General features: G+C 44.2%; 1 protein-coding gene and 1 long non-coding RNA gene across 6 annotated transcripts; both read right to left on the bottom strand.

Moving 5' to 3' along the window:
- Window positions 1–61,799: 61,799 nt before the first annotated feature.
- LOC137535660 (uncharacterized) lies at window positions 61,800–70,649 on the bottom strand. The gene is made up of 2 exons (XR_011024425.1): window positions 70,240–70,649; window positions 61,800–69,246 (listed from the first exon to the last, which is right to left on the bottom strand). It is a non-coding gene; the product is annotated as an uncharacterized lncRNA (long non-coding RNA).
- A 6,103-nt stretch (window positions 70,650–76,752) lies between these two features.
- On the bottom strand, window positions 76,753–232,764 carry NT5C2 (5'-nucleotidase, cytosolic II). Of its 5 annotated transcripts, none has more exons than XM_068257522.1 (19): window positions 232,665–232,764; window positions 174,146–174,267; window positions 151,905–151,978; window positions 133,617–133,734; window positions 130,606–130,701; window positions 125,640–125,731; window positions 120,857–120,914; window positions 113,834–113,927; window positions 109,991–110,044; window positions 107,874–107,957; window positions 104,710–104,751; window positions 103,043–103,105; window positions 102,296–102,403; window positions 94,867–94,933; window positions 92,588–92,758; window positions 87,264–87,315; window positions 83,999–84,059; window positions 81,524–81,700; window positions 76,753–77,110 (listed from the first exon to the last, which is right to left on the bottom strand). In XM_068257522.1, exons 2-19 carry the CDS (start codon window positions 174,244–174,246, stop codon window positions 76,868–76,870), a joined length of 1,755 nt encoding a protein of 584 aa, XP_068113623.1. In that variant the 5' UTR covers window positions 174,247–174,267; window positions 232,665–232,764; the 3' UTR covers window positions 76,753–76,867. The 5 variants fall into 5 exon arrangements, with proteins under 5 accessions (XP_068113623.1, XP_068113624.1, XP_068113621.1 ...); XM_068257523.1 differs by lacking the exon at window positions 232,665–232,764 and adding an exon at window positions 232,580–232,628; XM_068257520.1 differs by lacking the exon at window positions 232,665–232,764 and adding an exon at window positions 180,289–180,331.
- Window positions 232,765–288,358: the final 55,594 nt, after the last annotated feature.

Raw genomic sequence — 288,358 nt, 5'->3', positions numbered from 1 at the left:
AAAGTTGCCACTGCATTTTATTCATAACTGGTGTATTTATATTGTAATGTACCCAGTAATGATTTCTGAGCAGTGTTTCAGTTCAGGACACATTAGAAGAAGTTTATGCACACAGTCATGGAATGTTTACATTCCTCTCTGCTACAATTAAGTAAACACAAGATAATATTATCACCAGTGTGGATGCAGATCTCCCTGCAGGGAGCATTCTGTTGAAAAAGTCGTGTTTTAACCCTTTGAATGCTGTTCTGCTAAAAAAAAAAAAAAAAAAATTGTGGTAATATATTATATGCTGTAAATAATCTTTTGAAGCAAAGAAGAAATGCTGGGTTTTATACCACTTTAAGTTTCAGAGGTGCCAAAATGAAATAGAATAGTAGAAAAAAAAATTAAATTAAAAAGGAGGAGGTAGATAAGAACTTACCACCCCTCAGGGAAAACACCCATGATTGAGAAAAATAATTATAGCTTTAATACTTCTACCCTTCTATTGTGGCTGTTGCGGGCGGGGTATCCCCCTCTGTGCGGGTGGGGGGATCCCTCTTCTATTGTGGCTGTTGCGGGCGGCCTATCCCCCTCCTCCCCCTTCCTCCCGATCTCCCCCCTCCCTATCTCATCCCCCCCCCCTCTCTAAGCCCATTGAGTAAATAGATTTACTCACCCGAGAGCTTTCTCCAGCGACGGCAGCAGCACTTCCTCCTCCATCTTCAAAGTCCCGGTCTCTGTACAGTTACATTACGAGGCTTGGTGACGTCACCAAGCCTCGTAATGTAACTGTACAGAGAACGAGACTTCGGAGCTGGAGGAGGAAGTGCTGCTGCCGTCGCTGGAGAAAGCCCTCGGGTGAGTAAATCTATTTACTCAATGGGCTTAGAGAGGGGGGGGGGATGAGATAGGGAGGGGGGAGATCGGGAGGAAGGGGGAGGAGGGGGATAGGCCGCCCGCAACAGCCACAATAGAAGAGGGATCCCCCCACCCGCACAGAGGGGGATACCCCGCCCGCAACAGCCACAATAGAAGGGGGATCCCCCCGCCCGCACAGAGGGGGATCCCCTGCCCGCAAGAGCCACCATATAAAGGGGTTCCCTCTGCTCGCACAGAGGGGGATCCCCCGCCAGCACAGCCTCCACATACAAGGGGGATCCCCCGCACATTCTCTGCCCCGCTGGCTGCCCAGGGATTCCCTAGGGTGGCTGGATGCTTGTTCTGCACGCTGTGGGTAGCACAGATCGCTACCCACAGCGTGCTGGGGGGGGGGGGGGATCGGGAGGGGGACATCTGGCTCACTATAAATCTGGCTAAACACCTGGCTCACTATATACCTGGCTAAACACCTGGCTCACTATATACCTGGCTGCACATCTGGCTAACTATACCTGGCTGCACATCTTCTACCTATACATCTGGGTCTTATACTCACCATTGGCATGCTGATCCCTCGTCGCGTACCTCTGATAGCTTCCCCAGTGTCTTCTTCCATGTCCCTTGGCGGATTTTGCTTCTCCCTCGGCGATCACATGTCCCCCGTTGATCGGCGTTGATGACACCAGGGTCACACAGCGTCATCAACATCTTGCAGAAAACACTTTTTTTTTTTTAAATTGAATTCAATACAATAATCTGTATTGAATTTAATATAAAAAAAAAATTGGTTGCAAAAAAAAATGGTTGCAAATTATTGGAAATTAATTGAAACACTTTTTGCACGGAAATCCTGGGGAAACTGAACGCCAGGGTGGTTAAAACCGCAATAAAAATCGCTGAGATTTTTACCGCGATTTCGGTAAATGTTTGGAGTTTTATTTCTACTATTCTTTTCTATTACACAGCCGGAATAGAAACTCCACAAAAAACTACAAAAGGCATACAAATTGACTTACCGCCAGGTACAGGCAGTTCTTAACCACTTAAGGACCAGCGGTCTCTGGGCACTTAAGGACCAGAGACGGTTGGTCCAATCCCGACGGAATCCCAAAGAATCGCCGCACATACCAGCTGCAACCGCCGCTTGCCGAGCCCCCCAGGACATAGACTGTGCCGTCTCTATGACGGCAGAGTCATGTGAGCCGGTCAGGAGCCACTTTCATTGGCTCCTGACCCTGTCTTTCAATGTAAGCCAATGGGAGCGGCTTACATTGAAAGACAGGGCCAGGAGCCGATGAAATTGGCTCCTGACCCGCTCACATGACTCTGCCGTCATAGAGACAGGCAGAGCCTGTGAGATGCGGTGAGAATCGTCGGGTTTTAGCGGCGCGATTGTCGGGGAGCAGCGGAAACGGCGGATGCGTGCTGCTGACAGTGATTGAGATCTACGCCCTTCCAGCCAGGAGCCCACCAATACAGGGCGTAGATCTCAATCACTGCGGTCCTTAACTAGTTAAACTGATTGCTACATTGTGTGCTAACATGCCCCCTAATTTCTATGAGAATAGCGATTTTTGGTGAAATAAATGCAAATTAACACATGAATTAACACATCATGACAAAAATTTACCGCATGCGGTAAAACATGACTGAAATCTGCCAGAATTGCTAAATGTCATTAACGCATGCGGTAAATTACCTTACATGTGGTCGTTTACTTGAAAACCTTACCTGAATTGAGGCCAAAGGTGTCCTACGTTTTCCCTAAGGGGATTTTTCATTTTCAGTTGTCGAGTGTTGAAAATTGATTTTCACACAAACGCAGTTAAAAAGTTTTTGGCAGTTAAATCTTAAAGTGAACCTGAACTGAAAATAAAAAGTCAAAATAACCATACACAGGTCATACTTACCCCCCGTGTAGTCTAATCCTCAATCTCTTTCTCTTCAACTGTGTCCCATTTGTCCACAGTGATTAATGGAATTCTTCATCCTCCATTTTAAAAATGGCCATTACCCCAGAACAGCTTCCTGGTCAGCACACAGTTAAACTGTAGTATCAACCACTTGAGCCATAGGGAAACATGGACATTATTTTGCACATCCAGTTGTAACTGACAGCTGATGATACATAACTGACAGCAACTGGTATATTTCTGGCCATGCTGGCTCTGTCTTATCCGAGATGGATCATCCTTGGTGACTTCAACATCCGGGCTGATAACACTCAATCACAAGATGCAAATGAACTAATAAATCTCATGGGTGGACTAGGCTTCACACAAGTTGTAAAATCAGCTACCCACAGAGGAGGGCATACGCTAGACTTACTGTTCCACCTTGGAATGGACATTAGTAACATAACAGTAACCCCAGTGGTATGGTCAGACCATCACATAATACAGTTTACTATTGAACATCACCCTATCAAGCAGCTCCCTAAAGAAACAATCAAAACCCGTCCCCTGAGTAAATTAACACCGGAGAGGATAACTGCCAACCTGGATTTTACAAATCTGCTCCACAGTCAAATGGACCCAAACTCTCTAGTAACCCAGTACAACAACACGATATATGAAACACTTGACAGTATTGCCCCATGGCGCACCAAATCAGCAACCAAAAAGCAGAAAGCTAATTGGTTTGACAAAACCATCATGGATCTAAAAAAGAAAGGGCGCAGACTAGAAAGACAGTGGCATAAATCAGGGACTGGGGAGCACAAATCTAGCCTAGTTCAACACCTCAGACAATACCAACAAGCAATAACCAAGAAAAAATCAGACTTTATCTCGCACAAAATATCTACAGCCAACAACAAAGCTGCTCAACTCTTCCACACAGTGGAATCACTCTGCAATCCTTCCTGCCTAAAAGCCCCAACCACATACTCCAGGGAAAGGTGTGAAGAATTCTCTGCCTTCTTCACAAACAAGGTGTCTACCATCCGTGCCAGCATTACACCAACAACATCAATTGACCACTGGACGTTGCATATGCCTACTACCGTACCACCATGGCAAGTCTTTGACACTCTGAGTGTAGAAGATTTTGGAATTCTCATTCAAAGTCTCCGCCCCACTACCTGCGACCTGGATCCTGGCCCAACTGGATCCTTAATGCAGTGCCCAGCGCTGTTCAGGCCAGCACTTTACAAAATCACTCAGTGCTCCTTGCAAAGTGGACTTTTCCCAGAAGAACTAAAGAAAGCAATCATAAAACCCCTCCTGAAGAAACCATCACTAGATCCTGATTCTGTAACCAACTACAGACCTGTGGCGAACTTACCATTCCTATCAAAAGTTATCGAGAAAGCAGTCGCCAACCAGCTAGAAGCCAGGCTTACAGATAACAACATCTTTGATACTTTTCAGTCAGGATTCAGGAAAAGGCACAGCACTGAAACAGCATTAGTCCGAGTAATGAATGATCTACTTACTGCAAGGGACAAGGGTGATTGCTCAATTCTGATTCTTCTTGACTTGTCAGCAGCATTTGATACTGTGGACCATGAAATACTAATCCAGCGACTGAAGAATTACTGTGGCCTAAGGGGTACTGTTCTTAGCTGGTTTCAGACCTTCCTATCTGGCAGGACACAGCAAGTATGTCTGGGCACACACTACTCTAATCCAGTGCCACTTGCCTATGGAGTTCCACAGGGTTCTGTACTATCACCATTACTCTTTGCAGTCTACATGCTCCCTCTGGGCAAAATAATCCAGAACTATGGTTTAGGATACCATTGTTATGCAGATGACACACAACTGTATCTGTCCTTCAAGCCTGGCACCCAAGACCCATCAGCATCCATAAATGCGTGTCTAGTGGATTTACAAAATTGGATGAACACCAGCTGGCTGAGGCTGAACTCTGACAAAACAGAGGTGTTGTTGGTAGGTGGTCCACACATGATGGATAAAGTTCAAAACGCTCACCACCTCAAACTAGCAATTGGGGGAGATACTATACAGTATAAAGACTCTGTGCGAAACCTTGGGGTGATCCTGGATGGAAATCTAAAACTCAGACAGCAGGTATCAGCTGTCGTCAAGTCTTCCTTCTTCCATCTAAGAAATATAGCGAAAATAAAACACCTAATCCCAGCTGAAGACCTACCTGCCCTGGTTCACACATTTGTATCCTCCCGCCTAGACTACTGCAACGCCCTGTTAATCGGATCTACAGATAAGGTTCTGCGCCCCTTACAGCTAGTACAGAATGCTGCAGCCAGACTCCTAGCCAATGCCCCCGCAGCTCACACATCACCCCAGTACTGCAAACTCTTCACTGGTTGCCAGTAAAATGGAGAATCAATTTTAAGATCTGCCTGCTGACATTCAAGGCTCTACACCACATGGGCCCCAAATACATAGCGGATCTATTGGAACTTTATGCCCCTCCACGCACCCTCCGCTCTGCCAACAAGATGAAGCTGGTTATTCCCAGGATACACTTAACATTTGGTGCTCGGGCCTTTTCCTATGCAGCCCCTACTCTATGGAACTCACTTCCACAATCAGTACGAGAGGCTCCTTCTCTGGACAGCTTTAAAAAAAGGCTAAAAACTCACCTCTTTTCCCTAGCCTTTGAGACTGCATAATGCAGGGTCACAGCGCTTTGAGTCCCCAGGGAGAAAAGCGCTATATAAATATTATTGTTATTGTTGTTATTTCAGTTCTGACAAAATATTGTCAGAACTGGGAGGGATCACTGTAAGAAGAAAATGGTGAGCTTCTGAGAGAAACTGACTGTGAGAGTAGTATGTAATATTCATTTGCAGCTACGTCATGTGTTTATTTTAAATAATTATACTCGCTTCAGGTTCCCTTTAACCACTTGAGGGCTGCAGGGCTAAACCCCACTAGTGACCAGGCCATTTTTAGCAAAATTGGCCACTGCAGCTTTAAGGCCAAGCTGCAGGGCCGCACAACTCAGCACACAAGTGACCCCCCCCCCTTTTCTCCCCACCAACAGAGCTCTCTGTTGATTGGGTCTGATCGCTCCCCCCATGTTTATTTTTTTTTAAATAAATATTATTGTTTGTTTTTCTATAAAACCCCTGTTTCTTTAAATTTCTTTCCTCCCTCCCTCCCTCCCTCCCTCCCCCCCCTTCCCACAGCCGGCCAATTATGGCGATCGGCTGTCATAGGCTTCTGCCTATGAGAGCTGATCGCTCTCTTGTCCCCCATGGGGACAGCCGTGTCACACGGCTGTCCCCAGTGCAGCGCTGCTGCTCATCGCAGCGCTGCACCTAGTAAATAGACGGCGTGATCGCCGTCTAACAGTCTCCCGAGCGGCAATAGCCGTTCGGAGACTGAAGACAGGGCGGAGCTCCGCCCTCCGAGCATGAGATGTGCGCGCACCATGCGCGCGATCTCATGCAAAACAGAGCCCCAGGACTTTACGCCAATTGGCGTTAGGCGGTCCTGGGGCTGCCGCCGCGGCCACGCCTACCGGCGTGACACGGGCGGCAGAAGGTTAAACACTACAAAATGTACCGTTGTCTCAAAGATATGTAACAACCCCAACTAATCATGAACGGCTCTAGCAAAATGGGGTGCTGAGCAAAAATAAGTTGAGCATCATATTTTAATACTACAGTATAATGTCATTATAATAAACTCTGGTATAGTTAACTACCTCTCTAGGTCCCGACCAATCTCCATTATATGTCCATGGGAGTTACATCTGGTATAGTAAACTCAGATAAAATAAAAATTTCTGTTACAGTAAACCTGTTTTTTGGCCCCTATGCGACACGGTCTCTGGATATAGTAAAAAGTAGGCGGTGCACGTGTCATATGTCAGTATGAAACCCGTTGTCTGCTGTACAGGCTGTGCTGCAAGTCTAGAGTAACCAGATTTTTGTTGGTTCAACCTGAGACGGCGGGGCGTGCGCTGCGCCGAAAAATGGGGGGGCTGCGCTGTGCCGAAATAATGGGCGTGGCCATGAAATTGTATGGCGGAGCTAGCATAATGATGTAACAGCGAGTCATAAGAAAGCAGTGTTTACGCCATGGAGGATTCGCATCATGGGTGTGCAGAAACTGTGTGATGCTATTTAATAGTATACCGTAACCCCAAAGCGGCAAACATAGCCAACTATGACCATTAAATAATAAATGCAGCAACAGTTACCCCAGACACCAGAAAATAAACGCAATGTGGGCAACATGTCAGTAGAAAATAAACGCAATGGGCAACGTCAGCACAAAATAGAACGCAATGTGGGCAACATGTCAGCAGAAAATAAACGCAATGGGCAACATGTCAGCACAAAATAAACGCAATGTGAGCAACATGTCAGCACAAAATAAACGCAATGAGAGCAACATGTCAGCACAAAATAAACGCAATGGGGGCAACATGTCAGCACAAAATAAACGCAATGTGAGAAGCATGTCAGCACAAAATAAACGCAATGCGAGAAACATGTCAGCACAAAATAAATGCATTGTGAGCAACACGTCAGCACAAAATAAACGCAATGTGAGAAACACGTCAGCACAAAATAAACGCAATGTGAGAAACATGTCAGCACAAAATAAACGCAATTTGGGCAGCATTTCACCTGGGAAAAAAAGCATTTACTCACCTGACTGAAGTCTCCTCTCGCTCCTGGCCGGCCTCTGGCGCGCTGCTCCTGGGACCATCTCGCTCCTACTGAAGTCTCCCTCGCTGACAGGCAGAGCAGGGCACAAAGTGTCTCCAGTACAGGGCTTCGGCAGCCATCTTCCCGTAGCCCTGCTCGCCTGCCGATGACTATGCAGGCTGGAGCGGGGCTGCGGGCAATGAACTGGCACGGTGTCTATAGACGCCGCAGCCAGTTCATACAGATACGGTGGCCAGAGTCCTGAGGCCGGGACGTCCCGCTGCTAAAAGCGGGACGTTTCCCGGGACCTCATGCAGCCTGGGACAGCGTCCCCCGAAGGCGGGACCTGTCCCGGGTAAAGAGGGACGTATGGTCACCGTATGCAAGTCCCACCCATGGAGGTATCCGAGCCACTCACAGGAAGCGAGTGGCTGCCTCTATTCAGTTACAGCTGCAATTTTTATGGAGCTCTGGATACTGTACCAGCAATGGGTCCAGCCTGGCTATGCAATCTGTAAAGTATACTTAACCTTGTAGTCCACCAAATGTGTAAGCGCTTGTACTGTATCTCCAATTGGAGGTTGCTCCTTTGCAGCAGAGAATGTACCAGGGCATGCTGGGCCATTTATAACAATTTCTGATATAGTAAACTCCTGATATATTAAACCACTTTTCCTGGTCACTTGGAGTTTACTGTAACGAGATTATACTGTATACTTGACAGTGAAGCAGCATTTTATGCAAAAAGGTTAAAACTGGAAAATAAACTTATGCTGAAAATAAGCAGACTGGAACTGAAACAGAACTAGGATTAGATGGAACCTGCTAATGGAGCCTGTGACACCGTCGATATGACATATCGAATGCGTCATGAAGCCACAAACGCAAGTCTCTTTGCAAAACCACCCAAAATGGCATTTCGGTTTCAATGCACTAGTTTCCCTCTCTCCTTCCTGCCTGCTAGCACACTGGCCCTAATTACAGCTTTTTGCACTGCAGTGTGACCTAAGTGGGTTTCCTGGCCCAGGGCCACCCTACCAGGCAGAGAGAGAGAAATCTCACACCTCCACTGTCCTCATCCAGACTTGGTGTCTCCTCAGTTCTGTGCTTGAAAAGGGCCAACCCCAGGGGGTCTCTCAGGATTACCTCAGCTGAAGGATCAAAAGAATCCATCTCCCAGCTGACCCCCATGTGACCCTGAGATACCCAATATTCATATGTTCTCCATATTTCCCTCATAATTTATGGCATAGGAAGTTCCTAGGCCACTGAAAAGTGCACAAGTTCTGAGGTTCAACTTGGTGCAGGTGCTGAGAGAGTTTGGACCAGCTAGCAAACCCAGGCTGCAAGGGGGAGAAGTAGAAAATGGGTTATGAGTAATATCTGCTCCTCGTGTTTGGTATTAGCAGATTCACACACTTACGCTGATTATGAATATTCATTCGGGTTCTTGATATTACCTACGGGCATGCAGAGAGCGGGCAAAATATGAATTGGCCCAAAACCTCTCCCTGCCTAAGGCACTGCCTTATTCAAATTGCTCAAGGCTGGACTTGTAGGTCTCATAACTCCCCCCACCTACAGTGAGGAACAAAACTCACATGACTCAAAGGTCCAGCGTCCTTTACCTTCAACCTGACGTCGAAGTAACATAACAGCAATCGACCAGCCAGCTGGACACTGGCGCAAAATCTCCATTTTGGATTTCTCACAAGGCCTCTGGCTGCATGGCAAAACCGCCATCTTGGACTTTCCTCCAAAGACTTGCGATTGCCGCATGGACTACCAATAACGGTATTTGAACTGTATATTAAGACATTCTGTTTCTTTTCATCTCTACTCTCTTTCTATAAAATCAATCTGTTCTAAAGTAAGCTGTGTGTGTATGTAGTTTTAGAATAAAACTAACGATTTTTATCGTTCAGTCTTGTGCCTGTTCTGGTCATCTGATTGCTACTATAACGAATCTGCCCTCTGAAGAGTCAGTCATACTACCGCATTGTTTTATTGTTTGCTTATAAATTAGTGATTTGCTAGCTAGGTTGTAAATAACCGTTTCTTACTTCTAGGATTAGCTAGTACCCGATTTCCTGTGCGAAATCAATAATTTTAGTTTCTCGATTGGATACAATCGAGATTGCATCATATATGGACCCAGTAACCTTTCTTTAACGTCACATTGCTCACCGTCTTTAAGCCGTCGGAAGTGACTATTCCCTGAACGGTGACTGGAGCATGTCGAACGTGATTGGGCTGGCTAGCGTATTATGATAGCTAGTTGGAGACTGTCTGCTCCATACAACCAGACAGTGGTGGCAGTGTATTTACCAGATTTCCAGCGTGAAATAGATATTTTTTAGTTTACCGATTGTACATACAATCGGGATTGTACATGTAGGGGCACCTCCAACCAATCTTAACCGTTTACTACGCGCACAGTGAATTTGTCTCCAGCAGTCTCTAGTGCATGAGACCTGCATGGCAACAGTGGCCTAGTAATACGGGATTGGTAAGGGGCTGTTCCATTACATATAGTCGGCAGCTGCGCGATCAATCCTTATTGTCAGTCTGTTCACCGTACTTCCTGCGTATGCTAACGGGAGCAGATTAGACGGGATTGGCACGCTCTGTCGCATTAACCTTTCTCCCTCTGACGATCCAGCAACTGGTCTCGTTGTCCGTCTGCACCCGTACTTCCTGTGTACGCTAATGGGAGCAGATCTCGACAGGATCGCGGGGCTGGATTGTCACAGAGCCTGGTAAGTATTCCAGGTTTTCCCTGCTGACCACTACATTGAACTGGGGTGTGCTGGCAGACCACAGCATGGCCCTCCACTGAACTGGCTGTGCGACCTCTGCAACCCCCCACTGGGAAGCCCCTAAGGAGCTCATCCAATTTTTTCCTATAGAAGAGCTGCCCTGTAGCTAGCTGTTGATTGGGTGAACCGTACTGGTAAAATGAGCCAAAGGGGATACGTTTATTTCCCAGCATCTATAATGTTCCCCTTCGTCAACTCTCCCTGCTCCCATGACTGTGTTCAATACGTGGCAGCAGCAGCAGATATTCAGATATTGAAACTAAAAACAAATAACAGAGGCTTGTTTTATACATACATTGCTGCTCTCTAAATACCAGTTGGCTGCATACAGACTTTTATTTATTCTAAGGGAGAAGCATCTGCAAAGCACTGCAGACAGTGTGTAACATGTATAGTAGTGCACTGCTTTCCAGATGTATAGCTAAATCACTGATCCCCAGGTATAGGGCTTGGGTCCCATATTATATCCCTGCTGTGCACAGTGACTGTGGATGTGCAGTCACCGTCCATGGCATTGAACCCTCGTTCAAAGTGTTTGTTGCATCGGATAGTTCATTAATCAGTAAAATGCCTGCTCAACAATTTGACCCTTAGCTGGGTTCCCACTGGCAGGGCCGGCGTTAGGTTTCACAGTGCCCTGAGCGTAACCAGATTTTGGTGCCCCCCACCCCATTCATCCTCTTCACGCACACACACACACACACACACACACACACACACACACACACACACACACGCAGTATATACACACACACACACACGCAGTATATACACACACACACACACACGCAGTATATACACACACACACACACGCAGTATATACACACACATACGCACACGCAGTATATACACACACACACACACGCAGTATATACACACACACACACAAACACAGTATATACACACACACACACGCAGTATATACACACACACACACACACACGCAGTATATACACACACACACACACGCAGTATATACACACACATACGCACACGCAGTATATACACACACACACACACGCAGTATATACACACACACACACACACAAACACACACACAGTATATACACACACACACACACACACACACACTATATACACACACACAGACACACACACACATGTGCTAGATCCCCTTTGTTGTATATGGGCAGATTGCCCCCTTTAGTGTATATAAGCAGATCCCCCTTTAGTATATATAGGCAGATCCCCCCCCCCCTTAAGTGTTTATAGGCAGATTCCCCCCCTTTAGTATATATAAATAGATCCCCCTTTTAGTGTATATAGCTAGGCAGATAAATAGTGTATAGTATACACGCACATTCCCCTTTAGCGTATGTAGGCACCCCCCACACACTTCCCCATGTCGGAGGCAGTTAGGGAATCTCATTTATCTGCTGGTGACAGAAGATGGCCAGGAGTGACAAGCAGGTCTCTCTCTGATTAGTGCACAGCGCAGACATGTGAGCAGGGCCGGATTTAGAGCTGAGGAGCCTAAAGGCACAAAAGGTCTGGCGCCCAAAGCCCCGCCCCTCAGAATAGGCCACACCCCAAGCCACACGCAGATCACACACACCCAGATCACACAGATCTCTCTCACACACACACACACACGCAGATCCCACAGACACAGGTCGCACACACGCAGATCACACAGACACACATACACAGATCGCACAGACACAGATCTCTCACACACACTCACACACACACATGCAGATCGCACAGACACAGATCACACACACACGCAAATCACACAGACACAGATCACACACGCAGATCACACAGACACACATGCAAATCGCACAGACACAGATCACACACACACACAGATCACACACACATATGCAGATCGCACAGACACAGATCACATACACACACATATGCAGATCACACAGACACAGGTCACACACACGCAGATCACACAGACACGTATATGCAGATCGAACAGACACAGATCACACACACATATGCAGATCAAATACACACACAGATCACACACGCACATGCAGATCACACAGACACAGATCACACACATGCAGACCACCAGGCACGCTAGGGGGAAAGATCCGAAGCATGTGCTCCGGATCTCTTTGATTGTGCCCCGCATGTCAGGGGATGCTATAGTTGCGTCCTCGTTGTTGCCATGGTGCCGCATTGCAATGCGGTGCTCAGCGCACAGAAGTCTCTTCACAGCCTGTCGGGGCAGAGATACCCGGAAGCAGAGGAGTTGGAGAACATGTGTAGCTCTGCCCCCGCATCAAGTCACGTGCCATAGGTGATTCTGCCTGTTACCCCCTAATGGGTGCACATTGTCCTGTCACTGACAGTTCCCCAAAGGCACTCTGTGACCCAATCGGCTGCCTGCTAGCGCTGGTGCAGTGCTCCGTCCATTCTGCTCAGTCTAATCTCCCCATAGGCCGGTGGCAGCGGGCTCTGTGTGTCATTATAATAATAATTGCAGTATTTGTGTAGCGCCTTTCTCCTGTCGGACTCAAAGCGCTTGTGAGGCAGCCACTAGAGCGCACACTCAGTAGGCAGTAGCAGTGTTAAGGAGACTTGCCCAAGAAACTCCTTACTGAATAGCTGCTGGCTTACTGAACAGGCAGAGCCGAGATTTGAACCCTGGCCTCCTGTGTCAGAGGCAGAGCCCTTAACCATTACACCATCCAGCCACTGCTGGATAGATGCACACCTACACCTGAGCCACACACTGATAACTTTTATTGTCGCTCTTTGCTTCCTCAGTGATCAGTACGATCTGAGGACTCCTGATTGGCCAGCCATCCCCTCAGCTCCTCTGTGATTGGTGCTTGTGTGCCGTTGGGGCTGCTGGAGAGAGCATCAACAGCTGCAGCATGTGACGATGGATGGCTTGACTGCCTGGCACTGAACTTCAGACTGGGTGAGAGCAGGTTTATAGAAGAGGCATTCTTAAAAGACAAGAGATAGTGCCAGTATCATAGGTGTGTGTGTGTACAACGTGTGTGTGTGTCTGTGTACAGTGTGTATACAGAGTGTCGGTGTACAGTGTGTGTGTATATTCATTAGGTTAGTAACCTGTAATTCTGTATAATGCTGCTAAGGTTAAGTACATATGGCCCCACCCATGACCACGCCCACTTCCTGACACATAGCCACACCATTCTGACTTGGCGTCAGGAGGTGCCCCGGCTCTCCCAGGACCCTAGCAATGCCCCTGCAGATCACACGGACACAGATCACACACTCACACACGCATGTATGCAAATCGCACAGACACAGATCACACAGACACATGCAGATCAAATATACACGCAGATCACACACATGCAGATCACACACACACAGATCACACACACACACAGATCACACACACACACACACACACACAGATCAAATACACGCAGATCTCACACACACACAAACTTGCAGATCACACACACACACGCAGATCACACACACCAAATACACACGCAGATCTCACACACACGCAGATCTCTCAAACACAAACTCACACATGCAGATCACACAGACACAGATCGTACACACATGCAGATCAAATACACAAATGCAGACCACACACACACACACACACAGACCACACACACACAGATCACACACATGCAGATCACACACACCCGCACTCACACATCACACACAAGCAGATCACATACAAGCAGATCACACACAAGCAGATCACACATGGCCTTCCCCCCTCGCAGAACGTCCCCCTGGAGTCAAATAAGAGGCGTCTGCTGCACCGCTTCCCTCCCTCGAATTAAAATGTCTCCCCCTGGCACACAGCTTCCCCCCCTCCAATAAAAGTGTCTGCCTCGCCGCACAGCTTCCCTCCGATTAACCTCCTTGCCGGTTTTCCCGACCTGAGCTTGGGGTAGAAAAAAGATGCTGCTAGCGGTGATCCCGAGCTCAGGTCGGGGTAGGCAGTGCAGTGCTTTACCAAGCCCCGCGCGTGATCGCGCTGCGCAGCGGGACTCCAGCCTCTCTCCCCGGCAGTGTGGGGTTTTTCCCTGGCCGCCAGGATCCCCATGTCCCCGCTATTCTTCCGGGGAACCAGCAGCCAATCGGAACAGCGGATCGGCATGACGTCATCGGGGGCGGGGCTAATATTTAAAACGAACTTCTCTATAGTGGCTGAATTGAGTAATGGTTAAGGGCTCTGCCTCTGACACAGGAGACCAGGGTTCGAATATCGGCTCTGCCTGTTCAGTAAGCCAGCACCTATTCAGTAGGAGACCTTTGGCAAATCTCCCTAACACTGCTACTGCCTATAGAGCGCGTCCTAGTGGCTGCAGCTCTGGCGCTTATAGTCCGCCAGGAGAAAAGCGCGATATAAGTGTTCTGTGTTTTCTGTGTCTGTGTTATTAGAGAAATATAGAGAAGTTCGTTTATATGTATATTATCGCCATCTTGTGGTCACAGTGAAAACTGCAGCGCTGGAGCCCAGGAAGGTATATTTTTTTTATTCTGCTGCAGATCTCCCTGCCAGAATGATTTTTTTTCAGGTTTTAGGGTCTGAAAGAGTGGAAAAAATTGCACCTCTTTTAGACCCTAAAATCTGTAAAGAATCATAATGGCAAGAGGGTTAATGTCCCCCGCTCTGAGCTCCTCTCAGTTCCCTCCCTCCGATGTAGAGAATGGTGCAGGCAGTGGCTCTCACCGTCCATCTCGCAAACAGCAGCTTTGCTCAGCTCCCGGGGCATTCTTCTGAATTGTAAGGGTTTTGCTTGATGACCTCATCAATTCACCATTCTCTACATCGGACGGAGGGAGGGAACTGAGAGGAGCTCAGAGCAGGGGACATTAATCAGAGGGAAGGGGAGAACAGAGGCGCTTCTAGAGACCAGCTGACCAGCTAATTGCCTAGAGCGCCAGATTTATGGCAGGCGCTTTGAGGGGAAAAAAGTTTATTTTTCCTGTCCTTAGAGACTGAAAACGTAGGGAACGGGGATAAATAGTTCTAATGAAAGCCTCTACTGCAGTGCTCAGCCTCAAATAAGGAATCTACAAACTTTTTGTCTACAACACTTTGTATGGCATTCCCTAATGTTAGTGTTATCTCTAGAGGGATCTTGAGTGTGTCTGAGTGACTCCTGTCCTGCCCGCCTCTCCTTATCAGGGCCGTTTTTATGGCCTTGCAGGGCATGCCATTGCCGGGGCGCTGGGAGGGGGAGGGCGAAGACGAGCCAGGCAGATGTGAGTAGCACAAGGACACTTTTTTTCCTGCATTTATTTAAGAAGAGGTTTTTTTTCAGTTACACTTCCAGGCTTCTTCCTAGAAGCCTGCTAGTGCTAGCAGCCAGTGACTCATTCGCCCAGCCCCCGCCCCCCTGAACAACACTGGAGAGTGGAGATGAGAGAGGATCAGCTTGTAATTAGCTGCTTGTAACTAGCAGCGCTGTCCATGTCAGAGCTGAGAGAGGATTAGGCCCGGTTCACATTAGCGGTCGCCGTCCGGAATCGCCGTGCCGGAGCCGGACCGCATGCGGAACGGACGGAACGGACGCACGGCATAGCAATGAAAGTCTATGCGTCCGTTCACATGCGTCCGTTTCGTCCGGACCAGAGCCGGACCGGATCCGGACTCCAGCATAAGATCCAACATGCGCTATTTTTTGGTCCGGCTCCTCCGGCAGACGTATCCGGAGCGGAGCCTGACTGTTGCATCCGGCCAATACAAACCAATGAGAAACGGAGAGCGCACAACACACTGGCTATAAAAACCGGACGTTCTACCCCACTTCCTATGCTTTTTCTATGGTCTCGGTAGAGGGCCTGGAACTCTCCCTTCCTCTGCCTCCTGGCTAGTAGAGGGTGCACCCACCATCTCCTGCGAGGAGCACGCCTTCTCCCCACATAGTAGTAGGTGAACAACAGGAAGGAGAGAATTCCCAGGTAATACGAGTAAAAAATGACTGGATCCATGGTCCCAACTGCGGTCTCTGTATCCACGGATGGTCTCCACACGTCCACCTGTCTCCAACAATGACCCCAGAGCTTCTGCTGACCTCCCAGACCCCAGGTATTTATACAGGTTGTTATCTCTTTAAGAAACCGGATGCGGACCGCAACCTTGTTCATACCGCACGGAACACGGATGCAAACGGACCGGATCCGGACCGGATCCGGATAGGAACCGTACGGATCAGGTCCGGTCCGGATCCAGTGCGGTCCGGACATCCGTTCCGGTTTTTACAAAACCGCAAGTGTGAACGGGGCCTAAGCCGGGAGTTTTAAATGCTGCATTCTCTAGCCAGCATGGACTATGGATAGAAGGCTGCCAGGTACTACACTATAACATCCTCCAAACGGCTATGATCTACGGAGTCAGTGTGCTATCTCCCATCTGCTCACATGCTGTGCCTGCTGCCCCATCTCCCTGCATAAACACACAGCCTAGTCACAAATCCCCTCCACCCAGCTCCTTCACTTAGCTTTCTTAGCTTTAACCACCCTCCAGCATTCACTTTACACCAGGTAGCATACAGTTTGCCCTTGCTCTCTCTGCACCACCAGTTATTTGCTTACTCACTCCCCAGCCTATCAGCGTCCTCAATTATAAGCTCCCTACACACACACGCACGCACACACACACACACAGCAAAACCCATATTCAACACATTTCAAAACAATATTTATCGTTTTATGACTTACATTTCAAAACAATATTTATAGTTTTATGGAAATCATATCCTTTCCCACTTGCAATCTGCTTCAAATAGTGAATTACAGCCATTTTGCTGATTTACATTACACTTTACATGTCTATTGCGGTGTGCTCTTTTCCCAGTAGTGCGTGGCATTTTTTCCAGCTTGCGCAAACCTCATTGTGCTCCATTCCTGACGCTAATATGGCGCGAATGCGGCAAGTGGAAAAGGCAGCTTGTGCGATCGCAATGCAGTGTGTTTGTGGTTGCTGGTGGAAATGGGCCCTAATTAATTTTCCTGGTCCTTAGCACCCTGAGGGCTGGAATACACTAGAGCGATTTTCGGAGCGTTTAGGGAGCAATTCAAACCGCTAGCGATTTCCCTAAATGCTCATCTAATGTTAGTGGATGGGCCAAATTCCATTGGAGCGACTGCGATTACCAAATCGCAAAACTCAGGACATGCATTTTTTAGCGGTTAGCGTTTTTGCAATGTAAAGTATATAAACGCTGGCATAATCGCTCCTCAAATCCTGCACAGAGCGATTTTGCTAGCATTTTGAAGTTAATTGCTACACAACCGCTGGCATATTAATTACACTTTTTAAAATCGCTACCGAAAACGCTCATGAAATCGCTTACAAAACGCTCATACAAAACGCTAGCGATTGCGTTTAGCCATAGCATTTTGTCGTGAGTTCCAGGCCTCAATCATGTGTTCACTCCCTCCCAGAACATCACTCCCCCCCAGCACCTACAATTATGTGCTTACTCCCTGTTCAGCCCACCACCACAGCACCTAAAATCATGTGCACAATATATAAGGCAATGTGAAGCACTAGGCTGGTTGAGGGAAATAAATGTACAATTTGATGGCAAGCTGGTAAATGTACACAGCATGATGCAGAAGTTTCCTTAGAAAAAAACTCTGTCTGCTTTCTCATCATTGTAAAGACTGCATGTGGTCAGCTAGATAAGGTATTACACAGGTTGAAAAGTTTTCGACAATCCCTAGACTCCAGGAGGGCTGCTTTCTGACTTGTGTGAGAGACAGGCAGGACAGGAGTCACATTACAGGCAAGGCGCCTCTGTGTTATGTGGCTGCAATACAGATAAGTTCTCTGCTCCATGTCAGGCTATTCTCAGTCTCTCTCCACTCCTCCTCTCTCCCTCATTCACCTTCCCCCCCCCCCCCCTCTCTCCCCTAGTGCTGGCTGTCTTTTCCTCCTCTCAAATCAAATCAAAGATAGCTTTATTGGCATCACCAAGATTAATTACAGGTATTGCCAAAGCAAGGAGAAAAGTGGGACATGGGAGGGGGTGGGGTAGGGGGACAATGGCTAAGCAGTCTGTGGACATTTTTTAGGTTTACAGTTCCGTTATGCTCCTCTCAGTCTGTGGCATGCTGTGACATAGTGTGCAGCGGTTGTCACTGTGGATTCCTCTTCTCCTAGTAGGATATATGTTTTTCTCTCATCTTCTAATGTGTGAAAGTCTGGGAATAGTTCCAACAATTTCTTAAAGTAAGTGTCCCTGGTTGCAGTATATTTGGGGCAGTGCAGCAGGAAGTGGCTTTCATCCTCAAGGGTCTTCTGCTCACAGTGTTGGCACAGTATCTCCTCCCTGGGTTTGTACGTCTGTCTTTGTCTCCCAGACTCTATTTCGAGGTTTTGAGCACTCAATCTGTATACACTCTGGATTTTCCTCTCTTGAGAGTTTTGGAGCTTTTCCAGGTATGGGGCCATTTTATATTCTCTTTGTAGAGACTGGTATATGGCTAGCTTTTGTGACTGTTTTATTTCACGCCTCCATTTTTCCACATAGTCCTCTTTGCTCTTGGCTGTGGTGTGTTTCATCTGCCTCTCTCTGGATAGTGTAATTGTTAAGGGCTCTGCCTCTGGCACAGGCAACCTGGGTTCAAATCTCTACTTCTTCCTACTCAGCACCTATTCAGTAGGAGACCTTGGGCAAGACTCCCTAACACTGCTACTGCCTACTGACCAAGTCAGCACTGAGTCTGCCAGGAGAAAAGTAATTATAAATGTTCCTTGTTACTCTCTACTTTTCCACCCAATCTTACCCTTACAATTGAATCACCCAATCTTATTATTAGTAACCCTAGCCTATAGCTGTCAATACATGCATTCATTTTTACAGACAGATTCTTTCAAAATGATCGAATATGGTGATTATCAACCACCACATCGAGCAGAATTTCAATCAATCCATGGCAAAAATGTACCAAAAGAACAATCAAGAAGTACATTTTTACAATTGGACACAGCGATATAGAGGCAGTAGATTGGCGGCTCGTAGTATTGCGAATACTGCCGCATTGCGAATATTTTCATGGAGGGGGGGGGGGGGGCGCCACAGGTTTCCTTGCCTGGAGTGACAAAATGGCCAGAGGCGCCCCTGTGGGAGAAGCTGTGCGGCGGGGAAGACATTTTATTGGAGGGAGGGTAACCATGCAGTAAGCGCCTTATTTGACTCCAGGGGGACGTGCGCCCCCTGGAAGCCGGCGCCCTGAGCGACCTCTCCAGTCGCTCAGGTTAAATGCCGGTCATGCCCACTGGCATGCAAAGAGTTGAGGGAATCTTTTTATACATACTGTATGCAAAAGGCATTGGCATCTGGATGACACCATTTATTGGATCCAGAGAAAGAAAAACACGTTTTCTAATGCTTGGGTACTTTCTTCACCTTTCCATCATGTTTACTGCACAATTTTTGTTTTAAAGGAAACCTAATGCGGAGTACATAGAATTCAATTTCCTGACCGATCGACATGTAATCTCACGGGAAGTTGTATCGTGTGTACATGTCCAAACTGCTCCTGATCAATAACAGGATTGATTTTCCAAAGATAACTTTGCTAAATCAATCCTGTTATCAATCAGATCGATTGGACATTTTGTAAATAGTCAGCTGATTCCCATCAATCATACCGAAAACTGAATAGAGTGTACGTAGCATAAAGCAAGTTGGAAAAATAAGATTGATACCTCAGTGGTGGGAAGCTTCTATAGGTGTCTTCTGGCTTGGTCATATAGGTTTCTCCTGGCTTTAGATGTGTGCATCTGGACTGGACATGAGCAAGTAAGGTCTGTACATGTCCAGTAGAACAAAGCACTCATGCATTATGCATAAAAGAACATACAGCAGAGGAATACAGAGGCTTCCAACTACTTAGGTGAGTATCTGACTTTTACCCCCTCCCCTTAACCACTTGCCGACCGCGCACTCATAACGCGCATCGGCAAAGTGACAGCTACAGGACCAGCGACGCAAATCTGCGTCGCCGGCTGCAGGCTGATTAATCAGGAAACAGCCGCTCGTGCGAGCGGCTGCTTCCTGTCAATTCACGGCGGGGGGCTCCGTGAATAGCCTGCGGGCCGCCGATCACGGCTCGCAGGCTAAATGTAAACACAAGCGGAAATAATCCGCTTTGTTTACATTTGTACAACGCTGCTAACAGTAGAAGCGTTGTACTAGATCAGCGATCCCCGGCCAATCAGCGGCCGGGGATCACTGTCACATGACAGGCAGGCGCCTGTTAGAGGCTGCACAGGACAGATCCGTTCCTGTGCAGCCTCCGATCTCCGGGGAAGGGAGGGAGGAGAGGGAGAGGGGGAATCCTGCGGTGGAGGGGGCTTTGAGGTGCCCCCCCCCCCCACCAGCCACACGCAGGCAGGAGCGATCAGACCCCCCCAGCACATCGTCCCCCTAGTGGGGAAAAAAGGGGGGCGATCTGGTCGCTCTGCCTGGTGTTTGATCTGTGCTGGGGGCTGTAGAGCCCACCCAGCACAGATCAGCAAAATCAGCGCTGGTCCTTAAGGGGGGGTAAAGGCTGGGTCATCAAGTGGTTAAGGTTTGTTTGAAATGAATGCCAGCATAATACAATATTCTGTTTCAATTGTTTTTTATTGAGAATTTTGAGAAAGTTATACACGTGCTGTAATGTGGCAATTGGTAGACCTACAACACGGTCCAAGTAAGCTTCTAAAACTACATAGCACGGCCAAGAATATTCTGTTGCCTTCATGGATAGTGTAGTAAATGTATGCAAATATTTCAACATTTTTTTCGTTTTTAAAATTTCTTTATTAATGATAATGTTGTGTTGTAAGTGTACAATAATAATGCTTTCAACATGTAACATTTAGCATAAAAGAACATATAAGAAATAGTTCAAAAGTAACTTGATAACATCAACATTTTATAAAATCAAACAAGCTTCAAGCAAACCTGTAACGACAAAAAGTTCCCCTGGGGGGTACTCACCTCAGTAGCGGGAAGACTGCGGATCCTATCGAGGCTTCCCCCGTTCTCCTGTGTCCCACGGCAGTCTCGCTCTGGCCCCTCGAATGTGAATATTTACCGGCTCCAGCGCAGGATCGGCTCTCTGCTCGGAGATAGGCGGAAAAAGCCGATTGCTGTTGGGATGCTCTACTGTGCAGGAGCAAGTCGCCTGCGTAATAGAGCGGATCCGACGGAGATCGGCTATTTCCGCCTATCTCCGTGCCGAGAGCCGCAACAGCGCCCCCGCTGGAGCCAGGGAAGGTAAATACATTTAGCTTGTCAGGCTTGTTGAGCCTGGATTACCGGAGACTTCGGGGGAGCCAACACTGGATTGCCTGCAGCTACCGCCGGAGGGGGAAGCCTCATTGGGACCCTGAGGCTTCCCCCTACCAAGGTGAGTACACCCCAGGGGAACTTTTTTTTGCTACAGGTTCTCTTTAATAGATTGTAATTATCTAAGTACATAATGCGTAAGAATCAAAATAGTGTTATTTGAAAGGATGCTAATAAATTAGCCAAAGGATGTAGGCCCAGTGGCCACCAAAAGAAGAGGCACAGAAAGGATGAGAAAGACTGTAATCTCATTAGAGGGTTGGTTGGGAAAAGCAATAGTGCTAAGTTGAGATAAAACAGGAATCAGGCCATTATAGAGGATAAAGATGATCCCCTATGATCTATCCAGGGAGACCAAGTATTCAGCAAGACTTCGGTTTTGTCAGTGATTTTGGCATTCATTTTTTTTAGAAAGCATTGCTGAATCAACCCTTCTAACTACGTTTGATACTAAAAGGACCCTGGAACGCCAGTTCCCAGCTGCATGGGTCTTCGCAGAGTTCAGGATATGTTGATCAGTCTATGTTCAGGGTGTCGGAGAGCTGCTTGTCTATGTCCCAATAATATGGACCAGGGATTTTTTGTTATTGGTTTCTGAAGGACCTTTGCAATCAATTGTTCTCAACATTCTTTAAGATCCACTGATAGGTGTTGCTTGGATACCCCTTAAGCACGGATCCGAATGTGGCCGTTTTTATTGGTGCCGCATCCGGATCACCCGTGATTGCGACCCGTATTTTTGTTATGCATAACCGGCCCGACCCGTCTTTTCTGCGGCTACGCACGGCTACCATACACGGCCGTGATCCGGATACTTTTATGCGCACCTGTATGCCCGCATGCGTAAAAATGTATGTGTGGAAAGAGGGAAGATACTTTATGCGTACATACATGTCTGCATGCGTAAAAATGTATGTGTCTAAAGAGCTAGTGCAGGCATGGGCAAACTTGGCCCTCCAGCTGTTACAGAACTACAAGTCCCACAATGCATTTGCCTTTATGAGTCATGACTGTGGCTGTCAGATTCCTTCAATGCATTGTGGGACTTGTAGTTCTGTAACAGCTGGAGGGCCAAGTTTGCCCATGCCTGAGCTAGTGTATGCGTCCTTATTTTCCTGTATGCGTAACAATGCGTTTGGATGTGATCCGGATACTGTATGCGTGCATATATACACGTATGCCTCCCCTCCTGTGATTGGTTGCTCTAGCCTGCGTCAGGGGCCTCTGATTGGCCCAGTGACATCTTTTGAAAAAATCCGCAACCATGGCCGCATCACGACCTCATCACAGCCGTGATTACGGGCCGTGACCCCGGTTTTTTTTACGCATGCCGTGATCCGGATTTGACGCGATGCCGTGATCCATGCGGATCACGGCATGCGGATCACGGCCTTCGTGTTGCGTACAAATGGCCGTGACTCACGCGTACCCTCTGATCACGATTATCCGTGATGGCAACACTATGTACCACAGACATCTAACGTGCAGAAAACATGTGGATCTCGTGACTCCAGAAGGGTAATATCTAAAAGGGAGGCCTCACACTTGTTTTTTTTTTTTGGGGGGGGGGGGGGTTTGCACATGAATTTTTGGACACTATGCATGGTCTACAATGTTACATCACAGGCATTTTGCCACAGTGTAATGATCTGCTCTGCTCTCTGCACAGGCAGACAGCTTTTTGACCATTATTTAGGTCTGAGTGCTGCAGGTCCCTGGAAAAGAGACCTGTCTTCACTTTGCAAGTTTCAGAGTTGCTGTTCTGGTGAGGAATTTGCATCCACTTGTCATGCAAATTGCTTAGCTGCTTCCTTTGATGGCTTGCAGTGTAAATACCATTTCCTCCCAGAATTCCCTGCTGGTCATGAAGGTTTGTTCCTGCTAACTTGCCTGAAGTCTCAGCCCTCTGCTAATTGTTTGCTAATATTGCTATCTTAGAGTAGTTCCTTGGGAGTGCACTAGCATTCCTTCTAGCATAGTGAGGTCGTTATTATCTGTATTCGCCTTGTCTGTCTTTCTGTTGCAATTGTTCTGTCGCCAGCGGCGGCTGACAGGAAATCGCTCTATCTGTTTGGTTTGCATTCGCCCTAGCGTTAGAGGCGGTGGATCTCTCTGTATTCTGTCTACGATTGTTGCCAGAGCTGCGGTTGCTACTGGCTACACCTTCTGTCTGTCTTGTTGGGCGGATAGCACTCGCTCTTGCGGAAGAGCAGTGGATCCTTTCAGTCCTGTTCCCGTGTACGGATCGCACTCGCTCTTGCGGAAGAGTAGTGGATCCTATCTGACCTGTTCCTGTTGTCTGTTTATCTGTCGGTCTGGAGCAAACGCTTGCTGTTGTCTGAGGAAAGGCAACCCATTAGCAAGCGTTTCTGTTATTTGTTTGTTTGTGTTTTCTGTGTTCTTTTGTTAGTCAGGGTTGGCACGTTTTTGTCTCTGTTGCGCTTCTTGTGCGGAGACTGCGCCATTAACGTGTTTTGTCGCTGTTGCGCTTCTCATGCGGCGACCACGTTTAGTTAGTGCGTTTGTTATTTTCCTTGGCGTTCTGATTGTTATGGGTTGCTGTGTCTTTCTTACTACACCTATGCTCTGTCTTTACTCAGTCTTGTGTCGCTATTAGCAATCGCCATTCGTGCGATTGCATTCCCACTTGGTCTTCGCTGGGTGTGTGTTCACCGTCGCCGGGGTGGCGACTAGATTGGTGGACATACATATATTCTGTCTCTGTGCTCTCTCTCTCTCACTAGGGGCTATCTTGCCCTGTATTGCTTCCCCACGTACAATTCCTATCTGGCATCTGTGGCAGTGCAGAGGGTTTATTCCTCTCCACAGCTCCATCTGCCGGTGGGAATTCCCTTCTACAGGTGCATTGCACCAAAGCTGGGTTCTGTTATTCAGACGCTTGTGGAGGATTTCCGCAGTGTCAGCGCACATCTTGTGCGCTGACCATGGAGATAATTCCACAATCGTTACACACAGTAGCTAAATGGCCATTAATGAGAAAATGCATGTGGTGTGTGAAATGATGCTGCAGGCTGTATGTTTTATTCCCCCATATGGTAAAATGGCATTAGATGTGAACAGGCTCAAAGACTTAAAGGGGAGCTGAAGAGAGAGGTATATGGAGGCTGCCATGTTTATTTCCTTTTAAGCAATACCAGTTGCCTGGCAGCCCTGCTGATCCTCTTCCTCTAATACTATTAGCCATAGCCCCTGAACAAGCATGCAGCAGATCAGGTGCAGTTGGCTGATGGTGTAATGGTTAAGGGCTCTGCCTCTGACACAGGAGATCTGGGTTCGAATCTCGGCTCTGCCTGTTCAGTAAGCCAGCACTAATTCAGTAGGAGACCTTTGGCAAGTCTCCCTTACACTGCTACTGCCAATAGAGCGCGCCCTAGTGGCTGCTGCTCTGCTCTGGCGTTTTGAGTCCGCAATGAGAAAAGCGCAATATAAATGTTATTTGTCTTGTCTTGTGTTTCAGACTTTAAAGTCAGATCTGACAAGACTGTTTCTGGTGTTATTCAGATACTACTGCAGAGAAATAGACAGCAGGGCTGCCAGGCCACTGGTATTGATTAAAAGGAAATAAATATGGCAGCCTCCGTATACTTCTTACTTTCAGTTCCCCTTTAAGTTATTTGTAAGTTCTACTATGAATTGGCAAGACCCACATCCTGTGAGAATTGTTCTGTTACACATGCAGGCTTTCTGATGTGAAATATATCTGAAAACAGGTACCCAAGAGGTTAAAAAACACAGTCTGTGGTATTCCGGGATGCCTTTTTTGTTCCATCCTCGCTGCTGCTGCCTGGGAGATCTGTCTCCATTAACTTGGCTGTTATCCGCATCCTTATCCCCTTTCTAAACAGACGGTATTCTCCGTCCCAATACCGCCTGCTCAAATCTTTATGAATTGACATTTAGTGACGTATGTTGAGATAATCACCGCATAAGACGGTAATTTCCTGTACTGCTCAGGAATGTCAGCTTTTTATGAGGACATAGCTTTTATGAATTGACACTTTGCTAAGTGGTCGGTAAAGTCAGCTGTTTTGAGCATTACTGCATGCGGGAATGCTTTATGAATAGAGGCCTTTGTGCTAAAGAAGGTAATGTAATTGGAGAACTGCTCCCTATGAGATTTCCTGCTGTGTCCCCTAAAGTAGGCTAACGTCCATAAGTCTGTTTGCAAAAGACAAGCTCTGGATATGATGCTGAGCATGTGCACTCAACCATCTTTGGTTGACCATGGTGAGGCCTGTGCTAGGGGTAACATTTCCTTTAACCATTTACCGCCCTCCTAACGTATTAAAACGTCATGCTTACCTCTATTAACGGCAACATGACATTTTAATACGTAGCGCATTCCCGCCGCTGCTACCGCCGTGTGCGCGCCGCCTACCGGCCGCTGTTTCCGTCGGGATCCCGTGCTGGGTGATTGGGGAAGAAGACCGAACGGTCCTCTACCCAATCGCAGTGCCTGGAGTGAATGGACGTGACCGCGAACAGCGGCTACGTCCATTCACATAAACAGGAAATGTAACAATTAAATAAAGTGTGTAAAAAAAAAAAAAAAAAAAAAGGGAACACTTCCTATAACGAGTGTTCACTAGCGCCATCTTGTGGGCCAAAAAGTATATTACATCTACAAAATACATACATTTTCAAGTACATACACTTCATTAATAAAATTACACTTCCAACCCTCCCCCCCCCCCCCCCCCCCCAAAAAAAAAACACTTGTAAAAAAAAAAATCAGCTAAATGAAAAAAAAAAAAAAAAAAGTTGCCTTAGGGACTCAGCTTTTTTTAATCTATATTTTATGGGGGAAAATTAATTTTAATTTATTACATAGGGGCTTGAAATTATAGCCAGAACAAAACAAAAAAACAGAACGGAAAAATAACACTTATATTTCAAAATAATATACTGTCGCCATACATTGTGATAGGGACATAATTTAAACGGTTTAATAATCGGGAAAACTGGGTTTGTTTTATCCACAGGAGAATGTTTAATTTTAAAACTATAATGGCTTAAAACTGAGAAATAATGATTTTTTTCTGTTTTTTCTGTTTTTCTCATTAAAACTCATTTAGAATAAAAAAATTCTTAGCAAAATGTACTATCCACAGAAAGCCTAATTGGTGGCGAAAAAAACGAGGTATAGATAATTTTCTTGTGATAAGTAGTAATAAAGTTATTAGGGAATAAAAGGGAGGAGCACTGACAACTGAAAATTGCTCTGGTCCGTTAGGATAAAAACCCTTGGGGGTGAACTGGTTAAACCACTGTATAGTCTTGTCCACTGTGCTGCAGCTCAGTTTCAGGGTGTTAGCAGCTTGTATGTAGAGCAACAATTCTTTTTTTTTTTTTTAAAGATCCTCGTAGAGTTCTCTGACATGAGGTGCCATGTTGAATATCCATTGATCAGTATGGGAGAGTGTGAGAGCTATAACACTAAATATAGCACCTCTGCTCCCCATTCACACCTGTGTAACACTAACCAGTAACATGTCCCAGGGAAGAAAAATATCTAATTGTGCAGAATTTTGACATTCTGTACTCCCTTTTTGTGACTCACTGTCTGTTGATATTTAGACGGGACAGCAAATTTACACTGTTATGCAAGCTGTACACTGACTACTTCGCATGGTAGTAAAGTGCCATATCTTAAGTGCTGTCCTGTGAAAATATATAATATAATGTTGACAAAAATGTCAGAGGTGTTCTCACTTTTGTGAGACTGTACATGAGCTGGAGCTGAGCTGGATCTTTCACTTGCAGATTTTCATCTGATTAAGCTTTCCAATCTACCAGCAACTTTTAAATACAAAAAGGTTTGCTAAAAGAGTGCGCTACCCCCTTTAAAATAAATAAATTAAGTCCCAACACGCTCCTTCTGTAAAAAGTCCTTATAATAGGTCAATCAGGATCCAATGTCCAGATGCTCCAAAAAGTACATGTAGCATCAATTTGAGTTGCAGCAAGCCTGGACATAGAGGGGATAGGGATAGGAGAAGAGCGCAATTGATACATTTACATATTGAACTTTTAAATACGATAAACCCCTGCAGTTTGGTTTGGCTACTCAAACGTCCTAGTTATCAAACTGGAATTTACATATACGCTAAATATTCTGCCTATCACTGTAATCGGCTTGAGCTCTTGACCAGTATCATTATAGCAGTATAAGGGGTTACCTATAAAATCTGGTGCTGAACAGCTTATCTTAGCGTTCTTTCACACTGTGCACATTGTGATGAGATAGCAACACAAAAAGTTGAATTGTGGGATAGCATTGTGACCGTACAATGAAATTATGCCTCTCTGCCACTGTAAATGCACCACATGTTGGGTGTGCACCTGACGGAACCTGCCACACCACACTCAATATTAAAGCCCTACAAGAATTAATGTCTCTTGGGAGCCTCCTGTGCAGGTGCAGAACGCTCTTGGTGACAGGAGTGCGATGTAGGCGCATGGCTGGGCCGCACTTGCACAGTGCAGCCCAACTGAACCATGTCATGATCGGTGTCAGCACGCAGAGAGAATCTGATTATTGGCGATCTGCAGTATCACCAAGAATGCAGATGTATACCCGATTATTGATGATCTGCAGTATCACCGATAATCCGATATATTGCTAACCTCTGGACAACAGCAAAAGAACACAATAAAGACAGTAATATATCAGATAGTGTGGAAATGTCCACCACACGGCAATTCCTCAGAGGTGTGGTTACCTCTGAATGGGAACCCTGTGAGTCCTCTAACCAGGCTGAGTGAGGAATCTCGACCCCCAGCAGTAATCGTCTGCTTGGGGCAGGCGTCTCGGAGAGGCAAGCCTCAGAGATAACCGTCCAGTGGGAGACGTTCCACTGAATGGAGAAAGGTCAGACAGGCAAGGGTTCGGCAACAGAGATGTCGGCGGCAGTACAGGAGCGGAAGGCAGAAAAGTAATCGTTAGACAGGCAGAGCTTGGCAACAGGAATCAGATAGGCAATGTACAAGATCAGCAAGAGATAGAGTGGTCAGGGATAGCAAGGGTCAAAACACAAATCAATATACAACAATATTCCTAAGCTAAGGTGTGAAATCCTTAGTATCAACACCAGGGAACTGCACTAAGGTCTGAGCGCTAACACAGAATGTGTATTCACGACAGCAGACAAGGAGCAACTGACAGACAGCTCCTTTTATGCTGGGGAACGCTCTAGCAGCGTCCCCCAGCTGCCCAGCCAATCCCTGGCCCTGCTGGAGTCAGCTGACCAGCCTGGTCAGCTGACTCCTCTTCGGGAACAATAAAGTTCCTGTCTCCTTGCGCGCGTGCGCGCCGGGTAAGTGCCAGGCTTCTTCGCTCATCCCTCGGCGCCTCCCACGCTGCGTTCCATTCCGGCGTCACATGACTATACACTTCCTCCTTTAACTCAGAAGGAATTGTATGTAATCACGTGACCGACGGATTGGAACGCAGCGTGGGAGGCGCCGAGGGATGGAGCAAGAAAAAGCATGATGGGTAAGATTAATCCCCCCCCCCCCCTTGGCCACCCGCACAGCTGCAGTAATTAGCAGGATGAAATTCGAATAACCCTATTCGAATTTCATACGAATTTGAATTTGAGAGCATCCCTGCTCATGAGCACTTGCTCCTTTAGATGAAAGCTTTAGGGTGTGTACTCACATCCAATTTTGATTGGCCAATGATTTACCTATTTTACCACTTCCTTGTCATATGAGAGCTTTTCTACAAAATCTGTTCATAGTATTCAAAGTCTGATATGGCTGAGACACACCAAAAAAGCTCCCCAAACGCTACAAGTTTCAAAAGCTCTTCCCAATGTAATGCTATGGGTTTTTTTTTTTTTTTTTACAAAACCTCATCGCTCCAGTGTGCACAGACACATAGGATAACATTAGCAGGAGGTTTCAAAAACTCAAAACGCTCAGAAAAACTTCCCTGGTGTGCACCAGGCCTTAGCCCTCATAGTCCATGGAAGTGGTAAAATTGGCCAGTGGTTGGCCAATCCAATTTGGATGTGTGTATGAGCCTTTTCCTTCATGTTTAACCACTTGAGGACCACAGTGGAACCCCCCCCCCCCCCCCTAAAGACCAGGCTCATTTTTGTGAAAATGGCCACTGCAGCTTTAAGGCCAAACTGCAGGGCCGCACAACACAGCACACAAGTGATACCCCCCCTCTTTTTCTCCCCACCAACAGAGATCTCTGTTGGCGGGGTCAGATGCCACCCCCCCCCCCCCGCATGTTTATTTATTTGTTTATTTTTAAATAAATTTTGCTATTTTTCTAAATTTTTATATATAGTCTCCTCCCTCCCTCCCCTCGCCAGCCAATCCATGTGATCAGCAGCTGTCATAGGCTTCAGCCTATGACAGACGATCACTGCCGACAGTCAGGAGGGGACAGCCGTGTCACATGGCTGTCCTCAGTGCAGCGCTGCTGCTAATCGCAGTGCAGTACTGTGTAAATAGACGGCGATCACGCCGTCTAACAGTCTCCCAAGTGGCAATAGCCGCTCGGAGACTGATAATGGGGCGGAGCTCCAATTCCCCCCCGGAGAAGGAAAAGCGCACGAAGCCTGCATGTGATCTCCTTCAGTAGCCGGCTCCAGGACCTGCCGACGGTCCTGGGGCTGCCGCCACGACCATGCCTGTTGGCGTGGAGCGGTCCTGAGGAAGTTACAGACTACAGTCCAACCCGCTTGCGAAAGTATAGTAGCTCTAATACCTTTGTGGGTGGGACTTAGTTCGGGTTGGCCTGCATGATGATTGGCTGCATTTTTGAGAGAGGCTGCATGATTGGCCCAACTGTGAACAGGAAGTTTTGTCTTATCCAGTTACAGGACGCATGCTGCGATTTGTCCAGCCTGAGATTCGTGTTAACTGCCTATGCAGCCCTGAGGTATTCTAGACCTTGTAGACACAGCAGCATTATCCGCTGTTGTATGCCACATGTATTGCATGCTACAAGTAAAGCAAAGGGGCCCTCCTCTGCCAGCCCAAAATGTCCAAGTCCAACTGTGACGGCCATTGGAAGCTCCGCCATCTGTCGCCTGCACGTCTCTGTGTGTGGTCTGACTGAATCTGTGATGCCGCTTGCTGGTGGTGCATTGCCTTGGGAAAAGAAAGTTTGTAAAACCGTTGTTTTAGGTCTGCATTTTCAATAACAGGCCAATAGAAAAGAAAAAAAAATAAAATCACTCCCAATTATTGACTGAATTAAAATACAGCAATTTAGAATACTTTATGTGCATGAAAATGACAATTTCTGATATAGTAAACTACTTTCCCTGGTCCCTTGGAGTTTACTATAACAAGATTCTACTGTATATCCATTGCGTTGCACAATAATTCTGCATATGAACTCCCCGCCCATACAATTCTATAGACCTGTTCCCATATTTGCGTTGTATCCAATTGCATTATTCTAACTCGCTGCATGCAGTAAGTTTCTGGAGAACACGTACCAATATGTGTACATGCCATAGACATTGACCAGGCTTTGAAATAATATGAGTTTTATAACATAGACAGCCTCCATTGCAATAAACAGATATTCTAACATGTGCATTAAGCAATGCACAAAGTAGTTGAGTCACTAAAGCGTGATAATTGCTCGTACAGCAGTTTTTACGCGATCTGCCGTGCAAGCACAGCGTTACTTCGTGAAAATTGCACGTCAAAACTGCACATGATCGCACGCAAACCTTAGCTTATTATACGAAGTAACCTTGCGCAAACCTTTGTGCGTTGCAGATCGCGTGATAACTGCTGTGATAGTAGTTATCACGCTTTAGTGAATCAACACAGTGTGACTCCAGCTTTTGTTGTAGAACCCGAAGGCTGGCCTCCATCATAGATGCAAAACCTGGAGAGCTGTCTGGCTTTCTCGGGTAGCAATAGAAAAAGATTGTCCTAAATGAACTATGAATGAATATGGTGAAATTGTTTGCCAGGGAAATCATCTCAGTACACAGCCCCTCCATGACATACAACCACACAACTGTCTTGACCATATTTTAGGATATACTGATTTAAGTCAACTGCTTTGCATAGAGCAAAACTGCCCAAATGAGAAGCCTTCAGGATTTATTGTTTAAATTGTCTTATCAAATCCATGTTTAAGAGAGAACACCAGCTTTAGTAAGGTTTAGTTTGCCAAGCAAATTTACTGTATCTACAGCAGAGGGGATACTGATAGCATAGCATAGCACAGCACAAGCTGGAAAAATTTTTTAAAAGCCCTAGCAATATGTTGGATGTTTACTAATAAAATAAAGGATTTGAACCTTGCCTTAAGGACAGGTTCCTTCACAGTAGGATACTCAACCTCCTGACCAAATACTTCCTTGGGTAACACTGGCAAATTTCAATCCATGTATTGATGGATGGTAAGAGCACATTCAACCTTACTAGCACAATCAACAAGCTTTGAAGTCAGCCAAAGTGATAGCATGGAGGTAACGTTCTGGGATTAAAGAGCAAAACCTCACTGCATGTGTCACAACATCCCTAGTTTGAACCCTGGCTTGGGATGCATCCTGGCAGTAGATAAAGAGGTGCTGGAAAGAATGTGAGATGGTAAGTAAGTACTCAGAAACAAAAAAAAACTGTGGTTAGAAAGAAAGGGTATGTATTGCGGTTGCGACGTCAACATTTTAAGAATCTTATAGATACAGCCGCCTCCTTGCGGCTGTATGTTATATATGTCAGAAGATGAACATATTCTTGGCAAGATGCACTTAGTAGAACAGCTTGATTAGGCCTAGCAGAGCAGAGGCTGGGACTGATGGTGATAAAGTGACTTGTCCAAGGTCACAAGGAGCCGACATGAGGATCAGACCCCACATCTTTCAGGAAGTCTTTCAGGCTACGCTGGCCGTCAGAGATCTTAACCTGCGAGGGATGGCTCTTCACCGGTGATAGCCAACATGGGATTAGAACCCACATCCTTCAGGAAGTCTTCCTTGGCAGCAGCGGCCGTCGAAGCATTTAACCTGTGAGCTATGGCTGTATCACCAACAAATGTGTTCTTATTTCTGGTTATATCTGGATATAACCTGCGGCTGCATTTATAAGATTCTTAAAATGTTTGCATTTCGATCACAATACATAACCTTTCTCGCTACCGCATCTTTACCTATTGCCATGAAGCATAGAAAGCCAGGGTTTTATCTATTGCCATGAAGTATCCCAAGCCAGGGTTCGAACTAGGGATGTTGTGCCTCATGCACTAAGGTCTTGCTCTTTAATCGGAGTGCTTTACCTCCATGCTGTTGCTTTGGCTGATTTCACAACTTGTTGATTAAGCTATTAAGGTTGAATGTGCTCTTGCCACCAATCAGTACATAGGTTACCATTCATGAACCAGAAATAAGAACACAATCAGGGTGGCTGTATCTAAGATTCTTAAAATGTTTGCATCATGGTCACAATAGATACCCTTTCTTGCCACTGCAGGTTTGATTTCTTATTTATCTTCTCACCAATGTTTACCTACTGCCATGAAGCATAGAAAGCCAGGGTTTTATTTATTGCCATGAAGCATCCCAAGCCAGGGCTCGAACCAGGGATGTTGTGAGGCATGCACAAAGGTCTTGCTCTTTAATAATAGAGCTTTACCTCCATGCTATTGCTTTTGCTGGCCTCAAAGCTTGTCGATTTGGCTAGTAAGGTTGAATATGCTCTTGCCACCAATCAGTACATAGGCTAACATTCATGAACCAGAAATAAGAACACACTCAACAGTGATACAGCCTTAGCTTCTTCTGTCGGCTGCTTGTGACCTTACTTATCGTCACTTATTTCTTGCACTCTTACTTATCTTCTCATCACCGCATCTTTACCTACTGCCATGAAGCATAGAAAGCCTTAGTTTTATCTATTGCCATGAAGCATCCCAAGCCAGGGTTCGAACCAGGGATGTTGTGAGGCATGCACCGAAGCCTTGTTCTTTTATCACAGAGCTTTACCTCCTTGCTCTCACTTGGCTGGTGTTGCAACTTGTCGATTGCGCTATTAAGGTTGAATATGCTCTTGCCACCAATCAGTACATACAGTGGGTTAACATTTATAAACCAGAACTAAGAACACAACAGAGGGGATACTGATAGCATAGCACAGCACAAGCTGGAAAATGTTTTTTAAAAGCCCTAGCAATATGTTGGATGTTTACTAATAAAATAAAGGATTTGAACCTTGCTTTAAGGACAGGTTCCTTCACAGTAGGATACTCAACCTCCTGACCAAATACTTCCTTGGGTAACACTGGCAAATTTCAATCCATGTATCGATGGATGGCAAGAGCACATTCAACCTTACTAGCACAATCAACAAGCTTTGAAGTCAGCCAAAGTGATAGCATGGAGGTAACGTTCTGGGATTAAAGAGCAAAACCTCACTGCATGTGTCACAACATCCCTAGTTCGAACCCTGGCTTGGGATGCATCCTGGCAGTAGATAAAAAGGTGCTGGAAAGAATGTGAGATGGTAAGTAAGTACTCAGAAACAAAAAAACTGTGGTAGAAAGAAAGGGTATGTATTGCGGTTGCAAGGTCAACATTTTAAGAATCTTATAGATACAGCCGCCATATATGTCAGAAGATGAACATATTCTTGGCAAGATGCACTTAGTAGAACAGGTTGATGAGGCCCAGTAGAGCAGAGGCTGGGACTGAGGGTGATAAAGTGACTTGTCCAAGGTCACAAGGAGCCAACATGAGGATCATACCCCACATCTTTCAGGAAGTCTTTCAGGCTACGCTGGCCGTCAGAGATCTTAACCTGCGAGGGGTGGCTCTTCACCATTGATAGCCGACATGGGATTAGAACCCACATCCTTCAGGAAGTCTTCCTTGGCAGCAGCGGCCGTCGAAGCATTTAACCTGTGAGCTATGGCTGTATCACCAACAAATGTGTTCTTATTTCTGGTTATATCTGGATATAACCTGCGGCTGCATTTATAAGATTCTTAAAATGTTTGCATTTCGATCACAATACATAACCTTTCTCGCTACCGCATCTTTACCTATTGCCATGAAACATCCCAAGCCAGGGTTCGAACCAGGGATGATGTGAAGCATGCACTGAGGTCTTGCTCTTTATCCACAGAGCTTTACCTCCATGCTATCACTTTGGCTGGATTCTCAGCTTGTTGATTGTGCTATTAAGCTTGAATATGCTCTTGCCACCAATCAGTACATAGGTTAAAATTAATGAACCAGAAATAAGAACACACTCACCGGTGATACAGCCATAGCTTCTCGTGTCGGCTCCTTGTGACCTTGGACAAGTCACTTTATCACCCTCTGTCCCAGCCTCTGATTTGCTAGGCCTAATCAACCTGTTCACCATATGCCGTGAGGGGCGGCTGTATCTAAAAGATTCTTAAAATGTTTGCATCATGCTCACAATTTCTTGAGCTCTTATCTTCTCACATTCTCGTCACCACATCTGTTCTTACTGCCATGAAGCATAGAAAGCCAGGGTTTTATCTATTGCCGTGAAGCATCCCAAGCCAGGGTTTGAACTAGGGATGTTGTGCCTCATGCACTAAGGTCTTGCTCTTTAATCGGAGAGCTTTACCTCCATGCTGTTGCTTTGGCTGGTTTCACAACTTGTTGATTAAGCTATTAAGGTTGAATGTGCTCTTGCCACCAAACAGTACATAGGTTAACATTCATGAACCAGAAATAAGAACACAATCAGGGTGGCTGCATCTAAAAGATTCTTAAAATGTTTGCACCATGGTCACAATAGATACCCTTTCTTGCCACTGCAGGTTTGATTTCTTACTTATCTTCTCACCAATGTTTACCTACTGCCATGAAGCATAGAAAGCCAGGGTTTTATTTATTGCCATGAAGCATCCCAAGCCAAGGTTCAAACCAGGGATGTTGTGAGGCATGCACAAAGGTCTTGCTCTTTAATGATAGAGCTTTACCTCCATGCTATTGCTTTGGCCTCATAGCTTGTTGATTGGGCTAGTAAGGTTGAATATGCTCTTGCCACCCATGAGAACATAGGTTAACATTCATGAACCAGAAATAAAAACACACTCAACGGTGATACAGCCTTAGCTTCTTCTGTCGGATGCTTGTGACCTTACTTATCGTCACTTATTTCTTGCACTCTTACTTATCTTCTCATCACTGCATCTTTACCTACTGCCATGAAGCATAGAAAGCCAGGGTTTTATCTATTGCCGTACAGCATCCCAAGCCAGGGTTCGAGCTAGGGATGTTGTACCACATGCACAAAGGTCTTGCTCTTTAATCTCAGAGCTTTCGCTCTATGCTATCACTTTGGCTGGCTTCACAGCTTGTTGATTGCGCTATTAAGGTTGAATGTGCTCTTGTCACCAATCAGTACATAGATTAACATTCATGAATCAGAAATAAGAACACACTCGGGGCGGCTGTATCTAAAAGATTCTTAAAATGTTTGCATCATGATCACAATAGGTTTTATTTCTTGAGCTCTTATCTTCTCACATTCTCATCACCACATCTGTTCCTACCGCCATGAAGCATAGAAAGCCAGTGTTTTATCTATTGCCGTGAAGCATCCCAAGCCAGGGTTCGAACTAGGGATGTTGTGCCTCATGCACTAAGGTCTTGCTCTTTAATCGGAGAGCTTTACCTCCATGCTGTTGCTTTGGCTTGTTTCACAACTTGTTGATTAAGCTATTAAGGTTGAATGTGCTCTTGCCACCAATCAGTACATACGTTAACATTCATGAACTAGAAATAAGAACACAATCAGGGTGGCTGCATCTAAAAGATTCCTAAAATGTTTGCATTATGGTCACAGTAGATACCCTTTCTTGCCACTGCAGGTTTGATTTCTTATTTATCTTCTCACCAATCTTTACCTACTGCCATGAAGCAAAGAAAGCCAAGGTTTTATTTATTGGAATGAAGCATCCCAATCCAGGGCTCAGAACCAGGGATGTTGTGAGGTATGCACAAAGGTTTTCGGTGATACAGCCTTAGCTTCGTCTGTCGGCTGCTTGTGACCTTACTTATCGTCACTTATTTCTTGCACTCTTACTTATCTTCTCATCACCGCATGTTTACCTACTGCCATGAAGCATAGAAAGCCAGGGTTTTACCTATTGCTGTGCAGCATCCCAAGCCAGGGTTGAAGCTAGGGATGTTGTACCACATGCACAAAGGTCTTGCTCTTTAATGTCAAAGCTTTAACTCTATGCTATCGCGTTGGCTGGCGTCCCAGCTTGTTGATTGTGCTATTAAGGTTGAATGTGCTCTTGCCACCAATCAGTACATAAGTTTACAGAACCAGAAATACCACACTCACTGGTGATACAGCCATAGCTCCTCATGTTGTCCAAGGTCCCAAGTCACTTTATCATCCTCTGTTCCAGGCCTAATCAACCTGTTCTCCTATAAGGGCATTTTGCCGTGAGGGAGTGGCTGTATCTAAAAGATTCTTAAAATTTTTGCATCATGACCACAGTAGAATCCCTTTCTTGTTACTGAGCTCTTAAGCTACGAACACACATGCGACAACGATCGTTCGTTGTGACCGACGAACGAACTTTTAATTGATGAAAGAACGACCTAAGTAAAGTTAGTTTTAAAAGGTGTGTAACGATCTGATCGTTAGAACGAATGTTACATCACGTAAAAGCAACTATTGCGCTTGCGCATAAAAATTAAAAGTTCCATGGAGAAATAGTGAAATGCGCATGTCAAGCCTAGTACGAACGATGGTTTCCAACGATGTACTACTTTTGCAAACGATCGTCGTTGGGAAAAATCCGCCAAGCTAGATCATTCGTTTTGAACGATCTAGCTCGTCCATCGTTAGACTTAATGGTCGTTGGCTGCTTTTTTTCAAACGATCGTCGTTTGAAACGATCGGGAAACGATCGTTTCAAACGACTATAGTCGCATGTGTGTACGCACCTTCACTCATCTTCTCACAGTCTCATCAACGCATCTTTACTTACTGCCATGAAGCAGGGTTTTATCTATTGCTATGATGCATCCCAAGTCAGGGTTCAAACTATGGATGTTGAGACACATGCACAAAGGTATTGCTCTTAACCACAGAGCTTTACCTCCATGCTATCACTTTGGCTGGCTTCAAAGCTTGTTGATTGTGCTAGTAAGGTTGAATATGCTCTTGCCACCAATCAGTACATAAATTAACCATTATGAACCAGAAATAAGAACACATTCACCGGTGATACAGCCGTAGCTTCTCGTGTCGGCTCCTTGTGACAAGTTACTTTATCACCCTCTGTCCCAGCCTCTGCTTTGTTAGGCCTAATCAACCTGTTCACCATATGCCGTGAGGGGCGGCTGTATCTAAAAGATTCTTAACCACTTAACGACCACCCACTGCACAAGGGCAGTCGGAAAGTGGATGCCGCAAGGACCGCCGTACGCACAGAGGCGGCGGTCCTTGTACGGGCATGGGCGGAGCGATTGCATCATCCGTGATGCGATCCTCCGCAGGGGATCGATGGCCGGGTATTTAGCCTCCAGCCCGCCGGCCAATTAGCAGCGCCGGCGGGCGGAGGAATACAGAAAATCCGCAAATCAAAGTGTATAAGGCTCTTTGTTAGGTAAATAAAGTGCCTTATACATGCTTCCTCCTCGCCTCGTGGTCTCATTGTTCCAGAGACCACCAGCGAGGAGGAAGCTATAGTGAGTATACACCACGCATTTTTTTTTTCAAACAGCCCCCCTGATCTCCCACCCCAGCCTTCAGACCCCCCCCCCCCCCCGATCACCCCAGCAGACCCCTGCCAGCACCCTTGCACCCTTCTAACCCCCCCCCCCCACACCTGTCACTAACTATCGACGCTATCCCTTAGATTAGGTCCCTAGCTGCCTCCTTATCACCCCTGATCCCCCCCCCCTACCTTTAGATCACCCCCAGACCCCATCCCAGACTACCCCCCTGTATACTGTATACATCTGTATACAGCTAGCTTACCCCCTGATCCCCCTCTGATCACCTGTCTATCACCTGTCCATCACCCCTCAGCAATCCCACCCATCAGAGCAGACCCTAACTTCCCTGCGGGGGCAACCGATCACCTGCTCAGACCCTCAATTGCCCTCAGACCCCCCTCCTGATTTCATCCCCTGCGCATTGTTTACATCTGTCCTCCCCAGCAATCACTAACTGATCTTCGATCAGTAACCCCCTGTGTCTGCCTCTCATCAGATCAGGACTCAGTCTCCCCCGTGCGGGCTCCTGATCAACCCCCCACCCCCTCAAATCGCCCTCAGACCCCCTCTAATCACCTTCCAAGTGCATTGTATTTGACTGTGCTGTGATTGTATTCGATTGTGCTGCAATTGTATTTGATTGTCCCGTGATCTGCTTCGATTGTCCCGTGATTGTTTGATTGCCTCTGAGACCCCACTTCCCACCAACCCCAACCCCCCCCCCCCCCACCACCACCCCCACCCCCCATCACCTTCCGAGTGCATCAGATTTGCTTGTGCTGTGATTGGATTTGATTGTGCTTTAATTGTATTTGATTGTCCCGTGATCGGCTTTGATTTTCCCGTGATTGTTTGATTGCCTCTGAGACCCCACTTCCCACCAATTTTGAAATTCTAAAGGTACTCATTGGACTTTGGGCCCCTTAGCGCAGTTAGGGTGCAAAAAAAAGTGCCACACGTGATATCGCCGTACTTGGGAGAAGTAGTACAATGTGTTTTGAGGTGTATTTTTACACATACCCATGCTGGGTGGGAGAAATATCTCTGTAAGGCTACATGCACACCAAGACGTTGCGTTAGGTGCCACGTTAAGGTCGCATAACGTGCACCTAACACAACGTATGGTGCTGCAAGAGAGGACGGTAGAGTGAGCTCTATCCCTATAAGAGGCGGCTCTATCCCTATAAGGTCTCCCAGAGTGGCGCTGATTGGCCGGCGGGACCACGTGATGCGAAGCGAGACACTCCGCATCACGTGGTCCCGCCGGCCAATCAGCTGCCGCCAGTGCAGTGAATATTAAGTAGCCATGTGCGCGGCTACTGTAGCTGGCTCTCCCCGCCTCCTCTCTGCCCCTCACTGAGCATGTGCAAACAGTCTAACGCGGCTATAGCCGCTCTAACGCCGTAGCATGCTGCACTTTCCGGACAACGTGCAGCGTTACATGTAACGCAACGTGGGTTGTGTGAACAGCCCACTTGTGTTACATTGCTGTGCGTTGGGGGAGCGTTACAGGCGCACTAACGTGCGCCTGTAACGTCCCTGTGTGTAAGCAGCCTAAATGGACTATTGTGTTATTGTATTATTCTACTTCTCCCGAGTACCGCGATACCACATGTGTGGCACTTTTTTGCACTCTAACTGTGCTAAGGGGCCCAAAGTCCAATGAGTACCTTTAGGATTTCATAGGTCATTTTGCGGCATTTGATTTCCAGACTACTCCTCACGGTTTAGGGCCCCTAAAATGCCAGGGCAGTATAGGAACCCCACAAATGACCCCATTTTAGAAAGAAGACACCCCAAGGTATTCTGTTAGGAGTACGGTGAGTGCCAAAAAATAAAATCTTCTATGAACTCACCGTACTCCTAACAGAATACCTTGGGGTGTCTTCTTTCTAAAATGGGGTTATTTGTGGGGTTCCTATACTGCCCTGGCATTTTTATGCCCTAAACCGTGAGGAGTAGTCTGGAAACCAAATGCCGCAAAATGACCCTTGAAATCCTAAAGGTACTCATTGGACTTTGGGCCCCTTAGCGCAGTTAGGGTGCAAAAAAGTGCCACACATGTGGTATCGCGGTACTCGGGAGAAGTAGAATAATGTGTTTTGGGGTGTATTTTTACACATACCCATCCTGGGTGGGAGAAATATCTCTGTAAATGGACAATTGTGTGTAAACAAAAATCAAAAGATTGGCTTCAATTCATCAAGCATTACCGCATTCGGTAATGCTGAAAACAGCTGACTTAACGAAGCACTTTAGAAAATGTTAATTCATCAAAGCTGTTACCGAATGAGAAGCTGAAATGACACAGCAATGAGATAAATTACCGACATGTGCTCAACAAATGTTAATTCATCAAGGTTCCCACATTCGCTAACACATTCGGTGTTTATCTCAAGCTCTCCCCTGTCGTTACAGGCTTCGAAAGCCTTCTGTGTGAATGTTTTCATGATTAGCAGGAGCAGGCAGCCAATAGAAACAGCCCCTGTTCTCCTGCAAGTGCCGCTGATAGGTCACACAGGCTTCTCCACACAAGCTTTTCAGACCCCCCCAAGCAGTGAGCAGAGAGAACGGGTCAAAATATATCCCCAGATTCCCTTCGGTGGTGTAACCCTTTCAGGCCCTGTTTGATAATGCAAAGATGCTGGTGGTGAAATCACCAAGCATGGCATTTGTAATGTCTCCAGGAAGTTCATCTACGTTGTGGCAAATAAATAAAATGTTAAGAAAGACTGATCGACAGATTCAGAGCAGCAGAGGCAGTATAAATAACAGTAACTATAACACCTTTACATCTAAAGGGATGTCTGGATGCCTTCTATTGTTATCAGCTTGTAACAACACACGGACATTCCAAGCTGCTCTGCACCACTCTGCAGTTATCGAACAGCCTTTGATGAATTGAAGCCTAGTAGTTCGGTAACTTAACGAACCTCTACCACACATGGGAAAATATTGATGAATTAGCACAGTGAAGTGTAAAATACCGAATGCGGTATTTTAAGGACTGGGGTTTTGTTATCGAACACCCTTTGATGAATTGAAGCCAATGTCATTTACAGAGATATTTCTCCCACCCAGCATGGGTATGTGTAAAAATACACCCCACAACACATTATACTACTTCTCCTGAGTACGACGATACCACCTGTTGGCACTTTTTTGCAGCCTAACTGCGCTAAGGGGCCCAAAGTCCAATGAGCACCTTTAGGCTTTACAGGGGTGCTTACAATTAGGCACCCCCAAAATGCCAGGACAGTAAACACACCCCACAAATGACCCCATTTTGGAAAGTAGACACTTCAAGGTATTCAGAGAGGGGCATGTTGAGTCCGTGGCAGATTTCATTTTTTTTTGTCGCAAGTTAGAAGAAATGGAAACTTTTTTTTTTTCTTGTCACAAACTGTCATTTTCCGCTAACTTGTGACAAAAAATAATATCTTCTATGAACTCACTATGCCTCTCAGTGAATACTTTGGGATGTCTTCTTTCCAAAATGGGGTCATTTGGGGGGTATTTATACTATCCTGGAATTCTAGCCCCTCATGAAACATGACAGGTGGTCAGAAAAGTCAGAGATGCTTCAAAATGGGAAAATTAACTTTTTGCACCATAGTTTGTAAACGCTATAACTTTTATTTACCCAATAAATATAGGCTGAATGTTTTTTTTTTTATCAAAAACATGTTTGTCCACATTTTTCGTGCTGCATGTATACAGAAATTTTACTTTATTTGAAAAATGTCAGCACAGAAAGTTAAAAAAATAATTTTTTTGACAAAATTCATGTCTTTTTTGATGAATATAATAAAAAGTAAAAATCGCAGCAGCAATCAAATAGCACCAAAAGAAAGCTTTATTAGTGACAAGAAAAGGAGCCAAAATTCATTTAGGTGGTAGGTTGTATGAGCGAGCAATAAACCGTGAAAGCTGCAGTGGTCTGAATGGAAAAAAAAGGGTCTGGTCCTTAAAGGGATACTGTAGGGGGGTCAGGGGAAAATGAGTTGACGTTACCTGGGGCTTTTAAAGGTCCCCCGCAGACGTCCTGTGCCTGCGCAACCACTCCCCAATGCTCCGGCCCCGCCTCTGGTTCACTTCTGGAATTTCAGACTTTAAAGTCTGAAAACCACTGCGCCTGCATTGCTGTGTCCTCACTCCTGCTGATGGCACCAGGAGCGTACTGCGCAGGCCCAGTATGGTCTGTGCCTGCGCCGTACGCTCCTGGTGGCATCAGGGGAAGTGAGGACACGGCAATGCAGGCGCAGTGGTTTTCCGACTTTAAAGTCTGAAATTCCAGAAGTGAACAGGAGGCGGAGCCGGAGCATCGGTGAGTGGCTGCATGGGCACAGGATGCCTGCGGGGGACCATTAGAAGCTCCGGGTAACTTCAACTCATTTTCCCCCGGCCCCCCTACAGTATCCCTTTAAGGGGGGTAAAGCCTACGGTCCTCAAGTGGTTAAAATGTTTGCTTCATGCTCACAATAGAGACCCATTCTTGCCACTGTAGGTTTTATTTCTTGAGCTCTTACGTATCTTCTAACTTCTTACAACTGCATCTTTATTTACTGCCATTAATCATCCCAAGCCAGGGTTCGAACTAGGGATGTTGTGCCTCATGCTCTTTAATCAAAGAGCATGCTATTGCTTTGGCTGGCCTCACAACTTGTTGATTAAGCTATTAAGGTCGAATGTGCTCTTGCCACCAATCAGTACATAGATTAACATTCATGAACCAGAAATAAGAACACAATCATGGCGGCTGTATCTAAAAGATTCATAAAATGTTTGCACCATGGTCACAGTAGATACCCTTTCTTGCCACTGCAGGTTTGATTTCTTACTTATCTTTTCACCAATGTTTACCCACTGCCATGAAGCATAGAAAGCCAGGGTTTTATTTATTGCCATGAAGCATCCCAAAGCCAGGGTTCGAACTAGGGATGTTGTGACGCATGCACTGAGGTCTTGCTCTTTAATAATAGAGCTTTACTTCCATGCTATTGCTTTGGCTGGCCTCATAGCTTGTCGATTGGGCTAGTAAGGTTGAATATGCTCTTGCCACCAATCAGTACATAGGTTAACATTCATGAACCAGAAATAAGAACACACTCACCAGTGATACAGCCATAGATTCTTCTGTAGGCTGCTTGTGATCTTGGACAAGTCACTTTATCACCCTCTGTCCCAGCCTCTGCTTTGCTAGGCCTAATCAACCTGTTCACCATATGTCTGTGAGGGGCGGCTGTATCTAAAAGATTCTTAAAATGTTTGCATCATGCTCACAATAGAGACCCTTACTTACCACTGTAGGTGTTATTCCTTGAGCTCTACCTATTGCTGTGCAGCATCCCAAGCCAGGGCTCGAACTAGGGATGGTGTGCTACACGCACAAAGGTCTTCCTCTTTAATCCCAGAGCTTTACCTCCATGCTATCACTTTGGCTGGCTTCACATCATGTTGATTATGCTATGAACGTTGAATGTGCTCTTGCCACCAATCAGTACATAGGCTAACATTCATGAGAACACAATCGGGGCAGTTGTATCTAAAAGATTCTTAAAATGTTTGCATCATGATCGCAATAGAGACCCTTTCTTGCCACTGTAGGTTTTATTTCTTGAGCTCTTACTTATCTTCTCATCACTGCATCTATACCTATTGCTATGCATAGAAAGCCAGGTTTTTATCTATTGCCGTAAAGCATCCCAAGCCAGGGTTCGAACTAGGGATGTTGAGACACATGAACAAAGGTCTTTAATCACAGAGCTTTACCTCCATGCTTTCACTTTGGCTGGCTTCACAGCTCTTGCCACCAATCAGTACATAAGTTAACATTCATGAACCAGAAATAAGAACACACTCACTGGTGATACAGCCATAGCTCCTCATGTCGTCCAAGGTACCAAGTCACTTTATCATCCTCTGTCCCAGCCTCTGCTCTGCTAGGCCTAATCAACCTGTTCTCCTATAAGTGCATATTGCCATGAGAGGCGGCTGTATCTAAAAGATTCTTTAAATGTCTGTATCATGACCAAAGTAGAAACCCTTTCTTGCTACTGCAGGTTTAATGTCTTGAGCTCTTAACTCATCTTATCACCGCATCTGTACCTACTGCCATGAAGCATAGAAAGCCAGGGTTTTATCTATTGCCATGAAGCATCCCAAGCCAGGGTTCAAACTAGGGATGGTGAGACACATGCACTGAGGTTTTGCTCTTTACTCACAATGCTTTACCATAATGCTGTTGCTTTGGCTGACTTCACAGCTTGTCGATTGTGCTGGTAAGGTTGAATATGCTCTTCCAACCAGTACATAAGTTAACAATTATGAACCAGAAATAAGAACACACTCACCAGTGATACAGCCATAGCTTCTCGTGTCGGCTTCTTGTGACCTTGGACAAGTCACTTTATCACCCTCTGTCCCAGCCTCTGCTTTGCTAGGCCTAATCAACCTGTTCACCATATGCCATGAGGGGCGGCTGTATCTAAAAGATTCTAAAAATGCTTGCATTATGATTACAATAGATACCCTTTCTTGCCACTGCAGGTTTAATTTCTTGAGCTCTTCCTTATCTTCTCACCACACCATCTTTACCTACTATCATGAAGCATCCCAAGCCAGGGTTAAAACTAGGGATGTTGTGACACATGCACTGTGGTCTTGCTTTTTAATCACAGAGCTTTACCTCCATGCTATCACTTTGGCTGACATCACAGCTTGTTGATCGGTGACAAAAGCACATTCAACCCAGTGGCGTAGCTAAGGAGCTGTTGGCCCTGATGCAAGTTTTGCAGTAGGGCCCCCCCAAGCACTCTATACATAACAACTGATACAGCACACCAAAACCTGCCACTGGCAACTACAGTGTCAGAGGTGCAAGAAGGTGATGGGGAACAGTTTGTTGATTATCACTGTTCAAAGTATCTATAGAAGTGATTATTATGAGCACAGGACCAATAGTACTTGTAAAAACAAAACAGAGGACACCAAGAGCCCAATAGTGCAATATTGTCTGGTAAGCTCAATATATAATGTAATGTCAAAGGTTCTTATACTCACAAAGGTGGGTTACCATCAGGTAACCACTTGACAGGCAGGTGGGGAGTATTAGTACCTGACCCCACTCAGGAATAAAAGTCGCTCTCTGTAGATAGGAAAATGGGGAAAAAAACCCTCCACCAGGGGTGGACTTAATCGTGCTGTAATATGTACAAACAGAGGCGCCAAGCAGAGTAAAACAATGTTCTAAAAATGATAAAAAGAGGGAAGTCGAGGTGGACTTACCTCCCTCTGGTAGTGGACATATACTCAAATGCAGAGTAAAAAATATGTACAATTTATTCACAGCTCCATAAAATCGCAACACGTTTCGCGGTCAACAGTCCCGCTTCATCAGGCAGTACAGGAGCATATAAAACTGGTTCAGGTCCATAAAGCTCACACGCTTTATGGATTGTATATATTTTTTACTCTGCATTTGAGTATATGTCCACTACCAGAGGGAGGTAAGTCCACCTCGACTTTCCTCTTTTTATAATTTTTAGAACATTGTTTTACTCGGCTTGGTGCCTATTACAACAGGACCAATACAGAGCTAATAATATAGTTGAGGGAGGGCCCTTTGGGGCCCCTCTGGCCCAAGGGCCCTGATGCGGTCACAACCTCTGCAACCCCTATTGCTACGCCCCTGATTCAACCTTAATAGCACAATCAGAACATAGATTAACATTCATGAACCAGAAATAAGAACACACCCAGGGCAGCTGTATCTAAAAGATTAAAATGCTTGCATCATGGTCACAATAGACACCCTTTCTTGCCACTGCAGGTTTAATTTCTTGAGCTCTTACTTATCTTCTCATTGCATCTTTACATACTGCCTTGAAGCATAGAAAGCCAGGATTTTATCTATTGCAACAAAGCATCCCAAGCCAGGGTTTGAACTAGGGATACTGTGACATGTACTCGGAAGTCTTGCTCTTTAATTGTAGAGCTCTACCTTAAAGAGAACCTGAACTGAAAATAAAAAGTCAAAATAACAATACACAGGTCATACTTACCTCCTGTGTAGTCTACTTCTCAATCTCTTTCTCCTCTCCTGCGTCCCATTTGTCCACTGTGGTCAATGGATTTCTCAGTCCTCCATTTTAAAAATGGCCATTACCCCCTAACAGCTTGCTGGTCAACACACTGTTAAACTGTAATATTGCCACTTGAGCCATAGGGAAACATGGACATTACCTTGCACATTCAGTTGTAACTGACAGCTGCTGATATATAACTGACAGCAACTGGTATATTTTAGTTCTGACAAAATATTGTCAGAACTTAAAGGGAAGGTTCAGGGAGGGTGGGTAAAAAATAAAAATCAATTTCCACTTACCTGGGGCTTCCTCCAGCCCGTGGCAGGCAGGAGGTGCCCTCGCCGCCGCTCCGCAGGCTCCCGGTGGTCTCCGGTGGCCGACCCGACCTGGCCAGGCCGGCTGCCAGGTCGGGCTCTTCTGCGCTCCAAGGCCCGGAACTTCTGCATCCCACGCCGGCGCTCTGACGTCATCGGACGTCCTCCGGGCTCTACTGCGCAGGCACAGAACAATACGCTGAGATTGAATTTCATTCTCATGAACAGTATGCCCAGGAATATCTACTGGAACAAACACTGACTCCCTGACTCTAGTTTCACTGCAGAATCCTGCATAGCAGTCAAACTAGACTGCAATTCCAAAATGGCAGAAAAACAGGTGAGAATAGTTGCCATACCCAGAAGAGCCTCTGGGCTCACTGCAGGAGATTTTATGCAAGGCAACATTGACTCATCCAGAGTACAGGGTGGAAAGTCAGTACTTTCTTCAGAGCAAGAAAGGGACTCACAAATGTCAGTGCGAGTGGACATCATAGTTTCATTCATGGTACAGGGTAGGCTCACAGAAATATTATCTGGACAAAGCCAAGATCCCTCAGTATCAGCTTCGCACAACCAAAGCTCTGTGTCACCCTTAGACTCGGCTAACAATGTCGAATCAGGGGAGGCAGAACGCAAAATTTGCGAATCCAAGATCGCTTTCGGTTGTGAAACTGAAGCTTCTAAAGCGCAAGCCTCCGAAATCTGTGGACCAAATTGTAAAATGTCCAGGACAGGAATATTGGAACCATTTTCATCTGGCAATGTGCTGTCACAGGTGTGAACAGAGTGAGGCATAGATTTACTTGCAAAAGAAGTTGCGACAACAACATGAGGAACTTTATTAGTCACATTAACATTACTCTTGAGGTTGCATAGTTTAGGAACTTTCCCCATAGCAGGATCATAGATGGAGGATCTTAAAAAATTACTGGGAGAAAAAGATCTGTTTTCAATTGACAAGGGATCCCACATATCCTTGACAAAACTGACACATTCATGTTGATCATAATTTGCAGGAAAACCTGAGAAAAAGGCATTAGATCGCACAGATTCAAACTCCACACAAGCAGTTGCCATGGGAAAGAATCTTTCAGAATTCACACTGGTGTCAACAACAGTAGCACACTCATTCATTTCAGATCGCACAGTGTCAAAAACTCACTTGCTTTACCCCAGAAAGGCAGAAACAATCATCCGACAACGTTGTCTCTTTATTGGAGTCAATTGGTTGGTGTGTGTGCAATTCATACAAAATCGTCTGCCACACACAAATCACTGCATCCACAAAAAACTCGTCACACTTACCAGATTCAATCAAAGTGTATACAGAATTAATACAAGCATTAAGAATCTCTTCGCTTTCTGCGATGTAAAAATCGCAAAACACCTTCCAATCAATCTCGAACTCCTCAATCAAAGCCCCAATCTCCCATGGAGCAAATGGAGGCTCAAACAACCCTGCATCAAGGTAACACTCATACGGGTTGGGATCAGGAACATACATAGATTTTCTTACTCCTTTAATATACTGAATACTTCTGTCCATCATAGGATCCACATATGCTTTTGCTGGGGGTAATAAAACCAGAGACTGAGAAGTTTCTCCGGATTTATCACATTCAAGTGTGTTCCAAATTTCAGACTTTCCAGAAATATTTTTTTTATTTGCAGTTGCTATGGGCAACGGATTTTTCAGCTGTGAAGCCTTCCTAGACTTTCTCCTTTTAGTCTTATCCGCTACAAGTGGCTGCTGTCTAAATGCAAGGGAGCTGTTACTGCATTCATTATCACACTGAATGGTTTTGCATGGAATGGATAGAACAGCTGATTGATTTGCAGGTACACACTCATCAAGAATAGGTGGTAGGAAAGGCAATTTAAACCAGTGATAAAAAATTAATGTAAGAAACTGATAAGGATTATCATTCCAGGAATTGCTTTTCAAAATCTCATAAGCCCACTGAAACAGATCTCCTTGCAAAAGAACATAAGCTATTTGGAGAGCCCACGTGGACGAATCAGTAATTTGAAATGCAGGGTTAAGAAAAAAATCTTACACATTCAGAAAGAAAGTCCTCTTTGGTTTCAGAGTCTAGTTTTTTAAACCGCTTAAAGGTACAAGAACCATATTCAACAAAATCGTACAAATCGGAAATTCCCTCTACACAGGGAATTTCGGTTTGGCTGGTCAAACTGTAACGAATGTGGAATTATCTCCGTGGTCAGCGCACAACCTGTGCGCCGACACTACGGAAACCCTCCACAAGCGTTTAGATAAGGGAACCCAGCTTCGGTGCAAATGCACCTGTAGAGAGGAATTCCAACCGGCAGATGGAGCTGTGGAGTGCAGAGGAATAAACCCTCTGCACAGCCACAGATGTACGAAATTGTACGAAATGAAGCAATACAGGGCACGATAGCCTGTCTCGAGAGAGTGAGCACAGAGACAGAATGTATGTATGTCCACCAATCTAGTCGCCACCCGGCGACGGTTGACATACAACAGCGAAGACCAAAGTGAGAAAGCAATCGCAAGAATAGCGATTGCTAATAGAGACACAAGACTGAGTAAAGACAGATCATAGGATGAATAAAGACAGAACCAATTAAACTATAATCCAACACGAAAGAACAGACAGGACTAGCTACACGCGGTCACCACACGTTAAGCGCAATAGCGACAAAGCGTGTGCAAGGCACGGTCACCGCACGTTAAGTGCAACATCGACAAAGCGTACCAACCCTGACTAACAAATGAAACACGAAAAAAAGAAAACAAACAAAGAACGCGAACGCTTGCTAATCGGTTGCCTCACCCAGACAACAGCAAGCGTTCGTTCCGGACAAGACAGACAGAAGGAGTAACCAGTAGCAACCGCTGCTCTGGCTACACTCCAAGACAGAGTACCGAGAGATCCACCACTTCTACCGCTAGGGCGAATGCGATTCCAACAGACAGACAGATGGAGCAACCAGTAGCAACCGCTGCTCTGGCTTACACTCCAAGACAGAATACAGAAAGATCCACCGCCTCTACCGCTAGGGCGAATGCGATCCAAACAGACAGAGTGATTCACTGTCAGCCGCCGTTGGAGAAAGTGCAATCGCAACAGATAAGACAGAACTAGGCAATACAGATAATAAACAACCTGACTGCGCTAGAAGGAATGCTAGTGCACTCCCAAAGATAACTACTCTAAGACAATATTTAGCAAACAATTAGCAGAGGGGCTGTAACTCAAGGTAAGTCCAGCAGAACCAAACCTTTATGACCAGCAGGGAATTCTGGGAGGAAATGGCATTTATACTGCAAGCCTTCAAAAGAGGCAGAGCTATCAATAACCAAATGAGTGAATGCAAATCCCTCACCAGAACAGCAAGTCTGAAACTTGCAGAGTGAAAACAGGTCTCCTTTCCAGGGACCTGCAGCATGCAGACCTGAAAAATGGTCAAAAAGCTGCCTGCCTGTGCAGACAGCAGAGCAGATCATTACACATGTGTTTATTTTAAATATTTTTACTCACTTCAGGTTCCCTTTAATGCTGTCACTTTGGCTGACTTCATAGCTTGTTGATTGTACTATTAACCTCCTTGGCGGTATGGACAAGCTCAGCTCGTCCATGTACGCCAAGGAGGATTGCTCAGCCCCTGGAGGGTCTTTTTACTTACTTTTTTTTTTCAGAACATGTAGCTAGCACTTTGCTAGCTACATGTTCTGTCCGAATGCTGCCACTACCCGCCGCTAAAGGGGCTGCCCCCCGCCCCTGAAACGCCTAGCGCAGCCTGGCGAATCACCGCCAGGCTGCGCAATGGGAAGGATCAGAGCTCCCCATGATGTCATGACATCGATGGCGTCATGTCCGATCATCACCATGGCGACGGGAGAAGCGACGATAGGAAGTCACGCTTCTCGCGGGATCTCGGACGCGCAAGTATGGCTGGCAGGGATTGGAAGGGTGGATGCGGACGCGGACGATGTGGCGTACTGCTTTAGCTAGCAATACGCTAGCTACAGCAAGCGGAAAAAATTATTTAACAAAAAGAACGCCAGGGAGGTTATGGTTGAATGTGCTCTTGCCACTAATCATAACATAGATTAAAGCATAATGAAACCCAGCAATTCTTCTTTGCTCTAAACATTATTTACAGCATATTATATACTACCAGCATTTTTTTTTACTAGAACAGCAGTCAAAGGGTTAAACACAGGACAGAAAAGTTCAATGCCGGGAAAGCTGGACGAATCTGAACTAGAGATAATGTTATGTTGTGTTTAATTGTATCAAGTGAGAAATGTAAACAAAACACTTCTCTGACACTGTAGACTCTCCGGAACAAAGACAGACAGTCAGAAAGTATTTCTAAATAAAGAATAAAAAGAAAAGAAAAAGTATTTATGCTTATATTTCAACATGAAAAAAAACAGTTATGAATAAAATGGAAGGTCAGCTCTCAAAGCAAAAAAAAGTGTACTTTGGAGACTTGTAATTTCTAAATGAATAATAATACTTATGCACAAAAGCAAATATGATAACCGTATGGCCGTATTCCTTAAAGCTTTAAAGCTAGTACCACATTAAAAATGTGTGGCGGTTTTCACCAGGGAAGGATTTGGGTAAGAGGTTGAGTATCTATGAAGGAACATGTCTTTAAAGATAAAGTTCAAATCCTTGCTATGAAACCGGTCATTTTATTAGAAAATGGCAAAACCAGGTTGTGCTGTGCTCTATTATCAGTATTCCCTCTGCAGTATATACTGTCAATTTACTTGGCAAACTAATCCTGACTCTTTTCACATCTAAAATTGAAATCGCTGATGGCAGAGATTTTCAATCTTTTGCACGTTTTTATTTCTCCCCTCCCAGTGCTCCACTGCACGGTACAATTTTGTGCAAATGGCTTTTGTAAGCGCTTTTGCAGAGCGATTCAGTTATTTCTTAGTCAAGAAGTGAACTCTTTGACCCGGAAAAGAATAAATACAATGTATTTATTCTTAAAACCGCAAACGCAATCCCAGCATAAAGGGATTTTGTAAACGTTTAGCACTCTTCCTATACCTTCCACTAGAGCGAAATCGGCCCAAAAATGGTACAGTCACCGCTTTGCGGAGTGCAAAGCGGACAAAATGCGCAGATTTAAACCTTCTTATAGAGAATCATTGCACAATCGTTTTGTGGATGATTTTGAAAATCGCCTGTGCTTGAAAAAAGCCCTAAAACGCACTAGATGTGAACGAACCCTAATGGCTGGTGTACACCAGAAGAACTTTTCTGAGCGCTTTGTGATTTTAGAAGCTCCTGCTAATGTTATCCTACGTGTGTGTGCACACTGTAGTGATGTGATTTTGTAAAAATGCCCCATAGCATTACATTAGCAAGAGCTTTTAAAGTCGCTAGCGTTTAAAAAGCTTTTGTGGTGTGCACCAGCCCTAAATATGGTGTTCTCTCTGAAACATGGATTTCAAAAGACAATTTAAACGATTAATCCTGAAGGTCTCAGTAGGGCAGCTTTGCTCTAGTCTATGCAAAGCAGTTGTCTGCAGTCAGTATATCCTAAAGTATGGTAAATTACCTAATTTTATAAAGGAGGGGGGAGGGGCTGTGTACTGTGATGATTTCACTGGTAATTACACCATATGGAAATCAGGAGATGACTGGAATAAGCAGAGATCATTTAGGACTATCTTTCTCTATTGCTATCCGAGGAAACCAGACAGCTCTCCAGGTTTTGCATCTATGATGGAGGCCAGCCTTCCGGCTCTACAATTAAGAGTCACACTCTGTGCATTGCTTAATTAGAATGTGTGTGTATTGCAATGGACACCATGCACGTTATTAAACTTGTGTTATTTTTACGGCCTGGTCAATGTCTATGGTATCTGCACGGATGGATTATCCATAACGTACTGCATGCAGTGAGTTAGAAAAACACGATCCTTTACAATGCAGAGATGCGAACAGCCCTATAGAATTGTATGCAGAATTATTGCACAACGCAGTAGATATAGTGTTAATGCACCTAAAGCTGTAAATTGCTGGTGTTTGGGGTCTTTCCTAAAGATATCAAAATATCCTCTCAATTTTTAAGCAAACAAGATCAGTTCCGTGATTTTCAAAATATTTTTGAAAGTGCTTTTGATCCTGAGTACTATGAGGTTTGTGGAACTAAGTTAATGAAAAGAGGGTACTTATCCGTTAGCCGGGCCATCCAGCAGGTGGCGACAAAACCACACCAGAGTTACATCTTTCCCTACTATCCATGGCGGCCTGGAGGGGGAATAGTAATTAGCGCCACCTGCCGGATGTACCGATTAGAAATAAGATATATAGAATTCTAAGTTGATGCAGGATTATGCAATTTTGTATGCAAATGTATGCAGGGCCGGATTTGTACTGTTTACCGCCCAAGGCCACTGTCACCAGCTGACCCCCCTCCAGTATAGGTAGCTAGATGACCCCTCCCCCTTTCTCTTTAGTATAAGTAGCCAGATGACTCCCTTAATTCCTCCTTTTCCCACTCCCCCCCCTTTCAGTATAGGTAGCCAGCTTGCCTTCGCACCGCAGCAGCCATCAGTGTCACTCATCTCTCTAAGTGATTTGTTTTTAAAGTATGAATTATTGTGGAATAAAATTGTAACCACGTTGCTGAAATCTACTAAGCCTGGCCTATGGTTTTTCCTTTGGTGGTGGACACTGCATACCTATTGAGCACTGGGTGACTGCAGGCTGTAGCAGCAGGAGTGGTTGATGTATCAGCGCTGAGGATTGTATCTACACATCCTATCTTGACTGGCTAATTTTGCCACATTAAGTATGACAACTTACCTACGCAATCTGTTCATAGTATTTAAAATCGGTTGGCTCTCTTACTACATGGAAGCAGTAAAATTGGCCAGTCAAGATTGGATGTGTGTACTTTGCTTTGCGAACTATTCTCCACATAAGGAGTGTCATTTGGCTGTTTTTGGCTGAAGTAAAGCTAACCTGAGCTGAAAATAAACTGATGAAATAAACAATTGTATCTATCCTTCTCCTCCTAAAATGCTTTTTTTAGAACCTTGCTTATGAAAATACAAAAGTGTATCAATCATCCAGCCTTGAAAGTATTCTTAGTATGTTCAAGAGAAATAATGCCCCTCCTCAAAAGAAGGGAAGTTTTCAAGGGAAGTAATGCGCCCCCCCCCCCCCCCCCATTTTCACTAACTTTTTGTACGGCTCTTCCTTTATATTGCTACAACAGCCATCATAAACGCTTAAGCGGACGTCACAGAGGCGCCAGGCTATGTACCGGACCGCATTGGTGATATGCTCCTATTTATTGCCTGAGGAAGTGGGATATACCCGCAAAACGCGTTGCACCTTGTTCGGAGTATGTAAATAAACTGATTTTTGCTTAAAACAGCAATTTTTGTGTCTGTTTTGGAGGGGTAAGTCCACCGCTACCTACTTCATTTTAAAGAAATATTGTTTTTTAAAGATGCAAAGGCAGCTCGGGGAAAAGAGGCTCCGGAAGCTGAGCAGCACAAAGGGGACTGGTCTGCAATGGATGGAAACCAGGAGGAGCTGGAGGATCCCAATACTATCACCGCAGATGAGGAGTGGGAAACAGCCGTTCCGGCTGTAGTACCTGCTGCGGAGGAAGACCCTGCGCAATCTAATGAGCCCGATCCTGAAGGAGGACAAAAAGAGCCCTCTCTGGGTGAGATACTTGCTGCCATACATACATGCAATGCAGCTATTGTGTCCCTATCGCAACAGACTGGCGGTATAAAAGAAGAGCTGATGCTCTTAAGGCAAGATGTGTCTAAAATCAGGGATAGAACCACTGATTTAGAAAAGAGGGTAAGCGATATCGAGGACACCGTGGGGCCAGTGGCTAGAGATCTAAAGCGGGTGATCAAGCACTCTATCGCCAACACCGACAAATCAGATGATATTGAGAATAGATTGCGCAGGAATAATGTACGTATTGTTGGTTTGCCAGAGAAGACCGAGAGTACGGATCCTACGGCTTTCATTGAGAAGTGGTTACTTGAAGTATTTGGTGCTGACTCCTTTTCCAAGCTATATGCCATTGAACGGGCGCATCGCGTTCCAGCTAGACCCCCGAAGCCGGGGGCCCCACCCAGACCGATATTGGCGAAAGTTCTTCATTATCAGGATAGAGAAGCGATCCTAAGACAAGCAAGGCTTAAAGGGAATATCCAATTTGAAGATCATAAAATCTCGTTTTATCCTGACTTTTCGGCGGAAGTCCAAAAACAGAGAGCTAAGTTCTACGACGTGAAAAAACGCTTACAGAAATTAAATCTACAATACGCCATGCTGTATCCATACAAGCTAAAAGTCATTGCGCAGAACGAAACTCACTTCTTTTTCACACCAAAAGAAGCGACGGAATGGCTCGATGATAATGAACAGCACCTTTCACGGAAGATGCAAGCTGACAATGAGTAGTTGAACTCAGTCTATATTCCCGTCCTTGGCCTGGGCTATCTATTTTTGGCTACGCCCAAAAATGTGTGCAGTCTGGAGACCCTCTCCCTTTGACTTCAGATTACTGGGCTGCTTTCCATACACACCTTAAGAAAGCTCTTCCTTATGGAGATGTGCTTATTACTTACATCTGTATGGTATTTTGCTCCTACAGGGTCACTTTAAGCTGATACTGATTATAATATATTTTTGATTCTATGCTGGGGAGCTGAGGCAAGGTTTAGCTTCAGTCCCTGCGAAACAAGTTATATACTGACTGTGAACAAACTGCAGTTTGTCTTTGGAAGGATAGTTAATTCTTATCCTAGTTTGTAAGATTAGAATGTGGTCCCATTCTTTTGTAGTGGGACGTGATACGTTTTTCTTTATTGTTTCTATGTTAAAATGCAGCAGGAATTACTTTGCTAGAAAGCAGCACGATCATGCCCTATTTCCATTTACAGTGCACTAGTCAAACCCATGGCGGACTTCTCGGTGATAAGCTGGAATGTGAGAGGTCTAGCAGACCCTATTAAGCGCCAAGCTATACTTACCTCTCTTCACAAATTAGGTCCGGCCGTTTTTTGTCTTCAAGAGACGCATTTGACCCGTAATAACCTGAGTTGGCTATCTAAAAGGTGGCTCTCTAATACTTTCCATTCAACCCATACATCCTATTCCAGAGGAGTATCCATTCTTATAGATGCCAAAATTCAATTTCAGTTGATTAAATCCCACATAGACCCAGAGGGGAGATACGTAATTATACATGGTCACTTTAACCTACTGGAATGTATACTAGTAGCTATTTACATCCCCCCCCCGTTCTCTCCTTCCTGCTTGTCACCGATTATTGAATTATTAAAGGATAGGCTACACCTGCCAATAATGTGGATTGGGGATTTTAATATGTACCTTGACCCAAAATATGACAGACTTAGATCAAGATCTTTGAGCTCCCAGCTCTCACCCTTAGCTAGACTCCTAGAGGAGCTTGCATTAGTGGATATTTGGCGATGTGCACATCCAAATGATTATATATACTCCTGTTTTAGTAGAACACACATGTCTCTCTCTAGAATTGATCTTGCAATAGGAAACCAACCCTTACTATCTCTGATCGATCAGGCAGAATACCTGGTAAGATCACTTTCCGATCATTCCCCTCTTAGGGTTAAATTCAACAATCCTTTAAAAATAACTAAACCAAGACCACCCTGGAAGCTAAATCCCTTTTGGCTCACGCTGTTTAATACACATAACGAAATTATACAGGAAATCAAAATGTTCTTTGACTATAATAATGACCCTTCTAAGCACTGTATTACCTGGGAAGCGTTCAAAGCTTTCCTCAGGGGAATCTTTGTGAGAGAAGTTAATAAAATAAGATCTAAGACTAGAGAGAGACATGCCTATTTGGTTAGACAAGTGATGGAGACAGAGACTGCCTATGTGGCAGATCCTGTCGATACAAAAAGGGTTTCATGGGTCCAAGCACAGGACCTACTGAAGGACTTCTTAATTGATAAAGCCAACCATAAAAGGCTATTTCTGAAGCAGGCTTTTTTTGAAAGTGGTGATCAAACAGGTCATCTTCTCTCTGTAATAACAAAAGCCCAAATCCCGATAGGGTATATTAGTGCTTTAGCAACGCCTAAAGGGGATATAGTCTCTGATAAACCGGGTATTGTGAAGGAACTGCAGAGGTTTTACATTGACTTATATTCGTCTAAAGTGAATTATACCCCAGAGGAATTAACGGTATACTTGAATACTATTCCTTTGCTTAATCTGAGTGACAAAGATAGGGCCCTGCTGGAGGCACCCATTATGCTTGAGGAACTTGAAATTGCGGTCAGTTCGTTCCCTGGTAATAAAGCTCCAGGGGGCGACGGCCTCCCGATCGAAGTCTATAAGCGTTACTCTGAATTGGTACTGCCACACTTGTTGGAAGTCTTTAACGAGTCATTTCTCAGGGGGGTTCTGCCAAATTCCATGTCTGAAGCAACCATTATTCTGATTCCGAAACCAGGAAAGGATGCCCTTAAGGCTGACTCATATAGACCAATATCCTTACTGACGGCTGATGTTAAGATACTGTCGAAGGTCTTGGCGAATAGACTAGCTAAAGTGATAACATCCATAATAAAACCGGATCAATCTGGCTTTATACCATCAAAATCCACGGCCATTAACATCAGGAGAGCTTTCTTGAATATTCAATTGCAGGCAGACAATGTTGGCAGTAGGGCTATTTTATCGCTTGACATCGCCAAGGCCTTCGACAGTGTGGAATGGCAGTATTTATATGCAGTACTAGAGGCAATGCATTTTGGCCCGTTGTTTATTCAATGGGTCAAAACTATTTATAGTGCCCCCTCAGCAAAACTTAGAGTAAATGATTCAATGTCACCTAGCTTTGCCTTAGGGAGGGGTACCAGGCAGGGTTGCCCACTCTCTCCCCTGCTTTTTGCGATTGCTATAGAGCCACTGGCTGAGGTGATTAGATCTAACAAATTAATAAAGGGATTTAAATATGGGGAGGTGGAAGAGAAAGTTGCGCTGTATGCGGACGATACGCTGCTCTTTCTACAAGATACCAGCGAGTCCCTAGAGAATGTTATGTATACTCTGACGGAATTTGGCAGATTCTCCGGTCTTGTTATAAACTGGGATAAATCCTCAATTTTACTTTTAGATAAGGCTGATGCTGTCCTGCCAAGATCTTGCGAACAGATTCAAAAAGTCAATAATTTTAAATATTTGGGAATAGTTTTATCAGCTGATGTCACTGAATATGAAACACTAAATATTTCTCCATTAATAGTCAAAATACGTAAAAAACTTAAAACTTGGTCTAAATTATTAATGTCCCCGGTCGCGCGTATAAACTTACTGAAAATGGTCACTATGCCTCAATTGCTTTATCTTTTGCATAATGCTCCAGTGTGGCTCTGTTTAAAGCTGTTCAAAACTATTGACAAAATATTTAGGGATTTTATTTGGGGACAGGGAAGAGTAAAAATTAAGTTACAATATTTACAATATCCTAAGGAAGAGGGAGGACTAGCAGTCCCTAACCCGTGGGTATATTATCTTGCCTCACAAATGCAACATCTGGTAGGTTGGGAGGACGCTGATTTAATGGACTCTAGTAGGTTGTTACTTAATAAGGTGTTGGGATTTACCTCAATTTATGCTGCTTTAGAAGCTGGGGTATGTGGAGCTATAAACAGAAAACAATATACTCTCCTCCTTATGCAAAAAATTTGGGACAGGATGCGCGTAATGCAAGGTGTATATGGAATCACAATATATACCCCGTTATATGCCCGATCTCGTTTTCAGGAATTGGCCAATTTGGATTTCTTGAAGTACTGGTATAGAGAGAGAACTTTAACATTAAATCAGGTATTGACTGAAAACGAGCATTTAAAACCGTTAACTGATCTTCTTGGCATTTTGAATAGACCTCATACTATGTTATTGAACTTTCAATATATGCAATTGAAACATGCAGTTGATAGGCAGCGAGTGGTACATTCCCTATCCTTGCAACCGGCTCCGCTTTATAATCTAGTGAGCCAGTACAAGGGGCGTAGCGGCTTCATCTCAGTTTCATATTCTATGATACTGGGATTATTCCTGAAAAAATTCCCTCTCAAATGTTTTAATAAATGGTGTGAAGAATTGGGGGAGTTAACGGAAGAGGAATGGGTTAACATCCTCCAAAATATCCCTTTGCTATCTACTAACGCCTCGCAAAAGTTGTCCCAGCTAAATATCCTGTATGGGAATTTATTAACCCCAAAGAGGCTATATTCTATGAACTGTGGAGAGGATCCAGGTTGTCCCAGGTGCCGCAGAGAGCACGGAGATCTGATACACATGCTATGGAGGTGCCCAAAGCTGCATAGATACTGGAGGGAGGTGATGGATATTATAGATACGGTTGCTAAACAAAAAATAACTAGATCTGTAATGATATGCATTTTGGGCTCATCCCTGGATTTGAAAGTACAAGAAAAGGTACAAATAATGATCCTGCGCCTATTATTTCAAGCTAGAAAGCTAATTCTAATGCAATGGAAAAGCCCCAATACCCCTAAAGTAGAAGATTGGATAAAACAAGTGAATCATTACCTAAAGATGGAAAAAGTTACCTACCAGCATAGAAATGCAGCTGGGAAGTTTGACTTAATTTGGGCAGGGTGGCTGGATACTCCGGGTTTGCCGGATATTTCATTAATTCAAGATAGGTTATTTTCAGGAGGTTCATAAGCGGTATGGTCGAGGCTGCTATATTATTATGATTCGTTTGAAAGCAATTCGTTTGTGGTGTATAGTACTGCTGCATTGTATGTTTATATACTAGTATATTTATGTTGGAGATGTATACTTTATATGGTTTAATAAAGGCTGTTTAAAAAAAAAAAAAAAGAAATATTGTTTTTACCCTGTTGGCGCCTCTGTACTACTTTTGCAGTTGTTTCCACCCCTGGTGGAGGGGAATTCTTCTTTTTTCCCGATCTACAGAGAGCGACTTCTTAATCCTGAGTGGGGACAGGTCTAATCTCCTCACCTGCCTTCATAGTGGTTACCTGGACGGTAACCCTTGTTTGTGAGTATAACCTACCTATACTTACCTTCCATATTATTATTTATTATTATTTATTGTATTTATAAGGCACCAACATATTACGCAGCGCTGCACAATAGATAAATGGGTTAACATACAGGTAGAACATACGGAAACTCACAACAAAACAAGATCATGCAAATGATTTGATAACAATACAGTGTTATGGGTCAAGATAGAGACTGTTTGAGTCTACAAGAAGGGTGGTTGTGAGTAAGATTGCATAATCAAGCTGGAAACACTAGGGAGGAGGGCCCTGCCAGAGGCTTACAATCTAAAGGGTGGGGTGGAGACAATAGGTGCGTCTTTTGAGAGGGGGTCTAACAGAACATATTATGATGCTGGTTTAGGGGGGTATGCGAGCGTGAAGAGGTGAGTCTTGAGAGCTTGTTTGAAGGTATTAAAGGTGGGGGCGAGTCTGACGGCTGGTGGGAGAGAGTTCCAGAGAGTAGGGGCAGCCCTGGTGAAGTCCTGCAATCGTGCGTGTGACTGAGTTATGCGAGGTGCGACTAGGCGCAGGTCATTGGAGGATCGGAGGGGGCGGGCTGGTATGTGCCTGTGGACCAGATCAGAGATGTAGGTCGGGCAGGTCTTGTGCACTGATTTGTAGGCCAAGCATAGGATTTTGAAATTGATCCTAAAGCTGATGGGGAGCCAGTGTAGTGCTTTACAGAGCGGAGATGTAGAGGCGGTGAGAAGAATGTATCAGTCTGGCTGCCGCATTCATTACCAATTTAAGTGGGTCAGTACGGTTAGAGGGGAGGCCAGATAAAAGAGAATTGCAGTAGTCTAGGCGGGAGATGACAAGGGCTTGGATAAGGAGTTTAGTGGTGTCAGGGGACAGTACATACTACACTATACTGGGCTCTTGGCCTCTTACCTTATATTCTGCACTCACAGCTGTTCACAAGGTCACAGCTCTGTGAGCCTTGCAGACAGGCTGGCTGTGAGCAGAGACCTTGCCTGTGATTCATACACACAGCACACAGGCATCTCAGGTACATTTTAACCACTTCACCACTGAGGGGGTTTACCCCCTGACCACCAGAGCAATTTTCACCTTTCAGCGCTCCTTCCATTCATTCGTCTATAACTTTATCATTACTTATCACAATTAAACGATCTATATCTTGTTTTTTCCACCACTAATTAGGCTTTCTTTAGGTGGGACATTATGCCAAGAATTATTTTATTCTAAATGTGTTTTAATGGGAAAATAGGAAAGATCTGGGAAAAAATTAATAATTTTTCAGTTTTCGGCCATTATAGTTTTTAATTAATGCATGCTACTGTAATTAAAACCCATGAAATGTATTTGCCCTTTTGTCCCGGTTATAAAACTGTTATAAAATTGTCCCTATCACAATGTTTGGCGCCAATATTTTATTTGGAAATAAAGGTGCACAAAGTACGGATTTCTCCGTCCTTGGGGGTTAAAGGATGGAAAAAGGGACGGAGAAATTCGTACGGGCGGGGGGAAAGTGGTTAAACACGAACTGGTTCTCTCTCACTCTTAGAATGAAAGTGTTTACTTAGCAAGATCAAGCTGTGAATCAGTACTGACCACATTCACAGCTCTTTACCACATACCAGTAAATGAGGAAAGGTAAAAGTTATCCTCTTAACACAGCTTGAAATATGCAAACAGTGGGAATGTATGCAATTGGCTTCATGAGGGCCCCCCTCCTGCACACATGTAAAAAAAGGCACTGCAGTAAATTAGGCACCGGAAAGCCGCTAATAGAATATCATTAACATTACTGATATTCTATTATTGGGCAGTAGCCAATTCTAACAGTAAAATATTGCAAAAAAACCTCTAGTTTGCATGGAAATTGTATGCAGCTTGAAATCAAAGTAGACACCCCAAGTGGCCAACACAGAATCTCACAGAAAACTGTCAGTGGAGTCCAGTCTCATTCTTCTCTCAGGTTACTTCCATGTTATTAGTGTGATGGGTTTCCTCTGTGTTATGAAAGAAGACACCACAGGAAAAAGTATAACTGCTTAAAATTTATTGATTACACATTACAGTGAGATTAACAAACCAGTAAAGAAAATGATCTAAATTTAGAACAGAGTATCTAAACAAAAGGAAAAAAAATAAAAGCACTTGTAAAATAAGCCACCTGAATAAGAATCATGCTTGCCAGTTCCAGTGTGGGGGAGGAGCACTGACCAGCGACTTACAGAGAAACAAGTCAGAGAAGAAGATGCAAGAATACATGTAACATCATCAAGCAGCTTTCTGCCTACCTTAACTCTGCAAACGCATCCATGTAAAAAAGGCACCTGGAAAAAAGAGGGCAGGGGATTGCCGCTAGTAGAATATCTGTAATCTTTACCAATATTCTACAACTCAATTCCAATAGTGAAATTACGGTAATCTTTACCAACCTTTTACTATGACTCAATGTAACCCTACTCTCACACAGAACTTTCTCTATACTGATGCCTAACCCTTCACCCTTCCCCTACCAATATTTGACCCTTCCTCTACCGATACCTAACACTTAACCCTCCCCTCTACCTATGCCTAATCCATAACCCCCTTGGTAGCACCTAATCCTTACCCTCCCATCAGTGCCTAAACCTTAAATCTCCCCCCTGTCGCAATTGTGAGAAAATTGAGGCACCTGGAGAAAGTAAGCGGGCATCGAGTCTTACTGCTATGCAAATTGCGGCTTTACATAGAGGGAAGACTCGACACCTACAAATTGCGGCTTTTATAATGGGGACTATGGTGGCGCCCTTCTTTCCAGGGCACCTGCGGCACCCTTTTCCAGCTTCGCTGCAAACTAGGAAGATTTCTAAAACCAGTAAAGTCTACAAAATATCACTTGGTGCCATGGAAAACAGCATGGAATCCTAACTGAAAACACTCTGAAATCAGAAATGCAATATATATATGTGAAAGTGTGACACCACCAATCATAGTATGCAAATGAACAATATGAATAAGATAAGTGAGGGATATCATGAACATACACAGGAAGCAGCCATATTGTGATGTCTGTCACACAAGAACCAACAAGACAGATCTTGTTTATGAGATTTCTAGCCATACACAATTCTGATCAAAAGAGTTTGGATGGCTAAAAAAAAAAAAAAAATCAGCAATAGATGTAAATGTCTGATGGGTGGAGGAGGTCCTCATCACTACAGTCATTATATTGTATAGATGCTGTTCTAACCCTATGCAAAATATGAACACATCAGATAAGGTCTAAAAGGCCTAAAGAAGAGTCACAATCGGTCATTGTAATGCGCCAATCATTAAACCAATCATGGCAGCGACTCTACTTCCAGTGGAATATCAATCAGACTTCATTACAGAATGACTTTGCCCAATATATTATATGTCCCTGACATGCCACGGCTAACAGAACTAGATGACAGGGAGATCTTCCCACCAAAACTCCACACTCTGTTCGATACTAGCAGGTATTATCACTGCTAATCTTTTATTTGTTTTGAGAAGTAGGAGTAGTAAGGCAAATACAAGGCAAGATGAAAAATGTTTGAATGTTGAGGTGTGTCTTGTGGTGACTGGCTATGAAAGATTACTAGTATATTCTACAAAAATTCCTGGAAACTAATCTCTGGTTGTGATCATGTGACCATGGCTCACTTTTGCTTCCTGTATCTAGACAAACAGGAAGCAGAAATAATCGAAACCAGCCAATCAGAAATACAAACCATTCATAAGCTTCTCCATATATTTCCTACAAGGAAAAATTCTGCATAACAAATTGATCATCTCTTCTGGCTATTGGTCAGAGTTATCATTTGTTTTATTTAAGAACTATTACTACCCGTTGTGTCAACCTTTAATCATTAAATTTTCGAATGCAGGTCTGAATGCGACTCGTTGCAGCAGAACAAAAGAGAACCGTTTTGTGGGGTATATTAATGGTGCTCACCTGCCCGCATACTTTGGGGCAACTCCTAGTAGCACATTGTGGCCTTCCACCCACACCTCACTGATTCCTCCATTGGATGTGCTTTATTAAATAAACTAGGCTGGTGCATGTGCCCATAGGTGTGCTGCATCTGCATCAATGTAACTGCTCATATATGGGCAAAGCCCACCACAAGGCCATGTACCAGTACTGTATTTATGGAGTCTACACCTGCTGGGTGACTCACTCAGTGACTACTAGAAGTAACCTAGGAAATCTGGAATCTGAGTGCTCTCTGTGACAGTCAACATTCATTGCTAGTGACATTGCAGCTAAAGTGTGTTCTCAACATGAATAATGAGGTTAAAATTTGGACATCTGGATAGGCTAGGCTAATATACTAGTGTGAAGGCCAAGTGAGGCTGTCTAATGCTACGTACACACTTGAAATTTGTAATGTAACAATCTTTACGGGCCGCGCTACACAGGAAGTACAGAAGATGGGCACAATCCAACGCAGGCGCATTGGCCCTTGTAACGATCGTGCTCAGCAGATAACTGTACACACTATAGTTTTGTAGCGATTGTCGTTCAATATGATCCGTCCTGCTGGATTTTTTCATTGTGCCGATATTGTCCGTTTGTCGTTGTACTTAATAATCGTTTGGTACGGCAGACCGATCATTAAGCTGCTGTTTCAAACGACCATAGTCGCAAGTGTGTACGTACCATAACTCTGTCCTGCGTGGGGTCTTGTGAAGCCAGAACACCTAATACCAATTTTTATCCCAAAGCACACATCACAAAATAGGTGTAAGACCCCATTTAGGTGGGTCCAGCTGATTATTCAAGATCATTAGTAACACATTTTACTTTTATTGATTCAGATTATCATATTATTCCCCATTATCCCCAAATATCAAAGAACGGTAAAATCACAGTGTGAATGAATATGTTCAAAGATAAGCAAAACAACTTCAGCATTGAGCACATCTGTGCAAAACATATCAAACAAAAAGGAGGAAGAAAAAATGAATTCACAATAAACATCTAATAGTCATAATGCACCAAATGTACTAGAGGCACTCGTAAAACTGTTATACAGACTAGCTCCTTGACTTTATACAAGAGGCTTTGGATTCAACAACAGCTGAGAGAAGTAGAAATGGTTGTACTCCCAGCTTATTGGATTTTGTAACTGGCCAAGAAAAAGAGAGGAAGAATGAGAATGGTTGGTAAGGAAAAAACATCCCCTTCTCCAGTTTGAATAAATCCGACCTTCTGAAGGCTGGGGCTCCTTCTGTTTATCTAAAGGGATACGCCTAAGATAATAAAATCAGCTTTTCCTTAAAAACTGAAAACGAAAGTAGCTGGCGGCGGGGGACAGGGGGATCTGATTGTGACTGCGAGGGCACGGGGTGGCTGCAGTGGGCTGGTAGAAGCCTCAGGTGAGTAAAACTGATTTTTTTTTTTTTTTTATATCTTAGGCTTAAGTATCTCTTTAACCACAGAATACGTTGAAATTAGACTGTGCAGCTCTCAAGATTGCAGTAGCCTTAAAACTACTTCTCTCCACTGTTCACCCATCAGAAACCACATTCCAATGAAAACATGCATCAGAATGCACCATGGAAAGGCCAAATAACTGAAGAAGGTGTAACCTGGTGAACTTCAAACTAAATATGCAATGCCATAAAGATTCCTACTGCTACTACTATAATAGGAACCAGCATAACTTATAACTGGAAAGCTTATCTGTATGTGATCAGGAGGTGAAGACGGTCCTCTGACTATGGGTTGGTAAAGTCCACATCAGAAATGACATTTGTGGCCATTGCGTTTCCAGGAATGCAGAGCATTGGATCAGGACAGTGGCACTGCACGTTATCCACACGTTGCACCATGCGAGCACCAAAAGCCGTTTTAGGGATTATGGGCATAGCGGCTCTCGGTAAGTAATTTGGGTGCCATCAGATTGATACAAAAACACTAATTTGGCCACCAGCAATAGCTGGGAGCTGAATTACATCTTCCCCCCACTATCCACGGCAGCCTGGAGGAGGAATAATAATTAACGCTGCCGGGAGTTGTGCAGGAGCAAAGTAAGCCGTTTATCGGCTTTACCCTGCGCCCAAATCTCCCAGCGGCCAATTCATAGGCAAGCACGGCAGGTACATTGAAGCATACAGTCAATAAGAACCATGCTTAACTCTTGCGGTTAAAGTCAGTGTTTAGCATTACCATACTGCAACCCGTTATACTGCATCGCACCTGTCGCACTGTGAATGTTGCATAGGTATTGCAGTGCAGTATGCTGCGTTACAGAGCACTGCAATGCTCCTCTGTGAACGTGGCCTGAGTTGTGGGTCGGTGCGGGCAAACTAAACAGCCCACCTGATGTGGACACCACTGACTGAAGCACCTGATTACAGAGTGCCACCGGCCATTGAAAATTAGGTTGCAGGCACAACTAAGGAATTGTGGTAATTAGGGATGATCAATGAGATGAGAAACAATTTCTCTTTGCAACCTCTCATCTAAATTATATGCAGCTTGAAATTGGACCAATAACAATAACTAGTCAAGTTGCATAACCTTTACATCAAATCTGAATGCAAGGAGAAAGATCTCATTGATGATCCCTAATGGTAATCACCCCATGAATCCAAATAATAAGAAAAAGAAAATAGGAGTAGTTAAATGCAACTTAATGTAAATCAGATATGAATTGTGTTCAACAGTAAATTATAGATATGAATTGTGTACAAAAGCCATGCCTGATCCATTGTTTAATAATGTTTGTGGACCTTTCAAGTACTGTACATGTTCTCGTGCCTAAATTTAATTCAATAAAAAAAATAAAAAAAAAAAGAGAGAGAAAAGGGGGGGGGGGGGGGGGCAGAGGCACTGCTTGCCTTAAAGGGATACTATCGATTCAGATATTTTTTTCAATTGACACAGGAATTGTTTGGGAAGTGCTGCTAAGTACTGGTGTATACATTTTAGTAGCAACTTCTTTGTTTACTGTTAGCAAAATACTTTCAAAGTTTACGGATGCCAAAACTGACGGCTGACTGAGCCATGAGGAGAGGGGAAATTCCCCTCACACTTGATCAGTTACCTCTATGTGTAGCTCTGTGTGTGACAGAGAGAGAGAGAGCTCCCAACAGTTGCAGCTCGTGTGTCCTGTGTTTCTGACTGAAGTGTCTGAAGAGAGCAGAGGAAATGTAACTAATTCTCACAGCTTTTCATACTGTTTTTGCTTTCAGAGTTTGATATGTTTGATATTTGCTTTCTGTAGTCTGATATGCAACTCTGGCTGTGCAATGAAGCAGACACCCCTCCTGCAATTGATTTGTCCCAATATAGCTAAATCCTACCCTCAATAAATTACAGCTTTTGCCTCTGATATTTAACATGAAAAGTAGGAAAATGTTTACACAGCTACTTAGACATTATTTGCACAGTCATTTTAGAACACTTGGGTATCGATAGTATTCCTTTAAGACACAAGAGCAAAGGTGCAAGGGGACCAGAATAGTTATATGGCACAAGAAATAATAAGGGCCATGTAGAAGGCTGCTTACCAGAGATGGTCAATAAGATGCTAGTATTTTTAAGGCGATTAGCTGACAGGTGCTGCTGTGTGACAACTCTATGTGTTATATACATAGAACGGTTTGCAGAAACCTTTTGGCACAAGATTGTGAACATAGTGATATGTGTGGCTATTGCACTCTACAATTTACATTAAGTGGCACTAGTGCTGCTCAACTGTTAATATGATGGTTTGTTTACATTTTTTTTTTAAACTTCAAGTTTTTAATGAATTTTTCAAAAAAATGTAAGCTTACAAACAGTTTTATAAGAAGCGAAGATGATGATTTGTTTCAAAATGATGGATAGTGCATAAATAGGAATGGGACTGTTGCTTCTGCTGAGATTCTGGCATGTGTACAGCAGCCCCAATCCTCCCACGGTGCCTTGGCTAGCTATCAGCCGGGTGTTTCATCCCAGCCGTGGGCATTGTTACCATACTCACCCTTCCCGCTCCCATCCTTGGCTCTCCTCTCCCTCCATAGCAACAAAACACATCTGTACAGCTTTGGCCCTGCACTGTCGCCTGAGAGTCTGAATCCCTAATGGGCGACAACCCTTGTACGTGTTTATGGGGCTTTAATCGGTCTGACACTTCCGCAATGAAGGGCGGAGCACTTCATCAAGGGTGGTTACAGCGGGCAGAGACTCTGCTTACCAACTTCCACCCATGACTGAAGCATCATTCTAAACTAGAAAATAATAAAGAGCTTGCAAACTATTTTCCTAGTATTCGGAAACAAGATAAAGAAAACTAAAATACTAAGCTGCATTGGTCACTTTCAATAAACAACAAAACAAAACAATGCATCACATGTGGATAAATAGGTTAGCAGGCAAACACTGCTGTTGGTAAACCAGATAAAGCAACACAGCTTATTTTCATCCACAAAACGGATAATACCTAAAGGTGCCCATACATGGTACAATTTTTAATGTTTTAATATTAATTTTGTTCGATTATTCCGTTAGATTGAATATAAAGATTTTTGCAACAGATCCGATCGGATTTTTATAGAAAAAAATGTGATAATTAAAACAATTAAAAGTATTTTCTACTTTCATTCAATTCAATCATTTTGGTCAAATAAACGGGAACATCGAACATTTTTATTGTACCGTGTATGGGTACTATTAGAAATAACACTACAATCTTATGCAAATTAACACAAGGTAAGGCTTAGAACTAAAGATCAGAATTTACAGTAAACGAATGCACAGGACATACAGCAAACGCTGTGAACCGGTATATGGTAAGATGTGACCCGAGGAGTGCTGGTGGACTGCAGCAAGACCTTTAGGAGACTGTTTAGTGTAAAGCTATGTACAGCTATCAAGTAATCATCGTCTACTTTGGCTATATTTGAACAGATATCTATAGTACTTGCCTGACAACCATTTCCCTGAACCTGTAATGGGGGAAGAGGCTACTGGCTGGGTGCTGCTTTCCCAACTTATATTCATTAGCTCTTCTGAGATAAGGCCACTGTTGGGCACCACCTGCTTCTTTTTCCATAGAAATAAAGATGTGCAACATCCACCTACCATACACGGTATAGACAGTGTTACAGAATAGCTATGGAGACTGTGAATAACCAGTAAAGACCCTGCACTAGATGTGTATGGGGCTTCGGACAACACGGGCATCAGTGAGAGGCTTCTCCTGCCAGAATTAGCATTAGAAGTCTTATCAGCCGGAAGCAGACAGGACATTTTGAGATATTTCATTATATTGATCCTGGAGGGCCACACCCTAACGTACATCAATATAGTGCCTAATGCTTTATGGATCATCATAAATGAACCAGACTCGCTTGTTACAGGACCCCTGCAGCTGTCACTTATCTGAGGGCACAAAGCATAGGGACAGGGTGGACACATATCTATAAGCAAAAAGCATATGGATAAGGTAGTCAAATTGATACATAACGTCGCCTCTACCTAATGCCTAACCCTGTCAGTTATATCAATAAGCAGCGCTCAGAGCCTCTAATCCAAGAACAAAACTGTGTGACCTTATATGAATTGACAAACAGTCCCCAGTCCACGTTTATCAAAGATGCAAATATCCAGGTTCCTTCGCCAGTTGTTCACATAGGGCCAACGCATTACATGCAAGAAGAGAGAAAAAAAGACCAATAGCGTAACTCCGTCACTAACCAGGATCCACCACCACAGTATATACTAATGGCCAGCTGACCGTGGGAATAAAGTTACAATTGCACCTCTGGTGAGCACCCTGACACTCCCCCAAAATGTCCGCACTCACCCCGTCAACCTCCAATGATCTCCGGAGGTAGGATTAATCGTATGGGGGAATAAATCCACTTGGAGTCAGATCAGTAGTATCACTCTACAACTAAAATGACAGCTCATAGCGTAAAACCATTTAATAACAAAAGTTAAAAATATCAGATCCACTCACAAAGGAAGACTTGGGTAAGCGCATAAGTAACAGTTGGGTCCCGGGTGACCTTCCGTACAGCTGCAGCTTTAAGATCCCCGCGTCCTCTGTGCAAAAACGTTCCTTGCCAGCAGCGTCCGACGTAGCTCCGCGGAGCTACGTCGGACGCTGCTGGCAAGGACGCTGCTGGCAAGGAACTGGCCATTAGTATATACTGTGGTGGTGGATCCTGGTTAGTGACGGAGTTACGCTATTGGTCTTTTTTTCTCTCTTCTTGCATGTAATGCGTTGGCCCTATGTGAACAACTGGCGAAGGAACCTGGATATTTGCATCTTTGATAAACGTGGACTGGGGACTGTTTGTCAATTCATATAAGGTCACACAGTTTTGTTCTTGGATTAGAGGCTCTGAGCGCTGCTTATTGATATAACTGACTGGATTAATCTAACATCAATAGATTGTGTGAGCGCGCACCGCATATTGAAGTCTGAAGAGGTCCTCCAGGAGCGCTAAACCTTTCTTTTTGTAATTAATGCCTAACCCTATCCTCCCTATCATTATCCATTTCCAACACTATCTTCCCTACCTTTATCCGTTCCCTACGCCTAATTCTCTACTCGCGAACGTTATTCCCTGCCCAGTGCCTAATCTGGTCCCTAATGTTCACCCCTTCCTGATGCCAAACCCTAACCTCCTTCCTAGAGAAAGTTAACCTCTGTCTGATCCCTAACCTTCATATTCCAAATCGGTACTTATCCGTTAGCCGGGCGCATCCGGCAGGTGGCGCTAATTACTATTCCCCCTCCAGGCCGACATGGATAGTAGGGAAAGATGTAACTCTGGTGGAGTTTTGTCGCCACCTAGAGGATGCGCCCGGCTAACGGATAAGTACCTCCAAATCTCTTCCAAATGCCTAAACCCCATCAACCACCCAACATAAACTTCTCCCTGATTCCTACCCCCCCCCCCCTCTTACCATGTTCACCGCTTTCTGTTGCTTAAAGGGAAGGTTCAGGGTGGCTGTTAAAAAAATAAAAATGCCCATCCACTTACCTGGGGCTTCCTCCAGCCCGTGGCAGCCAGGACGTGCCCTCGGCGCCGCTCCCCTCCGGTGGCCGACCCGACCTGGCCAGGCCGGCTGCCAGGTCGGGCTCTTCTGCGTTTCAAAATGCGCCTCACGGGGGCGCGCTGACGTCATCGGACGTCCTCCGGGCTGTACTGCGCAGGCGCAGTAGTTCTGCGCCTGCGCAGTACAGAACGGAGGACGTCCGATGACGTCAGCGCGCCCCCGTGAGGCGCATTTTGAAACGCAGAAGAGCCCGACCTGGCAGCCGGCCTGGCCAGGTCGGGTCGGCCACCGGAGGGGACCGGGAGCCTGCGGAGCGGCGCCGAGGGCACGTCCTGGCTGCCACGGGCTGGAGGAAGCTCCAGGTAAGTGGATGGGCATTTTTATTTTTTTAACAGCCACCCTGAACCTTCCCTTTAAACCAAACCGTACATCTAAAACTAACGCCCTAACAACAGCATGTGCCAAATCACAACACACGACAGGGCAAAGCTGTATTTCATGTACAGTCCTTGCATTCATCAGTATTTCCTTACACAGCTCAAAAAGCTCTATACCTTGTTCTCCTGCTTTGAATGAACATGACTAGGTTTATGACTGTGTGGATACTGCGGAGAATGAACATAACTAGGATGATGACTGTGCGGATACTGCACAGAATGAACATGACTAGGATTAGGACTGTGTGGATACAGATAAGAATGAACATGACTAGGGTGGTGACTGTGTGGATATTGCTGAGAATGAACATGACTAGGATTATGACTGTGTGGATACTGTGGAGAATGAACAGGACTAGGATGATGACTGTGTGGATACTGTGGAGAATGAACATGACTAGGATGATGACTGTGTGGATACGGCTAAGAATGAACATGAGTAAGAAGGTGATGACTGTGTGGATATTGCTGAGTATGAACAGGACTAGGGTGGTGACTGTGTGGATATTGCCGAGTATGAACAGGACTAGGGTGGTGACTGTGTGGATACAGCTGAGAATGAACATGACTAAAGTGGTGACTGTGTGGATACGGCTTAGAATGAACATGACTAGGGTGGTGACTGTGTGGATATTGCTGAGAATGAGCATGACTAGGATTAGGACTGTGTGGATACAGTGGAAAATGAACATGACTAGAATTATTCAAAAGCAATCGGGTCGGCACCACCAAAGTAGTAGAAAGCTCTTTATTCCATAAAAGCAGTGACAGACGCTGTTTCGGGCTGCGTAGCCCTTTATCAAACTGCTTTAAGCAGTTTGATAAAGGGCTACGCAGCCCGAAACAGCGTCTGTCACTGCTTTTATGGAATAAAGAGCTTTCTACTACTTTGGTGGTGCCGACCCGATTGCTTTTGACTACAGAGGGCCCCAAGAGGTACTGGGGCAGGGGTCTAGGCACACCTTTTGGTTCATTGGTGCTCCTACCGCTTGCAACTCATGACTAGAATTATGACTGTGTGGATATTGCTGTGAATAAACATGACTAGGATTAGGACTGTGTGGATACGGCTGAGAATGAACATGAATAGGGTGGTGACTGTGTGGATATTGCTGTGAATGAACATGACTAGCATGATGACTGTGTGGATATTGCGGAGAATGAACAGGACTAGGGTGGTGACTGTGTGGATACTGCGGAGAATAAACATGACTAGGATTATGACTGTATGGATACGGCTGAGAATGCACATGACTAGGATGGTGACTGTGTGGCTATTGCTAAAAATGAACATTATTAAAATAATGACTGTGTGGAAACTACCAAAGTAAAGGGGGAAGAAAATTACCAAGGTGATTAAAAAAAAAATATATATCCACAGCTAAATGTATCCGATAGTGAATTGGGTGTGCTACAACATGTAGCACCCATTGTTGATGCAGTGTACATACAACGCCTGCCTGTCAAATGCTCCACAAACACAAATCTAGAGTATTGTGGTGGCTTGTATTGTGCTCCTCCTATTAAAATATTTCCTAACGACAGTTTTTATCCATATTTGGAAAAGCAATAATAAAACACAAGATATAGCAGTATTGTCTACCCTTACAGTATTTCTAGAACACTACTGAAGACAGCAATTGTGTGAGATATTCTGTTTGGCCGATTAATCATTTTCTAGAATTTTTTTGTGATTTTTTTTTGTCTATATGTCAACAATAAAATACTTACAGCATCAATTAAAAGCAAAACTCCAACTTTCCTAAACAATGCAAGCATGAATACATATAAATAAAACGGAGGCAGCTTTGTGGATAAATGCAGTCGTATCCACTCACCAGTAATCAATTACTTTATGAAACCGTTCTAATGCCCCTTTTTAGTCCAGGAAAGAGCAGTGTGCAGTAAAAAAACAGAGCAGTAGCCTAAAGTAGCCAACAAAAATAACCTTTATGACTCAACTAAATCCCAAATTAAACAAGATAAAATTTAAAAGTATCAATGTTGATATAAACCGTATTGCATGTGCAGCTAAAACTTTCAAGGTCAAAAACCCCTTGTGAAGCTTTGCAGCTATGAAGACTGGCTTAAAGAGACACTGAAGCGAAAAAAAAATTATGATATAATGATTTGTATGTGTAGTACAGCTAAGAAATAAAGTATTAGGAGCAGAGACACAAGTCTAATATGGTTTCCAGTACAGGAAGAGTTAAGAAACTCCAGTTATCTATGCAAATTGCCATTGAGCTCCACCACTTTCAAAGTTGCAGGTAGCTCTGTCTTCTGAAGGCTGTTAACTGTATTGTTTTTTCTTTTGCAGAGAGCAGTCCAGGACAGGTCAAAAGTTCACGGCCTGTTCTGTAAAAATCATTTAGAGTGTGGAGTAGTGTATAAACTGCAAATATTAGAGAATGATGCAATGTTATAAAAAAAAGCTGTAGAACTGTAAATAAAAATATGAGAATTTTTTTTTGCTACTTATGTTCTAGTAATTATCCGTACTACACAACCAATTCATTATATCATATTTTTTTTTCTCTTCAGTGTCTCTTTAAGACCTATTCATCCTGTTTCCTGTTAGCAAAGTTGAAGTCTTATGCCTGTGCACCATCTACTTCCTTAGAAGTACAAGTCCTGCCTCCTCATGCACACACATTGATTTAAAACCAATGCAAGGAGAATTGGTGCAGGTCCACACAGAAATCGAGCTATTGCTCAGACCAACCAATCAGGATCTATCAGCACATTGGCTCCATTTCTGCACACATTCTGTTGTAGTTTAACTTGCACTGGTTGTAATAAATCTGCCCCAAAACTTCTTCTGTAATGCAAATATGAAGGGAATTGTAGTCTGGCATCTATAGTTCTGCCTACTTTCGGGGGTCAAGGTTCACACCTGATTGTCCCACCCACCAGCTGAATCCACTAAAGAAGTAGTAAGCTGCACTGCAGTTCCACACACTTTTGGCCTATGAAACAAGTACCTTGTCTGCGCCTTGCTTTTGTATGCGGTTTATATTTGAAAATCATGCTGACTGCTATTAGAATGTCTTGTGCAGGTTTAGATTTAATTCTGATAAAAGGGAAATTGCACAGGCTGCTGTCTGTTTCTCCACAACACTGATCTATCTAATGTCTGGTAAAAAGAAACCTGTGAAGACAGAGATAGGTGAGCTGCCATTGTGATTAAAAAGGCACAATCTGTGGGGCTGTCATCCTACTTGTAGCTTCACAACCAAGTGAGTCAGAACTGGTGAATTCCTATAAGAGAACTGCAGTAAAGTGCAGTGATGTTTTACTGTTTAGATCAAACATCCAATCAGGAGCAGAGGGGAAAAAGTAGAAATCCTATGCACAGGACTAGATTTTGGAAGTGGACACGATGCAATTGTGCTGCTCTTCACTGCAGCACTCCTAACAGCATATCTGCAGTCACAGATACAGGGCACTATTTATGCGATATGGTCAGGCTGACATGCAATAGCATATTACTATTAAATGCTGTTATCACCAGGTCCTTACATTTTGATCCTCAAAGTGTTGCGTATGTGTATTCTGGCCACCTCCATGATACAAGTTTCTGCACTGGCTCCTTCCAGTTTAGGCGAGAGTTATAATGAAGCTCAACAAGTTATCACAGGCAGGGCACAAGAGGCAGAAGAAGAAAAGAATTGTGAAATACTCAAGTACCTTCTGTAGTAAACGAGGAAAGCAGAGGAAGAAAACGCTCTAAAAACGGTCCATATACTTTAAGGGCAATTTGTAGTGAGAGGAATATGGAGGCTGCCATTATTTGGTTTTAAAAAACGGAGTTGCCCGACTATCATGCTACTGTAAGTCCCGCCCATGTAGTAAGAGCAGCCAGTTGAGTCAGATCACCTGACTTATATACTTACCATAGCTCTGTGGCTCAGAAAGTATTACAGACAGTGAATCCGTGCAACAGCCAGGCCAGGAGATTTTTAAACGAGGAGAAAAGATGTCAGTTTCCATGTTTCTCCCACTACAGGTTTCATTTAATCACCCCCAGGGACTTAAGAGAAGATTCCTAAAGCATACCCTGCTTCTGCATGCTTGCAATAGGTGACAGACTTAATTCTGCAATAGCAGCTTGTACAATTCTGCATCCTTTTAAGATAAACTTTGTGAAGCAACAGTTGTGCTTAATGTGACTGTGTAATTGAACAAATACACAAGAGAAACTGAGAATAATTCGGCATACTATAAAGCCCTAACAGCCTCTTTGTAGCATATGTTTAAAATAACATTAGGCTGAAGTAGTCTTGTGTTTTTTGGAGGCTGGACTGTCATTTATAGAATTCCATTCCCAGAACCACAGAAACGGTCCCTTCAGCTAACATTACTCTGATCTCTGATCCAATGTCTCCAAGTACCTCTGTTATATTCCACTTCCTTTCCTGGGTTATCAGGGCTGATGTTATGCTAAACAAAAGCCTTCACTCCTCCCATTAGGAACTTAGCTGTCACTCCTCCTGCTGTCTGCAGCCAATGAGAGCTTATAAACTGGCTTTCCTTGTACTGGATTACAGGAACAGGCAGGAAGTCTCAAGCACACAGAAATCAAGCCGACCATTTATTGTGAACCTGAGATTGGGGGAAATCCTTTTGAAAAGCACAGATTTTTCTGCCTCATATCTACTGGCCTTGAGTTTACAAAGAATTGAAAAAAAAAAGGCATCAGGGAGTTGGGAGGGGGAGAGAAGGAAGAGTAAAAACCCATATAGAAATATGCTAAATTCTGCTAAGATTGTGATCTTGGGACATCAAAAAAGAATTCCATTTTTTTAAATCCTAAAATACTCTATTTGCTTTATGCATTGGTCAAGAGAAGCAAATGCAGAAACGTTGGGGAAATTCTTCATACACTTTAAGCAACAGTGCCACCTGATAAACGTCGAGAACCAGGAAGAGCTCACTTTCGAGAAGAATACTAGTAGCTGCATACTTATGACTATAGCTGCCTCCAGTATTATTGATGCCTAACATCTGTAATACATGACAGGACAAGAACACATATAATGCAAGGAATATGACATGCAATGCAGAAGAGCAGTCTGTGCATAACTGTCAACCAAGGCAGGATATTACAAGCAGTGTCCACAAGGGTGTGCTCATGTCATTATTTCCAGATCAACGGGACAGTAAATCCCCATCTTCTCTGACTATACGTCACACAGGACAACCATTAACCAGAAGCTGAAACCGAAATGAACACATTTAGGCTGTGTTGCCAGTTTTCCAGTCACTGCAGTGCCTAGGTAAAGGCACTACTTGGCTATGTACAAATGCTGTGTGCTCAGAACAGCGGTGTGCCTTGTATGCAGACTACAACGTAGCAGGGTGGTGCGAGAAGTACAAACACTACAATAGCAAAACAGAATGTAGTAAATACTGTGCCACATCCCTCATACAAGAGGTCCACTCTGTGCTGTATCATAGAAATGTATGACCTGGAGAGAGAATGCAAACCACCTTGCATTTGGACGGGAATAACAAAAGAGGAAATTACATCCACAGAAAAATGAATGTTTCTTTTTCTGTGGAAATGGAAATTTATGAGGAAATGTTGCCATGTACAATATTACAGTGACTTGTGGCCATTCTATATCCTTTTCAGGATAATGAACTTGTAGCTTCCTACTCCTCCTCTTCCTCCTCCTCCTCTTCCTCATCATCATCCTCATCATGGCAGTGAGTAATTTCCTGTGGAGTTTGAGGGAAGAGGTTGGGTGGTTTGATCTCACTGATGGAACGGGTCAGCTGGTGCCTCTTCAAATCGGAGTCTTTGTAGTCCAGGGAGCTGCGGTTCCTTGTAGCCATTGGGGATTCCAATTCGTTGATGTCTACATGAGTATGCTCCACTGTAGATTCATGGGGCATCTACAAAACAAACATATTTGGAATGCTTAAAGAGAACCAGAGATGAAGCACCCTCATGTATTTTATTATATTTATCAGTGGGAACATGACAGTAAACACCTACCCTGCTTTTAGTTTTATTCTTCTCAGTCTAATCTATCTGTTATAAACTGTGATAAAAATCCACCGACTATTCAGTCGAGGTTTGACCTGGAATCATTATAGCTGAGTCACTCTTCTGTGGAGTCTTTTCAAGCCCAAGCCTTCCCCCTCCTGGCTCAGATTTCATACTCAGAGCTGTTGACATGAGAGGGGATGCTGCTGCCTAGAAAGAAGCTCGGACACACACAAGTGTATCTGTGTGCAGTCTGTCATTATCTACTGTATGCAGTTTCATTTCTATGAGAGACACTTCCAACAGGCAGCCACACAGCATACCAGAATAATAAAGTTGAAAGCAGACAGATGAAAGCCTGCTGCAGCCCTGCTTGTCTATAGTCTATAGACAGCACATCCAGAACAGTTTATAACCTGGAAGCAGAAGAGATATGAGCCGGCGGCCATATTTGATTTTTCCTGGAGCAATAATAGATAAAAAAACACTCAAAAAGGCACTCCAGAGTGACGAAATTATCAGGTAGAGCATTTATTCTTTACAAGCTATCAACTGATATGTTTATTTTGTGTAAATCGTTCATCTCTGGTTCCCTTTAAAAGGAGCTAAAGTTTTCCAACAAATCAACACAGCAAGCAACCCCTACACTTAAAGAGACACTGAAGCGAAAAAAAATGATGATATTATGATTTGTATGTGTAGTACAGCTAAGAAAAAAAACATTAAGATCAGATACATCAGTCTAATTGTTTCCAGTACAGGAAGAGTTGAGAAACTCCAGTTGTTATCTCTATGCAAAAAAGCTATTAAGCTCTCCGACTAACTTAGTCGTGGAGAGGGCTGTTATCTGACTTTTATTATCTCAACTGTAATTGAACTGTTTACTTTTCCTCTGCTAGAGGAGAGTTCATTACTTCACAGACTGCTCTGAAAGACTCATTTTGAATGCTGAGTGTTGTGTAATCTGCACATATTATAGAGTGATGCAATGTTAGAAAAAAACACTATATACCTGAAAATAAAAATATGAGAATATTTTCTTTGCTGCTAATCTTCTAGTAATTATTCATAGTACACAACCAATTCATTATATCATATATTTTTTTTCGCTTCAGTGTCTCTTTAATAAGCAAAGAATGTAACAGTGTCATAAACATATAACAGAAAGTTCTTGTATAAAAGTGAGGTAGTGGTCCACTTAGCAAAAGTGATGAATAAAAAGTAGTTTTTGAAACTTACTGTTTGATTAGTCAGTTAGGAGGTAGAGGTAAGAGGACCACTACCTCACTTTAATGTGAGGACTTTCTGTTACATGTTTTTGACACTGGTTGGTGCCTCTGTTACATTTTTTACTTACCGATTGTCTACCGCTGGTGGAGGGGTACTATCCCCTATCCATTATCACAGACCGCGACTACATAAGCCCCAGTGAGGCCGGGCCAAAGCTCCCCATCTGCATTTACAGTTGTTAACCTGGAGGTAACCCAGATTTGTGAGTATATACATTTCCACTAGCCATGTCTTATAGCTCCTGGTATTTTGATATACTACATCATATTGGGCTCTCGGTTGTCTTTTCGTTTTGTTTATACAAAAAAAAAAAAAAAAAAAAAAACCACCCTACACTTAGCATATAAATATTTAGGCAGGGAACACACTTGTGTTTCAGTTTTCTGCACACGTTTTTCTGCGCACTTTTTCTGCACACCAAGTGTGTTTCTATGCAGGAAATATTTTACAGCAGCTGATATAATTGGCTCATGATGCAGAATGTCAGTTTTTTTTTCTGTGCGTGAACAACATATTAAGTGTGAACTAGCCTATTGATTAACATGAGTTCTCAGTCTGTTGCCTGCCTCAAAAGACACCTGAATTGAGAAGGATATGGAGGCTGCTATATTTATTTCCTTTTAAACAATGCACATTGTCCAGCTGATCCTCCACATCTAATACTTCTAGCCATAGACCCTTAAATAGCATGCAGATCAGATGTTTCTGACTGAAGTCTGACTGGAATAGTCGCATGCTTGTTTCAGGTGTGTTATTCAGATACTACTGCTGCCAAAGAGATCAGCAGGATGCCAGGCAACTGGTATTGGTTAAAAGGAAATATATATAACAGCCTCCACATCCCTCTCAGTTTAGGTGTGCTTTAAAGGGACCCTAAAGTGATGTGACATGACAAGATAAATCGTGCCAGGCTTTCTTACAACATTGCCAACTTCCCTTTTTATGCTTTTTACTCATTGCAAAGGTTGCTCAACCTTTATCTCTGCAGGCAGCAAACATTTCTTTGTGGTTGTGCAAACACTCCTGATATGGACACCAGAAGGATCTGTGAAGCCTCTGGATTATGGACACCACAAGGATCTGGGAAACCTGTGGATTATGGACACCAGGAGGATCTGGGAAGCCTCTGGATTATGGACACCAGCAGGATCTGGGAAGCCTCTGGATTATGGACACCAGCAGGATCTGGGAAGTCTCTGGATTATGGACACCAGGAGGATCTGGGAAGCCTCTGGATTATGGACACCAGGAGGATCTGGGAAGCCTCTGGATTATGGACACCAAAAGGATCTGTGAAGCCTCTGGATTATGGACACCAAAAGGATCTGTGAATCCTCTGGATTATGGACACCAGAAGGATCTGTGAAGCCTCTGGATTATGGACACCAGAAGGATCTGTGAAGCCTCTGGATTATGGACACCAGAAGGATCTGTGAAGCCTCTGGATTATGGACACCAGGAGGATCTGGGAAGCCTCTGGATTATGGACACCAGAAGGATATGTAAAGCCTCTGGATTATGGACACCAGAAGGATATGTAAAGCCTCTGGATTATGGACACCAGGAGGATCTGGGAAGCCTCTGGATTATGGAGACCAGGAGGATCTGGGAAGCCTCTGGATTATGGAGACCAGGAGGATCTGTGAAGCCTCTGGATTATGGACACCAGAAGGATCTGGGAAGCCTCTGGATTATGGACACCAGAAGGATCTGGGAAGCCTCTGGATTATGGACACCAGAAGGATCTGGGAAGCCTCTGGATTATGGACACCAAAAGGATCTGGGAAGCCTCTGGATTATGGACACCAAAAGGATCTGTGAAGCCTCTGGATTATGGACACCAAAAGGATCTGTGAATCCTCTGGATTATGGACACCAGAAGGATCTGTGAAGCCTCTGGATTATGGACACCAGGAGGATCTGGGAAGCCTCTGGATTATGGACACCACAAGGATCTGTGAAGCCTCCGGATTATGGACACCAGGAGGATCTGGGAAGCCTCTGCATTATGGACACCAGAAGGATCTGTGAAGCCTCCGGATTATGGACACCAGATGGATCTGGGAAGCCTCCGGATTATGGACACCAGGAGGATCTGTGAAGCCTCTGGATTATGGACATCAGGAGGATCTGGGAAGCCTTTGGATTATGGACACCAGGAGGATCTGGGAAGCCTCTGGATTATGGACACCAGGAGGATCTGGGAAGCCTCTGGATTATGGACACCAAAAGGATCTGTGAAGCCTCTGTATTATGGACACCAGAAGGATCTGTGAAGCCTCTGGATTATGGACACCAGGAGAATCTGGGAAGCCTCTGGATTATGGACACCAGGAGGATCTGGGAAGCCTCTTGATTATGGACACCAGGAGGATCTGGGAAGCCTCTGGATTATGGACACCAGGAGGATCTGGGAAGCCTCTGGATTATGGACACCAGGAGGATCTGTGAAGCCTCTGGATTATGGACACCAGGAGGATCTGTGAAGCCTCTGGATTATGGACACCAGGAGGATCTGTGAAGCCTCTGGATTATGGACACCAGGAGGATCTGTGAAGCCTCTGGATTATGGACACCAGAAGGGTTCTGTGAAGCCTCTGGATTATGGACACCAGGAGGATCTGGGAAGTCTCTGGATTATGGACACCAGGAGGATCTGGGAAGCCTCTGGATTATGGACACCAGGAGGATCTGTAAAGCCTCTGGATCATGGACACCAGGAGGCTCTGGACTCTTGATTATCCACATGCTTAGCTCAACTGTGGTATCTACTTTTTATTTTTTTGATCACTTCAGGTATGCTTTAATGCATTGGAAATCATCAAGAGAATAAAAAATATATAGCATTCTAGTTCTCCACATGAAAATGTAGACTTGTAGACATTTACTGAGAGGAGAGGGTGTTCTGCCTGTATCAGATGCAGGCTTGTTTCTGGTGTGCAACTCTTAAACCACTAAAAACAACCGATCAGCGTGGCACTTTTGCTCCTGTGGCGCAACGAGTGACGAGCAGATGGAAAGAGACTTACCAGTACATGTGCTGCTCTAAAGAGGTAGCTGAAGGGATAATACAAGAGATTGATGAAGGAGGCTGCGTAGAGGTCGGCGTATCTCATCACTTGGCTCGCAAACAAAGTCTGACGGGAGCCGCTGCGGAATAGACTTCCCATCATGCCATAGCACATGTCCATGTCATGGGTAACTTTCTGCATGAAATAGTAGAAAACACAGCGTGTGACAAACACAACTTTAATTATCTCTTCTTATGAAGGTTGTTGTAAGATGTGCATGTGGTGATTTGTATAGTCAGAGAAGAGGAAGATTTAATAAAAACTTTTTTAGTGAGCCAAATAATTTTTCCGCCATTGTTCTGATAATTGGCTGGAGAGTCTCACATATCGGCTAAAAGAGTACATTTACTAAGGTAACCAATCCAGGACTGCATCCTCTGTTTCCCCCCAGCAAGGCTCCTTTTTTATACAATCTGTCCCATCCTGGGCCCTGACCACAAGGGTGAGAATCTTTGAATCGGATATTATAGCTTTTGCGCATGTGCAGTTGCCTCTAGCATGCCAGTTTGGCCATTCTTCCTGATCGCGCCACGCACACTCATAGCACTATCAGCAGTGTATATGAAGACAAGAGCGCGGCCAGGAAATGGAAGACGCAGTCCAGAAGTGGATATCTTAGTGCATGTATGCATGTTCTCTTTATGCCCCACCTTTTTTATCTCGGAATATTGTTATAGAAAAAGTGGTCAAGGATTAATCCAGTAGCCATGAATCAGCATATTAACCAACAAAGTCAAACACAGGATAGGGTCTGTCAATCACACTCTAAACTTTGTTCTACATATTCCTGCAACTAAATAAATAGTATATACCATATGTAGTATGTATATTAAACACACTAATAGATTATTTTTATGGTGCAATAATCAAAACTACTGTAAGTAGTGATGTAAAGACAACGTAGAGTGGCTACATTCTCTCAAAATTTACATGAAGTTTTTTTTAATCAAAAAAACTTGAAAATGCTGCATTACCATGTACTGAACATACCGTATATACTCGCATACAAGCCGAATTTTTGACCCCCAAAAAGGGGGTCAAAAGTTGGGGGGTCGGCTTGTATGCGAGTCTTCCCTGGTGGTATAGTGGTGGGTGGTGGGTGTTCCGCGCCCCGCTCCCCCCCCCCTCCCCGCTCCCCCCGCGGCCGCCGCTGCTATTACCTGCAGGCAGCGGCCGCTTCCTAATCTGCGTTCCTCTTCTTAAACTTTTCAGCGTGTATCACAGCAGCGCGCCCGGCGCTGCTGCTGTGACGATGCAGGGGCAGGAAAGAGCGGTTCCCTTGGTAACGGCGATACAGATCGCCGTTATAGGGAGCCGCGCTCTTACCTGCACTCTGCATCGTCACAGCAGCAGCGCCGGGCGCGCTGCTGTGATACACGCTGAAAAGTTTAAGAAGAGGAACGCGGATTAGGAAGCGGCCGCTGCCTGCAGGTAATAGCAGCGGCGGGGAGGGAGCCGGGAGTACTACCTACCTATGCTGGGCACTATACTGGCTAAACTGGGCACTATACTGGCTAAACTGGGCACTATACTGGCTAAACTGGGCACTATATTGGCTAAACTGGGCACTATACTAGCTAAACTGGGCACTATATTGGCTAAACTGGGCACTATATTGGCTAAACTGGGCACTATACTAGCTAAACTGGGGCACTATACTGGCTAAACTGGGCACTATACTAGCTAAACTGGGCACTATACTAGCTAAACTGGGGCACTATACTGGCTAAACTGGGCACTATACTAGCTAAACTGGGCACTATACTGGCTAAACTGGGCACTATACTGGCTAAACTGGGCACTATACTAGCTAAACTGGGCACTATACTGGCTAAACTGGGCACTATACTGGCTAAACTGGGCACTATACTAGCTAAACTGGGCACTAAACTGGGCACTATACTGGCTAAACTGGGCACTATACTAACTAAACTGGGCACTATACTGGCTAAACTGGGCACTATACTGGCTAAACTGGGCACTATACTAGCTAAACTGGGCACTAAACTGGGCACTATACTGGCTAAACTGGGCACTATACTAACTAAACTGGGCACTATACTGGCTAAACTGGGCACTTTACTAGCCATACTGGGGCACTATACTAGCTAAACTGGGCACTATACTAGCTAAACTGAGGCACTACCTACCCATACTGGGCGCTATACTGGGCACTATACTGGTTATACTGGGCACTTTACTAGCTATACTGGGCACTATACTAGCTATACTGGACACTACCTACCTATACTGGGCACTATACTAGCTATACTGGGACACACTGGGGGGCTGCACCAATCCAGCATTTCCTACCCCCGGCTTATATGGGGGTCAATCATTTTTCCCAGTTTTTTCAGGAAAAAGTTGGGGGGTCGGCTTATATGCGGGTCGGCTTATATGCGAGTATATACGGTAATTATATAACTGTAATACCTTAATTCGCCTCTGGATGGAGCTGATGTCGGGCCTCTCATTGCTGCTACTATCCAGATGTCTAGAATTTTAAAAGGGAAAATATTATTTCATCACATCTTGGACATATTGCACTGAGTTTCAGGGTGAGAGGATTCACAGGTTTTTATGACAGTGTACAGCTACAGAATAATATAACTGCCGTATTTTTCGGCATATAAGATGCACCTAGGTTTAGAGGGCAAAAACTAGGGTAAAAAAATATATACTAAAACTGGTGCGTCCATGGCACAGGAGCATCTAATAGATGTTCTCCCCCCATTATTGTGTTCTCCTTGTACCTCATGTGTCCTTCTGTGTCCCCCATGTGTGTCCTTTCATCCAACATGTGTGTTCTTCTGTCCCCCTATGTGTGTGTCCTTCTGCCCCTCTGTGTGTGTGTCCTTCTGCCCCCCTGTGGGTGTGTCCTTCTGCCCCCTTGTGGGTGTGTCCTTCTGCCCCCCTGTGGGTGTGTCCTTCTGCCCCCCTGTGGGTGTGTCCTTCTGCCCCCCTGTGGGTGTGTCCTTCTGCCCCCCTGTGGGTGTGTCCTTCTGGGGGGACAAAAAGTGTATCTTGTATGCCGTAAAATACGGTACATATGAAAGAACAATTTAATACATCAATGTTCGTTATACTTGTAAAGGCACTATAGAAGTACATTCCATATAAAGAGACGTGTGGCAGTGCCAAACAGTGCTTTGTATCAGACATGATTTAAACACTGCTGAAGTAGTGGACCTGTCACTTCAGAGAAACCCTATTAAAGCGGACCCAAAACAAACATTTTTTTAATTCAAAATATTTAGTTGCACCACTCTGACACATACAAAGATAAATAAACATTCCTTCAAGCCTATGAGCATTTCAGTGCATGCTTTTCACCCTTCTGTCTTCATAACTAGGGTTATACAGGTGGCAGCCATCAGCAATTCCTCCTTTGAGGGACACCATCTACTCCACCAGTTTGCCGGATTCTATCCCGGCAATTTGAAAGGAAGGGAGGAGTTTCTCCAATAAATGTCAAATATTTTATATTTGTCATCATGCAGCTGAAAAAAGGCTGCCATTTATTATTATAATTTAGAAAATAGATTTCATTTCTGAAATCTTGTATTTTTAATTTGGGTCCACTTTAATGAAAACTATGTGTGCCTATCCTCATGGCTGGGTACTGGAGACATTCATTTTTTCCTTCATAAAAACACAAGAAATTTCCAGATATTTGACTTCACATGAGCAAGTAGTCCCACAGGAGGCCATTACTTCAGGGAAGTGAGTGAATATGCAAATCATTGCTTTATGTCCTAGAAAAAGCAAGCATACATACAGAGCTGCTTGTTTATAGCACACCTTCTGGTTCTGGCTTTATGAAATGGGTACAACTTGCAAGTCCTACAACAGTCATATGAATCCATACCTTGTGCTGATGAATGTCTATAAGTTGAATTATATGGCTTGCTAATAAACCAGCGGTTCTAGATGCATGCCTGAAATATCAGGGGCATAAAGGAATAACTGGCATATTTATTCACCTTAGTGAAGTATGATGGTCATGTGAAGCTGAATACTTTTTGTTTTACAAAAACAGAATCCAGGAAAATCTGTAATGGTTATTAGCGCTCTCATGCTCTTTGAACCAGCTCAGGAGCATACAGTCTACACACTAACCACCATAAGCATTTTTGACAGACAGTGTGGTCTCTGTTTCTTTTCCTTGTGCCAGTGTGGTTTCCTCTGCTTCTAACTCTGCCTGTGTAGTCTGCCCTGCTTCTGTGTTTATCATTGTGTGTTTTACCCGGTTTCTGTGCCTGCTAGTGTTGTCTCCTTTACTCCTGTGCCCACTAGTGTCATGTCCTTGCTACTGTGCCCGCTAGTGTTATCTCCTCTACTCCTGTGCCTGCTAGTGTGATCTCCTCTGCTACTGGGCCTGCTCGTGTGATCTCCAAATCCACTGTCCCTGCTAGTGTGATCGCCTCTGCCTGCCAGCCCAGCCTCCTCTACTCCTGTGCCCACCCGCGTGGTCTCTACTGCTCCTGTGCCTGCCAGGGTGGTCTCCTCTGCTCCAGTGCCTGCCAGGGTGGTCTCCTCTGCTCTTGTGCCTGCTAGGGTGGTCTCCTCTGCTCCTGTGCCTGCCAGGGTGGTCTCCTCTGCTCCTGTGCCTGCTAGGGTGGTCTCCTCTGCTTCTGTGCCTGTCAGCATGGTCTTCTCTACTCCTGTACCTACCAGTGTTATCTCCTATTCTACTGTGCCTGCCAGCGCAGCCTCCTCTACTCCTGTGCCTGCCAGTGTTGTCTATGGAAGGCACAGGAGCAGAGGAGACCATGCTGGAAGACACAGGACCAGAGGAGACCACGCTGGCAGGCAAAGGACCAGAGGAAATCACGCTGGTAGGCACAGGACCAGAGGAGAACACGTTGGCAGGCCTCCTGTGGCTCCTGGAGTGACCTTTTTTTTGCTACTTCTGTGCATGCTAGTGTGATCTCCTCTGCTACTGTGCCTGCCAGCCCAGCCTCCTCAACTCCTGTGCCCACCAGCGTGGTCGCCTCTGCTCCTGGGCCTGCCAGGATGGTCTCCTCTATTCTTGTGCCTGCCAGGGTGGTCTCCCCTACTCCTGTGCTTTGCCAGCATTGTCTCCTCTGCTCCTGTACTTGCCACTATTGTCTCCTCTACTTCCGTGCCTGCCAGCACAGCCTCTTCTTCTACTGTGCCTTTGAGCATGGTGCTCTCTGCTCCTGTGCCTGCCAGTGTTGTCTCTGGAAGGCACAGGAGCAGAGGAGACCACTTTGGAAGACACAGGACCAGCGGAGACCACGCTGGCAGGCAAAGGACCAGAGGAAATCACGCTGGTAGGCACAGGACCAGAGTAGACCACAATGGCAGGCCTCCAGAGCGACCTATTCTGCTACTCCTGTGCCTACTAGTATGATCTCTTCCACTTTCCTTACCACATATCCAGAATGATTAGCAGTGAGCAGGGAAGAAGAGGTTTGGGGATCTTGTCGCAATGCATATATTGATGAGATAAGATAAGTGGATACTAGATCCTGTCAGGTCATTCTACACAGTTAGTAGTAACTGAGTACTGTTCTGCCAAGTGATTGCTTCTTCCATGTAATATCAGTTCAAGATGGCAGTGCCCATAACATAAAACAGTTTTTGCTCTTGTTGGGTTGAGATGCAAAGGATGTTACCTTAGCAAAACAATATTGTATTGATAAGTCAAAGGAGTATCAAACACACTACTTACTTGTACAACTCTGCCAGGAAGATATCTAAGCTCTGGAGCTCTTCAAAAAGTGCTGAATTAAATGAAATAAAAATAGTACTATGAAGAACATGACACGGGCTAAGTAGGGAAAATGAAATAAAAAACACAAAGTGGTGGCTATCATATGCAAACACTTAAAAACAGAAAGAGACAGCAGAAAGCAGAACACCAAGCCAGAGATTTCTAGACAAGAAAGAGACGCCAGAGACACCCAAAATGTGAAACACTATGAAGGAAGACAAACTGCCCGAATTAAGGTAAGCACAGTCTAGATGTGACCCATCAAACTCCCCCAGGGTCTTCTGCCAAGCTGGAGGACCCTCTGGCAGCCAATGAGCAACAAGTAAAAAATGCCATTGTGCAAGCTTGCCCGGATCTTAGCATGCCACCAACAAAATGGAGGGTAAGTGAGGACATCAAGCCACGTCATGTGTCACTCGTGACATGGGGATGGGAGAGATGCCAGGAGACAGCCAGAATAGGAACAAGAACAAAGCAAGGCAAGAACGACCTGGGGATGGATTTCGAGAACTAAAAGCGAGAGGAAATACACCATATATGTGCGTCTTTAAATATAAATTGGAAATAGATAACATTTTAAAATTAAAGCAGCACTCAAGTAGGATTAAGGGGGGAAAAAAATTAAATCTTACTTTTGGCACTCAGCAAAAAAGGTGGTGGACTCTTGATGAGGCACCTCATGCACATGTGATTCTGCAATCCTATGCAGGGTTAAAGTTCCTCTGGGTGACATGAAAACATGTCCTGCATAATATAAAGATTTAAACCCTCACCCTGCACTTATCTACAACAGCCCAGCTGGGATCATCTCCTGACTGACACCAATATGCAGATTATACTGTATGTTTCTAGGTTACAGACCTGTCCACTAAGCACAGACGGAGTAATCATGAAACTTTAGGTACATTCAAGTATAAGTCCTCCCAAATCTGATAAACACAGATGAGAAAATGATCCAAAATCCCAACTGTGGCCTCTATTCTAGCCCCACTGCTGAGCAATGTAGTTCTGGACAACTGCTGGATTCTCCACAGGAATGACCAGAGGATACAGCTGTGGTGACAACACTTTATTGCTCAGCTTGTGGATCAATGAAAAGGAGGCCAGAGATGGGATCTCAGAGAGGATCTGACAATACATCTACATGGTGGATGGCCTTTCACTTTGAATGTAGCTTATATGATATTTTCATTCAATGGCTTATTTTAAATAAAGATGCAAGCTTTTACATGAACAGGATCCTAAATGACTTCTGTCGATAAGAAAGCCTACTTCGCAGACTGACTACCTGGCTGCTGGCACTATCTGGGCTCTGCTCAGCCTCAGTGGCTCACTGAATTCAGCTGGACTCCCTGGCTAAGAAGTCCAACATTAACCCACACTCCATGCATCCTCTTTACATTCTTGGCTATGACCCTCCCTCATGAGCCATTATCCATTCATGGATCAAAGTTTTCATGGCAGAACCCATAGCTGTAGTGTCACCTGACTTTGTGGACCTGCTAGGCTCAGCACATCTCAATTAAGTTACCACTACTGGGAGGTAAGGCTGCATAGTTTCAACTATCAACTAGTTTCAACTGTTAATATACAGTAAGGACATTTTCCACTGTATTAGTTCCGGTCTGGTTTTTGGAACACAAACTGCTTGCCAATTATGCGTCCATCACAGCAATAATAAAGACTTCTAGACCCAAGGCCAGCAAATTTCAGCTAGGAGAAAAAATGGAAATCAAATCACTTTATCGGAACAGTGGAAAATGGCTGGCAAAGTTCTTATTGTTGTTTTTCTCCCTGTTTGGCATAGCCTCCCAGTTCCTGTCTTGTATGAGCGTCTTCCGATCACACGGATTAAAGACAATTCTTCAGATGCCCAGAGGTAATCCAAAACATAAAAGAGCATATAATGTTAAAGTAAGCAGCCACAGATTAAGCATTTATAACATGTTATAAATGCTTAATTGTGGCTGCTTACTTCAACATTATATGCTCTTTTATATTTTGGATTACCTCTGTCCTTATCTATACACGTTAGCAAGAAAATAACAGCTACCTGCAGTGTATAAGCAGGCATGACTGCCATCCAATATTAACCTGAGGGTCTTCTGTGGAGTATTGCTAAATAGTCATTATGCATGTTCTAAATTAAAAACTGGCTAATGCATCTATCTGTATGTGAAGTCTCCATTAACTCTTCCTTCCCCTTCAGCAGTGTTCCATGCAGATCACTAGTCACAATGCAGCACTTATCCCAATCCCTCTCTAACACTTTGTACAAACCATGCATTTTCCCATCAGGTCCGATCTGATTTCCAATAGTTTTTTGTTTTTTTTGATTGATTTTGGAGAGAAGTGTTTAGAAAATCAATCAGAAAAAATATCGGAAACCAGATCGTACCTGTCAGAAATGATCTATTCGACCCGTCTATCTGATGGGAAATTGCATGGTGTGTACCAGACATAAAGCACTGTATAGACCCTAGATTTTCATTGCTAAAGACAATCATTTGTGATTATTTCGGGCAAACATCTAGCATCAGCACAGCTATCGCATGACGTAATTCAGAGATCCTGTACGATGGATTTCTAAACAATGAGCAAAGCCCCCCCCCCACCCCCCAAACACACACACACACACACACACACACACACACACACACACACACACACACACACACACACACACACACACACACACACACACACACCTTGTCCTCTCTCTGCCCTCAGAACTGTATGTTTAGCTATACATGATCACAGTGTGGATGATTGATGGTGATACAGTGGAACAAGAATTCTGACTGATCACTGTTGACTTGATATATCATCCCCTTGGTTTCCTCTCTGAATGAGCCTGATAACATGCATGGGTTTTTAAGCCTCATATATGCTTCTTCAAGATTGACAGTATAGCCTGTAAAAGCTTGCATCAATACATCACTGTCGGCCAATGAAGACTTTGTAAAATAATATCACTCCATAATATAGCACTTTAAGGAACCCAGTAGAAAGAGGAATACAGAGGCTCTAATGTTTGGTTTTTAATGCACCTTGTCTGACTGTCATGATGATCTGCTGCTGCTAATATCCTCTTAGGCCCCTTAACCACGCAAACGCATCAGAAAACACTGTCGCGTTTTCTCCAATGCAGCTGTGATTTCCATTAATTATAATGAAAGTGAATTACATTGAATTTGCAGGAATTTGGCAGCAATTATCCATTGCCATTTCTCCGTGGATCGTAATGCATGGATTGGGACTTCAGACAAAGCAGGCTATGTACTTCTGATGTCACTGCGGATCGTATCGCCGCACAATCTGGCTATAAACTCGAGTGTGGGATCGTGTGGTTCCAAAATATCCAGTGTCAGGCTTTCTGAAGGCACCTTGATGCCACTGGTTTCATGCTTGCTGCAGATGTGACTGACACTAGGGGAGCCAAAAGATCACCACGACAGACAGACAACTGGCACTTGTTCAAAGGGTATAAAAATTGAAACCTCCACATTCTTCCCACTTCAGGTTTCCTTTCAAGGATCAGCCCACCTAAAGCCAAAATTTGTCATGAAAGGCCCACTAGGCAGAGTCACCCACCAGCTTCTTATATTACTCAGCTTCGGCAAGTGAGAGCGCTCAAACAAACAGAGTTACATGGAGCCGAACTTCAGGAAAAATGGCAATTTATCTTTTGCAGAACACAGAAGGGGGTTAAAACTAGGTTTACATTTTGTTGCTGTCTCCTCATTTGGGACAACTTACTTCACTTCTTGTCCTGACAGGAAATGGGTAAATCTCTCCACCAAGAACAGAGACAGCACTTGTTTGTGAAGTGGAGAAGAGCTAAGCTGGGGATATTGGCGATATTGCGGCCTGATCTACCATCTATTTAGATACTTTTATTGAATAAAAATCGGTGCCACAACAAGCATGCCTGATCGACAAATCAACCAATTTCTGTATGTAATCATTGGAATGTATTGATTGAGCACGCTGGAAATTCTTGGTTCGACGTTGCAAATCATGGGCATCGCAGTAACGGTGTGCAATATCGCGACGACCAACAAACACGACGGACCCCCAGCCACTGTCCCGCCAAATGTAACTGTCAACACCGGTACCCGTGCATTGTAAATCTCACCTGCGCCAGCTGCTGCGATTCCCAGTCTTATCCAGTGTCTTCCCCAAAGGGCTGCCAGGTACGTGTTTGACCTCACACATGCGCCACCATGTGGTGGAACTGGGTGTGATGGTGGCGCTTGGAGAAACTAGCGGAGGAGACCTGGAGTCGCTGCAGCTGCAGCAGATGAGATCCCAATGTACAGGCACCAAGGGGGAGACATTAACATTTGGCAAATGGCCAGGTGGGCGTAATCAGAAGCATCATGAGTAAGTATCCCTAGAGATTTCATACTGAAATCAATCGGGCATCAGCCAGTGTTGCATTGGCAACCAACAGATCTCTCTCTCTGATCAGATTTGATTGGAGAGAGCTCTGTCTCTTGGTCGTTCTGCCCATACATTGCTATATGTATGGACACTTTAAGAACCTCTGTCACATTTCTTATTGTGGTCTTTCATTTCCTGCTCTCAAGACCACAAAGTTTCAAACTAAAGTCACTGTGGTCCATGGAGGTCCTAGGGACAGGAAGGAAGGGAGAATCTCATAAACACTAAAAAAATGTAAATGGTTTGAGCCCCACCATAATCGATGAAAAAAAATGTTTTTCCTGGAGGTGGGTTTGATGACTTACGCCATCTTCTCTATGCAAGTGAAAGAAAGTAAAATCAACAGGAAGACCAATAGCGCTGCCACATGGATCATCCTGGAAGTTCAGGTACAAAGATCTGGCCACTGCAGTGTGAAACATACATGAAAGTGCTGGGAGACTCATCTAGCTGCTACAGACCAAATTTGAAACGTTAGTTTTTGGAGGGCTGATTTAACAACACAAAATACACCAAATCAAATTACTGTCTATAAAATAGATATACAAGTAACTGTAATCTAATAAAAACAGTGTAACTGCTAGCTAACCAAAGATACAAGAAGTTAAACAATGTATTAGATACGTATATTATAAATTATACTGTAATATATTCAATGCCCTGAAATGATTGTATTACATTGTAACTGCAATAGCTGTTAGGAACATTAGAAGTAAATGATGCTTAAAATTAATTCATAGCTTTTTTTGGCCTGCTTTCTAAAATAGTGCTACCTACTGCTGGTTATATCAAAAGAACTAAATGCAACATCCAGAGCATGAATAGTGATGGCTTACAGCTTTTGTCGGTCCAGACGTGGAGCTCCTGTGCCAGTTCTGGGATCACCAGGAAGGTTCGCCATCCTTGACGTTTCTTGGACTTAAGAATATCACCAAATATGTGATCTCCAATATATAAGATGTCTTTACCTTTAGCGCCCAGCAGGTCACATACGATATCAGAGGAGCCTAAAAAAAGAAACAAAAGTATTTCAAGAATGCTTTCAACTATGTTAGCTTATAACCGCATGCAGTAGTCAGCTTCACTTGAAGTAGCTTGTGCAAAAAATAAAAAAGAATTAAAAAAAAAAAAATCTGTGTCGGTGTGCACTCTCCATACAGGCTTTCTCTACTCCCTGCCTACCTCATCTACAGGCTTGAGACCTCACCTGCTTGCCATTTCCTGTAAAGGCATGGACCGGGCTGATGTCACCCGACATCGCTGGGCCGAGGTTGTACAGACAGAGCCATAGTCAGGCTACAAGCTGACAGTGCATTCTGTTGCTATGCCGGGGGGCAGAGAGCCAATGGAGCAGCGCAGACCTGACATCTGTGGTGGGTGGGGCGAGTAGAAAGCGGTCAACTGTTGTTGGGTTGAGTTGATCTTCCTGGCGAATCACTGGACGGGTAGTGGTCAGGAGCTGCTGTACACATGCCGGGTTATCATGCTGAAATCTATTAAAAATCTATGTGCAGTATGTGGAGGGATTTGATCAAATGGATCGCTCTTTGGTCAAAATTGTGATCTGTGAGGGATCTATATTTTGACCACATCAACCAGTGTATGGCCAGATGTAGAAACAGGCATTATCCAGTACTTTGAAGGTATACATTGCCTATCCTGACTGATAATAGAATTAGCCTTGCTCAAAATTTGGTTTAACTGGACTTTAAACCCAGTGGTTGTAATGTATTTAGCCACAGTAGCACACCACAGATTATCCCATGCATCTTTGCATTCATAAGGCTGAAAAGGTTGAATTCATAAATGTATAGATTATATTGCTCTTCAGTTTCCCATCCAATCCAATGAAACTTTATGGAGTTTACCATTTAGGGATGAGCAAGAACATTCTTGGGAAAAGAGATATCATCCTGCAGTGTTGCGTTCTGATGCGTTCTATGCTGTGTTCCATCTTCATACACTTCCACCTTCAGAGTGGAAGTCCCAGCTAAGAAGACGATAGTGGAAGGAGATGGGACGTAGCATAGAATGCATTGTAAGGGAGGGGTGGCTAGGTGAGTTAACTCCCTCAATCATAACTCTCAGCTTCCACACCGTGCAGGAGGATCTAACTTTTTGCAAGCATGTTTTTTTGTTATCATTTCAAGCCATTATTATCAAAAGAAAAGCATATCAATGCAAGAATGTTCTTGCTCATGCTTATTCCCCTCTATATAAAACTTTTACCTATGTGAAAGAGACACTGTAGTGAAATGGATGTGAAGGCTGCAATTTTTCCATTTTATATTATGCCACTTCTCTGGCTGTCCTGCTGATCCTGTGTCTCCAATACTTTTAGCCACAGACCCAGAACTAGTATGAACGTCAGGCGCTGTGAATTAAGTAGGGTCATATTATTCAAACAATGCTATAGCCCCCAAAAAATCAGCAGGATTGCAAGACAATTGGCATTCTTTAAAAAAATAAATAACCCAACTGTATTCCTGGGGCTTCCTCCAGCCCGATAGCTCCCTGGTCATCCACAGTAGTCTCCTGGTTCATTAGCGACTGGCCCCGGTAAGTTGTCCAGTCGGCACAGGCGCACTGCGGCTGCACATGCTCCCGTTGCCGGGTGGGTTCTGCGCCTGCGCAGTAGCAGAATGCTCCAGGCAACAGGAGTGCGGCGGGAGAGCACACAGCCACGCATGTGCAGATGGCCCCAGACCGGAGGATTTTCCGTGGCCCAATTGCTGAAGAACGAGAAGGCAGAGGAGGACGACGAGGGATTGATCAGGCTGGAGGGTCTGGAGGAAGCTCTGGATTTTCTTTTTAATGTCCCATTTCAGGTTCCCTTTAAGCAGCTTCTTACAAGCAGAATGTAGCCATTTTATTATTTTTAAATATACTGTAATACCCAGAATCTCTTAAGCTGCCCAAGTAACCAGTTTCTCTATTTATGTCTGATCCATTCAAATAGCACATGTCTGAAAGCTGGCTAGAGTGAGTGAGGAAAGATTTTAAAAAAACAATTACAGGTAACTTCTAGGGTAAATGTCTTTAAGATTCACCAGTACACACTTTAGGCCCAAAGCAAAGAGATTAATACTACTGTAATAACCAACATCGTCCATACCTCCTGAATAGACAATTCCATGCTGTAATGGTCCCGTGTAGGTTCCAATCTTAAGCTTGCCGGTGTTCTAAATTGGGGAAAACATAAGAATAACTTTAACTGTGGAATAACTTTTAGGTTGTGGAACTAAAGTCCACAGCCTAACGCAAATAAAAATACGAGTTACTGTGAAATATGTGCGTGACCAAACTGGTAGAAACTCTACTATCCCCTCTTGTGAGTGTCTTTGTCTTCCCACCATGAGAAACTGTATGGCAATATACAACACAGAAATAGATGGATGCATTCCAAGTGCTACCAACAGAAAGGGGTGTACAACCAAATTGTATAAATGCCAAACTGGAGCATTTGTACACCTCAATAGAAAGCAATGCGAGTCTCCATGACTGCACTTTCTAAACTACGTACACTGCCTGCACTTGTTCTCAGGGAGGTCTTCAACACCCTGGGATATTTATAAACGTCAGTCTTATTAAATACAACAGTGCTCCACACGCAGCAGGAAATTTGGACGCCAGATAAAGCCAATAGTAGAATATTAGTAACATTTACATTTAGTGTTAATTTTTGTTAGTAAAATATTGGTAAATATCCCCAATATTTAACTACAGCTAATCCTAATCCTATTCTCACATACAGTAGAATACTCCTCCCCAATGCCTAATCCCCTCCCAACGCCTAACCTTAACCATCCTCCTTTCTGACACCTAACCTTAACCGTCCCCGTGTGCGCAATCCCCCTTCCTGGCTCTTAAATAAATGACAAAAGTAATTGTCTCTCTTCATTGTTTATCTCTTTTAACAAAAAATAGGACTTTGCTATAGAGTTTTGATTCAACCGAATATTTTCAAATTGGAACCCACTCCCCTGATGGTATGAATACCAAGTGGATGACAGAAGGGAGATCTTGAGCGTCCGTGGATGGAGGATCAGCTGAAACACCAGGCATAATCACACTCTAGCAGCTCCTCAGCGCTCGCCTGTAAGGCGGACTGGAGAGGACACTACAGAGCACGCCTCTTCCTTTTTGCTTGGTATGAATAGCAAATGTGATGCCCTGTTTCCGCAACTAAAGACAATTTTATGCATTTCCCAGATGGGTCGAGTGGTCTCTCTTTGGATTTCAAGCAACGCAAATGGCACTGATATAAATGATGGGCCATTTAACATAATATTTTGTTGAACGTCCATTAAAAGCAATAAAGGAAAACAAGCAATTCCTGTAGCTCTCAATGACGAATAACTTCTACAACCGTCAACAGGTAGTAATAGGAATTCTGCACCACTAAACAGGTATTCTGATCCTGAACAAAACTGCTCCAGCTGTATCCGGTGAAGGGTGCTTTCCCCCAGACTAAATGTTTCACATCTTTCCATAGATGTTCAACAGGAATCAAATCAGGAATCATAAAAGGACATGTCAGAAGAGTCCATTGCTTTGTCCTTAGCCAGTCTTGGGTATTTAAGCCTTGCGTTTTGGGTCATTATGATCTGCAATTGAGACAGAGCTTTCTGACATTGGGCAACATAGATCACTCCAGAAGATCTTGATACTCTTGAGATTTAATTGTTCCTGTGCAGGCTCAAGACCCCCCCCTCTCTCCAAGTCAGACCCAGCAAAATGGTCTCACAACATCTCCAAGCTTTGCTCAGGTTTCACAGTAGTTATGGTGTTATTTTATTTTAAAGCTTAATTTTAACTCTTTGAACATAGAACTAATGTGACTTGCCAAAAAGCTCCCATTTTGTCTCATTTGTCCAAAGGACATTTTCTCAAAAAGAATGCTGCTTGTCAATATATACTGTAGCAAATTCCAGTCTGACTTTAAAGGATACCCGAAGTGACATGTGACATGATGAGATAGACATGGGTATGTACAGTGCCTAGCAACAAATAACTATGCAGTGTTCCTGTTTTTCTTTCTCTGCCTGAAAGAGTTAAATATCAGGTATGTAAGTGGCTGACTTAGTCCTGACTCAGACAGGAAGTGACTACAGTGTTACCCTCACTGATAAGAAATTCCCCTTTTTATCTCTTTCTTGCTCTCAGAAGCCATTTTCTAGAAAAGTGTTTTATAGTTGGAATTTCTTATCAGTGAGGGTCACACTGTAGTCACTTCCTGTCTGAGTCAGGACCAAGTCAGCCACTTACATACCTGATATTTAACTCTTTCAGGCAGAGAAAGAAAAACAGGAAACCAGCATAGTTATTACTGTGTTCGGCACTGTACATACACATGTCTATCTCATCATGTCACTTCGGGTATCCTTTAAAGGTTTTTACTTTCAGTAGAGGAATCCCCCTGTATTTTCTTACATTGAGCCTATCGTCACTCAAAAAGCAACAGATGGTGTGATCAGACACTGATGGACTTTAACCTTAGATTTCATCTTACAACGTCCTTGCAAGTAACTCTTTGTCTACCATTCTCACAATCCCTCTGCCCATCCTGGGGTTGATTTTCCTTTTGTGGCCATGTCCAGGAAACCTACCTACTGTCCCATGGACCTTAAATGTCTCAATAATTATTGAACATGTTGTCACAGGAAGATACAGCTGCTTATAATAGTTCTCTGCCTAATGCTCGGTACACACTGAGATTTTCTGTTCGATTTACTGTCAGATCGATTATTTCCAACATGTCCGATTTGCTTTCCGATCAATTTCTGTGCACTTTAATAGGAAAGCGATCGAAAAATACTCGGAAATCGATCGAAAAGCAAATCGGACATGTTGGAAATAATCGATCTGACAGTAAATCGAACAGAAAATCTCAAAGTATGTACCCAGCATTAAACATCCTTGTTGGGAGGGTTGGGAGGTGTCAGGTCAGCAAGCAACACATTTGTGTCCATGGCTGTATATACTGGTAAGATTGTACAATCAGATTACATTCTGTGTCATCAGTTTTAAACAGACTCAGTCTCTCCATTTAGTTAAGTACACAGCACCTTCTGCATTTGCCCCAGTCTGAGCAGGATGTTAGCAGCAACTGTAAATAGCGTTCAATATTGGATATTGAATCACAAGAGCTTGGATCTGATCTGACTTGTGTGTGGTCTCTTGTAGTGGCGACATGTTCCCAATGATCTGCAGCCTTAGGTGTTGCCAAAACAGGTGCAGTAATGAGAGATAGACAATCTTATTTCTACAGAACTATGAGAGGGGCTGCAGGGTGAGTAAAATAACCCTCAGCGTACCTTCACTTGTGAGTGGTCTGCCTTATTTCATCTCCTCCATTTAACCCTATTAGATATTAACATGTTGTAGCAGTGTACACAGTACACACACAACACAACATTTATTTCTCGCTTTTCTCCTGGCCACCTCAAAGCGTTGCATGGCTACAGCCACTTAGGGCACGCGTCACAGAGACCAGAATCATTAGGGAGCCTTGCTCACAGACTTCTTACGGTTTACATATCCACATACTGGCTTGCACCAGGAATCAAACTCTAGTCAAAGGCTCAAACCCTATATCAAAGGCAACAGCCTTAAAGAGAATCTGTATTGTTAAAATCGCACAAAAGTAAACATACCAGTGCGTTAGGGGACATCTCCTATTACCCTCTGTCACAATTTCGCCGCTCCTCGCCGCATTAAAAGTGGTTAAAAACAGTTTTAAAAAGTTTGTTTATAAACAAACAAAATGGCCACCAAAACAGGAAGTAGGTTTATGTACAGTATGTCCACACATAGAAAATACATCCATACACAAGCAGGCTGTATACAGCCTTCCTTTTTAATCTCAAGAGATCATTTGTGTGTTTCTTTCCCCCTGCAGCTATCTTCCACTGAAGTGTCAGGCTGTTTCTTCCTGCAGAGTGCAGACAGCTCTGCCTGTATGTAATTCCTCAGTATGTGAAAGCCCAGCCAGCTCAGAGGAGGATTTATCCAGCTTGTAAAAGATAATAGAGCAGAGAGAAGCTGCACTAATCTAAATAACACACAGGCAGTGTGCAGAGAGGGGCCTGGAGGCGGGAGATGCATCACAGAACCACAACACTGAAGAACTTGGCAGCCTTCCAGACACAGGCTGACAAGTCTGACAAGAGAGAGATAAGTCGATTTATTACAGAGATGGTGATAGTAGAACGTGCTGCAGTAAGCCAGAGCACATTAGAATAGATTTTGGAACTTGTAGGATGGAAGAAAAATGGGATGAAATTTTTGTTACGGAGTCTCTTTAAGCTCAACACACACCATACAATCTTGGTTGTACAGATTTACCAAAAACACACCTGAATAAGACTACAAAAACATATGGTATACCCTAGTAGAAAAGTAGTTAAAATTTAACTTTTATTATATTACATTAAAAAATAACCAAATTGCTGATCAAATATTCAATGCGATTGAATTGACTAGAGGTACAAGTCAGGGGTCCTAAGGACCATCCTCCTAGTTCACTACAGTATTACTAAAACCCTACACCAAACTCAACATGTTTCATTTCCTCATTTGGAAACTTCGTCAGGAAAAGTGCGTACCCTAGTGATAGAGTGACAAAGTGCTCAACATAGTAAATACATATTACAATTCACATATTAACAAATGATAGCAACTAACAGAGTAATGGCCGCTACAGCAGCCTGCTAAGAAGTGAGCGTCAGGTCTCTCCTTTTTATACCATTTACAGAACCACAAAGGATGCTGGGAGGGGTGGGAGCAACCTCAGAACTCCTCCCAGTGACTAAATAGACTTCCATTGGATCCTGCCAGTGTCCATCAATTAATGGACCAATGGTAAAGATGGACTATCCTTTGCCATATAATTATAAACGTTATTACCCAGTACTAGTCAGAACTCAAAATTGGATACAGTATGCCCAAAGACGCCCCCAGACATCCCCTGGAAGACGCATTCATTCCCCTGCCCGGAGAGCAATAAAAAACTTTCCTCCGTATTTGGCTTAATTTGATTGGTGGATGCGCAACTATGGGGGGCGGGACTAGGCGCCGTATGGGGAGAGAGATGGACAGGAGGGTAAACCAATGAGTGCACCAGCCACAACTCCTCCTAGACGCACCATTATACCGCTGGAGGGTTAGATTGGAGGACGTCAGCGCGTAAGGAACCAATGCGAGTTATGCGTGGTTACCATGGCGACGTATATACGACATGCGGGGTGCAGTAAATAAATTAAAAGGCAAAATGCCATTGGTTTAAATAATGTTACATCACCGTTGCCCCGGAGACGTGTTATTGTTAACATCCACATACGTGCTCATAGCTGCAAACTGGTTCGAAATACCAGTATAAATGAAGATCCATTATGTGCATATATATCCGCATCCCCCATGGTCACAGAGATGACATAAAATAACATATAAGAGACAAGGTTAGCGTAAGTCTCAATAAATCCACGGAGGGGGGAGGGGAGGAGGGGAACCATCTTGTCAGCCGATATCAGTATAAATAAAAATCCATTATGCGCATATATATCCGCAACCCCTCTAGTCACAGGAATGTTTGAGAGACCTCTTAGGGTTACCGGGCAATTTAGTTCATATAATGACAGGGCAGAAAGTTATTGGATTATGCAGTCCAATAATTAGAGAGGAAAGGAAAAAACCCCCCCATTAGGGTCTTGATGCAGAAAGAAGGGAGGGGGGGGGGGGGGGAGGGGGGGGGGGAGGAAAAAGGAGGGGGGGAGGAGAGACAAAGGGGGGGGGGGGGTAGGAGGCGGTATTTCCTACCTACATGAACTAAATAAAGGGGGCAAAGGTAAACCCCTCATTCAAACCATAAGGACTTAAAGTTCCGAGTCTGTATATCCACTTTGCCTCCTGTTGTCTCAATTTTTGATCGAGATTCCCCCCTCTAGGACCCATTCTCCACTTCTGTATCACCCAGAATTGGAGGCATGCTGGATCACTATTGTGTTTTTCCTGCCAATGTCTCGAGACTGAGGTATTACGTTTATGAGAGATGTCTCCCAGATGTTCCAAAATCCTTTCTTTCACTGGCCTTGTGGTTTCACCAATATATAGGAGCTGGCATGGACATTGTAAGGCATATACGACACCCTCTGTGTTACAATTAAAAAACTCCAGTAGATCGAAATTTCTACCATCTTTGGGGGCCTTGAAGTTACTGCATTTCAGTACATTAGCACATGCCTTACATCTACCGCATTTGTACATACCCCGTAAAGGGCCACCAAGCCATGTCTTTTTAGATCTTTCACCCTGATCACTTCTAACTGGTAGAAAGGAGTGTGTTAGACTATCCCCCAGGTTCCTCCCCCTTCTGTATGTTATCAATGGTGATTGTGGGAGAAATTCTTTCAATTGTGGATCCAATTTTAGGATGGACCAATGTCTTCCCAAGATTCTCCTAACATTATTCGATTGATGGGTAAATGTACTTATTATTCTAGCTTTGGACCCACCTTCTTTAATTTCCTTTCTCTTGGGGATCAATAAATCCTTTCTCTCGGTTGATCGAGCTCTCTCATATGCACCGTACAGATTTACCAAAGCTATGTAGTATAAGGGCCAACAGATTGAAAATACCTTGAATCATTGATTGTATAAGCTCTTATACTACATGTAAGTGGTAAGATTGAACAACCACGATTGTATGGTGTGTGTTGAGCCTTAACCTGTACGCTATCCACTCGACATCTGCTGACCACTACATCAACACATCAGTGTGCACCATTACAGCACTCTATAAAGGGGGCACAGACATGTAACTATATTTCTGGGCTTTTGTTTGGTGTGAATTTACAACGCAAGTCTGCAAAGTTGAGACTCACCCTTAAAGTCTTTCTCACATTAATGTAATTTAGCCACACTCTCCATGTGATGCATTGCTTATGTAGTGGTGAATCTGGCCCAAGTGCTCGTGTCATATGCAAACATGGTGAGTGACTTCAACATGCAAGCTTGTGCGGTAATATCGCAATCACAAGCTGTGAACTGCTCATGGCCAGGATTTTGTGCGTCTCACATAAATTTACAATAGAAGCTGAAGAAAGGCTTGGAAAGAGACATAAAAAGAATATGCCAATTTTTTTCCCTTGATTGTAGCAAAGGTGGAGGGGGGAGGGGGTGTTACAATTACAGTAACTAGGAAAGTCCTATTGTTAAAGTGCTTGCTATCCTACCTAATAAAACCCCTGTGTCTGTGTGTGTGTGTGTGTGTGTGTGTGTGTGTGTGTGTGTGTGTGTGTGTGTGTGTGTGTGTGTGTGTCCGTGCTTTGCGCTATTGTGCATGTGCAGCACAGATAGCCACGGCACAGGGAGCAGGACAGGTCAGGGGGCCGCCGGGGAGAGGGAGGCGGGGTTTCAACACAGACCTAGAGCCCGTTTTTAAACGGGCTTAGGTCTACTAGTGATAATAGTGATAATATAAGAATAGTCGCCACCATTTTTTATTTTTTGTTTACAATTTTTGATATTACAGCAAGTTCACTTACAGTATCCACTTGTCTCAGCACAGTTCCTTCCCCAAAAAACAAGGGCTTCCGAGCGTCCACTAAAATGAGGTCAAAATAGGACTGCCAAGGCCGATGTTGGGACCCAGGCTGAAAAACAAGAAAGTCATATTTGACATCTGTTGAAAACTTAACAGCAAACTGTTAATTAAAAACAAATGGATTAGCTGCAGGAATAGCTTTAATAAGTTACAGCAATAAATCTACAGAGTCTAATGAAGCTACTGATTACTCCAGGGCAATACAGTATTTTAATATGGAAATTATTGCAGCCATGAAAAGTTCTATGTCTGGCAGCCTGCCATGCTGGCAACCAATTAGTGCACTGCTATGGAATGTTAAAGTGCTTGCTGAGGAGCTGCCACTGGGGTGGAATGGCCAGAGTTTCAAGCTGAAGCTGATATCAAGGCATGCAGCCAGGACCATAGGGCTGTCCTGGGACACGGATGGAGGAACTCTGTGATGAGAAGATTCCAGCGTCGCCCCCTGGAGACTGCAAAGGGGAGTCTGTCAGTCCATGGACAACAGCAAGGAACTGGCTTTCATGTATCCACGATGGTCAGCATTGAATTTAAAGGTATTTATGGATATTTTTCCCAACATAAAACCAACAAACGTTGATTCAGGTAATACCTTTAATCCAGTTCTGTATCATCCCTGAAGAAGAAACTCTAAAGTTTCCAAAGCTGGCAAAAAAACCTATGTACATTAAGCCATTAAAGGTATTACCTGAATGAGCATTTGTTGATGTGATGTCAGCAGATCTGCTTCAAGATCATCACTGGACCATACCTAATATTCGTAAAACAGATATATGTGAAATGGTTGGGTCCAAATGAGGAGGGGCGGCAAAGAAAGGGAGGGTAAAAAAGGCTCTTAAATGATACTATCTTTGCTTGCTTTGTTTTCCCCCTAATAAAAATAAAATGCCATACTCCCCCCATTTAAAGCGGGCCTGAACTCCAAACTTCCTCTCTGCTCTAAAAGATAGGCAGCAGCATAATAACCTTTAAAGAAAAACATTTCTTTGTTACAGCTGATACAAATCCTGCAATACATATGTATTGCAGGATCTGCTTCCTACTTTCATGGAAGCAGAAGAGGAACTCCAGTGAAAATAACATAATGAACAAAAGTGCTGAATTTTTACAATAATTTTGTATATATGATTTAGTCAGTGTGTGCCCATTGTAAAGTATTTTATCTCCCCGATTTACATTCTAACATTTATCATACGGTGACATTTTTACTGCTGGCTGGTGAGGTCAGTGGAAGTAGCTGCTGCTTGCTTTTTTGGCAGTTGAACTGTTATTTCACACAATGCAACAAGGTTCCACAGTGTGATGTCAACACCATGGTCCTGACCTCTAGCTGTGGGAGGAAGTTTCAACACAATATCAGCCATACAGAGCCCCCTGAAAATCTTTCTCATGGGAAAGGGGGTATCAGCTACTGATTGGGATGAAGTTCAATCCACGGTTTCTCTTTAACATACTGTGTCTACAAATTAGCTGCTATGTCAAGGCAGCCAGCTGACACAGCTGAGAGATCAAATTACAGGTGTGATTAGTCATAGATAAGGGGGAATTAGACAGGCTAAACTCTCTAAATACATACAAGGGGCATTTTGCTATGTTTTCCTTCTGTCCTCTGCAAGAGTTCAGGTCCACTTTAAACAATACCAGTGATCTCCTTGGCCTGGCTGACTGTTAGCACCTCCTGCTACATGGAAAGGGAGGGGGGGGGGGGGGAATGAACAAGCAAGCTGAATCTTCCAGCCACCAGAGGGTGCAGTAAGCATAGAGAAAAAAAGATCTCCATTGTAGTCAATAAGACCAATACTCTCTTCTATTTATCTAAGCGGCAGTTCTATTGCACGGAGTGGACGCAGATGGTTACTGGTATCTTATTCTCTACCGGTGGCTGAAAGAATTCGCCTTTTCCCCCTCCTCCATAATGGATAATTCCTTTAAATATGCATTAGGGAAAAGAAAAAAAGAAAAATATGTGCTGCACCAATTTACAGCTGTCAGCATGAAACACTCCCTTTAGTCACATGATTTGGCAGGGAGGAGAGTGATTGTTCTTTCAGCCAAAACAACACCTCTCTAATAAATGACTGTGAGAGACTGCACTGCCAACTGGTGGTTGTTAAAGATCTATGAATTGGTACAGCAAGTATTTTTTTTATATGAAAAACATAAAACTAACTGTCCCTGGGCTTTAATCTCATGATGCTGCGCATAAATAGAATATAATCAGACTAGCAATGTACATACAGCTATGAAAACTAACTGATTTGGCTGCTAGTATAAAAACCCATCCTGACATGTCAGCAGAGATAACAATTCTTAAGCTTCCGCTTAGCAAGGTCTAGACCGATAGCAATACTGTACCTTTGGTCCATGTGGGAAGTCAAACAGGTAAGTCATGATTTTCTACAACAAAAATAAACATGGCAAATTAATGTCTATGGACTATTCAAACACACGCTGATTCAAATGAACATTTGAAACCTATGCCTGATGCAACATACCAGTCTACAGAGTAAAGAGAAAATGCAAACCATTGATGCAGGCATAACTGCCATACCTTCATAACTGCCATACCTCCATAAAGATGCCGTGTATAAGTTGTACCAACATAGGTGACACGTACACTAGTGTAACAGAACTCCAAGTTACAAGAGATTCAAAAAATAAAACAACATAGGAAATGACAGTTTGGGTTCAATTTACAGTATACATGATTTGAAATGATAGCAAATATTGTTCTTGTACAATAATATACATTGAACACACTTTCACAATGTTCCATATTCCAGTCACACCACAAGCAGCTGTGTCTGGTTTTAACTGCTATTTAAATGCCTTCAGTTTAAATTTAAGGTGACCCTGTCACAAACCTGAGCAATGTAAAATGAGCATATGAAGATAAAGTAAATTACCAGAGGTTACCTTGACAGTGTGCACTACAGCAAAATGATTTATGTTCTAGAGCAGAGGTGTCAGACTGAAATACAAAGAGGGACGGAACTGAACACTGGGACTAAGTCCAGGCCCACCTCAATGTCTTGTGGCCCACTCCCTCCCCAATGAAGTCCCCTGGTGTCTAATGCCCCCTCCCCATACAGCTCCCTGGTGTCTAATGCCTCCCTCCTTCTCCTATACTGTTCCCTGTTATCTAGTGGTCCCACTCTCTCCCTGTACAGTTCCCTGGTGTCTAGTGGTCCTCCCTGCCCTATACAGTCCCCTGGTGTTTAGTGGTCCCCCTCCCCTATACAGTTCCCTGCTGTCTAGTGGCCCCACTCTCTCCCTTGTACAGTTTAGTGGTGTCTAGCGGTCTTCCCTGCCCTATACAGTTCCCTGGTGTTTAGTGCCCCCCTCCACTATACAGTTCCCTGGTGTCTATTCCCCCGCCCCCTTCCCTATACAGTTCCCTGGTGTCTAGTGCTTTCCCCTTCCCTCCCCCATATGGCTTCCCTGATGCTTTAGGGCTTCACCTCCAATATAGCTTCCCTGGTTATCTAGGGTTTCAAGGCCAATATAGCTTCTCTAGTGGTCTATAGTGGTCAAAACATAATGCAAAGTGGGTAAGTCACTTGTGGGCCAAATTTAATGGTTTTTGCCAGAGTTAGACATGAAATATGTCTTAATTAAGAATGATATGCAAATAACCACCTTTAAAGGTGTCTGTTTGAAGAACAGTTACATTGAGACTGTCCTGAAAGTCCAACTTTGTAATTAATTGTTCTGGGAAGGATCCTCACCTAATCCACTCACTGATGGCAAACCTCGACACTCTTTTCTAAATCTATTAGAAACATATATTCAGTCAAACAAAGCATTGTTTTTTTGTTTTTTTTGTTTTAACTTAAGGAGAATTCTCCTTTAATGTGATGGGGTACTTGGTTCAATGTATTCCAAAATCCACTTGGCTATATTACATTTGTGCTTTAGCATACTGAGAAAATCTACAACACCTGCCTTTCTGGAGCTCTATGCCTAGTCAGTGACAGGGGCGTAGCAATAGGGGGTGCAGAGGCTGCAACCGCATCAGGGCCCTTGGGCCAGAGGGCCCCCCAAAGGGCCCTCCCTCACCCACAGTATTAGCTCTCTATTGGTCCTGTGCTCATAATAATCACTTCTATAGATACTTTGAATAGTAGTAATCATTAACAAACTGATCCCCATTCCCTTCTTGCACCTCTGAAACTAGAGACCTGCAGCGGGTCGGGTAACCGAAATGCGGGTCTGGTTCGGGTACCCGAATTGATTTAAGCTGCGGGTGTGGGCCGGGTGCGGGTAGCGGTCTGCGGGTAGTGAAAGCAAGCTAAAAACCTTCTTTAGCTTTGGTTTGTGTATAAAAATAGGTTTTATTAACTTTACAGCTCCCCAATGTTACTTAAAATGTGCACTTTAGAAGAAAATGTAAAAAAGCGGGTCGCGGGTAGCGAGCCTGCGGGTCGGGTGCGGGTAGCGGTTCTGCGGGTCGGGTTGCGGGTATCAAATTCCCCAGAAAGCGGGTCGCGGGTCGGGTATGAAAAAGTGGACCCGCACAGGCCTCTATCTGAAACTGTACTTGCCATTGGCAGGTTTTGGTGCGCCGTGTCAATTGTTATGTATAGAGTGCTTGGGGGCCCCAATGTAAGACTTGCATCGGGACCCACAGCTCCTTAGCTACACCACCGCCCAGTGATCTAGCCAGCAAAATTTGACTCTTGTCAAAGTTACTGGGAACCTTACGTGTGCCCATTTTTCCTGCTGTCAACACATCACCTATAAGAGCCATGACACATGGACTGCTTCAACAAAGTGACTAACTCACAGCAAGTATTTGCTGCAACTAGACCTCAATATATATCAATAGCATTGCCAACACTACCAACTAGTCACTGTGACCAGTCGACTTAGAGGATTTGTTGCAATGATTAGCCAATCAGCAGTTAGTGTGACATGGCCCCAAGAACTGACTGTTCACTTGCTGCTTAATATATCCCACCCCTCCACAAGTGCCCTTGTAACAAGGTAATCATAGTTATGGATTTCACCTGTGAATGGTTTAATGTTGTGGCTGATCAGCATATGCGCACATACATACACACATAGATCAAACATGGTCAGGCAGTGTGCAACAAGTCTGCTTTGTTTTTGCTTCTCAGTAGTGAAGGTCAGATTCTTTAAAGTAAGGGGCACAGTATGATAGTGCAGTGTCTCATACGCACAACACCGTCAGGTGATCAGTGCCAAGTGACAGTGATCACTTACCAGCAGCTGGTGTGTCTGGATATAAGTCCATAAACAGTGAGCAGCACAGCTGTGATTAACAGAAGGATCATAAAACTGATATAGAGCATGAACTTATACGTACACGCACAACCCCAACCATAGTCCTGATGTGGCAAAGAACACCTCAGAAGGGTGCAGATCTGCTGCTGACAAACAGGAAAGGGTTAAGGAAACAAAAGTAGGACATTGCTGCAATCATCACGGCGGAGCTTTCGCTCTCTTCCCGACGCCCTGGCAACATACAGTGATGTGAATATTTAATTAGCACTTACGTGAGTATATTTATAGTCGCTGTTCGTGACCAGAAAAACCTTCCCCACTTCATTCATGCGACTCAGTAGGAGAGGAAGTTTAGGCTGAAAGGAGAGTAAGAGATGTTTAAAGCTCAGCTTCAATATAAATATACAGTAGAGTCTTGGTTATCTGGCACAGACGGGGATTGGCGGATGCCACATAAGCGTGCTTCATGATTGCTTGAGGCTCAATGTTAAAAATAGGCCTACCGAATACAGTAGTATACCCCCCTCTATATACTGTACATACAATGAACTCTGTATTAAGTGTTAAAATTAAGTAAATTAAAGTTTATTAACCTTGATGGAGCCATGGAACCCATTATTTATGAACAGCAGAGCCAACAGCCAAGGAAGTTGGCTTTCACCACTGTGAGTACTGTTGGCAATTTGTGTTGCTTGGTTGAGACTGATGGTTAATTGAGTTCCGGATAACGGGGACTCTACTGTACTTGGTATTTATCAGTAAAGTAGTACAGCATCATGTCTAGACACCATCCTGGGACAGACAGCCAGCCTTTAAATGGATCAACCACAATGAAAGATGTAAACCGTTAATCCCACAGAAAATGAGGCCACCGAACTCAGACATCGCCATTATACTGTATAAACAGATTTTTTTTAAAAGCCACTGGAACACTATCTTTCAGAACAATCAATGCAGTCATTATGGTTTACATATAATAAGACCTCAACGTCTGCTTCACTTTATCACTAATATACGCTGCATAGTGGCTAAGCCTAAACTGTGAATCAGGCTGCTGAGGTCTTCACACATTTCCCATGAGGAGTAGCAGCAAGCTGGTTTACATCTTTATCTAATTAAAGTGCACCTTAAGTCTAAATTTACCCGGGGCTCTATTTATTCCCCAAACTGTTCTGCAAAGTGATTTTGGCATTCTAACTATTGCATGGAGCATCCAAGGCCCGGAGCCACCACCACAGTCAATATCAGAGCCTGGAGAGGAATGAGAGGAGACTGCAGATGGTCAGAGGAGAGGATGCCAGAACTGAACAGGATCAAAGATAAAGAGGACCAGGCAGAAGACTCTGGTCAGCCAAACTGTGAACGTGCAAAGTCCCAATGAAAACAACGTCCCATAGCTAATTACAGAATGACTGGCATCTGACAATAGCATAACTAAATTGCAGCACTCCAAATCCTCCCAAATTTGACCGAAAACAGGTCTGTATCAGCTCTTTCTGTATAGGGCTGAGATATTAAGTAGTGAGGACCAAAGAGCATCCTGATAGAATCACATTTAAGGGAATTAAGACAACAGGGAAGGTCAGCTGGAAATTTTGATTCACTGAGAAATGAGGGAAAGCAGTGAGAGCAATAAACTGCACTGAAGAGAGGGCTTTATTTACATTATGACTATGTTACTATTATAGATGAGTGAATTGATCTGCAATGAGCGTGATTAATGTTCATACATGTTGATTGGTGTGAGACCGGTAGATTTGGAAATGGAAACCATAATGGAAAGACTTCCAAAATTAAAAGTGCATATAAAGTGTGCTTAAACCAAAGGTATAGACTATTATCATCCATAATAATTGTTCCACAAACATTCACATGACGATAATGTGTTTTAGAAGATGTAAATGGCAAGATTATGACATGCAACAAATCCTTCCTGCAATGAACAATCTATCCTGGGGGGGGGGGTCTGTTCTACCAATAACTGTCCATCTGAAAGCGTCTGTGCAAAGCCATCTAACGATCTGACAACAAACGACCTTGCAACAGACCATGCTTGCACACCTGAACGTCATACAGTGTATGCCAGGAAAATCGTACTTCAGTAAGGACTTTCTCTTGTGAGTGTTCATATTTTAACAGTCTATTACTCCTGGCAGAAAGGTTCCTAGCATTTAAGAATCCCTGAGATGAATGCCAAAATTCAACACAGAATAAGAGCATAACAAAGAAAAACTAGCTGTAACAAAATACTCTTCCCAATAATATACTACTACTGAAAGCTAGAGGAATAAAACAAAATTAAAGAAGACTTCTGACCTTCTGCGGAATGCATCAACATTAAATTACTTCAAACCATATTCATTTTAGGGCCCAGAAAAAACATACTTACATCTTTTACAACATACTTCGGGAAATTCTCCACAGTCTTCTCCTTAAGTGATCCCTGAAAGAAAGACACAAACATTGAATGTCCGGCCAGCCAGACACCACGCAAAAAGGGAAGGGAAAAAAACTAAAAAGAGAAACTAAAAAGTTAATGGGACTACAAGCATATAGCTACATGTGCCATCGTTTTTATCTAGAGGCAATATAAACGAGAGGACCATTACATGATGCACATTATTAATTATTTTCTGTTAATATGCAGTTAAATAACTCCAGTTTTATTGAGAAAACCTCAATGCTCTTAGTTTGGCTCTCAATTCAGCTGTAGAATGGCCAACATTATTTCATCTTGATTAATGTATTTTTATGTGCATACAGTTGTGTTTTATTTTTTTTTATTAATTACACTGAAATTGAGTGTTTTGGCCAGTTTGACATTGATTTTGATCATTTCAGACATCTTGTTTACAATTAAATCAAAGAGACACTTGTAAGGCAGACAAATATAACATAACATTTATAATGAAATAACCACAAACGTCTTTTCCGTGCTCACATCATTATCAGTTTTATTCAACCCCCAAGTGACATTAATTCTTAGTACTTAGTACAACATCCTTTTCCAGTTATAACAGCTTTTAAACATGAAGCATAGCTTGACACAAGTGTCTTGCAGCAATCTACGGGTATCTTAGCCCATTCTTCATGGGCAAAAGCCTCCAGTTCAGTCACATTTTTAGGCTTACGCGCTGCAACTGCTTTCTTTAAGTCCTACCAGAGGTTCTTAATTGGATTTAAGTCTGGTGACTGCGATGGCCACTCCAAAATGTTCCAGCCTTTAATCTACAACCATTCTCTAGTGGACTTGGAGGTATGCTTGGGATCATTGTCCTGGTGAAAGGTCCAACGTCTCCCAAGCCTCAGGTTTGTGACTGACTGCATCACATTTTCATCCAATATCTCCTGGTACTGAAGAGAATTCATGGTACCTTGCACACGCTGAAGCGTCCCTGTACCTGCAGCAGCAAAACAGCCCCAAAACATGATTGAACCCCCGCCATGCTTCACAGTAGACAAGGTGTTCTTTTCTTTATAGGCCTTGTTCTTCATCCTCCAAACATAGCGTTGATCCATGGGCCCAAACAATTCTAATTTTGTTTCATCAGTCCACAGAACACTATCCCAAAACTTTTGTGGTTTGTCCACATGACTTTTGGCATACTGCAGTCGACTCTTCTTATTCTTTGGAGACAGCAAGGGGGTGCGCCTGGGAGTTCTGGCATGGAGGCCTTCATTACGCAGTGTGCGCCTTATTGTCTGAGCTGAAACTCCAGTACCCGCATCTGACAAATCTTTTTTCAGTTCCTCAGCAGTCACATGGGGACTTATCTCCACTTTGCGCTTCAGGTAGCGCACAGCAGTCGAAGTCAGCATCTTCTTTCTGCCACGACCAGGTAGCGTTTCAACAGTGCCTTTTGCCTTGAATTTGTCAATGATGCTTCCTATGGTGTCTCTTGGTATGTTTAACATCTTAGCAATCTTCTTATAGCCATTGCCCTTCCTGTGAAGAGAAATCACCTCTTCTCGTCTTCCTGGACCATTCTCTTGACTTCACCATGTTTGTAAACACACCAATAAATGTCTAAAAGGAGCTGAGTATCACAGTCATTTTAAATTTGCCTAATTGGTGCTTACTATGCTTGATTGCTGCTCATTAACATCCACAGGTGTTTTTTAAATACCTGATTGAAAACACTTGAATGAACCTCTGTTCTTAAGAGTGGTAGTCTTTAAGGGGTTGAATAATTGTGTCAATGAAGAAATCAAAAAGAAAACATTTAATACTGTATAACAAAAACAATTGATGTCATTTTAGTTGTATTTGGTTCTTTAGATTTGTAATATTTAATTCTGAACACAATTACAAATGTACACTAAATGCCCCAAAACCCTTTACAGCATTGGGGGTTGAATAATTTTGAACACAACTGTGTAAAATAAGCATTCCACATAGCTTCCACCTAAAACTGACAAATACAAGCATCGGAGTCAGTGGAAATAAATGACAAACACTGCCGATTGAACCCTGGAGGATATGGACCACCCCAAAATATGCCTCCAGTCCGACTGAACCATGGGGCAGCGTGATTGGCTGCTCTCTGTCTGAGACTGTGATTGGTTTTAACACATGGAGTCTCCCATATATAGGGAGGGCTTGTGATGTGTTTCGTATTGACTACACAGCTTGTTGAAAGGCTGCAATAACCTGAAACAGCGGCCTGTTGCTGTATACAGCTGAACTTTGTAACATGTTCTAATAAAAAAGCCGATTTATAATTACACTTGGTGGTGCCGATCAATTGCTGTATCATAAATCTCTGTGTCCACATTGGTTCCTAGAGTCAACAGTCTTGGCACACCTACTTTTGCATGGTCCCTTGTACACGGGTGTTGCTTCTGCTTAAATCTATTGATGTGCATGCAGTGTGTGGTAGGAATCAAACCTTTTCTAATCAGATTCCAATTAGTGAGGGATCTGTCATTTTGCCACATTGTGTGGGAATCCATAAGAGTATGACCAGCTTTATTCCTGCTACGAGACTAATCTAATAACAATTCATAGACTTCTCCCTTAAAGAGAGTCTGAAGCGAGAATAGATCTCGCTTCAGACCTCATAGCTAGCAGGGGCATGCGTGTCCCTGCTAAAACGCCGCTATCTAGCGGCTTAACGGGGGTCCCTGTCCCCCCAAATCCCCTCCGTAATGCGGGGGAGCGCTTCCGCATTGGGGCAGGGCTAACCGCCGCAGCCCTGCCCCATGCGCGTCTGTCAGACGCGTATCTCCGCCTCTCCCCCGCCCCTCTCAGTCTTCCTTCACTGAGAGGGGCGGGGGAGAGGCGGCGATGCGCTGTGAGGCAGGGCTGCAGCCGTTAGCCCTTCCTCTAGGAAGGGCTAATCTGCGACCAAGAAGACGACCAAGGTTTGCGGGGGGTGGGTTGGGGGGACAGAGACCCTCGTTCAGCCGCGGGATAGCTGCGTTTTAGCAGGGGCACACATGCCCCTGCTATATATGAGAGCTGAAGCGAGATTTAGTCTCGCTTCAGTGTCTCTTTAAGTTAAGGTTTTCTTTAAAGGACTACTGTAGGGGGGTCGGGGGAAAAAAGAGTTACATTTCCCTGGGGCTTCTAATAGTCCCCTGCAGATGTTCTGTGCCTGCGCAGCCACTCACCGATGCTCCAGTCCCCAGCTCCGGTTAACTTCCGGAATTTGCAACTTTAAGGTCGGAGAACCACTGCGCCTGCGTGGCCGTATCCTTGCTCCCGCTGAAATCATCGGGGCGTGGGCCTGCACAGTGTTTTTCTGACTTTAAAGGCTGAAATCCCAGAGGTGAACCGGAAGCAAGGCCCGGAACATCGGTGAGTGGCTGCGCAGGCACAGGATGGCTGCAGGGGACCATTAGAAGCCCCAGGTAAGTTCAATTCTTTTTTCCCCCTACAGTACTCTTTTAAGCATAGATATATAATTATCATTTTCAACAGAAAAGGTCTTTCCTTTTGAAAGGAAATAAATAGAAAAATTATCATGGTTAAACCACATAATCGTGTTATATGACATTGATGTACAATATCTAAAAACCATGCATTTGTCCAGATTTGTAGCCGTGGAGCAATTTTAGTGGGATTGAGGTCATGGCACTGTAAATGTGGCTCAGCTGCCACCAGCTCTATTTAATGGACACACATTACAGATTTCAAATGATAAAAGCACATCCAGCATGCCACTTTAATCCCCCGTAAAAAAATAAAAAAAATAAAAAAAAAAACCAAAAAAACACCAGCAAGCATTACCTTGTAATGAACCCAATCAACAGCATCCCTGACGTCTTGGAACATGCTCCTGAACGACATGAACAGGTCTCCATCTTTAAACCCCATCTCACAGCTGTCATAATAAAATAAATAGAAGTAATGGTGTTATTTCTAGCATTAAAGGAGTCAACCAGGAATTCTAAAACCTACAAAGTCTTTGTAGTGATGCCCCCTCCCAATTTGGAGCAAACCAATCAAGATATAGGATATATCCCATCCCACAAAGACAGGGGTGCTTTAATGACCAGCAAGGCTGAAAATAAGAGAAAAAGTCACTTAAACCATCAGGAGCTGGGCTCACTATTCGCATAAGTTTGTATGGGGTAGTGAAGATTCCCCAGAGAGGAGGGTGCGATCAGGCCACTCAATGTTGCTCGGCAGCTCCCTGTGATTTTCACTGTAAGAACAAAACAAAAAGAGAAGGGGCGCTCTGAGACTCCCAGTAACTTCAAGGGAAAGCTTCAGCAGGATGGGTCTCACCTCTATGATCTGTGGCTAGTACAGCATACACAGCCCCGATGAGCAGGCGTCCCTCTTTGCCTAGCCGGGGAACGGGCTCTCCGCTCTGGCGTGGTGGAAGTGACGTCACTCCTCCTGGTGCTCTACACAAGCGTAGCTGCGGAGCACAGGACGTAGATACCCAACCACACTGAGGTTGCGTGGCGTATGCGTCTGTGTCTCCGCATAGGGACGGGGACACACGCAGCCGCCTGTATGTAATAGAGGCGTCAATTTGTCCGCGTGAGTGGAATAAAGGAGAGGGACCGCTACTAAAACTATAGCTAAGGGTTATATAAAGGAGAAGGGGGTCACAGGGGTATAAAATTTATTAAAAGACAACGCGTTTCGCAGAGGAGCAGCCTCTGCTTTCTCAAGTCATTGATCCTTGATCCAATGACTTGAGAAAGCAGAGGCTGCTCCTCTGCGAAACGCGTTGTCTTTTAATAAATTTTATACCCCTGTGACCCCCTTCTCCTTTATATAACCCTTAGCTATAGTTTTAGTAGCGGTCCCTCTCCTTTATTCCACTCACGCGGACAAATTGACGCCTCTATTACATACAGGCGGCTGCGTGTGTCCCCGTCCCTATGCGGAGACACAGACGCATACGCCACGCAACCTCAGTGTGGTTGGGTATCTACGTCCTGTGCTCCGCAGCTACGCTTGTGTAGAGCGCCAGGAGGAGTGACGTCACTTCCACCACGCCAGAGCGGAGAGCCCGGTCCCCGGCTAGGCAAAGAGGGACGCCTGCTCATCGGGGCTGTGTACGCTGTACTAGCCACAGATCATAGAGGTGAGACCCATCCTGCTGAAGCTTTCCCTTGAAGTTACTGGGAGTCTCAGAGCGCCCCTTCTCTTTTTGTTTTTTTCACTATTCGCATGGCATTTCAAAAAGAGAGGGGGGGGGGGGGGGGAGTTAGAATTTTAAAGGTTTCTAAATTCCTGGCAATGCTTTAGCATTCCTGGTGCAGGTAAGAATATCAGAGATCCAGGGAGGTTAGGTGAGGGAAAGGAATGCAATTCAGTTATCAACACATATGTTTAGTTTTACCTATGAGTCATGCTTGTGGTGATATATTGGGGTGCTGATGATAAGGATAATGCAGGAACATATTTTTCATTTTTCCTTGTGTGTCACGTGTGTATGGTTGAAGGAGGCTGCTACCTTGAGTCTGTATTCAGTCCTCTGGAAGTGGGATGTTGCTAATTGTATCTCCTGTAGTATATTTGCATCTGAGGGTGAACAATAGCAGTCAGGTCTTCACCTTTGATCTGCTGTCTCAGATGTGATTGTCTGTGTCTGGGTACAAGTAATTACATAACAACATTGCTTGGAACTCTGTGTACATGTAAACAGCTACCTGTGGGCCAAAATACAATCTAACTAATTGAGTCCGCCAAGTTCAAAGTGGACAGGAAAAGCCTTGGAATTTACATATGACAGTAGGAAGCCTCACTTCACAATCTTTTGATGTATGGACTAGACTATAGTTTTACCTGTGGAAATTGGGTTTAAGGAAGTGTTCTGAAATCTCTGAAAAGATCAAACACTAACACAGGAACACTTTGAAGTTGCACACGTTAAACAGGAAATTGGATTATTCTTGGACCTGGGACATTGGGGTGGCCCCGGGGGAACACATTTTGCTATAAAACAGCAGCTAGGACAGTCACAGATCATCTTCTCCCGAGAGTAGCTCATCGCTAGAGATGACCCAGAGGGAATCAGAAAATTTGTGTCTCTCCACGGTTGGACATTTGCGCTGGTAAAAGTTCAATTAACGTTTATCCCATTTTGTTTTTAGGCAAACTTGTCTTGCTGTGTATCCTTGTAAACTTTAATTTTGTAACTTTTTACTTTGTTTTTGTAAATCTTTTGTATATATTATTTTCTGCATTGTTCCACTTTTTTCCTGGAATATTAAATTGTTATTTAATAAGTTTGACTTCTGCTGTACTAAACTAACCCGCAAAGCTGACCCAAATACGAAAACGCGGATTGCGTGCTGAGCACTCGACAGCAGAGTGGACGTGTCTAGCAACAGCTAGTGGTGGCAGTGAGAAGTGTTTGAGGGGTCACAGCCTTGTGTTAGCTCGACTAAGGCTGCTTCCCCTCTCGATCTGGTCAAACCCGCAGTCGGGAATCGTATACGCAGGCGTGCCGCGGGGCCGGTTCTGACATAATTCCCACCACTGCCCCCAATTATGTCAGAACTGGCCCTGCAGCACGCCTGCATATACGGTTCCCGACTGCGGGTTTGACCAGATCGCAAGGGGAAGCAGCCTTAGTCGAGCTAACACAAGGCTGTGACTCCTCAAACACTTCTCAATGCCACCACTAGCTGTTGCTAGACACGTCCACTCTGCTGTTGAGTGCTCAGCACGCAATCCGCGTTTTCGTATTCGGGTCAGCTTTGCGCTTTAGGCCGAATACGGGAACGCCACGCACACACACACAGTTGCAATCTTACACTGTAGTGAAGGAAAACCACTAACAGTCGTTCCGAACGATACTGTTAGCCACTCCGAGACTTCCCACTCTGCTGTCGAGCGCGGAAGTGCCCTATACACACAATGTAATTACAATCTTGTTCGGTAGTGTTGCTCAATCATACAATCAGGCATGGACTTATACACCGTTACACTTCAGTCTCCTCTACTAGGCTATGAGTGTTAGTTTAGTACAGCAGAAGTCAAACTTATTAAATAACAATTTAATATTCCAGGAAAAAAGTGGAACAATGCAGAAAATAATATATACAAAAGATTTACAAAACAAAGTAAAAAGTTACAAAATAAAAGTTTACAAGGATACACAGCAAGACAAGTTTGCCAAAAAATAAAATGGGATAAACGTTAATTGAACTTTTACCAGCGCAAATGTCCAACCGCGGAGAAACACAAATTTTCCGATTCCCACGGGATCATCTCTAGCGATGAGCTACTCTCGGGAGAAGATGATCTGTGACTGTCCTAGCTGCTGTTTTATAGCAAAATGTGTTCCCCGGGGTCACCCCAATGTCCCAGGTCCAGGAATAATCCAATTTCCTGTTTAACGTGTGCAACTTCAAAGCGTTGCTGTTAGTGTTTGATCTTTTCAGAGATTTCAGAACACTTCCATAAACCCACTTTCCACAGGTAAAACTATAGTCTAGTAGTCCATACATCAAAAGATTGTGAAGTGAGGCTTCCTACTGTCATATGTAAATTCCAAGGCTTTTCCTGTCTACTTTGAACTTGGCAGACTCAATTAGTCAGATTGTATTTTGGCCCACAGGTAGCTGTTTACATGTACACAGAGTTCCAACCAATGTTGTTATGTAATTACTTGTACCCATACAATCACATCTGAGACAGCAGATCAAAGGTGAAGACCTGACTGCTATTGTTCACCCTCAGATGCAAATGTACCCCAGGAGATCCAATTAGCAACATCCCACTTCCAGAGGACTGAATACAGACTTAAGGTGGCCATACACTGGCCGATTTGCCATCAGATTCGACCAACAGATAGATCCCTCTCTGATCGAATCTGATCAGAGAGGGATCGTATGGCTACCTTTACTGCAAACAGATTGTGAACCGATTTCAGCCTGAAACCGTTCACAATCTGTTGTGGTGGTGGTGCCGCCGCTCCCCCCGCCCGCATACATTACCTGCTCCGCCGGCGCGACACCAGTCCCCAGGTCACCGCTGCTCCGTCTCCACTCTGGTCTCCAGGTCCAGCATGCTTTACTTTTTCCTGCCCGGCAGGAAGTTTAAACAGTAGAGCGCCCTCTACTGTTTAAACTTCCTGCCGGGCAGGAGGAACTGAAGCATGCCGGAGACCAGCGCGGAGACGGAGCAGCGGTGACCGGGGGTAGTCGCGCCGGCGGAGCAGGTAATGTATTGCCGAACGCCGCTAGCGACGCGCTCCCTACCCGCGGGCGATCGACGGTAATTTTCCGCACGGAGCGATCGACGGGATCGGACGAAATGGATCGAAATTCGGCGTGTAGCGCAAACGATTGGCAGCAGATTCGATCCCAGTGATCGAATCTGCTGTCGAAACGGCGGCAAATCGGGCCAGTGTATGGCCAGCTTTAAGGTAGCAGCCTCCTTCAACCATACACATGTGACACACAAGGAAAAATGAAAAATATGTTCCTGTATTATCCTTAACATCATCAGCACTCCAATATATCACCACAATGCTTGCTGTTAATGAGAGGTTTTGGGTGAAATCAGTATGAGCACTGTTTCAGGTCATATGCTATGGTCAGGCACAGCCTCAGGGGTAAACATTAAGGTCAGATGCAAGGCTGGGATTCGTGTTTACAATTATTCACAGAGAGGGTCAAAGGGAATGTATAGTGATTTTTTTTTTTCTGTTGTATTTTGTTAGGTTTAGAAACATGGTTTATTTGAGTTAACAGTGCCCAAGTCTAGAGATATAGCTTTTGTAATGTTAGATACTTCTTTACTGAAACAGTAAATACACATTCCCTTGAGTTTTCAAAACCTTACCAATCTGTTGGTCGAGCTTTAAATAAACAAGATTTCAAAACAAATATTTAAAGAATAAAGTTCAATTTAATGTTTCATATCTACCCCCCCCCCCCCCCAAAAATAATTTAGCGCTCAACACTATACATACATAAATACATTGGGCTCTATTCACAAAACTTCTCATAAATTACTTAGCACCTAAATGATATGCATAAATGATAATGCATTTACAAGCAAAATAATCACTTAAAAGTAAGTTGTCCCTAATTAACTTCATTTCAATACTACCATATATACTCGAATAGAAGTCGACCTCGTGTATAAGTCAACTCCAATATTCAACCCTCTTAAGCTGGATTTTTTTTATTGACTCAAGTAAAAGTCTACTCAGCAAAGTTAATGGTTGTACTTAGGGACCAGGAGGGGTTAATGACTGCACTGCATACAGTGTTGCAGCCATTAAACCCTACTGTCCCTTAAACGGAACCTGAACTGAGAGGGATATGGATGTTTCCTTTTAAACAATACCGGTTGCCTGGCAGTCCTGCTGATCTCTTTAACTGCAGTAGTGGCTGAATCACACACCTGTAACAAGCATGCAGCTAATCCAGTCTGACTTTATCAGCGCACCTGATCTGCATGCTTGCTGAGGGGCTGTGGCTAAAAGTATTAGAGACTGTATACATGCTGCTGCTGTATACATCCGGTGGGCGCCCGAGAGGGCTGCCTCGGCACAGAGCTCCAGTCCGTATGTCTTTTCTTTCTTCTTTTTTTCTTGTTTTTAGCTAGTTGTAGTGCACTTAGTTAGTATTTAGCTTAATTATTAGTATCAGCTTTACCCCCGACTCCCCTTGGCTGCTGCTGATGATCTGCTCCCCTCACCACCTCGGGGGGAGACCTGACTACGACCCACGTGGAGGACCGGATCGCAGCACACGGGACCCACTCCCACCCCCAGTGCACACTGGACCCGCTTCCACACTCCGGCACGCGGACCGATCACCAACTTCGAGGCACAGTAACTCCTTTTTCTCCGCCGCTGTCAACCTCCTGAACTCACTTGACTGAACTAGCGAACATAACTCTATGTTGAATCTGGACACTGATCACTTTACTGTATTCTATTGCCCATTTTGCACCCCTGTTTTTGTATTCACATTGCACTATGGATTGTTCTGCACTTTTGTCTCTGCATGTTTGTCATTTTGTACTTCCTGTGTTTACTATGAGCAAGTGTAAGGTGCCAAACCCAATTCTTGGCATGACCCAGCCGTGCTTGGCGAATAAACTTATTCTGATTCTGACACAGGATCAGCAGGAGAGTCAGGCAACCGGTATTTTTTTAAAAGGAAAAATCCATATCCTTCTCAGTTCAGGTTCCCTTTAAGTGCAGCCAACACCTCCACCAGGCCCCCAAGTGCTGCAATTATTCACTGCCTTTTATGCAGCCCAGTATTTCCCCTGCCCCTTTCCTTGTTAATTGTTGTGACCAGGACTTTCAGACCTGTGCTTTCTTGTCATTTCCTTTCCTCAAAGTATAACTTACCACTGGGTAAATTGCTGCTAATGGGAATGTCACTATTAGTACATTACTCAGCATGCTCAGTGTTGTTCTTGACTCATGTATAAGTCGACCCCTATACTTTTGTGAAGTGAATCATTCCTAGATTTCTAGGCTTATACTTGAGTATATACAATTTCTTACCTTAATTATATTATACAGCATTTTTGCTGTTTGGAAGCTTAGAAATGTGACAGATAAGGTGAAAACAGAGGAAAACAGGTGAAAAAGCTTTGTGAATCATGCCCATTATGCTATAAAAAAAGCACTATACATAGGAGGAAAGAGCAAGTCAGGGCTACTGAGGCATTATTTAATAAGGGAATAAGATTCATGTTAGGCATGTGTGAGAGAGGAAGATTAGTGTTAGGATAGGTGAGGCAGAACATTTTATATTAGGAGAAAATAGGGGTAGGTTTAAGGTAGAGCTCTTTTTTAAAGAGTGCACTTACCTTTTGTAGCGATCACAGTTTGTGAAGAAATCCACCAGACAGGCCAGAAGGTAAGTTTCTGTAAAAGATAAAAATGCCATAGTAACCCAAATTTCCTCAAAAAAGTTGTTTGTAAAATGTCCATATGCAAAGCGTAGGTGAAAAAGGTAACATTATTGTCCCGTTCACAGTAGTGCATTGCAGGGCGGTGTAATGGCAGCTTTGTAACGTGGCTTATCACACGGAAATGCAGCACCTATGAGACATTCACAGTGTGGCGGTAGTGTTGCGGCAAAATGGGTTGTGGTATGGTAACACGCTACATGCATTGCATTACTACTAAACGTGTGCGCTAACAGGTTTGGTAAAGCATACTTTTCATTGACTGTATGCGACACAACCCGACCGTAACATCCGGTACGACTTTCGTTATGTTGTGTTCCTGTTATGCAGAGAACGCAATGCAACCTCCCACTGTGAACCTAGCCTATCTCATTTGATTGATAAATTTATTGATACCACCATCACTATTTTGATTAATATTTTTGTTTGGAAAGTTACAAAAAGATTTTAAACATAAAGTGAAAAATAGGTAAGGAGCGATAAGTCGCGTTATATTTTCTGATTCAACCCTATAAACCTAATTCCCCAAAAATATGTATCAGTTTGCAAGATGTAACATCCTGAATTATGGATTCTTTATGCATTTATCCGTTTGTGTGTAGCGGTACTTTTGCTAACAAACCACAAATCACTTCTTAAACAGTCATATACTACAGCTAAGAGTGAACAGAGGCGCCAGCAGGATAAAAGGTTCTAAAAGGCTTAAAATCCCTCAGAAGGTGGTGGTGGACTCGCCTTCCCGAAGCAGACAAGATACCGTCAGTTGTATGACAACAGGTTTATTAATATACTCCAAAACAAACAGTGCAACGCGTTTCACGGGTATGTTCCCGCTTCCTCAGGCAATAAACAGATAGGAGTACACTGTAAAAACAGAGACAGATAGCGTGTCCTTAGACCAATGTATATGTGTGCTAATGGTTTTTGGTGTATAGTTATGTTAATGTGAATAATGGGTAAACAATGCTGTGGTTAGAGGTATATTGGGAGAGGGGGTGAGGGGCTGTGCGGGGATTGTTATAAGAGTAAAAATCGTAGTGAAAAAAAAGGGGGGGGGGGGGGAACAAAAAAATAAATTGGGGGGGGGGGGGGGGACTACAGGTGGGGGGAGGGTAGTGAGAACATAAGGGTGGCAAAACACAATGCAATCAGATGTAGTAAAATGCAGTAAAACAGACTCACCAGTATAGTCTCAAGGTCACGAATAGCGCCTCTGTACCGGTGAGTCTGAAGATCAAGGTTTATATACCTAAGATTATATGGGTGGACCAATTACATGGTTCATAAGGGGTGGGGGCTGTGTGATGGGCAGGTAATGTGTTTCTATGGGTGGGGAGGAGGCAAGATGGGGGGCGTGTTTGTGGGCCAATAGGAGCAGGGGATAGGTTATGTAACCTATATTGGGCCAATAGGAGCAGGGGACAGGTTATGTAACCTATGTTGGGCCAATAGCAAGAGGGGATGTGGTTGTATAAGTTCGGGGAACAGAAAATAAACAAATGTATGCAAAGTGTGTCTATTCAGAGGCTGAATAGAGTAGTGGTCAAGGGCTCTGCCTCTGGCACAGGAGACCAGGGTTCAAATCCTGGCCAGGGTCAGTACCTATTTAGTAAGGAGTTTAAGGAAAGACTCCCTAATATTGCTAGGTCGCCTCATGAGCACGTCCCCAAGAGGTTATTTTTTATAGACTGCTTGGGGAAAGAAAGTATAGATAACAAATATTCATTCTAACAGACATAAAGTGCATATTGGTGCATAATTGCGCCCTAAAAGACTGTAGGCATAAAAGACATAATTAATCGTTGACATACAATGATATAATAAAAGTCTACATATAAAAAAATAATAATATAAAAGGTATATTATAAGACATATGAAATCGTTGTAAAAGTATGTACAAGTATAAAAAAAAAAAAAAGTGTATAAGATGAAGTTTAATTTAAAAGAGAGGACCAATAAAAGAAACTAATATTGGATGAGTATTAATGAATTTTTTCCAGTTGTTCGTTGAGACCTTCTGGAGCTAGGGTTCTCAACATCTGTATCCAGAACATCTCACGTTTTTTTAGCAGGTCAAAGGAATTCAAACAGTTTTGTGGTATGGTTTCAATGAGGGTTATCCGGAATAGAATATACTAAAGGTGCTCATACTGCTAAGCATGTATTATGTGACATCTCTGTGCGAAGTTGGAAAAACCAAATTCCATAACTGGGTCAGATGCTGCACATTACATAAGTTCCTGTTTACCCCAGCAGAGATCCTGACACAGATCTCAGCAACAGGGAGAAAGATCAGGTTACATCAAGGAGAAAATTAAGATGTAAAAGTGTCTCTCATTTAACTCCTGAAGATCTAGAAGAAGGCAGTGCCTAATATTCTTCCAAATACAGCTCAAAGATCTTATTGTAGGTTCTTCAGCCTTGCTCAGGGTCTTCTCTAATAATAAATACTGTGATATTCACTTAGTACGTTTTTGTCTGGTAGTCTGTTCTTAATACAGGACTATCGTGTCTCCATTTATCCTCTGGGTCTCCATTCTTGTCATATACATTCCCATTGTCATTTAGAGCCAATGAGAGCTGCCCACTTGTTTATGCTAACTTTTTCTGGTTAAATTCTAGGTACTTCACCATTTACAGATTTCCCTACATCACATGACCCGCTGATGTCTGCAGGTTATTCGCAACACATCTGTTGCATTTAAAGGATCACTATGGCAAAAATTTTAAAATTTAAAAGTACATGTCTATACATATGTATCAAATAAATGTATAAAATGTGAATTTGTTTGTGAATAAAATGTACTTTTTTTTTTCCTATGTTACCATCACTAAAGGTGTCCATACATTGGCAGGTGGTCAGCAGAATCGACCATCAAACATCCCTCTCTGATTGAATCTGATAAGAGAGGGATCTATTGCTGTCAGCATAGTACACACAGATTTCCAATAGATTTGGATTGGAAATCTGTGCAGCTGCCTCCACCTGTCGGCCCCTCGGGTCTCTCATGTAAGGTGTACCCCCTGGGCCTATGTGAGTGTCGAGTGTGTGCTATCGCCACACATCCAACCAAGCCCCTTCAAGCATGATCTTCACAGATCACACCTCTAAGAGCAGGAAAAAGATAAAGGGCCAATCGTCTATCAATTTTAGCTCTGGCATACTTCAATGAATGTGTCTGTGAGCAGTAAAAATGTTAAAAGTAGATTTAAATATAAACTAAAACTGTAGGAAATCTAAAAAAAAAGGTTATTTTTAGGAGGAGGAGGATAGATACAATTGATCATCTCATTGGTTTATTTTCACCTCGTGTTCTCTTTAAGACTAAAACATGCTTGCCTGATGACACAATCAACCACCTCTGAGGAAGCCGCGTCTTGCTGCAATATATATGAGCCTGGACTGGCATTCTCCACACGAGTACATTTGAAATCGGCACCGGTAGACTTGGGCGCAGGATACAGCGGTATATGACTGATCCTGCTTCTGCACAAGTCCGGGCCGATTTAATTACTATTCCCCCTCCAGGCCGCCATGGATAGTGGGGGAATAAAATAATTCCGCTTCCAGCAATTGCTGGAGGCCGAATTATTATGTTTTTAAGCAACCTCGGCTCCGTCTTCTGACGGAGCCGACGTTACTCACTGAGCGCTTCAATAGGAATGATTCCTATTGATGTCTATGGAGGCGCCGGCTGCGCCCAAATCTAGCAGCGCTGAAAACCACTGCTCTGTCTCCACACTCCCTTCTGGAAGCAGCAATCTTCTATTTGTGTAGTAAGAGGCTTGCCAATAGAACCCACAATACAACAGATAATACTTTCTTCCAATCTGCTTCCTTGCTCTGGTATGCAGCATGGGATAACCACTTGGTAGATGGGAGTGGAAGAACAACATACTTAGGCCAGGCACCCCCTGGAAGCACCACTTGTGCTTCCTAAAGCAGAAGCTCATTGTGCAGCGTTTTGGCCACGATATTCTTTAATAAAGTTTTACCTAGATGCCCGGTCCATGCTACAGCTTCTGGAGTGTCACCTTGCCCCTTTGCACATAATGTCATAGCTTCTGTGCAAGGGGGCGGGGCTACACACCGGAAGTCGGCGCACGGACCCAGCATGTAGGTAAAACTTTATTCAAAACACACATGTGCACACAAAATCGCTTTTAAACAGCAATTTTGCAGCACTCCTACAGTATACTTTGTATTTGATCGCAATCACTCCAAAGATGCTGCAGGACCCGGAATTGGAATTTCCCAGATCGCAATTGCTCCTGGTGGTTTGTAGCCATTGGCCTTCATTAGCCTAGCACCTTAGGAGTCGTTGGCGATTTCAAAGCATGGCTAAACGTTCTCTAGTGTGCCATAGCGCTTAGTGTGGGGAGAAGCACATGAAAATATTTATTAGGGGTGAGAAGGAATTGGCTATACTGGTTATGGGGAAAGACAGTGGAAGAAATTACTTTTTATGTATGGAGGAAATGGCTAAATATGTTATGGCGACAATGTTACAGGTTAGCCTTGTTCATGTAGGTAATGAAAACCCAATATTTGTTATGAGGGGAAAAGGAAAAGGCTTTGCTTGTCATAGAAGTGGATGGATATACAGTACTGCTAAAATATATATTTATTGTATATGTCTTGTACAGTAAATTAAGCATAAGCCTGCAATATGTCCTTTACCTGGTAAATTAAACAGGGTGTTGAGAATATAGAAGCGTTCTGTGTCATCTCTCTGGATGAATTTGTTGGGGTACTGTTCCCTTGTTTCCGGTCTGTCAAAAGGAGAAACATGATTGAATGAAAAACTTCACTTGAGAAACTCATTACTGGTTGTACTACAAGTTACATTCAATAAAAACCAGGATGTCAAGGAAACATTGCATATATACCCAGAGCGCTAACACACTTCCCTTTAAAACTGAGCTATAAAGTATTCTTCATGGGTGACAAGCCAATAAAATGACTGCAGGCAGCAATGATAAAACATCCTATAAAACCTGGTATACTATACATCTGACTCATTATCTTGTAGAACCAAGCACAGCAAGATCTTAGTAGAGCTGTGTGTGGAGCCATGATAACTGGGTAGGTGTACTGATTAAACTTTGGTCAACTATACCTTAATAATGGATTGTGTTTACATGGTTTCTAGCAAGTGGAATTTCATGCTGGACTCTCTGACACAGGAACAGTAAGGATTATAGTGATGAGGTAATGCCATCAAAATCATCTACTTAGCCTGGGAAGGTGGTCACTTAAGTGCGAGCAATGGCAGAGGCTCGGATCAACACATCCGTTTGGCACAAGTATTGGTAATTCCGCAGTGACATCTTCTGCAGCGCTGTACAGAGCATATTGTTTTGTCACTTAACTGTCCCTCAGAGGGGCTCATATTCATATGTCTATGTATATATTGTAGTTTAGGGCCAATTTAGGGGGAAGCCAATTAACTTATCTGTATATTTTTTTGGGATGTGTGAGGAAAGTGGAATGCCTGGAGGAAACCCATGCAGACACGGGGAGAACATACAAACTCCTTGCAAATGTTGCCCTGGCTGGGATTCGAACCCGGAATCCCGTGCTGCAAGGCGAGAGCACTAACCACTACACCACCATGCTGCTTAAGCAGTAATAGAGCACTAATAATAAGGGTTAGGTATTTTTCAGGAAGATTAGGATTAGGTGTTGATAAGGAGGGTTAGGGTGTGGCAACAACAATGACAGTAAAGGTTCATACACACCTACCAACTGTCTGTCCAACTATCTGCCAAACTTGTATGGTAAGCCCCATTCACACGCTCAACAGTGGTCTTTTATGCAACTCAATTGTCAAACAGCTTTTGTTGTGAAACAAGTTGAAACAACTAAAAAAGTATTTTGCTATTGTTCAAAAAGCTGTCAAGACCGATAAGAAGTCAATCCAACAGTCGGATTGCCTTCTTATCAGCTGTTTGAACAATAGCAAAAGACTTGTTTTAGTTGTTTCAACTTGTCTCACAACAAAGTTGTATGGGGCTTAAAGGTAGCCATACACTGGTCGATTTGCCATTAGATCGACCAACTGACAGATCCCTATCTGATCGAATCTGATCAGAGAGGGATCGTATGGCTGCCTTTACTGCAAACAGATTGTGAATCGATTTCAGCCTAAAACCGATCACAATCTGTTGAGCTGCTCCTGCCGCCTGTCCCCCCCCCCCCCCCCCCCCGTATACATTACCTGAAGCTGGCTCCGGGTCCTCTTCTCCGCGCTGCACCGCATCCCAGCATCCGGCACCGCATCCCAGCATACACTGTGTCACTCCGTGCCCAGGAAGTTCAAATAGAGCGCCCTCTGTTTGAACTTCCTGGTCACTGGAGTGACACAGGAAGTTAATGTACGTTGGGATGGAACAGAGCGGTGCAGCGCGGAGAAGAGGCCCGGGAGCCAGCGTCAGATAATGTATACCTGTATCGGATCGGCAGCTGCTAGTGACGCGCTCCATACCCGCGGGCGATCGACTGTAATTTCCCGCACAGCGCGATCGACGGACCGATCAGATTTCGGGAGGAAATCGGATCGGCGGGTGCGTTTAACGCGAACGATTGGCAGCAGATTCGATCCAAGTGATCGAATCTGCTGTCGAACGGTGGCAAATCGGGCCAGTGTATGGCCAGCTTAACAGACAAGTTTGCCAGATAGTTGGTAGGTGTGTATCAACCTTTAGGGCTAGGCAGTTAAGCTGTGTTTCCAGCTGTGTTTCCACTCCATGCACCAACCGGGTTATTAGAGGGGACACTACACTGGTCTGGCTCAAGTGGGAACTTAGCTTGAAAGTTAGGCATTAATAAGGAAAGTTAGGGTTGGGGCATTCAATAGGGAAATGCTAGCTATAATAATAATAATAATTAAAAAAAGTATATTTTTTCAATACACTTCCGGGCAGTTAGATTCTATACAGCCTCCTTTCCTGCTTGGCTTGCAGACTGAAGGAGTACCGTGCATTGCTGTGGTAATTCCCAATGGTTATTTTTAGCGTCGCAATGCGTTCAACGTAAGGCTTTTATACCGCTTGTTTCCAGTAAGAACCCTGCCCGAGGCCGCTCACACTTGGAACACAAATCACGTTTAAATTTTACAGCCAGATTTTGCTGAGATTTGCACTGCGATATCTGCTCAAAAGAACGAGAACTGCAAACCAATCGTCCACAAAGCACTGTAGCGCGTTTGCGATTTATGAAAATCACAAATGCTGCAGTAATAATGATTCCATAGGGATACATTAAATGCAATGCAACCACTCCAAAATCACTAAAAAATGCTGCATGCACCATGTTTGCAATTTCAGCAAATTGCTGGCAATCGCTACAGTGTGAACACTACCACTGATTTGCACTGCTTTTTTAAGTGCTATAGACTTACAGACAAGCTGAACTGGTTTGTAAAATGCACCAGTGTGAATGAGGTCTCAGGGCTCACTGTGGAGGACTGGGCATTTAAAGAGACTCTGAAGTCTCCCAAAAATGAGGTTTTTACTTTAAAAACCTCATTAACATTACTGCCCTTCTTAAAACGCCGCAGAACCGCGGCTGAAAACATCCTCTATCACCCCAAACTCACCCCTTACTCGGCCGGCAAAATCCACGACTTTCTTGGTCGTGGATTTTGTTGCCCGCCTCTATGCGCGTCAATCAGCGTGCATCTCCGCCTCTCCCCCCGCCCCTCTCAGTGAAGGAAGACTGAGAGGGGCGGGGGAGAGGCGGCGCTCCGCGTTGATTGACGCGCATAGAGGCAGAGCTGCTCTGCCTCTATGTGGATGGAGCCCAGAATGAACCCCCGAGAGTTTGGGGTGATTGAGAGTGTTTTCAGCCGTGGTTCTGCGGCGTTTTAAGAGGGGCAATAATGTTAATGAGGTTTTTAAATTGAAAACCTCATTTTTGGGAGACTTCTCAGTCTCTAAACAACAACATGTGGACAGCAAGGAGATTATCAAATGAAAACATTTTTCTATCATATAGTATTGGATTTGTATTAGGCCTCAATGATAGAGGAACTGTCCAATTTCTGTGACCATTCCACTCATGTAGCCATTCTGTAAAAAAATGTCAAACAACACAACACATTCATTAAAGGCTCTCTGCAAAACAAAACTTCCTGTTGATTTCATTATATCTTTATAGGAAGATATATTCAATGGTTTGTCATTCTCATAAGCAAATCTGGCCAGTTCTCCATGAAAAAAGACAGGCACGTAAAGTGTGATGATTGCTAAACCACAATAGCAGACTCATTGTTGGGCCATTGTTGTTTGGCGACTGGCAGCTTTACAGAAAATACACTGACTGGTCTGGCCAGATACCTGCAAACCAACTCATACATGAAGCATTATATTACGATAATAATGTACAAGTACTATATAGCGCCCTGGAAGAAAACTGCTTAGAAATAAGAGCATTGTGTAAACCATAAATGTGTTGTACACGTGAGTGATTCAGCGAGATTCTTTCTGATGTATGACTCTATACAGGAAGCAAACAATGCGGACAGTAGGTAAATAGGCTGATGCATTGTACTCCAAACAAAGGATCACTTTAGCAGACACAAAGCATGACTTCTCATCAAAGGGAACATCTGTTTCAGTATGGCGTGTTTTGCTATTATTCATGGCTCTACATGACCTTTCTAGCAGATGTAAATATCACCCTCTTTCCCTCCTAACCCTGGCTATTAATGCTGCAAGATGATGCAGGTGCTGAATAGTAGGCTTGATGGTAGGCCTGAAAGACAAATCGAATTTAAACCCGAAATCGTGATAACCAAGATCACAATTTCAGTATAGTCAAAGCAGAGATTATCGTGATCACGTCATTTTCACATAGGGGAAGTTTGAAGAAGTGGCTTCAAACTTCCCCAAAGTCCCGGCGCTTGCGGCCCGCAGCGTTGGACAAACCTTCTGCACGAGTCCAACGCTGTCCGTCCTCTATTACCGTCTGCCGGCTCTTGTGCTTGGCAAAACTCCAGGTTCCTGTATGTCACATGACATACAGGAAGTATTGTGCGCATTAGAGGTGCAGGAGGCAAAGTGGATAGACCGGCATCGCTGGACTCATGCTGGAAGGTATGTCCAGAACTGATGCAGCTTGGGGGACAGAGGAGGCACAGAGACACAGAGCGGGCACAGAGACACAAAGTGGGCAAGAGAGAGACCCAGAGGAGGCATAAAGAGGCAAGGGGGGGCACAAAGAAAGACAGGGGGGACAGAGAGAGAATAACCAGGCACAGAGGGGGAACAAAGCATGATTTAAGGAAATTGTGAATCGAAATCGCAATTTCGGACAGAAATTGCTCAATTAAATTTTTTCCTAAAATCGTTCAGGCCTACTTGATGGTGCATTGTCTGCACTGTGCTGCAAGAATAGCTGAAGAAAATAACTATAGTGTAAAGGGTGCCTATAGATTACTCTACATAGTGGCCCATGGACCATATGATTCGACAATTATAATCTAATCAGACGAAAATTGGTGCCAAGAGCATGCCCAATCGACGATGCAACCAATTTGCACATAAGAATGAACATATCCTTCAGCAAGCTTTACAGATTTTAGTTAATGATTTTGATGTGAACAAACCAGAAACCAGCAGATACAACATACACAAGCACCTACCCTCTCATGAAGTTAAATCCATGTGCGCAGACAAGAATGTTGCCGTAGGCATCAACTTTTAAAAGATTTCCATATGTTGTATCAAACACCAAACCCCTAAGGAAAGAAAACAGAGTATAATGCACAGAGATATAAAAATGCAACGCAAGCTAAAACATATAGCTGAAGATACAACAGCTCAGCTCTTCCTCAGCAGAAAATAATATAATAAAACACACAGAATTCACTTTTATCCACAGTGGTTTTCATCTTGTGGTCTAGTGGTTGGCCTCCATGCACGGGCCACCACAACATGCACATCTAAAAATGGCAACTTATTTACTTGCTAGGTGAAAAGAGGTTGCCACTGCAGAGGTGTCATCAGAGTAAAAACTATTAGTAGTTTCCATATGTTATTCATTATCACTGTACATACCAGGAAAAAAAAAGTCGGCTTTCAATACAAATTGACCTAACTGCTGACCCTTTTAAGCTAGAACATGGAAAGCAAGTAGCATGAGAACCAATCATACCTATGTTCTCCTCACACGTACTGCAATGCTTCCCCTCACCCATATAGTATGGCACTGTTCATCCTGAAGTAGCTGCCCTGTCCTCTCTGCTAGTATTGTCATGGTCCTTTGGACCCATACTCTCCACAAGTATTGCAGGTTGAGCCCACTTCTCCTCCTGTTTGTGTCACTCTACAAGTATATTCCTTAGCATCTGTGTCAATCTCCTGTCAGCACTCGTGTCATCATGAGAGCAGAGAACGTGGACACACAAAGATGCAGAAGAGCTGGCCGGAGAATGACACAGATGGATAGAAAGGAATCTCAGCCTAAAACCTGATGGTAATTATAACCCTTCCCAATGTGCTCCCTGTGGCCGTCTGCAAGAGGTAACAAAAGGTCAATTATTTCATACCCAATTTAAAATATATAAAGGCTCCCAAGAATAGGACAGCCCCACTATTTTTTATAAATAAACCTATAAAATGCATGGCTTTTGAGTATGTACAGTAGTAGAATACTGTATTAAAGCAGGGCTGTGGAGTCGGTCCAAAAATCCACAGACTCCGACTCCAACTCCTCAGTTTAGGATTCCACCGACTCCGACTCCTCGACTCCGACTCCTCTAATTTGCATATTACAATTTTGTTGATTAAAAGTATGTAACATGAAATTCGTCTCTTAACTGCCAACGCTTAGGAATTTTACAAGACAACTGAAGTGAGAAGGATATGTAGACTACTATATTTATTCCCTTTAGACTAAAACTAGTCCTTGGTAAGAGTACTTGTAAAAGACACAAACCGGAACAAAGAACATCTATCAGGCCCTAGGCAATGTAAGTGTGGGTACATGTAAGAATGATGTGCAGGTACTCTGCAGGGAAATGAGGAGATTGTAAACAGACAACACCTCTGTGTTCAATGTGCACAGCATTCTCAGTGGATTCCCTGCAGCTCTGTGGGGAGTGCATATGTAGAGTATAGTACTACTGTGTAACAAAGTAAACCTGAGACAGATGAAATTAAAGTTTTAGGGCTGGTTCAGACGGACGTTTGGAGGCGTTGCGTTTGCTGGTGTCGCGTTCAGCAGCGTTCGCGTGCGTTTGGATGCGGTCGCGTTTTTTCTTCCCCTAGGGGGACATTAGCCGTCGCGGTTAACCTCCCCTGGAAGCTACATGTAGCTTCCAGGGGCTCCTTGAACGCCAGAGAAAATCGGGACCCAAACGCCGCGTTTGTGTAAACGCGCTTGAAAGCTTGGTACAAACGCTCCCATTCACTTGAATGGGAGCGTTTAACACCAAGCCCTGAACGCTGGCTGTAAACGCTCTGCAAACGTCCGTCTGAACCAGCCCTTATACATACCTGGGGCTTCCTCCAGCCGCCTTCAGGATAATCAGTCCCTCGTTGTCCTCCTCCACCACCTGGATCTTCTGCTATGAGTCCAGGTACTTGAGCCAGTCGGGCGTAGTGCGCATGCACACACTCCGCCGCCAGGAGCATACTACACCTGTGCAGCACTATTGCGCAGGTGCAGAATGTTCCTGGCTGTGGGAGCGGCATGCGGCCAGACAGCGCTGACTGGCTGAATTACCAGGACTCATAGCAGAAGATCCGGGTGGTGGAGGACAGCGAGGGACTGATTAGCCTGAAGGGGGCTGGAGGAAGCCCCAGGTATGTATAAAACTTTACTTTTCATCCGTCTCAGGTACCCTTTAATTTGTAGTCACCAAACCATATTTTAACAACATATCAAATTATTTGATTTCATTAGCAAAGGGAGTGCATACATTTGCATAAATCAGCATCAGTGCAGAATTATTTCCATCTCATTGACCATCTCTATTAGTGACACAGCTACACATCAGGCTTTATTCTTACAGCATAGATGTTATTTCGTATATATATAAAAGATTCCTGTGTACACATCATATATTCAGTCACAATCAGATATGTATATCTGACCTTAAAAATACGGGGACTGCTTTATTGAAGCAGCACAAGTAACGAATTTTGATTGGTTAATTTCATTTTTGTGGACTAAGCACAGCTATTACTGTATATATACTGTATATATACATTATTTTTAATGACTATTATCTGAGAAATAGAACATTTTATCATATTTTCTATTTTAATTACAGTTACAAATTCATTAGGAGTCGGAGTCGGAGCATTTTTTCCCGACTCCGACTCCAGGCACCCAAAATTTTCCACGACTCCGACTCCACAGCCCTGTATTAAAGGGAACCTGACGTGAGAGGGATATGGAGGCTGATATTTCCATTAAATTTTAAACAATACTAGTTGCCTGCCAGTCCTGCTGATCCTCTGCCATGTCGTGCAGTCCATCATTTTGCTTGCACGCACAGAATGTAGGTGAGTTGATCGTACACTTTGTTAGACGTGTGTATGCACCTTTAAGTGGTAAGCAAACCACGGAATCTTGAGAACCTATGTATGTAAGAATTATCTCACCAAACATCCAGCATGATAAACATTCAAAGCATAACTGACCCACCTGGTGGGGAACGTTGGATCATAGACGAAACTTAGGAGCTCTTGAGGATAACCGATTGACACCAGCCTTTCAACCGTCAAGTCAAAGCCAAGAGACTCATATTCCGGAGACTTGTATACTAGAGAAACAAAGTGCATGCTCAGCAACATGTTTTATGACCTTTAAGCTTTATTTAGATAAATGAAAAACAAACAAACATTAAAATAAAATGAATAACAGTCTGACAGATCCAAGTGCATCTATAGCATACGGGCATAACAAGATTAATTAAGGCATAGTCCACCCAACTTGTCATGTCATGGGCAATATGGAGGCTGCTACTATTGACCTGCCAGGGTAAAAATAGAAACGTTTCATGTGTAATACGCTGATTCATCTGGTGAGAATACTTTCTAAATCACTCACATGGAGCATGTTTACAGCAGGTGTGCTGACACTCCTAATCTGCATACCTGGTAAAGGTGTGTGTGTGTGACTTACATCATGTCATAAGCTCTGCATTCTAACTACAGGTAGATAAGCAATTTCAGCAGGCAGAAAGCAGGTTCAGTTTAATGTGAAGCTCTCATGATAAGACTATGGGTACTATCCTATGCAAAAATAAAAAAAATTAGTCTTGGTACGCACGATCAGCAGCAACAGAAGGCATTAACTCACCTAAATCGCCACAATTCACCATTATGCTCCACTCTGCTTTCCATCTTTCCCACAATTTCACCTCCTAAACACCGCACTTCCACTGCGAAGGAGAAAGTGTGGAGAAGTTGGAAAGCTGCACATCGGTGAGAGGCAGCAGCTTAGGTGACATAACCTCTTCTGTGTGGCTCTTGCTCTCTCAAGCTTTGGAACAATTAATATTTTACTGTCCCAATTCCCTCTCACCTATGTTTCAGAGTGGAGCCATGTTTCAATTCTCTAAGTTCAAAGCTGAAAGAGCCGGTCTTGCCAGGCTTTCCCGCTCCAATACAATGTCCGATCTTATGAGCTGTACAGTAAATGGGATTCTCCACTCCACCATACTCCCAATAACAGTGCCCCCTTTTCATAAAATATGGTTGCTGTAAACTCCAAACATCCAGTTCTCCCTACTTGGTGTCACAGGACTACATTTTCAGGTCTGATCATTTGACTCCTCTTTAATCAATCAAGGCTCCCAAGGTACTCAATGCAGGCCCCGTCATTTTATGAAAACACAATACACACTCCTCATAGTGTATAATGATATATTATTACTTTACTCCTCACAAGATATGGTACTTACACAATGACTTATTTTATAATTCCCATAGAAGCCTCAAAACGGCTATGTACCAAAGCAATCATTAGGGAGATCCTATTAGCAGCCTGCCAGGAAACTGCTCTTAAATGGCTATCCCCAAATCCCCCACTGCTGTCCTGTTGGAAGAAGATACTGGACACTGGCATGCCCTATAAGAAGCTTGTCTATGCTCATACGGGTGCACGCAACAATTTCATTTAATATGGGCTATCTGGAAGAATAGACCATAACCTAATTGTTGGCAGGGTTCTACCCACTCTACTTAAAGGGAATCTGGAGTGAAAATAAACGAATGATAGAAGAATAGATCTTGCAACTCCATACCAATGGACCTTGGCCATGAAAGTCAGTTTGCACTTCTGCCCATTTTATTCTTGTGGCCACATCCAGGGTAGTTGGCTACAGCTTAATATTATTTGCAGCTGTTATATAACCCTTATATAGCTGCTTACTGTATATCCTTTGCATTTAACAGGCTTGTATATCATTTTCGTTCTCATGATCTCCTCAGGCAACTCTTTGCTTGGCTTTCTCTGGTGCATGCTCAATGTGGGACACATGAAGTTAGTAAACAGCAGAGCGAAAACGTTTCTGTATATTAATAGACTGAATAACTCATTGCACAACCGGAGGCGTGTTACTAAACTAAGGAGCTAGTTTGCAAAATAATTCTAATCCAGTTATTTATTATCTTGTCTAATGGTACTACAAATGTGTCTAGGCTGCTTTATAATATCTTTGTAGGATAAGTAATATTTCAAGAGGAGCTTTACTGAAAGCAGTAAGCATTGGGAAAACATAGTAATTTTACTACTGGCAGACATGAAGAAAAAAAAAAAAAAAAAGACAGCACCAACTGCCATTCTCTATAAAAACACCCACTAATGATGTGATATGCTAAAAGGCTGTGAGATATATATATATATATATATATATATATATATATATATATATATATATATATATATATATATATATATATATATATATATATATATATATATATATATATATATATATATATATATATACATATATATATACATATATATACACACACATATATATATATACACACATATATATATATATATATATATATATATATATATATATATATATATATATATATATATATATACACACACACACACATATACATATAGATCACTCACCCTATATCTGCTTTGCTGGAGACACTGCTTTCTTGGCAGTTGGAAAAAGCCATGATTTCCCACAATGCAACTGTGATGATCCGCTCAGCTGGCTGCACAGGCAGACAGCTGTTTGTCCATTCCTCTAGTCTGTGGGCTGCAGGTCTCTGGAACAGAGACCTGTCTTTCCATTGCAAGTTTCTGGTCTGTTCTCTTGCTGGGGAATTTGCATACATTCGTTATGCAAATCCCCTACCTGCCTTCTTTGATGACTGGCACTATAAGAGCTTTATGTTTCCCAGAAGGCTTTGCTGGTCATTTCCTTTCCATGGTCTGTTCCTGATGGACACTGCTGGAGTGTCAGCCATTGCTATCTAGTATAGTTAATTCCTGGGGGTTGCTTTAGGCTCCCCTTCTAGCCCAGTCAGGTTGTATTATCTGTATTGCCTGTTCTGTCTTGTCTTGCCTGTTGCCATTGTCCTGTCCCAAAGGTGGTCGACAGGAAATGGTTCTGATCTCTGTTCTTGGAGTATAGCTGGTGCAGCGGTTGCTACCAGCTATCTCTTCTGTTCTGTCTCCTGGGATCGCGCTAGCTACTTTTCGCTAGCGCTGGGGATCCTTCTGTTCTGTCTTCTGGGATCGCGCTAGCTACTTTTCGCTAGCGCTGGGGATCCTTCTGTTCTGCTACTCTGTACCTGGATCGCGCTAGCCACTTTTCGCTAGTGCTGTGGATCCTATCTCTCGCTTGTCCCTGTTTTCGTGTGTCTGTCTTGTCTGCTACGCTTGCTGGAGGCTCGGTGAGGTAACCGTTAAGCAAGCGCTCGCGTCCTCTGTTTCATGTTTGTCTGTCGATGGTTAGTTAGGCGTGCTTGTCTCTATTGTGCTTATCACGTGGAGACCGCGCATAACCGCGTGCACTGTTGCGAATGAGTGCGGTGTTCGCAGTTAGCAAGCGTTTGTTATTTTCCGTATCTCCTTATTGTATTATTTGCTGTGCCTTTTCTACCCTCGTATTCTATTCTGATCTGCCTTGTGTCACGTCTGGCGATCGCACCTCTCGCGATCGCATTCCTATTTCATATCTGCTGTTGTGTGTGCGCGGTCGCGGGGTGGCGACTGGATTGGCGCACACACATACAACCTGTCCCTTTGCTCAATCTCATTCGCAATCGCCTCTCTCGCGATTGCGTTCTGCGCTTCGTACAATTCCTGTCTGGCACTTGTGGAGGTACAGAGGATTGGTTCCTCTGCACTCCCCAGCGCCATCTGCCGACAGGAATTTCCCTCTACAGGTGCGTAGCACCTTTTGCTGGGTGCCTGAAAATATACGCTTGTGGAGGATTTCCGCCGTGTCAGCGCACGCGTTGTGCGCTGATCACGGAGAAAGTTCCACAATCGTTACAGCAACAAGGTTCACAGACAGGTAACTGTCATGGCCATGGCCCTGACATCACACTGTGAGAGGTTTCACCACAATATCAGCTCCACAAACACATCCCAAGACATGATGCATGTTTCAGTGAACTGTAAGGGTCCATACAAATTTGTCCACATCTATATTTCAATCATTTATTTTTCTTTTCAAACATATTTCATTTGATTTTTCACATAATAAAACAGTACAAAACTATAGGCTTATTTCTCCACTCGGGGGTATGACAATTACCTTCTTCACTATGATGCTATACAACACAGGACAAGGTTTTCATTAATTACTTCTTATTGTGGGCCAGACAGGCTTGTAGAGGATTTCCTGTTTTAAGAGCACTGGCCTGGCTGCTGTGTAATTACAGTAAGGGCCAAGCAAAGAGGACGCTCTCCTCATTTAGCAAGACCTGCAACCACCAAAGTGTTACATGACTTTCATCTTTGTCTGCTATTGTGAAATGGATCAAATACCACCCTGAGGCCGAGCCTAGTTAAAATCCACATGAAAAACTGGCACCGCTCCACTAAACACAGTGTTGTATTATTTTTAGGTGGGCCAGCTTTTCATACAGTCGCATTCTCCAGCTGCTGCCACAGTACAGGATGTACTCTGTGCTGAAAGTCTGGCACGGTGCAGGGAAAGTAGTTACAGTGACAATGGTGTGAGCAGCAGGGGCGCATACTAACTCCCCGCTGAGAGAACCAAAGGCAACACTATCAAATGTAATCTTGGCTTACACTAGGTGCAAGTGTATCATTTATAGTGCAAACAGTGAGACGTACTTCTAGTGAGAAAACAGACAGTGGTTTATTGTGTACCTGACACCTACAGACAGACAAATAAATAATAAACTGTAGACTTAGCTCACCGAGGATGACTTATGATGATGGAGTGAAGATCATAGGGCCAATAGCTTGTGAATGCTATGAACAGTTTGCGTAGATATGCTTGCATACTACATGGAGGTGGTAAAATTGGCCAACCACTGGCTAATCAAAATTGGATGTATGTAAGGGTGCATACACACATCCAATTTTGATTGGTCATTGAGTAGCCAATTTTACCACTCTAATGTAGTATGAGGGCCAATAGATTGTAAATGCTATGAACAGATTGTGTAGGTAAGCTCTCATACTACATGGAAGTGGCCCAATCATTGGCCAATCAAAATTGGATGTGTGTATGCACCCTCACATTTGATTAATTATGCTAATGTGAGATTTATCTAAGGGTACATTAACGCATACACTTTTGATTGGCCAAGCACTGACAAAATGTCCCACCTCCATGTAGTGTGAGGGCCAACAGATTTTGAATACTATGAACACATTTTGTAGATAGGCTCTCGTACTACATAGACACGTGGTCAAATTGGCCAAACAAAATGGGATGTGTGTATGTACCCTAACATGCAAGATGATGCAATCAGCATAAATGGAGACAACAGTGTAAAGGCCGAGATGCACAGTAATGTCCCACACTTGGGGACAGGGTTGGGAAGCCCGGTTCTAAAGTACCTCCAACAATACATGTCTTGCAGGAAGGTGTGCATATTCACAGGGGAGGCAATTAGTGTCTCAACAATGCTGATTAATGACATCTGTGAATTTTCACAAAACGTGCTCCATTGGTGGTACTTGAGGATGGCAACCACGCTTTCGAAAACTCTAGTGAAGAAGCTCTTTACAATCCCCCCCCCCCCCCGCTTTACATGATATGCGTGGGCCCAGGGACTCTAAATAGAGTGACATACATACTGGTAATGCCAACATGCAGATGAATTTGTGACTAAAATCTTGCACCCTTGAACAATAACTGAACACGATTATTTATGACTTTTGGACTTCTCTATCTCAAGTTAACTTAAAAATGTATCCAGAACGCATCCACATCTCCACTTTGAGAAAGTTAAACACGTGGCAAGCCAAAGAAAAAAGGACTAGGCAATTTTTCAAAATGTGGAGACCCTGTGTGCAGAAGGCACACGAATAACCAGGAGCGTAACACTTAGATGTGTGACTTAAAATTACCATCTTGGTACTGTATCCCATTTAAAAAGCTAGACAGTGATTACAGCCTAATACACAAAGGAGAATTTATTATAATAGGTGCAAGAAAACTGAAGGAAATATGGAGCCGTTTCCAAATAAATAAATAATAAGTTTGTATTTATTCAGAAGCAGAGACCTGATCTCTTCGATTCCCATTTTCTGCAATCATTCGTTGACAATCAGCCCCAAAGTGACACATGAACTGGGATTTAGCAAATAACCCTCACTACGCTACTGAAGCTGACATACCGTAGTTCAAACCAGCAGTCCCTAACTTATCAAGAGCTGTCCCTGGTACTATTCCAAAAGCTTTTCTCTGCTTCTTCCAGCTGAGTATGGAGACTGTAATCCTCTAGCTAAGAATATGCCTGCAGCCTTTGTTACAGCTTTGTTTCCTGGCTCAAAAGAGTCAATAAACCACAAAGGCCCTTTCTTCCAGAAACACTGTAGCTGCTACTCTGCAGAAGGGCACCGGATGTAAGCAAGCTGTAATCTAACACGACACTAATGTGCTCACAACACAGAGAGCCAGCAGGAGAAGCTGCCATGGCCAATGCCTGTGTTCAGATGCTGATGTTTTACAAATTGAATAGAAATCAGTAAATCAGTGTACTTTAAACCTTTAAAGCACTAGTTCACCCTCCTGGATATGTAATTGTTAGCAAAGGTGAACAGGAGACTATGCCATTAGTTACACAATTTCAACATATTTCCAAAGAAATTCAGTTTGCAAAAATCAATCACATGACCCATAGACCTGACCGAGATGCTGCCAGCAGAGTGGTAGTTTATTTCTCTGCCCACAGCCATTATCCAACCACACCCACCTCTTCCTTCTGCTCCATCCTGTAGACCACAGAGAGGCGGTGGGCAATATCAGCTCTGTGGTCACAGGAAGACTGATTAGTGGCTCTCCCCAACTACCTCATGTGGATGATGGTGGGACATGGGGAGGGATTGGCCCAGCCAACTATAATTAGTACAGGAAAGCTGTGCATAGTGGGTTATAGCTAAAAAACATGAGCCTTAAATAGGACTTCTAACTGAACCTAGATGAAAAATATGAGGTGCGTTAAGAAACTGCTCAGGGCCCCATAATCTTTAGGCCACCCAGGTCAGGGATTGAAGAGGTCACAACAATTTTACAATTAGTACAGTACAAAAATGTAAGTCGCCCCATGGACAGTTGGCCACATTAACAGTGGTGCGTTGTAACGGCCACTTTGTAACGTGGCCTGCCGCACTGCAGTGCACCATCTATGCGACATTCACAGTGCATCAGGAGCATTGCGGTGTAAAGGGTTGCAGCATCGTAACTCACTGCATGCAGATGCAGTATGTTACTGCTAAGCACGTTAACAGTAAAGGTAAAGGATACTTTTCACTGACTGTATAGTTCACTGTACCCATCACAACGTGAGCATAACACTGTCGTCCCAATCTGTTACGTTTCTGCAGTCACAGGGAATGCAAGGCAAAGGCCTCAGTGATTGGGACCCTGCAGCTATCTGCCCCGCCATTAATAATATACATGTTTGAGGGGCATGACCAAATATAATAACTTACACTGCCGGATATCTAATGCCTCCCATCTTTGTCCCCTCTGTACACAACAGTCCATGCCACTAGGCCAAGCCAGAGAATGTGGCTCAACTGTCACAGGGGTTTCAGTCAAAGTGATGACAAATGATAGCTTTGGCTGGCAATAGTATTAAATCAGTACCAGGCTTTAGATGACTCAAGGAGGCCTGAAATCTGTAGCACACCAATGTGTAAATTCTGACTAAGAAAATGCAAAAGTACCCCATCTAATTAGTCTGTGAAGTACCTATCAATGGAACAAGAAAGATCAAGATGCTGGGCCGCACTTTCTGAGAACGTTGAAAGATGAATGGCCATAGTGAAGACACAATGTTCATCTCACTAACAAGCAGTCCTGTTCTATACAAGCAGTCCTGTCCAATACGAAGAATTTTGACTTGCATGCAACTGTATGAAGCTTCCAATTAGGCCAATCAAAAAAAAAAAAACATGAAGGAGTGAATTCACCTGCACAAGATTGCAAGCTGCATACAGTTTGTATTTAATTTTCCATCAAGTGGGCCTGGACTCGTTAGCATCTTACTGATCATCAATTCTATAAAGGGAAGGAGAGTGACAAGCAGGAGACAGGGTACTGCAAGCAGCAGCTGCAAGAGCACTAGCAGCCGGATGCTGCTGAAGAGGAAACGACCAACATAGAATGCAGACCCTGTTTTGAGCCTGTATAGTAATGGTCAATGAGATGCAAACTCTTCCAGCTTACATGTATATTTGATGTAAATTGCATGCAACTTGGAGTTGGGCCAATCATCTTTACTTTCTACTGTTTGCAACTGGCCCAATTCATGCATCTATAACCATAAACAATCACTTTATGAAAGTCTACCACTTCTATGTAAATTAATACTACATGCTGGCACATCTAGGTCCATGTGCTGCGCCCCAACATATGCAATTTGGCAGACCTGGTCTCAGTACAAAGTTGAATTGCCTATCTATAAGTAGAGCATAAAGCCACTTTATTCCTATCAAACCTTGCTGCCGAACGTGCCAGATGGAGAGTTAGCTAAGAATGACCATTACTCTCCAGAATTGTTCCTGGGCAGACTCTGCCAAACAAACATTTAAAGGAACACGATCAATTAACATATTTTTTTCAATTGAGATGATAATTGTTTGGAAAGTGTGGCTAAGTAGTGGTGTGTTCATTTGAATGCTTACCTCTTTGTTTACTGTTATCAAATTCCTTTCACACTTCAATGACACCAAATCTGACAGACCAGTGAACCATAAGGGGAGGGGGGATTCCATCACGCTACACCTGTTAACCCTTTGTGGGAGATAAGTCTCACTAGTTTGACTGCAGCTGCCTGTGTCTCTGACTGAGCTGTCTGCACAGAGAGCAGAGGAAATGTATCTTGTTTGTAATTGTGTGTGAAACCTGACACCCGAGGCTTTTCATGTAACTCTGTAGTCTCACAGAGAACAGCACTGGCTATTGAAGCACAGACAACTCCCCTTCGCCAAATGCAACAACAACCTATACACAACGCATTACAGCTTTTGCCTCTGATATTTAATATGAAAAGTAGGAAAGTGTTTCCACAGCTACTTAGACATTATTTGTAAATTGTCATTTTAGAACACTTGGTTTGATAGTGTTCCTTTAAGCTACATACACACAATACAAGCTTTACTGTCAAGTCATATGCTTTACTGTATTTTTTATTTATTTTTTTGCTCTATTGTCTTCGTTGTGTCTATTATTGCTCCTCCGCCATTGCCATGTGTACCACATATAATTCCGGGTACGGTACTCATCGTACTTGGCAAATAAAGGTCGGATTCTGATATTTTGGTCAGAGACGACCATTCTTTGATCACCTCCAGTACAAATCTATTGTCAGTGCAGCCGTTTTTCAATTATTTTAAGTGATTAGCTATGACAAATTGCTAGATAAACAACAAATGAGTCCTATTGTCATTCATGGTTTCTCTCTCTGCATGACATATATGTTGCACCCTCTTCCCCCTCTATAGAACAGCCTGTCTGCAACCGAGCAGCACATACAGGGGCGGATTTCTGGAAAGGCCACAAAAGTCCGGGCCTTGGGCGGAAACTGACTGAGGGGTGGCTGGACATGGAAGAGGGGTTGCTGCAAAAGGAAGAAGAGGCTGCAAATGGAATGCAGAGGCTGCAAATAAGGAGCAACAGATAGACATAGGGAGCTGCAGCCCAAGGGATTTGTATATAATAAAGGGGGCTGCTGTACATGAATGTTAGACATGGAAGAGGGGTCTGCACAAGGAATAGGAGGGGAGTGCTGCACATTGAAGGGAAGCTGCAAGAAAGTTGGCCTGGGGGCACAAAAAGCATCAATTCTGCCTTATATCTGTATTGCAACTGTCCATGCTTTGTCACTGGAAACAATTAAAAATTGTGTACAAGGATTTGGATACCATAAAACTGATAAATACTAGTACAGTCCAGTAAGTTGTCCAAGGGAAATGTTCCCATTTTTGTGTTTTCACTTTCTTATTAGTTTCTATTTTAGCTTTATCATCAAACTTTATTGTTCCTCTTGGGATCCTTGGGCCAGCCATATATGGGATGAGATTTGAAAGCTATGTAGCTGATCTGGGCACGGAATGTAATAACTGGGTGGCTTAGGAGCTAAACCCCAGGAGATAACATGCGCTCACAAGCACTGGAAGTCGTCTCTGCATCACATGTACTGCTACTTCCAGGTTCTCATAGAAAAGGGCATAACCGCTGTGTTACTCTTGGAAGGTTAAATAGTAACATTGAATAACTAGGCTGAAAAAAGTTCAGCCTTTCATTCACATCTTTTTTGCTCCAGAAGAATTTGTCAGGGATGATTATAAATGCTTTCTGCCAGAAGTACCGTAGATTATGTGCGGTTCACCTAGTGTCATCTAGTCTTCTTTTGGCATCTCGGTGGTGAGTTGGGCCCCTGATGCGGCTAGTAGCTGATCAGCTACAACATAAGGAAATAAATTCTTGTAGCCAATAGGCTACTACATAAGTATAAATGGTTGTAGCTGATCATAGTTGCTTTAGCTACTTTGGGCACTGAGGTAGAAGGTTTCTAATAGGCAATTATCAGGAGGGAGGGGGAGCAGTTGCATGCCATATACCGTAAGTGTTAATTTTAGAATTGTAACAAAAGTCAAGTACTGCAAGATTCTGCTGAGAATGGAACATTCCGCTTTGTTGTATTTTACAAGAGGCTAATCCTGTGAAAAGAGATTGGGTGATTGCTGGCATGATACAGGAGGCAAAGTGATTGCTGATATAACATGAAAGCCCTCAAGCAATATGTTGGACAACCTTGCTCTAACATGCCTGGTTTCTTATGATGAAAGCCTATGTAGGTCACTGTGCAAATGGAATACTCTATATACCGGACATGGGCAAACTTGGCCCTCCAGCTGTTGAGGAACTACAAGTCCCACAATGCATTGCAGGAGTCTGACAGCCACAGTCATGACCCATAAAGGCAAAAGCATTGTGGGATTTGTAGTTCCTTAACAGCTGGAGGGCCGAGTTTGCCCATGCCTGCTATATACAGATAATATATTTGTTAAATTTCCTATATTCTTTTCTTTACATATTCCACCATGGTTTAATTCTGTCTTTAACCAATCAATTAAGATAAAGAAAAAACGAAAAACACCTAGAGAGACAAACATGAAGCCGCTTTAGCTGTGCAGTTTTGCTTTGCACTGATACATAATGGCCCTGTAAAGGCTCCATTCAGTGAAAATAAATAGGAAGATCTCTAGAATCACTGTGTGCTCACGCTGGCCCTTTATACAAAACCATGGCTGTGTGCTCACGCTGGCCCTTTATACAAAACCAAAGGTCATGAGGACAGCCGCAATGGGCTCTGTTGATGATCATGAGAGCACCCAGGGCTGTTTACTTGTAAACACATCTGAGTGACAGCTCATTTTCAGCCCAACACTCTAATGTTTCCATAAGCTGCTATTCAATCCCCGTGCTGTAACGCAACCACTGTACTATCTCTCTAATGTACTGAATGCCGGTAAGACATGGAGTTGGAAGAGCTTAAGTGGACCCAAGTAACTTCAGACATATGGATGGAAATAGACTCCCTCCAAAAGCCCAAAGCATGATGGGAACTGGAAAGAGAAACGTCCTCACTGTCAGCAGCAAGAATGCTGCAAAGCCCTATGAGTCTATGACAACAATGCTGTGAATTTACCCTTTACATCTATTTGCAATATGACTTGTTAAAGAGGTCCTGTCACCAGCATCATGTACAAAGTGGTTTTTCCTATGCTCAGGTAGGGATAGACTCCAGGAAAGAAAAACAAACATTCTCTATAGCTCTCATCTAATGTTAGTAGCAATGTTTTTTTTTTTAAATGGAAACTAAAAATTATAAATCTAAGCAAAATCTATACAACTTCACATGCAAAAATTTAACAAATGCCTGTCAATTCTCAGCTCTCAAGAGTTAGCATTGTCTTTATACTTGTTTCTATTATATTGCAGGATTATGGATAACTATTGACTTTGTACTGCTATGAGGCAGAGTAGAAATTCAGGCAAAAATTGTGGGGGGAGTTATTTTTTAAACAATAGGATCTGCTTCCTGTATTGAGAGGAGAGAAAACAAACCGAATGTGTACATTTTCTACATAAGTGGGAACTGAAATGCACACAATACATCAAAAGGGATATTTACTGTATATGCTTGAATATATATTGTATTTTCTGGCGTATAAGAGGACTGGGCGTAAACCCCCCCCCCAACTTTTCCAGTTAAAATATAGTTTGGGATATACCACATTTCGCGCCGTATAAGACGCTCCGGAATATAAGACGCACCTAGGTTTAGAGGGCAAAAACCAGGGGAAAAAAATATAAGATTAAACCTGGTGCGTCCATATTTCAGGAGAGTCTTGTACACGACCTCCCCCAAATGATGCCCTCCTGTCTCCCCCAGGTGTCCTCCTGTCACCCCCATGTGCCAGTGTTGTACCCCCCCAAGTGTCCTCCTGTTCCCCCAAGTGTCCTCCTGTTCCCCCAGGTGTCCTCCTGTTCCCCCAGGTGTCCTCCTGTCCCCCCAAGTGTCCTCTCCACTCTGTATCCCGCTGTGAGTCCCCCCCCCGTGACAAGCGGCAGAAGCTTGCCTCCTCCATCTTGCCCGCGGCGAGTGAAGACATCCGGCATTTGTGGGCGGCTTCCTCTAGTGCCGGCTTCTAATGACGTGTAATTGATGACGCGTCATTAGAAGCCGGCACTAGAGGAAGTCGCCCACAGAAGCCGGATGTCTTCACTCGCCGCGGGCAAGATAGAGGAGGTAAGCTTCTGCAGCTTCTCACGGGGGGGGGGGGGGGGGGGGGGGGGACCCGGCGACACGGGGGGGGGGGGGGGGGGCGTCACAGTAGGGGGTAAAGACTAGCAGGGGGGGGGGGGGTTGGGGGACTCACAGCGGGACGCAGGCAAGGCAGGGATTCCCTGATGGCGCTGGGTCGACGGTTTGTATCAGCGGGCGTCCGTAAGTCGGGGATTCCCTGCCTTTGCCGTATAAGACGCAGGGACTTTTTCTCCCTGTTTTTTGGGGAGAAAAAGTGCTTCTTATATGGCGGAAAATACGGTACTTGCCGTATAAGACTACCCCTCTTTCAACGTACACCAAAAAAAAACAAAAAATCATATACTGGTGCTATGCATGCTATACTGTATGTGGTACCCAGTACTGTATGTGGTACTTAGTATAGAACACTATATAGGCAATTGACTGTTTAGACTGGTCAACTCCCCCTCTCCCTAAGTGGATTGGTCAGCTCTCCCTGTTTATCAGAGCAGTATGGAAGAACAGATTGCGATGTACCTATAAAACACGCCTCTTTCACCCATCTGGCCCACCCTTGTATCCTATTTACCTCCTTCTCTGCCTCTCAGATCTCACACATGTGCACCTGCACCATTTCACTACAGTCCTCAGCAGTGAGGTCTGAGAGGCTGCAACAGGATAGGGTGTATCACCCGGCATCAATGACACCCGACGTATAAAACAACCCCTGACTTTTCAGAAGATTTTCAAGGGTTAAAAAGTAGTCTTATACGCCAGAATATACAGTAAATAGACTTGGGATTGAAAGCCACAGTGTTTTTTTAAAGGCAACCTGAAGTGAGAGGGATATGGAGGCTTTAATTTTATACAATATCAGTTGCCTGCCTATCCTGCTGATCCTCTGCCTCTAATACTTTTAGCAAAAAGACGCTGAACAAGCATGCAGATTAGGTGCATCTGACAAGATTAGCTGCATGCTTGTTTCAGGTGTGCAATTCAGACACGACCTATGCCACAAATATCAGCAGAACTGATGGGCAACTAGTATTGTAGAAGGCCCCTTTTACTCTAGGCCGTTTTCATTGTGTTGCGTTACCCTTTCTGCAAGCAGGGTAAAGCAACAGTAATGAAGGTTTAGGGGGCCTAGAACACTTACCCCATCACGCAGTGGCGGAAGGAAGTAATGTAAGTCAATGGGTGACGCATACATTTTAAACATGTTGGTGGTTATAGTGTGGTATGCAAGTGCGGAATGACGCTATTACAACGAGGAACCTCGGAATCCCAGTGATGTACTGCCCGTCCATCAGGGAGTACATCACTGGGCAAGGGGTTGCGGTGGGCGGCAAAGGGCGTGCCGGGGGGTTGCGCTACTTATATGACCCTGTCGGCGCACTCCGCTGCAGGGTCATGTGAATGACGATTGTGCGTTGCGATGTGATGGCAGCGGAGCATTGAGCCGCAAAACACTAGCCAGGAATAAAACCGGTCTAAATGTAAATAAATGTCAGTCTCTATATACCGCTCGATATATAGCTACATACACACACACACACACACACACACATTATATATATATATATATATATATATATATATATATATATATATATATATATATATATATATATATATATATATATATATATATATATATATATATATATATATTTCATTATTACTAGTCTTCAATGACAATGGTAATTGTAACTGAATCAACTAGAGAGTCTGCACACATTTAGAGGTATTGCTTGTGCTTTTAAACAGAAAAATAGAAAATGAATAGGTATACATTACTAGTATTATTGCTATTTTATTCCCCTACCAAGTTCCCGCTGTGAAATTATCCTTTAGCATGTAATAACCATATTTTTCAATGTTTGTTTCATGTTGCTACAATTACAGGGATGAGTTCTACACTACCAATCATTATTCACCAGTGTAGATCAATCACCACAGTCGAGAACAACTATTCATATAGTGACAGTCAATCAACGATAACACTTAAAAGAGGTTTTATAGTTCTCAAAGCCAATGAGCTAGTTATGCTAAAAGCAGTTGAGGCTTCCTTTAACGAACAAGAACTTTGTATGAAGTGTGCAACCTGGAGGCTGCCACCTTTACTACCTCTCTCAGAAAATGATAAGTGCCTTGCCTGGTTATCATGCTGATCTTTTGGCTCTAGTAAAGTCACACATCTGCAACAAGCATGCAGCCAGTGAGGTCAGAGTGCATACTCATTCTGTACAAGTGATTCAGCAAGTAGTAAAATGCAAAGTATCAGTACAACAGCTAGGCACGTAGAAGTCAGGACAGAAAACAATGGCACTTAGCATATTTCTTTCAAGTCAATGGGAACTGTTACACAAAAAAAAAAAAGATACTTACCTGAGGAGAGGGAAGGCTCTGGGTCCTATAGAGCCTTCCTGCTCCTCTCCTGGTCCCCGTTACAGCGCAGGATCCTCCGTAGCAGTATTCAACCAATTTGGCCAAATACTGCTGTGTCCGCTGCCGAAGGAAGTCTTCAGGAGCTCGAGTGCTCCCGAAGACGGGCCGCTCCATACTGCGCACGCATTATCGTTCTCTTGAGCGCACGCACAGGATGGAGCCACCTGTCTTCGGGAGGACTAGGGTCTCAAAGACTTCCAAAGTCCCCCGCGGTGACAGATTCAAATGGGAGAGCAAGCTATTAACGGAGGGGACTGAGAGAGGACAGGAAAGACTCTATAGGCTTTTTTAACCATTTCAGCCCACAGGGATTTTTCACCTTATGCATCAGAGCAATTTTCACCTCCCATTCATTCACTAAAACTTTATCACTACTTAACACAATTTATTGATCTATATCTTGTTTTTTAAGCCACTAATTAGGCTTTTTTTGGGTGGTACATTTTGCTAAGAATTATTTTTTTATAAATGCATTTTAACAGGATTAATAAAAAAAAATGGAAAAAATTCATTATTTCTCAGTTTTCGTCCATTATAGCTTTAAAATAATCCACGCTACCATAATAAAAACCTATGTATTTTATCTGCCCGTTTGTCTTGGTTATGACACCATTTAAATTTTGTCCCTATCACAATGTATGGCGCCAATATTTTTTTGGGAAATTAAGGTGCATTTTTTCCATTTTGCGTCCATCACTATTTACAAGCTTATAATTTAAAAAATGTTCGTAGTATACCCCTTTCAAATGCATATTTAAAAAGTTCAGACCCTTAGGTAACTATTTATGTCTGTTTTTTTTTTTTTTTTACCATTTCCGCCGCCCGGACGTGAAGCTCACGTCCGGGCGGCAGCTCTGCAGTGCTCCCGCGCGATCGCGGGCACGCCCCCACTGTGTCCCCCGGTAGTCCTGGGATCAGTGAAAGGGAAAATGGTTCCTGATCACCGATCCCTTTCCCCCGCAGAAAAACCGAAGCGATCACCTGTGAGGCTCCGGCTCTTCTGCCCGGACAGATTTTCGCATCCCCCTTGTACTTCCGCTTAGCGAGAAGTACAAGGAGGGAAACTAAAAATGAAGGTGGCCATCTTGTGGCCAAATAGTAAAACTATCTGCTGGGGACACGGATCGGTGATGTTCCCGTTCACTGATCCCAGGGCTACCGGGGACAGCAAGGGGGGCCCACGATCGCGCGCCGAAGCGCGGCACCGCAGCAGAGCAGCCGCCCGGACGTAAGCATCGCGTCCGGGTGGCAGACATGGTTAAATAACGATTCCCATTTACTTTAAGGTGATCTTTTGTGAACTTTGCCAGAACATTTGCTTTTGACAAGGTCAGTCTAGGCATATGAGGTAAGTGGAAAGGCCCAAAACAACCAGTTAAAATGTGACCATAGGATTATGGCATCCTTTTCTGTCTACTCACATTAGCGTTACAAAACGGTCCATTCCCGGATCAGAAGAGAACGGGTTCAATGTTAACCTACAGATCCGTTCACATTCGTCCGTTCTAATGGATCCATTCCACACAATTCGCTGAACGGACCTCAAGTTTCCTCCTGCAGCTATGTTTCTGGACTGCTGAGCCCAGCGGAACGGAAATTAATCCTGAAGAACTGCATTGGAGGTAATGAAAAAAACGGAACGTTTCTTCACACTAGTAAAGAAACATGCTGTTCTAAGGAGAAAAATCCACTTTGGGGATGGTGGTCTGGGGGGGGGGGGATGTGGGGAAATTGAACGGAAGCAGCTGCATGGCAACGAAGTAAAAACTGATTCAACTGACTGGTAATCAGATCAGTTTTCACGGATCCGTTTGCCAGTGTGAACCAGGCCTTAGTCTTTCAAAGGATGTCGTCTAATCACAAGGGATGCGTTGCCATCATATCAATCCACTGCATAAGCTCTAATCCACTATTGTTTTGTATTGATATGTTGTATTAATTTTATTGTATTGTTATATCTTGTATTCTGTGCTACAGTGCCATAGAAGATGCTGGCACTATATAAATCAATAATTATTAAAAGAAGGGTTTATTTATTTATTGTATTTATAAAGCGCCAACATATTAAGCAGCGCAGTTGTGGGAACCTGGCTGGTCATGGACATATTCCATTTAAACCTATAGTCTCCCAAAGAGACTAGGGCAGATAGATACCCAGGCTTTTACCAGCAGTGGCGTAGCTAGACTTTATGGGTACCCATAGCATAGGAATTCTTGAGAAATGCCACCTGCCCCTACCCTATGTATATGAGCTAATTGGGCAATTTACATTCTCATGCGATCTACACTGCATATAGTCCATGGGCACCTAGATAAAATCATAGGGTGGAGAAAAACAAGAAAGTTGGTAATTACATCAAGTACCACCTAGGCACCCTCTGCTCCAGGGCCCCATAGCAGCTGCTACGCCCTAGTATACCAGGGAATACTGTGTTCTGTAATGGCCTGAGCCCACTAACGCAGTCCGCTTTCAGCAACACAATGTTACAGATGCTGAAAAGCGAACACAACTGCACACAACTGTGCACAAATTCGTTAGTGGGCTCAGGCCCTAAGCAGTGCAGACATTGCATGGTATTCTCATAACAGATATACCATGAGCTGACATGCAAAATGTTCAAAGCAAGTCAACCAAACTTTCCTGATCGAGATTCACTCATCGTCTAACATTCATCTATGAAAGTACTGCTCGGGTTAATACTCAGGAAAGCTGCCAGCTTCCGCCTACATACATAGACATAGAAACAAGGAGAGCTGGAGGTTCACCAGCACAATGGCTCCTATAATAATGCAAGCAGCTTGAGTATGGAACATCAAGAGGATGCTAATCCCGTAACTTCTCTAGTGTAGGATAGGATGATCTAGCAGCACTTTCATGTCATCCTTCATTCTCCAAAAAGATTTCCCAGGCTTATCTGACCTAAATAACCATCTAAAAAAATAGTTCTAAGAAATGATGACAACATGCTGAGGGCAAAGGGAAAAAGTTATAAATAGCTTCTTTGTAAGACTACAGAATTCTTTCCATGCTCACCAGCAAGTGTATAATCCATATCAAATCCGAAGCACTTGATTTTTTCCATGGCTAGACTTCTGTTCACAAAGACCCTGCGGGACAAGAAAAGAAAATTACACATGTGAGATGACTGGAGGAGGCGATGTGACCTTATTAACTGTCCGTTGAAGCATCTGGCACCTGGGATATTATTTCCCTCTTGGATCAGAACTGCTTCGGTGTCACTAACTGGAAAAATATCATTGTTTTACAAATCAAAGGACTCCTTTCTGTCCAAAAACATACAGGATTTCCCCCATAAGCGTCAACAGTTTTACCTAAATGTCCTTTAGGCTACAAAAACTCTCCTCATAAGCTTCAGACACGCTAGACCTCGGTCGTCGGAAAATGAACGATCCTCGATGGTTACAACGAGCGAACAACATCGGTGCACATTTGAATTCAGCAATGGCACAGTCTGCAAATCAGATCATTAGCTAAAAACGAGGACCAGGAAGTGTGAAATTCTCTCACAGTGGTTATCGCCCAAACTGATCCACTGGGATGGCTAGGTCTACATGGATGATAATCACTGTCTTTTACCGTAGCTGGGACACTTTTTTGTTAAACAATTCTCGGCTGATCCATCGATTATCCTTTGTTTCTGAGTAATGGTGATTAGTGTGTGTGTACGTAGCTTTAAGAACAACTTACCTGAAGAGGATATGGATGGAGGCTGCTATATTTATTTCCTTTTGAAGAGAGTCTAAGGCCCCATTCACACTTAAAAGCACAAAACGGAAGTGACTTTTCCGCGATTACACGTGGGGGAAAAAAAAAAATCCCTGGACAATGCGGCGATTTTTCCACGATCGCGTTTAGCGCTGAAAATGGTGCAGGTTACGCGTTTGCGTTTCACCGCAAATCGCCCAAGTAAGAACGGGCCAATAAAGTTTTAGCAAAGTGCTAGCGTTTGAGCGTTTTGCCAAAATCGCCGGCAAAATGCTGAAGTGTGAATGAGGCTTAAAGCCTTTTAAAAATCCTCTTTTTATTAGACATTTATGTAAAGCAGTATCAGACTAGCTAAAACGCTTCATTTCCGCAGCAGAATGAGGTAATTAAACCCACCCAATTACCCGGGGCAAAATTCGGGGAAAGTTTCAGAGTAGAGGCTGCTGTAGCTCTGCCTCTACTCGCGTCAATCCCCGCTGATTGCCACCTCTCCCCGCCCCTCTCAGTCTTCTTTCACTGAGAGGGCGGGGAGAGGTGGAGATCTGCGCAGAGATTGACGTGACTAGAGGCAGAGCTACAGCACAAAGTCATGGAATTTTGCCCTGGTATTTGGGGGTTTAATTACCTCGTTTTGCCACGGGAATGCGACGTTTTAAATAGGCTGATATTGCTTTACATAAATGTCTAATAACATTTTTAAAAGGCTTCAGACTCTAAACAGTGCAGTGTGCCTGGCTGTCCTGCTGATCATCTGCCTCTAATACTTAGACATAGACCTAGACATAGACTGAACAAGCATGCAGATCAGATGTTTGACTTGAGTTTGAAAGCATTTTCTGCATGTTTGTATCAGGGGCCTTTCACACTGGTGCAGTGCAGTGAGTCATTTTACCTCACCACTATGGCAATGAAAGCCTATGGATGCTTTCATACAGCATGCGGTGCGCTGAAAGTCACTGATCTACTGCAAAAGCATACCTACATTCCCGTGCAACCTCTGCAGCGACCCGGAAGTCATTTAAGTCTATGACGACGCAGGGTGTTTAAAAAAATGTACGCGGTGGTGTCGTGCATGGGTGGAAGCCTACTTTTACAGTACAATTCCGGTTTTTCAAAAATAGGAAGTGAGCACAAGCTAGTGTCACTTCTTGTTTAGCCGTCAGCCAGAAGGGGATTACCACTTTCTAACGCGGTAATCCCCAAAGGGCTTTTTTTGACGTTTTGGCCACAGGTTACCGCTGGTTAACAGTGTGAAACTGGCCTCAGGTGTGTGATTCAGACACTACTGATGCATGAAAGGTCAGGAGGATGTCAGGCAACTGGTATTATTTAAAAGGGAATATATATGTCAGCCTCCATATCTCTCTTAGGTCAGTTGTCCTTTAAAGCTCAACTCCAGCCAAAACATGGCATAACCAAGTCTATACTAGTTCAATTACAATCTGTATACAATATACATTACATTTGCAAGCAAACCAAAATTATTGACAGCTCATAGAGCATCTGTAGTAAGGACCCTTCAAGACAGAAGCATTGATGAACTCTTTCAGGTTATTTATTATATTATACTGATTATAAAAGTTAAGGGACAACATTCTGCATGATACAGTAAAATAAATATAAACAATAACGGACATCCACACTTGCAAAGCACACCATGTACTAAGTGAGTATGTGTAATAATTATTGTGCATTTATATAATGCAGACATCTTACACAGCTTTACAGTTATAGTCATGTCACTCAGGGTTTATTTCCACTAAATGCAAGTTTCTGTGTTTTCACATACCAAAAACTTGCATGTTAAAGTCCATGGGCTGGTTTCCATTAAATATGAATTTTTGGCTTGCATCCGTCTTCTTGGTGAACCTCTGTCTACATAATGTACCTCCATATGCGGTGAACACTTCTACTGACAATAGTTGTAATCAGAACCGAACAACTAGAGTTGTATGTTACAGGCACTTAAATGGAATGCAAAAACTAGACGTAGGAGGAACACAGTCTGACAAGGTTTGTTTGACTACACCAGCATAAAGCTTAAACTATAAATTCTATCATAAAACAAAGACTAGGTTTGAAATTTAACAGAGAAAAGCCTGTTAAAGAGAACCCGAGGTGTGTTTAAAGAATGTTATCTGCATACAGAGGCTGGATCTGCCTATACAGCCCAGCCTCTGTTGCTATCCCAAACCCCACTAAGGTCCCCCTGCACTCTGCAATCCCTCATAAATCACAGCTTTGCTGTGAGGCTGTGTTTACATCTGTAGTGTCAGTCTCAGCTGCTCCCCCGCCTCCTGCATAGCTCCGGTCCCTGCCCCCGTCCCTTCCCTCCAATCAGCAGGGAGGGAAGGGATGCAGGCGGGGACTGGAGTTCTGCAGGAGGCGGGGAGAGCAGTAGACTGACACTATAGAGATAAACACAGCCAGCTCTGACAAGCTGTTTGTCAGCAGCGTGGCTGTGATTTATGAGGGATTGCAGAATGCAGGGGGACCTTAGGGGGGTTTGGGATAGCAACAGAGGCTGGGCTGTATAGGCAGATCCAGCTTCTGTATGCAGATAATATTCTTCAAACCCACCTCGGGTTCTCTTTAAGTAAAAATATACCTGACGGTATGCTTTACAAGACAGCAGATATGTGAGAAAGAGGATGACACTAGTGACACAGGGGAATAGCACAGCTTTCCATGAGAGCAACTGCAGATATCTGATTAGTAACAGATATCAGAGGCACGTCTGGCACAAAGAGTAAATAGGTCCAGGATGATGCAAACTCTTCATTCAGTTACTTCAAGCCAAATAAATACAGCAAACATTTGCTAACATGGGGGAATAAGAGCGAGGACGTGTGACTAGGCATGTACAAAGGCAATGAAGGATCAGGATTAAAGGAAGTGTCATCAGTAGGACTGCACAAGTCCCAAGAGGAAGCTGATCAAGGTGCCTTAAATACTAGAGCTTTTTAAAGTGGACCTGAACTCTTGCACAGGACAGAAGAAAAATATATAGAAATGTACCCTGTGTGTATTTAGAGAGTTTAGCCTGTCTAATTCCCCCTCTTCTGTGACTAAGCACAAGTTGTAATTTGATCCCTCAGCTGTGTCAGCTGACTGCCACGGCAGAGGCCTAATTGGTAAACACAGGAAGGTAAAGTGTAACTGTCGGGCATAAAAATCAATTCTTTATTTTTATCTGGTAAACAAGATATAAGGATGCTAACCAGCAATGCAAGAGTTAAAAATCACTATTACTTTTCTTGCTGATAAATGATCATTCCCCAGTTTACCTGACTCTTATTTGGTGCATTGCCGCACAAAGGAAGTTGCAGGGCATGCTGGGTTGTCTTTTTTTTTGCTTTATTTCCCCTCAGACTTAAAGGGAACCTTAATGCAAACAAAAATACAAATATGAGTTTCACTTACCTGGGGCATCTACCAGCCCCCTGCAGCCATCCTGTGCCCTCACAGTCACTCATGGCTCCTCCGGTCCCCCGCTGCCAGCTAGTTTCGTTTTTGCCAACTGGGAGTTGGCCGACCGCCATGCGTACCTTTTTTTGCATTCCCGCTAGTGCAGGAAGCTATCGCGGACATTAACAAGTACATTTTTACACGTTACAGGTGCAATGCGTAAATGATTACGCATTGCAACGCGTAAAAATGTACGTGTTAATGTCCGCGGTAGCTTCCTGCACCAGCGGGAATGCGTAAAAAAGGTACGCATGGCGGCCGGCCGACTCCCAGTTGGCAAAAACGAAACTAGCTGGCAGCGGGGGACCATAGGAGCCATGAGTGACTGCGAGGGCACAGGATGGCTGCAGGGGGCTGGTAGATGCCCCAGGTAAGTGAAACTCATGTTTGTTTGTTTTTTGAGTTAAGGTTCCCTTTAACTAATGCAGCCTGAGTGGCTGAAGCCTTTTTCCCACCTGTTTTCCCTTGCCACACCTATGTTCCTCTCTGATTGGCCAATATTTGTCATGCTGAGACAATGCACTTTCTATTGTGGAGCTGGGTGGGAGTGCCTGAAGACTGGGAGGAGGGCGGGCAATGCATAAACAATCAGGTAGAGGAGAGTAAGGGAGGAAATGGCATCAGGATTGGCTTCAAGATAGACACAGTTAAAATGGAGAATCCTAAAAGTATTTTCAGTTTTTTTTTACTATAGAAAAATCACTAAAATCAAAAACGTGGATAGTGCAATACATATGTTTCGCAAGTAGAGCAAGTATCTATCCATCCATCCATCCATATATATGTGTGTTTTTTCTCAGATAATATATATCTACTTCCATGAAAGCAGAAAATAGAAACACTGCAGATTTATTGTAGGATTTGTATCAGCGGTAACAAGAAAATGTTTTTCTTTAAAGATTAATATTCGGTTGCGTATCTTATGGAGCAGAGAGGAAGTTCTGAGTTCAGGCCCGTTTTAAAATCTGACAGTAAGTCCAGATTGCACTTCTTTGCAATTATGGCAGCAGTACTCTGTTTTAGAGTGTAGATTTGTTAGAAGCGCCAACCTTGCTGGATGAGAAATTAGTTGCAAAGGTCATTATTGCTCATCTTCAACATCTGTACAAATCCACTGACCAACAGCAACTTCTGACAGTCCTATCAGCCAGTTTCTGTTAGCACCTGCTAAAAAGTGCCAGTCAGCAGCACTTGCTGAAAACAGTCAGCAGGAAGAGATTAGTGCTACAGCACCAGCCAGCACATGCAATGTGAATGTGCCCTAAAGAGAATAGTCAGTACCTGCTAAAGGCATTTGTAAAGGCCCAAAATACCTGCAAAGTACTAGTCAACACTTGTCAATGTCCGTGAATGCCAAGCAATTCCCACTAAAGCGCCAGTCACTCCTGGCATTTTTCTAGTGCTTCCAGTGTGAATGTGGCTTTAGGAATCCACCAACCTACCAATAATCTATCTTGTGATGGTCACATAGTAAAAGAACACAGGCTAAAATCATGCACACTTACGTCAACCGCTGACTCCTTCTACCATCACTCTTATCTCCGCGAACAACAGATAAATAGGTGAAAAATTCCAAGCGCATGGCAGCTTTCTATTCCTCACAGCCAAGGCTTGGCCACTAGCATCTCTGCCTGATCTTCCTAATGTCAGACAATAATGTACTATCTATGGATACTTTGAACAACTGAACATGCATATGAATGTTGCCTCTAATTAATGAGAAACTGTAGTGAAAATAACAAATAAAATTGCTTTTTTTTTTTTTTTTTTTTTTTTTACAATATTCAGTTATTTAGTCATTGTTTGCCCATTGTAAAATCTTTCCTCTCCCTGATTTACATTTTCCGATTTATTACAGATGGTTTCATTTTTAGTTCTGCCAGGTAATCTGAAAAGAATGTTCGTTACTGAGAGTTCTCAGCCCAGAGGGAGAACTGCTTGCTTGGCAGTTAGATAAAAGCCGTTATTCCCCACAATGCTACAAAGTTCACAGACAGCAATCTGTCAGGACCATGGTCATGACATCACACGGTGGGAGGGGTTTCACCACAATAGCAGCCACCCAGATCTGCAGATGATCTATTCAAGAAGAGGTAAAGATTTCTCTTGGGAAAGGTGGTATCAGCTACTGATTGGAATGAACTTCAATCCTTGGTTAGAGTTCCTTTTTAACTAAAGCCAATCAGAGCATGAAAGGACCATGGTATAATGCGATTTTATAACAATACTGAGTGCACGTGCGGTGTGTGGGGGCAGAGCTGGTGCCTAGCGTGCTGCTCAGAAACAGGACAATCCAGCTTTACATGCAGCCATGCCAAAATAGGGTAGCTCATTGCTATTAGAAATTGTTTTCATTATTCACTGCTGTAGAATTTGCTGTATGAGTGTTCTTAGTAGTTCCTCCTGACTCATCCTTATCCTTTTTTCTTTCCCCGCTGTTAAGTTATGTGACACAAAGATAGATTGTGTAAAACGGGTGCCCACACTTTTCCAACTCACAAGCCACCTCAAAAGTTTCAGATTCGATGTGATCTACTGCCGCCCCATCCTCCCCCCCCCCCCCCCAAAAAAAAAGAAAAACACACACATAATCAGACAGACCCCTGTCCCCCACCACCACCCCAGTCTGCCTCCTGTCAGTCCCATGACAAAGTTTGACGGCCATTTAAACTACTTGCTGTCACACTATGCTGACAACTCCTTGAAACTACATTGTTGATTATTATAAATACTTCAGCCAATCAGACACCAGCTCCGCACTGCCAGCCTGTATAGTCCCAGGAGGCGTCTGGGTGGAAGAGCTGACCCTCCACTCACTGTAGCCAGCGTCCAGAGTACCACTATTCCAAAAGACAGCAAAGCTAGCACCACCACTCCAGAGGACACTACTTCCTCACTTCTCTCTCCCCCTCAATAATATAGCATGGAGGAAGCCCAAGTTGGTAATGCTGGCCCCCACCACGGGGTCAGCAACTTCTGCACTCCCTATTGCTACACCACTGCTAAGGAGGGTCTTAAAGTATTCATGTGCCTTGTGAACAATGAAAATTTGTCATGGGAAATAGACCAATGATCTTATGGGAGGAGAATGAGGGGAACATGAAGTATTGGAGAGAATACTGGACACTTTAAACATCAGATTGAATAAAATGTCCTGTCTGTATATTCTGTCTGTTTGTAAAATCACTTTTTTAATATCAGATATGCTCTACTTTTCCAGTTGGCCATACATCTAGCAATGTTGAGAGCTAATTGACCATACAGTTTGATAATTTTATCGAATCGGATGAAAATTGGAAGCACAACAAGCATAGCCGACCAATGATTCGACCGATTGTAGGCAGAGATCGGTCAAATGTTTCAATCTAGGCAACCTAGAAAATCTCAGTCTTATTTGGTCAATCAGGTGCACAGTGGTAATTGCGTGCAACATCGTAACGACCAGTTAATGAGACAGACGCCCGGCTGCTGTCCTCCAAAATGTAAATTTCCTCCTGGTGCCCGTCCAGGTGCCAGGATTCCCAGTCTTCTCCGGGCTCCCACGAGCTCCACCAGACACATATGTGCTGTCACACATACACTTGGTGACACTCGACGGCGGCGCTCGGGGGCCACATTGGAGGAGACCAGGAGTCACGGACAGTGAGATTTAAAATTACAGGCACCAGAATCGACGATGTGACGAGGCTGAGTCCTGGGAGATTTCATGCTGAAATCTATCAGGAATTGGACTACAGATCTCACTCCGGTCAGATTCAGTCAGAGAGAGACCTGCCTCTTTAACAATCTGCTCAAACATCGCTAGATGTATGGCTACCTTTCTTCTGCAGTACAGGAGAGAAACAGGCAGAGAAGACTGAGAAACTATCACACATACACTATAAAGAAGAACTCCATTCAAAGCAACCGGATGACCAGGGTGGAAGCAAGTGCAAGATAAAAAAACTCCTCCAGAGCCATCAGGAAATCTTTGACTACGCAAATACCGACTGCAAGGCTGCTCCTTGACTCCAGGGTCAGAGGCCACCCACACTGCTCGCAATAGGAAGAAGTGAAAATTATAGACGTGCAGGGAATTCAGCAGACTCACTTGCTTTGCAAGGAGCAGCCCTCTGATTTGGAAGTACAGCTGTAATCTGTGTTTTGATGAGTACAAGTCTTCCAATTTCTGTTCCAAAGAAATGTGTAGTTATCTCTACCCCCACCATCAAGGCTGTGTTTCCTTCAAAACAGCTCACAGAAATTAGAGGTCAGTTCATCGTGCTAATACGTCTGCCCTCAAGGCTTTTCCCCATCTGTTAAGCTATGTAAACTTTTTCAATAATTCTCCCCTGTAAAGACAATTCTGGGAATGATCTCTGTACAAACACACTGCAAGGCAGCCTGTGAGATTATTATTTAGATTATAAAAAGTCTATCACGCGCTAGAATTCAATTATTTAAATCTCTTTTTATTAAATAAAGTTCCTCAATATATTCTCCAAACTGAATATTATTATTTAGTGTTTATATAGCGCTGACATCTTCCGCAACACTTGTCACTTACTGTGCCTCAGAGGGGCTCACGATCGAATCCTTACCATAGTCGTATGTCTATGTATGTATTGTAATCTAGGGCCAATTTTAGGGGGAAGCCAATTAACTTATCTATGTTTTTGGGATGTGGGAGGAAACTGGAGTGCCCAGAGGAAACCCATGCAGACACGGTGGAAAACATACAAACTCTGTGCAGATAGTGCCCTAGCTCGGATTCAAACCAGGGACCCATCAGTGCAAGGTGTGAGAGCTGACCACTACACCACTGTGCTGCCCTATGCTATGACAAAGATTGGGGGGGGGGGGGGGGTTGGGGGGGATGAGAGAGAGGCACCATGCTGCGAGCACTACAGTAGGAGAGTAATAGAGGTAGGTCATTTGTCAACAAGACAGATCACTAACATTGCCATCAATGGCATCAGTGGACACCTATGCTCACATTAGATTTCCAGAACGTCCCGGCCAACAAAAATCTAGCAGCTTTCCTTTAATGAGAAGTCCACTCTGCTGGCTGATATAGTCAATTTCAGCTATGAGGGGTGAGGGAGCAATATGAAAAGACAGCACTAAGGCTGGCTTAGCAGGACGGAAGCATCTGCACAAACAAGATTTTCTCAAACAACACTCAGCACTAGAGTGCACGTAGTTTCAGACTGGTGCTCTGTAAGGCAACTAAGAGGCACATGCAGACCTTTCTACAGGACTGAAGTCATTCAATATAGCAGTTTAAGGATCAATTACAATAAGGATTCCAGTCCTAACATGTTTCATATGAATATTGTAAGCAAAGGAACTGTCGGTGGTTACCAGCAATTGAGACATTACTACTTGCAGCACTTCCTGATCTCAAGGAAGAAGCAAGCTGAAATTCCTCCACTAACATATACACATTGAACAAGCAATGGGACAGGAGTGGTAGCAAGATTGATGGCACTTAAGACACGAGGAGAACTACTGATGGGTAGAAGAATGTAGAGCTCTGTGCCCTGGTGTGTCCCAATGAAGGCATAATCATAAAGAGTGTATTAGCTTGAAGAAGCTTTCATGAAGCTTTTTAGTATTCTTTCTCATCAAAATGTAGAATTCAGCTTGTAAATCCATACACGTAATAAAGTCTACCAGCCAAGGGCTTGTAGTGTTCATCCTATCATTGCCTGAGGTTTCCAATCCACCCACTGTGCAAAATCCTCTAACTGCCAGAATCCTGGTCTTCAGGGAACACCTAATCCTGAGATTGTGATTCTACAGGCCAGGAATTCTAACGTTCATCCAATAATATCTCTGCAGGCTAATTATACATACCGCTGATACAGTAGAAGTTAGGTAGTTACTCCACTCCAAGAACTTATACAACATATACAGTGGAATAATCCCTTTACAGTAAACTTCAATGGACCGGGCCAAGTAGTTTACAATATTATAGCTGGTCATACATTTTATATTCATACAGGTACATGTTTGGGGCCTGGAAACTGAGTTTACTAAAGCGCAAGTTTTACTATATCAGAGTTTTACTATAATAAGATTCTACTGTATCATAGCTATACAAGTCATTTTGTAACTAAATGCTAATAACTATCAGCTTTCTTCTTCAGTTTGCAGCTGCTATTTCTTGTTTTAGGATACGTTCTGTAAATCATGTCAACAATATACTGTACATCTTCGTGTAAAAAAGGTACCTAGATATCTCATATTCTCAGTGGTTTGTAAATCTGCACAAAGCAACATATATAACTAGGGCTGTGGAGTCGGTACAAAAATCACCCGGCTCCTCAGTTTTTGAAACTTCCGACTTTCTTAACCTGAATCTGTCCATAAATTGAAACACCGTGCCATCTCTGTCCCCCATACCTTCTCTATGCCCCCTGTGCATCCAGGATCCCCCTCTGTGTCACCTCTGTTCCCCTGTGCCTTCAGTGCAGGGGAGTCGGTGGAGTCGGTACAAACATCATCCGACTTCAACTCCTCAGTTTATGAAACCACTGACTGACTCCAGGAACCCAAAACTGCTTCGACTCTTAGTCTAATTTTTACAAAGGCTATGGATTTGAATCAAAAATCATCCAACTCAGACTCCTCAGTTTACTGAAACCACCAACTCTTACACCGACTCCAGGTACCCAAAATTGCTCCGCCCCCGACTCCTCGACTCTGACTCCACAGCCCTGCATATAACTTGTTGTATCCATTGTCGCATTCCCCATCAATTAACTGTGCTGACTGCAAATAAACAATCATGCCACAGGGATCCTGGCATCTGCAGTAATCACTCCCATCTCAGTACCAGCTGAGAGCAAAGCAAGGCAGCTTTCACAACAAAGCCATCAGAGCTACTGAGCAGTGACTGGACAAACATCAGAATAATCGCAGGTAGGTTTACCTAAGACATTTTTATTCAGGATAAGGAGACCAAGCAATCTTCAGCTCATAAAATCATACTTTAGCAGTTTCAGCTCTAGCAGTAGAGTATTGAACCATTTTAGCCACCAGTAAAAGCAAGAATCAGGATAACATTTATTAGCTGACGATTGGAAAGTTGGACAGGTTTTTTTCAATTAGCCAATATCATCATCATCGTGATTCAAAACTTCCTGTTTTAACAGTTTCAATGATACACTTCTTAGTTGATGTTCCACACAGACATAACAGACTTGATGATGGTGCAGCCAGCAGCTCACGAAACATACATCGACCTTGTACCTCCTTGTGGTCTGCTGTCAAGGGCAAGGAGTATATGCTGCTATCTGTTGTGTCTGTGTGAGGAGCATTTGCCAAGAAGTGTATCAAATGTAATTTTATGTGCAGAAGAGTGATCAGCCTCCACTCTTCTTCTTCACTGAAGATTATATTATCTACATGTGACCTGGAAGTAACACCCTGCCTGGAAGATAACTAAGTGTGGCTTGATGCTTCTAAGAAAATGTCTGCACGGTGCCTATTACTTTGAAAAATTGATAACCGTTAAGGTAGAACAATTTCTCAAAGTACTCAAAATAAATGAATGTGATTTGATAAGGATTCAGGTTTACGATAGACTACACTTAACAATACTCACACTTCAAAATAATTTTTTCCTGGTCCACGACTGTGTTGCATATATGTGCAAGTTTCAACTTCAAATAACCATTCATGTTCATCAAAAAAATATTTCTTTATAGCACTGGGGTTGAACATAGACGACCTTTGAGCAAAGAGCAGGCATAAAAGTCACTTTAAATAAATAGTATTACTGACAAAAGTTTGGTATTGTTTTTGCACCTTATTTATCATACTTTTTACTTAGTAGATATTGAAAAGAAATGAACAAGCCATGAGAAATTAAAATGTTGAGAGAACTCCTCAGAAAAGCTTACATCTAGTACACACCAAAGGTTGTAAGGCCAACTCTTTGGATGATCAACCAATCCAATCGATTTTCCAATCGGTTGATAAAAGAAAAAAAAAAACACATGTGTAAAATGGCTTCTCCATTTTTCTGCATTTTTTTAATTGGTCAGCTGCACATATACTGTACTGGTTAGGGCCCTGCCTCTGACATATAAGGCCTGTGTTTGAATCTCAGCTCTTCCTATTCAGTAAGCCAGCACCTATTCAGTAAGGAGATCATGGGCAAGATTCCCTAACACTGCAACTGCCTACTTAGCATGCCCTTGTGGCTGCAGCTCCGGCGCTTTGAGTCCACCAGGAGAAAAGCGCAATATAGATGTTCTGTGTCTTGTCTTGTCTACAGTGTAACATGTAAAGGACTAATAGAGGATTACCAGTCTATAATAATTCCAATAATTGTATAGCGCTTTTCTACTGTCGAACGTATGCCTGGTACACACCATGCAATATCCTGTCAGATATACATGTCGAACTGATTATTTCCTACAGGGATTTTACTAATCAATTTTGTATAGAAGCGATCGGAAAAATCAATCAGAAAAATGGAAATCATATTTGACCTGTTGGAAATAATCGACTTTTAATAATATAATCGAAATTGCGTGGTGTGTACTAGGCATTAAATCCAGCTACATGATTGTTTAATGCTTGTTTCTGTTCAGCCTGCAGCAGAATGCACCTCAGATCAGCAGACAATCCAATCATTTTCATCACGTCTTTTGTCAATCAAAGTGACCAATTGGCTGGTGTGAACTAGGCTTGGGCTAGGGCCTTGTTTACTGTAACCATTAACAAGCCACCCTCTTCTTCTCAAAACATAGGATGAGATAGTGCCAAAAAAACCACAAACATTTGCAATACGTGATACTTTTGTCATTTTAAAACAGCTGTGCCAAATATTGTACAATAAAGAAATATGCTAAAAGATCCGTGTGTAGTCACTTAGTAATTATGTAGTATGATTAACACACAGGAATTTCCTAAAGGGCTAGCCTTAATAAAGTGACGATTTGCAAACAGAGGAAGAGATGCACAACTAGCAATTATTATTGCAAGAATGACATGACACACGCATTGCAAGTATGAGTCAATGAAACACACAAAATAATACTCCATACTCAAAATAACTATTTTTGCATCATTCTGGAAGCACCTCCACCACATACATCCATGCATTCACATCTAGAAATTCCATCCAATCTTAAAAGCAAAATAAATTTAAAGAGGAACTCCAGTGAAAATAATGTAATAAAAAAGTGCTTTGTTTTTACAATAATTATGTAGAAATAATTTAGTCAGTGTTTGCCCATTGTCTTTTCTCACCCTGATTTACATTCTGACATTTATCACATGGTGACATTTTTACTGCTGGCAGGTGATGTCAGTGGAAGTAGCTGCTGCTTGCATTTTTGGAAGTTGGAAACAGCTGTAAACAGGTATTTCCCACAATGCAATGAGGTTCACAGACAGGAAACTGCCAGGACCATGGTCCTCACAGTTTCCTGTGGGAGGGGTTTCACCACAATACCAGCCATACAGCGCCCCCTGATGATCCGTTTGAGAAAAGGAATAGATTTCTCATGGGAAAGGGGATATCAGCTACTGATTGGGTTGAAGTTCCATTCTTGGTCATGGTTTCTCTTTAATACATATCTGTTACCCCAAACTATCTTTTGATGGCCTTGGTGATGATTTTCCCTCTTACCATACAGACAAGCTGGTGGACTCTTTGCTGAGGTCTGACCTATGCAGAGGATGAGGAGAGAACAAGCCACAAGGACAATGCTGCCGGCTGCTTCAACAGCGTTTAGCAGAGCAAAATAACCTTTGGTGGACTGTCATGGTAGCAGATGTTGGGAGACACCTGGTCAGACATTAGACTGTCACCCATTATGATCACAAATAATACATTTGTGTAACCAGTCTACTGTGTGTCCATGGCTTCAGGTGTTAAAGGACAACTGAAGTGAGAGGGATATGGAGGCTGCCCAGTGCCCTATTTATTTCCTTTTAAGCAATACCAGTTGCCTAGCTGTCCTGCTGATAATCAGCCTCTAATACTTTTAGCCACCGACCCTAAACAAGCATATGCAGATCAGAGGTTTCTGACATTATTGTCGGATCTGACAAGATTAGCAGCATGCTTGTTTCTGGTTTGATTCATACACTACTGCAGCCCAAAAGATTATCAGGGTTGCCAGGCAACTGGTATTGTTTAAAAGGAAATAAATATGGCAGTCAGTTGTCCTTTAAAGTGTGCTTATATGTAAGTGAACTTGATAACTGCTTAAAATTGGAGCCAGATCATTAACATAATATGCATTTTACTCCATTTTAGGATACTGATATACTACCTTCAGTATGCATAAATATAAAGTTGTGTACGCACGCTAGATTGTTCATGACCATGGGGGCCAGTTGGGCTATGATGGCCAAGAATCTACCTTGTGTACAGTATTCTCAGAGGTCCACTGAGGTCGCTTAATGATGCCAGATATGTAAGAGGTAATTGGCAGAATCCATTGTTCCCGCCTTACTCCTCCCTCCGGAAAATGGTGCGTAGTACGCCATGAGTCATCCCTCTTCCCCTCCCAATAGCAACAGACGTGACACTTTGCTATAGAGTAAAGGCATTTGTACAGTGCTCTGCTCTCAAACTGCCGCCCAAGGAATCAAATGCCAATCCGTTTGTGCGACTATGCATGTGTATGCACCTTTAGCTGTTACTTTGCACACGGATAGGAACTTAGCTACAGTGTGTGCTAATGCCTGCTTAGACATGGTCAGTGCTTCTTTTTCTCACTATGCTTCTTATTTCTGCAAAAATCTTACCATCACTTCAGGGAACTCGGTATTTGAAAAAAACTACTACAGGGATAGGCTTATATTTTAAAAACAGAGTAAAATCAATCATACAAGTATATTACATTATGGGGCAGATCCTCATTATAAGAAATTTTATTACACTTTAAAAGTACATTAAAACTTTACCGGCCTGTCCACACGGATCTTTTGCTAGACCGGGAAAATACAGAGTGCGATATTTTCCTGGCAAGATTTTTTTTTATCGCACTGCTTTTTATGAATCGAGGCCAATGTTCCCTAGTTTAAGGTGAGCACAGCCAATTCCTCAAGCTTTCTTATAGTCAATACCATAAAACAGCCAGTTCTCTTCATGTTTTATCTACATTCTCCATGGTAATGACAAGGTGACACTTTGCGATTAGACAGTGATACAGAGCATCGTTTATGTCAGCTATGTGTGGTATTCAGGTACTTTATAGGATGTTACTAAGGCATAACAAACGCAGTAACATGTATTCTAAGATATATCTTAAATCAGTGCTGACCAGAAATAATCTGTAACCTATAGCAAACACTCCTATATTGCCTTTTAGTTTCCAAGTTGCATTAGAAGATAAAACAGAACAGGAGTGGCTGGACAATGTACATTATGTTATCAAACAAGCTCAATACAGCTTACCTTGCTGCTCCTACATGTGATAAAAGCTACTGTTTCTTTAGTACATATTGCTGCTTTGTAATCTTCTCAACTGAATGCATTTAAAGTGAACCTCCAGACTAAAAATCTACTCAGCAGCACTGAAAAGGCATGGTGTTTCTTTAACAGTTTCACAGCATCAGAACTTTTTCTTACCCAAGTCTCATTTTTAGCTGCACAGAAGAAAACTGCCCAGGCATTTTTTCCCTAATGCTGTGCAAAGCATGATGGGATTTCTGATATTGTTGTTCTCGTTCTGCTGTTTTGGTGCAAATTTTTTGTTTTGAATTTGAGATTTGAAGCCTAGCACACGTAGCTGGGAGAGGTGATCAGGAAACCGGACAGTTGGAACTGGATCTCATGCTCCCTGTCACCTCATTTCAACCAAAAAGATGGCTGCCCCATGACAAAGATGGCTGCCCCCATGAAATCACTAACATTTGCCTGTTCTTTTAAAACAGGGTGGGTAAGAGGTTATATTACCCATCTATTTTAATTAACATAACTGATGTAACTTAATGACAGTATGTTTGTTTAGGCTGAAGTTCCCCTTTAAGAATTTAATAGACATGCTGATGTCAGCTGAACACCATGAAAACTGCCAGAACAACAATGTGCATCACAATCCAGAACTCCGCCACATAGCCTAAAGCCAACTGCTTTCTTGCACCCAGTCCATAGGAATCAAATTCAGAGGATTTTTCTGTTAGGTTCAGGAGATCGGCACTTCTTACAAAACAACAAGGAGTGCTGCTGAACCCCGTGACTTTTCTGTAAACAGCCTAGCGGCGGCTAATATGATGGAATGCAGACAACTGAACATAGCATGCCAATGATATGCAAAATATAAGGTCAGCGGAGGCAACATAACACGCTCCACAAGTCTGTCCAAATAATGTATTAATGTAGAGAGGAAAAAACATTACAGTGGGATGGGTAAGATGCATTCCAGATTGATAAATACAAAATCAAGCCAGCCTTCTAGCTATGTATACTACACTGTGTATAAATGTGCCCTTCTGATGCCAAGTGACAATCTATTGTATGGGAGGGAGCAGAAGTGGGGGAAACCACAAGCAATCAGCTGAATACATTCACTATAGCCAACCGCTAGTTCTCCAGTCAAGCACTGAACAAACGTCAGATAAAAGTCGTTTGAAATGAATGACAAATATTGTCATCTCGGGCAACAATCTGTATGAAAAATGTAACCAAATTACTTGAAAACGACAACAATCAATATCGTGTATATAGGCCGATCCAACTGGCAGATGCATTCTGACAATTAATGGGCAGACATCTTGCAGTTGGACAGTGTATACAATGTCGATTAAAGGACACTTTGCCACACTAGTTCCAGAGCATGCGTGCGTATGTCAGATGAAATGTCACTTCCGCCTGCATGCGCAATAGTTAAACAACATAATCGCTTAGAATACTGGTGTGCGTGTGTGTCTGTACAATGTCCTTTAAATGACTTCATTCTTTTTGCTGGGTAATATCGCTTGGTCGATTTTGATATTTCGTGCATGCCAATTTACATCTAGCATGTGTTCGGACCTTTAGGGTCACCTAGAACAATCATGAAGAATTTTTAAAAAAAAAGTTGACGGCTGGAGACTGACTCTATGAATAACACTGGTTACTAAGGCCCATGGGAGAGGACACACACAGAAAAAAAATATTGTACAGAAAGTCCCCCTACTTAAAAAGATTCACATTACGGGCTTGATTCACTAAACCGTGATAACTCAAATATCACACCTTATCAAAGATATCACGCCTTATCAGAGTAGCATAGCGAGCGCCACGAGCCCGCAGGGGCTCAGGACAGGACGAGTGCCATTGCCAATTAGCAGGCATAAGTTTGTAGTGCTCACTATGCTACTCTGATAAGGCGTGTTAACTTTGATAAGGTGTGATATTTGAGTTCTCACGGTTTAGTGAATCAAGCTCTACCTGTGTTAAGTACATCTTACACATACGTGTTATTACAGGTTTACTGGATTTTAAAAACCGTTTAAAGTTTTTGCAAACAGCCAAACAACAAATTTACCCTGTATGTCTAAATCCCGACTTGTATCAAAGTAAATGATTTTTCTGCATGTTCAAGAATGTGTAAGACATGAAAACGTCAGCTTACAAACCACCTCCTGAAACAGAATCTGTTTACATGTACGGGAACACCTGTATAGACGGGCTAAACAAAAAAGATCCAAAATCTCAAAACAGTGGCTAGAAGATCTTCACAACCATAAAAAAAGCATAACCAGGAAGATCTGATATAATAAAACTCAGAAAACACGTAAAGGCAATGACTATCTTGACAACACAAGTTTAGCTTTTGATTAAGTAACGTAGTACCAATTAGCATACGAGTTCATACTTGTTTGGGAAAAAAAAAAAGTATAATCAAAGAAAGAAGAGACACAGACCGTTACTACACTAATCATAGTAGGAATATACTGATAAAGTAGAAGAAGCTACAGATGACACACAATACCTGTGAGCGGCCCCGCTAGCACTGCAGTCCACATAGATGGACGGTGGCTGCTCCATGTTGGAAGACACCCAGTTAGTTCAGAAAAAAAATAAACTGACAGGAATAAACTGTCCTCTATTTGAATGTCAGACTGATGTGCGTTTAAGGAGTGAATGATAGCATCAATCAGAAGAAGGCATAGATTAATGTGTTCTCTTTAATTATACTATGATGGCTCTGAAGAAGAAGAACACGTTTATGGGTCATACAATTCAGAATGTCCAATGCAGGGGTGGAACCTCTGAATTTCCTTATATTAGTACAACTGCATTACTCACACTTCCATGATATGATTGTTATGTTGTTTACTACACTCCCGACAGAGTGACAGATCAAGGAAACTCATTTACATGCCATGACCAAGCAATAGGTGACATAGGGTGACGTAGTCTGTAATTGCACGGCCAAGAATGGATCTACCTTAACCTCAACCTTAAAAGCAGGCCTAGAAGGTGTAGCATAAACAAAACACTAGGAGGTGCCCAAGGAGGTGTTAAAGCAAACCTGTGAGATTTGTGTGGCACAGTTTTAGATACTTACCTCGGGAGGGTGAAGTAAAGAGGCTTCCCCAGACATCCTACGCAGTCCCGTTCCAGTGCTGGGACTCCCGAAAAGTGGCCTCCGGACACATGCACACTAGCCCCACTGGGCTCAAATGTGCACTTTTAAAACTCACAGGTACCTTTTAACCTCTTGAGGACTGCAGTGCTAACCCCCCCCCCCCCCCTATTTTTAGTAAAATAGGCCACTGCAGCTTTAAGGCCAAGCTGCAGGGCCGCACAACATAGCACACAAGTGATCCCCCCCCCCCTTTTCTCCCCACCAACAGAGCTCTCTGTTGGTGGGGTCTGATCGCTCCCCTATGTTTATTTTTTTTGTCAGTGTTTTTTAATGAAAAACACTGTTTCTTTAAATTTACTCCCTCCCTCCCTCCCTCCCTCCCCACAGCCAGCCAATTACGGCGATCGGCTGTCATAGGCATCTGCCAATGAGAGCCGTTCGCTCTCTTGTCCCCCAGGGGGACAGCCGTGTGACACAGCTGTCCCCAGTACAGCGCTGCTGCCGATCACAGCGCTGTACATGGAAATAGACGGCGATCATGCCGTCTAACAGTCTCCTGAGCGGCAATAGCCGCTCGGAGACTGAAGGCGGGGCGGAGCTCCGCCCCACAAGCAGGAGATGCGCGCGTAGCCTGCGCGCGATCTCCAGCAAAACAGAGCCCCAGGACTTTACGCCAATCAAAATTCACAAAAAAATCAAAATTCACAAAAAAAAAGAGGCGCCTTATTTCTGACTTAACTACTGAATTTTTATCACCTACTAGTACTTGGTGATATATTTCGCTTCCCATTGACTTAAATGGAGTCTGGAGCCTTGAGTACTGTGTTTGCTGGACTTTAATTTTTTTGGGGGGACAAGTTTCTTTATGCAACTTTTTTTCTGCATGTTTACTATGTAATTACGCATGTTCCCGCATGTGGGAAACATTCGGAACATTTTTAGTGAATGTGGAAAAAATGCGGAATTTATCACATGCGGTAATATAGCGGTAAAAAATCTCTTACCGCATGTGTGATTGAGAATAGAGCCCTATATAATTTATTTTTGGAGAGTGACCCTATTAAAAGGGGATTTACCAACCAGAGTTAGGATAGGCACTTATATTGGTTATTCGGTTGGAAATCTGTGTTTAACCTGCCTGGCGTTCTATTAAGATCGGCAGTTTGGCGACCGGACGGGTTTTTTGTAATTAAAAAAAAAAACTATTTCACAGTTGGCTGCATGAAAGCCCACTAGAGGGCGCTCCTAATCCGCACTTCTGATCGCCTCCGGCGATCAGAAGTAACAAGAAGGGCCGCGTTGAGAGGCCCTTCTTGTTTTGCTTTCCTCGTCGCCATGGCGACGAGCGGAGTGACGTCATGGACGTCAGCCGACGTTCTGACGTCAGCCGCCTCCGATCCAGCCCTTAGCGCTGGCCAGAACTGTTTGGTCCGGCTGCGCTGGCCTCGGGGGACCCTTTTTCGCCGCTGCACACGTCGCATCGTCGATCAGGTAGCAAACGCGGCTGGCAAAGTGCCAGCTGCGTGTGCTCCTTTTTATTTGATTGAAATCTGCCCAGCAGGGCCTGTGCGGCACCCTCCGGCATCTCTGGACGAGCTCAGCTCGTCCAGAACGCTCAGGAGGTCAAGAGATTCCCTTCAATCCACTTTTATAATTATACACAGATCACTACTACATTATAAAAGGGCTCTCTGTTTTCCCTGCATATTTTATTTTTTGAATGGTCTTTAAAGAACAAGCGACACCCGTAATGATTCCTGTGAATTTTATAAAGGAAAAGCAGAAAATACTATTCTAGGCAGTGGCCATCTTGCTAAGCTAACACTGACATCATATCCTCCCTGACTCTTGTTTTCCCCCCTCCCTTCTCTTGCTCATTGTGTATTCATTAGCTGCCCTCCTCCCAGAGTCTTCAGACACTCCCACTGAGGTGTATACTAGGAACTGCACTGTCTTTTTTTTCTTTTCTCCTCCAATCCCTGAGTCACTTCAGCCTTGCTTGTAAACACAAGTGAGCAGGGGATCAGGTTTTAGATAGGCTAGGCAGGGAAGTAAATGGAAGAGGAGGAATATATTATAGATAAAAAGAACCCCCAGCATTCAACTGTTTGGCACCGACTAATAAAGGGCCAGTGCTTTTTAAGTATGTGATAACTCCAAACCATAACAGCAAAAAAAGTTTTGCAAGTTTTGAATGCAGGATTAGCATCGTTATCACTTAATACACTCGGACCAGTTGCTGTTGAAATTTGATTTTTATGATGACAATATCGCTTTAAAAAGGACCACCATCGAAAAAAAAAGTAGGCAGTTAATATCTGACAGAACCAACAGGTTTTGGCCCAGTCCATCTCCTCATGGTGATTCTCAGGCCCTTTTTACACTTAATCAGTTGTTGTGCGTTAGTATGTGTTTTTTTCCATAGCAGTGCATTGGGAAGAAGATCTCAGTTAAAACGCGTTAAGTGTAAAAAGTGCCATAGGAAAACATGGGCATTACTTTGAAAATCAGTCTTCTTTCCGTTTAACTAAGAGCAACTGATTAGTGTAAAAGGGCCCTCAGGGTTTGCTTTGTATTCAACAGCATGTCCTGAACAGCAGTTGCAAAGTCTAACTGACAAAATAGTGTGCAAGTGAGTAGGGACGCTGGCAGTATCTTACTATATTGACAGTTAAACTGCTGTTCAGCAAAGAAAATCCTGACGATCCCCCATGAGGAGATGGACTGGCCCAAAACCTGTGGTTCTGTCAGATTTTAACTGCCTACTTTTTTCACAATAGTGATCCTTTAAGGTTACTATATATACCAGGGCTGTGGAGTCGAGGAGTTGGAGAAATTTTGAGCACCTGGAGACAGAGTCGGTGGTTTCATAAAGTGAGGAGTCGGATGATTTTTGTGCTGATCCATCGTTGTGTATTGAAAATCGGGAATTAAATCGAAATTTCTCACAGAAATCATGCAATTCAATATTTTCCTAAAATCGTTCAGGCCTAGTACACACCATGCAATTTACTATCAGACAGATGGGTCGATAGATCATTTCTGAAAGATCCGATTGGATTTCCGATAATTTTTCTGATAGATTTTCTGATCTCTTCTTTCCAAATCAATCAGAAAAACGATCGATAATCAGATCGGGCTTGTTGGAAATTATCTATTCGACCTATCTATCTATGGCATTGTTTATTGGAGAATGCAGCCTCCGTATGCCTCTCACTTCAGGCTGCTAATCCTAAAGGGGAGATCAGATCTTCAAACCTGTTGAACAAACAAAATCTGTCCCATCTGCAGATTTCTGGTAAGATAGAGGTATATCTTTCTCTTATGGCCAGTTCCCCACAATTTATACATTAAAAACCTGTATACAATAGGTCGTTTTTCAGTTTCAAAATTTAACAGACATGGATAAGGTTCTTTTCAACTAACAAATATACACATAGATAACCTGTCCAGACAAAGTCACCTATCCATAAGATTGGTAAGAGTTTGTGGGGTGAGGTGAGGGTGTTTGAGGAGAGAGAGGAAGGAGTAAAGAGATCTGGATGGTCTTACCTGTGATAAGCTTCGCGTCGGTATTTCTTTAGTGCGTGGCCATCCATATTGGCGGGCATGTCCGCTGCATTTTGGAGACGATCGCTCCATGATGTCGTCATTTTTAAGCCAGGTGCTCGATTCTATGTGACAAAACAAAGTCACAATGAGTTACAGGCTAAACAAAAGATTTGCACTTACGCAAATACATTTTCACAAGCCATCTATTGTTAAAAAAGGCCTGATTTATTAGCACTAGACATCAGAGAGAAGTATGAGCTTTGTTCTGTAAGTTTATCAATCCCCACCCCTCCTCCAACATTAAGGAGGTCTCCACTTTGCCAAAAACACTTTTCATACTCACGAGGACCTCTGAAGTTCCAGTGATGACATCACACTCTGGCTTCCAACTGGGTTGACATTGGCTTCAAAGGCCAAGGGCAACCAAATGATCACAGCAATCCAACCTTCTATGGTCACTCTTTGACGGTTTGCAGCATTTGTGCCAATCACCTCATCAATTGACATTGTTTGGAGGGGCCCTGTAGCATACATGTAATTATATGAAATTTAAGTGCAGGGTAAAGCCGATAAGCAGCTTACCATGCCGCTGCAAAAGTTCTGGAAGCGAAGTTCTGCAGCCGAATTATATTGCCTTATCGTAATTTGGGCTCTGTCTTTTTCCATGCTCCTGCAAAAGTCTCCACAGCGTTAATGACTATTCTCCCTCTGCAGCCAAATTATGCTGTTTTATCGTAATTTGAGCTGTCTTTTGACGACGCCCAAATTACTGACTGAGCACATTACAGCCTATGACAGCGCTGAGCCCAAATTTCTGGTCCTGTCAGTTACAGCCACTTGCTCCCACTTGGCAAGAGCCGTGGCTACAGGTTATGTTGCAGTGTGGTGAGGAGGATTTAGAACAGTGCAATTAAACTTAAAGTGGAAAGGAGCCAACGCCAAAGCTGACCCCTAAAGTTGAAGGCCCTATGCCTTGTCAGGGGCGTCAGGAGAGATTAGACCAATTTCTGGAATATGGAATTCAAACACATTTATTTTTTTCTTTATCTAATAAACTGCAAAAATTTGCAGCCGTCAGCTGATTTACAGCAGACACTAGAGAGCATTGCAAAAAGATTTAAAAAAAATACCAGAATACATGATCTGCATATTTGTCTGCAGGGGAGAGATTCAGTTTTCAGCCAGAGGGGGCAACATTACAGGTAGGAAGCTAGCACTGGAAAAGAGGTTCAGCACTGGAAAAGAGGTTCAGCAATCAGGCCTTTGTCTTTCTCTCAAGTAAATTCCTCTCATTACAAAATCCCTACCCTGACTTGTTTAAAGTGAACCTCTAGACTAAAAGTGTACTCAGCAGCACTGAAAAGGCTTGGTGTTACTTTAACAGTTTCACAGCATCAGAACTTTGTTTTTCTTACCCAAGCCTCATTTTTAGCAGCACAGAAGAAAACTGTCTGGGCATTTTTCCCCTGATGCTGTATAAAGCATGATGGGATTTCTGATGTTGTTCTTGTTCTGTTGTTTTGGTGCAATTTTTATTTTTTTAATTTTGGATTTGAGATTTGAAGCCTAGCGAGCTGGGAGGGGTGATCAGGACACAGGACAGTTGGAACTGTGTCTCATGCACCCGGTCTCCTCCTTTTAACCAAAAAGATGGCTGCCCCCATGAAATCACAAACATTTGCCGGTTCTTTAAGAAGAGGGTGGGTAAGAGATTATATTACCTATCTATTTTAATTGCGCAAAAGGTGGATCAGCGCAACACCAGGCCGCCTCCGAATGGCCTCCATCAGAGATGCGCTGAGCCCCCCCAGGAACTACAAACGCACCTTGAACCCGAACAGAAGCTCTGCATATACACCAAAAGCATGGCTGTTAAGTGGGAGCAGCTGACCAAAAACGAATTAAATTAGTACATAGCAAGGAAATGAACAGCGCTACTTAAAAACAGGCAAGTGCCTACCTGCAAAAGAGTGCAAGCCCCACTTATGGGATATAATACACACCGAGCATACACATGACCTGTCTACCACTGGAGGATGTTGGTTTTCTGTAACAGCTTGCATGCAACCTATTAAGTACTCGTCCCTCCCACTGCAGAGAAGTCAATGCTCCATGGGAGGGGCCTATCTATTTTAATTAACATAACTAATGTAACTTAATGACAGTATGTTTGTTTAGGCTGAAGTTCCCCTTTAAGACAAGCAATCTTTCTAGGCCTCCTCAATAAGGTAGGCAGTGTGAAATGTCAAGTTCAAATTCCCAGCAATTACTTCCGATTTCTGTACTCTGCAAAAATGCTAATTTCTGACTGCATGTACAGTGTAAATCCAGAGGGCCCTTTTCCACTAGCAAGTGCAAATTGCATGCAAAATCACAATGGAAATCGATCACACTTCCTTCAAATTCCACTCACTGCAATTGTGCTGCGACTCGTCAGGTGTAGGAACACGATTGTACGAAAAATCCTGCAGGCCGGCGTTTGCAATTCAAGCACAAATGAATATTACTAGTGGAAAAAATAGCACTGCAATTTACAAGTTAATTGCGACGCTGTTGTGATCGGCAGAGCAGCTGCAATCCACTTTTTGTTGCAGATCGCAGCTAGTGAAAAAGGGCCCTTAATAAATAAGCCCATTTTATGCTCATAAAAAAAAGGTAGTTGTACACTGCATCTAATAAAAGTGTCCCACAATTTATATCAGTTATACTTGTACTTGCTTCCAATCTTCCTTAAAACATTAAAAGTCATAATTTATGGACCAAAATATATTATAATGAAGATAGAAATAAAGACGAGTAGTGCCTAGGCATCAGGTAAGTTTTGAAAAATCATGACAAGGACCTGACGGCGTAATCCACACCACACAACCTCTTACCATGTAATAATTGTCAATTACACTAGAAGCATGTGAACATTTGCACACAAAAAAATGCATACAATAACGCAAAAAATAACAAATGGAAAAATGCATGCAAAATCTACCGGTAATATCCTTGTGGAAACTGGCCCTTCTTTCAAGATCTTTTCCCCCATCGTGGGGAAGTATAATAGAGCACATTATAATACTACTGTAATACTGCACTGTACTGCACTGGAAAAAGAAGTATTAAGTTGGGGATCAGAATAATAATGAGCACGTTAATAAAGTGTAATAGTGGGTAGTGAAATAAACAGCCTCGCCTACTTTTAATGACCATTCCTCCTGCAAAATAAATGCAGGGATTCCTTGAGATCCAAAAGTTATTTGCAGGGTTCCTCCAGGGTAAAAAGAGGTTGAGAAACGCTGACCTAGGCGCTATCATTTTAGATTTCTTTCTGCATTACAAAATCACTAAAGATGTTTTTCTGTCCTTTGAGCCCTGGCGTGAGCTGGGGTTGTCCTGAGTAAACAACGGAAAACAATGCAATACAGACAAAACCTGCCCTTCCGTCAATGGAATGGTCAATAGACCATTTGAGGGAATCTGATACCTTCTTGGCCCGGAAGTGAGGGCTAGATTGGCAGCTTGGAGCTAAATCTGCAGCTGACAAGTTCTGATGCAGATCATATTTTGATTCAATGCCCAGTCCAGTGACACTGCAGAGTGCTTCCTTTAAAGTAGCCATAGATTTACAATGGATGATTAATGTGAAGGCCACTGGACACTTTCTTAAAGTGTCCGTGTACAAGACCTTAAGTGTGGTTAAATATGTCCAAGATCAATATTGTAATATACTTTCATTACCGATTTTCACCCAGTTTTAAAATAGATATGTCATGACCTGTATTAACAGTAACACCTGTTACTGTATGCAGAACCTCTTCCCCTTCTGGTCTATACATTGTCCCTCAACCCCTTATCTTTCACGAGAGCATTTACATGCGAGTGTGCAAGGGGTTAACTGATTTCGCTATTTTTCTTATCTTCTCAGTGCAGATCTTTATCAGTACTTCAGCACACACACTGAATGCAGAGGCAGTGGCGTAAGTACATAGCCATGGCCACAACCTAGCACACACATACCAGTCCAGTATATATGTGTATGTCAATCACAAGATATCAAGTATTGAAATGTGATTTCCAAATGATATCCACAATGTAAGGGTGCTGCAAGCAGAGGGAGGGGAGGACAGTTTACTCATGATTACCATTATCCAGAGCACAAATAGAGGTGATCATTAGCACCATTTTACCAATGAATAACTAATGCAGTGGTTGGAAGGGAGTTCCTGGGTGGGCCCCCTGGACCAGGAGCAGCCACAATCACTGCATTCCCTATTGCTCCACCACTGAACAGAGCACTAAGTAACTAGGGGTAACAAACGAGTAGTTTCAAACAGGGCTCAGATTAGACAAGACACATATAACATTCTCCTCCTGGCATATAGCACTTTACAGATTACAACGGACCATTCATACCTGTCCCTGTTCCAGAAAGCTGACAATTAAATGCCCCTACAAATTGTACTCAAGGTAAAAATGCAGACCATATTGCCACCAATAGTCATAGGCAAACTATTCTGGCTGCAGCAGAAAAGTATGTCATGCGTGCTGCAAAGTTTCTTCTTTTTACTTCAAACAGATAACCATTTCTGTAGGTGAAAAACACCCTAACTGATCCAATGAGAAGAAGGGGATGAATCAAGCTGCAATGTTATAGTAAAATGATCTCATTCAGTACATCACTGCTCACCTTTTACAATGTTCTGCTCTGTGGCAAAGCTGATTTATCGTCACCACTGTCTTTTTCACACAGTCTCCTCAGTTAAACTAGCAGCAGTTTTGTGTTTTCCTCATTATCAAATGACACACAATATGGAGAAACAGGATATTGTGAATTTTCCACACTGCTCACGCATCTCACAAGTAAAATGTGCAATCCATTATAAATTCTGCCTGCAGACTTTCAAAGCTTCAAATAACACTGGCCCCAAATACCAGGAGGAGCTGCTGGAACCATACAGCCCTACATGCATTTCTCTACTCTGCAAAACTTTAGGATTAACAGAATCCATTCAAAGACCAGTTCTACTAATTGCCACCAAACTGACGACAACCCACCCGGAAGACGCAGCACGACATCATCACTGGAGAAGGCTGGAGGGAGGGGGCCAACCTTAGTGATAGTTGTGAGGGGAAAGCCCACCCCAGTGGTAGATGTGAGGGCACAGAAAGGCACCCAAAAATCTCCAAAGTGTTAAATGGCTTTAAAAACTCCTCTGGCCTTCTCACAATGCAGACTCAAATCTATGGAACTTACTATTATTGCCAGTACAAATTGTTTCATCTCTGGACATTGCATAGAAAAAGGAAAAGGAAGTCTTGAAACCCATTGGATTTGCCTGATCCTACGACGCTGTATAATTCTTGTGTACATCGTTTTAAAGTTTTATTATTACTGTATTAATACTGAACGTTATTACATAGAAAGCCAATACAATGTTCTACTGGAGGTGTTCCACATCTGTACGGTCAGTTACCGCGCTCAGATACTGCTAATCAAATACACCTTACCATTCCATGGATGTAATCATGCCCCAAAGCAAACTTCACAGACAGGATGAAGAAAAAAACAGAATACCAGTAAGTAATTTTCTCTCAGAAATCTGACAGGCAGTCCTATGCATTCAAAAGTAAAGGATGACAAGTATTGGTCTGTAAAGATTGCAGCACATTTTACTGAGCTACAGTAGATATTTTTATCCATCTAAACAAATTATAGCATATAAATAAAAAGGCATCTTTGTCTATTGATAAAGCGACAGATAACCTGTGCAGCCACCATGAAGTCCTTCAGGATGATTAAAAAAACCTTTCCACAGAAACATTATAAACACGTACTTGCTGTACATTCTATTACAACGTCTGAAAAGGAATGTTAACGCCAAGTTTACTAGTTAGGCAGAATATTTTCAACAGGTGTGGAAGCTGTAAGGAATGAAAACAGAACGTTCATAAATTATAAGCAGACGTTTCCTACCAGGCTGGGCAAGCGGTCAATGAAAATCGTCTCGAGAGCAGTAATGTGAGGCTCCATCCTGCATTCGTAATCTATTTCTGAAGTGATCCTTTAGAAATTGGTGTGCACAACAGAAACAGAGTAACGTATGGACAGCTCCTGCACTGCTGAACAGCGAGGACACAAATGGTTTTACACTCACTGGATAGCCGCGTCTCATCATCTTGGTAATCCAGCTGCCAATGTTGTTGTTCAGGGAGTCGTGGTGCTTCAGGTCTGGCTATTTATGAGGATAAAAGACACCTGTCAATCTAAGACTGGCAACAACACTGCCAAAGCCAGGTTTAAATTAGACCTGCTGGCAGGGGAAGCCACAGAGCTCAGAATAGAAGCATTGGTAACCCTATCAATATTTCATTAAAAATAGAAGGGGTATTAGTAGCTTGGATGGGGATAGGAGAGAAAAAACACACAGCCCGTCATTGTTTAGTAAAGTTCTTCTCTCTTCCTCCAAATGCTGGGCTTGGATTTTTACTGTAGTTCAAAGTCGGCTGACAAAAGTCAACAATTCATCACTAGAACGTGAAGTACAGTCTATTGACTGAAAGGCGGAGAGGATCACATATATAGAAGCACAGGGTTACCGAGTTCAGTAACTGAAAAACAACCCCAATTCCAGGTGCTTAGTCATTCATTCCTTACTGTACTTCACCTAAATACCTGCAAGCCTGTTGCTAACAAATATCTTTGAAATTCTGATTTTCTACTTTGAGAGTCTTGCCTGCCTGAGGTAACAGGCGTTTGCTAATAAAATACATGCTGCAGTCCTCTGCTTTCCTTCCTGCTTAGGTTGTCAGTTTAAAATGGCTTGAGCTTTCTTGCATGACTTCCCACCAGCACCTTTGATTTGTGGCAATTTTATGAGCGTGGCTTAATACAAACGAGCAGAGGCAGTGGATAAGGTGCTCCATCTCTCTGTTCCACAGAAGCTCGATATCCTGGGCTAATAGTCAGGCCAAAGAAGTAAAAAACATTAACAACTTTTGCTGGTAAACACAGGTCAAAACCAATAAAGGAAACATTAACTGTAAAAACAAAATTGTCCAGTTACTTACCTGGGGCTTCTTCCAGTCCCCTGAAGTCCTTCTTGTCCCTCGCCATCATCCCCTGCTGCACCATTCAGCAGCTCTGGCCCTCTGAATGCTGCACAAGCAGCGCTGTGCTGCGCGCCACCTTCAACCAGCTCCCGTGAGCATTCATTTGCTCAGTAAGTAAAAATTGCTACTGTGCATGCGCAGAATGCTGCCGTCTACGTGAGCACGATCAAGGAGGTGTGTAGCCAGTGCTGTGCATGCAAAATGTCAGCGACTCGCCCAGCAGAGGAACGGCTCAGTGTGGAATGACAGTGAGAGACCAGGAAGGACTTCAGGGGGCTGGAAGTAGCCCCAGGTAAGTAACTGGCCAATATTTATTTTTTAAAGTTAAGTATCACGCCTTTAAAAAGGTGCTGGGTTGGGCAAGAGCTTCGTCTATAAAAGGCAAGCTGTAATAACACACTAAGCAGATACAAATGTATCCAAAGGACACTGATACTGACAATAATAATATAATTATTAAAAGGGGCACTATGAGGAAAAAAATTGTAAAATTTAAAATATGTGCAAACAAACAACTTTGAAGTACTTTTTTTCCAGTGTAAAATGAGCCATAAATTACTTTTCTCCTATGTTGCTGTCACTTACAGTACGTAGTAGAAATCTGACAGAAGCCACAGGTTTTGGACTAGTCCCATCTCTTCATGGGGGGGGGGGGGGGGGGGGGGGGATTCTCAGGGATTTACTTATTTTCAAAAGCACTTAGGCCTAGTGCACACCAGAGCCGTTCGGCTGCGGTTTGCGATCCGCTTGCGGGTGCGGATCCGCTAGGGTAATGCATTTCAATGGGCTGGTGCACACCAGAGCGGGAGGCGTTTTGCATACTCCCGGGCTGCTACAGATTTTGGATTGCAGATGCGTTCTGCCTCAATGTTAAGTATAGGAAAAACGCAAACCGCTCTGAAAAACGGCATATACTGTAACAATATATGAAATCTACTACACCAAAAACGCTTCCCAAAACCGCAAAATGCTAGCTGAAACGCTACAGAAAAATAAGAAAAAGCGTTTCAAAATCTGCTAGCATTTTGCGGATCTGCAAGCGTTTTTTGGTGTGCACCAGGCCTATGTGAATGGCAGTTGCTCTGTCAAACTGCCAAAAAACTGTAGCGAGCTGGGAAGCTGGCCAGCATCATGGTATAAATCCTTTTTAGGGAATATCTTTATAAAGAATAAAAGCCTTGTGAGAATCCCCCATGAAGAAATGGACTAGTCCAAAACCTGTCACTTCTGTCCGATTTCTACTACCTACTGTAAGTGACAGGAACATAGGAGAAAAGTAATTTATGGCTCATTTTACTCTGGAAGAAATGTACTTCTTATTTGTCTATGTTTGCACATATTTTAAATTTTACAATTGTTTTTTGCTATAGTGCCCCTTTAACCCTCCTGGCGGTTCATTTTTTCTGCCAAATAGGCAGAAATCCATTTTTTTAAATTTTGTTTGTTTGTTTGTTTCATGTAAAGCTACCAGAGTGGTAGCTACATGAAACACCACTATAGGGCGCATGTGTCCCTCTAGTGCAATAGTCGCCGGCATCAATAGCAAACAGGGGAACGCATATATAACACGTTCCCCTGTTTGGCTTCTCCTGTCGCCATGGCGACGATCGGAATGACGTCATGGACGTCAGCCGACGTCCTGACATCAGACGCCTCCGATCCAGCCCATAGCACTGCCTGGAACTCATTGGTCCAGGCAGCGCAGGGCTCTGGCGGGGGCCTCTTCCGCCGCTGCGTGCGGGTGATCACCGCAGAGCGGCGGCGATCAAGCTGTGCGCGCGGCTAGCAAAGTGCTAGCTGCGCGCACAGCACTTTAAATGGGGCAAATCGCCCCACCAGGGGCAGAGATATCCTCCTGCGCGGCATTGCCCGAGCTCAGCTCGGGCTTACCGCCAGGAAGGTTAAGGATCTTATCCAATGACAGTTGTTTGCTTACTTTTGAGGATTACATGGAAATACAACATTACACAGTCCCTACACTCAGATAAAGTACAATTACAATCCTGCAGCGCCAAATGGAGAATAACTATTGGCTCAGTTGTCAGGACGCAACGTGGACAACAATTCTGTGCTTGTATATCAAAACGTTGCTTGCCTATGAAGTCAAAATTTTGCTCGTCTTGCAAAGCATTCTTAAAGAGACTCTGTAACAAAATTTCAAGCCTTATTTCTTCTATCCTATAAGTTCCTATACCTGTTCTAATGTGGCCTGTCTTACTGCAGCCTTTCCTACTTGCACTGTCTCTGTAATAATCTTATCTCCTTTCCTCTGTCGTGTCTGTCGGGCTGAGGCTGGAATGTGTGGATTGTGCAGCACTGCTTGTCATTGGCAGAAGTTTTACACACCCCCTCCAAGCTCTGCATGAGTCACACAGTAAGCTAGTTCTCAGCCTATGATACTCTGGTTAGAAGCCAGTCTTGTTTGTAAACACTGCCTCAAACTGTTCATTACAAGCCAGGATTGCAGCAGGGAGTGGCAGAAACAGCACAGAGGGGCACAGGGGAAAATAAGGAATAGAATGGTATGCTTTTTTATTGTAGGATTATTAGAGTACAGATTCTCTTTAAATCAAGTTACTCTCAATCTTAACTTTCACTGTATATACTGAATATATAGATTTTTTTTGTTCCCCGCTTTTCAAAGCCTGCCCACCACTTTAGCTCCATTTAATTAATTCAAATTCATGCATAAAATACCACATATACCTTTAACAATCATTCATTCTCTTACATTATTCTAAAAACTAACTAATTAAATACATTAAAAAGTGGACCCGAACTCTTGCACAGGACAGAAGGAAAACAGAGAGAAATGCACCCCGTATGTATTTAGAGAGTTTAGCATGTCTAATTCCCCCTCATCCATGACTAATCAGAAGTTGAAATTTGATCCCTTAGCTATGTCATCTGATTGCCACGGCAGAGAGGCTAATTTGAAAGCACGGGATGTTAACAATATGTCTGCTTCCATGAAAGCAGGAAGTAGACCCAATGCAGAGTTATTGCAGGATTTGTATCAGCGGTAACAAAGATATGTTTTTCTGTAAAGCTTATTATGTTGTTGCATATCTACTAGAGCAGAGAGTAAATTCTGAGTTCAGGTCTGCTTTAAGAAAGTAAAAATTAACTACTGTATGGCTTTATGGCTTCTACTACTTGCTTTTATCCCAGAGAAAGGTGTATGGCTGTCAGTTATGACTCAGGACCATGTGAGGTCCAGAACACATTAGCAGTAACTGTATATTGCTTTAATAAATGGATATTATATTGCTGGACCTACTTTGCCAATATTTGTGTGTCAGCTTGTAAAAGCTAAGTTGTAGTTATTTCTTTGTTATCATGGCAGAAACACAGAAATAAATCATGGCATTCTAATATTGACATTTTCATTTAATTGCTTTTACGTCCCTGCCAGACAGCATGTTGCCTGATCCAGCTCTTCATGAGCACTTGGTAACTGTGATTATGCTCACCACATTAGCTTCACCACAAACAAAAGTGTGGCCAATCCCAAGCCATCTGCTTACAGCTGGGAAGCCCGCTCTTAGAGAACAGAGTGTTTTATACAGAGCTGCAGAGTGACTGGTCTACCAGGCAACAATCTATCACCACACATATAGACAGCTCTGTGATTGTACGATTTGTTGCATTACAAAATTAACTGCAAAAGTTTTTAATTCTCCTCAAGCCACCTGCCAAGTCAGCTCTGACTAGTTTCCCAAGAATAAAACTGATGCGTTCACCTGCTTGACTAACAGTTCCATAAAAGTGGACCAATTTCGGCTTCAACAGTCAGATGATGTGTTTGTTGATGGAACAATAAATTGCAGTTCCTGAACAGCACAGTAGAGTTTTCAATGGCTGAATTCATAGCAGTCAGTTAATAATGTCCGCATAACGTTGTAATGAGTGTGAACTGCAATGGAGACTGGACAACTGACTGGACAACATGCACATTAAAACGCTGATTACAAACATTAAAAGTGCACAATCATTTTCCATGAACCCAAGTGTGAACCCTCCCTAAGGACCCTTTCCCACTGGCTGCATTCCGTTCTGGTTTTGAAAAGACTTGCAATTTTCCAAACGCAAGTACAGTAAAGTTACAATTGGAATCCTCGGAATGCATTCATACTGAATGCGTTTTGGATTTTCTGTGCTACATTTTTCCTGAATTTCGATTGAGGCCAACATAGCAAATAGTCACAAAAGACAAAATGCATTTGCGTTCGCATTTTGCGATTGTGTATCACAATTTTTGGTATTAAAGAGCCCTTACAGCAGCAGAGACAGCCATACTACCCCACTAAAAAAAAAATACATATATAAGTAGATAACTACTTGTTCTACTTACATAACAGATGAATTGTACTGTCCAGGTTTTGATTTCAGTTAATTTCATATAGTAAATAAATAGAATTTTGTTCCTGGCATTTGACATCTTGGTTTCCTCTGATTAACCCTCCTGGCGGTCTATTAAAAACCGCCAGGGGGCAGAGCAGCCGTTTTTTTCAATTTATTTTTTTAAATCATGTAGCGAGCCTAGGGCTTGCTACGTGATAGCCGCTGTGCAGCGGCATCCCCCTACCCTCTTCGGAAATCCCGTTCAACGAACAGGATTTCCTGTAAGGCTTCCCCCGTCGCCATGGCGACGGGGCGGGATGACTTCACCGACGTCATCGGGGGTCCCCATCGACCCCTCAGCGCTGCCTGGCGCTGATAGGCCAGGCTGCGCAAGGGGTCTGGGGGGGGGGGAAGGATCTGCGGCGCGGCGGATAGCGGCGAATCGGCGTGGGGCGGCAGCGATCGGTGCTAGCTGCGTGCAGCAAAACAAAAAATTGCGCAAATCGGCCCAGCAGTGAGGAGCAGGAATGTGGAAGGGTTGATGACAAGCCTTCTTCTAGTTGGCAATGGCAAAATTAGAGCCAGGATGACAGAGATAAGATTTATTACAGCAGAAACATTTTTGAAGAGATTGGAGTGTTGGGTAAGGTTGCAGGCTGCATATTAAACACAGATCAGTGGGTAAATTAAATTTGATTTTGTGGCTGACAAGCCCTCTTTCAGGTCCACTCTCATGGTGTGATACACAAAATACAAGGGGTGAGCTAGAAGTACACCACACAAATATAATGTGACTCTTCAGTTGTTTTGGATGTACTGGTACTTCTAGACAGGCTAAGAGAGGATAGTACTCCTCTGCTATAGGAAAATACAAGAGTTTATGCATCCCATGCAATTATGCCCTGAGTGCAATCTAAGAAACATGTAAATCCATAATCTTTTGCTACACTTCTTAATCTCACTGCGTCGAAAGATGACTTAGAGCATTCTGAGAATTCTCTGTACATTAACGACTTTATGGTGATGTGGCTGTGTCCCTGTGTAGCACATAGGGAATATGATACGTTAATGAGACTTTTATAAGGTCAGGCTCTACGTTCTCATTCTGTGAAATTCCTATGTTGGGTCCACACTTAGACACTGCTCAACATTATCAACTGATCCACAACTGAAAAAAAAAATTCTGAATTTATTAGAGAGTTATTAGGGCCGATATCAGCTTAAACATTTTAGTTGCTGGTTTGCAATGTTAGTTCCCCTGGCTATAATGCTTTATAAAAAATAAAAAAAAATAAAAAAAAAACTCACTTGAAGAGAACAGACATATAATGTACCTGACCTTCCTCCGCCTCTCCTGGTCTACAGACCAGTTCTAGAGCAAGTCTGAAAACATTACAGCTTGATTAGGGTTTCTCACCCTTCCTATCCTGCATCAACTCTATCGGCGGTGGGAGAGTGGAGCTCTGGTGACCACCTAACGCCAAATGCTCCTCGCGAGATTAGCAGGGAACAAGTGGTCACTCGAGCACGCGTTCCCTGCTGTACACAAAGCGAGGCCGCACAATCAGCCTACCAGCCGCATTCGGAGCTTGCAGGCTAGAATAAAGGAGCCTTGTCACTTAACTGTCCCTCCCAACGACTCACAATCTAATCCCATACATAGGCTGATGCCTATGTATGGGTAGTGTAATGTATGTATCGCAGTCTAGGGCTAATTTAGGGGGAAAGGGGGATTCCAAGAATTAGGGATTTAGAAAAAAAAAGTTAATATTTTATTTATAAAAAAAATAAAAATAAAGATTGCAGCAGCAATCAGAAACCACCAAAAGAAAGCTCTATTAGTAGGAAGAAAAGGAGGTAACATTAATTTGGCTGTTAAGTTGTATGGCCAAGCAATAAACTGTTAAAGCTGTGAAGTGCTGAATTGTAAAAAAACGGCCTGGTCGCCAGGGGGGTATAAACCTGTGGTCCTCAAGAGTCTCACAACTGCTCACTGCTGCCTGGCAACTGCTTGTTGCTGCCTGGTACCTGCTCACTGCCACCTGGTAACTGCTTGCCTGGTAACTGCCTGTTGAAATGGTTTCATGTTTCTTTCTTAAGCTGGCCACTAACGGTCCAATTTCTAGCGAAAAATCGTTCGAGCGATCAGAAATTCTGATCGGATTGGTTGTAAATAATCTCCATTGGTGGACACAATCGATTATGAACGAGTGAAAAAAATGTCGCCCGAATTAATTTTCCTCGAACCAAAATTTGGATTTTCTTGGTGGTCGTGATAGATAGGAAGCAATGATTGGTTAGTTGATGGTGCAGTGAATGATTTTTCGCCCGATCAGAATTTCTGATCGCTCGAACGAATTTTCGCTAGAAATTGGACAGTTAGTGGCCACCTTTACAGCTCTCCTGATCATAATAGTGAGAGTTAGTATTTCTTACTATAGCTCTCACAATTATAGTGCTCCCCACAAACAGTACTCTTTATTATACTACGCTCTATTATAGTGCCCCTCATAATACTGTCTCCCTATTCTAGTTCTTTTAATGTACTCCTAATTATTCTAACCCAAATTTAGAGCTCCTTTTTACACTACCCATTATAGTGTGCTCTTCCACCCCTCTTTCCCCACCACTATTTGGGGAAAGCATACAACACTTGAATAAGACACAGAGGAGCAGAATAAGTACTTTTGAAACTTTCTCAGCCTGCCACTGTCATGGCATGAAAAAATGCCAGGGAGCTCCTAAAAAGTCCTCAAGGACCCTGGTTGAGAAAGCCTGAGCTAGATGATAAGCTTTTAAGAAAACTACCAATTAAATAACCGAAAAACATACTATGATCATAAACCATAAATATACTGTAATATTTGCTACTTTAATATTCAGATAGGATTTTTAAACCTATCTTTTAAGGACAGGTTGGTTTTAATGACAAACTCCAGGAAATTCTGATCTCAATCCTCTGCATAGTACATTACCATCAGTGCTCAAGTGCAATTTTTTATTATTACTTGACTTAGAAGTCAGACAGTGACGGCACAAATTCCCACGCATGTCATGTAGCTGTCCAAATCATGCCATTACCCTCTGCTGGCCACAGTCCTCCAGGTAACACAGTGGAAGAGAGGGTAAATGACAGTGCAACCAGGAGGGAGAGGGAGGGGGAGAGGGAGGGGGAGAGAGAGAGAGAGAGAGAGAGAGAGAGAGAGAGAGAGAGAGAGAGAGAGAGAGAGAGAGAGAGAGAGAGAGAGAGAGAGAGACTGACTACACCCCCTCCCATGATGCAGTGGGCAGTTCCCCAAATGGAGGGGTGATAAGCAGAACAATCAATATGTGGCCACCTAAGCCAACAACTCTTCACACCACAAGAAAAAAAAATAATAATCACACATTTGCAGGACCAAAGTCAACATGTTCCCCCTACTCAAATTTTTTTTTTTTTTAAATTAAAAAAAAAAAAAAAAAAAAAAAGAAGAATGTGTTGGGAATGGGGGGGGGGGGGGGGGGGCGAGGGGGGGCATTAGTTGTGACTTTTGCACAGATTACATTACTTTCAGCCAAAGACAGGTAGGCGGACCGATCAATAAGAAGATGAGAGGTTTTTTTAAAGCAAATTTGAAGGGAAAAATAGAATTGGGTATTTATACATACCTATGTACAGGGAAGGCTCTGGATATAGTCTTCCCGTTCCTCTCCCTGTCCTCTCCTTCCTGCGCTGTCCCCAGAGAAAGCTAACCATTCTTCTAGGTCTTTGGCACTACTCATGCAGCCTCGTGAAATACTCGCGTCCCCGAGTACTTCCAAAGACCAGTGCATCTGTACACATCTGCAACTGCTTCAACAAGCTGGATCACTTTCAGGAGCTCAGTGACTTTCAGCATGGTACCAGGATAGGATGCTACCTGTGCAATAAGTCCATTTGTGAAATTTCCTTGCTATTAAATATTCTATCCTAAAAACCGTCAGTGATGTTATAACAAGGTGAATGGCCACATAAAGTCACAAAGCAAGGCTAACGCATACTGAGGAGCACATTGCTCAGAATTCTATAGATTAAGAATGGGATGTAAAGTTCATACAAATGTAAAGGCAGGCTTCCAAATATTTTTTCATAAGTGCATGTTAAGAGTTATTAATGACGAGCAGGTGTCACATTTAGCACGAGGTCCAAAGAAATCCCACCCTCTTGTTGGTCCTTTACATATAACAAGCAGAGGCAGAGGGCCTAGTTGCTGCATTATTTGCAATCAATTGAGATATGGAGCACCTCAGAGCAAAGGACTGGACCAGCTCCAATATTATAAGCCTCTAAAATGACTTGATGTTGCAGCTAGTGGTATTGTAGAAGATTTAAAGGCTTTTGTTTTATAATACAACCACAAACATGTTTGTCATCAGCCTGCAGGGACAGTCATCCTAGGGTAAGGGTACAAATGCAGGATGCCAACGATGGCATATCAGGATGTGAGCTATGGCCTTCCAAATAAATATTAGTAAGGCCTTGTTCCCACTGCAAAATGCAAGCCTTTTTCTTCTTATTATCTGCTTTTTTTTTTGCATTTTTTTGGGTGTGTATGCAAAGTTCCATTCAATGGCAATGAACGGGAAAAAATTGCTCTCGCACCACAACTGAAGTATGCAGTGTATTCACAATTTGGAAAGAATAGCATCACCCTGGTGGGAAAAGAGAACCGCAGTTTGCATTATTAAGTAAGTGACCTTGTTATCGTCAAAACGTGTGCATTTGCAAAATCAGCTCAAGTCATGTGTACTGGGAACAAGGCCTAATTAGGGGTAATAAAAGAAGTGTTTTTCTCTGGAGACTTGAACAAATAGAATTGTGGCACTCAAAAACAATTTCTTCTAGATTTAATTACAAAACAAGGACAATATTGTTTTACACATGATTACGGGGAAATCCAGTAGTCTATTATTAAACTTTATGTTCATTTCTACCTGAATTTTTCATCCCAAAATTGTGTATGCGTCTTTTTCCACCCTTTGCCCGACTACAAAATCTGCCTTTGGTCCTTTAACTGCTTCCAGGCCATAGCGGTAATCTACAACCCGTTTGTGGCCATTTATTCCTGCCAGGGCGTAGGATTTCAGCTTCTGCAGTCGTGCACTTCCGCCGATACTGCGAGACTGCAGCGCTCTCGCTCTGCTGTCACGCTGAGCCAGCCAAGTCGCAGACTATTGCGCATGCACAGTCCCGGCACTACGCACCTCACCACTAAAGGATGCAACTTGTGATCATATCTCCACCAGTTATGTCATATCTATGAAAAAATAAACCAAGCGCAATGATCATTTCTTTAAAAAGTGAACCCAAGGTTAGAGTAATATGGAGGCTTCCATATTTATTTCCTTTTAAACAATACCATTTGCTTGGCAGTCCTGTTCATCTTCTGCCATCAATACAATCCCAACCCTGAAATAAGCATGCGACTAATCCAGTCAGATTTGAGTCAAAGCACTCTATTTGCATGCTTGTTCAGGGTCTATGGCTAAAAGATTAAAGGATCAAGGGGACAACTAGGCGTACGTTAAAAAGGGGCGCTGGGAAAAAAGGGCGCCGGGTTTTTAACGATAAGCATGGATAACGTTTAAAAATGAATTGTACTGTATTTCGTTTAAAATTAATGTTTTTTAAAGTTATAAATAATTAAATAATGTGCATTAAATCGGCAATTGTAAAAACGTTAATCTTTCGTTTAAATACTGAAACGTATAATAACGTTTAAAAAAAATAATTACTAAGTAACCCTCCCTGTACCTACCCCTAACCCCTAGACCCCCCTGTTGATGCCTAAACCTAAGACCCCCCCTGTTGGTGCCTAAGTAACCCTCCCTGTACCTACCCCTAACCCCTAGACCCCCCTGTTAGTGCCTAAACCTAAGACCCCCCTGTTGGTGCCTAAACCTAAGACCCCCCTGTTAGTGCCTAAACCTAAGACCCCCCTGTTGGTGCCTAAACCTAAGACCCCCCCTGTTGGTGCCTAAACCTAAGACCCCCTGTTGGTGCCTAAACCTAAGACCCCCCTGTTGGTGCCTAAACCTAAGACCCCCCTTTTGGTGCCTAAACCTAAGACCCCCTGTTGGTGCCTAAACCTAAGACCCCCCCTGTTGGTGCCTAAACCTAAGACCCCCCCTGTTGGTGCCTAAACCTAAGACCCCCCTGTTGGTGCCTAAACCTAAGACCCCCCTGTTGGTGCCTAAACCTAAGACCCCCCTGTTGGTTTTTTAGTTTAAAAATAATGTAAAAAAAAAAAAAAAAAAAAAAAAAAAAATATGTACTGTTTTTCGTTTAAAAATAATGTTTGAAAAAAAATATTGTGCTGTTTTTCGTTTAAAAATAATATTTAAAAATGTATAAATCATTAAATAATGTGTAATCATGAGAAGCAGTAATAAAACATTAAGTCTCCGGGCGCCGCTTTTAAAACGTTATTTTTCTCCGGCGCCCTTTTTTCCTATCGGGCGCCCATTAAACGATATTTATTATAGGAGTGAATGGCGGCGCCCGATTTGTCCACTAGCCTCAGGCGCCCGAATTTACTGTTACCGACAACTAGGCAACCTGCATTGTTTAAGGGCTCTTTCACAGTGGGACGTTGCGTTTGATGCGACATTAAGGTCTCACAACTTGCCCCTAACGCAAAGCATGTTAGTTTTGAAGTTGGACGTTATATTGAACTGCGTTATGTGTCTCTTGATGCGCCGTTTTCATTGCATACTGATGGAACGAAAACGGCGCATGCGTTTAAAAAAAACAAAACATCTAATTAACATGTATAAATACATCAGAGGGCAATATAATAGCTTGGCGGATGAGCTTTTTGTCCCTAGGCCTTCTCAAAGGACTAGAGGACATGATCTGCGCATGGAGGAAAAACGTTTTAGCCATTTATTTAGAAAAGGGTTCTTTACAGTAAGAGTGATTAAGATGTGGAATGCATTGCCACAGGAAGTCGTTATGGCAAACTCTATACCTGCATTTAAAGAGGGCTTAGATGCTTTCCTTGCGTTGAAAGACATCCATGGCTACAATTACTAGGTAATGCCTAATGATGTTGATCCAGGGATTTTATCTGATTGCCATCTGGAGTCGGGAAGGAATTTTTCCCTTTAGGGGCTAATTGGACCATGCCTTGTAAGGGTTTTTTCGCCTTCCTCTGGATCAACAGGGATATGTGAGGGAGCAGGGTGGTGTTGTACTTCATACTGGTTGAACTCGATGGACGTATGTCTTTTTTCAACCAAAATAACTATGTAACTATGTAACATTACTGAGCATGTGCAAACAGTCCAACGTAGCTAATAACGCATAGAACGCACAGCATGCAGCACTTTCTAAATGTTGCTACACGTTACACACAATGCAACGTAAGCACTAGGAATGTTGCACATGCTTTGCATTGCTGTGCGTTAGTCTGCGTTATTCCTTTTAATAACTTTAACGTCGCACTATGAAAGCAGCCTTAAAGGAAATAAATATGGCAGCCTCCATATCACTCTCACCTTGGGTTCCCTTTAACCACTTCAGTACCACAGGTTTTTTCCCCCTTCAGGACCAGGGCAATTTTCACATCACGCTCTTCCCATTCATTCGCCAATCATTACTTATCACACCGAAATGATCTATATATTATTTTTTTTTTTCTGGACAAACTAGGCTTTCTTTGGGCAGTACTTTTTGCTAGGAATTATTTTATTTACATGCATTTTGCAAGAAAGAAGAAGAAAAAATAAAAAAGAAGAAAATTCACCATTTCTCAACTTTCTGCCATTGCAGTTTAAAAATAAAATGTACTATTGATGAAGAAACAGACACATTTTATTTGCCCATTTGTCCCGGTTTTTAAAACATTTAAATTGTGTCCCTAGTACAATGTATGATGATAATATTTTATTCGGAAATATATATTTATTTTTTAAATAGGGTAATTTTTTTTGTTTTATTTTACAAGTGTTTTATTTGGTAACTATAGGGTGGTGGTGGTGATGGTGGGGGGGGGGGGGGAGTGTTAGATTATAAAAATGTATTTAATTTTCCTATGGATTAGTGTTTTAGAGTATTTGGGTGTATTTTTAATTTTTAGCCACAAGATGGTGCTACACTGAGTTCCGTGTTTAATAAATTTAACATGGAACCAAGTGTTTACATTTGTTTCTGTCCGCTTTTTTTTTTTTTTTTTTTTTTTAAATTAGAGCTGCCGAATGTCTCATTGCAGATACAGTGATCGGGGATGAAAACAGCGGTTATGCATTCCCCACTCACAGAGAGAGAGGAATGCAGATGAGAGACATGCAGCGATCAGGAATGGCGGCGGTAAGTAAACAGTGCACATATCTACGCCCCTGAGCCTGAAGTGAAATTTACAGGTGCATAGATATGCGTAGCAAGGGAGCTGAAGTGCTTAAAGGATACCTCCAGGTAAAAAAAATCCACTTACCTGGGGCTTCTTCCAGCCCTTGGCAGCCGTCCCGTGCCCTCACCGCGGCTCCGGTGGCTCCCGGACCTCTCTGCTGCAGAAGCAGACCTCGCCAGGTCGGCTTCTTTTGCACTCCACCGCTGACGTCATCAGGACTGTACTGCGCAGGCGCAGTAGTTCTGTTATCTCACTTATTTAAAGAAACCTATGGACTGCTTTTTATCTAGGGGCACAAAGAAACTAACTGGATGGATACCTTAACGTGACCAATGTAATTCTTGCAATAGATTCCCATGGTCCACAATAACCTTCCAAGCTTTCTGGTTATGACAACAGAATGCCCCGACCCAGCTGCCAAGTTGGCTTAGGCTGTGTAGTCTCATTTTCAGTTATTACAGAGTCACCTTGTTACAGGATTTGTTAGCTAATGGCTTCCAACTCTAAATTTCATTAGTATAAATGAGGTGACATTTGCTATTGCCAAGTCCAATTAGTGGTTCTCTATTACAGGATCAAAGCGAGGTCACCGGTATCCTGTCTCCAAAATATTGGCTAATTATCCCTGCTCTGCACATTCTGAATTATTGAACACAACTACTTGGTGCCCCTTTGGTGGCCCTCCTTTCCTTTGAATGATCTTTCTTTTCATTCTTCAAAAAGAAGTAAAGTAGTACCTGAAACTGTGTTGCACTGGATGTATTTAAGATGCACTGCAGTGAACATAGATGACACTGCTGGTGCCATTTGGAAGTTTTAGTACTGTATTTGAAACTAACTGACTGCTGTTACGGTCTTCTAGGATCTCGGTCCGAGGTACCAAACTCTGCAATATTTCAAACCAAGGTTACAAGCCAGAGCTTGGATTCATTGAAGCAAGAAAAAATAAAATAAAAAAAAAATATGAAGAATTAATCGCTGCTCGACTGTTTATACAAAAAAAGGCTGTTCTCCCGGAAGATGAACCCGGTTGGACTTTGTGTAGCCAAACAAGAAAGAGTTGCCTGAGAGCTCGTTCACACTAAGGGCATTTTTACCCTTTTTTCAAGCGCAGGCGATTTTCAAAATCGACCCTAAAAACGCTTGTGCAATGATTCCCTGCAGGAGAGTTCACATCTGAGCGGTTAGTTTCCGATCCTCTCAGCAAAGCGGTGCCTGTGCCTTTTTTGAGGTGATTTTGCCTCAATAGAAGGTATAGGAAAAATGCAAAACGCTCAAAATGAAAAAAAATAATATTAAAAAAAAATAAATAAAAATAAATCACTTTGTGCAGCGATTGCGTTTGCTTTTTAAAGAATAAATACATTGTATTTATTCTTTTCCAGGTCAAAGAGTTCACTTCCTGACTTGCATCAGGGAGTGAATTGAAAAAAAAAAACCCTCTGGATAAGCGCTTAGAAAAGCCCTTTTAACAAAAAAACGCACCGCCCACCCAAGTTCTGGGTATCGCAAAAAAACAAATTGCATTAAAAAAACGCCCAATGCTAACGCTAACGCGATTGGAACGCAATGTGAACAAGGCCTGAGTGAGGCTGAATTAGCGTTGTACTGGATTGTTAGCAGGTCGAGGTTTGTGGTGGCTGCAGATGTGTGGAAAATAATAGAGGAGATCTATGCTGAGATCTGCTTTAATATCAGTGATCAGTATCAGGTAGACATTAATCATTAATCTTAGGCCTCGTGCACATCAAGTGTATAAAACATCCTGGGGGCTATCATAGCCCACCAACTGAAATCTCTGTTGGTGGGCAGAAAAGGGGGGGGGGATCATTAGTGTGCTGAGCTGTGCAGCCCTGCAGACTGGTCTTAAAGCTGCAGTGGCCTCAATTGTAAAAAATAAATTGATTGCAAAATGTATGAGGCTTAATACTAACCATAGACCCTGAACAAGCATGCAACAGATCAGGGGCTTGATTCACAAAGCGGTGCTGTTAGCACGCCTGTGAAAACCCCCTTAGCACGTCTAAACAAGCTTTTCACGCATAAAACTTTATGCGCGTAAAACTTTACACGCGCACTGCACAGAGCGCAGGGCGCTCCGCGAGAAGTGCCCATTAAAGGGGAACTGAAGAGAGAGGTATATGGAGGCTGTCATGTTTATTTCTTTTTAGACAATACCAGTTGCCTGGCAGCCCTGCTGATCCTCTGCCTCTAATACTATTAGCCATAGCCCCTGAACAAGCATGCAGCAGATCAGGTGTTTCAGTGGTTCAGACTTATAAGTCTGATCTGACAAGACTAGCTGCATGCTTGTTTCTGGTTTTAATCAGATACTACTGCAGAGAAATAGACCAGCAGGGCTGCCAGGCAACTGGTATTGATTAAAAGGAAATAAACATGACAGCCTCCATATACCTCTCTCTTCAGTTCCCCTTTAAAGCCTACGGGACTTAGCGTGCGCATAGGACTTTTCCGGTTTTCTCAATCAGATTGCGTGATAAGTACCGCGCGCAAAGTTTTGCGCGCGGTACTTATCACGCGATCTGATTGAGAAAACCGGTGCTAACCTACTTAGCACCCTGGTTAGCGCACCTAAAGACTTTAGACGTGCTAAGTAGGTTAGCACCGTATAGTGAATCAAGCCCCAGAGGTTTTGGAAAAGATTAGCCACATGTTGGTTTCAGGCAGGGCTGTGGAGTCGGAGTTGGAGTCGAGGCAGTTTTGGGCACCTGGAGTCGGAGTCGTTGATTTCATAAACTGAGTAGTCGGATGATTTTTGTACAAAATCCACAGCCCTGTTAAAGGGGAACTGAAGAGAGAGGTATATGGAGGATGTCATGTTTATTTCCTTTTAATCAATACCAGTTGCCTGGCAGCCCTGCTGGTCTATTTCTCTGCAGTAGTATCTGATTAAAACCAGAAACAAGCATGCAGCTAGTCTTGTCAGATCAGACTTATAAGTCTGAACCACTGAAACACCTGATCTGCTGCATGCTTGTTCAGGGGCTATGGCTAATAGTATTAGAGGCAGAGGATCAGCAGGGCTGCCAGGCAACTGGTATTGTCTAAAAGGAAATAAACATGACAGCCTCCATATACCTCTCTCTTCAGTTCCCCTTTAAGTACTAAGGAGTCGGAGTCGAGGAGTCGGAGTTAGGGCAATTTTGGGTACCCGGCAATTTAGGGTACCCGGAGTTGAAGTTTCATAAACTGAGGACTCGGAGTTGGAAGATTTTTGTACAGACTCCACAGCCCTGGTTTCAGGTAGGTGATTTTCACCCTACTGACGCCAAAAAGATCAGCAGGATGCCAGGCAACTGGTATTGTTTAAAAGGAAATCAATAGGACAGACACAATATCCTTCTCACTTCAGTAGTCCCTTAAATGCCACAGACAGCTTAGAAAAAGTTTTCATGGTTCATGAGATTACTTAACTTCCTGGTGGTTTTGGGCCACTATGAGCTGCAGTATCAAGGCATTCTGTAGCACCAGTCCAAGCCCTATCCCATAGAGCCAAATCAATGCCTGCCATGCTCTGATGAGGATCAGAAAGTCTGAAACAGGCTGTATGCATGTTGGATTGATGTGGTTCTGTAAAAATGTATAAAACTATAGGCTTGCAAAACCAGCAGTTTTGGAAGTGTGCTTCAGGGGCATAAAGATATTATTTGCATATTCAGGAGTGATGCATTATGGGAAACCAAATTTGCTCACTTAAAGCTGAATTATGGCAAATATCTTCTGCTTTAAGAAGGCACGTTATACTTAGATTACTTGGGAAACACATATACAGTAAGGCCCTAAAAAGCTGGTGACAAACACAGACATTCCAGTTAGCTAAAGGATTAAAGGAGATATGCAGCAAAATGTGACTGTTATTTCTGAATGGGAAAGGAAGAAAGCCTCTGCCAGGTTGTTACAGGTGTTCTAGTGGGCATACACGGTTCTTTTTTTCTGCTCGATTCTCCACTCGATTGATTTTCGTATCTTTTTCCATTCACTTTTATTAGGAATGGAGCGGCAAAACGATCGAACGGGAGATCGGACATGTCGGAAATTATTTGTTTAACCATCTAATCACCTCAAAAATGAGCCGTGTATTCCCAGCATTAGGGTTTTCCAATGGTGTACTGCCTGCAACTTTCTGCCTCAGAAACATCATTTATAGGAAATATTTCCAAAGAGAGAGGGAAATCCAGGTCTTACATGCATAATTAGAACCAAAACTCTGGTGTAAAGAACTAAAAAAAATCTGGAATTTCTCCTTTCTGACCAAGAGCCAGCATAACAATCCTCAATCGAACGATACATTTCTATTCAAATTACCAGAATTCAAACTCTAAATGCTGGAGAATAAAAAACTCATTTGAAGTCGTATAAAAGTCATCTTCAGTTCTTTACTGGCATATCTGAGCAATTTATTCAAAATCTATTCACATTATATCTGCTGGTCTGCATTTTGATTCACTGGACAGTGGATCTGAAACAGACAGGTTAAAGCAAACCTGTGAATTTGCGAATCCCCCTGTAAAAATAATGCTTATGTCTTTGGGACCTCCTCTGTCCCATTTTCACCGCTCCTTGCCGCTTTTATGTGATGAAAAATCAGTCTACAAAATGTGATTGTGTATGGGCAGATGGCAGCAATCACAGAACCCCCATCTTTGGCTGCAAACGGCATACACTGGGCATCGCCATTGCTGATGGCTCCCCTTCCTGTTTCTCTGTCGACAATGTCAGATTTAACAGGGTACAGCTGACAGCGGAGGCAGCTATGGACAGAACAAGAGGGGCAGATGGCATCAGCAGGGATCAAACTAAAAGGCACCAGCAACAAAACAACATAAAAAAAAAAAAAAATGCTTCAGGCACACTTTAAAGAGAACCCGAGGTGGGTTTGAAGAATGTTATCTGCATACAGAGGCTTGATCTGCCTATACAGCCCAGCCTCTGTTGTTATCCCAAACCCCCCTAAGGTCCCCCTGAACTCTGCAATCCCTCATAAATCACAGCTGTGCTGCTGACACACAGCTTGTCAGAGCAGGCTGTGTTTATCTCTATAGTGTCAGTCTGCTGCTCTCCCCGCCTCCTGCAGAACTCTGGTCCCCGCCTGCACCCCTTCCCTCCCCGCTGATTGAAGGGAAGGGACGTGGGCAGGGACCGGAGCTATGCAGAAGGCGGGGGAGCAGCCGAGACTGACACTACAGATGTAAACACAGCCCGCACAGCACGGCTGTGATTTATGAGGGATTGCAGAGTGCAGGGGGACCTTAGGGGGGTTTGGAATAGCAACAGAGTCTGTGCTGTATAGGCAGACCCAGCCTCTATATGCAGATAACATTCTTTAAAGGACAACTGAAGTGAGAGGTATATGGAGGCTGCCATATTTATTTCCATCTAAGCAATACCAGTTGCCTGGCAGCCCTGCTGATCCTCTGCCTCTAATACTATTAGCCATAGCCCCTGAACAAGCATGCAGCAGATCAGGTGTTTCTGACTTTAAAGTCAGAACTGACAAGACTAGCTGCATGCTTGTTTCTGGTGTTATTCAGATACTACTGCAGAGAAATAGACCAGCAGGGCTGCCAGGCAACTGGTATTGATTAAAAGGAAATAAATATGGCAGCCTCCGTATACCTCTTACTTCAGTTCCCCTTTAAACACACCTCGGGTTCTCTTTAAAGACTGCAGACATTTCTTTGTGGACAGTGTGACAGAATTGCACATGATGAAAATCAATGGTAACACAGAGGGGTGTATTCTGTGTCCATTTTAATGGCGGTCCAAATGAGTTCCAAAATGTCCAATTCCCTATTATAAAGACCTTTCCGCACATACCAAAAACAGATGACAATGGAGGGCCAAAGTGGAAACCAACAGATTACAACCTATCTGTTCAAAAATCATACAGTAAAACTATGGCATAATGTGAACCCAGCTTTACCTCTAGATAAAAAGGTACAACTCAGCTTTGTAAAGGCCACTATCAAAGTGCAATCAGAGGGGGGGCGTGGCCGCGACGTTAGACAAGACGGACGCAAGCTAGAGCAGCTCCGGCTCCGGCAGATTCAAAGCGGCACAAAGCATGGCGCAAATCCCCGCAAACAGCCACCACAGACAAGAAGAGATGGAGACCGATCTGGACAGCAATAAAAAGCGCAAGTTCGGGTCACTCAAGCCCCACAAGCTGACGGACTACTTCGGCACAAAAACGCAGAGGCCTTCCAGGAGGACCCAAGATGGCACCGACAGCCCCGAGCACTCGTACACAGACCAGGCAGAAACAGATGACACTTCCTCCGCAATAGACGGCGTACAGCCGCTGGACTCACCGACACTTTCTCCATCTAGCAGCCCAGCAAGATCCAAGCCCCGGGTGGACGGTGAACAACAAGAAGCTGCGGTAAGACTCTCAGCTACCCCCAGCATGGCACAGGCAGCGGCCATATTTGCAGACTTCCCTGCCACAGATCAAACTGCGTCACAATCCTTTATTAAGGAGATTCTGTTCTCATTCAGATCCTCTCTGCTACTTGATATCGCAGCTATATCTAACTCACTCCACAATGAGGTAAATGATCTAGGAAGCAGAGTAGATGGGGCGGAAAATAAGATTTCAGACATTGTAAGAGAACATAATGTCATGGTGGACGTTTCTGAGGCCCAATCAAGCGACATCAAGTGGCTCAAATCTAAATCAGCAGATTTAGAAGATAGATCAAGGAGGAACAACCTTAAATTTAGAGGAGTTCCAGAGAACATTCCTACCACTGAACTCAAAGCGTATGTTCAAAAGATAACAAAATCCGCCCTGCCTGACGCCACTGACACGGAACTGATAATAGATAGAGCTCACCGCTTACCTAAACCAACTCACCTTCCAGCCCATGTCCCACGCGATGTCATCGTCCGTTACCTTTGCTATCACGTAAAAGACGAGTTACTCCTCTCCCTCCGCAAGAAAGGCTCTCTTCCAGACCCCTTTGATAAAATCAAAGTCTTCGCGGATCTGTCGCAACAAACACTGCAATTGCGGAAGACACTTCAACCGATCACTGCAGCTTTAAGAGCGGCCAACATCCCATACAAATGGGGCTTCCCCACGAAAATAATCCTTTCTGTCCAGGGGCAACAGCATATAATCCCCTCAGTGGAGACGGGCAGAAACCTACTGAAAGCCCTGAAAATACAACTTCAAGAGGACCCCTCCATCATAACGCAAAACCCGTTCGCGGGTAAATTAAGCCAAGACTGGCGCCCTGTCCCACCTCAAGCCGGAGCACGACCCCGTCTGGCCCAGGAGTAACCCCAGGCAAATGCCTCCCTACCTTGCAATTTTAGCAATAGCAGGTCTATTTATTCCTGCCTCCCCCAAGGTAGTAGAACAAGGAACATTTTGTTCTACCAGGTGGGTGAAACCCCCACTTATGTCTATCCCAGCTCCCCAATTTAAGGAGTGGGAACTAATAATCTTCTGCTTTTTACACAGCAATGGTCTTGCCAGACCCAACTCATATCTTTATATTGTTAGTAGTTTTGATTTTCTTAAAGTTATTAACATTATGTTTTCTTTTTTAGTGTGTATTATAATTCAGAAAAGCTCTGTTACTCAGTCAGTTATATGTATCAGCTTCATTACATGCAACAAGGTGTATATCCCGGTACCCAACAACAGCTCCTCTGGTAACCCCCCATTGCCTCTTATGTGTTCATTTTACCTGTGTTTAGCACAATTCTATCCTCGACTCTACGCTGATTGGTCTTGGAGATGGAACTAAAAGTCACATCTATTAATGTTCGAGGACTAAATTCTCCCTACAAAAGGCATCTGTTATGGAATGAAATCAAGCAACACAATTCCCAAATTATTTTCGCACAGGAAACACACCTGTTGGAAAAGGACACCCACCTCTGTAAAAATAAACACTTTCCAACTATCTACCACAGTACCTTCAACAAAAAGAAACGTGGAGTTATGATAGCATTCCATAACGATCTCAAGATAAACCCCCTCGAGGTAATTACTGACCCCAATGGTAGATTTCTGATATTTATCGGGCAAATTAATGACTGTACATACACACTGGTGGCGATATATGGCCCGAACACTGCCCAAAAATCCTTCTATCAAAAACTCTTTACTAAGGTTAAATCTATTCAGAAAGGCCTCCTACTACTAGGTGGTGACCTTAATGCATGCCCCTCTATACTAGATACCTCCTCGAAAGCCAGACAACATTCCTACACGATTGATAAACAACTCCACTGGCACGACTTGTTTGACCCATGGCGCATATATAACCCTTCAGCGAGGGACTTCACCTTTTTCTCAACAGTACACAAGACATACTCGAGAATTGACCTGTTCTTAACAGATAAGACCCTTCTACAAAATGTCTCCGACCTTAAAATCGGGATTAAAACATGGTCTGACCACGCACCCATCCATATAACAATAAAAGGACACAACCCCAACTCTAAACCCCCCCTATGGAAATTAAACACCTCATTACTCTATGACCCCTCGTTTACTAGCAAACTGGAAACAGAGATTAAAAACTTTATCCATACCAATTGTACCCCGGACGTGGGAATAGCCGTGATCTGGTCTGCATTGAAAGCATACATAAGAGGGATTCTGATAAGACAAGGCTCGTTTCTCAAGAAGAAACAGACAGAAAAATTCAACCAACTACTAAAACAAATTGAAACACAAGAAAAACAACACAAACAAACCCCAACTATAGAAGTAGAGAAAGAACTATTTCTCCTTAGACAGTCATATTTATGTTGTAATAAGGAATTTAATTCCTATCTAAGACAGAAATTGAAGCTAGACACCTACTCTCACAGCAACAAAACAGGAGCTTACTTAGCCAGACTCATCAAACTAAAACAAGCTAAAACAAAAATACACTCAATAAAACATCCCGCTACTCATGCAATAGAATCTAATCCTAAATCAATTGCAGACGCATTTTGCGACTATTACTCTAATCTCTATAACTTACAATTAGACAAATCCATAGTTCAACCTACGACAGATACTATAGCAGAATTCTTAAAATCTATTAAGCTCCCCTCCCTAACCCCCAAACAACTGTCCACCCTTAACTCACCCTTTCAAACAGAAGAAATTACCTCTGGAATCAAAGCCCTTAAGCGCAACAAAGCACCAGGTCCTGACGGGTATGGAAACGAGTTTTATATATCCTTCAACTATATAATCTCCCCGCTCCTGACAGACCTGTTCAATAACTTTGCCAATACAGGCACAATACCTGAAGAATACTTGAAAGCCATCATCACGGTTATCCCCAAGCCGGGCAAAGACCATACCCTGACTTCCAACTACAGACCAATTTCTTTATTAAATGCAGACACCAAGCTATATGCTAAACTACTCGCAACAAGACTGATGAAGCATTCCCCCTCACTACTGGCCCACGACCAAGTAGGCTTCACTACTGGTCGGCAAGCGGCTGATGCAACGAGGCGTGTGGTCACGGTCTTAAATCATGTGCGGCTCTGTCGGATGCCTTCTCTGCTCCTCACTTTGGATGCGGAGAAAGCATTCGACAGGGTCCACTGGAATTTCCTAAAGGCCACACTAATCAAGTTTGGTTTTTCAGGCCTAATTCTGTCAGCTATCATGGCACTCTATACTGCACCGTCTGCCCAGGTCAACGCAGCTGGCTTCCTATCCAAATCCTTCTCAATCACCAACGGCACCCGCCAAGGATGCCCATTATCCCCTATCATTTTTGTCCTAATCATGGAGACCATCGCCCAAAAAATTAGATCTAACCCCGACATAATGGGTATCCCTATCAAAGGCACAAATCATTTGATTAGCATGTTCGCCGATGATGTTGCCTTAATGATCTCTAACCCAATAAAGTCCCTCCCCCCTCTATTAGAAACCTTAGAACAATTCTCCAGAGTGTCCCTCTACAAACTAAACCACACCAAATCCTGGGTTCTTCCACTCAACATTTCTCCGAAATTGGCACTCCAACTTAAGGATATGTTTTCGTTTGCCTGGGCAGAGGGTGTAGTATCCTACTTGGGCATCCAGCTGACTCAATCTCCCTCAGACCTTTTCAAATATAACTTCATCCCACTCGCTTCAGAGATTAAAAAAGAATGCACCTCAATGGCAAAATTCTGGTTATCATGGTCTGGCCGCATAGCCGCCTTCAAATTATTTCTCTTACCAAAAATAATATATGCTCTCCGTACCCTACAAATACTGATCCCCAAATCGTGGTTCTCAGATTTGAAGAAATGCATAAATAATTTTATTTGGCAAGGTAAAAAAATCAGAACATCATATCAAATAATGACCCTCCCAAGACAATTGGGGGGCATGGGGGTGCCAGATATAGAACAGTATTACCACGCAGCTAATCTAGACATGGTGAAACAATGGTGGTCTCATTATCCCAAACCGTGGATTCAGATTGATTCGGCCATCCTGGGTCCAAATCTAAAAGATATCTTAATCAATATTGCAATGGGGGCTAAAGCCCCGCAATCCGACTACCCCACCATCCAGACAGCTTTAAGATCTTGGGAATACTTTATCAAACACCCGCCCCCCCAAAACGAAATCGTACGTCTACCAATCCCCTTATCAGTTCTCAAACATTACACCACAGATATAAACCTACAGCCCTGGATAGACTCGGGTATCTTGTTCTTCCATGACCTCTATCGCAACTCGCAACCTAAAGCATTTTCAGACTTACAGAAACAATATAACCTACCACAAGCTCAATTATTCTCCTATCATAGAATCTTTCATCTAATCAATAAAGAAAAAATGTCACCTCCAGGGTTCCACCCTACCATCTTAGCCATGTTAAATTACTCAGGCCACCTTAAAGGGGGCACCTCCATATGGTATAAACACCTCAAGCTAGACTCCCCTTCTCCACTCAAAAGATACGCTAACGCTTGGTCAGCAGACCTCAACTGTGAAATCTTAGTGGGCAAATTAATATCTGCGAGCAAACTTATAGCGAAAAACTCTCGCTGCAATGCTCACCTTGAACTGACTAAAAAAATCCTTTACAAATGGTACAGAACTCCCAGACAGCTTGCCTCGTTCTCTACCTCCACATCGGCCATATGTTGGAAGTGCAATACCTACTTAGGCACTTATCTACACATGTTTTGGCATTGCCCTCTGGTTGCTGATCTCTGGTCCAAAGTAGAAAGATATATCCGCAGCATTTCGCAACCCAGCTTCATCCTTACCCCGGAGCTGGCCCTTCTTTTCATAGACGCTAATCAATTCCCCTCTGAAATTCGCCCACCAATCATACATTTAATACTGAGCGCCCTACACCTAATTACTCTTAACTGGAAATCTTCAGAAGAGATACCACTCTACCATCTACTATCCCATACAAAGAATAATTTGCAGACGGAACAAAAAATAAGAACTAGGCTGGGATTACCATTCTCCAGCTTCTACTTCCCGGTTGCTTGGTCACAAATTGGGGCAGCTGGATGCCCGAGTTCTATCTCAATTAATTGATTGATTGATTCCTGATTAATTAATTAAGTAATAATTATCAAAGATTACTTACCTTCCCCATCGTCCAAGACGAAGTGAACACACACAAGAGAATTGCCCACAATTCCTTGAAGTACACAGAGTAGATCCAACATGCCCAAACTGCCCAAACACCTGACTCATTGATTCATGTAATGATAACTGAAGTTGTATATTGTTAATGAAAGGTTAAAGTTAAAAAATTAGAGTTAAAGTACAAGTTTGTGTTGTCGCTTGCGACTTTATGTCCTGTTTTAAGATAATACAAAACCTCCCCAGTATCCTATACTAGGCACTAGGCCTGCTCTCTCCAAGATCAAACCTCCCAACTCATCATCCTATGTACCTCTAGTGGGGGCCCGTTCTGGCCCACTGGTTCCACTAGTTCTCAGATAGGGATAGGTTGTTAGACTATGATGCTCTCTACCTGGTTACCTATTAGGTAATGTAAATACCTGGCAGGAGACTATCATAAGACCTAAGATTAAGCATCTCCTCCCCCTACCCCTCCGCATCTCCCTGGAAATATATATATATATATAATTCGTTGTCTTTTTCTCACATAAGATTTCCCAGCTTGGCCTAGTATTAAAATCAAACCCCTTCTGTTTTAATGTTGATTATGATTCTACATTTGTATATACATATTTTTGCATCAGACCATCTGTATACCATCTGTATATCCTCTGTAAACATTATGTGCAACTTGTAACTATGTATACTCATTCTTACTCATTCTTTCTTAAACTTCAATAAAAAAGTTTTATGATAAAAAAAAAAGTGCAATCAGAGGAAATGCATTTACCAGGGTGGGCTGTTCAGTTCAGCCTTTCTGAAGACAACTCTCAATGAATATGAAATTGTTAATCAAAAAACTAAAAAGATACTTACATGAGTCTTATGCGTTCTCCAAAATGTAGCTGCAAAGATGATAGGAAATGACCTAGTTTCATGTACTTGTGCTTTATAAATGGGCAAGGGAGTCATGCAACATATAATTAAAGGCAGGGATAATTTATATCTTCATGCATACAGATTCAAAAGCACAACATCCCTCAATAGCATTTATAGGGTTACAGAAATGAACAGCATCAGCCTTTCTTCCTCAGCTTGCTGAACTGCTTATCAAGCACATCTACACCTAGCTACACCTAGGGACCTGGCGATGGTTTCTGCATGGTGGAACACACGTGATTAATGTGTGCTCATGCAATGTATGACCATGTAGCTAGTTCCAAGACAGATACATTATGATTTTAGGACCATGGTATGTATAATAAAATTACAAGGCAATGAACAGTTAAATGTTCCTGCATCTATGGTCCGACTTTAAAGAGACTCTGTAACAAAATTTTCAGCCTTAGTTCTTCTATCCTTTAAGTTTCTTTGCTGTTCTAATGTGCTCTGGCTTACTGCAGCCTTTCCTAATTGCACAGTGGCTGTGTTATCTCTGTTATATGATCTAATCTGTTTCCTTCTGTCAGCTCTGTTGGGCTAATGCTGAATACACACGTTGAGATTTCACGGTCGATTCCCAAGATCGAACAGATAGAATCGATTATTTCCAACATGCTCGATTTGGATTTCAATCGTTTCTGCCGTCGATTTGGCATACTTAACATGCAAATCGACGGCAGAAACGGTCGAAATCCGAATCGAGCATGTTGGAAATAATCTATTCGATCCGTTCGATCCCGCGACTCGAATGGGAAATCTCAACGTGTGTATTCAGCATAAGGCTTGAATGTGTGGAATGTGCAGGGCTGCTTGTGATTGGATAGAAGCGATACACACCCTCTGCAGGCCCCCTGCAGGCTCTGTATGACTCACACACTCTGCTTATGTGAGCCTATCACAAGCTGGTTAGTTTGTTTGTAAACACTGCCTAAAACTGTTAATTACAATCCAGGATTGCAGCAGAGAGTGGCAGAAACAGCAGAGGGGCACAGGAGAAAATAAGGAATAGAATGGTATGCTTTTTGCTGTAAAAATTTTAGAGTACAGATTCTCTTTAAGTATTGAAATTTTAAATAATGTCCACAAGTACTTTGAAAATCCATTTAGAATGCCCTTTGGCTGCTGATTTTGCTCAGTGGGCAGGTACTGGCGCAGAGTACACACAAAAACCAAATGCTCAATTATCCGCACAATTTTATATCACCTTACTTATAACGGACTTATGCTCCCAACAGTTCTGGAGCGCTACACAGCCTCAATACATATATTAGACCTGAAAAAAACAAAAGGAGCTAGAGGACAAGGTGTATGCAAAGAATACGTTATTTTAGTGATATTAGGTGATAAATAATTCTGAATAGAAAATACCCAAAATTTCCTATCAAAATACACTACGCCAACAATACACATACAGTATATTTAAAAGCAACAGAATAGCAGTTAGCCTCATAAACCTGCTTCTAATGCTCAGCAGTGCATTTATATATCATTATGCAATATATTCTGGCCAGTGGCCAGAATTAACATTACACAATTACACTCGCCCGCACATTAATTCACTAAGGTGCTCTGTCTTATCCTGTGGATAAAGTTGGGGGGCCCCCTTTAAAAGTATTCACTTATTAAGCAACAACAGTTCTGCATAATCTTCAGCAGTAACAAGGCTCCAGCCATTGTATATGTACTATATATTGCAGAGTTCACCACTGTGCTTGTTAACTGGGGTCAGAGTACACCAGTAGAGGCCAGCAAGGCTTTCCACACGCAACCATTACGCCCAACTAAACCAAAAACTGAAGTTGTTATATTCATAGAAAAGAACATGAGTATTTCCATGCTCCACCCTTTTCATAGCTACCGTCGCCACTCCTTGCCACTACGGTCAGCCAAAGAGTTTAGTGCAATGCTGGTTATTGTAATCTGGCCTCTGTTGTTCTTCCTAGTTGGATAGTCACAGAATCACTCCTGATTGACCCATCCTCAAGCTGAATCTACAACTAGGAGAAAGCAGGGTGTACTACAGCTATCAACAAATTTAATTCATGAAAATGGTACTTTGTCCCCCACTTCTATACATGCTTTTCATTCACTGATAAACCTGATTGTTCTTGATGCTGCCATACACTGGTCGACTGACACCAGATCGACCAGCAGATAGATCCCTCTGTGATCTAATCTGATCAAAAGAGGGATCTATTGGCTGCCTACACTGCAAACAGATTTTGAATCGATTTTACCATGAAACCGATTCACAATCTGTGAAGCTGCCGCTGCCCCCCCTCTCCCCCGCATACATTACCTGATCCGTCCGGCGTGGTTCCCCAGTTCTCCGTTGTCTCTTCTCTGCTCTGGGCTCCTGCTTCGCTTTACTTCCTGTCGGGGGAAGTTTAAACAGTAGAGGGCGCTCTACTGTTTAAACTTCCTGTCGGGACAGGAAGTTAGTGAAGCCAGCCGGAGCCCAGCACGGAGAAGTGACCGCAGGGACACGCGCCGGCGGAACAGGTAATGTATTGCCGCTAGCGTCGGTCGTTGGACATTCGAACGCCGCTATCGACGCACTCCCGACCTGATGGCGATCGAGCAAAATCTTTCACACGGACTGATCGACGGGAACGATCGATTTCGGGCAGAAATCGATCGTTCGGTCAGCCACACCCCTCCGCCCAGAAAAACCAGCCGCTCAGGGGGATACAGACTTCTGAGTGTCTGGAGTTCAACGGGATCCCACATCAAAATGTGCAGTGTTATAATATGATTGCTAAGCTACTGGAAGAATTAGAAGGGCATCTAGTTATTTCAAAGTTTGGCAGACCATGGGCTTTTAAACGCTGTTACAACTGTGAATTTGCCTCAGTTTCTTAATGACTGGACTTCAGTTCCAAATCAACAGCAAATCTAATCCTAAAAACTAAATAGACAAAAGTCACAAAAGCCACTCACTCAGCTTCTCCAATGAACTTCGCCTGACCGACCCCCGCATCACCCAGTCCCATGCACGCCTCCAGGACTTCTCAAGAGCTGCTCCAACACTATGGAACTTCCTACCTTCACCCATTAGGGCACCACCATCCTTTAACATCTTCAAGAAGGCCCTCAAAACTCCCCTTTTCACTCTGGTCTACCTCCCCTCACAAGTGCTCTAAACCAGCAGCTGAACTCTGAACCCCTACCTTTGGGTCCCTACCTCTCCCTCTAGATTGTAAGCCTTCGGGCAGGGTCCTCCCTCCTGTGTCCTACCTGATCATGCACCTCCATTATTGTGCACCCATGCTATGCATTTGAGTGAAATCAACATGCCTAATCTCCATGCTCCCATCCAGTGACTGACTAAGCATTACCTGGTACTCATACTGTGCTGCGTGATCTGGTTTTTCTTGTATTCCTGTATGTCACCCCTAAATATTGTCTGTAACCTAAACTAATGTCTAGCGCTGCGTAATATGTTGGCGCTTTATAAATACAATAAAGAAAAAGTATGTAATAGAAATGAAACATGGCTACACCAATTATTGCTTAAAGAAGTTGTCAGGGCAAATATAGTAAAATGAGTGGTACTTACCGGTGGGCTTCCTCCAGCCCCAAGCTCCCAGGACCTCCCTCGCCGCAGCTCTGCCCGCAGGCATTCGCCGGAGCTCCGACCCGGTCCCCGGCGAGGACGTCAGATCGACCTGGAGGTCGCTCTGTACTGCGCCTGCGCAGTCCGCTCCGGCCCACCTGGCGGTGATTGACAGCGCCGATCGCACAGGCGCAGTACAGAGCGACCTCCAGGTCGCTCTGACGTCATCGCCGGGGACCGGGTCGGAGCTCCGGCGAGGGAGGTCCTGGGAGCTTGGGGCTGGAGGAAGCCCCCGTTAAGTACGACTCATTTTACTATATTTACCCTGACAACTCCTTTAAAGCGGTTTAAAACCCTGACATAATATTCAATAAAAACATGTTTACCTACTTTTTATATGCCATACGGTTATCATATTTGTATTTGTGCATAAGTATTATTCATTTAGAAGTTATTGGTTTCTAAAAGTACAGTTTTTTGCTTTGTGAGCTGACTTTGCATTTTATTAGTTGCTGTTTTGCAGGGAGACAAGATTTCAGTGTCTCTGTCTCCAGCAGTTCCTGCACAGTCAGATAATGTGTCACATTCCTCACTTGTTATCTTGTGTTTACTTAAAGAGGAACTCCAGCCTAAACAAACATACTGTTAAGTTAAATTAGTTATGTTAATTAAAATAGATAGGTAATATAATCTCTTACCCACCCTGTTTTAAAAGGCACAGACTAACCAGCAAGCTCGTGGTGACCCAGAACTCATTGGAGTGTGTAAGGGACTACAATGGTCCTAAAAGCCAAGAACAGGCAAATGTTTGATTTCATGATGGCAGCCATCTCTTTGGTTGAAAGGAGGTGACCGGGAGCATGAGACACAGTTCCAACTGTCCTGTGTGCTGAGCACCTCTCCCAGTTGCTAGGCAACGTGAATAACAACATAGGAAATCCCATCATGCTCTGCACAGCATCAGGGAAAAAAAGCCCGGGATTTTTTTCTTTGATGGGTGGAGCTTAGCTAAAAATGAGACTTTTATAAGAACAACAAAGTTCTGATGTTGTGAAGCGGTTAAAGAAACACCAAGCCTTTTCAGTTCTGCTGAGTAGAATTTTAGTCTGGAGGTTCACTTTAAATGTATCATTATGTAAAGTTCAGCTGCGGCAGCATTTCTCTGGAACTTTCAAGCTCTGTGTGTAACCCTTCCAATGCTGGTCTAGTAAAAAAAAAAAAAAAAAATGCTGGTTGCATATATTATGCTGTAAATAATGTTTTATGCTCCGTCTACACGGAGCGATGTAACAGCAATGTTGCTTATCAATCGAGCCGCTGATGCGGCTCGAATGATAAGATCCGACAGGTCGGATCTCTCCACCGCCGATTCCCTGCTCGTTCCCCACGAGGGGACAATGGCAGGGAATCGAGCGGAAGATAAGCGGCGCCGGCAGAGACGAGCGGGGGATCAAATCCGACTCACGCGCGGGCGAGCGGGGACGCAGCGGGTATTCGGCTGAGGCGATCCGGCGGCTAATCGAGCCGTCGGATCGCCTCGTGTAGATGTAGCATAAGAGCAAAGTTGAAATGCAGGGTTATATTCCACTTTAATTTGTTTGCTGTGATCGTTCAGGGACAGAGAGGACACCAGGCATGGCTATTTTTGGTAATATGATACAGGATCTCACAAAGCCCCCAGAGTGACACCCATGCAGACTTGACAGTATAACAAGCAGTGTCAGCCTTCATGTGATAAAGCTCAGAACAGCTTGTCTAATGATCTGAAGTGTAGTTAACCTTAGAGGAGTAGAACAGCATCATAAACTCAAGTGTGCTTACTAAAAACACACCAGGGAGGTTACCATTCTGCAATGCCTGTAAAGTGAGAAGGGTGTGACTCCCCCAATTTTCCCGTCTGTAACAAGCTGATATAGTCAATTATTCAAGGACACGGAACATCAGCACATTGCAGCAAGGATTAGATCCTAATCAACATCTAGAATATAGACACATTCAGCAGGAACACAAACTACACAGGATTTCCCAGCAAGGCTTAAGGTGGCCACTGACAGTACAATCTGCCGAACGAGCGTTTATTCATATGAACGATCGGAAATCATCATTTGGGATCGCTAACGGACATAAATCTCCTAACCAATCGTATACAGCATCTCCTTGTGTAAAGTGCGCCGACTGGTTGAACAATGCACAGTGACTCCATCTGCAGCAAGATGATGTTGTAGGTCTTTGGTGCTGGTCTGTGGGTTGACTCTGACTGTTCTCACCATTCATTGCTTCTGTTCTGTTTATCCAAGATTTTTCTGGGCCTTCCACTTTGAGCCTTGACTTGAACTGAGCGCCTGTGGTCTTCCATTACCTCAATGTATTCCTAACTGTGGAAACAGACAGCTGAAATCTCTGAGACAGCTTTCTGTATCCTTCCCCTAAACCATGATGGTAAACAATCTTTGTCTTCAGGTCATTTGTGAGTTGTTTTGAGACCCCCATGTTGCTACTCTTCAGAATAAATTAAAAGAGGAAGGAAACTCACAATTGACCCCTTTAAAATACTTTTTCTCATAATTGGATTCACCTGTGTATGTAGGTCAGGGATCACTGAGCGTACCAGGCCAATTTAAGTTCCAATAATTAGTGCTAAAGGTTTTGGAATCAATAAAATGACAACAGTGCCCAAATGTATGCACCTGCCTAATTTTATTTAAATAATTACTGCGCACTGTCTGTAAATCCAATAAACTTCATTTCACTTCTCAAATATCACTGTGTGTGTCTCCTATATGATATATTTAACTGACATTTTCTTTCATAACAACCAACGATTTATACAGGAAAATCATGACTATTAACAAGGTTGCCCAAACTTTCGCATCACACTGTAGATGTAATCACTGACCAATAGTAAAATTCCTCCATTTTCATTGCTGCATTTCCTCCCCTCTCCCAGCCTGGATCAATGACCTGAAGTCCTGCTATACCTTAAAGGGAACCTAAACTGAGAAGGATATGGATTTTTTCCTTTTAAAATAATACCAGTTGCCTGACTCTCCTGCTGATCCTGTCTCTGAACAAGCATGCAGAGCAGGTGCTCTGACTGAAGACAGACTGGATTAGCTGCATGCTTGTTTCAGGTTTGTGATTCAGCCACTACTGCAGCCAAAGAGATCAGCAAGACTGCAAAGCAAATGGTGTTGTTTAAGGCTGCTTTCACAGTGAGACCTTACAGGCGCACGTTAGTGCAGCCTGTATGCACCCCACCGCACAGCAATGAAAAAATCAATGGGCTGTTCGCAATGCCCACGTTGCGTTACATTGTAACGCTGTACGTCAGTTGAAAGTGCTGCATGCTGCGCGTTATGCGATCGTGCGCACATGCTCAGTAGTGTTGGAGGAGGAGGAGGTCTTCCCTCCTTCTCGGCCAGCCACATGGCTAATTAATATTCACTGCACGGTGTGACGTGCAGTGTTTACTTCCTGGAGCGCCGCTCTGTGCGGCGATTGGCTGGCGGGACCACGGGATGCCGCATGCGTCCAAGAGTACGCATCACAGGACGCGTGAATGTAACGTCCAGCTTCAACCCCACTATGCGTTGCGTTAGGGGCACGTTATGCGACCTTAACGTGGCATCTAACGCAACGTCTTAGTGGGAAAGAAGCCTAAAAGGAAACATCCATATCCCTCTCAGCTAAGGTTCCCTTTAAATCCCCTAGAGAACATAAAAAATTATAGAAATAAAGAAGGCCATAATACATACATAAAATGCTATGAAGGGCACTTGCTGACCAAATTAAAACATTTCCTCAGGGGAGGAAACAGAAGTTCCTGCCATATGAGTGTCCCCTTGGTCCCTGATTTCTCCTTTATTCGGAACTCCTCTTCTCATTAAATGCCACTGTCACCTTCAAAGAAGTGACTACAGGGATGTCCGTTCCACAACGTCGAGACACACACTAGAAAATGTTCACCCAACCTGTCAACCAAAGTGGCTACCTAAACTGTCCCATTGTGCAGGTCCCCAGAAGGGGCATAAAGTGATGCCCATGAGGAAGGTGGCAGCCTGAAAATCTTTGGTACAGACACTACAGCTCTAGATTGTAAGCCTTTGGCAGGGCCCTCTCCCCTTGTGTATTATACTTGACTGTGTGCACTTTACCCAGAATTTGGAACTGGTAATTTTTTACCACTACCACTCCAGTGTATGATCTGGCATTGTACTATTATCTGCATTGTGTTGTGTATCTTATTGCTATTACCTGTATTGTTGTATCTATGGTCTGTTACCTGTATTGTTCTGTTAACCCTGTATCATTGTCTGTAATCCTATTTATTGTACAGCGCTGCGTAATATGTTGGCGCTATATAAATCTAATAAATAATAATAATAATAATAATAATAATAATAATAATAATAATAATAATAATAATAAAGCAGTTAAAGGGACACTTAAACAAAAAAAATGAGTTTTACTCACGTAGGGCTTCCAATAGCCCCGTGCAGCTGTCCGGTACCCTCGCCGTCTCCCTCCGATCCTCCTGGCCCCGCCGGCAGCCACTTCCTGTTTCGGTGACAGGAGCTGACAGGCTGGGGACGCGAGTGATTCTTCGCGTTCCCAGACACATTAGCACCCTCTATGCTGCTATATGGTATATGATATATGCTATAGCAGCATAGATGGCGCTATTGTGGCCAGGAACGTGAAGAATCACTCGCGTCCCCAGCCTGTCAGCTCCTGTCACCGAAACAGGAAGTGGCTGCCGGCGGGGCCAGGAAGATCGGAGGGAGACGGCGAGGGCACCGGACAGCTGCAGGGGGCTATTGGAAGCCCCAGGTGAGTAAAACTCTTTTTTTTTTTTTTGACTTAAGTGTCCCTTTAAAGTATACCTGATCCATGGCAAAACTTCTTTCAGCCCCTAGAAGTCTGTGTCCCACACCATAGATAGTCCGCTCTCACCCAGTCCTCTGCTGTTCCCTCCGTATCGGGCGGTGGCGCACCCGCGCATGTGCAGAAGATGCTGACCTGGCCAGGTTGCCATCCGCTACAGAGGGGACAGCAGAAGACTAGGTGAGAGCGGAACTGCGGAGAGGGACACAGACGGTGGGAGAAGCCCTAGGTAAGTAAAGTTGCATTCACTTTTTTGGCCTCATAGTTACAAGAAAGGCTGATAATATAGAACTAAGAATCTAGCACAAAGCAGAGAACACAGTTCTTGCAGACTGAAAACTGATATGTTAAATGCATATTTTTCTTGTCGTTACGACTGTGCCTTATAATACAGGAGCGAGTTATCCCCAATCTGCACCTTCAGCAAGGCTGAAACACAGGATGGGTGCTAGCACATCTAAATAAAATCAAGACGTCAGTACTGTGAGAACTGTTTAAAAAAAAAAAAAAAAAAAAAGCGTAGAACAGAATAATGTAATTTCAGCTCAGCACAGAATAATGTAATTTCAGTGCATAATGATGGGTTTACTAAAAATAGGTCCTGTATGACAAACATGCTCAGCTTTCATGACGTATTAAATGTGACTTTCGATACTGGTAAAGCAAAAGACACAATTTACCTGAATTTGGCTAAAGCTTTTCACACAGTTCCCCACAAAAGCCTGGTGCAAAAATGGAGGATGAAAGGACTGGGGAGAAATGCGTATATAAATCCTATATAATAATCCCAGTCTCTGCATCCTCCTGTGTCCCTGCCTGCTGCCTGGCGTGCATGTGCAGCACGTGGCCGGGCTTCGGCAGCCGCCGTGGATTGGGCGCACGTGGATAAGTGCGTGGGGAGGTAGCAGCCATGCACGATGAGTCACGTGGATATGGATGCCGGGCACCTGTTCCCTAGCACCAGTTATTAAATGGGCAAGCTTTGTAGATAGTAGAGGAATAAAAGGCAAAGAGATCAGTACCGCAGAAAAATAGTACAAAAAAATTATCTCAATCCAGTAGCTAGCACAGGGGTGGGGTGAGGAGAAGGAGCAGATACATTGCTCTGCTGTAGCATATTGTTGCTAGAGGGAGGCAAAGAAGGATAGCAGCAACGAGCATGATGATACGGCTTCTGATAGGCGAAGTAAGGAGGGGAACAATGCACTCGTCCGAAATGATCCTCCACTCCAGATCTTTCAGCAACACTTTAGGCTGAGTCTACATACATTACATTCTCACCAGTGACAGCTCTGACTGGCTACCGTGGAGTTTAGTCTAGCATGTGTACAAGGCTTGACTGCATGTCAAATAACTGAAGATAAATATACACAGCTACCAGTAAGTGGACTGGATTCTGATTAGCATAGTGCAGTGTTCTCCCAGGGTTTTTTCCCAGCTGGATGGCATGGAAAAGTAGCTGGGGGGGAGGGGCACAGTGAGGGATGAATTGAGGTCAGCCCAATTCTGCTTACAGCACACAAGAAGGATGAGAAGGTGAGCCGATGACAGCCGGGTGCTCACCAAAATTAGCCGGGTGGAGCACCCGGCTAAAAGAGCCTGGGGAGAACAATGTAGTGGTAAAGGTTGTCTCACACTCGCTAATGGTAAAGCCACAGTTTTTGCATAGGAATGCTCAGTTAATCCAAGAGGCTGCCGCCTCTCACCATGCAAAGTCAATCAACGAAAGACTGGCACTTCCTTGTATATTCACATAAGGAAGTGCCAGCCTTTAATTGATGGATTCTCAATATCCCCTAAACTTATCCTGGTTAACAAAAATGTGCATGCCATTTTTTGCTCAACTTTAATTCCAAGCATTAGAGCAGTTCAATAAAGCCACAGAATTGTAATAAAGCAAAACTAAATCCTAAGGAGAACTTCCTAAATACAGCTCCCCACTGCCTTATTCAGTGTACACCATCAACTGCATCTCCACAGATCCATCTGTAAGGTTCTGAAGTTTGCAGATGTCATAACAGTAGTTGGTATCATACAAAATTGGGATGAATCTGCATGCAGGCATGTAGTGGGACAGCAGCAACAACTTGGAACTTAATGCTCTTAAAGTGGTATTGTCACCATAACAATCAAATTTCAACAGCAACTGGTCTGAGTGTATTAAGCGATAAATCCTTTAGACTGTAAGCTCGCAAGGGCAGGGCTCTCTCCCCCTTTTGTATCTTGGTAACCATTATACATTTTATTCATTATGTTAATTTTATCACTGTCATTACCAATTCTATAATTTGTATCATTCTTTGTATTTTGTCACTAATTATGTATCTTGTATTTTGGTGTACACCATTGTCTGTATTATTATTATGTACCCCATGTTTGTTTCTTACTTTGTACAGCGCCACGGAATATGTTGGCGCTTTATAAATCAATAATAATAATAATAAAGATGCTAATTCTGCATTCAAAACTTTTTCTGCGGTTATGGTTTGGAGTTATCACATACTTTAGGAGCACTGGCCCTCTAGTAGTCAGTGCCAAACAGTTGCATGCTGGGGGGTCTTTTTATCTATAATATATTCCTCCTCTTCCATTTATTTCCCTGCCTAGCTTCTTATCTGAAACACCTCTACTCACTTGTGTTTACAAGCAAGGCTGAGGTGACTCAGCGATTGGAGAAGAAAAAAAAAAAAGACAAGTGCAGTTCCCAGTATACACCTCAGTGGGAGTGTCTGAAGACTCTGGGAGGAGGGCAGCTAATGAAAACGCAATTAGCAAGAGAAGGGAGGGGGAGGGGGGGGAAACAAGAGTCAGGGAGGATATGATGCCAGCATTAGCTTGGCAAAATGGCCACTGCTTAGAATAGGATTTTCTGCTTTTCCTTTGTAGAATTCACAGGAATCATTACGTGGATAGCACAATACAACTGTTATGTAAGTAGAAGTAGTATTTATCTACTTATATATGTGTTTTTTATTTCTAGGTTAGCATGGGTGTCGCTTGTTCTTTAAGGCCATGGTGAGGATAACAGGCTTTAGGAGAACTTGCCCCCCCTCCAATACTAAATGCATCTACCATGACTCCAGTAGAGTTTGCTCGGCAGCCGAAGAGATATGTAGAGGGCGCACGTCTTTTGCACATACTGGCCGCGACTGGCAGAAGTTACAGGACTCGGTACCAAAGAGGGAGAAGACTGAGGATGGCGGCGTGGGAGCGATCAGTGCGGATGGGGCTGGAGGATACCCCAGGTATGTATAAAAACTTTTATTTTATTTCAGCTCTGGTACACTTTATTGCAGACCATGCTAGAACTACTAGGACTTGAAAACATTACAGCACAGAACTGAAAAATTAAAAACTGATCACCCGTTTACTACAACTCTAACTTATATACTGTCCTTGATATCTATACTGTCTGTCCTTGTATTTGTCCGATAAGCAACTGGCAAGTCAAGTTACAAGTAAGTGCACAGTTATTTTGCCAAATAAAACGGATTCTGATTGTAAACCTCCAGTACCTGCAGATAGGTGAAAGAAGGAAGCAGGGGAGCGAAACAGGGCCAATCTAAGGGCCAATTTTAAATACAGCAATTTATAAAAGTACAGCCTTCATATAAACTCTTAAACAGATTAGGTACAGAGTGCTACAAATCTTTGAGACACTTCTATCAGCACTGTAGAAGTGTATGAACATGTTGTCATATATAAAAGTTCTGCTGTGTCAGAATGAAAAAGTGATGTCATTCACCACATCAAAATAAAAAGCTGCAGTGTGGGTTCATAACAGATAAAGACAGTTTCAAAACACAATCTATTTAAAAACTATGCCTGCAGCAAACTGCTGTCTCCACCACAACATGCATACACATCATATAATTTCAGATTTGTATTTTCGGGTACAGATGAGCTCAATATTTCCATACATGCTGTCATATGCTAGGCATACACGGGTCGATCCGGCGGGCCGATTAGCCGCCTGATCGACTCCCGCCGCGTCCACCCGGATCGATTCCCGCCGGCGCTTATCTCCCGCTCGATTTGCCGCTATTGTCTGCTCACGGAGATCGAGCGCGGAATCAATCCCCGTGGTGATCGGACGTGTCGGATTCTATCATTCGAGCCATCAGCGGCTCGATTGACAAGGGGGCATCGAGCCGTGTATGCCCAGCATTATGCTGGATACACACGGTGCGTTCGCGCACTCAATTTCGCGCACTCAATTTCCCGCTCGATTCCCGTCGATTCGTTTATTTCCAACATGTCCGATTTGGATTTCGATGGATCGTTAGGTCGATTTGGCATACTTTGCATGCGAATCGACCTAATGATCCATCGAAATCCAAATCAGACATGTTGGAAATAAACGAATCGACGGGAATCGAGCGGGAAATCGAGTGCGCAAACGCACCGTGTGGATCCAGCATCGATAGGCAGATGAATACTCATGCCACCTTCTCTTTAATAAACATTAACATGAACTGGTTGTGCATCTATGCTACCCAATATTGTATGCTGTTGTACTATGTACAGCAGTACGTAAGATGTTGGCGCTATATGAAAAAAACAAATAATAACAGTAATAAAAGATAGCCAATTAGATGCTAAAAATTGCATCTTGCATGCAAATTTAATGTCGCTCGGAAATGAAGAAATCAAACGCACCTTCTGCCTATTTGGACTGGCCTAATGCCAAGCTGTTGGTTGATCAAAGATATTGGATTCAGATTTTTGACAAGTCAGTAATGCTCAGAAATTCTGTCCTATGTTTGGTGAAGGGGTAGTGTTTGTAAACACTAGTAAAGAAGTGTTTGTAAACGACAGGCATTGCCGGGAAATATTAGTAATGTATAATAATAAGGGTTCACACTTTAATGGATTTGTGCCATGGACAGTGACATTGCATTCACCATCCATGGCATGAACCCCGCGCTCAGATCTGTCTGTTGCATTGGATTTGTCACAATAGCATTGCCATTATGACATGTCTGACTCCTGTCCAGCACCCGTAAAAATCATGCAGGTGAGAACTGCATTCCCTCACTGAAATGGACAAATTGGAAAATGGCTAAACCGATTCTATGCTTCACTTGGAATCAGCCTACATACCCGCCCCTCCATTCAGTAAAACACACCGCTTTCCACTGTTGGGTGAACACAGCCTTAGAATTACAATATTGATCCCAAAGCAGTTTGGAGTGGAGCTGATCTAGCTTAAGTCCACTTATCGTTTAAAGTGGACCTGAACTCTTGCACAGGAAAGAAGGACAATAGAGAGAAATGCACTATGTGTTTTTAGAGAGAACAGCCTGTCTAATTCCCCTTCAACTTTAAGTAATCACAAGTGTAATTTGATCTCTCAGCTGTGTCAGCACAGAAATGCAACAGTCTTCGGCACACAGCTAATATATAAACACAGGTTAACCCTTTGTCTGCTTCCATGAAAGCAGAAAGTAGACACACTGCAGATTAATTGCAGGAGTTCTGTTAGCTAGAACAAAGAAAAGTTTTTCTTTAAAGGGAACCTAAACTGAGACGGATATGGATTTTTCCTCTTAAAATAGTACCAGTTGCCTGACTCTCCTGCTGATCCTGGGTCTCTAATACTTTAAAGCTGAGTACACACGTACGATAACGATCGTTCAAAAACGAACGATAACGACAATTGGACCGATAATCGTGCGCTCCAAATTTTCCAACGATCGTTTTTTGGGACGATAACGACCGTTATCGTTCAATCCGACCGATCCAACCCGGCGGATTTTTTCGAAAGATAATCGTTCAATCGTTGCAGTGTGTACAAAGATCGTCCGATAACGCATGTTCTTATTGCCTGTCATAACGTCACTTCCGTTTGCGCACGCATTTTTTAATCGTTCGTCGTTCAGTACTTTATACTTATATCGTTCACGTGTGTACACAATCGTTCATTACGAACGATCTTTTCCGTCTAATTTGAATATCGTGTAAACGTCATGAATCGTTCGTAACGAACGATCTTTATCGTACGTCTATACGAACCCTTAGCCACAGCTCCTCAACAAGCATGCAGATCAGGTGCTCTGACTTAAGTCAGACTGGATTAGCTGCATGCTTGTTTCAGGGTTGTGATTCAGCCACTGCTGCAACAAATAAATCAGCACGCCTGCCAGGCAACTGGTATTGTTTAAAAGGAAACATCCATATCCCTGAGTTTAGGTTCCCTTTAAGGCCAAGTTCACAGTGGGACGTTAAAGTCGCGCGTTAAAACAGCATTTAACGCAGAATAACTCACTGCAATGAAAAATCAATGCCCCGTTCACAGTGCACACGTTGCGTTGGTGTCTAACGCTGCACGTTAAGTAAAAGAACTGCATGCAGTGCGTTATACACGTTATTAGCTGCGTTGGACTGTTTGCACATGCTCAGTAATGACTTGAAAGCATACTTTTCATTGCCTGTATTTTTTACTGTATCTGCTGTATGCGGCGGTAATTTTTGGGCGCGTTGCGTTGTAAGCTTGCGGTGCGACTTTAACGTGGCATCAAAACGCAACGTCCCACTGTGAATCTAGCCTAAAGGTTATTATGCGGTTGCTTAGCTTTCAGAACAGAGAGGAAGTTCTGAGTTCAGGTCCGCTTTAGGACCCAGTTTCCATTTCTGCTGGCATACAGACCATGCGCTTTTTTTCCCCCCCATCCATGAATTTGGAAGCAGCCGATTGATTCCAAAAGGCTGTCATTCCCTCCGTATTCACGTGCGGAGAATCACTCTAAAATCGCCCCAAGTGGGAACGAACCCTAGAGCAAATAACTAAGTATGTACTATATATGCTTTCCGAAAAAAAAAAAAAGAAAAAAAAAACAAAACAAAAAAAAAACACCTCTGCTCTGCATACACACAATTATCAATACATCCCAAAGCACACCAATCGTACCTCTGAAAATCCCAAGTCCCAAAACATTTAAGTACAACAAGCATGTACATGTACTCATGAGAATAAACCAAATAAACCAGTGTTATTTCTGTGTACATCAAAACACAACACTGCTTCATTCTGTGTATGCAGACAAGCACAACATCTGCAGAAGATAAATGGCCTACTCTGCCCATTTCTGTAACTACCGGGCTCTGACTCATTCCACATCACAAACCAGGGCCTAGGAGATAGATAGCACACAGAAAGAATATTCCAGTATCTGTTGTTCATTGGACTTAAATTTACCATTTTCAATCTAATTCCAGAAAAATAAACGTGCACATTTACATTTACAATTTTACTTATTACTTTTAGCCAAATACCCTGAACAAGCAGCTGCAGATCAGATGTTTCTGACAAAAATCTGACAAGAGGAGCTATATGCTTGTCTCAGGTGGGTGATTCAGATACTACTGAAGGATCAGCAGGACTGGCAGGCACCCGATCGAGCATGTCGGGCCGAGATTTCCCAGCATGTCTGATCAATACATTCAAAGTATTTTGGCCCAAAATTGGTTGAATTGTCTATCAGGCATGCTCTTAGCAGAACCGCTTTTTATCACATTTGTTAATAATTATTGAATCTGCCACCATGTCTACTGTAGTATGGCCACCTTTAGGCCTCTTGCACACTGCATGCATTTCCGATTCAGATTCCACTTTTTAATCGTTTTTTTACATCAGATTCCGATTTTTAATCTTTACTGCATGCTGCGTTTTTTGATCCGTTTTTCTGTTGAATGTATTCAGGGAAAATCGAAATTGGAATCGGAAAACGGATTTGCAGTGTGCAGGGAGCCTTAAGCCGACAGGTCCAGCTATGTCCCCTTGACGACAAGCATTCAGCAATTCCTCTTCCTGCTCGTGACGGCACACGACGGGTGCAAATGGGAAGTCAAGCGATCACAGTACTTTATGCAGAGTTGTCAGGGATCTTAAAAATCTAATCGCCGTGACGGTTGTTATCGGCGCGAGTTGCTAAACATCATTTATGTGATTGAGCGCCTGTACCCATGTCGCAAGATCGCAGAAACAACTGCTCGTCGCTCAAAAAAAAAAAAAAAATCACAGGTCAGAAAAATCGTATTGTGGGTACAGGCCTGTCTGCCATGTATGCATTTGTTTAAAGGAAACCTGTAATCCCGGTGATGAGAGTGCAAACGAGGATGCGTTCTGGGCAGGGCTGTGCAGGCGCAATGGCCGGCGATTGAAAAAAGTGAAACTGAGCCATGGATCATTCAGCACTGGCACGGGCACACTGCGGCTGCAGGGGGCATGTAAATGAAATTTTTATTTTTAAATCATTACAGGTTTACAAACAACTGAATGTTGCATTGCTCAGTAACGGTTCCTCTTTGTATAAATGTTTATTTTGTGATCTTCTGGGCTAATCTGGGAACAAAAGTGAGTTTTGCACTCAGAAGCACTAATTGTGTACATCTGTGTGTCCTGATATCCAGATCTACAAACAAACCTGTGACTCCTGATACACAATATCTTGTTCATCTGCCTATGTTCTAGAAGTACACAGAGACCTATTGTGTGATCATTGTTTACATTAGCGTGTCCCACCCCAGAGCCAGGTCTTTGTACATCCCTGAGCTGCACTGACCTGGTGTTCTGTTGGCTTAACCCCTGATAGTGTTTGTGATGACAGACGGATTTCTACTATTCTACACATTGATATATGAAAAACATGCACAGGGCTTAATTCACAGAGCATTATCAAACGTTTATCAAACACTTCATCAAACGTTTGATAATTTACCTCATGGGTAAAATCTCATTTTGAATTCACTAAGGTGTTATAGATTTATTGATCATTTCATCGATAAAACATTCGATAAATCTATAACACCTTAGTGAATTCAAAATGAGATTTTACCCATGAGGTAAATTATCAAACGTTTGATAAAGCTCCGTGAATTGAGGCCATAGTCACATCCTTAAAGGAACTCAGAGCTGAACAATTAGGGCCCTTTTCCACCAGCGCGTTTGCGCTGGCTGAATCGCAAAAACGCAAACCGCTAGCGATTTTACAATCGCTACGGTTTGCTTTTTAACATAGGAATCGCGGTAGGTCATTTCCACTACCGCGATTCGCTTTTGACGGGAACGCGAACGCGCGGCGGAGCGATATTTGCCGCGATTTTGCTATGCAGTGCATAGCATAGCAAAATCGCGGCCGCGAACGTCGGGGAATCGCCGGTTTTGCGATTCAGCAATCGCTAGCGTTCAGCGTGAACGCTAGCGACTGCAGGTGGAAAAGGGCCCTTAAAAAGATTTTATACATACCTGGGGCTTCCTCCAGCTCCATCCACTCTGATTGCTCCCCCGCCGCTGCCCTCTGCTTCGGGAACCGGGTTGCGTCACTGACTTCAGTCGCGGCCTGCTACACAGGAAAAGTGGCTGCTGGAAAGATATGCAAACAGCGAATATCTCTTACGTTAGACTGGCCCCAAATGACGGAAGTGCGGGGACACGGTTCCGGAAGCTGCGGGCAGAGGAGGACGGCGGTGTGGGAGTGATCAGAGCGGATGGGGCTGGAGGAAGCCCCGGGTATGTATAAAATCTTTTAAATTGTTCAGCTCTAGTACACTTTAAGTGCCCATTTTAAGGGAATTATCATATTTTTGGTAAGATCATTCAGATTGAAAAAAACAGATGATATTTAATTGATCCACACCGCTAACGAATCCAATTTGCTATCATATCTGAACCAGTTATGATCGTATTTGTGAAACAAATCCACCATGTGGAATGATCATTTCTTTAACCATTTGCTTACTGGACGACTCTGGCCATAGACGTCCTTTTCCTATTTTGCTGAGTGATTACCTCACAGTAATCACGGAGTCAGGAGCTCTGCTGTCAAGATACAGCAGAGCTAGCAGATGCAGTGATGAGCACACGCGGCGCAGCGAATGGAAATCTACATCTTGGCAGGAATAAGAGGACACCAACGGTGCAAAGATTTCAATCAGCATGCTCCAGAACCAGTTAAAGGGAACCTTAAACTTGTTAAAAAAAAATGAGTTTTACTTACCTGGGGCATCTACCAGCCCCTTGCAGCCATCCTGTGCCCTCGCAGTCACTCATGGCTCCTCTGGTCCCCCGCTGCCAGCTAGTTATGTTTTTGCCTACTGTGAGTCAGCCGGCCGCCATGCGTCCGTTTTTACGCATCCCTGCTGGTGCAGGAAGCTATTGCAAACATCAACAAGTACATTTTTACGTGTTACGGTTGTAATGCGTAAAATTTTACGCATTACACCCGTAACAATGTACTTGTTGATGTCTGTAATAGCTTCCTGCACCAGCAGGGATGCGTAAAAACGTACGCATGGCGGCCGGCCGACTCCCAGTCGGAAAAAAACGACACTAGCTGGCAGCGGGGGACCAGAGGAGCCATGAGTGACTGCGAGCAGGGCCGGAGCTACCATAGGAAAAAATGGGCAATTCCCTAGATCTTGTAGGGGCCCCCAAGGTGTCCCTCCCCCATCTTAACTGTTGCTCCCCAGGGACTCTGCAGAGTCAGTTAAGTTGGGAGTTGATTGGGGGGAGGGTCAGTAGCCAGCTCAGGGGCCCAGGAGGGAAATTTGGCTGCAACAAAGGGCCTCTAATGACGCTTTTTGGTTGGGGGGGGGTGTCTGTTGGGGGCCCCCAGGCTAATTTTGCCCTAGGGCCCAATTGTTACTTGAACCGGCCCTGACTGCGAGGGCACAGGATGGCTGCAGGGGGCTGGTAGATGCCCCAGGTAAGTAAAACTCTTTTTTTTTTTTTTTTTACAGTTAAGGTTCCCTTTAAAGAGAACCCAATACGGAAAAAAAGTCTCAGGGTTCATACTTACCTGGCGTTTCCTCCAGCCCCACTGAGGCCACTCAGTCCCTTGCCATCTCCCCAGGCTGCTCCTGTGACCCGCTGGACGGCACGGTATTCTGGTCAAGTTGCATGTCCCTGCACATGCGCGGTCCACGCCCGCTCACATGGCTAGGAGCGTTCTGCGCCGTGGTTCCTGTACAGGCGCACACTGCTCCCGGCCAAGGAAGTGCCGAAGTATCACTTGGCCAGGGTACTGGGCCATCCAGAGTGGGACAGGAGCGCCCGGAAAGACGGCCAGGGACCGAGAGGCCTCAAGGGTGCTGGAGGAAGCCCCAGTTTAGTATAAAACCTGAGACTTCTTTCATCTCAGGTACACTTTGAGGAAAGGATTGATAATGCAATCATTCAGGATCAACTGGGCCCATCAGCTTCACAGTTTTCAATACAACCGTAATAATCTAATCACTAAAAATTGTTCTGTTAATGGGCTCCTTTAGAAGAAGTCTGAGTAGTGCAATGTGGATGTGCAAACACCAACTGATGATGAATAGCTATTCCGTAGGGTTCCCGGGCTACAACTCGGAGGGGGACAAGTATTTGACGCCGCCGGAGATTATAGCGGCAGCAGGGTGAGCCGACATTCGTTGCTCACCAGCAGCATACTAAGAAGTATGCCCAATCTTGTATATATATATATATATATATATATATATATATATATATATATATATATATATATATATATATATATATATATATATATATATATATATATATATATATATATATATATATATATATATATATATATATATATATATATATATATATATATATATATATATATATATATATATATATATTAACAACCTGATGTCCGTACCGCAGTATGAGGGCGAGTTCACACTAGCTCCACTACAAGACCATTTCCTAGACCACATCAACAGGAACCATTTGGGAAAGCATGTACCTGTTCACATGTCTGTCTCCTCTGTTCCAGGTTTGAGCGTTGTGTTCCCACAACGCACAAACCAGACCTGCACGATTTTTCAGACAACGGATGCACTGCCATAGAACAGCAATTGTGGTGGGCACTGGCAGAGCTGCCAAAAAGGACAGCATGCCCAAACTGTATGGATATGCTTCTACTCTGACACGGCGTGAACTGAGCCTCAGGCCAATTTAAGGCCACGTTCGCATTGATGCGTGGCAGTGAAACTGTCTCTCTGTAGCGCAATGCACCACCTATGTGACACTCACAGTGAGGCAGGTGAGTTGTGATACTTGTATAACGTGTTGTGGTACAATAAAGCACTGCATTACTGATAAACGCATGTATTAACAATAGCAGTGAAGCACACTTTTAATTGACTGTATGCTTTACTGTACCCAATGCAACACGGCCGTAACTTGTGGCACTACTTTTGTGTTCGGTTGCATTATGTTCCTGTTATACAGGAAACACAATGCAGCGTCCCACTGTGAACGTGTTGTTTAGGATGTGAAAGGAAACGCACACAAACATACATACTCCATGCAGGCAGTGCTCACAATGGAGGCACAAAGAGTTTTAGGGCTCGTTTCCACTATAGCGAATCCGCATGCGGGCACTGCATGCGGATTCGCATACTTAATGTTAGTGGATGGGGCTGTTTCCACGTGTGCGGCAGCGTTTTTCGGTGCGGGGAAAATCTGCACGACCGATTCGCGTGCGGCAGGAATGCGGGCGAATCGCCGCTAATGTATTCAATAGGAAAAAATCGCATGCGGCTTTGTCATGCGGATTTCCCCGCAATTTCGCATGCAATTTCGCATAAACGCCAATGGAACTTAACACAGGCAGTGACATGGTTAAATTCGCATGGCTCCTTGTCATGCGAAATCGCATGCGAAATCGCGGGTAAATCTGCATGCGGAAACGCAGCCGCATGCGATTTCTTCAGCGGTGGAATCCAGGCGATTCCGCACCGCTACAGTGGAAACGAGCCCTCAACCATCATGCTGACCCCTCTGTGGTTATAGATATAGGCCTCAATTCTGGTAGGGTAATCAAACAAATTACCTCATGTGAGATAATTTACTTCATGAGGTAATGACATTTAGCAATTCTGGTAGGTTTTAGTCATGTTTTACCTCATGAGGTAAATTATGAGGTAACTTGCATTAATTTTACCAAAAATAGCTATTCTCATGGAAATTAGGGGGCATGTTAGCACATAATTTACCGATCAGTTTAAGGCCTCTTGCACACTGCAAGCGATTCTGATTCAGATTCCGCTTTTTAATCGGTTTTTACATCCAATTCAGATTCCGATTTGCAGTGTGCAGGGAGCAAACTGCAAATCGGAATGGGATGTAAAAACCGATTAAAAAGCGGAATCGGAATCGCTTGCAGTGTGCAAGAGGCCTTAGACATCAAACTATAGTTGTTGGAAACGATTGTTACCGACAACATCTCCCGACGATCGTTCGTAAAAAGTGCACGAACGGTCATTAAAACGAACGACCAACGAGATATGTCGTTGGTAAAGAACGATCCATTCTGCCAGATCTTTTCCAATGACCATCGTTCAAAAAGTAATGTCTGTACAACGATCGGTCGTGGATCGTTTGTTCTCAAAGCTTTGCACATGCTCAAACAGTTCTTTTTGACACTTGTGTTTGAAATCAGTTTATACATGTTGCGCACGCAACGCTCGTTCCAAGATCGTTCGTACACAAACGAAGTTCAAAGTAGCCTTTCTTCAAACGATCATCGGCCGATACCTCCTTTGACATCGTTCGTCGTTCAGAACGAACGATCGTTATCGTAAGTCTGTACGTACCCTACGTTTGCGGTTTGCAGAAGCGTTTCTGCCTCAGTGTAAAGAATAGGGAAACCGCAAACCGCTCTGAAAATCGCTACATCAGAGCGGTTTGCCATGCGTTTTTGTTACATAAGCTGTTCAGTAACAGCTTTTACTGTAACAATATGTGTAATCTGCTACACAAAGACGCAACCAAAACCGCTAGGTATGTTTAGAAAAGGACTCTAAACATGCCTAGAATCACTCTGAAATCTGCTCCTTAAACCGCTAGCGTTTTGTGGATCTGCTAGGGGTCTTGGTGTGCACTGGACCTCAGTGTCGTTCCTAGGCAGGCTGTGAAATAGAAAAGAATATTAGAAATAAAACTCCAAATATTTACTGGATTTTTTATATATATATATATATATATATATATATATATATATATATATATATATATATATATATATATATATATATATATATATATATATATATATATATATATATATATATATAATGCCAATAAATATACTTTCCATATGAAAGAGGAAATATCTCATGAGGTATTTTACTACAAAAAAAATATTTACCTCATATAGCTACCAGAATTGAGGCCATTGTGTTAATTTCATGTACTGTACAACATACACCACAATATAAAGCATGTCAAAATGCACCAAAATAAAGAAAAATGTTTAGACTGCCTCCGCACAAACAACAGAGTGAGACAGAGTTCTAATGTGTTCCAACCAGATGCCAAGTTTCACAGGAGCTGTGGTCCGCAATACCGTGGATACAAATTCATGCATTTTCAAGTGCCCCAGTAGTGAGCATAGACTAGGAGAGTGGGCATGTTACTCCTGCACCAAGCCAAGTGCATACACTGCTAAAATGTGCCAAATATGGAAAGGTGTAATCCAGTGTCCTGTTCTCAGCTATACTGTATATAGATTATACTGGGCAGGGTTCTCTTCATTCCCATGTCATCTTTTGGTGGCTTATTGTGCACTCATTGCATATTGTGCAGTGTACTGAACCCATGCTTTTCATTACAAATGGGGACAATAGGCTGCTGAAACCAGAAATATTTTCATATAATGTCAATCACTGTTATTGATCATAACGTTAATCATTTGTGACCATCTGACAGGGCCAGTTCTCCCAAGCTCTGCTGCACTGCCTTGTAGAACAGTGGGCACTGGACAGGCAACTGACAAGTGGAAGTGCTTTCGCATGGACTCTTTTACACCAGTCCGCTCCAGTTTGTTGCGCACAGATACAACACAACCTTGCACATTTTTCCAAGCAAAGGCTGCACTGTCGTTTAATGACATTTAATGCATTGCATCCGCACTCAACACAGTGATTATAAGCTGATGCAGTCGTTATAGACCGCCTCAGCCGAGCTGGCATGTATGGTGAGCCGTCCTGGGGCCCACTGCTCCCCCTGTTCTCCTTTCTGCTCCTCCAATGCTAACTGCCCACAGGCACCCTCTTCCGGGTCACCGAGTTGGGCATCACTGCGCCTGCTCGCGTCCCACAGTATGCGACTGCAGCTAGGAGCGCTCCATGCATGCGCATTGTGTGCGCAGCCGAGCCTTCGCAGGCGCAGTGATGCCCGACTTCGGAGACCAGGCAATTAGCAGCATCGGAGGGGCAGAAAGTAGACGCAACAATACCAGTTGCATGGCAGCCCAGATGATCTATTCGGCTGCAGTAGTGTCTGAATAACACCAGAAACAAGCATGCAGCTAATCTTTTCAAATCTGACAATGTCAGAAACACTTGGTCTGCTGTATCCTTGTTCAGGGTCTATGGCTAAAAGTATTAGAGACAGAGGATCAACAGGACTGCCAGGCAACTGGTATTGCTTAAAAGGAAATAAATATGGCAGCCTCCATAAACCTCTCACTTCGGGTGTCCGTTAAGGCTTCTTGCACACCAAGACGTTGCATTAGGTGCCACGTTAAGGTCGCATAACGTGCACCTAACACAATGTATGGTGCTGCAAGAGCCGACGGTAGAGTGAGCCGCGTCAGGCGGCTCGACTCCTATAATGTCTCCCAGATTGGCGCTGATTGGCCAGCGGGACCACGTGATGCGGAGCGAGACACTCCGCATCACGTGGTCCCGCCGGCCAATCAGCGCCCGCCAGTGCAGTGAATATTAAGTAGCCATGTGCGCGGCTACTGTAGCTGGCTCTCCCCGCCTCCTCTCCGCCCCCCACTGCGCATGTGCAAACAGTCTAACGCGGCTATAGCCGCTCCAACGCCGTAGCATGCTGCACTTTGCGCAGAACGTGCAGCGTTACATGTAACGCAACGTGGGCTGTGTGAACAGCCCACTTGTGTTACATTGCTGTGCGTTGGGGGAGCGTTACAGGCGCACTAACGTGCACCTGTAACGTCTTGGTGTGTAAGCAGCCTAAAGGGAAGGTCCAAGCAAAATAAAAAAATGAGTTTCACTTACCTGGGTTTTATACCAGCCCCATGCAGCCATGCTGTGCCCTCGTAGTCACTCACTGCTGCTCCAGTCCCCCGCTGGCAGCTTGCCAACCTCGGAGGTCGGTGGGCCGCATTGCGTAAATTTTTACGCATTCCCGCTAGTGCAGGAACATGAACACATACATTTTTACGCGTTAGTGGTGCAACACGTAAAAATGTACGCGTTGCACCACTAACGCGTAAAAATGTATGTGTTCATGTTCCTGCACTAGCGGGAATGCATAAATTTTTACGCATTCCCGCTAGTGCAGGAACATAAACACATACATTTTTACGCGTTAGTGGTGCAACACGTAAAAATGTACGCGTTGCACCACTAACGCGTAAAAATGTATGTGTTCATGTTCCTGCACTAGCGGGAATGCAAAAAAATGTACGCAATGCGGCCCGCCGACCTCCGAGGTCGGCAAGCTGCCAGCGGGGGACTGGAGCAGTAGTGAGTGACTACGAGAGCACAGCATGGCTGCATGGGGCTGGTAGAAGACCCAGGTAAGTGAAACTCATTTTTTTTTATTTTACCCTGACCTTCCTTTTAAATAAATGCACACCAGGACCCTCGGCCATGGCTGGCAGCCACTGGTCTTCAGGGCATGGCCCTCACTTCGGCTGGCATCTCCTCTCACGCAACTTTAGGGTCTGTTTCCACTGAGCCAGCTATGCAATCACACCGCAATACGATTTCAGACAGCAAGCCATTGCCTGAATAGGCAGCGTTTTCCCGTGCAACTTGTTAGCAGGAAACCGCTGCGGATTCAGCCCTTAGGGCTCTTTCACACCAGAGCCCATTTTCTGTGGTTCAACGCAAAGTCAAAACTTCGCTTTAACCAAGGTAAAATGAAAGTCCTTAGACTTTCATTTTACCTTTCACACCCGACGCTGCGTTTCGATGCTTTTAATCATCGGTGGCCGGTGTTTTCCAGTCGGGTTAATTAATACCGCCACTGATTGTGTCACACCGCTACACCCCGACGACACGCCGCAGGGCATATAACTCGTGCAGGAGAACAGCTCCTGCACGCGTTCTAGATGTGAAAGAGCCCTAAAGAAAACAGGCCCTTACTAAACCTATTTGGTTGGTGGCGTGGACAGTCCACATTTCTTACAAATTGGTGGTCGCAAATTGCCCAAGTAGCCATTGTTCTATGAGGTTTCCCGCCGGGTCACCTCAACCAGACTAGCTCAGATATATCAATACGGCTGATTTTTCTTCCCATCAGAAGTTGAGCATGCTATGGACGACGGATCTCTGGCAGATTTGATCAGTTATCCAATTTTCTGGAAATCTGTACATGTATGGACAATTGCCAGCCTATAAACATCCTGATGCCAATCTCTGTATATGCCAGCCTTTGGTATGACACGGAAATGCGTTTGTGGTTGCCTGTTTCTATAAACTAGCAGTGCCCACCGTTCGTACAGATGCCCGTGTAACACATGTTCACTCTTGTGCCAAGCTTAGTACGGCACACTCTTCTGCAACTGGCCAGAATATGCCATATACACTGTAGCGCCCGCTCCTCTGCCTAGTGCTTTGTATAGCAGGAGCCTTGTGTAACGTCTGGCAGGCCAGCTGCCAGTGCCCCATAACACAGTCGGTACCTCATGAGGGCATAACGCTGCTCGAGTGACCCCAGTCAGTTACAGTGCCCGATGTACCCCGTACAGCTCAGTGGCCGCCACTCACCTTCCGTTCCTGTCACTGCAAACTGCAGCTGCTTCCACACAGCGCACGCGTCAATACCCGGGCCCAGGGCTAGAGCACAATTCTCGCCTCCACTAAAAACGTACAGTTCAAATAGTTCTTCTATTCCAAACGTCACTGAGACACGTCACTGCCGCGATCCCTAGAGCCAGCCCCCGTGTATACAGACACACAGTGTTCTGCTGCTCTGTATCAGCTCCATGTGATTGTAGGTTGATAATGGGCTCTATTCTCAAAGAGCCAAAAGTACCGCAAAATTTTACCGGTAAATTCCCGCCAGCGGTAAACTCCGCATTTTTTTAGCATTCACTAACATTTTCCGCATGTTTGCCGCATGCGGGAAAAAAGATGCGGAAACAGGCATTATTCATGCGGGAATCATGCGGTAAAAAGGTCGCATGAAAAAGTGTTTAAAAAAAAAAAGTTAAAGTCCACCAAGCACAGCCCTTAAGCCTCCACACTTCATTAAAGTCAATGGGATGCGGAATATATCACCTACTTCTTGTAGGTGATAAAAATTCGGTAATTAACGAAGAAAAGATGCGCCTGAACATCTTTGAGAATTGATCTTTTATTGCGGAAAATACCGACTTTTGCGGAAATTTTACCGCATGAATCCCGCACTTTTATCACACTTTTTCCGCATGCGGAAAAAACATGCGGAACATTTTGAGAATCCCAACTTGCCGGTATTTTGGGTGCAAACTTCCCGCATGTACTTTACCGCATGCGGAAACTCATTGAGAATAGAGCCCATTGTGTGTCTTTATGGAGAGATCCAGTAATGTTATTGGAGGAAAATCCAAGCTTTCAACTGTGCCTTTTTATGGAAAGCAATCTACCTACCTATAAGGGCTAAGTTCGATCTAAACTAAAGGGGCCCGTACACTGGTCGATTTCAGCCATCGATTGATCGATCAATTCTATAGAATCGATTCTATCAAATTTATCGATTTGCTGCCGATTTCGATCAATTTGATCTATCTGACAGAATGGAAGATCTAGGTCGAACTGCTGCTGGTAGCAGATCCATGGCCCATAGAGTTGCATTAGATCTTGTGTAATTTCTTCTCTTCCTTGTTACTATCGCTATGTTCCCTATATGCACCGTGGGGTTGTCATGAAAAGTAATTTCGTTGTGTTACACAATGACAATAAAGCAGTGGCGTAGCTTAGAAGCTTTGGGCCCCGATGCAAGTTTTACATGGGGCCCCCCCCCCCAAGCACTCTATACATAACAATTGATACAGCGCGCCAAAACTTGCCAATGGCAACTACAGTGTCAGAGGTGCAAGAAGGGGATGGGGAACAGTTTGTTAACTATTATCACTATTCAAAGTATCTATGAAAGTAATTATTATGAGCACAGGACCAATAGAGAGCTAATACTGCAGTTTCATGGAGGGCCCTACGGGGCCCCTCTGGCCCAAGGGCCCCGATGCGGTCGCAACCTCTGCACCCCCTATTGCTACGCCCCTGCAATAAAGTGAATTGAATTGAATGGTCCAAGAATGCATTTAGATCGTTTTTTAATAGATTTCATTCTGAAATTTATTGGAAATCTGTTCCAAGTGTGTGGAACACATCAGATAGATTCCTGTCAGATTCGACTTGACAGGCATCTGAGAGAAATCTATCTGATGGTCGAATCTGCTGCAGATTGATAAGTGTATGGCCACCTGCAGACGCGCTTTACGGCTCTTTACGACGGGGAATGCGAAAGAAGAGGACGCTTTGCCCGAGGACGACTGGCAGTCGGCCGAAAACGAAACTTAGCCGCAGAGGGAGACCGGAGGGCACCGAAGGACCGGCACGGGCACAGGACGGCTGCAGGAAGCTTGGGAAAGCCCCCAGGTAAGTGATTTTTTTCCCCCCACAGTTAAGGTTCCCTTTAAGGGCTAGTTTACACTGGGCGCTTTTTCAGCGCTTTGCTGATCCCTGACGATCAGCAAAGCACTGCTTCTAATGTATCCCTATGGACAGGGTAGTAACTAGACTTAATAGGGTCCCCCTGCAAATATGATAGCATAGGGCCCCCTTGGTACCCGAACCCCTTGCAGGTCACATGATTGGGAGCCGGTGAATGGCAGCAGAGAGTGTTTTGCTCTAATGCAGCGGCTGGAAGGAGGGAAAAAAATTACACACGCTCCTGCACACGGTTTTTGTGAACGAACAGGAAGGTTTTTTTGTTAACTGGCTGCACTTGTGGTTGGGGAGAGTGATGAGGAGGGGCTCCCAAAGCCTCTGGGCGCCCCTGAGATGGCAGGGGTCGCAAGGGGTGATTGCTACGCATGTGCCCAGTGTTGCCAACCGCCCATGAAAATACGGGTGGTCCGCCTTTTTAACCCGAAAAAGGCAGTGTCCGTACCTGCCCGTACTTGAGGAAAGGCGACCGTCCACCGTCCGTTGGCAGGCAGGACGTAAACTGACTGCGGCATCTAATAGGCAGCAGAGCAGGGCTACAGGAAGATGGCTGCCAAAGCCCTGCTTTGGAGACTATTTATGTCTCCAGTACAGGGCTTCGGGCGCCATCTTCCCGTAGCCCTGCTCCCCCTGTGAGTGTGAGGCTGAGCACGGGAATTGTGCAGCTGCTGGCTGCGAAGAGTCAGACTGTGGAGCTGTGCTGGAGGAAGGCCGGGACTCAGGAGAGGAGTGGTCTGCAGGTGAGTAAATGTTGCCCACATTACTGGTGAAATGTGTTGCCCATGCCCACATGTATTACTGGTGACAGGTGCTGCCCATGCCCACATGTATTACTTGTTACAGGTCCTGCCCATGCCTACATGTATTACTGGTGACAGGTGCTGCCCATGTCCACATGTATTACTGGTGACAGGGGCTGCCCATGCCCACATGTATTACTGGTGACAGGTGCTGCTCATGCCCACATGAAAACCGACAGATGAGTGTACTCCCAGCCTCAGTTTATTACTCTCACTCTGTCCTCCTCTGATGGAGCAGAACTGGCTCTGCAGACTCCTGCATCACTACAGTACACAGCACTTGGGGAGGGGTGGAGTGGTTGGGGGTTGGGTACTGTACGCAAGAGCCTGCTGCCCACTGAATAGGGACTGTCTACAAATCTTTGTCTATAAAATTTTGTATGATTCGTGACAGCATGCGCAGTACTGTCACGCCAGCCACCGTGATGACGACAAATATCATCTTTCAGGAAGAGGGAGCTCGACACTCGGTCCCGGTGTCGCCGGGAGTCATTTCTGAGCAGGGACTGGGAGAGGAGCCAGAAGGACGTCGAGGGACCTCCCGACCTATGGTGGGCTGGAGAAAGCCCCAGGTAAGTTCAGATTCTGTTTTTATTCACTGCTCGGAGTCCCTTTACTGAGAGGGATATGGATGTTTCATTTTAAACAATACTAGTTGCTTGTCAGTCCTGCTGATCTCTTTGGCTGCAGTAGTGGCTGAATCACACACCTGAAACAAGCATGCAGCTAATCCAGTCTGACTTCAGTCAGAGCACCTGATCTGCATGCTTGTTGAGGGGCTGTGGCTAAAAGTATTAGAGACACAGGATCAGCAGGAGAGTCAGGCAACTGGTATTATTTTTAAAGGCAAAATCCATATCCTTCTCAATTTAGGTTCCCTTTAAAGGGAAGGTTCAGGGACCCTGCAAAAAAAATAAAAATACACATCCACTTACCTGGGGCTTCCTCTGGCCCGTGGCAGGCAGGAGGTGCCCTCGGCGCCGCTCCGCAGGCTTCTGGTGGCCGACCCGACCTGGCCAGGCCAGCGACTAGGTCGGGCCTCTTCTGCGCTCCATTGTGCGTTCCACGCCGGCGCGCTGACGTCATCGGACGTCCTCCGGGCTGTACTGGGCAGGCTCAGAACTACTGAGCAAAATCGCCCCAAAAATGGTACAGGCACCACTTTGCGGAGCGCAAAGCGGACAAAACGTGCTGATATGAACCTTCTCATAGAGAATCATTGCACAAGCGTTTTAAGGGCGAAAAACGCCTGCGCTTGAAAAAGGGCCGAAAACGCCCTTTGTGTGAACAAGCCCAAACTGAGGTTTGTGAGGACTAAAGACATATTTTGTCACATTTATAAAAATCCTGGTGAAACATAAGTGTGTGCATGTGCCACCTAGTGTTTGTTTATGGAGACCTCATATTGCACTGTTTCAGCTCAGAAGTGGAGAAGGAAGCAGGCCACATGCCCACTACACCGCCATGAAGGGTCATGAAACATCACTCAACATTTGCAATGTATATCTTTCATTTTCTGTTTTCCAGAAGTTACTTACTGTAGAAGTGTTAAAGTGGACCCAAATTAAAAATACAAGATTTCAGAAATAAAATCTATTTTCTAAATTATAATAATAAATAGCAGTCTTTTTTCAGCTGCATGATGACAAATATAAAATATTTCACATTTATTGGAGAAACCCCTCCCTTCCTTTCAAATTGCCGGGACAGAATACGGCAAACTGGTGGAGTAGATGGTGTCCAGCAAAGGAGGAATTGCTAATGGCTGCCACCTGTATAACCCTAGTTATGAACAGAGAAGGGTGAAAAGCATGCACTGAAATGCTCATAGGCTTGAAGGAGTGTTTATTTATCTTTGTATGTGTCAGAGTGGTGCAACTAAATATTTTGAATTAAAAAAATGTTTGGTTTGGGTCCACTTTAAAGCGGATCCGAGATGAAAAACTAAATATAACAAGTGACTTGTCTATATATCTTATCTAAAGTTTAGATAGTTTACACAGCAAATCTATCTTCAAACAGCTTCAACAGTATATTAATATTTTTTCCTGTGATACAATGGGAGCAGACATGTTTTCTGCTTGTCACTATTACAGAATTACACACACAGGCAAGCTTATCCGTATCTAGGCATGCTAAACTGCATATTCTGTGAAAACTCCACTCTTATCTCCTCCATTACACAGGCAACTGATCTGTATCTGCACTGCAGCTCTCAGATTGTGAAAACTCTGCCTCTGAAATCTATAGCTAGTAACACCTTTTTCACCTGCCCAGACTGAAATCCCACAATCCCTTGCAAGCGCCAAGGCACTCTGGAGAAGCTGTGGGTGTGGTTTGTTTAGTTTATAGGAAATTAGGGTATTAAAACAAAACAAAACAAGTATTTGGCTTGAGGAATGCCCTATAAACTATATGTAAGGAACACAATTATGCAAGGAGTAAAAGTTCATCTCGGATCCACTTTAAGGTAGCTACTAATGACCCAATTTCTAGCAAAAAATCGTTTGAGCGATTAGAAATTCTGATAGGAAGTGAAATCGTTCACTACTGGGTGTCCGTATTTCTGTATTCCATCCGTAGCCCCGCCTCCCAGCAGAAGAGGTCACAGGCGTTTCTCTGATTGGTCCTAAAGAAGCACCTATGACCGCTTCCTTTAGGGGGCAGAGCTACAGATGGAAGTCAGACACCTGGTAAGTATAATGAAGTTTATTGAAAAAAATTACTGTACAGCGCTTCTAAGCGTCAGTAGTCGTGAGCTCAATCACCCTAGGAATCGCTGCACACACAGCTGCGGTGATTTTAAAGCACTGCAGCGATTCCTAGTGGGTTCCAGCCTTAATATTTTGTACAAGGCCTCTGTGACACCAGAAGTAGGAAGACATTTTACTAAACATCTGCATTACAGCAGAAACATTGGGGCAGATTCGAAAACAGTTTCTAAAAATAGAGGCAAAACTGTTAAAAAAAAATGTTTACAGTCTATCAGAATCCTTGTTTTGCGCCAATTTTCCTTGCATTGACTTTGATAAATAATTTTTTTATTTGAAGAGTTACGTTCCAAAGTTAATTTGTAGAATTGTTCTAGTCAGCATAATTGCTAGGGCAAATTGCCTAATTTAAACTTTGAATTTGCTGCTGACCATCAAGAGTATTCACCTGGCCTATGTATCTTATCTAAATTACCAAGTAAAAATATCTAATTCCTTATATGGCCAGTCCACTCTGGCAAGTCTACATACTTTCTGCCACCATGAAAAGGCCTAGTGGCAGAAAGTATTACTGCCTAGCAAACTGCACTATTTAAAATACACTTGCATCAGCTGAATTGCTGCTTCCTGGCCAAAGAGGGATGGGGATGATGTAATTTTAACACACTTGCATCGGATCCATCTGAAAATGGCGCCTGCGAATAATGGCGCACGGTGTTGCCGCTAATACGGTTGCTGCTTATCGCTATTTAACGTTAAAGCCTTATTGTTATTTAACGTTAAAGCCTTATTGTTATTTAGCGTTAACACACAGACCCTCTCTGTACCTATCCCTAACCCCTAAACCCCCCCTGGTGGTGCGTAACACTAAGACCCCCCTGGTGGTGCCTAACCATAAGACCCCCTGGGGGTGCCTAACCCTAACCACCCCCCTGGTGGTGCCTAACCGTAAGACCCCCCTGGTGGTGCCTAATCTTAACCACCCCCCTGGTGGTGCCTAACCCTAACCACCCCCCTGGTGGTGCCTAACCCTAAGACCCCCCTGATGGTGCCTAACCCTAAGACCCCCCTGGTGGTGCCTAACCACTCCCTTGGTGGTGCCTAACCCTAACCACCCCCCTGGTGGTGCCTAACCCTAAGACCCCCCTGGTGGTGACTAACCCTAACCACCCCCCTGGTGGTGACTAACCCTAACCACCCCCCTGGTGGTGCCTGACCCTAACCACCCCCCTGGTGGTGCCTAACCCTAAGACCCCCCTGATGGTGCCTAACCCTAAGACTCCCCCAGTGGTGCCTAATCCTAACCTTGACAGTGTTACATTAAATCCATTCACCGTTTTTCAGTTAAATAACGTCTGCAGTTTGGCTTATGTAGGGTGCTATTGATAAATAACGTTACTGTGGGCAATAAAGTGTGCTGTTTGGCAAATGAACAGCACTATTGATAAATAACGTTAGTGTGTGCCATTATTGATAAATAACATTAGTGTGCACGTTTTTCTTTTTTTTTCCCTGTGCGCCATTATTATGCAGTACTAACGATAAATAGCGATAAGCGTATCTTTTTAATGCGGCGCCATTTATATGCATAGGCGCTGTGCGCCATTATTCATTGATCCGACTGGGGCAACTAAACTCCCTCTACTGGGGCAACTAAACTCCCTGTACTGAGGCAACTAAACTCCCTGTACTGGGGCAACTAAACTCCCTATACTGGGGCAACTAAACCCCCTATACTGGGGCAACTAAACTCCCTATACTGGGGCAGCTATAATCCCTATACTGGGGCAGCTATACTCCCTATACTGGGGCAACTAAACTCCCTATAGTGGGGCAACTCTACTGGCTACCCATACTTTACCTGGCTACCTATAACCCTCCCCCCCCCCCCCCCCCCAAAAAAAGTTTGGTCCCCGGGCCGAAAAAGGCTGGGACCCCTGGCGCATATCATCCACTATAATGCACGGGACACTTGTTTTTCAGTTTTCTGTGTGTGTTTTCTTCACACCAGGGGCTTGATTCACAAAAGCGTAATAACTAATATCACAGCCGTGCTATGCAGTTATCACGCAACCTGCCGCGCACTAGCCTAAAGGATTACGTGTGCGTGTTAAACAAAGGTTTGCATCAGAATCAGAATCAGAATCAGAATCAGCTTTATTCGCCAAGTGCGACAGGTGCCGCACCCGGAATTATTTGTGGACACATGGCAGACATGGATGGTAGTGCGTGTTAACAGCATCAGTAGTAGCTACATAGGAATGCAACAGTATTGCAACAACAGTATAGGAATACAACATAGTAATACAACAGTTAACAGCGACAATATAACAACAACATTGATAGTAACAGTAACAAAGCATAGTGTGGCTGAACAGCCCCATTGTGCCAGAGTAGCGTGATACGATTGTAACACGTGGAACAGTGGGACAGTGTGGACTACAGGCATGCACGCATGCTCTCATTCGTTGAGTATGAGAACTGCCTGGGGGAAGAAGGTGTTCCTGTGCCTCGTGGTTTTGGTGGGGATGGTCCTGTAGCGGCGGCCTGAGGGCCGCACTGACGCGCGCTTTCACGCGCAAACATGTTTACACATGAACGTAATCCTTTACGCGTGCAAACCTTCGCACGCGGCAGATCGCGGGATAACTGCATAGCATGACCGTGATATCAGTTATCACGCTTTTGTGAATCAAGACCCATGTGTGTTTATATGCAAAAAAAACCCACACGTTTTTTCACAGCAGATAATGTAATAAAAAAAGATGCACAAAATGTGCAGAATTATGCAGCAGGACGTCAGTTTCTTCCCTGCGCATGAGTAAAAAAGGAAAAAAAGGGCGCATGCGGCAAATGGACTAATTGGGTGTCGCAATTGGCGCTAATGTGAAACATATCAGTATTTACGCACCGGAGAGGAAATATGGCCCCCCAGGTAAATAGCCGGTGATGGTACAGCACCCGCTATATATCGGGCACTGCAGGCTCCCAAATGCTGATATTTTTAGGCCCCTATGGTGGCGCCTGATTAGCTTTTTTTTTTTTTGCCGCAAATGGTGTGTGTGTGTGTGTTTTAGGCATTAGCTAGGTAGAGGTAGTTTGAGTGGTTGTGAGGGTTAAGGGTTAGGTAGGTAGTGTGCGCGGGGGAAGAGTTTAGGTTTAGGCATTGGGTAGGTAGTTTGTACAGGTGGGTGGGTTAGGAGTTAGGCATTAGGTAGATAGTGTGTGCGGTGGGGGGGGGGGGGGAGTTTAAGTTTAGGCATTAGGCAGGTAGTGTATGCCAAGGGGGTTAAGTGTGTGCTGGGGGGGCTCATTAGGTACGCAGTTTGTGCCGGGGGGTTAAGGGTTAGGCATTACATAGGTAGTGTGTGTGTGTGGGGGGATTAAGGTTTAGGCATTAGGCACGTAATATGTATGAGGGGTGTGTTGGTGGGTTAAAGAGGAGCTGTCAGCTATACTATCTCAGGAAAAGAAAACTAAAGATATAAGTAGATAAATACTTGCTCTACTTACATAACATATGTATTGCACTGTCCCTTATGATTCCTGTGAATTTTATAAAGGAAAAGTAGAGAATCCTATATATATATTTCCATATTTACTCTGGCTATTTTGAAGCCAGTCGTGATGTAATATCCGCCCTTAAGGTGCGTACACACATGCGACTATAGTCGTTTGTAACAATCGTTCCCCGATCTTTACCAACGACGATCGTTACAAAAAACGAACCACCGACTATTAAGGCAAACGACGAACGAGCCAAATCGCTACAAAAGAAAGTTCTGTCTCGGCGGATTTTAACCAACGACGATCGTTTGCAAAAGTAGTACATCGTTGGAAACGATCGTTCGTACTAGGCTCGACATGCGCATTTCACTATTTCTCCGTGAAACTTCTCATTTTTATGCGCAGGCGCAATAGTTGCTTTTTGTGATGTAACGTTCGTTCTAATGATCAGATCGTTACACACCTTTTAAAACTATCTTTACTTAGGTCGTTCTTTCATCAATTAAAAGTTCGTTCGTCGTTCTCAACGAACGATCGTTGTCGCATGTGTGTACGTAGCATTAGTCTCCTCTGCCTGATTTGCCCGCCCTTCACTATAGAAAGTGCATTGTTTCAGCCTGAGAAATTTTGGCCAATCAGAGAGGAACAGAGGTGTGGGAGGGGAAAACAGGAGGGAAAGAGGCTTCTGCCAATCAGGCTGCATTAGTTAAGTCTGAGGGGAAGTAGAGTAGCAAAAAAAAGACAACCCAGCATGCCCTGCAACTTTTCTTTTGTGTACCATATTTTCTGTGTACCAAATAAAAGTCATGTAAACTGGGGAATGACAATTTATCAACAAGAAAAGTAATAGTGATTCCTAACTTTTGGATTGCCTGATTAGCATCCTTATTACTTGTTTACCAGATAAAAATAAAGAACTGATTTTTGATTTTATGCCCGGCAGTTACTCTTTAAGGATAGGCATCGGGGTTAGACATAGTCATAGTAAAATGTTGGTATTTAATACCAATATTTTACCATCAGCCTTACTACGCGCCCAAATTTCCAGGTAACTTTATTTGATAGATTTGTGAGCTAGGCCATTGATTAGCATGAGTGTTTAGTTTAAATCAGTTTTTCTATGCAGAAAAACGTGCACAAAAATAGACAAGTGTGTCTGACTCACAGCATAGAGGTATAGGAAATACCTTATATTCGAATCAGACCCATGGAGGAGCAACAAAGAGCTATAGGCTTAGTGAGAAGTGTAGGGGGAGGTAAGTTTTAGTTGTTAGGGTGGGGGGAGATTAGAGTTAGGGTGGCCACTAATGATCCAATCTTTTTCATCCAATCTTACCATTTCTATGTAGTATAAGGTAACTGCCTGAAGTATCCATTCAGTATATTCACTCAATTTACCCTTATACTACATAGATTTGGTAAGATTGGATGAAAAAGATTGGATCATTAGTGGCTACCATAAGGAATCAGAAAGCACGCATCAATAATCATGCACCCACAGCCGGCTCTGCGCATGCCCAGAACGTAGCTGGGTCAGTGCCTGCGCACTAATGCTTGACCTGGCTGCGGAGGGAGGGGGGAGGGGTGGTTGCGCAATAATGGAGGGGAGTGGAGGAATTTTTTACTTTTTCATTCTGCTCTGGTATCCTTCAAGAGTTACATTTAGAGTTCCATGAATTTTGCATTGAAGTCTGTGGTGCTGACTGTTCACGTTAATTGCGAAGCCCCCGACACAAATTCACTATTTATGGCAAAGAAAAAAACACTTTTGGCCCTTTTCCACTAGCAATCGCAATCACAAATCACAAACGCCAGCGATTGTGATTTTTCATTAATTTTGTTATGCGATTGCGATTTGCGATTTTCATTTGCATTGCACTATCCCTCTGAAAATCGGTCCAGAAAGTGATTGCGATTTGCGATTTACAAATCGAATCGCTATAGTGGAAAATATTTCTCATGATTTCTATGATAAAGTAGCAACCCTAGCGATTTAAAAATCACTAGCGATTTGCGATTTTGCGATTCAGCTTTGTAGTGGAAAAAGGCCCTTTGTAGTTTTTGAGAAAACAGATTTTAAAGTTTGGCATGAAAAAGTGATGTATAAACCCCTTAAATGCCAGATTTCAACATATTTGTCAATAAATAAGAAAATGGACAGCCTACAGTCCCCCCTCCCACTGCTAACCACTTGTGCCCCATGCAGGCTTGTATTCCCCAGGGAATTGGTTACCCGCTATTGTTAGGCCTCTGCACCCTGAGCTAGAAGCTACAGCAACACCCTGCTGATGTAGTGGTACCAGGGCCTTTACTATCGCTGTAGTAACTGCATCCTCATGGAAAGTAATAGTTACTAAGGGCTCTTTTCCACTAGGGCGTTTGCGATGGCTGAATCGCAAAACCGCAAACTGCTAGTGATTTTTCAAATCGCTACAGTTTGCTTTTAACATAGGAATCGCGGTAGGTTATTTCCACTACCGCGATTCGTTTTTTTCCTGATTGCGATCGCGCGGCGGAACGATTATTGCCGCGATTTTGCTATGCAGTGCATAGCATAGCAAAATCGCGATCGCAAACATCGGAAAATCGTCGCAAAATGTTGTGCTTTTGCTGAATTGCAATCACTTGCGTTCAGCGCGAACGCTAGTGATTGCTAGTGGAAAAGGGCCCTAAATAAGGCTTTTTTTGACATGCATACAAAAAAACATTTGATGTGAACCAGCCTATTGATTAACATGTGCTGTCAGAGCTAATGTGTTTTCACATACAGGAAAATATACACTGTGAATATACAAAAAAATATTATTTAAAAATCCTGAAACTGGGCTTTAAATAATACATTTATTTACACAGACCTGTATATAAAGCCTGAAAGAGGCGCTTCTGAGGAGCACTGTACTCACTGCTTCTATTTTCTGCACATTATAATAGATAAAAGGCACCATTCTAATCATTATCATTGCTGTGCTATCTGTTGTCATTAGCTATGGTCACATGATGCTGCATGTGCAGTTATGGTCTCACACTGCTGCATGAGCCAGCCTCCAGCAGTGGCAGTTACAGTCTCAAGCTGCTGCATGAGCCACCTCAACTGTCACTCCAGGCCTAGCAGCATTTGATGCAGCAACATACCTGGTGTTCTCCCTGAACTGATCCCTGAATTTGGCTATATCTGACTTCTACAACATGTTTTTCCAACTGCTCTGCTACGTGTGGCTCTGCCTTGTGCCACCAGTCCTTGCCTGGCAGTTTTTCATCATTTGTGGCAGAATCTGGACTCTGGCTGGACACTGTAAGTATCAGTAGTACACACAATATGACACTATGTTTCCATATATCTCCACTAGATGTTCACATTATCAGCCATAGGGGGGTTCCAAGGGAGGAGATTTATTAGTATTTAGTGTTTATATAATAAATGGCTACCCCTATCTATCAAGGGTCCATTTGTTTTTTAATCTAGGCCTTTCCACGGTGGCATAGCAATAGGAGATGCAGAGGTAGCAACCCCACCAGGGCCCTTGGGCCAGAGGGTCCCCAGGGGTCCACTTTCAGCCACAGTATTAGCTCTTTATTGGTCCTGTGACAGTAATAATCACTTCTATAGATGCTTTGAATAGTAGTAATCATCATCAGTAATCAAACTGTTCCCCATCCCTGCTTGTTCTTGGCAGGTTTAGGTGTGCCGTATCAATTGTTACGTATAGAGTGCTGGTGGGGGGGGGGGGGGGGGGGCAATGGAAAACTTGCACTGGGGCCCACAACTCCTTAGCTACGCCACTGCCTTTCCATGTTGCCACAGCAACATCCTCCTGCTGATGTAAAATGTGTGTACAAGGGACTTTACCATTACTTTACCATTACTTTACCATTACTGTGGCAACTGCACCCTTATGTCAAGTGATAGATACCGAGGCATACATGCAAAAAGGGTGTCGGGGGGAAAAGGGGGGGTGGTGTAAACGATAAGTGGTAACATATAAAAATATTGTGTTGTATTTCGTTTACAATAATGTTTTACAAATTAATAAAACATTTAAGAATGTGTATGAAATCGCAAATTGTGAAAATGATAATTTTCCCTGTTTTAAAAGTAAACTTTTAATTACGTTTGTTAAAAAACGATAATATATGTATAATCATTATAATTGTATAATATTGTGTGTAATCTTCATTTATCGTTTCTTCATGCAATAAAATCGGAAAATATTGTTTATAGCCCTCCCTCTACCCATCCCTAACCCTTAGACTCCCCCTGGTGGTGCCCCCCTGGTGGTGCCTAACCCTAAGGCCCCCTGGTGGTGCCTAACCCTAAATCCCCCTGGTGGTGCCTCACTTTAAGATCCCCCCTGGTGGTGCCTAACCCTAAATCCCCCCCTGGTGGTGCCTAACCCTAAGACCCCCCAGGTGGTGCCTAACCCTAAATCTCCCCTGGTGGTGCCTAACCATAAGACCCCCTGGTGGTGCCTAACCCTATGACCTGCCTGGTGGTGCCTAACCCTAAGACCTGCCTGGTGGTGCCTAACCCTAAAACCCCCTGGTGGTGCCTAACCCTAAAACCCCCCTGGTGGTGTCTAACCCTAAAACCCCCCTTAGTGATCACTTTATTGTGTGGATAATAATGTTTTACAAATAGTGACTGTAAAAAATATATTACAATATATTTACTGATCACTTTATTATGTGTATAATAATGTTTTACAAACAGTAAGGGATAAAATTTTAAATAACGTTTTAGTTAAATACGATAGATATGTTTAGTATTTTTATAAATGTTATTCGTTACAGGCGCATTCTGTAAACGTAAATCATCATGAGCGCAGTTTTGAAACGTTAATAATCTCCGGCGACCTTTTTTCCTATTCAGCGCCCATCAAATTATATTTATTATGGGAGTGAATGGCGGCGCCTTTTTTGTCCACCACTTTCCACATGCGCATATATATATATATATATATATATATATATATATATATATATATATATATACATACAAGTACAGTGGCTTGCAAATGTATTCGGCCCCCTTGAAGAGTGCTAGCTGCATGTAGGAAAAAAAAATTATGCAAATCGGCCCTGCGGGGCCTGAGAAATCCTCCTGCGCAGTTTACCCCGAGCTGAGCTAGGGACAGGGGCGTAGCAATAGGGGTTGCAGAGGTTGCGACCGCATCGGGGCCCTTGGACCAGAGGGGCACCGAAGGGCCCTCCCTCGACTACAGTATTAGCTCTCTATTGGTCCTGTGCTCATAATAATTACTTCTATAGATACTTTGAACAGTGGTAATCATTAACAAACTGTTCCCCACCCCCTTCTTGCACGTCTAACACTGTAGTTGCCATTGGCAGGTTTTGGTGCTGCCGTATCAATTGTTATGTATAGAGTGCTTGGGGGGGCCCCATTGTAAAACTTGCATCAAGGCCCACAGCTCCTTAGCTACGCCACTGGCTAGGGATAACCGGCAAGGAGGTTAATGGTTAATAGCAAATCCACCTTAAATGCTAGAAACCCTAAATTTGCAGAATATGTTAAGGAGATCATTGGGAATAAGAGGAAAAACAATTTTTCAAAAAGACCTTATAGTTTTTGAGAAATTCGATTTTAAAGTTTTGAAGGAAAAAAGTATACTTTTAAATGCGGTAAATGTCACTTTTAGTAGCAAACCTAACAGTAGTGTAATTTTACATGCATCAAAAGAAAGAGCAATACATTTCTTGACGGGGTTTCCAGGGGTCCATACGCAGCCGCAGCGCTTTGGCCAGGGATCGCTATACAGCCGCAATATGGCTGTATGAAGATCCCTGGCATTTTTTCCTATTTTCCCAAATTTTTTTTATGTTTAGAGTGCGGGAATTTTTTTTTTTAAATTATGTGGGGTCCCCCCTCCTGAAACTTTTTAACCCCTTGTCCCCCATTCAGGCTGGGGTAGCCAGAATGTGGAGCCCCGACTGATTGGGGCTTTACACCCTGACTATTCCAGCTGCAAAAAGGACCCTTAATGCCGACTTTTGTTCCAGGGTATCTGTTGGGGGGGCCCCTCAAGTTTATTTTGCCCTGGGGCCCCATTGTTGCTTAAACCGGCCCTGGGGACACTTTACATTTTTGTCCTGCCCCGTGACATCACGCCGCTGCTCTGATTGGTCGCCGGGCCCCTGGAACAAGAGCGGGGCTATGGGGAGCCCGGCGGCCAGTGATGTACGCAGAAAGGCTGGGGAGAGCCGGGGGAGATGCTGGAGTCCCGCTGCGCAGCAGCAATCGTGCGCGGGACTCCTAAATGGCAGAGAATTCCCTAGCCCGACCTGAGCTCGGGCTTACCGCTCGCAGCTCATCTCTCCCAGCCCGAGCTCAGGTCGGCCTTACCACCAGGGAGGCCACTGAGGCTTTTCTATGTTGCCATAGCAACTACATCCTCAGGGTAATGTACCATAGTAGTTTAGGCTGAGAGACACGGCCAAGCATTTGCAATGTGTTTGTATTTTGAAATCGATTTTGCTACGGTATTTCAAAATCATGGTGATTTTGCGGCAAGTATCATTCAAGTCAATTGGAATGCGTTTCTCAAAATGCAAATGCATCGCAAACACTTGCAAAACACTTGGCAGTGTGTCTGTAGCAAACCTCCCAACTTTGTCAAATAAGAGGGTGGGATACCTTTTAGGGCAAAACTAGCAAGAAACATGCCTTTATTATATCTCTCATCAAAAGTCCATAAGGAATTTACATTTTCTTGTGCTTAATGTGATGGTTTGTTTTATTTCTGCAGTGCGGCGTCTCTTCTCCAGACCACCCCTCGTCATCACACCCAGCCCTGACGCCATCCTGCTGTACTCACAGCTCATTGAAGTGCAGAGATCTCTGGTGAGTATTATTATTCCTCCCTATTGCAGCTAATTAACCTTAATTAGTGCTAATCAGGTAGAATATTTATTGTTCTCTGTGTTCATTCAAAATTTAATATATATTTCTCTTTCCAGCACCGTGAAAGAACCAGGAATGCCATGCCGACTGCCCTGGCTATCCAGAAGTCCTGGGATCAGAAGACAGGCAGGCGAGTGCACCCACTCTTCCGGTTGAGTGAACCTGCTCCAACACGTAAGAGATTAGTAAAGGGAATACCGTATTTCATCCACTATAATGCACGGGATACTTGGCTTTCAGTTTTCTGTGTGTGTTTTCTTCACACCATGTGTGTTTGTATGCAGAAAAACGCACACATTTTTTTCACAGCCGCTAATGTAATAAAAAAGATGCACAGAATGTGCAGAATTATGCAGCAGGATGTCAGTTTCTTTCCTGCGCATAAGTAAAGGATAAAAAAGGGCGCATGCAGCAAGTGGACTAATTGGGTGCTGCAATAGGCGCAATGTAAAATATATCAGTATTTGCGCGGCGGAGCAGAAATATGGACACCCGGTAAATAGCAGGTGATGCTACAGCACCCGCTATATATCGGGCACCGCAGGCTCCCAAATGCTGATATTTTTAGGTGCCTATGGCGGTGCCCGAGAACTAGCATTTTTTGGCTTTTTTTGACACAAATGCATCGTATCTCGGCTAGTGAAAATGGGCACTTAGGTAGTTAATGTGTGGGGGTTTAGGCAGGTAGTGTGTGTGTGTGGGGGGGGGGGGGGGGGGATTAAGGGTTAGGCATTAGGTAGGTAGATTGAGTGTGTGTGTGGGGGGGGGTTAATAAGGATTAGGCATTCGGTAGGCAGTGTGCGCAGGGGAAGAGTTTAGGTTTAGGCATTAGGTAGGTTGTTTTGTTTGTGCAGACAGGTGAAGGGTTAGACGTGTGGTAGATAGTGTGTGTGTGTGGGGGGGGAGTTTAGGTTTAGACATTAGGCAGGTAGTGTATGTGGGGGGGGGGGGGGTCTAGGCATTAGGTAGGTAGTGTGTGCTGGGGGGGATTTAGGTTTAGTAAGTTTTAGACGCTAGGCTGGTTAGGCATCAGAAAGACGTTAATATTAGGGGGGCAGGTTAGGATTAGCCATAAGGAAGGGGCTAATGTTGGAAAGAGGTCAGTCCTAGCTGTCAGGAAACAGGTTACCCCTTATGATGGGAGTTTAGGGTCAGGTGTGAGAAATTAGGTCTCTCTGTAAGAGGATTAAGCAGATTGAGTTGAGCAATGGGGAAGGAGAGCCAAAACTGCACATGAAAAATGTGTTACAAAGCTTATATAGTGGAGTATTGGTAACTGCAACATACATTTTTATCCCCAGAGCTGAATCTAATTGGTGCTAGGATCATACCTACCCTAAAGTGATAAACAGGGATTTCTGTCACATTGTCTAGTATTTTGCCTCTGACAGACCAATACTAAAGTGAGCCATACACACATCAAATTTCCCTGTCATGGGAATCTATAGCACAATGTGACACATCAATCATCATTTTTATGGATTTTTACTTGAACAAATAGAGGTGGGGGAGGCGTGGCGGTAGATCAGTGGCACATAGCATTGCACTGCATCAATCAGTCACAGCTGCATACCAATAGATTTAGATTTCATGCTGACTGCACTATACCATGCAGCTGCAACATTTAGTGAGACTTTTTGAGCAGCTTTGAGCAAAAAAGTTGAGCATATTTTGTATGCAAAAGATGAACTGTAAAAACTAGGGGGGGGGGGGGGGGGGAGACACTTTCCTTTACAAAACTAGAACTATTTCAATGTAATCTCAATTGATCTTTAGATCATTATTTTGTGTGAACAGTATGACTAATCAACATGTTTTCTCCCCCCCTGACAGAGACTCCGCGACCGTTTGGCGGCCCCTTCTCCCGGGCGGGCCTGTTCCTGGAGGACTGGTGACATGGAGGTGGTAAGTCTTTATTTTGTCCCATAATTCACAGTTCTGCCACTCCAGCACAGTATCCACAACATAAATAGTATATGATCTCCATATAAGGTTGTAGATATACATCCAGCGGATGAGTACAGCACACTGTACATATTGCTCAATGGGATCCTAACTACACTAACCAGGAAAGACCTCCCTGGAGTCTGATTCCCCCCACCTTCACTAAGATCAGCAGTAGGGATGGTCAGTTTGACCACGCATAATAGTATGCATAATATGCAACTGGAGGTTGAAATATTTATTTTATCTCGTTGTTGGACTAAACTAACACGTTGTCTTTCTGATCTCTTTCAGTGATTGTGGCTTGCCAGCTTGCAAGACCATGTGTGACCTACTTGGCTCCCCAGGAGAGGCAACCTGTGTCCACCCCACACATATACACAGTCAAAACCTGATTCTACTGGCAGGTAGGTATGGGCAGATAGGTATGTTGGCAGGTAGTTATGGGCAGATTGTAGTGACAGTCAGGTATTGATCATTAAATTCTAGTAACGGGCAAATGTTAGATTCTAGTGGCTGTCAAGTAGTGATAGGTAAAATATAGTGATCAACAGATAGTGATAGGCAGATTGTAGTGGGCAGCAGATAGTGATAGGTAGATTGTAATGGGCAGCAGGTAGTGACTGGTAGATTGCAGTGCAGAATAGAAAAAGACTGGGACTCGACCTGGATTTTAGGTCGATTGGCCAATTTTATTATGCAGAAACCACAGTGCAAAAGCACAACGTTTCGACTTAGTGGTCTTTATCAAGTGCTTACTTATCAAGCACTTGATAAAGACCACTAGGTCGAAACGTTGTGCTTTTGCACTGTGGTTTCTGCATAATAAAATTGGCCAATCGGCCTAAAATCCAGGTCGAGACCCAGTCTTTTTATATTCTGGACTGTTGTTATACCCTTGGTGAATACGGGTGTGGACTGGTTGACTCCCTGGTGCTAAACAAAAATTGTGGTTGCAGCATCAAGGTTTTATCTATAACTTGGTAGATTGCAGTGGCCAGCAGGTAGTGATGGATACATTTTAGTGATCAGCAGATAATAACAGGTAGATTGTGGTGGGCAGCAGATATTGACAGGTAGATTGTAGTGGCCAGCAAGCAGTCATAGGGGGATTATAGTGGCCAGCAAGTAGTCATAGGGGGATTATAGTGGCCAGCAAGTAGTCATAGGTAAATTGTAATGGCCAGCAGGTAGTAATAAGTGGATTATAGTGGCCAGCAGGTAGTGACAGGTTGATTGTACTGACCAGCAGGTAGTAATAGGTAAACTACAGTGGCCAGCAGGTAGTGACAGGTAGATTGTAGTGGCCAGGTGGTAGTGACAGGTAGATTGTAGTGGCCAGCAGGTAGTGACAGGTAGAGTGGACAGCAAGTACTGATAGGTAAACTACAGTGGCCAGCAGGTAGTGACAGGTATATTGTAGTGGCCAGCAGGTAGTGACAGGTAGATTGTACTGGACAGCAGGTACTGATAGGTAGATTGTAGTGGTGGTCAGCAGGCAGTATTAGGTAGATTGTAGTGGCCAGCAGATAGTGATAGGTAGATCGTAGTGGTCAGCAAGTAGTGGCAGGCAGATTGCACTGACCAGCAGGTAGTGACAGGTAGATTGTAGTGGCCAGCAGGTAGTGACAGGTAGATTGTACTGACCAGCAGGTAGTAATAGGTGGACTGTAGCGGCCAGCAGGTAGTAATTGGTGGACTGTAGTGGCCAGCAGGTAATGATAGGTAGATTGTAGTGGCCAGCATGTAGTATTAGGTGGATTATAGTGGCCAGCAGGTAGTAATAGGTGGATTGTAGTGGCCTGTAGGGGGTTACAGGTAGATTGTACTGACCAGAAGGTAGTAATAGTTGGATTGTAGTGGCCAGCAGGTAATGATGGGTGGATTATAATGGCCAGTAGGTAGTGATAGGCAGAGTGTAGTGGCCAGCAGGGGGTTACAGCTGTTTCCCAGGTGGTCAGTGGGGGGGATGTGCAGGACTCTCTGGGTGAAGAGCCTATTCCACCAATGGGGTTGCAGCAGCAGCAGCATGGCGAGTCCTTGGTAACCATCAGAATGCTATGTGGCTAGTGCGAGGGACAGAAACATCCTGAGAGCTCTCGCAGCTTTATTTCCATCAAGGCCACTTCAAACACTGAATATTCACTTTATTATCGGACATGACACAAAGTGGATATCCTTGTTGAGGTGATGTAACCGGTGCATGAAGACATAGGGGCGCTTCCTGGATTAGGGCAGATGGCGGAACATCCGCTCATATCGAGTGCACCTGGGTCTCCCTCCATGGATTTCATATTACCGGATTTGACTTTCTTTCACCGCATGGTCATGGGAGGCTTTTTAGCCCCGTGGCAGACGTATTGTGGGGCTCAGGCCCCTCTTGTATAGATCAGAGCTATACGCTCTGGTCAGACACATTGTGGGGCTCAGACCCCTCTTGTATAGATCAGAGCTATACGCTCTGGTCAGACACATTGTGGGGCTCAGACCCCTCTTGTATAGATCAGACCTAGACTCTCTGGTCAGACACATTGTGGATCTCCTAGTTGAGGTGATGTAACAGGTGCATGAAGACGTAGGGGCGCTTCCTGGATTAGGGCAGATGGCGGAACATCCGCTCATATCGAGTGCACCTGGGTCTCCCTCCATGGATTTCCATATTACCGGATTTGACATTCTTTTACCGCATGGCCACAGGAGGCTTTTTAACCCCGTGGCAGACACTTTATGGGGCTCAGACCCCTCTTGTCTAGATCAGACCAAGACGCTCTGATCATACACATATGTGTATCCAGACTCCTACCAGTATAGGTAGCCTTATATTCCACCAATTAAGGAGCCTTATACCCCTCCCCCCCCCTCCCCCAGTATAGTTGGGCAAAAACAACCCTAGCGTAGGTAGGTCTGAGTCTCCTCCGATATGTAGGAGTCCGCTCCTATGTATAAGTAACAAGAGACTCCATTAAAAATAGCGAGATGTATGTACAGGCAGCCATTGTCTCCCTTGTATAGGTAGTCAGATCCCCTCCCTTTCCCTGTATAGTTAGCCAGAGTCCCCCCCTAAGTATAGGTAGCTGTATTTCCCCCCCCCCCCCCCCCCCCCCCCCCAGTAAAAGTAACATTATGTGCCTCCTACCCTCAGTATAAGTAGCCAAATTCCCACTAATAAAGGTAGCATTCTGCCACTTATGTTTCCCCAGAGTCCCCCCTAGGTGACCAAATCCCCCACAGCAAAGGTAGCCAAATTCCCCCCCTTGTATAGGTAGGCTGATCCTTCCCCCCTCCTTGTATATGTAGCCAGAATCCCCCCACCATCTGTGGATGTCCCTGCAAGAGGTGATAGAAGATTCCCAACCAGATAAGAAGAGAAGACAGAAGATGCCTAGCAGAGACAGTGTGGAAGCATGGTCTGGGGAGATACCTGGGATCCAGGGTAAAAGCCGACTGCCACATAGGAGTCAAGAAGGAATTTTTTCCCCTCCGAGGCACAAATCAGACCTAACTTGCCTCTGGGGGTTTTTTCGCCTTCTTCTGGATCCCGGGGTGAGATGACCCCATGACAATTGTAAATACAATTTTACCTGTATTCAGGCAGTATAAAATAAAATTAGAACGAATTGGCCTAAATGTTAGTGTCTTCATTGAAGTCAACTATGTGTAAATCCTCCTCTTGTGGTGCGTCTAGGGATAAATTGTGTGCCGTGTGTGTCTCCTCTGGGGATACCTGCCTGTGTGGTTAGAGTGTGTTAAAAGTCTCAACACATTTGCAACTTAGGTAACCAGAAATGATCATCAAAAATCATTTTGGATGCCTATTCCAAGTGTGTACAGGTGTACATCAAACTTTTATCTGAGACTTATCACTAATAATGATTTTGGTCACCACACACTGTGTCTGCACTTTGTGGACCTCTCATCAAACCCCCAGTAGTGAAGCTCCCCATGACTGCACTGGATGGTGGGTATTGATGTACTGTTTGTATAGAGTAGATTGTTGGGAAAACCCAGCAGAGAGCCTTCCTTGGGGGATTTACAGGTACTGTGGGTCTGGTAGTCACTGCAAACGTGAAACACAAGCCAATTTTTTTCATTTTAGATTCAGAGTCATAGGTGTAGTTTAGACCTGGTGTCAGACTATTGTTGCCACCTTGGTTCAGTTTCCCCAGTAACAGCCATCAAGAAAGGGAAGTGAAAAGAACTCTTTACCAGTCGTGACACAGATACAATAAAATACCAGCGTGTGGGAAAGTAAAACCATTTTAAGAAAATCCTGACTGCAGGTCTAGCCCTGAGGCCGGATTCACACTGTAAACGCTTTTGTGAGCTTGCGTTTGATTAGCACTTGCAGAGCGCTTTTTTAAAAAATCGCTCATTCACTTTCATTAAAATCACGGTAAAAAAAAAAATCGACGCAATTGCCGCAATCACATATATTTGAAATACGCAAGTCATCGTGTCGATTTGTACGCGATTCTTAACACGATTTTAATGAAAGTGAGTGATTTTTTTCATTAGCAAGCGCTAATCAAACGCAAGCACTCACAAAAGCGCTTATAGTGTGGACCAGGCCTTACAAATTATATCCACAACTTAAATTAACACACATCTGAACATAGAGGGATATGGAGGCTGCCATATTTATTTTCTTTGAAGCAATACCCATTGCCTGGCAACCGTGCAGACATGCTTATTTCAGGTGTGTGATTAAGACACTGCTGCAGCCAAAGAGATCAGCTGGACTGCCAGGAAACTGGTATTATTAAAAGGGAAGTAATTATGGTTGCCTCCAGTTCAGGGGTACTTTAGACATTATGGCTGGTCTTACACTTTTAAAGAGAACCCGAGGTGGGTTCTAAGAATGCTATCAGCACACAGATGCTGGGTCTGCATATACTGCCCAGCCTCTGTTGCTATACTGCTCCTCTCGCCCCCCCCCCCCCCCCAGCGCTCTGCTTGCCCCCATAAGTCGCCAAGCTGTTGACATACAGCGTGTCGCAGCCAGCTGTTCACCTCTGCATCTGTCAGTCTCTGCCGCTTCCTCGCCTCCTCCATAGCTCCGGTCCCCGCCCGCATCCCTTCCCTCCACGCTGATTGGGTTCTCTTTAAATAAAAAAGCTATGGCAAGAAACCTGAGAGGCTAAACACTGTCCCACATACAAAGATTACAAATTCCTTTACTAAAAGCAAATAATTATCCCTCCATCAGCAGCACTGAGCTCACACACCACATCAGTCTATTGGTGGGGATCAATTACTCAAATCAGTCCAAAATTACAGGTCTTTGTGGGAGTCAACTGTAAAAATGGGCGTGGTCATGATAGGATGAGGGAGGGGCTAACTGTAATTTAAAATGAACCCAGGGTGAGAGTGATATGGTGGCTGCCATATTTATTTCCTTTTAAACAATACTAGTTGCCTGGCAGCCCTGCTGATCTATTTGGCTGCAGTAGTGAACTGAATTACACCAGAAACAAGCATGCAGCTAATCTTGTCAGTTCTGACAATATTGTCAGAAACCCCCGACCTGCTGCATGCTTGTTCAGGGTCTATGGTTGAAAGAATTAGAGGCAGAGGACCAACACGGCAGCCAGGCAGCTGGTATTGCTGAAAAGGAGATAAATATGGCAGCCTCAATATTATTCTCACCTCGGGTTCCCTTTAAAAGTGCAACATAAAGACAGAGGGCCCAAGTTTTGGTGACCCTTTCCCCAGAAAATTCACATAATTGTGCAGGTTTTCACAAGAAAATACACGTAATGTGAGCAGATTTGAACAAAAAACACGTTCAATAACCCCAATATGCACAACCGTTATCAGATATGACCCTAATATACACAATCGTTATCAGATATGACTCCAATATGCACAATCGTTATCAGATATGACATATGCACAATCGCTATCAGATATGACATATGCACAATCGTTATCAGATATGACTCCAATATGCACAATCGTTATCAGATATGACCCCAATATGCACAATCGTTATCAGATATGACCCCAATATGCACAATTGTTATCAGATATGACCCCAATATGCACAATCGTTATCAGATATGACCCCAATATGTACAATCCTCAGCAGATCTGACCACAATATGCCCAATGCACAGCAGATCTGACCCCAAAATGCACAATGCTCAGCAGTTCTGACCCCAATATGCACAATGCTCAGCAGTTCTGACCCCAATATGCACAGTGCTCAGCAGTTCTGACCCCAATATGCACAATGCTCAGCAGTTCTGACCCCAATATGCCCAATGCTCAGCAGATCTGACCCCAATATGCACAATGCTCAGCAGTTCTGACCCCAATATGCACAGTGCTCAGCAGATCTGACCCCAATATGCACAATGCTCAGCAGTTCTGACCCCAATATGCACAATGCTCAGCAGATCTGACCCCAATATGCACAATGCTCAGCAGATCTGACCCCAATATGCACAATGCTCAGCACAGGCAGGCAGCCCTCATATCTCTATGGTGTGGGTAACACAGGCAGGCAGCCTCTATCACTATGGTGTGGGTAACACAGGCAGCCCTCACTGGATCTGCTGGTAACAGAGGCAGCCCCTATCACTATGGTGTGGATAACACGGGCAGGCAGGCAGGCAGCCCTCCCTGGATCTGCTGGTGACAGGCAGGCAGCCCCCATATCCACGGCCGGTTTAAGCAACAATGGGGCCCCAGGGCAAAATAAACCTGGGCCCCCCCCCCCCCCAACATATACCCCGGAACAAAAATCGGCATTAGGGGACCTTTTTTGCAGCTGGTATAGTCAGGGTGTGAAGTCCCAATCGGTGGGAGCTCCACATTCTGGCTATAAGAGCCTGCATGGGGGACAAGGGGTTAAAAAGTTTCAGGAGGGAGGACCCCACACAATTAAAAAAAAAATTCCCACACTCTAAACATAAAAAAAATTGGGGAAAATAGGAAAAAATGCCAGGGATCTTCATACAGCCATATTGCGGCTGTATTGCGGTCCCTGGCCAAAGCGTGCGGCTGCGTATAGACCCCCTGGAAACCCCGTCAGGAAATTTATTGCTCTTTCGTTTGATGCATGTAAAATTACACTACCGTTTGCTACTAAAAGTGACATTTACCGCATTTAAAAGTATACTTTTTTCCTTTAAAACTTTAAAATCGATTTTCTCAAAAACTATAAGGTCTTTTTGAAAAATAGTTTTTTCCTCTTATTCCTAATGATCTCCTTAACATATCCTGCAAATTTAGGGTTTCTAGCATTTAAGGTGGATTTGCTATTAACCATTAAAGTCGGCAGGATTTTAAATGTGTATTTTTTTTCCTTTGAAACTTTAAAATCAATTTTCTCAAAAACTATAAGGCCGATTTGAATTTTTTTTCCTCTTGTAGCCACTGGGGGCCCCTACAAGCTCTGGGGCCCTGGGGCAGCTGCCTCCTTTGCCTCTATGGTAGCGCCGGCCCTGCCCATATCTCTATAGTGTGGGTAACACAGGCAGGCAGCCCTCGCTGGATCTGCTGGTGACATGCAGGCAGCCCCAATCACTATGGTGTGTGCAACACAGGCAGCCAGCTTTCCCTGGATCTGCTTGTGCCAGGCAGCAGCTCTGCACAGACATCCTCTTACCAGGTTGAGCACGGTCTCCACAATGTCCCTGTTGCTGGCTTCCTGACCTGGAGGAGGTTGATGAGGACGGTGAATTTCATCCTCATGTTGCGGATGGGGACAGACGGGTTGATGACCCCTCCGGGCAGCACCATGGAGGAGCCCGAAGCCCGGGGGGCGTCCGCCAGCGGCTTGTCACTGGCTATCATGCTTGCGGGCTGCCCTCCTCCTTCTCCCGCACTCACAGGGCTTCGGGAAAATGGCCGCCTGAAGCCCTGCACTGCAGACTCCAAGTCTGCAGAGCAGGGCTTCGGGCGGCCATTTTACCGTAGCCCTGCTCTGCTGCTTCGGGCTGCCGCTGTGAACTGACTCGGCGTCTCTTAGATGCCTGAAGTCAGTTCACGCCAGGGGGTGCTTTGGGGGAGCTTGAGCACCCCCAAGCACCCCCCTGGCGCCGCCACTGCCCGCAGCGCCAGAAAACTTGGCCCGCGGTTGTGTTTTTTAATTAACATTACAAGTGGCCTGCAGTGCTTTGAAAGTTGGCCCGTAGCCATACTAGCGGGCCCGCACTGCTCCGCCAAAAGTTTACCCTGTCCTAAGTCCTTTGACAGGTGTCCCTCAGAAAAAATCACTTCCCGTGATTATTATTCTATCTTGTGTGCACCGCAGCTACACAGGCAGAGCGGGCACACAGTGATAAGGATCAAAGCCTTCTTTCCCCGCCCTCCAATCAGCGGCATTCTTTTTTCTGCCGGTACCTCCCTCCAGCCAATGAGAGAGAGGCAGCCAGCTGATAGAGCCTGCCCCCACTAACTCCGTGCAGACAACCAGACCAAGAAGTAGCAGCTATGGGAGAGAGAGAGCTGCATACTCTGCTCAGGACAGCATCTTCTCCCCCAGCCAGGTATAAAATCATTGTGTTTCAGGGAGAGAGGTGTCATGTGCTCCAGGGCTATACGATCTCTGCAGCCAGGAGCAGATGACACAGAACTTCTTACGGTGCTGTGTATGTGACATATTGCAGAGCCCTGACAGGCATGGCAGGGCTGCACGTCACACACAAACTGCTGGCTGCCAATTATATGGACATCAAACCAAAATGAAAGGAAACCTGTAATGTTTAAAAAAAAAAATGTGTTTCACTTACTTGGGGCTTCTGCCAGCCTCCCTGCAGCCGCCCTGTCCCCGTCTCTGAATGAGCCTCCAGTCCCCCGCCACAGTTAACTTTCATTTTTGCAAGTCAGCCACTGCCCCTGTATGACCTTGGCCATGCCCTCCTTGTTCATGCTACCATCGCCGGGAAAGTTCTGCACAGTACGGGAAAATCTCTTACTGCGCCTGCGCAGGACACTTCCAGCGAGGGAAACGTGGATGTGCATGGCCAGGGCCAAACAGGTGCAGTGGCCATCGACTTGCGATAACGAAACTGAGCCACAGCATGGTACTGGATGATAGTTCCAGTACGGTGCAGACACAGGGCGGCTGCAGGGGGCTGGCAGAAACCCCAGGTAAGTGAAACACATTGTTTTAAGTCATTACAGGTTTCCTTTAATGCTCATACTGTAATAATAAGTGTAATAATACAATCTGGTGTTGCACACCAAACTTTTCTTTTATTTATTGTGAGGTGCCTGCAGAGCCGGGACAAGGTCCTCCAGCACCCAAGGCTGAGACTCCAAATTGCGCCCCCCTCACCACCCCCACCCCAGCCATCACACACTGATTGCTATTTGACTAAGAGGCATCCCAGGGCCCCCAACACCTTAATCTCTAGTTATCTGTCTTGCAGTCACTGCCATGTATCCCCTTTTATTATTTCTCTCTGCTTCCAACACAATAGGGGAATGATAGCTGGGTGAGCTAAGCGCCCCTCCTACACTGCGCCCTGAGGCTGGAGCCTCTCTCGCCTCTGCCTCGGCCCGGCCCTGGGTGCCTGTACTGTATTTTCTTTATACAATTTACTGAAAAACAGTGGCGGCGCCAGGGGGGTGCTTGGGGGTGCTCAATCACCCCCTAGAATTGTCCAAGCACCCCCAAAGCACCCCCTGGCGTGAACTGACTTCAGGCATCTAAGAGACGCCGAGTCAGTTCACAGCGGCAGCCTGAAGCAGCAGAGCAGGGCTACGGTAAGATGGCCGCCAAAAGCCCTGCTCTGCAGACTTGGAGTCTGCAGTGCAGGGCTTCGGGCGGCCATTTTCCCGTAGCCCTGCACGCCGGGTAATGCAAGTTGCAGGCAGGAAGTCACTGAAGGAAGAGGATCGTGGGAGCTGCGCGCCACAAGGAGGTCGGGAGAGGAGGAGGTCGGGACAGGAGGTCTTCTGTCTAGGTGAGTAAATGGGTTTTTCTTTTCTTTTTCAGGTGGTGCTGCTGATTGTGGTCAGAACTGCTGAGCATTGTGCATATTGGGGTCAGAACTGCTGAGCATTGTGCATATTGGGGTCAGAACTGCTGAGCATTGTGCATATTGGGGTCAGAACTGCTAAGCATTGTGCATATTGGGGTTAGAACTGCTGAGCATTGTGCATATTGGGGTCAGAACTGCTGAGCATTGTGCATATTGGGGTCATATCTGATAAGGATTGTGCATATTGGGGTCATATCTGATAAGGATTGTGCATATTGGGGTCATATCTGATAACGATTGTGCATATTGGGGTCATATCTGATAACGATTGTGCATATTGGGGTCATATCTGATAACGATTGTGCATATTGGAGTCATATCTGATAACGATTGAGCATATTGGAGTCATAGCTGATAACGATTGTGTATATTGGAGTCATATCTGATAACGATTGTGCATATTAGAGTGATAACTGATAACGATTGTGCATATTGGGGTCATATCTGATAACGATTGTGCATATTGGGGTCATATCTGATAACGATTGTGCATATTGGGGTCATATCTGATAACGATTGTGCATATTGGGGTCATATCTGATAACAATTGTGCATATTGGGGTCATATCTGATAACAATTGTGCAGGTGAGAATAATATTGAGGCTGCCATATTTATCTCCTTTTAAGCAATACCAGCTGCCTGGCTGCCGTGTTGGTCCTCTGTCTCTAATTCTTTCAACCATAGACCCTGAACAAGCATGCAGCAGGTCAGGGGTTTCTGACAATCAGAACTGACAAGATTAGCTGCATGCTTGTTTCTGGTGTAATTCAGTTCACTACTGCAGCCAAATAGATCAGCAGGGCTGCTAGGCAACTAGTATTGTTTAAAAGGAAATAAATATGGCAGCCACCATATCACTCTCACCCTGGGTTCACTTTAAATTACAGTTAGCCCCGCCATGACCACGCCCATTTTTTTTTTCCCGCGCAGGTTGTAGCCACACCCATTTTTGCCGCGGCGCGCAAAGGTCGTCAGCTCCCCCGGAAATTGGTCCAGCACCTGCATAGCACCCCCTAAAAAAATATGATTGATTTCATTGTACACTAATGAGTTCCACAAATTATGAGTTTTATAAAGGCGATCCATACATTAGAATAATTATAATTGTTTCTCAGTAAATAATATAAAGACACCTCGCAACAAAACATACGTTTTGCATACAACGTCAGACTACACCACCACCAAGGCAAGTGTTGGGCATCTTCTGCAGTACTTTAGTGCGTACATACCCATGTCACTGACTGTCCTCAGAGGAGCTCACAATCTAATAATCCTACCATAGTTCTAGTCTAATGTCCTACCATATTATTATTATTTATATTGTATGTATTTATATAGCACTGACATCTTCTGCAGCATTTAATTGTGTGGGGGGGGGCTGGGTCCACATAATTGTGTAATACCGTGATACCCTCATACCGTGGTATTTTTGGAGACGGTTATCATAGTGTGAATATTCATACTGTTGCAACGCTAGTGCAGACTGAAGAACCGCCGCCACGCTAGAGATTGAGGGTGCGATCTCTGTAACCAGGAGGAGGTGAGGAACCGTTTATTTTCTGGTGAAATGTTTGCTTGCATTGCGTTAATTTTCTGGTGAAATGTTTGCCCGCATTGCGTTACTTTTCTGGTGAAATGTTTGCCCGCATTGCGTTTATTTTGTACTGACATGTTGGCCGCATTGCGTTTATTTTGTGCTGACATGTTTGCCCGCATTGCGTTTATTTTGTACTGACATGTTTGCCCGCATTGCGTTTATTTTCTGGTGAAATGTTTGCCCGCATTGCGTTTATTTTCTGGTGAAATGTTTGCCCGTATTGCGTTTATTTTCTGGTGAAATGTTTGCCTGCATTGCGTTTATTTTGTACTGACATGTTGCCCGCATTGCGTTTATTTTGTACTGACATGTTTGCCCGCATTGCGTTTATTTTGTACTGACATGTTTGCCCGCATTGCGTTTATTTTATACTGACATGTTGCCCGCATTGCATTTATTTTGTACTGACATGTTTGCTCGCATTGCGTTTATTTTCTGGTGTCCGGAGGTAACTGTTACTGCATTTATTATTTAATGGTCATAGATGGCTATGTTTGCTGCTTTGTGGTTACGGTATACTATTAGCATCACACAGTATCTGCACACCCATGATGCAAAGTCTCGTTTGTCCACATCATGGCGTAAACACTGCTTTCTTATGCCTCGCTGTTACATCATTAGGTTAGCTTCGCCCATACAATGTCATGGCCATGCCCATTTTCCCCCGCGGTGCGCTGCGCTCGCCGCAGCCCCCCCCCCAGTCTTCGTCACTGCGCGCTCCTCAGTCCTCCCCACTTTTCGCCGCTGCGCGATACGCGCGCCGCCCCCCGCGCCCCCCTCCCCGTCCCAGGTTGGACCCACAAAAATCTGGTCACGCTACCTAATTGCTTTTGATTTCTGCTGAAAATGTGCCCTAATTGCGTTTGATTTCTGCTGAAATGTGGCCCAAATTGCGTTTGATTTCTGCTGAAATGTGGCCCAAATTGCGTTTGATTTCTGCTGAAATGTGGGCCAAATTGCGTTTGATTTCTGCTGAAATGTGGCCCAAATTGCGTTTGATTTCTGCTGAAATGTGGCCCAAATTGCGTTTGATTTCTGCTGAAATGTGGGCCAAATTGCGTTTGATTTCTGCTGAAATGTGGCCCAAATTGCGTTTGTTTTCTGCTGAAATGTGGCACAAATTTCGTTTGATTTCTGTTAAAATGTTGCACAAATTGCATTTGTTTTCTGCTGAAATGTTGCACAAACTGCGTTTTTATTTTCTGGTGTCTGGGGTAACTGTTGCTGCACTTATTATTTAATGGTCATAGTTGGATATATTTGCTGTGCTACGGTTAAGCTCCGCCCATACAATGTCATGGCCACGCCCATCTCTCGGCGCCACATCCATTTTTCCCCGCAAACAGCCCCACCCCAATCTGCCCTCCCGCTCGACCCACATGTCATGGTCACACCCACTTATGCAGGGTAGCCACACCCATTTTTTGCTTGGGGCCACAAAAACCTTAGCTGCACCCCTGACGTACAGTATGTCTTTTTTCAACCAAAATAACTATGTAACTATGTAACTATGTCAAGTGTGAGCATGGCACCAGCTGCACTCAGGTACCTTGGCTGCCTCCCCACTGCCTGTGCCGAGCAATAACAAGATTTAGCCTTTCTAAATACATAACACAGTTGAAAAATATATACATCAGCCATACTTTCACCAGGTGGCTCAAGGTATTATGTCTGGAGGGTCAGCATTATAGTAAAGAATCTAGCCTAATGAGTTAATGTAAGTAGTCTGTTTTTTTCCCTATAGGTCAGTGGCGTACCTAGGGCATTTGGCACCCGGTGCTGGGTATTAAAAGACACCCCCCCCTTAAAAATGGGCGTGGCCACAACCTGCAGCGTGCTTTGTGGCAAAAAAATGGGCGTGGTCATGACCAGATGAGGGCGGAGCTAACTGTATTTTAAAGTATTAGCTAGTATAGTTGCCCCCAGTATAGCTAGTACAGTTGCCCCCAGTATAGCTGCCCCCAGTGGAGCTAGTATAGTTGCCCCCAGTGAAACTAGTTGCCCCCAGTATAGCTAGTTTAGTTGCCCCCAGTATAGCTAGTTTAGTTGCCCCCAGTATAGCTAGTTTAGTTGCCCCCAGTGTAGCTAGTATAGCTGCCCCCAGTATAGCTAATTTAGTTGCCCCCAGTATAGCTAGTATAGCTGCCCCCAGTATAGCTAGTATAGCTGCCCCCAGTATAGCTAGTATAGCTGCCCCCAGTATAGCTAGTATAGCTGCCCCCAGTATAGCTAGTATAGCTGCCCCCAGTATAGCTGCCGCTAGTATAGCTGCCCCCAGTATAGTTGCCCCCAGTATAGCTAGTTTAGTTTCCCCCAGTATAGCTAGTTTAGTTGCCCCCAGTATAGCTAGTATAGCTGCCCCCAGTATAGCTAGTATAGCTGCCCCCAGTATAGCTGCCGCTAGTATAGCTGCCCCCAGTATAGTTGCCCCAGTATAGCTAGTTTAGTTGCCCCCAGTATAGCTAGTATAGCTGCCCCCAGTATAGCTAGTATAGCTGCCCCCAGTATAGCTAGTATAGCTGCCCCCAGTATAACTAGTATAGCTGCCCCCAGTATAGCTGCCGCTAGTATAGCTGCCCCCAGTATAGTTGCCCCCAGTATAGCTAGTTTAGTTGCCCCCAGTATAGCTAGTTTAGTTGCCCCCCCCAGTATAGCTGCCCCCAGTATAGCTAGTATAGCTGCCCCCAGTATAGCTGCCCCCAGTATAGCTAGTTTAGTTGCCCCCAGTATAGCTAGTATAGCTGCCCCCAGTATAGCTAGTATAGCTGCCCCCAGTATAGCTGCCGCTAGTATAGCTGCCGCCAGTATAGTTGCCCCCAGTATAGCTAGTTTAGTTGCCCCCAGTATAGCTAGTTTAGTTGCCCCCCAGTATAGCTAGTTTAGTTGCCCCCAGTATAGCTAGTATAGCTGCCCCCAGTATAGCTAGTTTAGTTGCCCCCAGTATAGCTAGTATAGCTGCCCCCAGTATAGCTAGTTTAGTTGCCCCCAGTATAGCTAGTTTAGTTGCCCCCAGCATAGCTGCCCCCAGTATAGCTAGTTTAGTTGCCCCCAGTATAGCTAGTTTAGTTGCCCCCAGTATAGCTAGTTTAGTTGCCCCAGTATAGCTAGTTTAGTTGCCCCCAGTATAGCTAGTATAGCTGCCCCCAGTATAGCTAGTTTAGTTGCCCCCAGTATAGCTAGTACAGTTGCCCCCAGAATAGCTAGTATAGTTGCGCCCAGTATAGCTAGTACAGTTGCCCCCAGAATAGCTAGTATAGTTGCCCCCAGAATAGCTAGTATAGTTGCCCCCAGAATAGCTAGTATAGTTGCCCCTAGTATGAGGAAAACCTCGAAGGAGGGGTGGCGGGGAGGGGGGCCGGACCCCCACCTCCCTGACCTGGGTCCCCTCGTTCTGGCGCTTCCCCCTCCTAATTAGCAGCAGCAGGCAGGAGCGGCGAAGAAGACTCACTCACCTGCTCCTGGCGATGGCAGCGGCGCATAGCGTCATCCTCACGCGACGCTGGTCTCCGACTTCTCTGTCACTCACTGTGCTTCCGCCAATCAGGAAGCACAGTGAGCGGTGGAGAAGGCGGAGACCAGCGTCACGTGACGATGACGCTATTTGCCATCGCCTGGAACGCAGGTAGGAGGTGAGTAAGTCCTCTTGCCCGCTGCTGCCCGCTGCTACTAATTAGGAGGGGGAAGCGCCAGAAGGAGGGGACCCAGGTCAGGGAGGTGGGGGGTCCGGCCCCCCTCCCCGCCGCTTTCCCCGCCACCCCTCCTTTCCGTGCTGCTTCCATCTCCTGTCCTGCACACAGTGCACAGGCCTCTGTGGGAGGCCTTGATGACACCCCCTGGGGCGCCCGACACCCGGTGCGGGGAGCCCCTTGCCGCCCTATGGTAGGGACGCCACTGCTATAGGTGTACTTTGCAGTGATCCTTTATGGTGGTCCTGATCATGCGGTGCCTTCACCCCAGTGACCACAAGTACTGACACCTTCAAATATGACTTAATCGTTATCTTTGTGGTTTTATTATTATACAGCTTGATTAAAAATCCAGACACATATTACAGTAAGGCCAGCCACAGGCTTCCAAATGTACATCTTTAGATAGCAGGTCCACAAACAACTATAGCCAGACTACTATCTTCAGACTTATGAGAGACTTTGGCTGTTGGTGGTGTGCCGATGCAGCACTGAATGAGGTTTTCTCATTCACTGCCACTGGGTTGCCATGGTTATGTGATGGTCTTCTAATCTTCAGCTGGAAATAATCCATCCTGGTTGACTGAGATTTAGGCCTCTTTTACACTATATGCAGCCTGAAAAAATGCTGCCTTCCATCATAGAAGTAGAAGTCCTATCACATTAAACATGGTGCGTCACTGTGAAGTGGGTCCCGGTGTGGTAACATGCTGCATGCAGTGCATTACTAGCCAACTTGCATGATAATCCTGGAGGAAAGGCATATTTTCAATGGAAAGTATGCCTCACAGATTTTGTTGCTGGTGCAACTTCATGGGTGCAGCGCAATCGTGAAGATTACACTGCACCAAGTATTAAATGAACCTTAGGCCAAGATTCACCAGGCTGTACGTAAAAATGACCATTCAATTAGCAGTTGGATTAAAAAAAAATCCTGAGTGGCTACAAGTATCTTACAGGACACCCGAGGCAAAAATAAACTAATGAAATAAACAACTGTATCTATCTTCCCCCTCCTAAAATGGACTTTTTAGGATATTCCACTATTTTATTTTATGTTTAAATCTACTTCATTCATTGAAGGATGCCAGAGCTAAAATTTATGAACTATTGACCCTTTTTATCTCTTTCCTTCTATCAGAATCCATTTTCTGCTAGGAAAGTGTTTTATAGTTGGAATTTCTTATCAGTGAGGGTCACACTGTAGTAAAGACTGAGTCAGTCACTTACATACCTGATATTTAACTATTTCAGGCAGAGAAAAAACAAAAAGGAACACAGCATAGTTATTTGTGTGCTAGGCACTGTACATACCCATGTCTATCTCATCATGTCACATGCCACCTCGGGTATCCTTTAACCTTAAGCAGCCAATTCACAGCGTACACAATTTTGCAAATCCTTAAAATATCCCACGTCAATGCCACCAGAAACTAAAGCCTATCCTCGGGCAGGGATCGGTACTCAATCCCTCAGGTGACTGTGTGGGACAAAGGTTGTACCAAGTGTTTCTAGCCTCCAATCTACCAAGGCATTCTGTCGCTATTTGGTGGGAGGGAGGAGGGCCAACGGAGAAGTGCAAGAGGAACATTGCAGAGGGAGTGGGGAAAGAAATGTCAAAAACTGAAGTAGAATTAGCAATCACAAATACCTGCTTATCCTGACTTCTTTATCAATACAGTTACTAACTGAAAACCTAACATGTAAACTTCAAAAACAAAAACATTGTAACTCATTGATCTAAGGAAGCCAACCAGTGACTACAAATCAGTCACCTGATCAAACTGATCACTTTCTTCTCCATGAATTCTACTCAAGAAGACTTTATGAAAAAGAAATGTATGATCTCTACTGGTGAAGCTTACTAGATGGTTTCATTATGCAGCATGCAAGCTCCAATGGTACCGAAATAGACTGATCGAGTCTTCCTTTAAAGGGAACCTGAAGCGAGGAGAATTATTTAAAATAAACATATGCTGTAGCTGCAAATTAATATTACACATTAACCTCACCGTCAGTTCCTCTCAGAAGCTCACTGTTTTCTTCTTACAGTGATCCCTTCCAGTTCTGACAATATTTTGTCAGAACTGAAATATACCAGTTGCTGTCGGTTATACATCAGAAGCTGTCAGTTACAATTGGATGTGCAAGGTAATGTCCATGCTTTCCTATGGCTCAAGTGGGTGATATTACAGTTTAACAGTGTGCTGACCAGGAAGGTGTTAGAGGGTAATGGCCATTTTTAAAATGGAGGATGGAGAAATCCATTGATCACAGTGGAAAAATTGGAAGCAGGAGAGGAGAAAGAGATTGCGAAGTAGACTACACAGGAGGTAAGTATGACCTGTGTATGGTTATTTTTACTTTTTATTTTCAGTCCAGGTTCTCTTTAAGGGGTTTCCTGGTTTTGATGCTGATTGCCCTATAAGAGTAGGTCGACACTAGGTGCGGGATCATATCCGTGGCTCCATTTTTAAAACCTGATGAAAACCGGAGCCGCGGATAGCAATGTTAAAAATAGCAGCTGTCTTTACCCAAACAAAAACGGATCCGTCTGCGTTTGCGGGGACCCATTTTCAAAACCTGAATGGAAGGTCCGGATTTGCTGCATTTTTACGGACCGCATATGAATCCTGATACACGCAGGGGTAGTAAAAATTAATAGTAAAATGGATCTCCCTCTACACAGCCTTTTTGGACACAGAAACGGATCAGTTTTCTGTGTCCCTGCCTGTGGTGGAGAGGGGGCCGCCATGCTGGACAGGGTAGCAGCCAGGACGGGAGTTTGCAGCGGATGATAGGGAGGTGGGTCCCCCCTTCCCCGCTCCTCCTCCAGCTAGTATCTGTTCCAAATACTTTAAAAATCAATGTATTAAAGCAAGCGGCGAGCGGGGAACTTTCTCACTTGCTTGCATTCCATCGCTCGCCGCGTCACTTCCTGTATGTGCCCAACTAAGTACAGAGGGCGGCATTACAGGAAGTGATGCGGCGAGTGGTGGAGTGCATGAAAGTAAATTCCCCACTCGCCACTTGCTTTATTACATTTATTTTTTAAGCCAATGGGTACTGATTTAAAAAAAGTCAGATACTCACCTAAGGAGAGGGAAGGCTCGGATCCTCAGTTCAAATCCCCTGCCGCGGGGGACTTCGGAAGTCTTCGGGAGCACTCAGGCCGCTCCATACCACCCACGCACGAGTGCGTCATAGACCCGCGCAAGTGCGTCATAGAGGGCGCTCGCGCTTGCGCACTATGGAGCCCGAGTGCTCCCGAAGATTTCCGAAACCTCCCTTCGGCGACCGAAGTGGCAGTATTTGACCGAACTGGTTGAATACTGCTACTTTAGGTGAGTATCTGACTTTTTATTTTTAAAAGGGTACCCATTCATATCATATTTTAATCAGAAACTAGCTGGAGGGGGAGTGGGATGGGGGGATGGGATGGGGGACTCAGGTGAGGGGGGGGCGGACAACCCCCTTCCCCTCTGCAAACCTCCCATCCTGGCTGCTACCCCTTCCAGCATGGCGCCCCATCCCCCCACCCACCCACCCATGGCCAGAAACGTAGGCTGCAAAAAGGTATTTTTGAAGAAAATGGGGAGGAAAAGAAAAATTCTTTACAAAAACGGATCTGTTTGAAACGGATTCGATCTGGAATGGACCTACTCTAAGTAAGTACTGTTAGTTGAAATGTGTCTTGTAGTTAGCAGCTCGTCTGGTATTTGGATTATATTTCAAGTAAGCTGATACAATGATTTGTACCTTGTTACAATAATCATAGACCACAGAGGTTCCAAATAGACCCCCTGGAGAGGAAACCAGAGTTCCATAAATGGGTGCAAGATAATAAAGTACTTACAACATAAGGGTAGTGTATTCAGAATAGTAGCAAAATTCAGCCAACCTGCAGCTCATCCAGAGTCACCATGGGCCTCTTGACTGCATTTCTGATTAGCGCTCTCCTTGTTTGGCCTGTGAGTTTAGGTGGACAGCCTTGTCTTGGTAGGTTTACAGTTGTTCCATACTCCTTCCATTTCTGAATGATCGCTTGAACAGTGCTTTGGAAATCTTTTTGTAGCCTAAGCCTGCTTTAAATTTCTCAATAACTTGATCCCTGACCTGTCTGGGGTGTTCTTTGGACTTCATGGTGTTGTTGCTCCCAAGATTCTCTTAGACAACCTCTGAGGCCATCACAGAGCAGCTGTATTTGTACGGACATTAGATCACACACAGGTGCACTCTATTTAGTCATTAGCACTCATCAGGCAATGTCTATGGGCAACTGACTGCACTCAGACCAAAGGGGGCTGAATAATTACGCACACCCCACTTTGCAGTTATTGATTTGTAAAAAAAAAAAATGGAATCCTGTATGATTTTCGTTCCCCTTCTCACATGAACACCACTTTGTATACTGAGGCGCTACACCTGCTACTGCTGGAATTCTGACAGTCTTTCGTGTCTGCTTTATGTAGGTAAGCCCACCACTTCCTCCAAGCAAATTTTAAAGGTTTTATCCACTTTTATTCTGCTGGCGCCTCTGTTCTCCTACTGCAACACCACTTTGTATTGGTCTTTGACGTGAAATTCCAATAAAATTGATTCATGTTTGTGGTAGTAATGTGACAAAATGTGGAAAACTTCAAGGGGGCCGAATACTTTTGCAAGCCACTTTTGCAGTACTACTATTTCCATTGCTTCTGGGCTCCATAGACTAACATTATGTGGTATGCCTGTGTGAGTTTAGAAAGGCAAGGTTTACAAATATCACTAGCACTGGGAGTTTGGAAGGTCAGGGTTCATTAAAGCCTATCTGGATAGAGTCCCTGTAATTGGGAGACTGCGCACTGTACCAAATAGAACAGGTGCAATGAAGAACATATTTGGCTGGTAGTAATGAGACCCTGTTTGCACATCTGTCTACATGTATGTCTTCATTTTGCTTTGGTTTATAAAGCAACTAGTGCTAGGAGATAAAGAGGAACTTTAACTAAGGTATGAACTTCATTCCAATCAGTAGCCGATACCCCCCTTCCCACAAGAAATCTTTACCTTTTCTCGGATTGATCATCAGAGGGGTCTGTGTGGCTGATATTGTGGTAAAACTCCTCCCACAGTGTGATGTCATGACCATGGTCCTGACAGTTTCCTGCCTGTGGAACTTGTTGCATTGTGGGAAATAACATCTGTTTCCAACTGCCAAGTAAGCACTCTCCTTCTGTGCATAGAACTCTCAGTAGACTCATTCCGTACAGATCACCTGGCAGAACTAAATACGTCACCACAAGAGATACATTTCAGAATGTACCATAAATCAGGGATAGGAAAGATTTTATAATGGGCAAACACCAACTAAATCATTTATAAGTGAATTTTGTAAAAAAAAATAAGAAATTTTATTTGTTTTGTTAATTTCCCTACAGTTCCTCTGTAAGAAACAAAACATTTTTGTTGTTTACTGAATGATGCTCTTGTGTCCAGAATCTGGATGAGTTTCATTGGTGTTGTAGTGCAGACTGCCTGACAGTAAATAACTTAACCACTTGAAGACCACAGGCTTACACCCCCATAGTGACCAAGCCATTTTTTACAATTCAGGCCACTGCAGCTTTAACCGATTGATGCAGGGCCGTACAACTAAGCACACAAATGAGTCTGCCCTTCTTTTCTTGCCACCAACAGAGCTTTCAGTTGGTGGCATCTGATTGCTGCTGCGACTTTTTTCTTTTTGTTCATTTAAATATTTAAAAAAAAAATAAAAATGACATTTATTTTAATTTAATTTGTTACAGCGGATACAAATCGTGCAATAAATCAGCAGTCTGTCTACTTCCTGCTTTCATGGAAGCAGACATAGAGTTAACATCCTGTGTTTACAAATTAGCTGCTCTGCTGAGGCAGCCAGCTTACACAACTAAGAGATCGAATTACAACTTGTGATTAGTCACAGATGAGGGGGAATTAGACAGGCTAAACATTTCCTTCTGTCCTGTTCAGGTCAACTTTAAAGGAGAACTGTAGTGAGAGGTATATGGAGGCTGCCATATTTATTTCCTTTTAAGCAATACCAGTTGCCTGGCAGCCCTGATGGTCTATTTGCCTAAATAAGTGTCTGAATCACACCAGAAACAAGCATGCAGCTAATCTTGTCATATCTGTCTAAATTTGTCAGAAACACCTGATCTGCTGCATGCTTGTTCAGGGCCTATGGCTGAAAGTATTAGAGGCAGAGGATTAGCTGAATAACCAGGCAACTGGTATTGCTTAAAAGGAAATAAATATGGCAGCCTCCATATACCTCTCACTACAGTTCTCCTTTAAGACTCTGAAAAGGACTGTGCCTAACCTTTGGGAGCCAGGAGTTTTAATTCTTTTTTTTCTATAAAATTGGAATGTTTTTAAGGCTGCCCTCTTACTGCGAATCTCCCGTGTAGAGCTAAGTCTCCCCAGCAGGCACTAGCCAGGAGTTTTAATTCTTTTTTTTATCTATAAAATAATCGCATAAAGTTAGCAGAGGAACTCATCTCCAGGAAAATGCTGAGAGATGCCACGGCAGAATCGAGATCAGAATATCTGGCAGTCTGTATTGGGATTCTTGGAAGTCCTTCAGCGTGGACCTTTATTTTGCAGCCTCAGCAGGTGATCAATCTGATCAGAGAGGGATCGTATGGCTGCCTTTACTGCAAACAGATTGTGAATTGATTTCAGCCTGAAACCGATCACAATCTGCTGAGCTGCCGCTGTTGCCCCCCCCGGGCCCCCGCATACATTACCTGAAGCCTGGTCCCCGGCATCTTTTCCGCATCGGCTCCCGGCGGGCATCTTCTCCGCATCAGCTTACGCATCCTGGCATCCGGCATAACTTTCAGTCACTCCAGTGACAGCGGAAGTTCACATAGAGCGCCCTCTATTTGTACTTCCGCTGTCACTGCAGTGACACACGAAGTTATACACGGATGCCGGATGCCGTGATGCGGAAGGTGATGTGGAGAAGATGCCAGCTGGGAGCCGGGAGGTGATGCGGAGAAGATGCCGGGAGCCAGCTTCAGATAATGTATACCTGCATCGGTCGTACGCCGCTAGCGATGCGCTCCTTACCCACGGCGATCGACGGTGATTTTCCGCCCGGCGCGATCGATGGGACCGATCTATTTCGGGCCGAAATAGATCGAAAATTAGCATGTTGCGTGAACGATTTGACAGCAGATTCGATCCCAGTGATCGAATCTGCTGTTGATCAGCGGGTAATCGGTCTAGTGTATGGCCAGCTTTAGCAATTGACCCTCTGCTAGATGGGTCCTCAGCGCTGATGGGGTCATCAGGCCGCTCCCTGTCACTCATGGAATCTCGTCCACTGTATTCAACTTGTTGCAGGATCAATTGTAATTGATCCTGCAACAAGTTGAATACAAGTTGAATACAGTGGACGAGATTACTTGAGTGGCAGGGGGCGGCCTGATGACCCCATAAGCGCTGAGGACCCATCTAGCAGCTACGGTAATTGTTTTATATTGTGGTTTGGTTTTAAAGGAGCAGCGCACCACCTGTGAACTTTCACCCGTATTTAATATATCAGCACAGTATTTTTGTGTATTGTAAAGTACAACACCAGCCTGCTCCCTCACATATCCCTGTTGATCTAGAGGAAGGCAAAAAACCCTTACAAGGTCCGATTAGCACCAAAAGGGAAAACATTCCTTCCTGACTCCAGATGGCAATAAAATCCCTGGATCAACACCACTGGGCATTAGCTAGTAATTATAGCCATGGATGTCTTTCAAATGCAAGGAAAGCATCTAAGCCCCCTTTAAATATAGATATAGATATTGCCATAACTACTTTCTGTGGCAATGCATTCCACATCTTAATCACTCTTACTGTAAAGAACCCTTTACTAAATAAATGTCTAAAAAGTTTTTTCTCCATGCGCAGATCATGTCCTCTTCTAGTCCTTTGTGAAAGCCTAGGGACAAAAAGCTCATCCGCCAAGCTTTTATATTGCCCACTGATGGATTTATACATGTTAATTAGATCCCTTCTAAGGCGTCTTTTCTCCAGTTGACCTGATGTATTGTTTGTTGAAATATCTGATTGCCAGATTGTCTTGGCACAAGCATGGCTGTGCTGTACCAGCGTGAATTCATCCGCAGTAGCAGGCGTGGCCATAAACATGCAGACATAGTACGACCACAATGGTGCATGAAGAGGAGCGCGGCCATGATAACATATTCATCAAGCTCTTGTTGAATGTGTTTCGGGAACCCGTGCATGCCAATCAGGGCCGGTTTTCTCATGAAGCAAGGTGAAACATTTGTATCAGGCGCAGAGATTACAGGGGCAGCATTTTTGTACTGTGTTTATACCAACAGCTTGCAGTCAGAGTAGGAGGAGAAGCAAGAGGAGAATAAGGTGTAGAGGTCATCATTGGGGAAAAGCAGCTTATTGTGCTGTGTGAGGAGTCTGACAGTGAGTGAGGAGGGGAAGGCAGAAGAGCAACAGTGTTTTAATTGACTTGCACAGCAGAAGGGAGGAGGTGGCACTGCTGTCCTGACTGAGGAGGAATGGAGTGGCTGGGGGTGAGCAGTTTGTTTGCCACAGACTCAGAGCCAGCCAGAGTGCTATCGCGTTGAGCTGCAGCATGTCATGTGAGAACATTAAATGAAGCAGACTAGTAAATTTTTGGGAGCTGTGTGATAATTCCAAATCGGGAAGGGGGGGCAGCGCATCCTCAATGGTGGTGGCCAGGAGGACATGGGAAGCTTCTGCAGGATCCAAAGGCTTCCCTCTTCTTGAGTATCTCATTTTTTTGTATTTTAGTCTGCCTTGTGTACACTTTAATGCAACTGAGCTGAATGGCAGTGTTTGTAACCCCTCATGTTTGACATGCCCGGAAGCAAAAAAACAGGTAGTGGCCACCTCTCCACTGCTCAAGGTGAGCGTTAGTGAATGCACTGCATTTATCTTCCCACCTTAAAGGAAACTTGTAGTATAAAAAAAAACAAAAACGTCTGCCAGCCCCTGAAGCCGCCCTGTGCCCACGCCGTTTTCAATTGATCCTCTGGTCCCCCGTTGCAGCTTACTTTCTGCAGTCGCCTTCCACTACGCCTGTGCGGCCCTGGCCGCACGTGTCCTTGTATGCGCTCCCATCACATACTGCGCCTGCGCAGGACACCCCTGGTGACGTGAGTGAGAATGCAGCAGCCAGGGGCAGAGGAGGGAGACTGGAGGATTGTTTGCTAACGTTGTGGGCACAGGGCAGCTGCAGAGGGCTGGCAGAAGCCCCAGGCAAGTTAAACTCAGGGAAATGCTCGATAATAGGCATATATCAATTGTTTCCCTGATCTATTGCAAAATAGGGAAAGCTTTAATGGATAAAGGTAACAGTAATTGCTTTCCAATGCACTCTTTAAATAGCAGTTTCAGTTCTGGCCATAAACAGCTGTTTTCTTTCCTGTACCTTAAGTGTTTGCTGACTATGCTGCATCCATGAGTTAAGAATCCTGAATTTTGCCCCGATCCCTTGCCCAGCAGCCTGTGCTCTGCGGGGTTGGGCCAGCTCAGCAAATTATAATGAAGCAAGCGAAGTTTGAACCTTAGAAGAGAAAAAGATAATGCGGCCATTCAATTTCCTCCTTGGCTGAAGTTTTCCTGGCCTTGAATAGAGCACTGAGATCACTAGCAGCTATCTGACTGTAAGCTGAAAGCTCGCCAGCGTACTGTGCATAGGAATCATCTGAAAATGTTCTCCAGTAACAGGACACAGCTAAACTGCACACAGCTAAAATTCAAAAATTCACACAACAGGGAGTTTCCGACTTTCAAACGCTTGAGATACCAAATTCCCACCAATCCCCCCCCCTCCCCCCCCTTCTATTCTGTGCTCCCCGAGCCCAGTGTATACTGCAGAGTATAGACACAGCTGGAAGCTGTGCTTCTCTCACCTCTCAGTCAGAGTCAAGGGTTGTGCGCCCACCTCTCACTGATCGCTCTAGTGCCCAGCATCTCCTCCTCCGTACCATATGTAATCACCGGGAAAGGCTGTCGATATGGGATGTATAGAGTCTCATAAGCAGGGGCATACCTATCACTCTTGCCATGGATGCAGCCGCAGGGGGCCCGTGGGGGGATAAGTTGGGGGTCTGGCGGCTCTGGGGCCCATTCAGGGACATTTTGGGGGACAAGAGGGGGCATAGCTCAGCAGGGAGGAGCAGCGGGCACACACAGCCGCAGGTAGGTGGCACGACTCCCCCCTCCCTCGCCTCGGGCCCCACCTTATCGCTCCCCCCTCCAGAAATTAGAGCAGCAGCAGGACAGGGAGCACAGGACTCACCTCTTTCACGTTCCATGTGCAGAAGCTCCACGTGTCGCCGGGTCTTTTCTATCTCAAATGCAGCTCACTCTACTTCCTGCTGCCCCTTCCCGAGCTACCTATACTGTGGGCACCTATACCAGGCCATCTATGCTTGGGACACCTATAGCTGGCCACCTGTACTGAGGGCACCTATAGCTGACCACCTACATCGGGGCACCTATACCTGGCTACCTATACTGGGGCACCTATACCTGGCTACCTTTACTGGGGTCACCTATACCAGGATACCTATACTAGGGGCACCTGTACCTGGCTACCAATACTGGGGGCACCTAAAGCTGGCTACCTACAGTATACTGTAAGTTTTTTTTATATCCTGCCTTTCCAAAATCTGGATGGGTGGGGGTTTCACAGGGGACAGTAAGTGAAAGCCGATTGGCTCTGTTACTACACAGATTGTTCATCTACTACTGGGAGGATTACAACTGTGAGATTATTTCATTCTGCTTCCATTATTTCCATTGTGGAATACGGAAACCACTTGTGAGCATATGTGATGTGGCCAGTACTTGAGGAAAGATGAAATCTACTGCTTTTTCAGCATCCAGCTACATGTGAGAAATCAGGACACATTATAAGATCGCTTCCAATATTATTCATTGTATGTGGAGCTTCCACCATATGAAAAAGCTGTTTTACTATTTTTACAATTTGTACCATTTTTTACTTTTACATTTTTAATGTTTTCCTACTGCAGTAGGGCAGTGGGTGTGGTGTGTGAGTGTAATTGGATGAATATACTACAAAAGATTAGTGAACAGAGGCACCAGCAGGATAAAAGGTACTAAAAAGTTTAAAATTCCTCAGGAGGTAGTGGTGGACTCGCCTCCTTAAAGTAGACAAGATACAGTCAGCTTTTTAACAACAGGTTTATTGATATACTCCAGACAACCATGCAACGCGTTTCGCAGGCATATTCCTGCTTCCTCAGGCAATAACAAATAGGAGTACACGCAGTACAGTCTCAAGGTCACGATAAGCCCCTCTCAGAGGTAGGTAGCCTTGCACCTCTGACACTGTAGTTGCCATTGGCAGGTTTTGGTGCGCCATATCAATTGTTATGTATAGAGTGCTTGGGGGGCCCCATTGTAAAACTTGCATCAGGGCCCACAGCCCCTTAGCCGATTAAAGGGAACCTAAAGCGAAGTAAAGAAAAAGAGTTTCACTTACCTGGGGTTTCTTCAGCCCCCTGCAGGCGTCTTGTGCCCACGCCGGCCGTCGACGATCCTCCGTTCACCCTCCGCGGCTTAGTTTTCAGTCTGCTGACTGGGAGTGGGCGGGCCACTGTGCCCATGCGGCCAGGGCCACACGCATCCTTGTTCGAGTACCTGTCTGCAAGAGCATTTTGTGCAGGCGCAGTACGAGGTTTTCTCGCACTGCACCTGCGTAAGACGCTCTGGCGGATAGGAACGCGAACAAGGATGTGCGCTGCCCTGGCCGCGCAGTTGTAGTGGCCTGCCGACTCGCAGTCAGCATAAAAGAAAGTAAGCCGTGACAGGGGAAGGGAGGGTCATTGAGGACCGGCGCGGGCATAGGACGGCTGCAGGGGGCTGGTAGAAGCCCCAGGTAAGTGAAACTCTTTTTTTTTACTTCGCTTTAGGTTCCCTTTAAATGCACTACTGACAATGCTGCATGTACCAAAAATAATTCCAGGTGCGACTTCTGTCGTTCTCGGCAAATAAAGATTCTGATTCAGAATCTGGCCATCTGTACTGAAGAAGGGGGCCATCTGGCCACCTAGCTTGAAAGGGGGATGAGGGTAATCTGGCTACCTATACTGAAAAGGAGTGTGTATGTGTGGAAGGGGGGGGGGGGGGGGGTCATCAAGCTGCCTATATTGAATGGGGGGGTAATCTGGCTACCTGTGCTGATGAAGAGGAGGTCATTAGAGATGGGCCGAACCTCCGATTTTAGGTTCGGGAACCGGGTTCGCGAACTTTCGCATAACGTTCGGTTTGCGTTAAAGTTCGCGAACCGCAATAGACTTCAATGGGGATGCGAACTTTGAAAAAAAAAATAATTATGCTGGCCACAAAACTGATGGAAAAGATGTTTCAAGGGGTCTAACACCTGGAGGGGGGCATGGCGGAGTGGGATACATGCCAAAAGTCCCGGGGAAAAATCTGGATTTGACGCAAAGCAGCGTTTTAAGGGCAGAAATCACATTGAATGCTAAATGACAGGCCTAAAGTGCTTTCAAACATCTTGCATGTGTATACATCAATCAGGTAGTGTAATTAAGGTACTGCTTCACACTGACACACCAAACTCACCGTGTAACGCACCGCAAACAGCTGTTTGTGTAGTGACGGCCGTGCTGGACTGGTGCGCACCATGGCGAGAGTGCAGGTTTTGGTGGCTTTACAGCCCATATGGTCGCCTGGCTGATGTAGCTGAATGACAGAACAGTGACTGTCCAGCTGATCAAATTTGGTCTGACCACAATGAGACAACGACCTTATTATCGTGGGTGTGCCCCCCGAGACACTCATCTAGGCGCCGGTCATTGCTTCATTGTGATACGCAAGCCCCTTCACCACGGCAAGGTAATGATCACGAAGGGGAATGGGCACATGTACATGCCTTTTCTTTTGTTGTTGCAGCTGCCCGCAGTGCAGCCAGAAAAATTAGGCAGTCATGTACACGCACCAGAAAAATTATTACAGCGGCCGCTGCTAGCAGCGGCCTAAAAAATTCAGCAATCCGCCTGGAGTCCCGGACCCTGTTGGTGGTGGCGGAGAAGGTAGTCAAGCGGCCTGCAGGCAGACATGCAGTGGTGGGTTCAATGAACAGAACAGGTATGCAGTGGCAGGTTCACTGAACAGGTATGCAGTGGTGGGTTCACAGCACAGGTATGCAGTGGCGGGTCCACTGAACAGAACAGGTATGCAGTGGCGGGTCCACTGAACAGAACAGGTATGCAGTGGCGGGTTCACTAAACAGAACAGGTATACAGTGGCGGGTTCACAGAACAGGTATGCAGTGGCAGGTTCACTGAACACAACAGGTATGCAGTGGCGGGTTCACTGAACAGGTATACAGTGGCGGGTCCACTGAACAGAACAGGTATGCAGTGGCGGGTTCACTGAACAGGTATACAGTGGCGGGTCCACTGAACAGAACAGGTATGCAGTGGCGGGTTCACTGAACAGGTATGCAGTGGTGGGTTCACAGAACAGGTATGCAGTGGTGGGTTCACAGCACAGGTATGCAGTGGTGGGTTAACAGCACAGGTATGCAGTGGTGGGTTCAATGAACAGGTATACAGTGGCGGGTCCACTGAACAGAACAGGTATGCAGTGGCAGGTTCACTGAACAGGTATGCAGTGGTGGGTTCACAGCACAGGTATGCAGTGGTGGGTTCACAGAACAGGTATGCAGTGGTGGGTTCACAGAACAGGTATGCAGTGGTGGGTTCACAGCACAGGTATGCAGTGGTGGGTTCAATGAACAGGTATACAGTGGCGGGTCCACTGAACAGAACAGGTATGCAGTGGCAGGTTCACTGAACAGGTATGCAGTGGTGGGTTCACAGCACAGGTATGCAGTGGTGGGTTCACAGAACAGGTATGCAGTGGTGGGTTCACAGCACAGGTATGCAGTGGTGGGTTCAATGAACAGGTATACAGTGGCGGGTCCACTGAACAGAACAGGTATGCAGTGGCAGGTTCACTGAACAGGTATGCAGTGGTGGGTTCACAGCACAGGTATGCAGTGGTGGGTTCACTGAACAGGTATGCAGTGGTGGGTTCACTGAACAGGTATGCAGTGGTGGGTTCACAGCACAGGTATGCAGTGGTGGGTTCACAGCACAGGTATGCAGTGGTGGGTTCACAGCACAGGTATGCAGCCAGACAGGAACAAGTTAAGCCTAACTAATCTTTCCCTGAGAGACAGTCTGCAGCAGCTCGCCCTACTCTCACTAACGCAGGCAGCACACGAGTGACCGTAATAGCCGCCGCTGCCTGCCTTATATAAGGGGGGGTGGGGCTCCAGGGGCTAGTGTAGCCTAATTGGCTACACTGGGCCTGCTGACTGTGATGTAGAGGGTCAAAGTTGACCCTCCATGTGCATTATGGGGCGAACCGAACTTCCGCAAAGGTTCGCCTGCGGGACGCGAACGCGAACCACTGAAGTTCGCATGGAACCGTTCGCAGGCGAACCGTTCGGCCCAACTCTAGAGGTCATCTGGCTACCTTTACTAAAGTAGTGGGGCATCTGGCTACCATTACTGAAGGAGGGGGGCACCTGGCTACCCATACTAGGGTTCATGAACACATTCAATCCCCAGCACTGTTGCCTGGGACCCTATTCTTCCTTGTGGCTGTGCTTCTATCATGTACAAACTCAATGGTAGTGGTACCAGATTGTGTATTTGGAAATAAAGGTGCATTTTTTCAGTTTTACATCCATCACCATTTACAAGCCCATAATTTAAAAGTACTATACCCTCTTGACATACAGATTAAAAAAAATGTCAGTTCCTAATGTATGTAGGTGTAATTTTACTATTTTGCCACAAGATGTGCTCGCGCATTATTTCCTATTAGCGTACTATAAGTATGCAAATAGGAGGTAATGCGTGGCTGTGATACTTCGGAAGGGACGCAGGCATCTCATTGATGCCCACAATCATGGCGACCTACAGGTAAGATGAAGGAATGGAAACAAAGTTCACCGGGACCATCGCGAATGTGGGCTTCCACCTGCACAATCACACGCACAGCCCCGCAAAGTGCACAGATGTGAGTCTCGTGTCCCTGGGACTGTAGCAGCGGCAACGGCGGATGTGAGACTAATTTATTCTGATGGGATCCGCCATGCTACATGCACTTTATTAAGCATACCACAGAAATACCATTGTATGGCGTTAAGTATATGACAGGGACCTGGACAGGTAGAATAAACATTCAGCAACCACATGGATAGACCAGCTCATCTCCTCATGGGGGATTCTCAGCATGCTCCTTTATTCTCTATAAAGACTCTCCCTGAAAAGGATTTATATAAATATGCTAGCCAACCTCCCTTCTCGCTGCACACTTTTTAGGCAGTTGACCGAAGCAACTGCCATTTACTACGTGCTTTTAAAAATAAAGAAAACCCTGAGAACCCCCCATGAGCAGGATATGAGGTGGTCCAAAACCTGTTGGTTCTGTCAGATTTCTACTACCTACTGTAAGTGACAGCAACATAGGAAAACAGTAATTTATAGCACATTTTACTCTGGGAGAAATGTACTTCTTATTTGTATATGTTTACAAGTACTTTAAGTTTTTGCGATAGTGGTCCTTAAGGCCTCTTTCACACCAAGACGTTGCGTTTTAGGGGATGTTAAGGTCGCATAACGTGCGCCTAACGCAACGCATGGTGGTGTTGAAGTTGGACGTCAGATTGAGCTGCGTTATGAGGCTCTTGGTGCTATCCTGGGAAGTCCGGATCTTTTAAATGATTCGGATGATTCAAATCGGATCATTAAAAAGATCCGGATCTTTGCACCGAATCTTTGAATCATTTTACTAGGGAAGCAGGAAGCAGGGGTGCAGCAGAGTGAGAGGTGCAGGAGAATGAGGGTGCTAATGGGAAAGGGAGAGATGCAGCAGGAAGATTGTGCTTGTGCACAGAAGCTGCAGTTCCTGTTTCTTCCAGACATCCACTGTGAACTGAATCCTTCATTGTGATGATCTGGATGATTCGACTCACAAAAAAGATCCGGATCAAAGATCCGAAATGTTCATGATCTGGACAACACAACAGTGCAGAGAATATTAATTAGCCATGTGGCTAGGAACAATAGCCACTCTCTCCTTACTGAGCATGTGCAAACAGTCTAACGCAGCTAAAACCACCTATAACGCATAGCATGCTGCACTTTCTTTGAACATCCAGCGTTACACTGTAACGCAACGTGGGCACTGTGAACAGCCCATTGATTTTTCATTACTGTGAGTTGGGCTGTGTTACAGGCTGCTCTAACGTGCGCCTATAACGTCCCACTGTGAAAGCAGCCTTAAAGCCTCTTTTCCTCAGGCAAGTAAAATGCCTCTCAAACTCTCATAACTGCTTGCTTCTGCATGGTAACTGCTCATAACTGCTCACTGCTGCCTAGTAACTGGCAACTGCTGTCTGGCAACTGCTTGCCAGTGTTGCCAACTCATCCCTTTAATTACTGACACATATGAATTATACAGGTTTCGTGGCTAGGTAGATGCAGTTAAGGCACTGATTATGTGTAAGTAGCCCCAGAACCTGTATATCTGTCCAAAAGAGGTAAGCGCTCACAGCTGGGCAAGTATACAGCAAAAGACACCTGTTCACCTCCTCTTCTAGACAATAAGCATATGTATCAAGAGGTGGCGCTCAAGGTGTCTAAGTTTCCAGCATAATGTTATGTCACAATTCAATGATGCTAATAAATGCATTCACCTAAAACTATAATGGATGAACCTCTAAAATAAGATCTAAAAAAGTCCTTGTATCACCACAGTAAAAGTCCAGGTGCCTAGGCCCTGATATTGCAAATTGTTGCTACTGGTTAGTTTCCTTCTCCATAAGGTAATGTAAAGTTCAAACGTTGAATATGCTTGCTGATCAAATACACAGACCTCCACCAACACCCTTTGTAGTCCACTCACCGCTGACCTAGACCAACCAATGGTCTATATGCGCCTTGGGTCCGTTCCCGGGTCGTCCCCCACCTCTCCAGCAAAGAACCTTCACAGATCACCCCAGATTCTTCATATACGGTCAGTTTTCTTGTTCAAAACCTCATTGAAAAAGAACTACCATAGCGTAATACTGCTAAAAAGTATTTATTGTTAAAATGCAATTGCACTCACATGTGTCCTTATAAAACTATCGCATGGAGTAATTTGTTAGACGGGCTCTCCCCCGTTCAGGTGGCCAGGCTGGCAGGCTTGTCTGTACGTCTATCCCCAATCCTCCGCTGCGCACACGGAATGAAGAGACGCCGCACATGTCCTCCTCTCCTGTCGCCGCTCACACTAGCTTACACCAATCCGCTTCCGCATTGAACTCTGCCCTATCGATTTCATCACACAGTGACTCATCAGGGGCATGGAGTCCAATGCGTAAGGCGGACTTTTTTATGCCTGTTACTTATCCTGCGCATGCTCCTTCCAACCTCCCCTGAGCCTGCAAGTCTGCCCCCATCTAGAGTTTAAAACAGGAATTACATGCATCCATAGAATTCCATTGACTAACATCAACATTCCTAACACATTGTACAAAACAGTCCAGCGCCTTTATATATACAGGGCCGGCCCACTCATGAGGCGGGGTGAAACATTTGCCTCAGGCGGCACATCTGGGGGGGCGGCACCCGCCTGTCCATGGGTGCGGGGGGCTGCCCGCCGAGCTGGATTGGTAGCGGGCAGAAAGGGGGTATTGGGCATAGCAGTGGGGAAGGGGGTTCGGGCCCCCCCTCCCTCGCCTGGGTCCCCCGATCTGCGCTCCCCTCCAGCTTTAAAAAGTGAATTACCAGCTCTAGGATTAAGAGGCAACAGCTGGGGATCACTCGCCTTTTCCGCGTTCCAGCGTGCGCTCCACTGACGTCAGTTCCTGCAACGCCGCCCACTGTATTGTAAGTCGACGGCGTTGCAGGAAGTGACGTCAGTGGAGCGCACGCTGGAACGCGGAAAAGGTGAGTGATCCCCGTCCGTTGCCTCTTAATCATAGAGCTGGTACTTCACTTTTTAAAGCTGGAGGGGAGCGCAGATCGGGGGACCCAGGCGAGGGAGGGGGGGGGCGACCCCCCTCCCCACCGCTAGGCCCATTACCCCCTTCCTGCCCGCTGCCCCTCCAGCTCGGCGCCCCCCCCCCCCCCACCCACGGGGGGGGGGGGGGCGGCGATTTTTTCTAATTTTGCCTCAGGCGGCAAAAAGTCTAGGGCCGGCCCTGTATATATACAAAAAAGGTAAAAATCAGCTATACATTGAGACACCTCTGCGGCACCATATATCCAAAGTGTATACATAACATTATTTCCTATGTATCCATAAATCGTATACACAACATTTTTTTCCCCGGACACATTGCCAATGCCCAAAGGGAACCAGAGAGAAACACAAATTATTTCTCTGTGTGTCATGCAGTCCGACTTATCACACCCATGCGCAGGATACGTAACAGGCATAAAAAAGTCCGCCTTACGCCTTGGACTCCATGCCCCTGATGAGTCACTGTGTGACGAAATCGATAGGGCAGAGTTCAATGCGGAAGCGGATTGGTGTAAGCTAGTGTGAGCGGCGACAGGAGGACACGTGCGGCGTCTCTTCATTCCGTGTGCGCAGCGGAGGATTGGGGATAGACGTACAGACGAGCCTGCCAGCCTGGCCACCTGAACGGGGGAGAGCCCGTCTAACGAATTACTCCATGCGATGGTTTTATGAGGACACATGTGAGTGCAATTGCGTTTTAACAATAAATACTTTTTAGCAGTATTACGCTATGGTAGTTCTTTTTCAATGAGGTTTTGAACAAGAAAACTGACCGTATATAAGGAATCTGGGGTGATCTGTGAAGGTTCTTTGCTGGAGAGGTGGGGGACGACCCGGGAACGGTCCTAAGGCGCATATAGACCATTGGTTGGTCTAGGTCAGCGGTGAGTGGACTACAAAGGGTGTTGGTGGAGGTCTGTGTATTTGATCAGCAAGCATATTCAACGTTTGAACTTTACATTACCTTATGGAGAAGGAAACTAACCAGTAGCAACAATTTGCAATATCAGGGCCTAGGCACCTGGACTTTTACTGTGGTGATACAAGGACTTTTTTAGATGTTATTTTAGAGGTTCATCCATTATAGTTTTAGGTGAATGCATTTATTAGCATCATTGAATTGTGACATAACATTGTGCTGGAAACTTAGACACCTTGAGCGCCACCTCTTGATACATATGCCAGAACCTGTATAACTTAGTTGTGTCAGTAATTAAAGGGATGAGTTGGCAACAATGCTGCTTGCTGAGCATACAGCTCAACTGCCCATGGAAAAGAGGCCTAAAGTGGGTCAAGAAAACAATGAAACCGTTTATAAACACAAGCATGTCAGTGGTTAAAACAGCAGCATGTAGCGCCTAGGGACAGCAGAAAAAATAGGATCAAGAAATAGCTGCATAGAATAGGAGTGGCTTACAAGCAGTAAGGTGTGCAGTTGTCAGCCCTAAGTAACACCCTTTCCCACTCTGTTAATGAGTGCTGTCATCGAGTTTCCACACTTACCCTCCAAAAATGTTTAGGTGCCCATTGAAATAGCAGTATTGAGGGGAAATTTGTGATAAATAGCAGTCGCTGCAAATGCCCAAATTGCCCCTCAGTGCCGCAATTTCGAATGGCGGCACCCAAAAATGTATGTTTTCCTCAGCATTCCCCAAAGCTGCCCCTATTTTCTGTAATGCCCTGTCACTTCACCCCCCCCCCCCCACCCCCACCCCCATAAGGCTTGCTCCCTTTCTCAACACCTTCAGATCTCTTTTCCACGGACAATTGATAGGCAGTGAAATGCCTCTCAAACTCTCACAACTGCTCCCTGCTGCCTGGTAACTGTTCACTGCTGCCTGGTAACTGCCCACTGCTGCCTGGTAACTGCTTTCTAAGCACACAGTTCAACTGCCTGTGGAAAAGAGGCCTGAAGCAAGCCCTCAAAACACACCTGTCCCTGTTGGCCTACCCTCCTATATCAATGCCCTAACCCCCACTCCTGAGCAACTACACATCATCCCCTACCAAGTGTGTCTTTACCACCCCTTTAGATTGAAAGGCCTCTTTTCCACGGACAGTTGAACTGTGTGCTCAGCAAGCAGTTGCCAGGCAGCAGTGAGCAGTTACCAGGCAGCAGTGCGCAATTGTGGTGAAAGAGACAAGAGCGCTCCTTTGGTGTAATACTTTTCTTTACTTTAAAATAACACGCATACAAATTGCACTTACAGTATGTTAAAAACAAATGCGCTTCTCAGGCCTGCCAGCCGTCCTCTCCTACCCTGTGTTTGGCCAAAACAACAGGTGCGGTGTCTCCCGGCGCGGAGCTGGGTTCGGTGGGCGGGGCTTGGTCACGCTGGAGCCGTCTGACGTCACGACGCGTTTCGGCGCTAACCACGCCTTCGTCAGGTGACGTGACGGCGTGTCCGGCTCTATTTTATGCTGCCCGATGTGGGAAGGGAAAGGGGGAGTGACTGCTTATGTCACTCCAAGTGAACGGGGAATTTTGCCCTGCATAAATTAAGAATCATCGGCTATTCGCCGACCTATTGGTAAATGCTGATTTTGTGTAAAAAACATTTTTCTACAATAAACTGTTAAAACCAATTTGAAACTATAAAAATCTTCAGTCATCAACAGACTCCATGTCTGTGCAGAGGGGCGCGTTGTCAGTAATTATTAATAAAACAAACCACTTGATGGTGAGTGACTAACTTGTCACTGGTGTTAATTATGGGGGACAATTACTACGTCTCTGGGTGAGGGGGTTCCATCGCCTTCTGTTATTGCATAGGGGGCACGAACCTCGATAAGAGTGGGATTATTTAGGGATGAGATTTGTGATACATTCTCCACAATCAAGCTCTATGTCGATTGGCAACTTCCACTCCTAAGTGGTGTCCGTACCAAGTTGCGCTCCATGGTTTTTAGGTGCAGGGGCTACGAAATTGGTATGCAAGTTGCGCGGCTAACCTAGCGCAGTATCTACGTTCTTATCTGGCAGAAGGAATATTGTAAGCGGTTGGTACAGCGTTTTATTGGCAGCTGGGCCAGGTATTGTTAGCGGCTGGCCCAATGTTGCCTGTGCTTTACGCAATATATGCAGCCATATCGGACGTGAGTGGGGCAAAAGGTGTTTTGTGGGTGACTGGCTCAGCGTTTTATTAGCGGCTGGCCCAAAGTTTATCATTCATAATAGCTCGCGCCGCACAACTTGTGCGCCGATGTCAAGCTGTCCCTACTATATATGTCCTCACCCCATAATTTATGAGGCTAAATCCTCCCGTTTCTTATCGTCTTGGGAGGGGATGGATACACTTAGGGGCACGGGGATGCACCAATGGGCGGTGGTCCTAAGGGGGGTTTCCCCCCCCCCCTTCCAGCTATAGGGAATAGGAACAATTCCTCCTCAAACTGCTTAGCGCATAAACGCTCTTTTTGTGTATGGGACGGAGACTCCCAAGCGCGACCATTAGGTCGCATTCGTAATGGCTAATGTCACCATGCGTTGCTTAGTAACATGCATTCATTTATGCTGTTACAGTTGACATAGGCAGGTGGACCAATTCGACAACAGACTTATAGCAAACACAATACACAACCTGTACACATTATTGACCCGGAGAGTCTGGGGGGGGAGGGAACAGTGGGGGAACCCAGGACAAAGTGACCCAGGAACCCCAAGGAACAGGATAACGTGGGTAAGGGGAGGGTAGGGGGAGGGGAGAAGGGCTGGACCCGAGAGGGACAGTGGGGGGAGGGTGGGATGGTGTACCCGTGAAAGGAAGGGTGGAAAAAGGTGAAGGGAGGGCGGGAAGACCTGGTGTGGAATCAGGGGGAAAGCGGGGAGAATAGCTATGGAGTCCAGTAACTGTTTCTATTATGTTGGGAGCTGGCATCATCACTGTAGGAAACTGCGGACTTCCAGGTCTTCATTCTGACCTTCCGGAGATAGAGTGTTCAGCTTGAAGATCCAGAATACTTCCTGCTCACAGAGTTTTTTGTATCTCAACCCTCTAGTAAGAGAGGCTGAGATCTGTTCTAGACCATAAATCTTCAGGCACCCAGGGTCCGACTGATGGAATTTATTGAAGTGTCTGGGGACACTATGCTTTTCGGATTTAGAGAGGATATTACATTTGTGTTCCCCTAAACGTTTTCTTAGGGGTCTAGTAGTTCTTCCTACATAGAGTTGTTTGCAGCTGCATTCCAAGACATATATAACAAATTCTGATGCGCAGTTGATGAATTGTTTTTGTGTGATGGACCACCCTTTTGGATGGACAAATTGTTTTGTGCCGTGCATCATGAACGAGCAGCATCCACATCGTGTCTTCCCACATCTATAATTGCCAGTAATATTGGTTCTTAACCATGTCTGTGGTGTCTTCTGTTTCCTATTACTCGGTGCTATTTGGTTTTTTAGGGAACGTGCCTTTTTGAAGATCACTTTTGTTTTTTCCGGTAGAGTGTTTTTCAATAAGGGGTCTTGTAGTATAATCGGCCAG

The sequence above is a fragment of the Hyperolius riggenbachi genome, chromosome 10 (assembly GCF_040937935.1).
Source record: "Hyperolius riggenbachi isolate aHypRig1 chromosome 10, aHypRig1.pri, whole genome shotgun sequence".
Taxonomy (NCBI): domain Eukaryota; kingdom Metazoa; phylum Chordata; class Amphibia; order Anura; family Hyperoliidae; genus Hyperolius; species Hyperolius riggenbachi.
Note: the sequence above shows the minus strand (reverse complement) of the source record. Positions and strands in the feature narration are given on the sequence as shown.

What these genes read in the sequence shown, in the direction of transcription:
- NT5C2 (XM_068257519.1), bottom strand. Translation starts at nt 180,164, where the DNA reads ATGGAGCCTCACATTACTGCTCTCGAGACGATTTTCATTGACCGCTTG. An exon ending in TTGATTGGGTTCATTACAAG is followed by an intron (nt 110,045 to 113,833) that starts GTAATGCTTGCT and finishes TCTTTCTTTCAG; the next exon opens with GGATCACTTAAGGAGAAGAC. An exon ending in ATCAACAAATGCTCATTCAG is followed by an intron (nt 102,404 to 103,042) that starts GTAATACCTTTA and finishes CTTGTTTTTCAG; the next exon opens with CCTGGGTCCCAACATCGGCC.